Source organism: Hylobates moloch, unplaced genomic scaffold (genome assembly GCF_009828535.3).
Source record: "Hylobates moloch isolate HMO894 unplaced genomic scaffold, HMol_V3 SCAFFOLD_16, whole genome shotgun sequence".
Lineage (NCBI taxonomy): Eukaryota > Metazoa > Chordata > Mammalia > Primates > Hylobatidae > Hylobates > Hylobates moloch.
In genome coordinates, this window is record NW_026652291.1 from 73,187,596 (window position 1) to 73,475,953 (window position 288,358).

At 39.7% G+C, this 288,358-nt stretch overlaps 2 protein-coding genes, 2 long non-coding RNA genes and 1 other non-coding gene across 11 annotated transcripts in view; 3 read left to right on the top strand and 2 right to left on the bottom strand.

Annotated features, from left to right (window-relative positions):
- Positions 1-5,434, top strand: part of LOC131381591 (uncharacterized) — a 6,689-nt gene extending 1,255 nt beyond the window's left edge. The window contains exons 2-4 of the long non-coding RNA XR_009210436.1: positions 4,140-4,242; positions 4,963-5,093; positions 5,339-5,434. This is a non-coding gene — a long non-coding RNA (uncharacterized LOC131381591). The remainder of the gene's footprint in view (positions 1-4,139; positions 4,243-4,962; positions 5,094-5,338) is intronic.
- Positions 5,435-26,846: 21,412 nt separating this feature from the next.
- Positions 26,847-56,815, bottom strand: MBIP (MAP3K12 binding inhibitory protein 1). Of its 6 annotated transcripts, XR_009210338.1 has the most exons (10): positions 56,634-56,815; positions 52,863-52,982; positions 50,866-51,090; positions 50,687-50,783; positions 48,140-48,205; positions 47,755-47,907; positions 44,233-44,330; positions 36,947-36,985; positions 35,092-35,361; positions 26,847-26,954 (listed from the first exon to the last, which is right to left on the bottom strand). XR_009210338.1 is itself a non-coding variant. In XM_032179902.2 (9 exons), the coding sequence occupies exons 1-9, from the start codon at positions 56,760-56,762 to the stop codon at positions 35,254-35,256; spliced, it is 1,032 nt and encodes a 343-aa protein (XP_032035793.1). In that variant the 5' UTR covers positions 56,763-56,815; the 3' UTR covers positions 34,590-35,253. The 6 variants fall into 6 exon arrangements, 5 of the variants coding, with proteins under 5 accessions (XP_032035793.1, XP_058285687.1, XP_058285688.1 ...); XM_032179902.2 differs by lacking the exon at positions 26,847-26,954 and having other exon boundaries at positions 34,590-35,358; XM_032179901.2 differs by lacking the exon at positions 26,847-26,954 and having other exon boundaries at positions 34,720-35,361.
- A 153-nt stretch (positions 56,816-56,968) lies between these two features.
- Positions 56,969-187,623, top strand: LOC131381516 (uncharacterized). Of its 2 annotated transcripts, none has more exons than XR_009210317.1 (5): positions 56,969-57,085; positions 76,885-76,974; positions 97,085-97,201; positions 184,014-184,084; positions 187,404-187,623. It is a non-coding gene; the product is annotated as an uncharacterized LOC131381516 (long non-coding RNA). The 2 variants fall into 2 exon arrangements; XR_009210316.1 differs by lacking the exon at positions 56,969-57,085 and adding an exon at positions 73,559-73,613.
- Positions 140,082-140,142, top strand: LOC116456406 (U7 small nuclear RNA). The gene has a single exon (XR_004244640.1). It is a non-coding gene; the product is annotated as a U7 small nuclear RNA (small nuclear RNA).
- A 63,758-nt stretch (positions 187,624-251,381) lies between the features above and the next one.
- Positions 251,382-255,192, bottom strand: NKX2-1 (NK2 homeobox 1). The gene is made up of 3 exons (XM_032180358.1): positions 255,013-255,192; positions 253,945-254,330; positions 251,382-253,017 (listed from the first exon to the last, which is right to left on the bottom strand). The coding sequence occupies exons 1-3, from the start codon at positions 255,087-255,089 to the stop codon at positions 252,275-252,277; spliced, it is 1,206 nt and encodes a 401-aa protein (XP_032036249.1). The 5' UTR covers positions 255,090-255,192; the 3' UTR covers positions 251,382-252,274.
- Positions 255,193-288,358: the final 33,166 nt, after the last annotated feature.

Below are 288,358 nucleotides of genomic sequence, written 5' to 3' on the forward strand. Positions count from 1 at the left end.
CACTAGGGTGTTATTCCTATTAAAAAATCTGCATTGTGTATATGTATACAATTTTTTCCTTGCCAAACCGAAAAAAATTCTAACCAATTATGATTTATAAGGTCTTTACGGAAACATGAAATATTTTCATAATGTCACTTTCATTTTTTCCCATGCTCAAAATAACAAGATATGAATATTTGGGAGAAAGCAGGCCAGAGAGATTAAAGGATATGCCTAAAGTTTTATGCTATTTGGTAAACAGAATGAGACCAGAACTTCAGGAAAGTCATTCTACATCAGTACAAATATTAGAGGTGGACATTCTTCTTCAGTGTAAAAGCAGCCTGGAGGAACCAAATGGTCTTTAAAAAAAAAAAAAAAAAAAAAAAAAGACTTTTTCAAGTGCAGGAAATCATCTTATCAGTGACCACTGAGCAGCCCCCAAGCCAAGCACGAGCTCTTTATAAAAATAACCAAGGCCTACTCCCTACCCTTCAGTGGCTTGGTGACTTGTAGGTGAGACACACACTTACATAAGTTCCTGCAAATCAATGGAGACTGTCCTTTGGGAAATCTGATAAAACCACATTTCACTGTGCCTGTTCAGCCTGTGGGAGTGGGGATGGAAGCAGGAAGTGGGAAGAAGAAAACCTTTAAGGAGAGTAAATCATATCAATGAATAGAAATAAAAAGACACCAATAACTTTATGTAAAACTAATTAGCACTTATTTCATTAGATTGTAATTACCTGACTGTCTGTCATTACCACCAAACACTGAGCTCCTCATTGCCATAAACCATTTTGTGGCAGAGACTATTTGGACACTGAAATTCATCCTCTCATTCCTGCTTAGCACCACAAGCCTGACTTTTAGCTAGATAAGTGGCACCAGAATAAAGTCTATGTCCGCCAGCCTTTCTTGCAGCTAGGTATGTGACTGAGTTCTGACAAATAGGATGTGAGCAGAATTGCTGAGAGTTCTGAGAAAAACTCCTTTAATCTTTCATCCTGCTGCCTGGGATACAGGTGGCAGCTGATGTTTCAACTGTCTCGGACTGTGAGATAGCCTTGAGGGTGGAAACCAAAATAGGAGAGAAAGGACTCTGGGGTTTTTTGATAATTCTTTGGAATCATCCCCTGAGCTGACTTCAGTCTTAATTTACACAAAAGAATAAACCTGAGTGTATTTAAGCCACACATTAAGTTTCTGTCAATAGTGGCTAAAACAAAGCCTCACCAATATACATCACATCTGTGTATTCCCAAGAGAGTATGGTGCCTACATTGGTAGTTGCTCAAAATGTTTGCACTTTAAATTTATTTAAACCTTCCTTATTTTAAAAAGAATTAAAGACAGGGCACTAAATAAATGGCTGCAACAGTTGAAATTACACCAATTACCAAGGAAGAGCATAAAGACCAAATCAGGAAAACAAACACAAGAATGAAAAGTCAGTCCTCAAGATATAAAATCATAGAAATTACACACAGAAATGTAAAGGCAACATGACTGTTTTGCTAAGGAAGAAAATCTGGCAACATGATCTTAAAAGTATCAAGACAGAAAAGAAAATAAAAAATCGTAAATAAATAATTGGCTCTACATGAGGTGCTAATACACTAAAGGACAAAAATCAAACTCAAAATGATAGTTGAGAATTGTTCTATATCAAAGCAGGGAAGGTTCGAGTAATTTATAAAGGAAAGAGGTTTAATTGACTCACAATTCAGCACAGCTAGGAAGGCCTCAGGAAACTTACAGTCATGGCAGAAGGTGAAGGGGAAGTAAAATACCTTTCCCAGAAGGCAGCAGGAAGGAGAAGTGCCCGGAAAAGAGGTGGAAAGCCCCTTATAAAAGCATCAGATCTCGTGAGAACTCACTCACCATCATGAGAACAGCCTGGGGGAAATGGTCCCCCAGAATTCAATTACCTCCACCTGGTCTCTCCCTTGACATGTGGGAATTATGAGGATTATGGGGATTACAAGTCAAGATGAGATTTGGGTGGGGACACAAAGCCTCACTCAGGAAATCATGTGCAAAATAGGTGCTGGTAACTATGATTTATTCAACAATCACTGACAGCAATTCTTCTGTGCCAGGCACTGTTCTAAACACTTATAAATATTAACTCACTGAATCCACATTATAACCTTATGAGGTAGTTATTGTTGTTATGCCCATTGTTTAGATGGGAAACTGAAGCCCAGAGTGATCATATTACTTGCCCATGATCAAATAGTAGGTAGGGGAGCAGGATTTTACCCAAACACCAACATTTTTAAGATGAAAAGTGTTGGGCATTGTTAGTTCTTCTAAAGTATACTTTAGGGTATAGCATACTGATGGAAAGACCAGCTTCTTGGCTCCTTTAAATCTACTTCACATTTTAAAATTATGGAGAAAGAAAGAGAATCTGGAAAGGACCCAGAAATAGGTTAAAAGAAAAGTCATAGAATGAAAAAATGGATCCCTGAGTAAAAGGCAAAGTTGCTGTGTTTTAGAGACGAGAAGATACCAATGAATTTCCACCTCCAGTGAGAGTGTGGTCAGGGGAAGGACAGAACTGCTTGGTTATGATAGCTGTAAAGGAAGGAGTTGGAATCTGTGATCCTGATGGTTCTTAAAATAAGGATAGATGATGTAAAATATATTTGCAGCAACGTGGATGGAACTGGAGTTCATTATGTGAAGTGAGTAAGCTAAGCACAGAAAGACAAAGATTGCATGTTCTCACTCATGTGAAAGCAAATAGAGTAGACTGGTGGTTATCAAAGGCTGGGAAGAGCAGAGAGAAAAGGTATGAAGAGACATTGATTAATGGGTACAAATATACAGTTAGACTTAGTGTTTGATAGATCAGTAGGGTGACTCTAGTTTACAGTGATCTGGTGTACATTTCAAAATAGCTATTACGTTGGTGCAAAAGTAATCACACCATTTTGCCATTAGTTATAATGTGATATTAAAATCGCATGACATTACTTTTAATGTAATGGCAAAATGGTGTGATTACTTTTGCACCAGTCTAATAGAGAATAATTTGAATGTTCCTAGGAGACAGATAAATGTTTAAGGTAATGGATATTCCAATTACCCTGATTTGATCTTTACATATTATATGAATGTGTCAAAATGTCATTCTTACCCTGAAAATACATATATCTATTATGTATCGATTTCCAAAGATTAATTTAGAAGATTTTATAAGGTATTTATATCACTTCTTTCATATATATTCTTCTGAATTGATACTTATAATTCACGTAAGTACATGTAAATTCTGAGTGCCTTCTCTGCCTTTCTCTCCTTGTCTTCCTGGAGACAATTCCTTATCTTCCATCATTTTGCTGCAAGAATATTCCCTGTTGATGCTCCCTAACCTTCCCTCTGTCTCTTCCCAAGTGCAGTTGACTCGAGGTGGAGGGGGTGCTTAAAAATTTTTAGCCATTTTAGACACTTGTATTTGGGCTATTTTCCCACTGTGTTTGCAATTAATTGTTCGCAAGCACACAGCCCTCAAACAGGCTATGTATGAGCTTCCTAGGGCAGAAACCACCCAACGTAGTGATAGGCACATGCTTGGCACTGAAGAAAAACTTGCTGAATGAAAAAATGAATGACCAATTAACTAACCATATGCTATAGGAGGACTAGTGTAATCCAGAGGGGGCAATATCGGTTTACAAATGCATCTTGAAATTTGACAATGATGATGTGAATACACAGATTCCACTGTCCAGGAACAATATCTGAAACAGAAACCAAAGCAAAGTGTTAAGAAAATAAATGAGGTGTTAACAATTTTTTTTTTTCTTTGGAAAAGTCACCTACTAACCTTGCAAGAGGCATCATTGTTGATTCATTGAGCTTTGCCCTCAAAAAGGTAAAGAAAACATCCCCAGCACAGTACTCAAAACAATAGGAAGACGAAAAGCAGGGGGAAATTTGACCTTGCTCTTCACAGTTTCCTCGAGAATTTTTAGTTCTATTGTGAAGCCTTACTCTGGCTATGACCTCTGTGTACCCCAAGATTGGGTCAGCTTTGCACATAGCTTATGGATTAAACCCTTGGGACCATCCTATAGCCTGAGCTTTAACTGGTCTCAAGAACATGCACCCAAACCTGCATATTCTTTTCTTTTGCTTTACAGGGGATGGGGACTCCTTTTAAAACAGAAGCTTTAAAAGACAGTAGCTAGAATTTATGCTGAAGTGGAGTAACAGGCTTTGGAGCTGAGCAGTGTCCTAATGCAGGTGAAAAGCATGTATTGATTACTTAAAGAAAGTTAAAATAAAAGCAATTTTTCTCCCCATTTCGGCACATTGCAGCTTTTGGCCTATCCACTCATAGCTAAAAAAGCATTCTTTCCTGATAATCAAGCTTCAGCTGTCTGAATTTCAGGCTGAGCCTCTCCTCCTGAGCTCTGCTGAAGAGCTGCTTTAATTAACCATTATACCACAGATGTTATTGATTTTTTTTTCAAATCTGGTTGAAACATCATTGTGCTGGATCATGGCCAAAACTAAGGCCTGAATTTGTGTGTGTGCGCTGCTTTTACTCCTTCTGCATACCTTATTAGTCTCCATGTCTGTTAAGTGCAATCCTTAGTATTAACTCAGAAAATATAGAATTGATTTTTAGCCTAGCAGCCGTGATCTAAGGGCTCCTAATTTGAAATCTGAAAACCTCAGTTGCTGAGGAAGTCTTTCCGCTGTTACTCTACACTTCCTTGAAGTAAGCTTTTTATTCTTTAATTTAAAAAAGAAATCTCCCTCTGCCTTTTACTTCTTTTTCTTTCACACACATACATTTGGAAGTTTCAAGGGAACATGAACATCTGTTTGCATTTTGAACGTGTTTGTCGTGAAAGGCCCCAGAGGCTTATTCTTCCCTGCCCTAAATGTTTGACCTGCAATGTAGATTGTATAAGATTTTGAAATTGAAGTGTCTTTAACACTTTCCACATTTTGAAGGGAAATCTGGAAGAACTTGAACAGCATTCACTTTGAGCAAATTGCAGGATATCAGAAACAACGGGGCATCTGCCTTCCTTTTACAATCCACCTTCCAGTGGGATGATAAACTCAAGGACCAAACAATCACAGTAGGTTCCTAAATTCTGATAAGGTTTCTGTGAGTTTAGTGATACATTCTTTAAATGTAATTTGAAGCTTTTAAAATACTGTAATGGCAGCTCTTGACCTTTAAAAATCACATGGAGCAAGAGGTGGTGAAAAATGTTTATTTACTCTGCATTAGTGGCTAACCTCCCGTTCCTTCCTAGAACCAGTAGTTCTTTTATACTCGGGAACTCACGCATGTCACCCTCATTCTTCCAACACGAACCAGACAGGCCCACTTGAGCTGGAGAAACAATGGCCTGTAGCCGGTCCTATGCCTCAGTGCGAAACAACAATGCAGGCCTCTTGACGAATTCTGGCGTCGCGAGTGGAATCTTGCAGTTCAACATGTCTGCTGAACAGAAGTTGGAAAAAGAAAAGATCATCTTGTAAACAATTAATTAATGTTTGTCATGAATTATCATTTTTACTTCCTTCTCAAGAGGCTCAAAGGGAATAAAAAGGCATTTTTGCAGGTGGTGGCATTCAAACTAAGGGCAATCAAAGGTTTGAGAGCTGAGGCACAGCACTCTGAGTCTCTAAGGGTGAATGGTGCTAGGATTAGAGCACAGCAGGGGGTTGAGGGCTTCAGGTGTGAAGCTTAATGTTTGTGATCAGCAAAAAAAGTCTTGAATTTATCTAAACTGCTCTTCTGCTAACAGTACTTCTAGCACATAAATGTTCTGAAACTGACAAGTGTTCTCATTGCTCTTCTAATGCAAACATGATCTGCATTTGAAAGATGCATCCCTTTTGCCTAATTTAGAATGTGCATCACAAAGAGTGTTAGATGATGACCCCACAAAGAGATACACACACACACACACACACACACACACACACACACTCCATGCTGCATGCACAGACACACATGAAAACTGTCTCTTTTTGGCCTAGATCTCCTCTGAAGCTCCCAGGAAGGATCCTGCAAGATTGTTTTTCTCTAGATTGCTAAACAAGAGGTTGAGAACTAGGAGCCTCAATAACCATCTGACCAGTGAACTCCTCTGATCTTCTACATGAATAATCCCTTTTAATTTGGTTTGGATAGCTGTCTAGAATTTATCATGCTGCATTTTCACTTGCAATCTTCCCTCTGCTTCTCCCAGCATTGACTTCTATCAGTAGCAAGATATTGAAGAGTGTCCAATATATGTAAAAATTTTAAACATACACACCACCAATATTAAAATTTCCTGAGGAATTATGACTAATATTTGCAACCCCTAGAACCAATGATCTTGGCAGGCATTGTTGATAGAGGTTGCTAAGTCCATATAAATACATCTGATGGTTTAATGAATCCTCTCCGTAATCAATTGTTGAACTCTAATTAAATACTCATTTTCTTTCTATATCATCAATACAGGTCACCTACTAGGAGAGCTCTAAAGGAAATACTAAGTTAAAGGTTATGAGATATCGCTTAGTGAAAATGAGTCATAGGCAAAACTTAGAAGGACCAAGATGAATCTTAACCTTGAGTTACTTTTTAATCTAACCTTCCCAAACTCTCTCCTATCCAGTAGTACCCACCCATTTTCTTTTCTGCATTCACATTTCCTATTCCCTTTAGTATTCACCTGACATCATGCAATAAACACAGGTTATTGGGGCACGAAGCCTGGAGGCCCTGACGGATCCAGGACGACAAAGGAAATGTAGGCACAAACTTGACTCCTTTTGTCTTGACTCTTTTGGAACTATTAAGTTGAGTGATGCTCTGAGGTTTATGGTCACCATCCTAGACCATGTCGTGGGATTTTCCCTTGAATCCCAGCATGTAGTACAAACATGTGGGCTTAAACTTAGGAAAAAAAACCCAGAAGCTAGAGAAGAGTTTGGGTAAAATGGGCCAAACTAGAATATTATCAGCTCAGGGACATGACAGGAGAGTTAAAAAGTTTAGAAGAGGAAGGGATCTGGGAGGAAAGAAGGTGAGCAGAACCCCTGTGATGGAATAGACAGAAAGGAACCCCTTTCCTGAAATTCCTGGCAGCTCTAGTTTGTTAACATCTAAAAGTGGATAAAATGACTTACCAGAAAAAGTAAATTAGTTTCTCAAAACTACTAAACTCTTCGAACCTAGAGATCTACTTATTTTCTGTGGTTCCCCATTTTTTGTAAAGATGTTAAAATCCTATTAAAAGCCAAATGCCAACTGCTGTAGAATTATGTAGAAAAAAACAGTAAAAAGAAAGTAGCAATGGATGTGGTGAAACTGAAAAAGACTGGAGTTCATGACACCTATACCCAAAGGTACACTCCAGATTTATTACAGGTACACTGGGGTTGTTTCTAAGTCCCAGGACCCTGGACCTTTGTTAGGGTGTGTGGCTCTGCCTGTTGGTCGACCTTATGTCCACATCGTCTCTCTGAACCTGCCTAACCTTCCCTTGCCCCCTTGCTGAACAATGCTCTGCATGTGGCATTGTCTCCGGGACAGATCACATGTCTGGGGGGCAGGAGGTTCACCTTTCTTCCCTGCCACACGCTGCTCTTCATTCTTACTTTGGATGGCTAAGACAGCACTCACTGGGGCTTGAGGGGAGGGGGCTGAAAAGGTCCCAAATGAGTGAAAAATTGAAAGTCTATGTGGCTTTATTGGTATTGGATCAATTGGTCTAGATCTAACTGGAAAATGTTTTACTGTAGGGTGAATTTTACAAAATTATGAACATTTAGCTTTAAAATAAATGGCATTGATTAATCCAGTCATTACAAATATGTGCAAAGATGACATCAGCCTAATACACTCCCCCTACCAGGAAAGACACAGATTGAAACATAGATGGCAATGGTTTTCACATTCTTTAAGTGTAAACAATTAGATTCCCCCAACAAGTGTTTAGCTGCAAGTTGCATTAACCCAAAGCAACAAGGAAGAGTTTCAAGGAGTAAAAACAAAGAATAGTTTTAAGGAGTATTACTAGGAATATATCTTCCTTCTACAGCAGAAAAACTAGATGCGGGGAAGTCCTCCTACAGATTGCTAACGAATGCCTCCCCCAACCACCCAAGAAGGAGTTGTTGATGGAAAGAATTAAAAATTGTGACCACTTGAATGGCTCTACTGGTTGGATCTGTCTTTTCCAAAGGGACTGATCTTTCTAGGGAGAGGTCCCACCCACCCTGCTACCATTTTAAGGAGACCTGTGAAAGGCTCCTTATTTTGCTTCCCTCCTACTCCCCCCATTATACCACCACTGTGTGCTAGTGCTTGAAATTAATCAAGGGCCCCTTCTGGGAAAGGGATTCCTCTTTGAGAGAAACGGAACTGGACACTTCTCTGCCTTCCGCGCCCCCTCGCCCTGCCAGCCCCTGCTCCCCAAAGCTCCCCAGACAAAGCCCCAGGACTCCCGACTCCCGCGGAAGCTGCGAGGAGCCGCAGACCTGCCCTTGCCAGACAGCTGCTGTTTGAACCCAGTTCTGACCGTAAAATCAAAAGTGGGTCCGAGGGAAGCGGTAAACACTGTGCAATGAGCCTTTTGAAGGCAGCTGATGCCTCATTTGGGGTGACATGTTGTGGCTGATGAGTGTGGATGATGTGGGGTTTTCGATAAGTGCCTCATCAGTATCCTCATCATGCTCGTGTTGCTCCGCCGCGGCGTGTGCCCTGACTTGATTGTAATTGCCCGAATCTGCTCCCGCTGCTCAGGCGCGCACAGTAATATGCAATAAAACAGCAAGAAGTGAATGTTAACCATCTGAGTTCTGACACGGCGGCTCTGCGGTTCAAGATCTCCATTAAGACCGAAAAAAAAAAAAGAAAAGAAAAAAAAGAAAGAAGGAATCAGAAAATTCCCAGGGTCTCCTTCTGTGATCCAAGGGAAAGTCCAGAAATTAAGGAGCTGTTTAGTCTTCTTAGGTCCTCACAGGTAGAAACTAACAGGTAGTTTGCTAGTGTTTATTTATTTATAATTATTATTTTTTTACATCCCAGGTGTCGCTGCCCTTGCTGCTTAACTCTAATAGCAGGCACCGCTGCAGCCCTTCCCAGGTGTGGAGGGTGGTCCGGGTCTTCAGGGGAGGCAGAGACCCTCCTCGCCCCAGTCTGTCAGTGTCCTCCGTAAGCCTTCAGTTGTTTCAGGTGCTAAATGTGTAAGATTCAACTTTTCAGCGAACTCAAAGAGGCAGACACCTGAAGCATTGCTTCATCAAATCACTCACTGCTTACTGGCTTGGTTTTCAACTTCGCTAACATGCAGAGTGACCTAAATGGTCTCTTCCGTTCTTTCCACAATGACCACACACCTATGGAGGTCCCCTTCGATACTTTGAAATTAAACCTGCTAGTGTCAGGGACATCGGGAGAACCAACTCCTGGAAAGCGAGCTGGTCCCCAGGACTGTATATTTAGTCTTCAACTGTAAGAAAAGGAAGCCTATCTGGGAAAGGAGACCTGAGGTGAGCGTGGAGTGATCACCTTTCCTTTCTCAGATGAAATATTTTAAATGAGGGAGGAGGGAAGAGAGTGCAGTTTTGTTTTGTTTTTTTAATAAGGTAATTTTCTTAAGTAAAGTTAGACTTTGTACCGCCTGGATTTCAGTATAGATCTGATGATAAATATGCGCACTTGAAAATCTAATTTCCACATTATAAACCTACTTTTCTTAGCCTTATCCTCTCCCCTTTTTTTCCCTGGAATGAACCATAATTGCTTATCCTTTTGTAGGTAACAGCTACTATCCAACCCATTGTCTACTTAGGAGCATTTCTTAAAGCGTCTCAAAGAAAATACCATATTCTTTGCTGTTTCCTGTTAATTGAGTTCTTTGGGAGCCAGTGGCGGTGGTAACTTCAGAATGAGATTTTAATTACATATGGAAACCTTTACCATTGTTTTTCATTTTAAAGAAAGTAGGGTTTGCTCAAAAGTATTCTTTTTTTCTCTCCCCATTTCTGGTAGCAATGTCTTTTCAGAACTTTACAAATGCTGTTTGTTTGGACTCTGGGTTTTCTTCTTGCTTAAAAAAAAGCCTCACATCTAAAACTAATCAATTCAGCCTGCACTCCCCCTTGGAAACTCCTATACAGATGGAGTCTCATTAACTGTTTGAATATCTGTATCAGTAACTGTTCAAGAGAAACAATTCCAGCCCACATGGATAATTAATGGAACCCTTCACAGGAAAATACCATCTTTTTATTTTATTTTATTTTTATTTTAGATGGAGTCTCACTCTATTGCCCAGGCTGGAGTACAATGGTGCGATCTCGGCTCACTGCAACCTTCTCCTGGGTTCAAGCGATTCTCCTGCCTCAGCCTCCCGAGTAGCTGGGATTACAGGCACGAGCCACCACGCCCAGCTAACTTTTGTATTTTTAGTAGAGACACGGTTTCACCATGTTGGCCAGGCTGGTCTCGACCTCCTGGCCTCAAGAGATCCTTCCACCTCGGCCTCCCAAAGTGCTGGGATTACAGGCATGAGCCACTGCACCTGGCCAAGACCATCTCTTATAGTAACTTTGGTCTTGCTTAGCAAACCGGTCAGATTAAACTTCCTCCTGCCTGGGCTAGTCCTTCCTAAAAGCAGCCAGAAAGCTCCTCTTCATATGTAGTGAGTGACTGTATGTAACTGCCTCCCTACAACTGCTGCAGGCCACCAAGTCTTGCCTAAATTCCTGGTAGGTTCAACTTGAATCTTGGGTGGACACAAGAAGAGAATGAAATTAACCTGTGGCTGCTACCCTCAATGATGCCATAGGAGGCAGCCTTTCTCTTCACCCCAAGGACATGCCTCTCTTTGATAAGGATGTCCTTATCCATCATGTGTTATAAGGCAAGATTTACTCCTGAGTGGTTGGATCAAATTCCCATGTGGGGTTATCCCATTCCAGCTTTAAAAATTGCCCCCTGCAAATTCAGGTAGAGAAAACCTTTCCATTTACTGCCTGCCTTAAGCAGGTGTGCAGTGTTAGCAGCACTATGCTTTCACACAGCTGTTGCTTTTTATCCAAGAACTGGCTGCATTTCAGAGGTGGGTGCTTCCAGAATAGAGTTCTGTCTCTTCTAATTAACTTGGCATTCTATTGCAGTTCATAGAATACGTTCCCTTAACAGGTGACATACAAATGAAGGTTTTTTAATATCTTAAAGACAGACACATTAAATGAATACAATTTTAAAAGAGATTTTAAAAAGCTAAAACAATAATAATTGTATCAGAAAAGCAAAAATGGATAAACAATTTCAGTGAAAGTGTGCACTCTGGGAGGAAAGATGTTAAACCAGGAAATATTATTAAATGCAGCCAGGACCCTAGCAAATTTCTTCTCAGAAACTGATGTTTGTGTCTTCTTTTAAAAATCAAAAATTGATTTTAAAGAACGTACAAAGGAGTAATAAGTAATTTAAAAAATATATTGGTACACAGTAGGTTTTTAAGATTCTGTCCTTAACTAATGTCAATCCATTTTATATGCTAGCCTAGAGAATTAGTAAATTGAAAAGAAAGGTATGCAGAACTTTCTAGATACAGAATATCTATGTACTTTTATATTCATTTAGGTATTTGCATGTGCACACACAGTGTATGTTCACATAAATTTGAAGTAAAGATTTGCAAAAGTTTGTTCCCAAAAATAGTTTTCTATTGTAATTAAGAAAAAATATGAAAAGAGGACAATTAATTCTGAAATACCAAGCGCTTTCATTAAAAGGCAAGTTTAATCAGTAAGAATGCATTTTGGCTTTTATTTTATTTTATTTTTTTATTTTTATTTTTTTTTAATAAGTCAGCTTTTAGATAGGGCGTCTTAGCGAACCTGATTGGATTCAGGCTCATAAGTTCTGACTGCATTCTGCACAGTTGAAGGATGTGCAAAAACTGCAACATCAACAGTTCGTTTCAAAAAGATTCCAGGAAAAAAAAAAAAAAAAACTCCAAACCAAAAAGCAACCCTATGGTAACATTTCAGCATTAAAAGCTGGGGTTGCCATGGGCACCAGAGAGAAGCTCGGTATAAGGACTGCTGCCTGAGGTTACTGGTGGGGGATGGGCATGCCTAGGATGCACAATATGTGGGGCAGCATCATCAGCTGAATGGTAGTGTCTTCGTTCTATGGGGCCCCAACAAATGCCCCATACTATTGTACTGTTGCTGGTCAGCGGAAGAAAATGAGTCCATATGCCTGTGATGCTGTGAAGTGAGAAATAACCAATGCCCTAGAATTTATAGAGAGACAAACTCAAGCTCCTTGGCCAGGCGATATGAGCAGGGTTGGAGAGGTCAGTTGGTGAGCCCATGTAGCTGCCCACGTCCTAGTCCTTTTCCTGTATGCTGTATCTTAGGGAAGTTATTGGCCACACATCCTTTGAGGATGCAGGTTAGCTCGGGTCAGAATGAACCATAAGATGCAAATACAACCCAAAATTTGGTGGGCTCAATTTGGTAAGCTCAAAACCAGCAAAAGAGTCAGGGAAGGACTCCTTCCATAGTCAAATCTCAAATTTGGTTTTATTCAGGTAAAGCTGTAGGGTTGCCTCCATATCCCCAAATAGATCACCCCTCCTAATGGAGGTCCAACTTTCCCGGCAACCTGAACAGACTTTTGGGCCAGAAATAATATGTGTCCTTGGTCTAGAAACACAACCCCGGGGTTAATAACAGCAATCCAACTTACGACTTCTTATATCCTTTTCCATGAACATTAAAGGTTCTATTCCATAATCATTAAAGAAGGAGCTTTAATGATTAATGACAAATTGAGAGTAAAAAGTCTGCTAGTCTATTAGTGTTACGAAGAGAGTGTCTTAATAAAAATGGTGGGTCTTACTGGTACAGCAGAGAAAATGAGCAAATACCCAAGTGTCAATGAATAAGACATTCCCATCTTTCCTAAACTTGGGACAAAAGAGACTGAGCAAAGATCTGAATTTTATTCCTTTCTTTTAGCCAGTAAGGAGAATTTTAAAGAAAAAGAAATTCATGGAATAAACTAGAAGTGTGCCTCAAGACAGACAAAGGGAATGCAAAATGAAGTTCTTGATGTGAAAGGGAAGGCACAATGAAGCCTTCTGGATGAGGTACCTTTGGAGAAAATTTCAGTTTCACTGTTTCTTTTCTTTCATGCTTGCTTTACTTTTTTTCACAGATATGCTCTGTGGAAAGCCTGAAAGCCTTTTTATTATTTCTTATTTTCTTTTTCTTTTTACTATGTGGTATACATTCATTTTTTTTCACTTTCCTCCCAATGTTGAAGCAGTTCCCATTTTCTAGTTTTGTTTCTGACACCTAGCTGTGACCAACAATACCTTCCATTGAATCCTTTATTTCATCTGCTCAGTTTCTCTTATTTCCTCCATCTCTCCTTTTCCTTCACCTCCTCCTTACCTCTTATTAACCCTCACAGTCCCCAGTATATTGTGATTCTCATAAAGATTTATTTCTTTCTTTTCCCAGGTCTAACCTACTTTTCTACATAAACTCAAGTTTATATCCATGATTCTATCTAACTAAATTCATAAACTCAGTCTTTTTAGCAAACAGGAAACTCATATTAATTTATTATATAGCATATAATTTGGCTTTGTTTTAAGGGTGTTTGCAAGAAGCTGTTTTCTTTAGGAGAATGGAGTATATTTTAGTCTAAGCATAGAAGAGCACCACCAGCAGCTTTCTAATACATTGACTTGCTAAGTCACTGGCTTCTTAGGGTCTCGAACACAAGAATAGGACGTGATTTAAACGTGACATGATATTCTTTGTCATTTTTGCATATGGCTTTTCTTGTGGAGGAGAGGTGCATATTCCAGTGAGTGGCATTTATGTAAAGAAAACAGATCTTTAGGGAGTTAAAGATACGAGAGATGAACTAAAATTTAAAGTTGCCCGGTAATTTCAGTATCTTGAGCTTCTAGGCACATGGCAATGACATTTGAGTGTATTCATAATTTTTCACCATGAAAATCCCAAATTTATGAATGAGAGTTATTTATAATACCCTCCATATTTCAGAATATTTGCTGTATTTTTCCTCATGTTTATATTTTGATGTTATATTTCTCTGTATTAGGCCCTGAAAAACAAGGGAAAAAATGGTCTTGAAAACAAGGAATCATATTTGCCTGTGGATATGGAAGATGTAAGCTTTTCTTTAGGTAATGTAAAGTCAAGTGTGCTTATTTATCAGAAAAAAAGTCTTCGTTTATATCTACCAAGAAAGGAATTTTTAAAAACTCATACTTTGACTAAACATTCAGAGCTTACACTATACCGGAGTCTCTGTAAGTTAAGGAACTTATCAGAAAATTGATGAAAGTAGCAAAATATTTTGTAAAAATCAACAATAGAATTTTTTACAAACATAATCAATTTGGAAAATTCTTTTTTTGGTGGTCTTTTCCACTTTGGAAATAAGGCTTAGGGAAAGCACTTTTAATTTTTTTCTCTTTAAAGAAACACTTCACTTTTTCATTTTTTTTTTTTTTTTTTTCCTGAGACAGGCTCTCTGTCACCCAGGCTGGAGTGCAGTGGTGTCATCTCACAGCTCAGTGCAGCCTTACTTTCCAGGCTCAAGCAATCCTCCCACCTTTCGGCCTCCCAAGTAGCTGGGACTACAGGTGCACGCCACCACACCTGGCTAATTTTTGTATTTTTTGTAGAGATAGATTTTTGCCATGTTGCCTGGGGCTTACAATTCACTTTTAACGCAAAAAACTTTACTATTTTAAAAATGTATAGAAGTAAGGCCATGAGTGAGTATAAAGTTTGAAAAACTTAGGAAAAACTTTTGGATGTTTGTGACAATATAGTCATTCATTCCACATAATATACTTTAGGTCATTACATAGAGCAAATTTAAAATAAATGAAATTATATTGAGAAAAAGACTATAATCAGGATTAAACTGAAATGTAACATATTTAAGAATCGTTTAATTTGATGTAATCTTTAAAAATATTTTGAAAGTTATTATGTTTTCCAAATTCAGAACATGCATTAATTCTACAGGCTCATGTAATAATAAAAATCATGGAATAGAGAATTATTGTTCTTCACATTATCCTAAAGTAGCCACAAAACTGAAAATCAAATCAAGCATCCAAAACATGTGTTCATGCACCAAAGATGATTTTTGATACAAGTGTCATTTTCAATGTCAAAATGCATGCTCTTAAAACATTTATTGGATAGTTATAACAAATGATCTTTTTATCTCAGGAACAGTTTCTCTTTTGAGTATTCTATTTTATTTTCTTAGTTGTCACTTGCAGCATTAACTAGCATTTTCCACCAGTTGGACTTAAACAATAATGTTTTTGTTTACACTGTGTTCTAGGAGAGATTTTTAGCATAAATGAATTACAAAGCCTGTGAATTTGGGACATGGTTTTTCCTTTATTCATGAAAGCAGAGGTATTATACCAGTAAAATATGCTTTCAGGATTGCTGAGGATATCACATTCTTTTAATAGACAACGGTAATTTTCTCCAACTACATTATGTCTCTGTGTCAGTCTAATAATTACATGCTATCAGTTTTGTGTCATTTCCTCTGGGATTCCCTGTCTGCTATGCACCACTTTTAACTGTTTCACTTTATTCGACGTACTCTCTAATTGCCATATCAAAGGTTTACTTGAACTCATTTTTGAGTATAATGCATTTGACCATAAAATCATGCATTTGCAGTTGAGTATGCATTTCCATTAAACTTATAGCTTTAAATTTCACTTAGGAGGAAAGCCTCATATTTTAATGCAGGTTTTGAATGCAGATTTACTACAAAATAAGTGAATAATAATGCCAGGTTATTTTGGAAAGTGTTCTTTTATGCAATCACTGCATTCAATACAATCACAAAATGGCTGCCCAACAGGTGGTCTTTTCAGAGTGTTAAGCCACAACAATCGGAACAAAAAGGACACCAGAATCTAATGTTCTCAGAATTTAAAAAGCTGTTCACTTTCTTTTGTTAATTTTCAGATTTAGCCATGTTCATTATTGTCGAGCCCAAATGCAGGACATTCTTTTTTGACATTTTGCCCTAAATAGACACTGACCGAGGCTGACTCTCCAACTAGCTGTTTTGTCACAGGCGAGCGGAAACTAGTCATGAACAATGAGTGTGCATTCTTGGTTCTTAAATTGCTAAGGAACGAACCAGTTTTGACATGCTGCAAATCTGGCAAAGTCTGGGTTAACAAAAGTGTGTTTGACAAAAGATGAAGTTTCTTTTCCTATATTTTCCCCAAAAGTAGTTATTTAATTATGTCCTAACACATTTTCTTATTTTTTGCCTAGAGGATTAGATGCCTTAGTGACAAGCTCATTCACTCTCTGAGGTTATCATGTGGCGTTATGAACCATACCATTCAAATGCCACCTTTGGAAGAAACTATTCTTTAAGCAATAATTATTCGTTTAAGGGGAAAAGGTTTAAAAAATATGTAACTTTTTGTAGTGTTACCATTATATTAGAGTACTAGCATTTTATAAGCTAACATTATTTATGGAGCTATCAGAAAATTGATAAATGTTGCAATGTATTTTTCTAAGCAAATATCAGGCTACGTTAAATATAAGAGGAAAAACATTTCAAAGACCTTGAATTTATAAATAGATGAATAAAAGAAGGAAACAAAGAAAGTAACTTTTATGCAGTACTTAAATGTGGGACTTAAAGTATACTTTAGAGTTAGTTGTTAAATGCCCTATCCATCATTGTAAAATCTGTCACCTTTTAAACTGAGGTTTTAAAAATATCAGTATGTACAGGCATGGCATCATTTATATTTCTGTAAGTTAAATAGCCCTTTACTTATGGAAAGAGTCTATTAATTGGTCTTTGTGAGAAGGGTGTAAATACAGATTTTATGATAAGAATACTTTGAAGTAATGTATATAAAATAAATTCCTGTTCATCTGCAATAAATAAGTAGGGAAGTGAAAATAACTGAAGTGGTTTTGTCTGGGTAGCATCATAGAGAAAAGCAATAAAAATTTACATTTAGGGGTTTTATTAAAAATGCAATTTAGGGAATGGCATGGGCTGCTCTAAATTCAGCTGTCACCTGTGCCTTCTGCATCAGAAGTACTGTTCAAAGAATACTGATGTTCAGAATGGTGAATCTGAGGCATTTGGAATTCTGACTTCACAATAATCAAAAGTAAAATTGCATTATATGTGGTAGATTTTTTAAAATCCTTTTTATATGACTGTGTCTTAAGCCTTGATACTCAGTAATGTGTGTTTTATAAGTGGAACTTTCAGTTTCCAAGACATATAGTCTTTAAAAAACAGAGTTTATTGTGATGCTCATAGCTTTTATTAGACTGGCCCAGGCAACTTTCATTCTTCAAGGATTTTAAACCCTTTTTGTTTAGAGAGTTTCAGCCTAATCACCTAAAATTCTATCTGATTTTTAAAGTAAACCTAAGTTTCCCCATGTAAATTTGGATTGGCCTCAAAGAAAATCTAGTAAGAAAGAGGCCAGGAGGGTAATGGCCAGTTCAGGAAATAGCGTACACCAGGCTATTCACTTCCACGCACATTCCATTGGCCAGAACTCAGTTACATGGTTCCTCTCAAACTGCAAGGGCATCTGGGAAGTGTAGTCTTCTCTTGTGCCTAGAGGAAAAAAAATAGTACTGGTGAGACCCTAACAGATCCAACCACAATGAGGTCAAATATTAGAGGTCATTTGCTTTTCCTCTCACTTAGGCATACCCACTTCCAAGCTGGACTTATTTGGGCACACATCCTAAGTGTCTTTGTGACACCTCTGGTCTGTGTCATAGGCTGAGTTGATCATTAGCACTTGGGGGAAAAAATTAAAATAATTTTCCAGTGCTTCCAAAGCATTTTAACTGATCAGGATTTTAGGGAAACAGTTTTAATTAGCTTCTGGTTGCATAAAGAAAACAATGTATCTCTATTTGTCTATTAAGCAATGGCACTTAAATTTGTTTAGATCTATGCAAGTGTCAAATCTAAACACAGAACAAAACATAATTTTGTGTAGCAAATTATAATCACAATCTATTCCTTGAAAAAAAAAACAAGAACAGAATCAATGCTATAAGTGTGCTATTTGAGTAGACGATGGCTCTCTCTGGGTTCTCAAATGTGTATCTATCTATTTACTTACTTTTAGCAGATGATTTTTTTTAATCCTCTGATTCAAAAGTGTGAGGAGAGATATACAATTCTTCAATGTAAATGTTAACATCTAGCAGCACTGGAGATGACTGTCTTTCTATTATGCTTTCTATTATGCTCTTGGAGAGTTTGCATTACGTTGTAAAACTGGAAAATGGTGCCATAATTAATTTGGGTAGCTAGTCCAGCCACATAGACAGAAGCAATTCACCTGCACTTATGAAACTGATTGGTAGAGAGTATCTATTTTGCTGCTGAGACCAAATAAATTTTTCATGATATTGTTATGCTAAGTTGAACATCACACCTTTTATATTCTCCCCATTTGGTGTTGAATAAACATCAGTACAATAATAATCTAAATGGTTTGCAAGTGTCATGAGCAGTTGCCCATCTGCTTTGGACAGATTTATACAAATCAATTACATGGACATAAAAGCCAAACAAATAGAGGCAAATCAACAGAAATGAAATGGATGAACTCTTAAGTTTTGTTCATCCTATGTAACCCCTTCAGTAACCAAAGATGGATAAATTATACTCATTAACCTTGAAAAATTAGATGATTTGTACATAATATGTTTGAAACAATACCTATCTATTCCTAGTTATGATGAGTGTTTTGTCCATGATACAGTGCAGTTTAATTGAAGATCTACAAAAGGGGTTGTTTTGATATGGTTTGTTTCTTCCTAGAGAGATTATTCCATGAAATTAGCTTGTATTTGTTTTCCACTCTGTAACCCACCTGAAAACTCCAGCTGCTCAGTTATGCTTAGGTAAAAGTGAACATCGACTGTCAGGAAGGAAGTGTGTACATATTTAGTTTTAAGATGATTTCTTAGAACTAACAACCTGTGGACAGGGGCTTACCCTGAGAGAGACCAAAGGAAACACTGTTTAAGATTTCCACTGGGCGTTTGTCAAGAATGTCTTATCAAATTATGTATTATTGCCATGAAAAATTTATCAGTGAAGAGAATGTGCATATTGTGAAAAAGGTAAGCAAAATCAGAAGTGTCTAGCTCTTTAGGGGATGTTCTTATTCCATACAAGTATGACTTAATGAGATTACTGTTTTAACCATGAGACTGTTAGGGAGATCATTGCTGGGAAGCCCTGAGGGAGGAATTTCCGGTTCTGGTTCTCTGTTTCTGTTAAGTGGAGATACTTTAGTATCACTATGTGTTGGTTGTCTCCTTCCTTGTTAAGGAAGCCTCTGGTTTACAGGATCTGGGCTGAAAATCCCAGTGGCCATCCTCTCAGAGTTGCTTTGGGGAAAACAAAATAGAAAAAAATTGCTTTGGAGGAAGCCATTTTTCTGCTACCAGTTCTCCAAACTGAGATGATGCATGGAGAAACAGTCTCGTATTACAGAAAGAGAGTATTATGTTGGCATACGAAGAATGATTTTAATCCTTGACTGGTTCAACTGAAATAGGCTGCGTACATTGATAGCCATATCTAGGATACCTCATCAGATGTCACCAGCTTGGACAAAAGATTCTTTGAGTCCCCCATTTGTGCTGTAAATCTACTACAGAAAATAACCACAGAAAAGTTATTTTCCTTTCATTGCTATCTTTTCATCTCTATCTTTTGTCCTTATTTTTCTTTGTTTCATGCTCATTTTTCTTGAGTGCTTCCTCTGTGGTAGGCCCTCTGCTAAGAGCTTTGCTTTTTCATAGTCTTCCCGGCCTTCTTCCTCTAACACTTTCTTCTAAAGTGAGATGTAATGTAAATCTAGCATATTCCAAGCCTTACATTTTTAGTTAGTTCTGACAATATGTCTGGGCAATTTTTCTAATTTTCATTTGCTGTATTTGTGTGTGTGTGTGTGTGTGTGTGTGTGTGTGTGTGTGTGTGTGTTTTACCAGCACCTGCACACATCTTGATTTCTTAATCACTCAGGGTTGTTGCTTACCATTGTTATGTTTTCAAAGCTCTTCATGCATCAGGATTAATCCAGAGGACTTAAGCTTGGCACTGGGGGAGTTAAAACACTTGAAGAGTAGTGTAAGTTCTTAATTAATACAGAAAGAAGAATCACTTATAATTTATTAAAAATATCCAATGCTGATCCAAATAATATTTTGGAGTAAATGGGTATGTAGTGAACAGTCTTCCATGGTTCCTCATTCACTGATTCTTCCTGCTGGTGTGAGGGCTGTTCAAAATAGCACTTCACTTTTTGGTTTATTTATTAAGATCCTGCACTCAACTATAAAAAATTAGCCTCCTAGAGGTGAATCACTTCCTACACTGCAAAGGAGAAATCTGCTCCTATATAGCAAAGAAGAAAACCCTGCATACATTCCTGAAGCAGACAATAAAGAAAAGATCAAATACGTTTATTGCACAGCCCATTCCAAGTGTGAAATGGTGCAGATGAATGTTTAAGTAATGTGGACCGAGAGTCTGAAAGAGTGATCTTGTTACCACCCATTAGACAAGGGCAACGTCCAAGATGGGGCATGATGGGTTTTTTGGTGAACTTTTAAACTCAAAGCTCTTTAATAATTGAAAAATGGAATAGCTTGAAGAAACGTGTTTTCCCTTATGTGGAATATTATGAAAGCTAATAGCATAACTGCACTGGAAGGGACATTGAGGAAGCTCGAGTCAAGCCCTGTGTCAGGTATGCTAAAATTGCCCTGCTGTGAGTCAAAGTCTCTACTTTAATCATCTGCAAAATGCTCTGGCAGAGGGAATGTTTCTCTCCCCTCCGTCTGTTCTCATCCGGTGTACTGGCTGCTGGCTAGTTTATTAAATCAACATTTTCAAAGACTTCCCCCTTCCATCTCTAGGTAGCTAATGCCAGTTAGATTTTAAGTCTCTCAGCAAAAATGTATTCTTCAATAAACGCTGCCTCTGGGACAAAGGTGTACACAAGCCTTAGAGGCCAGGAAGGAGCTAAGAGTATTGGTATGTTTTTGTCTTGCCTCTCTTCTCCTTCTCTTCCACCTTTTTCTTTGGTACCTTGCTAATAATAAGTAGAGAGGCACAAACATCCATTCATACTTGGACGACAAAAGCTCACACACAGCTCATAGCATATCCCATGGGAAGGGCATATATTACCTTCATCACCACGTTACGCAACGAAGCAATTTTTTTGCCTGTTCAGATACAACTAGTGAAAAACATGTCAAATAAGCAGTAGTTTGGGGACTGACACCTAATTCCTACTTCTCATAACACTTCAACAATTATATAAGAAACATCGATTGCACACTCTATGTACACAGCACTCTGTGGTACGTTGGATATGCAGTCTCTGTCCTCTTTACTTAAATAGATTTACTTGCTTCCTGCCTAGCTGGCCTTGTTGAGGCTGATTACCCCGGGCCAGCGCCTTCCCCACCACACTCTCCCCATCAGAGCTCAGCAGTTCAGTGCTCCATTCCCTGGAGTTTTTGGTAGCTGAGTCCCCAAAATGAATGAAGTTGGTGGGGTAATGACTCAACCACACATATTAATTCAAGATCCCTACTGGGCAGGAGGGAGCCTGCTTTAAAGGAGACAGTTCCCATGCTCTTCACATCTCAATATACGGGTGACCATTGTCTTCCCAACTAACCCTGGATTAGCCTGTGTCTTAGAAAGGGCATGCAGTCAGGGTAACGGTATCTCCCTCCAAAGAGTTTGGGGGCATAAACCTGAGTGAAGATTTCTTTTGGGGACGGGATACCTTCTGTTCCCTATAGCAAGGAGTGTTATCCTGCCAGGCAGCCATGTCTACTAAAGGCAGCTGGCTTTCAGAGGATATGATGCTGATCAAGCCTCACGCGCGAATGTCAAATACCAGGGCATGTGAGAGGGGTTGTGTGAAATAAGTTAGTAAGTAGGCTTCTTTTCTGTAGCAGTTCATCTTTAATACTAGTACCTCTGCAAGAGGACCGTCTCTTGAATTCTGTAGTTCAATGGCAATTCTGTTACGGTTGTACTTGTAATGTGCTGAAAAATTCAAAGTTGATCATCTCTATATCTCTTCATTCAAGAAGCCAGTTGCCTTTTTGCTCTTTTCAAGAGGGTAATTCCTCATACTTTTATTTTGCCGATTAATTTTCCCCTTTGGCCTATACATTTTCCCCTTTATTCTGTTTTTACTCAATGTTATCTCAGCCTTTCTCCTACTCATCTGCTGCCTAACTTAGCAGTTCTGTATATGTATCTGCCATTTGTTACAGAGGCAAGAACATGGGCTTTGGAGAGGATGAGGGCAGGCTACCCAGCCCTGTCTCTTACAGAGGACTTCTCACCTTTCTGAGTCTCAAATTCCTGTCTGCAGATAGAGATAATAATACAGTAACCTCTTTGCTTATTGTAAGGATTAAATGAGGTAATGCATGAGAAGTCCTCATACGCTACTCAAAATTGTTAATTCCTGCCAGTTCTTTCTCCTTTTTCTCCATTTTTGCCTCTTATCTATTAGTAAAAATTCACAGAATTGAATAAAATTGCAGATGTTTGCTGTACAGATAATTACCTTAAAAACTATATTTAAACAGACCATAATATTTAAAAACAGGTTTGTGGCTTCTTCAATGCCCCTTCCTGAAATTTTTACTTTGAGGCCTAGAGGTTAAGACCCTGTTTACAAAAATAACTTATTAACCAAATGTAATATACCTGAGCATAGTAATCCATTCTGCACACTGTAGCCAGAAGCCAGAGTGATTTTTCTAACGTGCCCCTCTGATCGGGCCATCCACCTGCTCTTCCCACCGGCTCCTTAAGCCAGTGATTCAGTGATTTGCAAGGCTTTTCAGATCTGGACCCTTCTTCCCTCTCAAGGGTCCCTCTCACGCTCTTCCTGCCCCATCGTATGACACAGTGCTCCATGCATGACAGCTAAACAATGACAATAAGTTCAATGAATAAATGAAGACAAGGTGGTTACATTTTCTATAGCTTTTACTGAATGACAGAGTTCAACAGATGGCCTTTCTGCTGCAGAAAAAAGTTTATTAATTTTAAATATAATAATTACCTGTATTTGGCTGGTATGAAAGAAGGGACATAATTGGGCCAGTCAATCAAAATGTTTTGGATTTTTTTAAGGCAACTGTTATTTCCCCCCATAGGAATTCTCTCTTTTGTCAACTATGTGTATGGTGTGTTTTTTGGAAGACATACTTCTTTACTACAGTTCACAGCACATGGTTAGCTTTGAATGGGAATCAATTATATTCACCTATGTGCCTATGTATTAGATGTGTACCAATATTAAGAGTGGAAAGATAGAAACACCTATGTTTTCCCATGTGTTTTCATAAAAAACTTCCAACTCCAACACAGTGGGAAAACATATGCTGAAAAATAAAATTATTTAACCACAAATTAAATCTTGCTTTTCTGCTGGAGCTGGTTACTTGGAGATGATTTTCCAGAAGAGGGAGACAGACAATACACATGATATTTCAGTAAATTATGTAGTTTGTTGGAAGAAGCTGAGTGTTACAAGGAAAAAAATATATAGAGCAGGTGAGAGGAGTCTGGAGTTGGGGTGAAGGGGAGGTGGAATGTCCCTGGATCAGGGTAGAAACCATTGTAAGGCTGCCAGATGGAGAAAAAAAGTCAAAAACAACAATAGGATGCCCAGTTAAATGTGAATTTCAGATATACAGCCAATACTTTATATGTGTGTCCTATGCTAAATTTGGGGGGTTTGGGGCATGTGCTAAGATGCTATTCATTGCTTATCTGAAATTCACATTTAATGGGTGCCCAGTATTTTGTCTAGCAATCCTATCCCACTGAAAGTAAGATTTCAGCTAAGATATGAGGGGATATGGAACAGCAACCCAGGAGAGCCCGTCCAGGCAGTGAGAAGGCCAGTGTGGTGGGGCTCAGGAGTCAAAGGGGGCTTGTCAGAGGAGGAAGGGGGGTGGTGCAGGCCAGGCGGATCATGTAGGGCCCTGTAGGCCTTTGGAAGGACTTTGTTTTTTACTCTTGAGTGAACTGAGAATCCATTGTAGGGTTTTCAGCAAAGAAGTGACGTGAACTGACTTCCGATTGTGAAGGATCATTCTGGCTGTTGTGTGAAAAATAGACAGCCGAATGGCAAGGTCAGCAGGGGGACCACAAGGGGCTTTTGCAGTGATCCAAGGGATTAGTATGATGGCGGCTCAAGCTGGCGTGGTAGCAGCGAAGCAATGAGAGAAGGTTAGATTTTGAATATATATTGAATGTAGAGACCACGGCATTTTCTGACAAAATGTATCATAGGAGTTAAAGACGGCCTCAAGGTTTTTTGACCCAAGGGCCTGTAAAGAAGGGAGTTGCCATGCACTGAGATGGGAAAGACGTGACTGGAGCAGGTCAGAGGAAAAGATCAGGAGTTCAGTCTTCAAAGTGGAGAGTTGACATGACTCCAGACATCCAAGGGGGAGATTTCGAGTGGGCCACTGGATACTGGAGTCCGGTCCAAGCAGGAGATGTCAATTTTATGTTCTCTATAATCTCCACTTAAATCAGCATTCCCAAAGGGAAAAGACATGTCACAATTCTCTTAAGGAAATGTTTGCTCCTCCCTTCTAGCTTTAGTTAAAAAAATATCTCTTTCCTTGAACCTTTTGCTTTGTTTAGCTTCCTATCAACCATCCATCACTGTTGAAAGATAGGGGCTGTTTGATGCTTCATGACATTTCTTTGCTTTTCTGCTCCTTAAAATCCAGGAAAGTGGGAGAGTTGTTTTTCCTACACTAGACTCCTTCTAGTGAGATTTTTCTCAGATTTGCCTTTTCCAGCCCAATTTTAGGTACTGTTGCTCTTTTTTACTTTGACTTTTGGCTCTTTCTAAATATTTTCAGAACTTTTAAAGTAGGATTTAAAGTCACACAAGTGTCCAGGCTGAGACTTGCTGAATTCTGAGTTAATATGGAATATATCTAATAGGGAAAAGGGATAGGACCGTTTGGAAAAAGAACATTTGAACCTAAAAAATCTAAGGTCCCTAAATTTCAGGGACCTAATAGCTGGGGCTAGACTGGAGAAGATAAAATCTGAAAGAAGATTTTATATCTGAATTTATTCAGAAGTGAGATTCTGATTATTTTTAGTTTTTAAAATAGCCTTGCATAGCATCAAATAATTTTAAATTATACAAGATCTTGCCAAATTGCTCCAAAAACATTGGATTAGGAATAAAGTAATTCAGTTTTAATCCTGATCTTTTAACTACTTAGCCATGAAGCTTGAGTAATCTTTTAACTCTTGACATGTCCCAGTTCTCACATCTAAAAGATGAGGAATCAGCACTGTTATATACTCCTTCCTGGAGTAAGAATGAGATGTAACTCAGATTACTGTATGAGAAAGCACTTTGAAAACATAAAATATGCTACAAATTCAGTGGATTATTGTTGTATTGTCAGCAGTATCATTTTATCCAAGAAGAATTTCTTCTACTCTAATAATTAACATAAAACATAAAATTCGACTCATTGGCAAAATATAAAACAGTCAGGAACATACTTTTATTTCTTGAGGGAGAAGAGTGTTCTTTTGGTATCAGTGTTTCCTTCATGAAATGAATAAGAGTTTAACTATTGAGTAATGCCTAATTTCTGTTATATTTCCCATCTGAAGTTGCAGATTTGTAATTATTGCTGAGAGCAAGAAAATATCAGGAAGATTTGTGGTGTATGGAAGAATATGCACCTTCCAATGTTAATCTTGTCTCCCTATTGCAGGTAACTAGTATCTTCAGCTGGAAATATCAAATGCAAATCTGTTAATCAGTTTGTTTAACACAGAGATTTTAATTTTGCATTCGTATCAGTGTCTGTATACTCCTGAGTTTTACGCAATGCTTGTCCTCCTTCAGTTGGTTCATACAGTATTGTTTCTTCCAGCTATAAATAGAGAATAGTGGGCATGTGGGTTATCATTTTTAATTGAATTAAATTTAGCTAATCATAAAAATTCCTCTTGCCAGTGATTAGTTTAGGAAGAAACATGTGATACAATTCTGGCCAATGAGACATAAGAGGTCTATTTCTTCTGTTGTCCTATATTGTTTTATCTGGATGTGGTACCTGGAAGTGTGGCAGCCATCTTGCCACCATGAAATAGAGGCTTCAGATCAGAAACATGAGAACTTAGGTCCTCAGTGACAATGTTACAGAGCTTGTGAATTAACTAACTTGGACTTCTCTTTACATAAAATAATAAGTCCTCCCCTAGTTTAAGCCAGTTGAATAGAAGTTTTCTGTAATTTGCATATAAAAGCTGCATAATGAATACAGGTTAAATATCACAAATCCCAAAATCAGAAATCTGCAATGTTCCAAAATCTGAAATTGAGTGTCAACATGGCACCTCAAGAAGAAAATTCCACGTCTGACCTCACGTGAGGAATCCCGATCAAAATGCAAAACTTCATTTTGTGTACAAAATTATTTAAAATATTGTACAAAATTACCTTCAGGCTATGGGTATAAGGGGTATATGAAACAGAAATGAATTTCGTGTTTAGACTTGGGTCCCATCCCCAAGATATCTTATTATGTATATGCAGATATTCCAAAATCTGAAAAATTCTAAAATAGAAAAGTCTTCTGGTTCCAAGCATTTCAGATAGGGGATACTCAAACTGTACACAAACCCTAATGTTTACCTCTCCTGCTTATTTTCATTCACACCTCCTCTTGATCGTGTTAATTATGCTTCTTGGGTGTTTCCGGAACCCCCTAATTTTCTTGAAAAGAAGCAACTGGGGTTGTTGTCAGTGCTATGGGGAAGAACACATACTAATTAAAGCTTAGGAGGGCAGAAATTCCATCAGTGTATTCCCAGCCCCAGCACAGTCCTTGTTATTCAATATATGTTGAATGAATAAATAGACTTTCTATAATTCCTCTTTTTAATCGCAATAACACATTGGTTTGATAGTCTCAGCCAAGAGACGAAGGTTAACAGAATGAATGCTCTTTTAATTCCCTTGTTTTGGATTTTACCTTATACAGGTAAATAAAGGTCAGAGGCCATGACCTTTCAAGCGCCGGTCATATTTTTTCTCTAGATTTGTTAATTGGCATGAGAGTTCATCTACCCCTTGTCTTTCTATTGAGACAGAAAAATGAGATCAGGATTCTGAGAGCAGGAGAAAAAAAAAAAAGGCAGTGAATAGCTGCTATTTAATAGGCTGCCACATGAAGGCTGGAGTCCTTTAGCAATGCAGTGAATTTCAAAGCATAATTCCCAGGCTATTAAAGCCTAGATGTTTAAATTAACTGAGATGATATAGGAAAGAAACAGAATTGCCATAGTTAAAAATTGAATATACACTTTATGATTGGTTATACTTTCCTGTCTACTGCTAGATATTTGTATGGTTTTATCAGTAATATATAAATAACTTGTTAATTTTCATCCCTCTTTTAAAATTACATTCTGGTAAATCTTTTAGGTAGCTCGTTTTCCATAGTTGGAAGCTATATGCTGGGATAGCTACTCACTCCAGAGGCTGCCACATACAGGTCAGCATCCTGTACAAGAAATACAAGAAGTAGAAGCAACTTGGGTATCTCTTATTTGGGAAATGAATAAATAAACTCTGGTTTATTCATACATTTGAGATATTTAAATAGCAATTAAAATTGGTAAAGTAGAGCTACATCAATCAGTATGGTTAAAACCCAAAACCAATGTTTAGTGAAATGTAGCAAATTTCAAATATGATAAAATTAACAGAATGTGTTAAAAACAAAACAATACTAAAAATGCCTAAGAATGATGCATATGAACTTCAGGATTGTGATTCTCACTGGAGAGAGAGAGAGAGGGAGAGAGAGAGAGAGAGAGAGAGAGAGAGAGAGAGAGAGAGAAAGGGATAGATTTTATCTAGGTCTGCACTTGGCCTGGTTCTTTAAAAATAAAAACTTGAAGCCAATATTAACGTTTATTAAGTCTAGGTGGCAGGACACAGTTGTTTGATATATGATTTTGTGCACTTTTCTGTATGTTTGAAAAGTTTATAGTTTTTTAATGGACTCCTAATTTCACAATTCTAGAATGGCAAAAAAAATTCTATTAACTTGATAATCTAAAATTATATAAATAATTCAAACTTTTAATTTTAAGATAACTTGGAAGAAAATTCTATTTCTTAGTGATATAAAGCAGTGTAGACAAAGAACATCCTACAAAAGCCATTTAAAGACAAGAAAATAGTACTTGTAATAAATTGGATTTCTCAGACAGCGCTGTGGTTACCAAAAACTGCAAGTCACAAGAATAAGAATATTCGAAGCATTTTGTCATGTAAGGATGTGTTATTTTTGAAAGTGTCCCTACTTAAAAGGACTTTATTTTTTTAGAGCAGTTTTAGGTTCACAGCAAAACTGAGAAGGTACGGAGATTTCCCATATACCCCCTTCCCCCACACAGGCATGGACTCCCCCATTATCAACATCCCTCATCATAGTGGTACATTTGTTATAATTGATGGACTTATACTGACATGTCATTTTCACACAAAGTCCACACTTCACATTGATTCACTCTTGGTGTTGTACATTCTATGGGTCTAAGCAAGTGTATAATGGCATGCATCTATTATTATAGTATCAGGGAGTATTTTCACTGCCCATAAAAGTTTCTGTGCTCTGCCTATTCATCTCTACCCCTCACCTTCCCTCACTCAACCCTTAGTAACTCTTGATCTTTTTACAGTCTTCATAGTTTTGCCTTTTTCAGAATATGGTATAGCTAGAGTCATTTAATATGTAGGCTTTTCAGCTTGGTTTCTGCCACTTAGTAATATGCATTTAAATTTCTTCCATGTCTCTTCATTGTTTGATATTACACATATAATTTTTTTTTTGAGACAGAATCTCACTCTGTTGCCCAGGCTGGAGTGTAGTGGTGCGATCTTGGCTCACTGCTGCCTCGAACTCCTGGGCTTAAGCAATCCTCCTGCCTCAGCCTCCCAAATAGCTGGGACTACACGCTTGAGCCACCGTGGTTGGCTGGAAGTTTCAAGAGGCATTGCATTTTAGCAATGCAAGTACAAGAAGAAGTAGAAGTAATAAGGAACTGGGACCTAAAAGAAATATATCTGAGACATGGAATAATTATTACAAGGTGGATATCCTCTAGGTTAATTCACGGCACATATTGAGCAGTTACTTACATTCAACCAACATTGCCCATTTTTACCTTCAACACTAAGAAAATATAAAATAAAAATTGTGCTTACTGTGTTTAAGTTCTTACTAAAATTTCTAGTAAAGTTTATTTTTTAAACTATCTCTTTATAATTCAGTAAATTATTCATAAAATGACTTAAAATATATTTTCTTTATTTATTTTTTGAGACAGAGTTTCACTCTTGTTGTCCAGGCTGGAGTGCAGTGGTGTGATCTTGGCTTACTGCAACCTCTGCCTTTCAGTTTCAAGCGGTTCTCCTGCCTCAGCCTCCCGAGTAGCTGGGATTACAGGCGCCTGCCACCAAGCCCGGCTAATTTTTTGTATTTTTAGTAGAGACGAGGTTTCACCATGTTGGTCAGGCTGGTCTCAAACTCTTGACCTCATGATCCGGCCACCTCGGCCTCCCAAAGTGCTGGGATTACAGGCGTGAGCCACTGCGCATGGCCTTAAAATATATTTTTTTAAAGTTTTAAGATTCATTGGAACTAGATGGTAAATGGTGATGAGTATTTTTCCTGGCATGAGAGTTAAGATATATTTTTTAAATCTGAAGATCTTAGTAAAGTCCAAATGCCTAACATTAAATTTTTAAAATAGTATCAATTTTTTAAAAAAAATCTATCATATATTTAGGCAACATAAAATCACTTTCAAAGGATTATTTTTTAAAAGTAGCTCCAAAAAAATTTGAATACATGTGAGATTGCTTTCCCCCCACCCCCTGACACTTCCTCCAGGAGACCTTGGCCACAAAGAATGTATAAAAGTGTTAGAAAATTTGGGGATTGTGAAATGTTCACATGCTTCTGCTTTTTAAAAAAGTAAACATGCAAGGCTGGCAAACCTCTTTCCCTATGTAAAAAGTAGGGACAGTGATTCAGTGCTCAGAAGAAATGAGCTATCAGGCTGTTGTGCAATGGCTCATGCCTGTAACCCGAGCAGTTTGGGAGGCTGAGGCTGGTGGATCACCTGAGGTTGGGAGTTCGAGACCAGCCTGGCTAACATGGTGAAACCTCATCTCTACTAAAAATACAAAAATTAGCCTGGATGACAGAGTGAGACCCCATCTCTAAAAGAAAATAAATAAATAAATAAATAAAATAAAATAAAAAATAAAGTCTAAAGCTTTAATGACATAATTTTGTCAAATGATGGCGATTATTGCAAAACATTTTCATTTTTAGATTTATAAGCACCAGTTAGAATGATTTTTTTTTTGTTTCTACATCTTTTGATTTTTTAAATAACCTTTGTGCACATAGCTATCTTTAGCATTTTTCAACTTAGGAACTATGTCAAGTAAATTTTGGTGGATAAACATCATAAAAGATCAAATACTGTTACAGCATTTAGCAAAATTAAATGGTCCAGGTTCTTGTCACAAAATATTGCATGATTAAGCTCTTCTCGTTGAGTACCTGGTTGGAAGCACTATTTCCTTGTTGTCCTTGGAAATATATGGTTCACTCCTTCATTCTTGCGTATGAGAAAACTCATCTAGAACATGCATCTTTAGACTCATGGTCTGAGATTTTGCTTACATGATCAATTTCACCAATGTCATCTAGGGTCTAGAGTACTGCCCTCTGTCTCTCTGTGTTCACCTTCTGCTTTAATAATTGTGGAAATTCTTCTGGTTTCTTCTACTTGCTACTATGGGCAAAAAATGAAAAATCCTGAACTCTTAACTGTATTCACTGAAAGCTTAAACAAAAAGGACTCTAAAGATGGTGTTTCTCCAGACTTTCATGCCTTCTTGAAAGATGATGTAATACTTTTGACAATGCTATATAAAAACTGAAGGATGTTATAATAATGATCATTTATTTTCCTATCACATTATCCTTTTAGGTAATTCCATCAATGTTCCGTTTCCTTTTTATTTTAGTCTTTATTTTTATAGCGTAGTTTGGAATAATTGATTAGTAATGATTAAATAATTCCTAGGATAATGAGATAGTGAGTTTTGAAATATACAGAAAAGATCTCATGTCTTAGATTTATGAGTCCAAAGAACCCATATGAGATTTACAAAATAGGAGCTTTATTCTATTTTTAAAAAGTAAATTTTCTCTTTGTCATTTGGAGGATATCTAAGGAAGAGTAAAAGTCATGAAATATTAATTCTTACAGTTAGAACTGCTCAAAAAAGAAGCCCCAAACTAAAATTTTTTACAATGAACCTGGATGCTATCTCTTGGATCATGAAGTATTTCCCGTTAATGTCACTGAAAAAAAAAAGTATTTCTTATGGAACTGAAAGTTTTATAAAGGCCAGCTGCATTTTCATCAGTCTAGGTAACAGGGTCGGGGGTCTCAGCTCATGCTTTCTTTATTGGAAGTGCTCTTCATTCCCCAAAGGTCTGGGCACATGTGGCTATTTTGTTCTTGGAGATTCTACCGTTCAAGCCACAGGTCATTGTTCTGGGGTGGACAGTTGTCCCAAGTTGAGAATATGAACTCCTGTTCCAGATTTGGAATCAAAAAGAACAAACAAGGGATACTGGAAGCCAAGAGCTAGGTCAGAAACAGCTCCACGGAGCCCAAAGCCCTGGGCAAGCCTAAATTGCAAGGAAGCAGAAAGGAGGAAATCTTCAGAGAAGCCAGCCTCCAAAGGGAAAGAAGGGTGTGCAGAATCCAGACAATGTGGCCCAGTGAGGGATAAAGGGTAACAAAACCTGCCTAAACTTCCTGCAGTTTGGATTCTTTACATTCTTTATACCACCACCCCTTTATTTTAGAATTGGCTCCTGTTTCTTGAAAACAGCAAATCTCTAAAACAGAAACTAGTGCCAGGAATAGGATTGCTCAAGTAACAGATCCTCAGTGAAAATGTAAAACTAACCATGGAGTTAAAGCAAAGAGAAGGCATAGGGGTAGGGGGTGGACAGAGAGGATTCCCTATTCTATGGAAAACTGGTACTTTGAAGGTAAGTGATAACAAAAGAGCTGAACAATGACCTATTATCTCTTGGCACCCAAACCACATGTGCAGGTTGTCTGGCTAAAAGCAGATAGAGAAAGGCAGGGAAAATGACCTGTTTCCAAAGGGAAATCTTCTGCTGAGATTGCTGGAGACCAGGTCCAGATATTATTCATGAGTTTGAAAAAGCTCAAGAGGCCAGCAATTGAAAGAATATCAAACAGTATCCAGACTAGTGTGGGAATCCTAAGCCTTTCCCACAGGATAAACATGTTGATGCCCAATCCCAGCCCCACCAACCCCTTGTAAAACACTTTTATAGACTGGAATTTAACCTGTGGACGGGAGAGATCTATTGGGCAGACTAGGGAAGAGGTGCTTTCCAGTCCCTGCAAGCAAGCCTCTTTCCAATCACTTGTGCTCCTTTATTCGCTTGAGGACAAGGCCATTAGAAACAATGGGAATAGAAAGCTGAATAACAAAAATCCTGAAGGTAAAAAGGTCATTAGGCAGCCTTGTGATGAAGGGAGCAAATTTATCCCGCAGAAATTCCTGGCATCACGTTTCAGTCAAAGATGTACTCAGGACAATGACTGAGAGCCCACTAATGTTCTGGAGTAGTTATCACCAGAAGAACCTTAGTCTTGGACAAGTACCTATCCCAACTCCTATCAAGACGGTGTTGAATCTTGAGCCTCTTCTGCAGGCTCCAGACTCAAGTAGAAAAGGCTGCTGGCACCAGACAATAATTACTCAAGTGGAGAGGAGCCTCCTCTCTTAGGTCCCTCAGAAGGTAGGCCTGAGGACAATGGAAAGAGGGAATCATAGTGAGCATATCCTAGGACCCCCAGAGCATGACTTAGGAAGTTATTCTATTACCTAGGCAAGAAACAGACTTATGGCATTTATTGGTCTGGACTAGTGATCAGTGTATGATCCTGTTTTCTAAGTTCCTTCCCTCCCACCAAGTCAGCCTCCTTTTCTAATTGATAATTTTTTATTTTCATTTTCCCTACTGAATGGCTGGTGTGCTGATAGTAAAATGTGTCACTAAATGTGGAGGATGTCTTTCTGACAGGATGATGATCACACGGACCAGATGCAGAGTGGGTAACAGGTATTTGTAGCTGTACTTATAATACGGGATCATGCTAGAAAAGAACATCTTGAGGGGTAAGTTTGCTCTGCAGAAATGAAACACAGTGGTAAGTAATTGGTGGAATCCACCTAGCCCCTATCTTCTTGGGAATGATTCCAATGCCTACATTTTCTATGAGGTGACCACAATTTCAGGGCTGCCACAAATGGTTTCACAAGGTTGTGTGTACATTGCAAACTTCTTACGAAGAGGTTCGGCCCCATCTGGCCACAGCTGACTGAGATGCCTGGTCACATTGAGTCTGGTTTAATCTCTGGAGAATATGAGCTAAGAAACACAAAACATGAGGTAAGCAGCAGTCACTGGAGTTGTGAAGTTCTAGAGCTGAGTTCAGAGTTTGCACCACAGCAGCTCAAACACATTAACAAGCCGAGGCTCTGAAGACAGGACTAATGAGGACAGGACTAACATGTCACTCCATGTGGGGAAGCAGAGATAAAAAGGTCTTCAGAGAAACCAGTCCACAGAAAGATAATACAGTAGGTACACAGATGATTATGTGTAAGATTTAAAAAACAAAGGTGGAGTGACAGAGACAAAGGGAGAGGGAGAGCAGAAAACAAGGTGAGTAGAGGACAGAGACAAACAGAATGAGAGGCAGTCAGACATAGAAAGAGATTAATTGCTGGTGACTTTCTAGATCCTACAGGGTTTCACTGTACTTCCTGCAATAAAGTTCCAGATTTCTGCTCCTTTTTAACAACAACTCTTTTCCAAGCTATTTGGTAGATTTCTGATTCTTGTAACCAAACCTTTTTTGTTTGTTTTTTAAGACAGGGTCTCACTCTGTCACCCAGGCTGGAATACAGTGCGTCACTGCAGCCTCGACCTTCTGGGCTCAAGCGATCCTCCTACCTCAGCCTCCCAAAGTGCTGAGATGACAGGAGTGAACCACCAAACAATTCTTGACCTGAACAACTGCTCCATGAAAGAATTTCCACATAACTGTAGCTGCATCTTTCAAATGTTTAATTTGTAACCGTGGTAATGTATATACTGCCTAATGTAACTGGGGTATTGTAAAGGTGAGGCTCTCAAAAGAGAGGTACTATAATTTCTTTGTAATATCCTAATTGCTGTCCAAAAACAGACCTGGTTTTATAATATTAACATTTACTGAGCAATTTCCTTGGGATAGACAGTTTCAAACATGCATGATCTCACCTCTTCTTCGTAACAATCAATAAAGTAGTTTCTATTATTGTCATTCCCATTTCACAGACTGGGAAATAAGGACAAAGACAGATTAAGTAAATTGTTCAAAGTCACACAGTCAAAGGGATAAAGCTGGATCTATTGTTTATTTACATGAATACTGACATCTTAAAGATTAAGAAAAACAAGTTCATACATGCATTTAAAATTCATTTCAGTCAATAAATTTTTGTTGAATGCTTATTATATGCAAAGTACTGATTTAAACTAATAAACTGGTTAACATCAATGTTACAAATATAAAGTCCTTTTAAAGTATCAATATCAAAATAAATCTTCCTTTCTGTGATCCACAAAAGAAAAAAGATGTATCAGCACTTGCAAATTAAGTTTTTCAATTTCCAAAATACCTCCTTTAAAACAGAAGGGAATAAATTCCAACAATGCTGTTTTCAGTGCATTCATTATTTCAAAACTTACTGGAATATTTGAAGATTACTTGCTGCAAGCTGGACTCGTGAAAATAAACCTTGACTTCACAAAGAAGTCTACATTGATAAATACATATCCGTTGAATTAATAACAGTGTAAGTTACACATATGTATACAAAAAAGTAAAATGACAAGGATGAGAGGAGTTTTTCATGGAAGGTGGTGGGTTGCCATGGATTCTGCTTCTCTTGATTTTCTGAGGAGGGCTTGTTTGAGGGCACTAATTTTCTCATCAAGTTCAGCCAGTGAATAGTTCTGCTGTAAACAATAACGACACAAATTGCTGAATAAGATTCTGAAGTATCTTAATGCAGATAAAGTGCCAAATGAACTATAAATATTTAAAATATTCAAAAGCATGATCAAATGGTTTTTTCCCTCATGAGAATAATCTTAAAACTAAGCAACTATGTATGTTGACTATATCATAAATTTAAAGGCATAAAATAACAAGGCTTAAATATTTCTTTTTCTCTTTTCTAATGACTAAGCTCTCCTGAACCTTTTATACTTAGAAAGAGTAAGTTAAAAAAAAAAAAAAAAAAGCCTGATTATTAGACACTGGAGCCTATTTGAAGATGGAAGGAGGGAGAGGACTGAAAAACTGCCTATCGGGTATTATGCTGATTACCTCGGTGACAAAATTATCTGTACACCAAACCCCCGTGACATGCAATTTACCCATGTAACAAACCTGAAAACCCCTTGAGCTTAAGTAAAAGTTGGAAAGAAGAAGAAAAATGCTAATTATACTACTACCAGGAGAAAAAAATCATTTGAGACATCAGCTATCCCTTTTAATGGAAAACTTTCTATGTTGATTACTAAAGTTAACCTGAAGTGGAAAACAGTGAAGAAAACACTTCTTTTATCTTCCAATAAAAACTGGATTTATTCAAGTCTATCTATGTGAACACCCTCACTTATATTAATATTTCTAATTTAGACACAAGTATTATGTAGTGGCTATTAGGGGGTAAAGAGAAGGGGAAATTGGGACTGAGTGCTAATAGATACAGGGTTTTTTGGGGACAGTGATGGAAATGTTCTAGACTTAGGGGTGATGGTTGCACAACATAGTGAATATACTAATAGCCACTTTAAAATGATGAATTTTATGTTATGTGAATTGTATTTTTAAAGCAGCAACAAAGTGTTACAGTTTACTACATAAGAGAATAACTTTTAAAAACCGAATTATTCTCATAATCAATAGTAAAAAAAGTTAACTTTAAAAATAGCTGCTTAAAATACCTAGAAATTCTCTCTTGAGGGATCAACTACAATCATTTACTTCTGGAAAAAATAGTTGCTATCAAAAAATTTACTCAGAATTTTACAAGAAAAAATATGCTACTCTTAAAAATTAGAAAGTTTTCTCCAACTTTAAATTCACATTACCACTATTAAATTCTAGCAAAGCCTATTTAAGGTTCAACTAATTAGTAAAGTAGCACTTTAGACAGGGCTGGCTGAAGTCAAACTCTGCCAAACACCCTTTTTGATCCAGGTGCTGCTAACTAGAAGTGTTCACAAAAGGAAGGGATGGGGGGAGACTGAAATTACTTGAGCACTTACTATTTTTAAGCACTTTGAGAATGACACATCCTGGTACTACTAAAAGCAGGACAAAGGTTTTATTTATTTAACCTATCTGAGTCATTCCATGCCCTTAAAATAATTTTTCTATTCAAGTATATTAGTTTATACTGCCCTTTTCTTCAGTCCTAAATTTTACCAGGGTATGACCTAAAAGCAACCATAGTAGAAACTTTTATTAATAAGAAAGGTATAAAACTAATCAAACTATTTCAGAAACCAAAATGAAAATGCAGTAACTTACTTGAGGTGGTTGAACTTTTCTTCTTTTTCCAGAAAAGCTCTAGATTTAAAAAAAAAAGTAATCAATGTTTAGAAAAATCTAAGCATCATTTTTTTTTTCTTTATACAATACTGTACAAATTATATACAGCCTTGGGAACCCTGACAGAAAAAAAGCCGACCAATTTACCAATACCAATTACTGTCTGTAACCAACATCTACCTTATATTCTGCAAGTTACCCTCTAAAGAGGATGACATTAACAATATATAATAGTAATATTGCAGCAACATGCTCATCCTTGGCAATACATATTTTCCCATCAATTACCAGCTTCTAATGAGCCTGAGTGATTGCGGAAAGGGGTGCTCTGGGGATTTTCTGCTTAGTTTTTTTTCATAACCTTTCCATCCCGGGGTATTGAACAAGTGAAGTGACAACAGACAAAGGAAAAATGGAATCTTGTATATGAGGCCAAGGGGTGAAAATACACACACACACCCTGGACTGACTACAGTGGACACTGTGGTTGTTTATGCAAGCAGCTACCTATCCACTACTTCTCTGTGTGGCCCAAGTCAATGGCTTCCTGGTCTTGTCAGTGACTGAAATGGGCATGGGTCGAGTTCTGGCCAATGAGTAAAGGAGAGTTCTGCTGGAGATTAAGAGCAGAGCTTCTGGAAAAAGCTTCCTCACTTCTTTTGAGAGAAAGCCCTCAAAGAAGGCAGTTCCTCAGGATACTGCTGTATCTGGGTAAGACACCTGAAAGTGCTGTACCCATCTTGCCATTTGCCTGGGAAAGAAGTTAACACCAAGCAGAGTTAAGAGGGGAAAGAAATCTATTTTCTTACAATTATGATTTAGCCACTGAATCAATTAAATCTGAAGCTTGCGCTACCATGGACTTCCTATTTTATAATTTACATAATGTTTAAGCCAGTTTTGAGTTCAAATTTCTTAGTTGAAGCTAACAACATTCTCATTGATCCACTAATGAGCCTTTTAAACTTTGGCCTAATGAACTCTTTCTAGACTTTTTCTTAGTTTCACACAAGCACTAGCTTTTGAATGGCAAATTAGTAAATGAGTATATTTGACAAAGAAACTGTGAATGTCAGAGACAAAATGTTCTCATGAGCATTTCTGACTATTGAGATTTTAAAGACAGCATTAAAACTCACATTTTCCTTTGTGTCAAAAGTTGATTCAAAGAACATCTAGGTATGCTTCTTATCAAGTTACAATAAATGGGAAATCATTAAGTATTAGAATTAGTAATTATGAAATAATAGAGCTCAGATAATTATGCTCCTTCCTTTGCCAAACCAAGCTGGATACTTGTGGTAGGGCCTATGGGCAAATAAGGAATCAATGTTTAATTTGGTGATTGATCAGTCTCCTAACTTCCTAAGAGGTGGCTTTTTATACACTTGATGCAAATATAATTCCCTTTGGCCAGGTGTGGTGGCTCATGCCTGTAATCCCAGCACTTTGGGAGGCCGAAGCAGGTGGATCATGAGGTCAGGAGATCGAGGCCATCCTGGCTAACATGGTGAAACCCCATCTCTACTAAAAACACAAAAAACTAGCCGGGTGTCATGGCAGGTGCCTATAGTCCCGGCTACTTGGGAGGCTGAGGCAGGAGAATGGCATGAACCCGGGAGGCAGAGGTTGCAGTGAGCCGAGATCGCACCACTGCGCTCCAGCCTGGGCGACAGAGCGAGACTCCATCTAAAAAAAAAAATTCCCCTTGTTCTCCTATCATTTAACCTGTAATATATTGACAGTTTCTATGCTATTAAACAATCGGATTACTACTGTAATCAAAGAAGAAATATTAGAATGAGGAAAATAAGGTCATCAGTGGCTCACTGACTTAAAAACAGTAAAATGTGGCCTTTTGGGCTTGTTTTAGGTCTGAGCAGAATATTTTGATAAGAAGAACACTTAGAAATACCATATCTACCGTGGATACACTAGATTAACTTTACTATTTGTTTTAGGTATAAGGAAATCTCAGTACAGTTCCTGACTTATGATGGCTAGATAAGGTTTTTCAAATTTACAATGCTGTGAAAGTGACACACATTCAGTAGAAACTATACTTCAAATACTGAATTTTGATCTTTTCCTGGGCTAGTGACATGTGATACGATGCTCTCTTGTGATGCTGGGCAGTGGCAGTGAGTGAAGCTCCCAGTCAGTCCCAGTCAGCCATGGGGTATGAGGGTAAACACCCGATACTCTACAGTGTACTGTGCTGCCAAGTGACTTTCCTCAACTGTACACGATAGGCCAGTGTACACATTCTAAACATGTTTTAGGCTAGGCTAAGCTATGATGTTCGGTAGGTCAGAGGTGTTGAATGCATTTTAGACTTAATAATATTTTCAGTTTTTGATGGGTTTATTGGGACATAACCTCATCTGCATAGAAGTATAAAAGGTGGACATTTTAACAGGTTTTGGTACCTGAGAGAAAATAGTTGAGAGCACAGCACACTAAAGAGCTGGAGAAAGGTACTGCAAAATTGTCTCTCCTCACTCATTATTTTACCTTAGCAGGTTCCTAGTCATGCATCGCTTAATGATGGGGATGTATTCTGAGAAATGTGTTAATTTTGTCATTGTATGAACATCATAGAGTATACGTATAGAAACCTAGATGGTACACACCTAGGCTATATGGTATAGTCTATTGCTCCTAGCATATAAACCTTACAGCATGTTTCTGTACTGAATACTGTAGGCAAGTGTAACACAATGGTATTTGTGTATCTAAACACATCTCAACACAGAAAAGATACAGTAAAAATACCATACTATAATGTTATGGGATCACTGTAATATATGCAGTTGACTGTTGACTGAAACATCCTTATGCAGACCATGACTGTCATACACACATTCACGCACATGCACACACACACGTGAATCCGGGGAACCAGTGCTCTAAGGAAACTAAAGGGTAAGGAGGCCTCTTCCATGACTGGCTACTTTCTTTCTTTCAGTTGTAAAAGGAAACTGATTCTATGCGTGCAGTATCTAAAATGTTTTTCTTCCCTTCTAGTCCCAGAGCCCTGACTCAGACCTTCATTTCTCTCTGGCTTGGATAATGACATGTTTCCTAAACTAGTTTCCTTGACTGCAATTTCACTCCAACTCAGACTTTATAATGCCACCAGACAGGGACCTAAATTGCAAGTTTCTCTCTTTTTCTAAAACTTAATTGTGCTCCAATGATACTAGAAGTGCAAACTGATTAGTGTGACCTTCAAGGCCCTCTGAAATATGTTTACAATCTAATTTTCTAGCTGAATCCAGTTGTTCACTCATGCTTCAGACCCACCACACGTTCACACGCACATGGCCTGTGTACACGATGTTGACCTGGTTTTCAGCATTCCCCTCCCCTGATACTTCCCTTAAGAACCAGGAGTTGCTGTTACGGACTAAAAATTACACTCAGTCAGTGCTTTGAACAACGTTAACACACCTTCAAAGTCCAATAATGAGCTATCAGCCAAGTCCTATCCATTCATTTGCACATCTACTCGATATCTACTACATTGTGTCTCAAAGATGAACAAGACATAGTTCCTGCCCTTGAGAGTTTCAAAATACAAAGTGAAAAACATGTATAAACATATGAGTGATAAATGCTATAAAATGAACAATATACTTGTAAAAGCATGTTGGTGCTTACTGTTTTCAAGTATCATAATTTAAAATCAGTAAGTCTTTGGAGATACTCAAAGATCATTCTTTTAAATGGACTGTTAAGGCCATGCCCTTAAACTTTTGAAAACATTACATTTAAAGCTTTCCATGGCTAATGTGAAGAATAAAGATCTTTAGAACTCTTATATCAAAATGTCCAAAAAGTATTATTAATTTTTGTCATAAATCCTGTTTTATACACATTGTAACTTACTTTGGAGTTTTATGTCTGGTCGTAAAATGAAAACTTTACCTAATCTGATTACGTTTTATAAAACAAATACAAATGACATCTTTTTTCCCCATAAATATTTGTTTTTCTATGCTACGCTTCAATGTTACCCATAATAATCAATCTCTATCCAATTGCAAGAAGCCCCCCATGTTTAGAATTCATCTACATGTGAATCTGAATAAACACATTTCAATGGAAATCTTTTCAGAGTTCAGGAGTTCCAACAAAAGTTCAATCCTTAATAAATTGAATGGGCTCAACACTTTCCTATCTTTAGAAGCTATAGGACTGTGCTACATATGTAGTTTCTTCTGTATACTTTTGAGAGATAAATATGTAAAATTATGCAATTACCATGCATGTACTCCCAGCATGATGGTGAGGGTGATGAATAATGTACTATGTCCTCTGTAAGGTACGTGCTCAACTTCTCCTGTTTGCAAGGACACTCAGAGCTGACTGTATTCCAAGTGAGGTTCCTAAAGCTGGCTCATTTATCCTATTAGAGAAGGATGATGAGTATGAAATCTTCTTTCCCACAGGGCTTGTGTCATGTATGTTCACAGGCTTAAAGGTCAGAATGAGTCTGAATGTTTAAACCTTTCCAGTGTTTTGTTCTTCCTTGTAGCTCACTACTAATTTGATGTGTCACTTCCAACACTAATCCAGAAGCAGTTCTTCTAAAAGATATATAGTTTTTTTAAACATATTTGGAAATACTTTTAAAAAGCACCTGTTTTATCACAGGTTGCCACCATCCATCCTTTTCTGAATGCTTAATACATATATGCCAATCCTCTGCTTACATTTACAAATGCTTCCTGCCCCTGAAATTAGGCAGTCACCAAGCTTCAGACTTCGGGCCTCAGACAATCTGTGTTCCTATCCATCGATGGACTCTCACCACTACACAGACTCTCCCAATTGTCCCAAGTGTAAGTGCTATATCTCAAAAAGCTTACCTGGTATTTTTACCTTCATAACCTCCTCTGCCTTCAAATTCACATTTCCCACAAAAGTATCTCTCTCTCTAGATTTTCTTATTTCTATCAATGATGGTATCATTTTTCCAACCAGAAACTGGACTCTATCCTTGTTCTCTGTCTCTTTCCACATCCAAACATCAGTATTTGTCCATTTTTTTTCCCTACTTGCATTAATCTTTTCCATTCTCACTCATGTCCCTATTTTAGGATCTAACGTCACATCTAAGCTAGCATAATACCATCTCCTTGTCCTTAATTTCTCTCTTTTGTCTCCCACAACTGTATTAGATAAATCTTTCTAAATATCGTGTTCACAAATCACTTCTCTGCTCAAATGCTTTCAGTAGATTCCCCCTGCTCCCTGCCTGGAAAATAGATTTTAAACTTCTGAGCATAACACTTAAGGTCCTAACAATTTGGCTACTTCTACCTCTTTACCCACTCTATCCTATCGGTAACAGATCAAAACAAAACAAAAAGATTATGATGTGGAGGGCTTGTTCTTTTGTTAAACATATCTATAAGTTTTTTTTTTTTTTTTTTTTTTTTTCTGAGACAGTTTTGCTCTTGTTGCCCAGGCTGGAGTGCAATGGCACGATCTTGGTTCATCGCAACCTAAGCCTCCTGGGTTCAAGTGATCCTCCTGCCTCAGCCTCCCAAGTAGCTAGGATTACAGGCATGCGCCACCATGCCCGGCTTACTTTTTTTATTTTTATTTTTTTGTATTTTTAGTAGAGATGGGGTTTCTCCATGTTGGTCAGGCTGGTCTTGAACTCCCGACCTCTGGTGATCTGCCCGCCTTGGCCTCCCAAAGTGCTGGGATTACAGGCGTGAGCCACTGCATCTGGCCTATGTTAAGTTTTTATAAATCAGAATCAGAGAGAAGAGAGGAATGATGCTGCAGCAAGTTCTCATTGGAGGCATCTGATTTTACCATACTCTATTGTAAGATCGGTTCTATTGTTAATAAGAATTATATTAACAAGGTATGAAATTGAAATAGAAAAATAACTTTCCTAGGTTATTGCCTTCTTTAATGAAGGCAGTTAGAATGGGAAAAACTTATGGTAGACTACTGTAGGAAAAGTCATTAAAAATCTTTGTGAAGTTTCCTAGGAAGACATTCAAAGAATAATCCTAAAAGTGAAAAGACCTTTGTAATTATGTAGTACAACCAACACATTTTCTAAAATTAGACAACTTGAAGATCAGAGGAATAGAGTGACTTTTCCATGTTTATACAGCTACTTTGTAGTTTTAAAACTAAATAAATGCCAATGAGGTTTTTACCATGTGCTAAGCAGTATGCTAAGTGTTTGATCGGCATTATCTCATTTGATCTTTGCTTCAGCCCTTACTATTTTTATAAACCTCATTTTACATTTGAGAGCAGTAAATCACTAAAACTCTTCTCTGAAATTTTGTCATTTAGGACTTGCTGCTCCCTTTTGTTACATGACCTGCCTTCTTCTTCTGGAAATACTTCTTTTCTGTAACTCACTCTAATACTCAATCTATAACTTTGGAAGATTGCTGTCATACCTAAAATAAATTTTAAATATATTTTCACCACTAACTTATATGATCCATGCTAAAATGGGCTATCTCACATAATTTTTCAGAAATAGGAGTTTTGGTATAATCTCACTTTGGTATTATTTTAGTTCTAATATGGTACTGCTTTAAAAAAAAAACAAAACTTAGAGAAGGCAGCTATTATATATAATCACCTCAGAAGACTGACAAAAACACAATGAGCTCAGGATCATTTTTCTGAAAAATGTTGATGTGCCAAAGATACTAACTTACCAGCACAACGCTGTTTCTTAATGTTCTTGGAAAAAGGGGTAAGAATGAATGAATGCTAGAGTTAAGGAATTACAAAAACATAGAAAGTCTAGTGGTTAAGGTAAAGAGTAAGAGTGGCAGCTTGAGGTGCGTGTTTGTTTAGTATTAACTGCATATGAGCTGAGAGAAGGAGCCTGTTGGGGAAAAGAGATTAAAGAGGCAGAGGGATCACTGAAAGGGCAAGGTTACAGAGGAAGCCTCTGTTTTACAAGGTAGCAAGTTTAGAGTGACAGGCCCAACCACCACCCAGGCTGACTTACTATGCCATGAAAATGGCCTAAGTTTGAGAATGTGGGTAATATATAATAGAAGTATCCCTTTTTACAAATTCTAAATTTTAAAAATATTCAGAACCAGAGTTTTTAAGGAACTAGATATATCCCCTACACAGGACTGTGTTCATTCATCTTTGAATTATTAAAAGTGTTTTGCTTATAGATCAATGAGTGACTGTTAAACCACAAAGAATCCAGAATACAATAACATTTTCATTTATTTTTAAAAGACACTTATACTCACTACAGACTGAAAATATTCAGGAGAGATGCCTTCCAATTCAAGGATTTTATCCTCAAGTTTTTTAATTCTCTGATAAATGTCTCTTGGCACTGGACCACCTAAATACATTAAAAAAAAATTCTGAGATACTATTGAATAATTCTTTCTTCTCACAATTTTTATTCTTAAAATACCATGCAAAGACACTTATGCAAAAGAATGGAAAATACTTAAGAAAATAAAAAACAAAAGCAAAACAGAATGAAGTCCTTAGGTCATATTTTTGTATTATACACTATCGGACATATTGTACTACATTTCCTCTCTCCAAACCCCATTTATGCTTCCTATATTCTAGGAGTTTCATGTTAAATTCATTTTACAAGATATTGAATAGCTTCCATATAGAACAATTTATATTTCTGATAGCTTTGTAGTTACATGGGAGGACAAAAACGCATAGTGACAAATGACGATAATTCAATGCAGTGGTTGCAATATGTCATATTCTTCAACTAATATTTCTCCCTACATGCCATATTTTTTCCTTTGACCTAAAAGAATGTAAAAAAGGGGCTTTACCATACATAATTCTAAACTAACAAACTTTCTGAGGAGGGGGAGAGTAAATTATGGCCACTCAAATTTTAAATTTATGATTATATCAAGAACCCTTCTACTTCTCACCCCCTCCACACTGTGGCCTTTCTGGTCCAGACACTTCCACCTCTCCCTGGATTATGGCAACTCCCAAACTGGTCTCCCTGTTTCTGCCATGCTTCCATAGAGTGTATTCTCGACACGGGAGCCAGTGATCCTCTAAAAATGTAAGTTAGATCACATCATTTCTCTGCTTCCAATACCTGATCATTTCACTCAGATTAAATACCTTCCAATACCTGATCATTTCACTCAGATTAAATACCAAAGCCCTCACAATGGCCTACAAGGCCATACACAATGTGGATATTCTCCCTATGCCCACATGGTTCCAGCCCCTTGATTACTTTTTTCTGTTATTCAAAGAGGCCAAGCACCCTGTGAGCTTTAGCTGGTTCCCTCTACCGTCATAATCCCAAGTCAATTTCAAGTCTTGGCTCAAAAGTTACCTTATCAGTAACGCCTTCTCTGACTATCCTGTTAAAAATACCAGTACTACCACTCCCCTACCCAGCACTCCCTTATCCTTCTTACCTTAATTTTCTCCATTCCATTACTACTACCCAACATTCAGTATATTTTCTTTCTGTATTGTTTGTTTCCCCATTCTAATGTAAGCTCCAAGAGGACAGAGTTTTATCTGTTTTGTTCATTAGGTAGGGCTGTGCAGCTTGTGCACTGCACAAACCTAGGAAGCATCAGTTCATAAGACTACAATCCATGGCAAAAAGCTGGTGCTTAATATTTACTGACTGAATGAATACATGATTAGCCAATCATTATGCAATTAAAGAATATGGATAAATTTTTATATCAAAATTGTCAACTTGTTATGTATAAAAATTCTAAAAATTTTGAGGATTTTAAAAAATCTTAGGACCTTGGTTGTCCTTGTTCTTAAATAAGTTAACTTAATCATTTGATTTTGCTCTTGCTGCTCCCTTTACCTACAATGTCCTCTGCCTTACTTCTGTATCTTTCAAGAGCCAGTTCAAGCTTCATTGGGTGACGCAGGCACTGCCTAAACCTCTTCATTCGCATAAAGGCTCCTTGTGCCCCCACCATTCTTCAGTGTTCCTGAGTTTTTTGGGACAGACTCTCACTATATTGTCCAGGCTGGTCTCAAACTCCTGGACTCAAGCTCTGTTCCCCCCTCAGCCTCCCAAGGAGCTGGGATTATAGGCACACACCACTACACCCAGCCTTTCATTACTCCTTTAAAACTCTACTTCACTATTAATCTTTTTCTCATCTAGATTATAAAGTCTTTGAAGCTGGGGACTATGATTATATCATCTCAGTATCCCTTGTGCCTAAAATAGTGCTTGGAGCATAGTAAGCATTCAACAGATATTTTTCCAAAAAATTAACTATTTCATACTATTATTAGAGACTTAACCAGTCAATCCTTTTATACAGTGGCATTTTAAACCCATCCACTTCTGAGGGAGGAGATTAATTCTTAATGCCAGTGTCTTATTACTCTCAAAGACTTACTTATTCTGTTTTCTTCTTCTACCTTCACCTGGCTAGTATAGCTTCAGATAGCTAGTATACTCCAGCTATACTGGATTCAGGTATCTCCTGAACCATATTTTGTATTTTTGTCCTTTTTTGCAAATGGTGTTTCTTCTTTTTGGAATGCTTTACTTCTGCTGTTCCCTCTTTTGGGAATGCTTTGCTCTGGAAAATTCCTACTAATCCTTGAAGGCCTCAAATGTCACTTCATTAGGATGCCATCATCCCTTGACCCACCCTGAGAGAGTCAAACACTAACTTTCTGTCCCTCCGTACATATATCTGCAAAGGTGAAATGAGCAACTGTTCATTCAATAAACATTTGAGCACTTGCTTTGTGCCAGGCACTGTAACAGATACAAAGTAATGAATATGATAGACATAGTGCACTCTCACGGACTATCTAGCAGGAGACAGAATTAAACAAACAGAACCATGATAACTGCTTTAAAGGGGAGCAGGGAATACCAGATGCTATATAAGATTATACAAAAGGTGAATCTGCACTGGTCTAGGATTAGGAAGAAAAAGCATGGACAGAAGGGCATGAGTATAAAGATCCTAAAGCAGCAAAACGAGTGGGAGATGGGAAGCCCAGAGGTGTAGCTGGAACTACAGATGTGGACAATACTATTTAAAATTACAACTCCCTCCAATCCCAATCTCCACATTTTTAGCTGGGAAGAAACAAGATCAAACTTGAGCTTTAGAAAAAGCAATCTGGCCACAGGGCAGAGAATGATCTAGAGGAAGTCTAGTGGCAAAGAAACCAGTAAATATCCTTCCATCAGTCCAAGCCAGAAATCACAGTGGCTTCAACTCTGGTAGTAGCAGCAGAGATAAGACAGAAGTGGGCAGATTTGAGAGATATTTATTTAGAAAACAGAATCAACAGACATGGTGACTAAATGGAGAGGGAGACTCAGGCTCTGCACTCAGTGAGGACTTGGGTTTGAGCAGGGTGCAGTGGCACATGATTGTAGTCCCACTGACACAGGAGGCTGAGGCAGGAGCATTACTTGAGCCTAGGAGTTCAAGTCCAGCCTGGGCAAGACTGGACTATCTCTTTTCTTTCTTTTTTTTTTTTTTTTTTTTAAAGAGTTGTCACTTACTATCTTAGGCATGTCTGCTTGGGCTCTTTAAACTTCAATTTATTTATCTGCACAATGATAACACCACCAACACCTCAAAAGGGTACTATGACCTTTTAAGTGAACTGACATATACATAACACTTTCTGAGTGACTGGCACTTACTGTTCAAGAAATGTTAGGAGCTACATGAAAATTTGGTGATTACATGAACTGCAATTTTTTAACCATTTGCAAAGGTTCATTATGAGGTACCACTTAGCACTTTGCTTACCTGTCTGTAACCGCAAGTGGGCCTCAATATTTTGTAGTCGTTCTTCTACAGCCTGATTACCACAGTCTCGAAGCATGCTGTTAGGTTTATGACCTGACCCTGGAATTCCTTCAGGTCTAGTCTGTGGTCCGTATGTATTCACAACTCTAGAAACTAAATTAAGAAACTTTTGAGCCTATATACATTATATTTCAAAAATCAGAAATTCTTATTCCCTAACAGCACTTTATATTTTTCTCATAAAGACCATCTAACCACAAGTATGAAGGACAGCAAGATGTTTTGGTTTTAAAATAAAATTTAGATGGGAAAGTTATATCTATTCCATTTTGCTAATAATCTAGACTTCTGTCAGTGACTCAGACGTCAAGTGGTGGTTACTTACCTTTTACGTGACTTTTAAATCCGGGGTAAGGGGTAAAAATCGCATCAGTTCTTGCACAACTATTTTCTAAGGAGAATTTAGATAAATATAAGTTTAAATATATTCTTCCCTTCAAATGTATGAGATTTTAATAAACTTTCAATAATTCATGTTAACATTTTACTCATAATAATTTTAATAAATAATAGTAACAATAAATTACTATCACACACAGGATAGAATTTAGTGACCTTCTTTACCTGTCAAAATTTATCATAGTATCTAATATTCTTACCTAATGTTCAGATTTATATACAGAAAAGCCATCAACATTAAGTGGCACAAATTGATACAATTTTGAAAACCAATGTCACTATTCGGGCCACTGGAGAAAATAATCTATTATAGAGTATTTAAATTCTACTTCGTCGTAGAAATAAAACTCATCATTTTTACTAGAATTCTTTTAATACAGCATTTTTTATTTTACTGATCAAATTAGTGAACACCCAACAAAAAGAATTATATAATGAACACATTTTTCAGAACTCCACACAAAGATGACCTCGAAACCTCAAGTACACATACATTTCCACTCTACCTAGATTTCCAGCGCTCATTTTAAAAACCCTTCATCACAAAAGTCATCTACTTCTTCTCATCCTACCACTTTTCAAAAAAGTTTCATTTTAGGAAAGGTCTATTGTGAAAATTTGCTCCTATTTTTTTCCAAGCTGAAAAGTATAGTTTCTTTCAAATTAAGTATCAATGCATAAATTACAAAGGGGGAAAATTGGAAAGATGTTAACATATAATACAACTAATATTAACATAATTGTTATATATTAACATGATACTACAGAGTAATAATATATACTTAACGTTTGAAATAATGTTTAAAAGCCACACATTGGCAGTAAATCTCCTGTAAAATTCCCCTGAATATTTTGTAAAAAATGGCTGGTAAATGAGATTCTTAAAAAAAAAAAAAAAATTCTTTTTTCCCCCCTATGATATTTGATTTTTAAAAATTCCACTGCTTATAGTTAGGTTAAATTTGTAGGTATTAAAAGGAACACACTAACATATTAAAATACATTTATATTTTTTCAGTTGAACTTTCTTTAATAGTTCTGTTGATAAATCAAATAGTATGCATAAAATTCCAAATCCACTTAGCTTTTATATCTAGAGACTAAACAGTCATCTTTCCTTTTTTTTTTTTTGGAGGCACCGCAAAATATGCTTAAAGAGCCATCCTTTCTCCATTCTCTTCCTACCATTTCATGGGGCTAAGGGTTAAAAAAAGAAGCTATCATCCATTCCAGAACTATATTCCAAACATATAGATTAACTGACCCATCAGTGAGAAATTCAGCATGGTGTGAGTGTATGAGTGCTAGTCACTCTCCACAGCAATTCTTGCTAGCACTGTTTTGAGCCAGCAAGGAATTGAATGGGCCAAGGAATCCTGCTGAGCATTTCAATTCTTGTCAATTTCTATCCCCTGGTGGTTTATAATAATAGAGTTAGCAGGGAGAACAGAGGAATAACATTAGTGAAACATGTGCTTGCTCTCTCAACAAACCCTTTCTCATAGTCGCTTGTAGTTGGTTGTAGTACCTGAGATTTTGCCATTGTTGCACCTGTTCTGAAAAGCTAATAGGAAAATATACCAAATTTAGAGATGCACATGTGTAATGTTAATAGTAGCACACAGCTAAATTCAGGACCCAATACCAGCCTATATTATTTCATTAAGAGAATCAGCGTACCAACGTGATATGAGTCATTTCTAGGTTCATCTGACAATTCTATGTTCATAATTAGCCATATTGGGGCAACAAGAAACATGTTCATTACAATTATGAACTCTTCTCCATAATTTTTCCTAAGAACTACTTGTTCTGATTATTACTATGGTGCCTGAGTATAATCTATGGCACTGCTTTGCAATATTTTGTATTCTGCAGCATACTTGCAGATTTGTAAATGTACTATAGCATCAAGTAGAGAGGTAAAGGAGAATCAGATGAAAAGCAGCAAATGTATGCACTATGGCAGAAAGGAAGAAAGCAAGACACCATGGTCTTCATGTTAAATTGGTTGTATCGTGACACAGGACATTTCAAACAGCTCAGGAGTAGTGAGAAAACTGCTCCCTCTGGAGGAATATTAACTTTACTAAGTTCACTTATGTATTCACATCATGATTTCACAGTACATGTATAGGTTTGAAATTCAGAGCTCAGTTCCTTTTACTAGTGAGAGTGATCAACCTTCTCACTCATACTTCACCTTCATTTCCTAAAGGAACTTTAAAATAATCTTCACCTGTGATAAACACTTTTAATGTTAGCATTTACTTTGCATAACCAAAATGAAAACCAGTTTGCAATATAGTCTATTAATTAAGCAGAAGGAAACGCTACTGTCTTAAGTACTAAATCCATGAAATAAATTGAATTGTGTTCTTAAAGCTATTCGTTTAAAAAAATAAATAAAAGATTAGACCAACTATAAAAATTGTGCTTAAAACCTTATGAAAATTAATTTCTAGGTAGTTACCTTGATTACAATCAATAACATTGCAAAATTCCCTGACGTTGTTTTCATTGATTTCAGCTTGCTTTCTTTCAATAAATGCAGATATTCGTCTGTCAATCTACAAACAACAAGTTTTAACAGTGTAAACATAAGATTTTTTAACATAATACCCTCTCGCCCCTGCCAAAAAATCTTCTTACTTCTGCTTTTCCAGCCTTTATCTGAACTACTTCTGGATCAAAATGGATCTGTGTCTTTTTCACGTCTCCTAAATCACTTTCTTTGTGCTTTTCTTCCTCTTGTAGGTCGCCAATGGAAAATTTGTCATTTACTTCATTTTTGTTCCCCATTTCTGTTTTTCCTATCTCTTCAACAGCAGTTGTATGCTCCTCTTTAATCGGAGACTGAAGTTTTGCTAAAAAAGGCTAAGAACAACACAATTCCATCTGCTGAGGTTCAATCTGACCAAAATTAATTACACACTTAATATATTTACATAAATTTCTGCTAAGTAAATGAAATACTTAATATCAGTTAATAAATATAAAAATTTGGTATACCAGGACACATAGATCTGACCACACATAAGTATTTACTATTCTCTGCTATTGTAACCATTATCGTTTGCTATAAATTTGTTTTTTTAAAAAGGAGAGAGGAAAAAAGAAAAGAAAACCTAAGGAAATTTAAAATTTTCTTTGAGAGAATCATTCTGTCACTCATCTTTTATTTTGTGCCAAATCAAAGCCTTCAGCCTCTGGCACCAATGCCACTTAATTAACATGTCATTCAAATGCCTCCTCAGAACACTAAGGCTTAGTATTTTTCCTCCTTAACACGAGAGCTAGTGCTCTCACTCAGCAAAGCCCTGCATTATCACTATATCACTGGAGATTCTCCACTTGAAACTGCAGTTGGCCAATGTGAATGAGGAAGCATAGACATGAAATATATAGGTGTTAGGCTGAGTGAACACTCAGACTTTTCCTGACATGGCAAGATATCTTCTGGTCATAAAATTAAATTTAAAAAAAGAAAACGAACAAGAAAAAAAAAAAGATCTGTAGCTGAAAACAGGCAGAGGCCTATCACTATACTACAGGGGGAAAACCCCTGTTGTAGAATATAAACTATATTAATCATTTACTGTTCCCCTCTCCCATTCCCCACAATTAGGTCTCATTTGAGTTCTAGAGCTCACTGCTCTGCCCTTTAAAAACGAGGTTAACTATTACTTTTAACATGAAACAGTTAAAATTTCCCACAAAGTCAATGAATGGAGGGCTGAAAATTAATGCCTATTCCATTAGTCAAAACACACTAATACTAATAATGTTCCAATTATTTTTTTCATACCCACAATTTTGCTTCCATTGTTTGCTATACTACTCTTTTGAAACCTTATAACACCTTAATCACAGTAAACTGACCAATCCAAACAGTTCTTCCACTTATCTTCCTGACACTTCACATTTTACACTTTGATTAGAGATAAACTGCAAACTTACATCAATTATAATTGCAAAGATGTTCAATTAGAAACCAGCAAGGTCATAATACTGTTCAGTTATTAACATGAAATATTTAAAAATCTAACAACACTATTATAAATACCGATTCAATATTAACTTCTAATATAAAGAATGAATTATTTCAAACTGTTAAGGAAAAGAAATGATAAAATAGTGACTGGCTACTTACTAAGATGAGACATTAATGTCATAGAAATTACTTTCTTTTTAAAAACTATGCTGAAACTGTTTAATTGCAATAGACACTCCAGGATGTGTCATGCTGGGATAATGCCCCTTCTTGAACCACTGAAAGCACTCCATGAGCCTCCAAACTCACCCAAGGCATGGAATCATTATCATAGCATGACACACACCTGCCGTGTCTTATTGCTTAATTATAACCCACCATAGATGGAACTGTATTGAATTTTCAGTGCAGGTCTAGAATTGAATAGAATTGCATTCATTCACTCTCATACCCACATTGGTCTTTTGGGATATATTCCCTTAACTGTCCTGATCACTACTGAAATTAACAGATTTAGATTAAATCCGGATGTAAATAACCTTTTATTAGCAACACTATTAATATAGTGTTTAGAACTGTCAAATACTCCAACTAATTTAACCACAATCAATTTCTATTTTCAATATCGGGTTATCATTTCTAACAAGAAATTTACCTGTAAATATAAAACGTGTTGTTCAAGTGCACTAAAGAGCAATGCAGGCTGGAATGCCGAGAGGCTCTGGAGCTTGTTCCAATCGATTGTAATTTTCACCACATCATCTCTGAGGTTAAGCTTCAAAGGGGCAAACCAGCAACATCACAAAAATTACACGATTAAGCTGTACATATGGAATTGTCACAAAAATAAGATTTCTAGAGTAACGGGTCTATTTTGCTCTAAGTTATCAAGTTTTTAATAATACACTGAAATGCTCTACCCAGTTACCATTTTAAAAGGCCAAGAAAGCTACAGATTTTCACAAAAAAACAAAAACAAAATGACATGTCATTCAAATTCTATTCTTGGGTCTGTGCAACGGGACCATTTTAGAGGTAAAACCATTCATGAAAGATGAAAAGATGAAGGCTCTTTTGATACTTCAATATATGCAAACCTTTGGATGGAGTCCAATATAGGCTTGCCCTATTCAGAATCCTACTACTTCTAGCTCAGAGCCTTAAACAGAGGAAGTACAAGTGTTTTGTGAAAGTTTTAACATGCATCTTTCTCTTTAAGTATGTACACAAATACATATCAGAAATATATCATTATTCTGATGTCCTCCAAATCACATTTTTAGTTTTTTAACTTTTGACCAGTTTTTAAACTAATTTAAAAGTCAAGATTATTCATAAAGTGTAGGGATAAATGGCAACATGTTTATTTCAAATAAAAAACTATTATTTAGCTATGGAAGTCTGAAGCTGACAAACAAAGACTTCTCCACCATAGTGAAATAAGTTGTCAGACTGGATGAAATGTCCAGATCTTTTGCTAAATGCTAAGATGTGACGGCTCATTATATGGAAATTTCTATCAGTTGGTGATCTAATAGAATAAAACCATACCCAGAAAACTACCAAGAACCTGAATATAAGATTATTATCAAAATGAGTGAAAATTTTACAATGAGAGTGCCCATCTGCAGTCATTTGAGTGAATAAAAGTGAACCATCATAAACTTTTCTAGGGACATGTGTTTAAGCATAGTATAAGAATATACTTCATAGTAGAATCAAGTTAATATAACTTATTCAAAATGAGTCATTTTTTCTACAAAATAAAGGTGTTACATGAGTTCAAGTACAGATTTTATGAGTCACAATTATAATAAAAAAGATGAATCACTGTACAAAGATCAAAAAGATGTAAGGTCACCAATAAAAAGATAATATATTGAATAAATACTATGTGACAGAAATTTATTGCCCTTTGAAGATGAGAATGGAAGCATTTAAAAGTCCATATTAGACAAGTATAAAGAGACATGAAATTTCATGTAGGCTGCACTGGCAAAGATTAGAATATATTAAGATTGTATGTTAAAGTTAATGCATTAATTTATATTACTTTAATTCCTATAAAGATTTTGTTAGACAACAGCCTGTATTATGTATGGAAGTAACCCATTAATGTACTTTCATAGTCTTCAAGGAGATCTATAGTTGATTACAGAAAACTTAAGAATACAGCTTGGGGATAAAGCAGGCAAATCCTCAACCAAAGTATCATATTTTCTAGAGAAAATAACTTATAGAAAAATAAGTCTTAACGTTTGGTTCATATTCTCATTTCAATTCAGCAGAATTACATAAGCTTCAAGTGCAATTAAGAATAATTAGTCTTTTAAGAAAACCACATAATGTCACAAATTAATTTTAAAACTGTCCTAATACATCTAACTATTCATTCAACAAATTCATTATTAGTAATATGAATTCTATGCATTTTGCCTTTCAGAACTTGGAAAAGTAAACCACTCAATCGAAAATCTCTATTAGTTTGCTATTAATATAGACTATTTAATATATATTTTCAGTAAAAACTTTACTAAATTAATACAAAAACCCAAGCTAAAAATAAATAATTGTTTAGCTTGGTAAGATGGACCATCCAGAGGCAAGCAAAATGGTTAAAATTAGTAAATTTTGTGATCTTAAGTAAAAAATTATTTTTAACATTCAGTTTTATGTTTCCTACTGAGGAGATCTAATGATACAATGATACTTAGGGATGACACAGGATGAAGTTAGGCATGTTACAACGTACATTCTAAAAATCCTTTAAAGCGGTTGCAAAAGAAAATACTGATTTCCCTGGGGGCAATTTTATAAGTATGGAACTCTGATTTTCACTCAACATTTCTCAAAATATAGAGTATTATGAAAACAGTTCGCATTTCATTGATGAAACAATCATATTTGTGACACTTGTAAAGGAGGTCCCTTCATTGTGTCATGGTAAAGTAACCAAATATTTACTGTCAACATTTTTGACAGGTGACATAAGTAAATTGTAATCACTTCTTTACTTGTACAGTACTTGAATGTTTAAAATTTTCTAGAGTTTGAAAAATTCAGTATGCAAAATATTTCAAAAGAAACGTTTAAATCATTGCTCAGTATTTTAAAAAAATATTCCATCTTCTGTTAATAGGTGAGCATAAACTTTTTTCAACTTGGCATTATAAAATAAACTTAAGTTCCAACGTCGCCATAAAAAGTTCTCTAACCTTTAAACCATTTAAAGGTCTTGGGTCTTAAGAATGGAATGTTAATAACAAAACACCCCAAGTCTTTAAAAAATGTTTTTGGTAAGTACTTGGCAAACAACTGAATTTAAAAGTTATATCTTTAAGCAGACTCCATTAATAATTGCGTTATTACATAAAACCGTTTAACTTACAGTAATGTTCTTTGTAAGACACAACATACTATGATTTTTAAAAATAGTAACTTTTTAAAAGACTGATTCTCCATCTACTCAAGGCTTTAAAAATAATTTTCACAAATCAGACAAATGTTCTATTTTCAGAGGAATTTACCATTATCTTTGACACAAATGCCTGCTGTGTCCACTTGCGCTAGTACCAGCCCCAAAACAAACTTTTACGGCTAGAAAATGGTCTATGTAAGATAGAAAATATTTCCTTTTAAAAGGCAGGTAAACAAGCATACTTTTAAATTGTTTCTCATTTAAAACTTGAATTTTACACCATGAAACGAAACAGTGACTTGATCGAAGAAGCCCACTTCAACTTAAAACCAATTTTACTATGACATTTCTGCAAAAGCGACTTATCAGCCAGTCAAACTAGTTAATAGTTAAATAACGACAGTTCTAACGCAAACAGCATCAACGATGGATAACTCATCCAACTTTACGCTAGAACTATTTTAAATGAATTCCTTTTACTTTCCTTCCCATTTGAAAGGGTTATAGATGCACAAAACAGCCCGAAGGAAAAAAGAAATAAACAAAACCAAGTAACTCATAAGAACAAATTACTCCCTCCCCCACCAAAAAAAGCTAATAAGCGCGCGCTTTTCTATAAATCTCAGGCCTACCGACCAACCAATTCCCATAAAGAGTAAGCTGGAGGAAAAGGGACCCTGAACGCTAGGCGCCTCCTAAACTCGCAGTGAAGCTTTTCCACATTCATTCTATCCAAGCCTGCCTCTCTCGGAGCCAGGTTTTCACTTAGGCCAACCTCACCCACTCTTGGGGAGGACAGCTGCAAGGTAAACGACTCTGCAACCGGTACCGCCGTCCTCCTCCTTCCGACCGAGGCGGTTGGGCCCGGGCTCCTCCCACACCTCGGCTTCGGGGACCGCATCCCACACCTCTGCAGGCCTAGCTGCCCCCGGCCTCTGCTAGAGGAAAAGAACGGTGGGGAGGGATCGGATGGTTTCCATATTCCCAATCCCTCAGGCCACCTCTCACCTGTCCAACCAAGGTGTGTAGGGAGCGAAAGATTTCGTAGAGCACCTCTCGGGAGAGGTGGGGGCTGCATCTTCGCTCCAGGCTCCTGTCACCGCTGCTCGGGCGACTAAGCTCCGTGGCAGCAGCCATGATATCTTCTCAGGCCGCCCCACCACCACCACCACCACCAAGGTTTGCTCACAACCCCGCCCCCTCCCTTCCAGCTTTAGTCGCTTGGCGATGACGTAACACGGCGTCTCGTTTAGATCGGGCTTTGAGGCCCCACCCTCTCTGTGTGAATGACAAGCACGTTACACCAATCAGTTGCGGCTGTGACATTGCGTCGAGGCTCTGAAGTGGGTAATTGCAGACCAAAGCTAGGCTAGAATGCTGTTTGGGGTGGTCATTAGAGTCGTGGTCTGTTTAGCGTTATGAAGCCTACCTTGACTCCTAGATGTTCATTGTGAATCTTGGTAAGAGGAGACATAGTTAAATTTTGTAGTTTGAGTCCGAAAATTAAAAGTTGACATTTTAACATGGCGGTGTGGAGTGGGTTTGGAGGACGCTTGCTGGTCAGGGATGGAGTGGTGCCCACACGTGTTTCTAAACACTGGAAAACTCACACGGAATTATCATGATTGGATAGAACATTTTCATCTCTTCAAGTTTGTTGTTGTTGTTGTTGTTTTGGAGACAGAGTCTCACTCTGTCGCCCAGACTGGAGTGCAGTGGCACTACCTCAGCTCACTGCAACCTCCGCATCCCAGATTCAAGCGGTTCTCCTGCCTCAGCCTCCTGAGTAACTGGGACTACAGTTGATATTCTCTGTTGTAACTGTAGAGACGCTTAACCCTAAAATTGTTTCAAAGAAGTGAAACACTGTCAATATAATTCCAACAGGAATTTAACCTGAATAAATAATATCATGCAACCACAATCTTTGAAATTAGGACGTAAAACCGAATTGAAATTTTACAAAGCTATTATTAGCTTTATTATAAAGATGTTTGTGGGGTTTTGTAATCTTTTAGTCAGACTGTGATATTTTTAAAAAGTGTTATCCAATTAAAGTATTACAAGAATTTTTAGTGTTAAGCTTTATTCAAAAACACTTTAAGAAATAAACATCAGCTTAGAGATAAGGAAGATGGGATTTAAAACTCTTAATTCTGTTAATAGTCTAATGCATTTACAGTAGAGAAAGCAAAGGTGGAAACTTGCACAATGTGTATTCTTTAGTTTTAGGGTAGACTAAATTAAAGGGAAGGACTAACGCATCAAGGAACTAGGATAAGGACTATGGGGATAAAAACTCCTTTGACCTGTCCCTAGGGAGTCTCTTAATTAGGCTTTCATTTCCAAAGACAAATGGGGTCACCAGGCTTGACAGAATCTTGGGAAATCTTTTCTGTTCCCTTGTTGGCAGCAAGATATACAACTGATATTCCAGCCTGTTTCTACAGGCAGGAAAATACTTCACAATGTCCAGTCTCAAATTGAGCAACCTTCTTATTCAAGCCACTCATCCCCATATCCAGCCTAAATTCATGATTCTTTGCAACGTTAGCATATTTTGTTTGCTTCTGGTTCTCTTGTTAATAGAGAATAATTGTAATGGGGTAACTGTAAGTTTTTGTTTTGTACCACATTAGAAATCAGTTTCAGATCATTTTTTTTCATTGAGGTGTTTCATGTTTTTTCAAATATGGAGAACACTGATATGCAACACATTTGGGAATATGCTTTGTATATTTAAAAAAATGTTGTCTTTAACAAGGTGCTGCTATTCCTTTCTTTGCCATCATTGATTTTGAATTTTCAAGTTTTGCTTATTCTTTTGAGCCTTCAATATAGAATTAACTGATGGCCATTTGATTTGTGTATTGCTTCTCCATGTAATTCTGTGATTTGATATCCAGACCTGCACTTGTATCTTAGTATTCTTTACTTAGGTACAGATTGAGCATTCCTAATCTGAAAATTCCAAAATGATCCAAAATTTGAAACTTTTTGAGTGCCAATACCGCAAGTGGAAAATTTCACACCTGATCCGACATAACAGGTCACAGTTAAAATGCAGTCAAAACTTTGTTTCATGCACAGAATTATTTAAAACATTATATAAAATTACCTTCAAGTTATGTGTATAAAGTATACATGAAACATAAATGAATTTTGTGTTTAGATTTGGGTCCCATCCCCAAGATAGCTTATTATATGTATGCAAATATTCCAAAATCTAAAAAAAAATCCGAAATCTGAGACACTTCTGATCCCAAGTAGTTCAGATAAGGGATACTCAACCAGTAGTACTTAAAATTTGTTAACTCTTTTGTGCATTCTTTCTTCTTTCTAAGGACCTTTCTTACTCCTTCTTGTTGCCTATTACCTTCATTTTGGAAATTTTTCTCATTTTCTTGTTTTATAATAGAAAATTCTATTTTAAATAGAAGAGTTTGTAGCCTGAAAAGATTTAGATTCCTTTGGGCTAACTCAAAATAGAAATTTGTAGATATTGTATGTGTATATGTATGTATAACAAAAGTATAATACACGCTATGAAATTTAGAAAGGGAATAAAGGGAATAATTTGCTCTTTATGGAAAACTAATTACAGTTTATAAAGTGGGTTGCTGAAAAATCTGCTGCCTGGCAGAAATGATTCAAAGTGTTGGTGTTCGCGTTAGCAACAGAGTTAGAAATACTGTCCTGCAGGCTTATGCCAAGAATCAATCGGGAGGATAGAGACTATAAATGAAATCTAGGCTATTTACCTTATCAACAAAAATGTCTTTTATGATGAGCTTTAATGGCACAACTCTATTAAATAACCCAGTTCCCAGCAAAATACCTGAGGTATTAGAAGGGCTCAACTGATGTTTGTTGCATATATGATAATACAGATTTTATTTCAATGCAGAAAAGGTAAAATAAATGGTATTTGTCATCCTTGTCTCCCTATCACCTGCTGCATAAGTCCTTTAGAATGACATTAAGGCTCTTATGATCTGGCCTTTGCCTAAATTTCCAGCCTCATTTTCTGCCACAAACCATCTGGTGCTTAATGCTTCTGAAACTGCTTTTATGTCTTCAACACTTTACTATTTCTTGCCTCCATGCTTTGATTTTTGCCCAGTACCTGTTGTCTGCTTGAGAAACTCCTTTTCCATTTTCAAACTTCAGTTAGAAAATCTCTGGGGAATCACCTCTCATAAAGAGCTTATTTTCTCCTCTGCTAAACTACTCCTACAACTTGTATATACTTCTATTATCGTAGTTATCACAGTGATACTTGAATTTATTTGACTATATCTGTCTCCTTATTGAACTATAAGCATTTATATATTGGTGTACATAAGGCTTAGCATAGTTTCTGGCACACAGTTAATTGCTCAGTATATGCCTGTTGAGCTGAATTTATTTGCCTTCATAAGTGAACAGATTTATAAAATGGAAAAAAGTAAACAAGTGCCTATTGTTGAAGGAAAATTGTAACATATAGACTGCTATAAACAATTTATTTTAAATAATGAAACATGTCTGTTTATTCTCTTTTGTGGCAGCAAATTCAAAGTGTTCTAAGTTTTCTTAAGGGAGTAAATATAGCTAGCCTTCCTAACCATTCTCAATAATTTTACACATACAAATTAATTGTACCTACTATATACCATGCACTCTAATTAACATTGAGCTACGAAGGTGAATCAGACAAGGACTGTTCCTCAAAGAGCTCCAGTTCTAGTAGGATAGGTAGATATATAAACAAACAACTTCATATAATGTTACAATGGCCATATTAGAGGTATGTATAAAGTAATACAGCCAATTAGTTCCTTTGGGGAGGGGGTTCGGTCCAGAATCAGGAAAAGCTATAAACACTTAAAGTAAAATATGAATTGATATTGATAAAAATATGAATTTGATATCAAAATATGAATTGATAAATAAGAATTCTCGAGGAATTTATAGAAAACATGAACAGCTACTTGAACATGCTTAATATGTTTAGGGAGGATACATTAAATAGAGAAGTATGGCTAAGCAAGCATTTCCTAAAGTGTATTTTATGGAATGCTACTCTATAAGGTGCTAATTTTAACAAAACAGTTCATGATCAAGTAAATTGGGATAATAATTGGCAAATTTTATTGCCATTTCATGCAGTGGATCACAACATTACTTCCTATTAGCAAGGAGTTTAGCAGTGCAGTCAAGCCCAAGGACATAACTAAACCAGTCTCAAACTCCCATTTTTGAAGATTTACTTACTGGTATAAATAAATTTCATACCAATTTCTGTATCAGTTGAGGTTTAATCAGGAAACAGAAGCCATACATGTTATCTGAACAGAGAAAGTTTACTATAAACATTGTTAATTATGGTAAGTGGTTAATTAACTGAAAAGGCAATAAGAAAACAAAGTATCACAGAGGTAGTACATTCAGGAAGCAGCTAATCTCTAGGGCTGGGGGAAACAAAAGAAAGAGGAATTATTAAAATTGTGGAATTTAGAAGAACAGCCCTGTGGAGCCCCTCAGAGAAGAGGGTGTTGCTCTGCTAGAGATGGTTGGGCACCATAAGAGATGATTTGGGAAATATTGAACACTGCAAATGAGCATCTAAGCACTGAAGGAGATTATTCAGTCCGAGGTACTTGTAACTGAAATCCTAAAATGAGACTAGAGAGAGAATAGGGCAATGAAATATTTCAAGAGATGATGACAGGAGTTTCCAAAAATAGTGAAGGACATCAAACCACAGATCCAAGAAGTTTGGAGAACCTCAATATTAGTTACATACTACTGTACAACAAATCACCTCAAAATTTAGTGGCTTAAAACAACATTTCTTATCTCGTAGTTTCTGTGGGTCAGAAATTCAGGAGTGGCTTTGATTGGTGTTCTATCACCCACTTTGAAAAAAAAAAAAAAAACAGCAAGACATAAGCCATACCTTTTAGGACCTAGTCTCTCAAGTTACACATTGTTGGTATTTATTTGTTGGAAGCAAGTAATTGTGTCTGGCTGACACTCAAGGGAAGGGAAATTAGACTTCACATCTCCATTTCAGAAATGAAAGAGAAATAAAGATTTTTTTTTTTTTGGAGACAGTTTCGCTCTTGTTGCCCAGACTGGAGTGCAATGGCACCATCTCGGCTCACCGCAACCTCTGCCTCCCAGGTTCAAGCAATTCTCCTACCTCAGCCTCCCGAGTAGCTGAGATTATAGGCATGCACCACCACACCTGGCTAATTTTGTATTTTTAGTAGAGATGGGGTTTCTCCATGTTGAGGCTGGTCTCGAACTCCTGACCTCAAGTGATCCGCCCACCTCGGCCTCCCAAGGTGCTGGGATTACCGGCGTGAGCCACCACGCCTGGCCAAATATTTTTAAAAGAAAACAAAACTAATATAATTTATTGCCAGTAGAACTGCCCTATAAGAAATGTTAAAGGAAGTTCTTCAGGCAAAAGGGGTGTGATACGAGGAAGAAACCTGTATCTATATGATGAAACAAAAATCTTAAGAAATGGTTATGATAAAGTGACACGAGATATTTATTTTTATTTTTATTTGCCATGAAGATAATTCACTGTCTAAAGCAAATATAGTGGCAAATTATTGTGGATTTATAGCATATATAAAGAAATGTATTACACCATAGCACACAAAGTGGGAGGGAGGAATTGTAAGTACACAGTTGTAAGGTTTCTACAATATAGCAATATAATATTAATTGAAGGTAGTCTAATAAAGATATATATTGTAAGACCTAGAGTAACTAAAAATATTTTAAGAGGTATAAATTATAAATTAATAATGGAGAATCATAAAAAATAGTTTATTGAAAAAGTCATGAAAAGAAATAGAAACAGAAGAAGAGATGGAACAAATAGAAAAGGAAGTAGATTTTAATCCAGCCATATCAGTAGTTATATTAAATATAAATGATCTAAACAGAGATTGCACATTGCATTAAAATTAAGATTATGCTGACTAAAGGGAACCCACTTTAAGTATAAAGACAGAGGGTAGTTAAAAGTATTATAAAAAGATGGAAAAAGATATACTATGCAAACATCAGTAACAATAAAGCTGTAAACATTTTAATATTAGACAATGTAGTTGCCAGAAGAGCATGATGTAATGTTAGAGAGTTAATTCCCCAAAGGAGACTTAATACTAAATGTGCATTAGCAACAGGTCTTTAAAATACTTGAAACAAAAACTGCTAGAACTGAAAGAGGAGAAATATTCAAATCCACCTATATACTTGGAGACTTTAACACACCTCTCTCAGTAATTGGTAGAAACAGTAGAAATACAGTATGTGAATTACTAATTTTAGTGGACTAGACCAGCTAAAAGAAAATAAATTCAAGGGGAAAAGGCACTTTTAAAATTTCTTTTCTCATTTTATTATAGTTATTATATATATAGTTATTATATAGAAATACTTCTATAGAAGTTCAATTTGAATCTTAATTGTGTCTTCCATTTCTCTCCTCATTATTATCATGTTTTCTCATATTTTCTTGAACATATAGAGCATATTTATATTAGGTATTTTAATATCTTTCTTTGTTAGTTACATTATGTCTTTTTTCTGGGTCTATGTCTGTTGAATGTTTTTCTTACACCTTCACACATGCTTAGCCTTCCCAATATATCAATATTCCCCTACCAAAATGGTAAATTTGTTAAAATTGATCAACCTACATTGACATATCATGATCACCCAAAGCCCATTTTTACATTAGGGTTCACTCTTGGCATTGTACATTCTATGAATTTGGACAAATGTATAATGATATTCATCTACCGTTATACTATCGTAAAGACAATTTTCACTGCCCTGAAAATCCTCTGTGCTCTGCCTATTCGTTTCTCCCTCTTTCTCATATGGAGCTTAAAAAACAAAAAGTTTTGCTGTCAGGAGTACATGCGCAGGTTTGTTATATAGGTAAACCTGTTTCATGGGGGTTTACTGTACAGATTATTTCATCACCCAGGTATTAAGCCTAATACCTATTATTGTTATTAATTCTCTCCCTCCTCTCACCCTCCTCCCTCCAGCAGACCCTGGTGTCTGTTGTTTCCCTCTATGTGTCCATGTGTTCTCATCATTTAGTTCCCACTTGTAAGTGAGAACATGTGGTATTTGATTTTCTGTTCCTGCATTGGTTTGCTAGGGATAATGCCCTCCAGCTCCATCCATGTTCCTGCAAAGGACATGATCTTGTTCTTTTTATGGCTGCATATACTCCATGGTGTATATGTACCACATTTTCTTTATTGAGTCTACCATTTATGGCTATTTAGGTTGATTCCACATCTTTGCTATTGTGAATAGTACTGCAGTGAACATAAGCATGCACGTGTCTTTATGACAGGACAATATATATTCCCTTGGATATATACCCAGTAATGGGATTGCTAGGTAGAACAGCAGGTCTGTTTTTAGGTCTTCAAGGAATTGCCACACCGTTGTCCACAATGGTTGAACTAATTTACTCTCCCAGCAACAGTGTATAAGCAAGCATTGCTTTTTCTCTACAGTCTCATCAGCACCTGTTATTTTTTGACGTTTTAGTAATAGTCATTCTGACTTGTGTGAGATAGTTTCTCATTGTGGTTTTGATTTGCATTTCTGTAATCGGTGATGTTGAGCGTTTATTCATAAGCTTGTTAGCCATATGTACGTCTTTTTTTGAAAAGTGTCTGTTCATGTCCTTTGCCCACTTTTTAATGGGTTGTTTTCTTGTAAATTTGTTTAAGTTCCTTATAGATGCTGGATATTAGACCTTTGCCAGATGCATAGTTTTGAAAAATTTTCTCCCATTCTGTAGATTGTCTGTTCACTCTGTTGATAGTTTCCCTTGCTGTGCGGAAGCTTAGTTTAAATAGATCCCATTTGTCGATTTTTGCATTTGCTGCAATCGCTTTTGGCATTTTTGTCATGAAGTCTTTGTCCGTTCCTATGTCCAGAATGGAATTGCCTAGGTTTTCTTCCAGGGTTTTTATCGTTTTGGGGTCTTACATTTAAGTCTTTAATCCCTCTTGAATTGATTCTTCTACCATATGGAGCTTTTTAAAATTAAATTTGCTCAGCATGAGATAAACTTTTAAAATAGGAAGATGAAGTCTTTTTTTTTTTAACTTCTGGGAAATTGTTAGTTGTTCTTGCTTAAGATATGCCTTCTGATCATTCTCTCTGTTCTTTCTTTCTGAAAAGATTTATCCTAAATGTCTTATAATATTTCTTTTATATTTCATGTCTTTTTATTTGTTGGTGCTGGGAGCTTTCCTCAGTTCCATCTTCTGGCTCACTAATTTGTTTTTCGTCTGTATTTAGTTTTCTATTTAGCCCATCTTTTGAGTTTTTTAAAATTTCAAATAGAGTTTTATTTGTAGAATGTCTAATTGGTTATTTTTCTTATCATTCCTGTTTTATTATATTCTATTTTTACCTGTTTGTCGATTTCCTCCTTTATGTCTTTCTGAAGATATTAAAATTATTCCTTTAAAAATTCTTTTCACTCTGTTACCTTTTGCCTGGAGTAAATTCTTCTGTTTACTAAATGTACTTGCTTTTTCATGATATTGGTCTTCTATTTTTTTTAACTGGACTTTTTGTGTGTTTGATTGCTGATACACTTTGATTTTACTGGGTTATTTATTTATTTTTAGAGACAGGGTCTTGCTGTACAACCCAGGCCAGATTTCAGTGATGTATCCATACCTCATTGTAACCTCAAACTCCTGAGTTTAAGTGATCCTCCTGCCTCAGACTGTAAGCACCTGGGACTACAGGCATGTGCCACCATGCCAGCCTAATTTTTTTTGTTGTTGTTGTTGAGACTGTGTCTTTCCTATGTTGCTCAGGCTGCTCTTGAACTCCAGCCTTGGAAAGTAATGGGATTACAGGCATGATCCACAAGACCCAGCCCTAGATCTTCTGTTTTTGATTGTGAAATAACCTCTGATTGTGAAGACACCTGCTTTAAGAACTTTTTTCCCAAAAGAATTGTAAAAACCCAGTTGTCTCTCAGGGGATTTAGCCCCATCTTGCATGAGAAAAAGGTGGAGGTATATTGTCAGACTTTGGACATGTGGACTTCTTCCAGTAGTGGAGATTTAGTTTCAGCTTCTCTTACAGTTAGGTGCTGGTATATGACTGAGTTTTGACCAATGAAATGTGGGCAGAAGTGATGTGCACCTTTTCGAGACTTGGCTCCTAAAACCTGCTGCATGGTTCTCTGTGTTCTATCTCTTCTCTGTCTGCTGAGAAGATGTAGAGAATCCAGGACAGGATTTTGAGGTGTAAGGAATGCCACAGCCACAAGTTTAGGAGTTTCCATTCTAGGATCCACAGATCCCTTAAACAATTTACAGATAGAAATCAGGGAGTTCATAAACTTGATTATGGAAGAAAAATCACATATTTATTTTCACTATCTTTTATCTGAAATTTAGCATTATCTTCACTCATGATTGAAGGCAAAAAAAACCTACCAAATTAGTACCTGTGACTTTGATATCAACAGAATTCACAGATTTTTCTTTAATCACAGGATAGTTGTAGATAATTTGCATTAATTACTTCTTTGAAATTATTATAATTACTAGATTCATTTCTGGATTTTATTTCAATACCTTAGTAAAGAAGCATCTATTGCTATTTTGTTATTTTGATAACTGTATTTCAATATAATTGTTTTCATTTGTAATTCTGTGTTTTGTTTGTTATAATCTTATGTATCTTATTTGTAATCTTATTTATTGTCTGCATTTTACTTATACTTTAAAAAAAAATCATTCTGAGAACAAGTCCAAAGTGTTCACCAGACTCCCAAGGGGCCCATAGCACCCAGGTTGACCTGTGATGTGAACAAAATATAAATCTTTGTTGGTTGAGCATCTGAGATATTAGGGTTGTTTGTTACAGCAGTTAATGGTGAATAATACCGTCTAACTGTAGTGGATTGAATTATGGCCCCTAAAACACACGTGTACCCAGAACCTCAGAATGTGACCTTATTTTAAATAAGGGTCTTTGTAGATCTAATTGAGGTAAAGATCTCAAGATGAGATCATTCTAGATTAGGGCAAGTCTTAAATCCAATGACAAGTATCTTTATAAGTAACAGAAAAGAAGGAGACAGCGAGAGAGAAGGTCCTGTGAGCGTGGAAGCAGAGGTTGAAGATATGGAGCGACAAACCAAGGAATGCCAAGGACTGACAATAGCTTAGGAAAAAGGCATGGAACGGTTTCTCTTTCATAATCTCCAGAAGGAACCAACCCTGCTGACAATTTGACTTTGCACTTCTTTCCTCCACAACTGTGAGATAATAAATGTATGTTGTTTTAAGCTACCAGTTTGTGATAACTTGTTAAAACAGACCTAGGAAACTAATACACTAACCGTTTTTTTGAACGTAGCACCTCAGTATCATTCTTCTATACATAAGTATCTACCTTTGGTTTATCTATTCTGTTTGTTTTTCCTGTCTCTTCTTTTGCTAATTCTAACACTTAATAGCAGTATGGTTTTAAGTAAGTTAGATCAGGGCTCCTCAACCCCTAGGTTGTGAACAAGTACTGGTCTGTGGCCTGTTAGGAACCGGGCCGCAGAGAAGGAGGTGAGTGGTGGGCGAGTGAGCATTGCCCCCTGAGCTTCACCTCCTGTCAGATCAGCAGCATTCACTACTCATAGGAGTGTGAATCCTATTGTGAACCACGCATATGAGGGATTCTAGGTTGCGCTCTCCTTACGAGAAGCTAATACTCAATGATCCAAGGTGGAACAGTTTCATCCTGAAACCATCCCCTGCTTCCCTCATCCCCTGACAACCCCTGGCCATGGACAAACTGTCTTCCATAAAACTGGTCCCTGGTGCCAAAAAGGTTGGGGACTGCTGAGTTAGATAACCTCTCTGTGCCTGTTTCCTTATCTGTAAAATGGGAATAACTATAGTCCGACCTTATATGGTTGTGTAAGGAGTAAATTTATTTTAATACATGTGAAGTGCTTAGAGATCATGGCACCTAGTAAGCACTCAATGTTAGTTATTGTTACTTTTTAAATTTTATTTTTTATATATTTTTATTTTTTATTTTATTTTACATTTCAGGATACATGTGCAGCATGTGCAGGTTTGTTACATAGGTATACATGTGCCATGGTGGTTTACTGCACCTATCGACCCATCATCTAGGTTTTAAGCCCTGCATGCATTAGGTATTTGTCCTAATGCCCTCCCCCTTGCCCTCCACTCCCTGTGTTGTTTCCCTCCCTGTGTCCATGTGTTCTCATTGTTCAACTCCCATTTATGAGTGAGAACATGCTATGTTTGATTTTTCTGTTCCTGTGTTAGATTGCTAAGAATGATGGCTTCCAGCTTCATCCATGTCCTGGCAAAGGACATGATCTCATTCTTTTTTTTGGCTACATAGTATTCCATCGTGTATATGTGCCACATTTTCTTTATCCAACTGTTAACTTTTAAATCATGGTGTTTTTCAGCATACAACATTAAACACTTTGCACAAAAGTCACCAATAAAAGCTATGACTTTTTGTTTCCTTTTTGGAGAACTTAAGATATATGTGACTAATCATAATTAAGGTTGCAAAAAGAATTTTCTGTTAGAAGAGTAAAATATGTTGGTAATTAGACCAGCAATCACAAGTTCATGTGGCAGGGAGTAGCAATTGAAGTCATATATGATGGTTGCTTTATGGGATTAGTAATCTTTCTAGGTAGATAAAGGAGTTGTACAGGTTAAGCATGGTACGTATTTTCAGAGCAAAAGATACCTGGAGTCAAGCAAAATAGCAGCGGAAACTGATAATGAATTAATCACACAGTTCACTAGGTAGAATGTGTTGAATGATGTTCAGCTTTCAAGGCAAAGGCCATCCTGGAAAAATCTTGCCTGGAATATTAAGAATGGTGGAGCATATGTAAAGGGAGTGTGCTCATTATAGGATGTGGTTAGTGTGACAGTGAAGGCTGGGGTGAGGGTAGGCTTGCTATATCAGCTAAAGAACATAGGGCAAAGTCACCCCCCTAAATCTTGGAGCTACAACTTGTTTCTGTGATCATGCTAGTCCTAGTGATGAACAAAAGTCACCTGACAGGTCAATGCATACCAAGTCACTGTGGTAATCCTGGGGAATAATAACAATAAAGTAACATTTATTAAGCACTAACCATGTGCCTAGTTTATTCAGCCCTAACCCTGTCTGTGCGTGATCTAATACATGTAAATGACCATATGGAGGAGAGGTCCTGCTTTCAGGTAGTAAAAGTGATATTTTCTCTGTCCTGCCATTTTCTCTCCTGAAGCCATTGCCCAAGGATTTAGATATGACAGAGAATATACAGAAGGCATTTGAGTTCCCATGAATAGTTTGATATGAGAACTCTATGTTGCCAACATGGTACTTCACCCTTGTCTAGATGTTACTATAGAAGTTGCCCCCTTTGCCTACATTCAGGAACAGGCTCAGTTTCAGACCTGGTAGTTCTTTTCTATTGATTTTTCCTAGCCAGTAACTTTCTGGTACAGGTAAATGTCACCTTAATACAGTCCCCATTTGCCACAAGTCTTACTATAAAACAACACAGTACATAATGGGTATCTTTACTCCTACTAGGTACATTTTCATGTCCTTTTTTTTCTCCTAAATATAGCCTCAAAACTCAACATGCTTTATCTTTCACCCACGAGACCCATGATTGTCTCTCATTCCTGCAACCCCTAATGGTGTACATCAGTGAGGGCAGAGCACTGGCACCAAGGAACTGACTAGCAATTCAATTAAGAGGGTAGATTGATTTTCCTCTAAATGTGTATGTTATCTTTGATTTACTTTTGCATATTTGAATCTGCAGATTACTTAAGTATGTACATTTTAATTTTCACGTTTTTATGCACATCCTTTTTATGGTATAAAAAATTCATGTTTTAAAAGACAAATTTGAGAAAATCTTATGTGGATATGACATTCAAATTTTTAAAAATACTTATTTTCAAGTTCACTGGCTTAACCATTCTATGATTTTTTTTTTTTTTGTCTCAGGCCATCGTTTGTTAGTAAAATACATTAGCTTCTATCTACTGGTTGTGCCATTAATAAACCATGGACGTCATACATTTAGTTTCTCAGCTTAGCCCAGACAAGCATAGCCTGTGGCATTTTTGAAATAACTGCTGGTGCCATTCCAACCCGATCTTCAGGCATCCTCCTATACACTCATTATCTCAAAATATATTTGCAAATGTAGCTTGACTGAACTACTTGTGCCTGCCTGCTTGCTTGCTGTCTCTCTCTCTCTCTCTCTCTCTCTCTTTCTCTCTTTCATTTTTACTGTCTTTGGAGCTTGCTTTCTGCTGTGCCCTGAAGTCTTGAATGTTCTACTTTTTTCCAATCCAAGACTTGCAATCCTTTTAAAGGTTATCTCGAGGTCCATATATAACAAAAAACTAATTCTTACAGGCCTTTGCAATGTGCCAAATAACTTATTATTTATATTGTCTGTTTTGTCATGTCAGATTGCTATATCTAAAATATAGCAATTGTATAGATTATATAGCAATTATATGGAACAAGGCAGAATATAAATGAATGTAATGCATTTCATGCTCTACTTTATGTTTGGCTTGTTTCCTTTCTAAATACTTCACATTTTGAAAGTCTTCTAAAAGACAGTGGTGTTTAAGGACTTTAGAATTAGAGTCCTGGCTCTTGCATTAACTTCCCATGTGACTTTAGGAAGTTTACCTAGCCTCTTTAAGGGGCAGTTTCCCCATTATTTGGGTTGGAGCAATAAGACCTGCCTCACGGGGATGTTTTAAGGATTCAATGAGATGTGTGTATAATGGCAGGCAATTAAGTAAATAAATAATTGTTATTATTATTTCTCTAAAAGATAGTAGGCTTATAAGATCAGGGATCATGTCATTTTTTTCAGTTGTTCTTTTTCCATGGTGACTAGCCCAGTGTTACAGAAAAAAAATACTTGTATAATAGACAGGTATTGAGTAAGGACAAACAATTTTCATGGCTTTCTATATTTTATTCAGTTTTTAAAGACAGATTTATTTCTAATTGCGTATCTTTTTAGTGCTCCCCTTGTCTCAATTGTTTATTTTTAATAAAAATGTTACGTATCCATTTATCTCACTTTTATCCAGCCATCTTTTCCCCTTCCCAACCCAGACTTCTATACCCCGTAATGCATTTGCTGGTCAGTTTCTTCCCTGGTTTGTGTGGGAATAATTTTACTTCATAGCATTGTGAATATGAAAATTAGATAACATAAAAAATTTCTCAGCACAGTGATTGGCACATATAATAAGCCTACTATTTTTATCCCTTTTTTCAAGACATTTGATTATTTTCCTTTCTTTGATCCACATTTATTTATTTATTTATTTGAGAAAGAGTCTCGCTCTGTTGCCCAGGCTGGAGTGCAGTGGCATATTCTCAGCTCACAGTAACTTCTCCCTCCCAGGTTCAAGCGATTCTCCTGCCTCAACCTTCCCGAGTAGCTGGGATTATAGGCACCTGCCATCACGCCTAACTAATTTTTGTATTTTTAGTAGAGAGGGGGTTTCACCATGTTGGCCAGGCTAGTCTCGAACTCCTGACCTCAAGTGATCCCCCCGCCTCAGCCTCCCAAAGACCTGGGATTACAGGCGTGAGCCACTGCACCCAGCTGTTTTTTAATTTTTATTTTTTGAGATAGAGTCTTGCTGTGTCGCCTAGGCTGGAGTGCAGTAGCATGATCTCGCTCACTACAATTTCTGCCTCCCAGCTTCAAGTGTTTCTGGAGCCTCAGCCTCCCAAGTAGCTGGGATTATGGTACACGACCCCACACCTGGTTAATTTTTATAATTTTAGTAGAGTTGAAGTTTCACCGTGTTGGCCAGGCTGGTCTCGAACTCCTGAGCTCAAGTGATCTGCTCGCCTCAGCCTCCCAAAGTGCTGGGATTACAGGTGTGAGCCACCGCGCCTGGCCATGATCCTCATTTATATTCCCATTCTTACTCTTCTGTTTTCAGCCATCTATTATTTTAAAAAGAAAGAAAAGAAAAGTGTACTCAATAAGTCATGCTCCTTCTGCCAATTGTTCTCCCCTTTCATTTTTAATAGTCTCTAAGTATAGATTCCACAACAACCCTCAAGATCAGAAAGTGTCTTTTTGTATACCTCTTGGTTAACTAGGGGAAGTTCTTCTTAATATTCTATATACATGTATTTAAGGGAAGGCTAAACTTACTTCCTGCATCAGTAAGTTGGCTCACCACTCCTAGTTGTTGAGGTGATTATCTTCTTTTTTCTCAATCATGTCATTATCTTTACTGAGTTACTCTGCCAAGTAAATAATGAGTTCTCAGTTAAGTTGGTTGCTATCATTATTATTATCATATTCATCTATAGTTCTAATGTTCAGATTTTACAGTTTCTTAAAATTCTTCGATGCTTAAATTTACTATTTATAATTCTATTTTAAAATAATAAAATCATAGTACTTATTATAGTTTAAGCCTTGTATTTTATTATGTCATAAATCATGCAGAAGAGTGCATGCACAGGAAAGCCACAAAAACAATGGGAAAACAACATATGGAGAAAGATTTAAGAAAAAAACATTATTTTGAAAAGAGAATGATATAAATATTGATGATACTCTTTAAATATATTTTTATACCAAGATAGCACTAGATGTTTTCTTTACTGGGTAACATAGTGAGAAGAGATAATGCAAACTGTGATTTGAGGGCTCCTGTCTTTAAGAGAGATGGAAGGAAAATTTTCTATAGATTTTTAAGGGAGGCAAAAATAAAATTCTTCTCATTGGCAATAAGATTGGCTACATAAAATAAACTTGTCTGATTCTGTGGTTGATTCTACTATTTGCTAAATGTAATCTTGTAGTTTAAGAAAATATTCTGAAATACAAAAACGTTTTAGCATAATTATATCCACAATATCTTTCTATTTATGCATGTTTAAAAACTAGAAATAGGCCGGGCGTGGTGGCTCACTCTTGTAATCCCAGCACTTTGGGAGGCCGAGGCGGGCGGATCACGAGGTCAGGAGATCGAGACCACGGTGAAACCCTGTCTCTACTAAAAATACAAAAAAATTAGCCGGGCGTGGTGGCAGGCGCCTGTAGTCCCAGCTACTCGGAGAGGCTGAGGCAGGAGAATGGCGTGAACCCAGGAGGCGGAGCTTGCAGTGAGCCGAGATTGCGCCACTGCACTCCAGCCTGGGCGACAGAGCAAGACTCCGTCTAAAAAAAAAAAAAAAAAAAAAAAAAACTAGAAATATGCAGTTATTCAAATAATATTTGAACAAAGTGGGAAAATGCTTGTTATACTGTGAAAAGAAAAAGATAAATAATAAACTATACATCGTCTGTTAACTACAATGTAGTAAGAGTGCGTTAAAAAGACTGAAGAAATTCACCAAAGTATTGTGATTGGTTTAGAATGAACTTTTTCTGTGTGTTTCCCCATATTTTAACTTTCCGTAATGACTATGAATTACTTGAATAATCAAGGAAATGGAAAACAATCAATGGGCAAATATTAGCTGCATGACAACTTATTAGTTGTTCAAATCCATTGCGATAGAGTATGTAAAAGCATGTTGTAAACTATAAACTGAAATAGGTAAATTCTTGTTATTATCAATAACTGAAGGGTAATACAGTTTATATTTTGAACTTTTTTAATGGGAGCTCTCTTTTCAGTCAATTTAATCTCATTTATTTTTGTCAATACAAATGGGTTTCCAAAACACTTGGAAAATCTCCCTGAAGAAAATAAACTGTACTATCTGCTTTGTTATTGTTTTTAAACCCTTTCAGCTGGCTTTACCTCCTATCCTTACACCCAAACAGCAGCATCATCTCCCTCACAAAGGAAAAAGGAAAAACTATTGAGATTTCAAGTATAGTTTTACAGCAACTTTCTTGAAAAGGTAAGTTAGTTAAATTATGAGCAAAGAAAATACTAAAATTTATACGAACAAATGTGTGCCTATTAAGCAACACGTTAACTGCAAGCAATTTCATATGTAAATTACCTATAATTTGAATGCAATTTTCTAAATTTTTTTTAATGTGAGTAGTTGCAAAAGTTCTTTGGTGTTTAATAACATGTGCTATTATTAAGACAGTTGTTAAAGTGCAGATGTTTTGTTCAGTGCCTGACCCTTTCAGTACACTGTCTGAGAGAATGTTGTTACTTAGAACTGAAGCTAACTATCTTGGGCCTTTAGGCTTTCTTTCTCCTCAACATTAATTATATGTCTGATGCTTTGGTAGGCAATGGAGATTCAACTGTGAACAAGTCAGATACAGCCCTACTCGTGGGTTGTGCAGAGTCCTAGTCACACAAATATTCAAGTGTCTAATGTGAGTCTGGCCCTGTCCTGGGAATTTTAAAGGAAAAGATACTCCATATGCTTGAAGAGCTTCTGAGTTCTCGTCCTCTTGAGTGGTATTTTCCTGAGAACTTCACAGCAACTTACATTGACCCACCTACCTAGTTTTCTAAGAGAGGGGAATTGAGAACAGAGTCAGTCAGCTTCTTTTCGTTTAAAACTAGGAATCCATTTAAACTGAGGAAAATCCAGGTGTCAGAAAATTGGTTAAAATAAAAGATACTAACTCTGCCATAAAGAGTTTTAGAATTGTGCTATATTCAATCATATCATTTTTGAATAAGCTAATGCCATATTGCCATATGTTCTTACAGTCATTTCAAATATGCAGACACATGGAATATGTAAATTCTAGGTAGATAAGGAACAGCATAAATAAAAATCATAGTAGCTAAATCAGTGGAGGCTGTTCTTTAATTTTTATAGATTTAATGTCCTCTAAAAGGGTCTCATTTATTCAAAAAGGGAATTTATAGGGTTTATTGTATTGAATTTCCCAAATCTCACAATGGAAGAAGTAAATATTTTTTATTACTTTAATATTAATTTTTATAATATCTTGCATTTAACATTTATATACTTTTACAAAAGTTCAGGGTAGGAGTTTATCATGAAAAGGCAATTCTGTGGACATCCTGATAATTCTACAACAGGTTTAATAATGGTACAGCTATTTCAGAAGTCATGTTGAAATGCAATTTAGAATAGAACAGTTTAGAAGACAGTAATTCATTTTTTACGGGTTAAGAATATGGGGGAAATATCATGTAACATCAAGCTATTTGAGGGAGACAGGGCTTGCCTTTAGCAAAATTTAAAACTCCACTTTGCATTTATTAAATCCCTATCTTTTGTCCAGGCCAATTCTCACCTTCCACCACTACCCTACCTATGTGTTTCCCGTGATCTTTTTCCTGTATGATAGATAATTTTGTTAAAATAGTATTCTTGGAGAAAGTCATACCACCATATGTACCCTGGCCTACTACAAAAATCAATCTCTCCTATTCCAACTGGGTTCTCGTTGCTGCTAGGCTATCTTGATATTGATCTCCCATTTATTCCCCAGCACACTTCCCTTAGCTGATGCTTCAGGTCTCTCATTGCTCACACATCTAATTCACTACTTACCCTTTCTATTCTCAGCAGATAATAACCATCCTACTTTACTGAGAAATTCACAGATAACTAGTGTGTGCTTTCTCATTTCTGTTATCTCTACCTTAAAGCAGCAAATGTTTATTGGGTATCAACCATATCCTAGGCAATGGTATGCCAGTAGTGATGTAGGTGATTGGTTTTTGTACCCATCACACCCAGAACAGTTCCTGGCACATAGTAGGTGTTCAATAAATGTTAAAATGAAAGTACCTATGAATGAAAAAATAGATCTAGTGGCTGAGATGCTTTAGCCAGAGGAGAGGGAAACTAAGGAAACCCACAATAGGTATTGTGACCTCCTCAGATGTTCTTTCATGTTAAAGTAGGATTGTTGCTCTTTCAAAGGAAGAAGTGTTTTTTATTCCCAAGACTAAACTCATACCATCCATTTGTGCTTCCTCTTTGAACTTGATTTGTGTCTCCCAAAGGAGGACATCTTCACTATACCTGAGCACATATACTCATATGCTCACACACTATCCACCACCAGCTTCAACAACTAAAACTCTGCCATGCCCTGTTGACTGGAAGCATCCTATTTTCATACTTCTATTTTGCATAAGTCATTTGCAGTTTCTACAGTATACTCATTTCCTTGCCATCCATGTTGTCCCCCTGCATTTTTACTTCTGTTTTATTATTCCTATTTAAAATAGGTAAAATCTCACCTATTTTTTCTAAGACTCAGCTTGAGACTCACCCTTTCCACTAGGCTTTCTCTGGCCCCCTCATAACTGGAAGCTTCCTTGAGAGAGCCAGCATTGTCTGTGCTATTCCTATGACATATGTCGTTACCTCCTGTCTTAGTTGTTTTGTGTTGCTATAACAGAATACCACAGACTGGGTAATTTATAAAGAAAAATTTATCTGGCTTATGGTTCTGGAGGCTGGTACTGGCATCTTCTCAGCATCTGGTGAGGGGTTGCCCATGGTGAAAGGTAGAAGGGCACAGAGTGTGAGAACAAGAGCAGGAAGGGGTCCAAACTCGTCTGTTTTATTAATGTAAGGAATCCACTCCTGTGATAACTAACCCATTCCTGTGATAATGTGTCAGCACTACTTAAAGGTCCCATGTCTTAATACTGTCACAATGGCAATTAAAATTTAACGAGTTTTGGAGGGGACATTCAAACCATAGCATCTGTTTTCTATTTCCATGCAATATCATGGGTTTCATTTCCCTAACATAATCAGGGTTCAATAAATATTGGTTGAATGAGCATTGATAAACTGAATACCTTAAATGGGAATGGCAAAATTAAAAAATGATTAAAGTTTTACAATGTACTTTTTTTGTGTAATAACTCCAACAATTTTTAATGCCATTTCTTTTCATGTCATCACTCAAATGAATGAAGTTTTCAGACATTTGTCTAGTTTCAGTCTTAGCTAGCAAGACATTGTTAGAAATGGTGATAGTGATATCTTAGTTCCTTCCTTCTATTGTGGGAGGAAACTAATGTCTAATATAATATGTGTTACAAAAGATTCAATTTATCCAATAAAACTTCAAGACAATTTCAAAGGACCTCTGACAGACTGATTTCTGAACCAATTCCAAGATGTATTACTTAAGACTACAAATGAGGATTTCTGGTTTGCTTTCAAATGGTTCTGATGTTCCTCATTTTGTTATGTTTTTCAGTGGGTGCTGGTATCACTGTACCTCTCAAATAGCTTCCCCATTTTGACTAAGAATGAAGAGCTTCTTGGATAAAGAACTTGTAAAAATCAGGTACAATAATAACGTCGTGAATGGTTCTTGCAATTTGCTAAAATGAAATGCTGCATCTAAGTGCAATGTAAGTGCAACGTCTTAGCCATGTAAGATCATTATCATAAGGTAATCATCGTGATTAAAAAAACTCTAATTGAATCATTATTCTTTCCAAAAGATCAGACTTCTAAGAATACTTCTCAGAAGCTGTCAAGTTTAATATGGAGCAGGAAATATTGCAATGAGTCCTCAAGAGTGAGAAATTTTAAAAATTAAAAAAAAAAGTTGTGTCATTCTTTCATTATGCTTTTTAATCATTTCATTATTCATAACTATACAGTACTTATGTGTGGTGAAGAATATAGTCATAGGGGAATGTATCTGTCAGCATATTGATATATAAAAGAGAATAAAAGTAAAAACAATAAGAATACTCAGTAGGTTCTCATATTTCGTATTTGAAACTTTGGATATATGTTCCTTTTTTGAAACACATGAAAACATTTATATATTTATGCTATAAATAGATAAAAACAACTCTTAAATAGATCAGCAGAGCCAGATCAGCAATTTATTATCTTGACTAAATGGACATACCAACAGCAAAATAAAGCCAAAAATAGGCATACAATTTTACAGCTGCATCTATGAGGACACAAATGATATTTTAATATTCAATCAGAAATATTACCTACAAAAGTTACAGAAATCTGCCACTAAATTTTCTGGTGGTTAAGATTTTAGTGGAGTGTGTGATCACTATAAAATTTTAAAATTTCAAAATAATGTGCCAAGTGTGAAGGGACAATGCATACCAAAGGGGAGAAAGAAATGTAATTGTGAACAACTCAGTAAGAAGATGTTTGAAGGATCTATTGAGCTTAATTCTTTACCTACCAGTTTCAGAAATGAAATGCCTAATCTAATATACTTCTGGATCATATTTGAAGATGCTTTAATTTAGCCAGTCATTCTGTTTTTCAGTCTCCTCCCATTTTGGCATATTGTGTCCCACCTTGACATTAAGAAGTTATTAGCATAGGAGAGGCTGTGCTGCAGTAATCAACGTTGATGGCTTAAAATGGCAAGTTTGTTTCTTACTCCTTTTTTCATGGTGGCCATAAGTTGGCTGGGGACTCTGCTCTACATTTTCCTCATTTAAGGACCCTGGCTGAGGAGGAGGCTCCATCTTCATTCTTCCACAAATACTGCAGCAAAGAAAAAGTAAAATGGCAAATAACACGCAGACTATTAAAGCTTCTCCCTAGAATTACCATTTGTCACTTCTGATCACACTAATTGATCAAAGCAAATCACATGGCCATGTTAATTTCAAATGGGGTCAAGAAGAGTAATCCCCTCATGTGCCTAGAAGGAAAAAAGCCAGAATGTTTAGTGCACTAATGATTTCCACAGGAAATTTCCACAAGAAAGATTAGAGATGGCAACTCTTCTAACCGATTCTTAGTTCAATCCAGATTTCGGTGTGGGATGTCTTCCTTTTCTAGTTGTAGAACTCTGGGAGTATGTCAATAACTCTCTTCAAGGATTTATGAGAGAATAGTATATGAAGCATTAGGATCAACTGTTTTACAATTCATTCATTCATTTATTTATAGATTCTTGGTCTTTCTTTTGCCCTCAAGTGAGAGGTGAAGCCAGCTGGACTTCCTGGGTCAAGTGGGGACTTGGAGAACTCTTCTGTCTAGCTAGAGGATTGTAAATGCACCAATCAGTGCTGTGTATCTAGCTAAAGAATTGTAAATGCACCAATCAGCACTCTGTAAAAACATACCAATCAGCTCTCTGTGTCTAGCTAAAGGATTGTAAACACACCAATCAGCACTATGTAAAATGGACCAATCAGTGCTCTGTAAAATGGGCCAATCAGCAGGATGTGGGCAGGGCCAAATAAGGGACTAAAAGCTGACCACCGGAACCAGCAGCAGCAACCTGCTCGGGTCCCCTTCCATGCTGTGGAAGCTTTGTTCTTTCGCTCTTCACAATGAATCTTGCTGCTGCTCACTCTTTAGGTCCACACTACCTTTATGAGCTGTAACACTCACCGCAAGGGTCTGCAGCTTCATTCCTGAAGTCAGCGAGATTACGAACCCACTGGGAGGAACAAGCAACTCTGGACGCGCCACCTTTAAGAGCTGTAACACTTACTGTGAAGGTCTGCGGCTTAACTCCTGAAGTCAGCGAGACCACGAACCCGCCGGAAGGAAGAGACTCCAGAGACATTGGAAGGAACAAACTCCAGACACACCACCTTTAAGAGCTGTAACACTCACCACAAAGGTCCGTGGCTTCATTCTCGAAGTCAGCAAGACCAAGAATCCACTGGAAGGAACCAATTTCAGACACACAAGGAGGGTATAATTTGGTAGAAAATATAGATTTAGGCTCCATGAATCAATTAGGAGGGTGAGGCTAGCCATCATATCATTCAAGTGAATGGTGATAGGCCACATAATGAAAAAATAAGGACAACTCAACGTTTGTAATCCCAGCACTTTGGGAGGCCAAGGTGGGTGGATCACCTGAAGTCAGGAGTTTGAGACCAGCCTGGCCAACATAGTGAAACCCTGTATCTACTAAAAATACAAAAAAAAATTAGCTGGGCATGGTGGTGGGTGCCTGTAAGTCCAGCTACTCAGGAGGCTGAGGCAGGAGAATTGCCTGAACCCGGGAGGCAGAGGTTGCAGTGAGCCGAGATCGCGCCACTGTACTCTAGCCTGGTCAACAAGAGCAAAACTCCATCTCAAAAAAAAAAAAAAAAGGACAGATGAAATTACATGAAAGATTAGTGTTAAGTGGAATCAGTTAAGAACATTTTATTGAGAAAGTGCACCATTAGGTAGACATGAAATACTAGATTTAGATTGATAGAAAGAAGGAAAGAGGGTATTTCTAGTCAGAAACACAATAACTTAGAGTCCAGAAATGGGAATGAACAAGGAAGAAGCAGAGATGAGATTTGCTCAGTTGGGCATGGATGAGATTAGAATTGAAGTGGCATATCAATTCAGGTCAAGTTTTCTATGAATTGAAACATGAGGCTAAAAAATTTAGATGTTTAGAAAAGATTTGTTTTGGTAGGCAACACTGACAAACTCTGGATTCAACTAAAGCCAGAATAAAAAAGTGTTTTAAGTTGTAGGAGTTTTATGGGGTACATCTAAAGAAGAGATTCCTAAGAGGCTGTGTTTTATCACAAATCTTGAGAAAGTTAAAAACAGGGTTCCTTTTCAACCTTAAAGATCTTCAGTCTGGTTGGGGAGATAGTGTTTAGTCTTTGAATGAAAATTTTCAAGTGTGAATTTGGTCATGGAGAGAAACTCTTTCACTTTAAATAGTTAAGAAAAACAAAACCCTAATTCAACTATCCAAAAAAGTTTTGATTATTTTACCTGGAGATAACAGGTTGGTTTAACTTATGTCATAATGATAAAAATACACGCATATATCATAAAATAGAAAATGCACACATGCTACCTAATAAAAGAGCATGTTGCATTTTCAAATCATAAATAAAAATTTATTTTGTTCTATTTACTAAAACATAAACCACGGTTTCATAGGACAAATATGGTCTTTAGAAGGAGACAGACCTGAGTCCAAATCCAGGCTCTGCAACTTAGTAGAAAAGTAGAGAAGGTTAACTCATTTTATATCCCAAAGCCTCAGTTTCCTACCTGTAAAATAGGGAAAATAATTGTACCTGACTCAAATGGTTGTTGTTAGGATTAAATAATAAAACATACGTAAAGTACCTAGCACATAATAGGCATACTGGCAGTAATGACAATGATTATATATAGGCAGTTTCAAAATATTATTTAATTGAATTAAATGTGAGGAAAGGTTTCTTAATGACTTTATATTTGTAAGGATTATAAACTTAATAATTCTAATTTGCTATCTATTAACTAGACTTGACTTCACAATTTTATTTATATTTTATTAAACAAATATGTAAAAAGAAATAAAGAAGAAAATAAAGCTTAAGTCAGATAATACGGTGTTATATTTCTTAGGTATTCGTGAGCCTTTATTGGTTTTGTTCCGTTTGTTGAGCATTGTATTCAACAAATAGGAATGTTAAGCATTACACTCCTATTTTGCAGATGAGGAAGCTATACAAGATAAGTATTGCTTATTTACAAAGTTAGTTGAACAAGCAGTCGTTTCAACTTTTGGCACCGGTTTGGATTAACTACTGTCTTGATTTCTTTTTCCCCAGTAGTTTTACAGTACTTGCCTTTTAGGTTAAAAGTTGTGGTTTTGAGGGTGTCAATTTTCAAATTGTATCCTAACAACTATATTTTAGTCAATCTGAGATTCCTAAGAACTTCATCACTTCACAAAATTGCATTCCTGGTTCTTTCCTCATATGTGTACCACGCTTTAAATATAGGAGAATTGACAGTATGATAATCACTAAAATGAAAATGAAGAAATAAAATAGAAATTCTTAACAACTTAAAGGTAGTAATCATTAAATCTTAATTTGAAAATGTCCTAAGAACAGCCATATACCAGTATGCACATTTTAATGTCATATATGGTAATAGGGCCATTAGCTTAATGGAGTATTAAGGTCTGATGTTTCCTCTGATTGGGTAGATATCCGCAGTGTGGAAATAATGTTCTTAGTCTGAGCACTTATGAAGAAATAAAAAAATGCTAATTATTTTTCTGAAGTATTTATTTTGGTGATTCCTCAAGAAATGGTCCAGAGTTTCTGCTTTCTTGGAGAATCATTCACCCCATTACCCTTTTGGCATTACTGATCTCGGATCTTGAAACGAAGAAAGAGAGAATGTGTGAGTGTATAGGAAAAATGGCTTCAAGTGACAAAGTAAACCCTTTTGGGACTCAGTTGGACCAGGTAAGTATTTATTTCGGCCTTAGTGTTTCACACTAAGTCTGGGAAAATGCGTTTGAGAAGCCACCAAGGAAAAGATGGCCTTCGTTGTTATACTTGAGTGTTATTATGCCGTACAAACAAGCAGAAATCACACACCACCCTCCCCCCAAAAAAACAAAGATAGAGAAAAGGAAAGGAAAAAACTCCACAGCTTAATTTAAAGATTTTGTAAGTGTTTGGCTGTTTTATGATTTCTCCGTTGAAACTACCGGGTTTTTTTTTTTTACCTCTTTCTACTTTTACACACAGCCCAGAAGATGGACATTTGGCGAATCATAATAGACTGCTCCTTTCCCAGGTATCTCCTGTTTGTTTCCTTTATCTGTGAATAGGAAATGGCTTAAAGGCACCTGTGTGATGAAGGTCCCAGGGGCAGCTGCCTGACTAGTGAATGCCTGATTATGTGTTAACATGCTTTGTCAGATATTGGCAGAATCTGTTCTCTTCTTTTGCCTTTTCAGTAAGGGTACCATTGACAGCCTGGCTACCCATTTATAGAAATGTTGTCCATCAAACTGTGAGGAAGGACAATAGTGTTTTTCTGTGGCCAGTGACTGTGGGAAACTTTTCTTTGGCTATTCAGGCAATTTTTGTAGCTTGCTCTGAAGAGGAGAGACTGATGAGTGCAAAAAGTACAATTAAGCAAAGCCAGACTTCAATTGAAGGCTGTAGTGTAGTCTGCTGTTCTCATTTTTTTTTAGAGGGGGAAAAAACCCTATGGGTTTTCACGTTGCTGTGTGGCATTCAGCAGGGGGCTATTACAATCCTAAATTTTTTTTTCTAGACCACCTAATTCTAAGTTAAAATTAAATGTAATGAGAGCCACTTGGAGTTCTGAATATTTTAAAGCATAATTCCCACAGAAGGGATTCGACCTAAACTGCAGTGAGCATCAGTTGGCTAATTATAGCTGCATTTTATATTACAGCAGGTGTCAGATGCAGTCATCTCAATAAAGTCCACATAATACTCTGGGAAATAACAAAGACTTTTCTTTGAATGTGGGTACTAATTTCTTCTAGGTGTCATATGAGCCTTGATACTTCTTATTGGCATTAACAAGAGCGCTGCAGCACTCAGAAATGCTTTTTGCTTGGGATGAATTGATACTGTAAAGCACTTACCAGTCAGAGTTGGCAGATGTCAGTAGTTAATACTAGTGTTGCAGAGGTTGGAATATAATGCAAAGAGTCTTATGTAAATACTCTTAGATGATGGGCTGGTTTTGAGAAGGCGCCTGAGCACTGCACCAACTCACTTAATGAAAGTTAAATAGATAGCAGTGGGGTATCTGCATTTACTTTGGCTCCTGCTTTATCGAAAGTCCTCCAGAAGTAAAGGGCAGATGGTACGGCAGTAAACTAGGTGAACAAAATACCCTGAACTTGGATAAGGACTTGTTATGTTCACAGTGCTTTCCTTGAACTTGTGTAGGTGATTCAAATTACTGAAGTGATAGCAAGTACAAAAGCATGCCTGGAGATAAGGACTCCTTATGGTATTAAAAAATAAATTTAATTTAGAACATATGTCTTCACTTGAAATACAACTGGACAATGGGTTAGGCAAAAAGAATATTACTTTAAAATCATGACATTTATTCTACACTGCTCCATTCTTCTAGGAGAGTGACATTGTATCCAACCTATTGTAGTCACATTAGTTCATAGCAGATGAGATCAAAATGAAGGACCTATTAAAAATCATATTGTGGAATACCAACTAAGATACAACAAATGTGAACTCTTTACACATATTCCATTCTGGAATCAACTCTGGGTTTTTTGTTTGTTTGTTTTTCCTTTTAAATCTAATTCACAGCCAGCAAAGCAAAGATGGGTTGCCCTTAATTTTGATCTCCAGAAGCAGCTCTGGGTTCTCATTTTGGCAGATTGCAATTTATGTACATCTCATAGCAAACCCTGTAAGGTGTTGTCGGCAATTAACTCTGACATCAAGGAGTTTAACAGTCATTCAACATTGATCCAATGATTGAACACTGGTAGGCACAAAGCACCGTTAAGCCCAGCAGTGAAATTTAAGATGAGAAAGATAACACAGTGTCTGTCCCCAGAGTGCTGACTATCTATTCACAAGAGTAATGTCCCTAATAGCTCTTTTGCAGATTCCTGTTAATTTTCATTTCGATCAGATGTCCATGGATTTTGATAAAGTCTAGGACGGAATTGTGAAATAGTGTGAAAAGTCACAGAGAAATCACTCCAAAGGAGCATAGGTAATCTGCTAATGACAAATTGTTTCTGCATAGTACCCGTTCTTAGTAATGTTCAAGTATTTTTAACACCAAAAGTCTCAATTGTGAATAATTTTTATTTCTTATTTTTCTTACATAAATGTAAGATTTGTTTTTTATAGAAAATTTAGGAAACATGTAAAATACAAAAAAGAAAATCCATATTTCTACTACCTAGGCTCAAATCACTTTATTCATATGTAATAAACCTGCACATTGTGCACATGTACCCTAAAACCTAAAGTATAATAATAAAATTAAAAAAAGAAAATTTAGGAGACATGTAAAATACAAAAAAGAAAATCCATATTTCTGCCACCTAGGTTCAAATCACCTTATTCATATTTTTGTGTGTATTGTGGTTACTTTTTCTCCATTTACATACATATAAAATCCCATTTAAGCAATGGGATTTTACTATTTTATAATCTTTTAAAACAAACCTTATGATATATTTATAATATCTTTTTAGTATATGTTCTTCCTCAACATCAATTTCAGTGATTTCATAATATTCTAGTACATGGACATGCCATACTTTATTTTTGTCATATTTTAGAATCTCCTATTAGTGCACATTTATCTTTCAATTTTTTGCTACTGTAAATGACACTGTGATGAATATGCATGTAGCTAGATTTTTTTCCCAAGTCTATGATTATTTATTTGCTTGTCACTGCTAGTGGAAATGCTGCATCAAATGACCTTTGCAATTTTAATTGAAGCTACAGATTCTAAGAATTTTCATAAAGAAGGAAAATACCTTTAGCATGAAATTTTTCATTCTTTTCATCTAGGTCTGATACTTTGTTAATAGACTTTAAATTTAAAGTCAAGAGTTTCATGTAAAATACTAAATTGTGAGTAAAACAAGATCTTTCAGTCTAACTAGGAAATCAATCAGTTTTTATCTGATAAAAAACAGATGGCTTCTGTAGCCATAAGATTTTTGGTATAAATAGGATCTATACACTGCACTTAAAATATGCAGTGCCTGGGCTGGGTGCAGTGGCTCATGCCTGTAATCCCAGCACTTTGGGAGGCCGAGGCAGGTGGATCACTTGAGACCAGCCTGGACAACATGGTAAAACCCTGCCTCTACTAAAAATACAAAAAATTAGCCAACATGGTGGTGGATGCCTGTAATCCCAGCTACTCTTGAGGATGAGGCAGGGGAATCGCTTGAACCTGGGAGACAGAGGTTGCAGTGAGCAGAGATAGCGCCACTGCTCTCCAGCCTGGGTGACAGAGCAAAACTCCAGCTCCAAAAAAAAATGCAGTGCCTGGCAGCACAGTGTAAATATCCAAGGTTACTGGGGCCATTATTTAGACCCTTATGTGGAAAGAGTTCTGGTATATATTTAAATGTTATACATGTAAAGAGTCCTGATGTACATTTAAGTATTAAGTGTATATTTTAAATGTGTACTATGCCATATTAAATGTGAATTCATTTAAAGAGTGTAAAGGCCATTAGTCTTTAACTGTTTCCAGTTTAAGCCATCCAGTTTCAATTGGCCTTCGCTGTGACTTAGGATTCCTTTGGTACATCAATTCTGACCATGCTTCACACAATAATTAATCTAAAGTCTTCATTCTTTCCCAGGCTAATCCAAGAAGACTCTAGAATTAGAGAGACTAAAGACATTCATTTCTGTTTTGCACTGATAATAAAATATGAAACATTTTTCTTTAATAGAAAATCGGGGATAGTAAGTGATGTTGGAAATAGTGTTGGGCTTTACCTTCTTTCTGAGTAGGGTACTCTAACCATAATCATTGATCTTAAAAACTTGGAGAGGTTGACGGATCATATAAATCCTGCATCTAACCCACACAGAGAGCTGAGACATTTCAACTTTGGAATATTTTCAATTAAGCCTCTGTGTCCTGCCTTAGTAATTCCATAATTTAATATAGGCTCTAACTTCCCAAATCTAAGTTATTTCATATAGTAAGCACAAATTGAGCTGATTGCTTGACACTTGGCATTTCTGCATCAGCCTCTCTGGGCTATCTGTCACTCTGTCACTTGTCTTGGGGGTAACCACTTCTTCCCCACCTCTAGACATTAGTGGAGTTTAACATCTGAGTGCAGTCATGGAAAGAGTGACTGTGGGCATACCCTGAGGTGTGCTCCCTGAAGAGCAACATTAGAGTTTGAACACCGGGGCATGGAAGGGAAAGAGTTCACTAAAATAATCTAGCCAGTCCAAATGAAGAGGAAAATAACAACAACAAAACCCAGAGCAGGGAGACAAGTACGTATCTTATGTGATCCTCCTTCTTAGACATGATGGTTGATCCGGAGATGGGCAAAATACCAAAGCAGGGCCCAAAAAAGCTTTCCCTGACATGTTTTATGATGGGATATGTTGGGTAAGATTTCTCTCCTCTCTTTTTGAGAGGATCTGGGGATGTGAGCTTAGGGCTGCTGGCAGCCATGTCGCCCATCCTACACAGAAACTTCCTGCAGTGGGAAAGAACAAAGCCGACATGCAGGAGAGAAATAGAGCAAGAGGCAAAGGGTGAGGAGCAAGACCAAGAGAGAAAGCATGCAAGAAACAGCTGGGCTCTGCTATTTGTATATGGACACAAATTCTAGTTTGGGATAACCTGATTCTAGTTATCCCAAAGGCCAGCTTCAGTGCCTCTCTTCTTGTGTTATAGCTACTATAAGCCAAGCACATTTCCTCTTTTCTGTTACATAAACTAATTGGAATTGAGATTCTATTACTTTCATACAAAGTCCTAGCTTTAAAACATTCTATTTCTTATTTGTCTAGCCTCAGAAAAATCTCTAGCGTTTACAGTGAAAAAATAGAACTTTCTCTTCCTAGAGCTCTTAACTGTGAGCCAAAGAGAAATACTGACAGAGAGCTCACATGTGAGAGTCCACAAAACATTCTAATTTTTGTTTTAATGACTGTGTAATTCCATTTTTATTTTAGTTCTCAAATGAGTGAATTCCATCATTCATCATATAATCATCTATTGATGTTTTTCCATGTGTAAGGAGCAGAAGTAAATAAAATAACTCCCCTTAACTTCAAGAGGCTTACAATTTAGTATAACCACGCTAGCAAATGCATGTCAGGGCATTGTCCTAAGTTTAACTTGTTAATTCCTTTAATGCCCACAACAATCCTGTAAAACAGGCATAATTATTGCCTTCTTTTTATGAAGGATGAGACCAAGCCACAGAGACTGTGCATAACTTGTCCACTGTCCCACAGCTCAGGAATGATGGAGCTAGGGTGTAAAACCTGAGATGTGAGGCCCTAGAGCCCAAGCTCTAAACCTCTGCTGCCTTTTCTAGTACTAAAGACTCAAACTTTATAATAAGGAGTCTTTATATAAGAAAATATTTGAGGTGATGGATATCCTAATACCCTGATTTGATCATTACACATTGCATGCATGTATCAAAATATCACATGTACTTCATAAATATGTATAATTTTTATATATCAAAAAATTAAAGAGAAAGTATAATCATACTTAATAAATCATATTAAATTCTTTATATAGTAAGTTTCAGAGGTACTAGATCCACTTAATTGTACCTGTATAAAATGAATCTACAAGTTGTTAAGCTATTTACTTATGGAGAAATACCCATAACATGGCAGTAAATAGGTTTATTTACATGTTTAGCAATTAAAGCTTCTTCTCATGAACACAAGGCTCCTTAGTGTTTTCTAACACTTAACCACTGTTTTTTCTGATTCCAGAGAAGATACATTTATTTTAAATATACAAAAAATACAGAAAGTTTTAAATTACTCATAATTCCATCATTCACATATATCCATTGATAATATTTATTATCCATTTCATGTTATAATCTTATCATTTTATGTTAGGTAGAACAGCAATACCAGCAAGTTATATTTCTCTATTTATTTCAAATAGGAGAATGTTGATTTTAATACATTATAGAGTTTCTATTCCAATTTAGATTCACAGAGATGCTTTTCAGTATATTATTGGGTTTTTTTTCTATAATTTCCATTGAGATTGGTTGACGCAACACCAAGCTACATTAACATAATTCCTAGAAACTAAGAGTGAGCACTAATTGTATATTTTACAGCTATTATACCTCATTTAATTTAATTGCTGGATACCCATAAGCAGGGAAAATAGGCCACTGCTTATTTAAGAAGCATCAACCAAATTCCTTTTCTTCAAAAAATAATTCTCCTTACCTCCTGTCTGAAATATAACTTTAAAAAATAGACTCGCCTGATATTTAAAGGGATTTGATTCTTAAGATTGTGTTATTAAAATGTGAGTACTCTGAAATCTTAATAACCCTAACTAATATCAACCAATGTCAACATGTAAACTGGAAATAGTTGAGTTAGTGCTCTGAAAAGAAACCAGTTTCTGGGAGTGAGGAGAATGAGAATGGAAGTTTAATAGTCAAGTGGCCTGGGTTCACATCCTGCCTCTACCATGGTCTGATTGTATTTAACTTCTCTGTACCTCAGTTTCCATGTCTGAGGAGCAGGCAACATTATTAATAATTATTTTCATTGATTGTTGTTACTATTAGTGATCATAGGTCAGCATTAGATGAGTTAATACATGTAAGATGCCAAGAATGTTATCTTATTGAATATATTTTTAGTGCCCACTATGGGCAGGGCACTTAAAGGTGCTAAAGATTCAGCAGTGAGCAAAAGAGATTAGGGGAAAAAAGCCTCTGACCAAACAGTTTGTATTCTGCTGGAGTGAGAAAGACAATAACCAAATAAGTAAATATATAGTATGATAGATAGTGATGAATGTTGTGGAATGGGAGAAAAAAAAAACGAAAGAGGATAAGAGTGTCAGTTTGAAAATAGAGTTCAATGTTAAATAGGGTGTTAAGGGAAAGCCTTGCTAAAAAGATGATTCTTGAGCAATCATGTGAAGGAGGAGGAGAGAGTAAGCCCTGTGACTATCCAGGGAAAGGGAATTCTATGCAGAGAGAAGAGACAATGGAAAGGTCTGAAAAATCTGCAGTGGTGGATAATGCAAAATAACTCTGATATTTAGAAACTCTGAAATGTATATGGGCTATGGACCATGCCTATTCAAAAAGAATGTAGCCAGTTAAGAAGGTAAGCATTGAGTTAGGGAAATCAACCGGCATGATAGCATGAGGAGCTTTGCTGACCCACTTTCCAGTGAAACTGGTTAAAATTTTAAAGACAAAACAAAAAATCAGCCATTCAAAATATCTGGAAATGGTCCTAAGGGCAAGTGGCAAGTGAAGAAACAAATATTCAGTAAACTCTGTAGTTATTTCTTATCTTTTGCTAGCTTTGGTATTTGTTTGCTCTTGGTTCTCTAGTTCAGTTAGTTGCGATGTTAATTTTTTTCAATTAAAAATGATTTATTGAGAACATGCTATGCACAAAATGAAAGAGGCAAGGTTTCAAAAACATTCACATGTCCAACGAGCCTGGCTGAGCTCCTCCCAATGCCAGGTATATATACTGGAGTCTGCAGAAATAAAGAAAATCATTCCCAGTGACTACACTAAATCCCACCAAGGAGACAAATCCAAAAAACAATTAAAATACAACAACATAGTATATTGTGAATCATGCAGTGATAGAGGCAGGTCTAAGTGTTATGAAAACACTCTAAGTAGGGCAATCATTTAATTCATCATTAAACCAGAACGCTTTGAAAGTAGAAGGGGGCATTATCAATAATTGTACTGTGGCAATGGGCATAAACTGGGACTGTTCCTGGACAAACCAGGATGAATATCATCCTAGTTGTAAGGAATAAAACTGGGGAGAGGCCAGGCATGGTGGCTAATGCCTGTAATCCCAGCACTTTATTTACTTTTTATTATTATACTTTAAGTTCTAGGGTTTATGTGCACAATGTGCAGGTTTGTTACATATGTATACATGTCCCATGTTGGTGTGCTGCACCCATTAACTTGTCATTTACATTAGGTATATCTCCTAATGCTATCCCTCCCCGCTCCCCCTACCCCACAACAGGCCCCGGTGTGTGATGTTCCCCTTCCTATGTCCAGGTGTTCTCATTGTTCAATTCCCAGCTATGAGTGAGAACATGCAGTGTTTGGTTTTTTGCCCTTGTGATAGTTTGCTGAGAATGATGGTTTCCAGCTTCATCCATGTCCCTACAAAGGACATGAACTCATCCTTTTTTATGGCTGCATAGTATTCCATGGTGTATATGTGCCACATTTTCTTAATCCACTCTATCATTGATGGAAATTTGGGTTGGTTCCAAGTCTTTGCTATTGTGAATAGTGCTGCAATAAACATACGTGTGCATGTGTCTTTATAGCAGCATGATTTATACTCCTTTGGGTATATACCCAGTAATGGGATTGCTGGGTCAAATGGTATTTCTAGTTCTAGATCCTTGAGGAATTGCCACACTGACTTCCACAATGGTTGAACTAGTTTACAGTCCCACCAACAGTGTAAAAGTGTTCCTATTTCTCCACATCCTCTCCAGCACCTGTTGTTTCCTGACTTTTTAATGATGGCCATTCTAACTGGTGTGAGATGGTATCTCACTGTGGTTTTGATTTGCATTTCTCTGATGGCCAGTGATGATGAGCATTTTTTTCATGTGTCTGTTGGCTGAATAAATGTCTTCTTTTGAGAAGTGTCTGTTCATATCCTTTGCCCACTTTTTAATGGTGTTGTTTGTTTTTTTCTTGTAAATTTGTTTGGGTTCTTTGTAGATTCTGGATATTAGCCCTTTGTCAGATGAGTAGATTGTAAAAATTTTCTCCCATTCTGTAGGTTGCCTGTTCACTCTGATGGTAGTTTCTTTTGCTGTGCAGAAGCTCTTTAGTTTAATTAGATCCTGTTTGTCAATTTTGGCTTTTGTTGCCATTGCTTTTGGTGTTTTAGACATGAAGTCCTTGCCCATGCCTATGTCCTGAATGGTATTGCCTAGGTTTTCTTCTAGGGTTTTTATGGTTTTAGGTCTAACATTTAAGTCTTTGATCTATCTTGAATTAATTTTTGTATAAGGTATAAGGAAGGGATCCAGTTTCAGCTTTCTACATATGGCTAGCCAGTTTTCCCTCAATAGATGCAGAAAAGGCCTTTGACAAAATTCAACAGCCCTTCATGCTAAAAACTCTCAAAAATTAGGTATTGATTGGACATATCTCAAAATAATAAGAGCTATTTATGACAAACCCACAACCAGTATCATACTGAATGGGCAAAAACTGGAAGCATTCCCTTTGAAAACTGGCACAAGACAGGGATATCCTCTCTCACCACTCATATTCAACATAGTGTTGGAAGTTCTGGCCAGGGCAATCAGGCAGGAGAAAGAAATAAAGGGTATTCAATTAGGAAAAGAGGAAGTCAAGTTGTCGCTGTTTGCAGATGACATGATTGTGTATTTAGAAAACCCCATCGTCTCAGCCCAAAATCTCCTTAAGCTGATAAGCAACTTCAGCAAAGTCTCAGAATACAAAATCAGTGTGCAAAAATCACAAGCATTCTTATACACCAATAACAGACAAACAGAGAGCCAAATCATGAGTGAACTTCCATTCACAATTGCTTCAAACAGAATAAAATACCTACGAATCCAACTTACAAGGGATGTGAAGGACCTCTTCAAGGAGAACTACAAACCACTGCTCAACAAAATAAAAGAGGACACAAACAAATGGAAAAACATTCCATGTTAATTTGTTAACTTGAGATCTTCCTAACTTTTTGATGTGGGCATTTAGTGCTATAAGTTTCCCTCCTAACACTGCCTTAGCTGTGTCCCAGAGATTGTGGTATGTTGTATCTTTGTTTTCATTAGTTTCTAATAAATTCTTGATTTCTGCCTTAATTTCATTATTTACACAAAAGTTACACAGGAGCAGGTTATTCAGTTTCCATGTTATTGTATGGTTTTGAGTGAATTGCAGTACTATTCATAATAGCAAAGATATGGAATCAACCTAAATGCCCATCAACGATAGACCTGATAAAGAAAATATGGTACATATACACTGTGGAATACTATGCAGCCATAAAAAAGAACAAGATCATGTCCTTTGTAGGGACGTGGTTGGAGCTGGAGGTCATTATCCTCAGCAAACTAACACAGGAACAGAAAACCAAATATTACATCTTTTTCTTGTATGTGGGGGCTAAACGTTGAGAACACTGGACACATCAAGTGGAACAACACATACTGGGGCCTTTTGGAAGGTGGAGGGTGGTAGGAGGGAGAGGATCAGGAAAAATAATGGTTACTAGGCTTAATACCTGGGTGATGAAATAATCTCTACAGCAAGCCCCCATGACCCAAGTTTATCAATTTAACACACCTGCACATGTACCCCTGAACTTAAAAGTTAAAAAAAAGAGAGAATACATTGAAATAAAATAAAGATGCAATGATGGTCAAGAAAAATGAATAAATCTATGAAAATAGGTAAGAAAGGTGAGAGTCTGTGTATTTGAACAGACTGCTTCCTCCTTCTCCTCTCTTTAATCAATGACCAGAGACCCTACTCCAGCCAAGAACACAGGGCTCTCTCTCTCCACTGGGTCTCAGATAGAGTGCTTCCATCCTGAGAGGAGCAGAATTTTGGCATTTCTCATCCTTCCCCTGGCAGCTGTTGCTGAGGCTAAGTTCTAGGAATGCAGTTTAAAGTTGGACTTTCTCTTACAGACAGAGTCTTTACTTTGTGTATGGCATGCTGAGACTACTGGGACCCTGATAACCCTATTCCTGGCTCCTCAAGTGGTGGTCCCATGCCAGACAAGTTGAGAGGACCTCAGGCTGACCCCCAACACCAAGGACTCAGCTCCTACAGCAGGAGTGTAAAGCAGAGAGAAGCACTATTCTCCCTGCCTTCAGTTCCAAAGTCCCGTTTCAGAGATTTTGCCTGAGAGTTAGATCCATAAACCAGATTTTTCCTAAACTCTTCCCAAAGGAACTGACTTTATTTGCAAGAGAGTGTGAAAAATTTAACCTATGCATCATCTGAAGAACAGGAGAGATTGTGGTAAAAGGTAATGAGGAGATTTGTTAAACTAATGAGGGTATAACAAGACTGTAGGCTGCCTAGTTTGTAGGAGAAAAAGATGAATAAGACAGCCAAGAGGAGACCTCCTAGGCTTAAAACTAGTATCAAATTCTGACAAAAAATATTTCAATGTAACTATTATAAAAATGTTCACAGAGCTAAGGGAAAGCATGATTAAAGAAGTGAAAGGAGGTGTGATGACAATGTCACACCAAATTGAAAATATCAATAAAGAAATTATAAAAAATAACCAAATAAATTCTGGAGTTGAAAAATATAATAATAGAAATTTAAAGAAGGGCTCAGAAGTAGATTTGAATTTGAGTTGGTAGAGGATAGAATTTGTGAACTTGTATATAGATTAATAGAGATTATGCAGACTGAAGAACAGAGAAAGAAGGAGAAAAATGAATAGATCTTCAAAGAAATGTGGAACACTATTTGGCATGCCAACATACAAGTAATGAGAATATCAGGAGAGGAGAAAAAAGAGAAGAAAAAATATTCCAAACAATAATAGCTGAAAGCCCTCTCAATTTATTGAAAAATAATAACATGTGCATCCAGGAAGCTCAACAATCTCCAAGTAAGATAAATGCAAAGAGATTCACAAACAGACCCATTACAGTAAAAATGCTAAAAGTTAAACATGAGAGAAAATCTTGAAAGCAGCAAGATAAAATAAATGAATCAATTACATGGGAGCTGATAATAAGATTATCAGCTGATTCGTCAGCAGAAACAATGGAGGCCAAAAGGCAATAAGATAACATATTCCAAGTGCTCAAAAAAAAACCCTGTCAACCATGAATTTTATATTCAGCAAATGTGTCTTTCAAAGTTCAAGGTAAAATAGACTTTCCAAAATAAACAAAAACACAGAGAATTTGTTGCTAGCAAACCACCCTGTAAGAAATACTAAAAGAAGTTCTTCATGCTGAAAGTAAGTGACCTCAGACTGTAATTTAAATCCACACAAAGAGCAAGGGCTCCTCAGATTAATGTGCCTGAAAATAGGAATTGCTCAAAGAATGATAGAGATATGTTAACGAACACACAAGCCAAACTGAAGGGACTTCCACTGGATAAATCGGGGATAAGTTGAGCACCAAAATAAAAATATTGATTAATTGATTATAAACTATTAAATAGTAAACCATGAGCACACACTGATTAAATACATAAATTTATTGATTGATTGGAAGTGTGATGAGGAATGGGATATTAACAGTTTTAAAGCATATTTCCACCAAACATTTATTAATTACATAAAGAAAAAGAGTAAACTCTGGTAGATAATACTTAATTTAAATAATAGATATGAACTCCATAATACGGCAAACTGAAGTTACAAGCCACTATACAGTGTGAAGAACTAAACATCTTTTTGTGATATTCTGGAAAAAGAATCTTTACCTGGGCATGAGGAATCATGAGAAAACATTGGACAAATCCAAATGGAGAAACATTTTACAAAAACCCAAATTAAGGAAGTTTCTAGAAGGTAATATTCAAAAATGTCAAGACCACTATAGTGGATAAAACCTAAGAGGATAAGTCTTCCCTCCCTCTCACCTCCCTGACCCCCCCCAGTGATCCCTGCCCTTTGATGTTCATGCCTTTGTATAATCTCCTATCCTTTGGTTTGGGCAGGATCTGTGACTTGCTTTTAACCAATAAGATATGGCATAGGTGATGAAATGTCACTCCCATAATTACATTATGATTTTTATATATGTAAAATCATATAAAAAGTTATATATACATATATGTGTCTATATGTCTCTACGTGTGTGTGTGTGTGTGTATATATATATATATGTAAAACTGTAGCTTACTAACAGAGGTGCTAGAGAGACAACTCCTTACTGTCCTTGAAGAAATAAGCTGCTGAAGTAAGTGGCTATGTTGGAGAAGCCCACATGACAAGGAAACGTAGACAGCTTCTATGAGCTGAGGGTGGTGTCCAGAAGGAAACTAAAACTTCAGTACTGAAGGAGCAAAGAAATGTCTGCTAACAAGCTGAAGGAGCTTGGAAGCAGATCTTTTTTAAGTCAAGGCTCTGATGAGAACACAGCACTGGCTGACACAGGGACTTCAGCCTGGTGAGACATAAAACTCTGTTAAGCCTGATCCACAGAAATTTTAGATAATAAATGTGTGTTAAATTTTATCTTAAATAAATTTTAAGATAATACATTTAAGCTGTGAAATTTATGGTAATTTGTTATGAAGTATAGAAAATTAATAGAGTTAGAAAGTCAACAAAAGACTGAGAAGCTGTTCCAATTAAACAAAACTACAGTAATATGACAGTTAAATGCATTTAATTATTCTGAACTGGATCCTTGGGACAGTTGGAAAAACTTGAATGGGGTCTGAGTATTAGATAGTAGCAGTACATTAATGTTATTTTCTTGATTTTGATGGTTGTTTTGCAATTATGTAGAGGAAAATGTGATAGGAAGTAATAAAAAAGTATTCAAGAATGAAAAATATGTAGTGAAAGTGTTGTTTTTTTCTACACTTTGCCCAAAATGATTGACCATTTTTCTGATTAATTAAAGAAATAATGTGGTATCCTGTAGACAGAGCTAATTCAGCATTGGTTCCTTTTGCCTTCTAATGGTTAGAGAAGGGGATAAGATAGTGGGAATTAATATTTGGTGATCAGTTACTGTGTGCCACAACTGTAATATCAATGTTACATGACTTATCTAGTTCAATCCTCACAACACATGCTAAAATAAATATAACTATACCTCCTTTATAGATCAAGTAGATAAGATTCTCATCCTCAATTCTTCACTGCCTCTCTTTGCCATGTGATTTTTCAATATTTCCCACAAGAGAAAGCAGAGGCCATTTCTTCATTGAATTGATGTTGAGATTGGTCATGTAACTTACTTTGACTAAGTATATGTGGGCAGACATGATGTGAACCATAGGTTAGATGTTTGTGTGAATTAGCTTCTTTCAGCCTGTGCTTCTGCTGTTCACCATTTAAAGAATCTACCTGTACTGCTACTATTTTGAGAATAACGAAAAATGTGGAGTAGACCTAAACTTAATTTAGAGACTGAAGCCAAGCCAAACCAACCCAATCCAAGCTGAGCCCAGAACTACAATCCGCCCAAAGACTTGGTGAATGAGTAATATATGCTTATTGTCACAAGCCATTGAAATTTTGGAGTTGTTATGCAACATTATTGCAGCAATAGCTGACTGATAAACTGGCTTAAAAATCATACTCTCAGTTAATTGGTCTGTTTCACTTTAAAACTTGTCCTCTTTATTACTTACTACACTACTATAACACAATTCAGTCTAGTTATGAAAAATATTAGTGTTAATTGAAATCTTTTCAGTGTCTTGATTAACTTATTTTTGCTTCCTACATTACATATTTATATATAAATATATATACATGTATATATATTTTTATGTGTATATATGTATTTATATATGTTTATAAATATGTATAAAATATATATATGTATTTTAAACCATCATCTTTTAATAGTGTCCTTGGGCATTTATCATAAAATCTAATAAACTTGACATATCCATACTGGTAACTTTAGGACTGAGCTATCTTGGTATAGGATATATTGCTTACACTTTTTAAATGAGAAAGAGACAGTATTAGCACTCCAGGAGAATTATTTAGGATATTGCCGAAGAGTTACACTCCAAATAATTAAATTCCTAGGTGGCTCATGGGGATTTGAAAATTTTTCAGGTTAAATTCATTTGGTATAAGAGAAGCCTCTGGTACTTCATGTTGTATCCTCTCAGCTTATTTCTGATTACAGCCATGACTGTGGTGGACAGTTGATGCAAGTTTAGTCTTAGTCTGATAGTGTCCCACTTTAACCGTGCACTGTGTGTTTTTCAGCCTTTTGCCCCAGCGTCCTCTCCAAAGATACAGGAGCTTGCTGGACCCACTTGCAAGGGAAGCCTGGAAGTTGGGGAGTTAATGCCTTCACAGCACTCTCAACCAGTGAGGCATGAGGTTAGTGGACAAATGCTCTAGCTTTCTGCCATTGGGTGGGCCATTCTGGAAGGCATTCTACTTATTTCTCAAAGGTCCAGGTGTAATTTCTCAAAGGTCCAGCCACCTTTGCTGAGCAAATGCCATGATAACCTTTTATTGATAGCTTTTATTTCCCTGCCCTGCTCTCTTTACTCTTTCACCCTGCCTCCCAGGGTCATCTCCCAAGTAAACTATCTGCACCCAAATACTTCTTAGGCAGGAACCCAAACTAAGACAGAGGCATTTCCTAGAAGTTTAGGAACAAATACTTCCCTTTTAAACCCCTGTCATGGCAGGGGAGATTAGAAAGGCAAGCTTAGAGCTCACTGGGTATGCCCTCGTGTTTTGTTACTTGCGTCACATTGCCAGATGGCCATTTGGTACCAGGAGTGCACCCTGCCACACACTGACCTTGAAAAGGATCTGGACCACATTCCCAGTTATTGGCAGGTACTTACCTTTGTTTTTAATTGAGGGGACATGTTGCTGTGACACAGAACAGCAGTGAGGAGGAATGACCTTTAGTGCTCAAAGCCTGACTATGACTCAGCAGATACCTTTGGGCCTGTTGCTAAACCTCAGTTTACACTTCTGGAAAGTGAGGATAATAATACCAACCTCATTAATTTGTTGTGAAGATAAAATGAAAATCATATAAGTGTAAGGTTTTATAGATTGTAAAAGACCTTAAAAAATATTGGAGTCCCCATTGCATATTCATTATGAACATCAGGGGTAAAACTACTTGAGTCCAACTTGCTAGTTATGTAACTTTGGGCAGGTTACTCTTTGTACCTATTTCCTCTTCTTTCAATGAAGATAATGACAGTACCTACTTCAGAGGGTTCTTGAGAAGATAAAATGAGATGATAAAATTCGTGTAAAGAATTTAAATGGTACCTGAAACATGGTTAATAAATATTAAGTATTATTATTAATAAATGTTAAGTATTATTAAATGTTGTGTAAACAAGTTATTGAGTGCCTGAAGTAGGCAAAGTTCTGTGCAGGAAACAATATTGTTGTGTCGTGTTGTGTATTGTATTGTAAGCATCTGATGTTACTTACCTTGATAAATATAGCCCTTATTCAAATATGTACAATACCAAGCAGTCTGTACAGAAAGCTGATGGAAGGCTAGAGTTGAGCAGAGCAGGCACTGAAGGATGGTTACTATTTTGACATATGGAGATGCAGACTGGGTGTTTTGGTTAGCAAGAGGTACAAAAGCAAAGGCACAGACATAGGAATGCCATGGGATTTAAGGCTAGAGAAGTGTGTTGGGTCTAGATTGTAGAGTTCAGAATTGCAGGCCCTGGAGTCTGGATTCTCTCCAGAGAGCAGGAGAGAGCCACTGAAGGACTTTTGAGCAATGTGATGTGAACAGACCACCACTTAAGAAAATTAACCTGATGGCGGCTTCTGTAAAAGAACAGTGGAGGGAAGGCCTAGACACCAAGAGATCAGTTGAAGGAAATGTGCAGTACTCTAGAGGTAAAGTGATAAGGGCCTGTACCAAACTAGGGCAGTGGTAGCAGAAAAGTCAAGACAGATGTGAGAGGCATATTGTTAAACAAGCCAAGAGAATGACAGATTCTTTACTGGGTACTCAGAACAGCGCTTACCTACCTGGTTCACCTCAACAGATAGCATAGTCAATATACAAATAACCAGAGACTCATACACAGGTGCACAGCACATTCATACTTATGGTATGCTTTTGTGGGGTTCACAAAAGGTAACCTTTCCACCACAAGGCTTATGTTTTATCATGCTGAAGTCCTTTGAAAGGTGACACTGGAAACATTTAAAGAGGAATTAACAATAGATAATAGCAAGTGTACACATTTCTTGAGCAGTAACTATTCCTGCTGATGAATATTCATGATGTTAGATTGACCCTGTAAACATTACTGCAGAGTCGTTGTTGAATATTATTAATATTATTATCCTTATTTTACAATTAAGAACATAATGGTTCAAAATGAGAACCTTATAAGCTCTCAAATCCTGCCCATCCTTTCAATCTTTTCGCAAATGTCATTTCCTTCCTGAGGAATTTTCAGAGCTGGGAGCAATCTGAACTCACTGAATGCTTATATTCTTTCATCATATATAGAGCTTGCATTAGAGTCATTTGTGTGTGTGTGTTATCTCATGTATTAGACTGTAAGTTTCTTTAAAATAGAGGCTTTTGTATTAATTTTTGTATTCCCCATAGAATCCTAGTGCCTGACACATAGTAGGGGGCTCAATAAATGTTTGTAGAATTGATTAAAGTGTGAACACTGAAAAGCCCGAGTCTGCTATGGATATGTTTATTTGGATGTATAATTGGTAGTTTCCCCATGGATCCCTTCAAGAGTGTGTTGATACCTTAGCAGCTTTTTGAAGTTATGGTGCATTTAATTAAATGTGTTATCTTTTTAGAGTTCTTGTACCAAGAAAATAGATTGCATATTATAATGTATTCATTGTTCATTCCAAAAAAAGACCTATGCATCTGTTTAAGTATTCAGTTAACAAAGATACCAGAGATGAGAAATAACAGGTGTTCCAAGTAATTACCAATTCTAGTCAACCAAAAATTAGATATTTAAAAATCTTCTCTTTTCTATTTCATATTCTTTTTTTTTCCTTTTGATCAGAAGTGATTCCTTCCGAGATAATTCCACATGGTTCTGTTTTTCTTATTGTCTTGACATTGTGTAAGAATTTGAAAAAGAATGTTGCAATCTGTTTCTCTGAACTGTGGTTTATCAAGAGGATCTGTTTTAAGCCAAAGAGAGTTTTCTTGTATGGGATCATGCCAGGAGATTGTGTGCACCTTGCAGGCAAATGGAGGACTGCAGCCTCATGGAATTGTGCTGCTGTGGGGGCTGTAGGCTCCTGTCCCTCTTGGAGGGTGGATACTCCATGCCTTGTATCATAAAGCTTTTAGCTGCCAGCATCTGCTAGGCTTTGGAATACCCAACTCTGATTTTCTGGGAGGCTTTTATGGTATTACGGCACTGTTTCTCAAGTAGGGTTGATCATAAGACCCACTTTGGTTGCTTGTAAAAATGTTAAATCTCAAGCCTTGCTCTAGAAAGAAACTGCAGGAGAGGGGCCTAGAATATCTGTTTTTTGTTTTTGTTTTTGTCAAGCACCTCAGACAAGTCTTATGATCAGGCAAATTGAAACACTTTCATATACTGGCCTAAAATAACTGGCTGCAGTAACTTACACTTAACTGGCCATGTGAATCTTTTCTTTTTCTTTTTTTCTTTGAGACCGGTCTCACTCTTGTCACCCAGGCTGGAGTGCAGTGGTGCTCACTGCAACCTCTACTTTCCAGGCTCAAGCAATCCTCCCACCTCAGCCTCCCAAGTAGCTGGAACTATAGGTGCATGACACCACACTTGGCTAATTTTTATAGCAACAAGGTCTCACTATATTGCCCAGGCTGGTCTCAAACCCTTGGGTTCAAGTGACCCTCCTGCTTTGTCTGGCAAAGTGTTAGGATTTCAGGTGTGAACCACCGTGCCCAGCCCCATGTAGTCTTAAGCAACTTAAATCCCCTCTCTAATTTAGTTTCCTCAACCACAAAATGGGGATAATTATAGTACCTACCTATTGTTAGGATTTTAGAGAGGATTAAAGTAAATGATAACGTATGTTAAATACTTAGCAAAGCACCTGGGACAGAGTAAGTACTCAATAAATGTCAGCTATATAGTGAACTCTTCTCCCCTATTATTATATCAGCAATCTTGCCTTCTAGAGGATGTTTATGTACATCCGTAGTTCACTTTACTCAGCAGGAAATCTTTCCTGTCTAATTTGAAAAGATTCTTTGAGGATCCCCTGGGAGATCACAGTATTTTAGGATTGGAAAGGACTTAGATGCCTTATAATCTAGTACCCCAATTTTGTTTGCTCATTTTTGGTTTACTCCTTCTTCATTCTCAGTTAACTTCCAATTCATGTGTAGTTGAAGCTTGTCCTTCAAGGACAATCACCCTTCTACCTGGGAACCTGGATAACCTTCCAGACAGAGCCCTCTCATGCCCAGAAAAGGCCCTGCTCTGCTGTTCCTTTGATGGTTAGAAGGTTTGCCCTTCCGGCAAACATAGCTGCTTTGCCTCCCTTGCCCAAAGAGAAGTTCTATGAATGCTTGTCCTGAATTTTAAAAACCAACATGTCTTCCTCACTATTAGCCATCTAAGGGTTAGTCTTACTAAGTTTTTGTTGTTTGTCTAGTTCTCTGTCTACTTAGATAAACCTGAATCAGTGTTATCTTTATTAGACTATGTATTCTTGAAAGTCAAAGATTTCCATTTTTTCCATTGCCTTCTGGAAAAATTCTAATTTGTGTCTAATTACATAATAAAGGCACAAAAACATGATGCCAATGCTGATCATAAATACTTAGACTATTATAATGTCTTTGTCTCAGTAAAATTCTTTTGGTCCTGTGATTCCATCTCATTTTAAAGACAATTTAATGCACAATTAATCTTTGTCCCCTGCATTTCTCCAATTTTAAGAACCACTTCTTTGTGTGTGCTAATTTGTCAAGCAAAACTTTAACAAACACCTCCTGGAAATTTAGAATAGAGAATTTTGAGGCATTCATTTGATTTTCTTGGCATTTACTTCCTTAAAGAAGTCAAAAAATTATCGAAGCATGACTTTTTCATTCCAGAGACTGCATTGGCTATCCTTAATCAAGCTGTGCTTTTCTCAGTGTTCCGCATTTAATCTCCTAAAATACTTCCTAAGACTTTGCCCCCTACAATGGAATCAAAACTAAATGGTCTGTAATTTCCTCAAGTGTTCCCAGATCCTGTTGTAAATAATGACATTGTGCTGGCCACTTTCCAGTCTGAATGAAGTGACCTTGTAAAAATGTCTGCTTACTCTTCTATAACGTCTTTTTCTACTTTCTGTAGGGCTCTTGGATAGAGCTTGGCAAACAATACCTATTCCAAGAAACACCATTCTTCACCTCAGTCATGTTATTTCCTTCATATAGGCAGCACCGTATCCAGAGCTAAAAGACTTATGCTTAAAAGTTAATTAGTATTTTAAAATAAGGAATTATAGGTACACTGTGGTAGAAGGCCAACCTGTATGACCTATGAATATTTGAATTGATAGGAAGAAAATCTATTGTGGTTTGTAAACTCTTCATGAAAATGTTGAACTTCCATTCAATCATTAGATAGCTTTTATTGTATTCCCGTTCAATATCTTTTTTTAATAAAAAAGAAAACATTTCCTACTTTATAACACAAAACATTTAAAATTAGTTATTCCAAGCTGGCAGTTAGAAAAGGAGTATTTCACCCTCTTGGTAGAGACAGTTGTTCTTTCTGAGCAATTCCATTGTATTCAAATGAGAAATACGTGATTTCTGGTTATACCAATGCTTTCCCCCTCTTCACCCCAAAGAGGATCAGGACATCTGGCATTGCCTAGGAAAAAGCAGCTAAACTCACTGAAGGGGCAGGGTACTTCTCACATGAAGACAGACTAAAAATACAAAAACCTACTAGTGTGAAATAACAAAAGCTGAAAGGGGAGAAATAACTAGGACCTCTGAATCCTAAGCTATGTGGGACCACCGGCTAGACAAGCTAATTAGAATTTGCAACCCCCATCTTTTATGGCCCACATGAGCATACGAGTTTTATGAATTAGATACAAGTTACTGCAACTAAAAGAAGTTAAATAGATGGAGATATTGGTAGTGTTCAACCCAATGGCAGTGATTTTGTTATTTTCTTTAAGAAAAACCAAAGGGTAATAAATTTATGGGAGCATTTTGGACTTGATAAATCAAATCAAAATTTAAAAACATTCTTGGAAGTAATAAAGCTAACAAATAGACCAGCAAAATTTTTTCTTCATAAAATAAGAGCAAAATAACTATTTAAAAAATGACTGTTTCTGATTTTTGGCAAAGTGATTACCTTTGCTTGTGCTTTCATAAGTATAAACATTACATGCATTTGTGGGGGCCAGTGTGTACTCTTTTACCTTCCCTTGGCATTGCTCATCTCTATCAAACACCTACAACACAGTGTGCTCCATTATAGGAGACTGGCAGCACGGTTCTATTTAATTAACTAATTGGATGACTCATCCTACACCTAAATTAGCATTATTAGGTCTTTTATAATGATTGTTGAAGCATTGTAAATTAATTTTCTTACTGGCTATAACCATTATTTGCTGCTATCACAATATTAAGAGATAATCCATGCACAGTGGGAAATCTCTATGGGCAGAAAATGAATGTGGTCATCCTTGGATCACCAATTAGGAAACCTATTGTGTGGCAAAAACATCATTTCTATGCTGTAATATGATCAAATAACCATTAATTACCTTCACTAGTAAGAATTACCTTCTTTGTTGGAGAAGTATTGCATTATATATTATAGTTCAAAATGTGAGGAGAAACCAGCAACAAAAACATCAATTTCTAAAAATGATACATGTAATCTAAATCATATTAACCTAACATGCTACATGTCAGGTTAAATTAGCATAAGCTTTGTTACAGAACCTGAATAATATAGCTTATCTCTTAGCCTTTAGATGTATTGATTAAATAGGTCATCCTCACCTGTCTACAAATACAAATATAATCAAACTGCACTGTTCTCTAGGGAACTGAATGGCAAAAAAACTCTAGTAAGTGTCCAGTCCAGGCCTGTTTCCTTGTCTGATACAGAGATGGCAGAATAAAGATAAGCAAGTCCCTGCAGCCTGGTGTGTGACTGTGTGTGTGTGCATGTGTGTGTTTGTGTCTATATGCATAAATATGCATACTTCCTATGGACAGAATCCAGGAGCTTTCATGAGATTCTAAGGGGATCCGTGACGGACTCCTTGCCCCTCCAAAGTGTGCTGACTTAAAAGCTTTATGGAAGCAGCCACTGTGCCAGACTCCTTCTGCATGATTTCACCGTTCAGCAGCCATGAATGAATGCGAGTGCCAACCTGAGGTCTGTCTTGCTTAGCTTGGCCGTTACAGCCTCCCTGGGCAGAGGTATGGTGTGATGGTCAAGAGAGGGAGCCCTACATTAGACTCTAGGGCATGTTCCTAACTCCTACCCTTTATAAGTTGTGCCACCTTAGGCAAGTTACCCTAGCTTCTTTGTGGCTCAATTTTAAGACATTACTCACCTCAAAAGTTTGTCATGACTGTGTATATTCTCAGAGTGAATATAAACCAGAAACCGTAAAATGAAAGTCTAATACATTTGGCTACACAAAATTAAAATCGCTGCAGGACTATAATGATCATAGATAAAAATGATACAAAATGATATATTTATTTTAAAATAATTCAACAGGGCAGCAGAAGAGAAGCAGTGTGGTGGGGGTGGGGGATGGGTATTAAATGAATTAGGTTTTTTATATATTTTAATAATGCTGGGTAGGTATTTGGACCATAAGAACTTATTAAGCTATTCTTTCTATTTTGTGTATGTTTGAAATTTTCTGACTAAAATATTTAAAAGTAAAAATAAAGCATTAAAAGACCATAGACAATATCAGAAGAATAATGACAAATTAAAGAAAAAGATATAAGATATATAACACCTAAGGGACTAATTTCCCTAATATATAAAGAAGCCAACAGATCAATAGGAAAAAGAACAACAAAACGACATTTTTAAAAGAGAAAATGGCTAGGCACAATGGCCTTTTTCTGTATTGCCAACACTTTGGCAGGCCAAGGCAGGAGGATCACTTGAGACCAGGAGTTCAAGACCAGCTTGGGCAACATAGCAAGACCCTATATCTGAAAAAAATAAAAATAATAAGTTAGCTGGGCATGGTAGCTCAAGTCTATAGTCCTAGCTACCTGGAGGCTGAGACTGGAAGACTGCTTGAACCTGGAAGGTTCAAGCTTCAGTGAGTCATGACCACAGCACTACACTCCAGCCTGGATGACAGAGTGAAACCCTGTCTCTAAAAAAGTTTAAATTAAATTAAAATTTTAAAAATAAAAATAAAAACAAAAGAAGTGCAGTCAATTTACAGAAAAGAGGAAAACTACATCAAGTAATGCTTATTTTATTTTTATTATTTTAATAAGATTTAGATATTGTTTCTTTTAATTTAAATATATTTATTATAAATTTTTATTTATATTTTTATGAACTGAAATTTTATTGTATTTAAAATACATTAAGTAATGATCATTTTATTCATAACAGGAGAAATACAAATTAAAACAACAGTGAAAGCTCACTTTTGACTGATCAAATTGACAAAGATCAGAAAATTTGATAGTACATTGTAGGTGAGTATAAAGTAGCACAACTTTTTTGGAGAGCAATTTTATAATATCTGTGAAAAGTTAAAAAGCACATTCCTATTAACTCATAAATTCTATTTCTAGGAATTAGCTTTCATATATACTTACACATGAATGCAAAATATATATCCATATACAGCAAAATGTATATGGATATTCAATACAGTTGGTTGTAACAGTAAAAGATCTGTAACGTTCTAAATATCTGTTAGGAGAGAACTGGTTAAATAGATTATAGCGCATCTGTAGAATGGAATACTAAGAAGCAGTTTTTAAAAATGAAGCAGCTTTATAATATCAGTATGAGCTTATCTCTAATACATTGAAAATGAAAAAAGCAAGAAATATAATGGTATATTCGTACATGGTCATTTGTGTAAAAACATATACATGTATATGTTTGCATATGCACAGAATATGATGTATTTCTGGAAGGATATACAAAAAATATAGCAGTGGTTGCCTTAGGAAAGGGGAAATGAGATAGGGAAAGATATAGGCATGGGAGGGAGTCTTACCTTTCACTCCATATGCTTCTGTTCTTTTAAATTTTTTTTACATGGTTACATAAATGTATTTATGTACATGTATTTTTTACATTTAAGTACTTAGAATAGTGCTGGTATGTACCAAATACTCAATAAATGTTATCTACTCATGTTACTATTATTCCACTGTTACTCCAACCACCATTTCTGGCCTTATCTTTCACTACATCCCTGCAAAACCTTTTTACAACCATTGAAGTGAATAATAACCAGTCCCCAAATATTCCATATGGTTTGCTATTTCCATGCTTATATTCATGTACTTACTTCTACTTGGAAGGCCATTTTTCCATCTTTACCTGTTGAAATTCTACTTATTCTTCAAGGTCCAATTCAAATAACACCTCCTCCTAAATTATATACTAGCCCTATAACCTTGAAATGTAATTGTGTCTCAATTTTCTTATCTGTTAAATGAGATATAATAGAAACTGTAAAGATTAAGTGTGATAAGGTGAGTAAACCTACTTATGCATTTATTCAACATCTATTTCTTGGCTGGGCATGGTGGCTTATGCCTGTATTCCCAGCACTTTGGGAAACTGAGGCAGGCAGATCGCTTGAGCCCAGGAGTTCGAGACTAGCCTGGGCAGCATCATGAGACCTTGTCTCTACAAAAAGTATAAAAATTAGCCAGGCAGTGTTCAGGAGGCTGAGGTGGGAAGATCACTTGAGCCTGGGAGGTTGAGGCTACAGTGAGTCTTGATCACACCACTGCACTCCAACCTGGGCAAGAGAGTGAGACCCTGTCTCAAAAGAAAACACGCACACACACACACACACACACACACACACCCATACCCATATATTTCTTGACCAACTATTTTATATAGGGATTACAGTATTCACTAGGGCTAGAACCACGGAAAAGTTGACAATATCTCTGTCCTCATGAAGCTCACAGTCTAGAAAGGAAATTTGAATACAGTTGATAAATTCTATGGCAGCTGTAAGCATAGGGTATGGAAGTACAGAGGAGGGGCATCTAACCAGAAAAAAAGCAAACCCATGGGAGAAATAGTTGGGTTGGAAAGAAAGTCAGAAACAAAATCAGATTTGTTTTGCTTCAGAACTTTGAGTGATCTTAAAGAATTTATTTACAAGCAGGAAGCAGCAGAAAATTTAGAAAGATTAGTCTTGATACCTCTCAGGGTCATTGGTCTCTGTGCTTCTGATAATCTAAGGAAATTCACAGAAAACCTCCAGTAGCCACCTGCTCTTTGCCCTGACAGTTCTCAAGGAAGTGGTCCTCCTGCTGCCCCAAGCCTGTCAGCCTCCATGAAACCAAGCCTTCCACACTATAATACAGAAAAGTAAAGTCTTTGACTGAAGAATCAGGCAGATCTCTAGGTAGTGTAGGTAGGAGAAATAAAAGTTGAACTTAGCTGTTCCTTTTTAAGAACCAAGGGACGGGGCCTTCCAGTATTAGGAGTTCGGACGGATACCCATCCTCAGCCCTCCAGCCTGCCCACTTTTACCAGAGGTGCCCTCCTCATCTGAGCTCCCTTTCCTCCTTCTGGTTTCCCCACCCCTCCTCATCCCAGATCTGTCTTTAAGTTCTCAGTTAGGTGACCCCAGTGCTCTCTGGGAGAAACCCTACCTCATTCCTCAGGAGGGAGCTACTTCCTGTGGCTCCTTCTCATACTTGCAAACTCAAGCAGGGCTTTAGGTTTGGTCCGGATGTGAGTTGTAGTTCCCCACTCAGTCTGTAGCATCCAGAAGACCATTTTCAGTCCCTTAAGAAAATTTACAGAATTTGATAAAATCTGCCTGCCCCACAAGTGTACAACTGACAAACTGTAATACATTCGAGCACTGAATTTTTCAGGAACATGTCTCCCCTCAGTGCCAATCCCTTAGGGCCATCAGGTTTGGCAAGCAAGCACATTGAAGATGGAGTGTGAAGTTTGTTTTTATTAAATAGAACATTGTTGGCATTTTCTTCCAAGATAAAATGGCTACATAACTAGATAATATCAACTAACAAAGATGGAGATAACAGAACATAAGGTGATATGGTTTGGGTCTGTGTCCCCATCCAAATCTCATGTTGCATTGTAATCCCTAGTGTTGGATGTGGAGCCTGGTGGTAGGCGATTGAATCATGGGAGTGGTTTCTCATGGTTTAGCACCATCTCCCTAGTGCTGTCTTGTGATAGAGTTCTCAAGAGATCTGGTAGTTCAAAAGTGTGTGGCACCTTCCCCTCCCCTCTCTGTCTCCCTTTCCGACATGTGAAGAAGGTGCTCACTTACACTTTGCCTTCTGCCATGAGTGTAAGTTTCCTGAGGCCTCCCCAACCATGCTTCCTGTACAGCCTTTGGAACTGTGAGTCAATTAAACCTTTTCTTCATAAATTAAAAAAAAAATAAGAAAATTTAACGACAGTCTAGGCTCCCCATTGGTGAGACATGTCCTCAGTGAAGTAAGTGCAACTTGTAATAACAATCATTCATCTTCCTAGACTCCATAAAGGAAAGAACATTGCTTTTGGCTTGGTTTTGACCTTCACCTTTAGGGACCACCACTACCATCAGCCCCTACCATCATTATGCCAAGAAACATTTTCCTCTTACAATTGAGACCTCACAGCTTTACAGAAGCACCAAGTTAAGCTTGTGGAAAGAATGGGTGCTAGTTCACATAGAGTAACTCCGATGAGATCCTTGTGACTCTAGAGATCCTTCTGGTGGAGGTGAAGAGAAAGTTTTGCCAGTTCATACAGCTAAAAGTTGAATAATTTATCTTTCAGGTATTTAAGTTTGGTTTGCCTTTTTGTGGGGAGGGGAGTAGAGTTTTTTTTTTTTAAAAAAAAGAAAACACAAACAAACAAAAACCCGCAAAAACAAATACATCTAAGCCAAAAATGAACCTCTGTGATTCTGCAGAAAATCCTGGAGTAGGCTCAGATATCTCCCCATGGCCTCTGCAACCATGCCCAGCTGAAACAATAGGCAAGAGAAGCTTGTATTAGTTTTGATCAAGAAGCCATGAGCTGGAGCTATGATCTGGTTCAACAGCATGCACAATCACATGGCGTTCCAGTGGCACTTGTCAGACACACCCCCAGTTTCCAGTCTGCCTTTCATTAAGTTTGAAGCCCAAAGCCTCTCTGAGCATGTGCAAGGCAACAGATTTATGCTGCCCTCTGCTGGTGAGCAGCTCTACTGCAAATCTTTTACAAGGAGGACTGAGCCTGGGCTGGTTGACTTCTTCCCTTCTCCCAGCCCCACCTCCTAGTAGACTCAAAGATAAATAACCCTGCTAGACTTAGAAGTTGAGTTCTGAGTGGGGCTGAGGTGAGAGTAGAGTGGTGGAGAATATAGATCAGGAGAAGCAGAAAGACCACAAACCAGGGATGTGTCACTATTAGAATCCAACATAGCCTGGGGGACTCATCTGTGTATTTGCTTTGTTGGGGGAAATTTTCATTTGAACTCTCTCATGACATTTGAGTTACTTAGTACTGAATGCATTTTGTGATGTATTCAGAAAATGCATTTCACTAATGTTTCCCTAATTCATGGGGGCTGCTGTTTTACCAGTCACCATGATCCTTAATCAGTGGAGTTGTATAGCATGTAGTCTGTAAAAGTGCTTAATAAAAATCATTTAATTCTAAATTACATGAGTGCACTTAACCCTAAAGATATTAAAACTGATTGTTTGATGTATTGCCATGAGTAGGTAGAAATTCAAAAATAAAAGCTTCCTGCACTTAAATCAAAGAGCACCAAGCTCATAGTCACTCGGTACAAGCACATGCATCAGTGTCATGAAGCTGGGCTATGATAAACTAACCCATTTTGGGCTTTTAAACTGTAAATATGAAGTACTTGAACTTGATCACAGATGAGATACATAAGTGAGTTTTTCTGAGCAAAGTACTGTGTGTGACCTGATAGCTTGCTAAAAGCCTATGGAGATCACCTGCCACTTATTTGCAGACTTGGTGAGGGTGGCAGTGGGACTAGCTGCTGATGTTTGGCAGGGTTAATGTGCACTGCTAGTCTAGACCCTAGGCTAGAGGCAGACCTAGTGTGGGCAAATAGGAGAGTGGGGATTTTCATTGACTGAACTGTTATCCTTGGGTTCACATTGTAGCTACATTCACACTTGCTTAACTTGTTCAGTACAGCCCTCAACACGATGCCATGTCCATGAGGAAACTTAAATCAGTCTTGATTGTGTATCACAATAAATTTTGGAGGGATATGTCTGTTAAATTTGAGGGAATCTCAATAATTTCCATGGTTTAATGAGTGTGGCAAGACAGATTATAAAATGCATACAATCTCTCATTCTCTCTTTCTATTCTACATATTAAGTATGCTTACACTGAAGCATTAAAGTTTTTTTCACAGTTAAGAGACTAGCTTTCTGGGTTTTTTAAATAAAAGCCTTCTTCTAAGTGGTTAACCACAGATGAAAAGAAAAGGAGTATCTTCTTTTCTCCTTCCCTCCATGTTAGCAATGCTTTATGTTTGACTTTCAAGGCTTCTGTGAATCCTTGAAAGAAAGGTAGAGATTTCTAGAAATATCATGGACAATATATGGATCCCATACATCCTATTGAGAACCAAGCACAGAGTTGGCTAATAAAGTAGCCATTGTCAGTTATCTATGCAGTACCTGTTGAGTGCACTATAATATGGTAGGTGGTAATGGAAGGCATCAATAAAGAAATAGAAAATAAGATACTATATTTTTGGAGAATGCAGTCTAACAGGTCTAATTCTGCTAGAAAACAAACCCTCTGTTAAATTATCCTATAAGTGCATTACTTTTATTACTCAACTATCTAAGGCAGTTTCTTTGGAAACAGACTGAATTGAAGATTGTGGGCAGGAGGTTTATTGGGAGAGTATAAGAAGTGAGAGAAGCAAGACTGGGTGGAGAAAGAAGTTGAACTACGTTGCAGTTGCAATAGAGGTGTCAGCTGGTCTGTTGGGGAGCTCTGGGGCTAGGATAGTCTTTCAGAGTGGTCTCAAGTTGAGGCAAATGAGCCTGGATTTTGTACTTCCCTGCCTTGACTGGTCATTGGATGCAGGCTTCCCCATGGAGGGAGCATAGTCTTGAGTGAGACAGTTCCCTTTGGCCCAGGGAAATTTCCAGAGAGAGAGTCAGCCTTGACGCTTCAGCAGGCAACACTCCCAGCATTTGCAGGAAATGAGGGCCGTGGTTCTGAAAGGAGGTTTCTAGGTGGTGCATGATAGCAGCAATCCCCAACCTTTTGGCGTCAGGGTCCAGTTTCATGGAAGACAATTTTTCCACAAACCAGGGAGCAGGGAGGATGGTTTGGGGATGATTCAAGTGTATTACATTTATTGTGCACTTTATTTCTATTATTATTACATTGTAATATATAATGAAATAATTATACAACTCACCATAATGTAGTATCAGTGGGAACCCTGGGCTTGTTTTCCTGCAACTACATGGTCCCATCTCAAGGTGATGGGAGACAGTGATAGGTCATCAGGCATTAGATTCTCATAAAGAACACACAACCTAGATCCATCTCATGCAAAATTCACAACAGGGTTCACACCCCTATGGGAATCTAATGCCTCTGCTGATCTGACAGGAAACAGAGCTCAGGCGGTAATGTGAGCAATGGGGAGTCGCTACAAATACAGATGAAGCTTCACTTGCTTACCTGCTGCTCACCTCCTGCTGTGCGACCCGGTTCCTAACAGGCCACTGAATGGTACCAGTCCATGGCCTGGGGATTGGGGACCCTTGCACTATAGCATCCACAATAGTCCAACCTGTGTGCTTCTTGGATTCACTTGCTTCTTACAGTAAGTTTACTTTATGTGGAAACAGCTTCTCCAGGGTTCTGGTTGGTGTTGCTTCTTGGGTACACTTACAGAAGGAAAATAGGAAAGAAATGGCAGTTCCTGCTCCTGCAGCAGCTGGTCTCAAGGATCATATCTGATACTCATTGTCTTCCTCCTCTATTACCCATTCTAGATTCCTTTCACCCTTGGCTAGCACCTCTTCTGGTCTAGGGAACTTAGTTGGTGGGATAATCTAGACTCTCAACCCTGTGGGGTATGAGCCCCTGGTCACCATGCACTTCTCAGGCCATCACTGCTGCATGTGTCCTTTTGCTGTCAAAACTAGGCAGGGGAATTCAAAAATACACCACTGCCCCTGCATCCTTTATGCCATTCTCTCCAGGATATGATAATGCTGTTGATTAATTGGCAGGTATGGAAACAGGTTCAAAGGCTTCCACTTGGCCTTCCCACCTATAATAGCTCTTACTTCACAGAAGAATGAACCAAAGTGAGAGTTCTAACTACCAAATATGTTCATTACAAATGAGCATTCAAAGACTTGCCGGCTAGGTGCAGTGGCTCATGCCTATAATCCCAGCACTTTGGGAGGCCAAGGCAGGCAGATCACTTGAGGTCAGGAGTGCGAGACCAGCCTGGCCAACATAGGAAACCCCATCTTTACTAAAAATACAAAAAATTAGCCAGGTGTGGTGGCACACACTTGTAGTCCCAGCTACTTGGGAGGCTGAGGCACGAGAATCGCTTGAGCCCGGGAGACAGAGGTTGCAGTGAGCTGAGATTGCATCACTTTATTCCAGCCTGGGTGACAGAGCAAGACCCTGTTTCCAAAACAAAACAAACAAACAACAACAACAAAAAAACAAAGACTGGCAAAATGACCACTGGCTAGGTCAGTCTCAGTGGTCCCCGAGTGAGCTAGTCAGGACCCCATTTCTTATCTAGTCCCAACACATTCCCCAGTAACAAAAGCGTTATTCAAATATTTCAGATCTCAGTTATCAGTGTCAACACAAACCCCATGTCTAACTGTCATCAAAATGTCTGGGTATTCCCCATATCTGCTCTGCAACTACCTTAGTATTGATATATGGTCTGAAGTCTCTTTGGGGAAGAACTAGGGGAGTCATTACCGTATGTGCCAGCTGTGATGCTGCAGGGTCATAGACCCTCATTTAACAAATGGACTTCAAAGCCTGAGACCTGGCTCAGGTCTAGAAACTAGACAGGGGATCATGGTTTTTTTATTGGGGTGGTTACCCTGAGCTTCTTGGTCATTCACCCTTGATTTCTTCTGAGGGTATAAGTTAAGTAATACATTCGTCAGCTGCTCATCTATTGGGCCCCTGAGAGCACCATGTTCTGTTAACTGTCTCCTTAATTCTCTGAACACCCTGGTTGCCACTCTAACATAACTGTTCATTATGAGAACTGTGTTCACCTTACTTTTGACTGCTAAGTGCTACCACCTAGCCTCTGCACTTTCAGGATATTATCAGCCCCATTCTACCATTACCAGTTTTGTAATAAATTTCCTACCATGAGCCATGGCCTACAGAAGACGGCCATCATCTCTGAGAGTCTCAGCAATGCTAGCCTTCCATCTCACCAGCATATTCCTTATCACTTTGGCAAGCAGAGCGCCCTCCAGGCCATCCCATAACACATTGTCTATTGGTGCTTATTTCTGGACCTTTGGAGTATGTCTGCTGTGACATGTCCCTGTCTCTGTGCTTTTTGAACCTATCCTCCACCAACTGTCATGGACTTCTCATTTAATATGGGCAATTACTTTTTCCCAGATTCCCACAGCACACTAGTGAGGTCCTTGTCAGAAATTAAATCCTGTGTCCTAGGTGAGTGTTCCCATACTAATACATTCTCCTTCATACAACTTTTTCATTCCACCCTTCTTTATCCAGAATCTTCAGGATCCAATCCTATAATACCATGCTGGCTTCTGCAAGTACATTTTGTCTAGGTTGCAAAGATCCTTAGCATATAGGCTTTCCTTTCTTATCAGCCCAGCACTTCCTCAGTTGGGTTATGTTGTGACTTGATCCTAGTTATTGGTCTGGTGGTCAGGAGGGAAGGTGAGGGTAGACCCTGAGCAGGACTTGTGTGATCTGGCAAGCGGAGGCCTGCATCATCTTCAGTGTGGGGTGAGGGTGCACTGGCCATTAGTGGGGAGGAATGGTCTCCTGCAGGCCTACATGGTTCAGGCTGATCTGTTTTTAATGCTCTTGAGAACAATGGCCCAGGAAGTTCCAAGATCCCACTCCTGAATCAATCTTAGTGTAGGAGACTTGGTGGGGTTCAGAAGTTAACCTTCTCAGGGACTTTTCCACTCTTAAAACTGAGTGCTGGTCCTGATCCTCAGCATTGTCTGTCCTCCAGCTGTAGGAAATGAGAAACTATATATGGCCAAGGAGACCCTCTGACTTTTACACTTTGCCTTTAGTTGGTGATTAATTACCTCTCTGTTTTTCATTGTCTTTCTTAGATATATTGATAATACCCAGCACCAATCAACTGGTTTCCATAGTCCTTATAAGTAATACTTTTCCTGTACCTCTCAAACACCTAAGATTTTGTACCAGTCAGTACATCCCTTTCCACTGACATCTTATCTTACTCACTACCTGTAAAAGTTCTAACAATTGCATGGATACAGCATGCCAGGGCCTACCAGTACCTCACTTACCACCAGTTATGGTGTCCTTATTACCGGTTGGACAGTGGGTCACGCAGCCAATTAGAAGCCTCAAAATTCTATTCTACAGGAAGTCCTAGCCAGAGCAATCGGGCAAGAGAAAGAAAGAAAGAGCATCCAAACTGGAAAATAGGAAGTCAAACTATTGCTGTTTGCCAATGATATGATCTTATACCTAGAAAACCCTGAAGACTCTCCTAGAAGACTCCTGGATCTGATACATGAATTCAGTAAAGTCTCAGGTTACAAACTCACTGTACATAAATGAGTAGCACTGCTATACACCAATAATGACGAAGCTGATTATCAAATCAACTCAATCCCTTCTACAACAGCTACAAAAAATAAAATAAAATACCTAGGAATATAATTAACCAATGAAGAGAAAGATCTCTACAAGGAGAACTACAAAACACTGCTGAAAGAAATCATAGATGACACAAACAAATGGAAATACATCCCATGCTCATGAATTGAAAGAATAAATATTGTGAAAATGACCATACTGCCCAAAGCAATCTCCAGATTCAATGCAATTCCTATCAAATACCTACATCATTTTTCACAGAATTAGAAAAAAAAAATCCTAAAATTCATAGGCAACCAAAAAAGAATCTGAATAGCCAGAGCAATCCTAAGAAAAAAAAAAATTCTGGGGGCATCATACTACTTGACTTCAAATTATACTGCAAGGCTATAGGAAACAAAACAGCATGGTGCTGGTATAAAAGTAGATACATAGGCCAATGGAACAGAATAGAGAATCCACAAATAAAGACAAATACTTATAACTAATTAATCTTTGACAAAGCATGCAAAAACATAAGTTGGAGAAAGGACACCCTATTCAATGGTGCTGGGAAAATTAGATCGCCACATGTAGAAGAATGAAACTAGAGTCCTATCTCTCACCATCTACAAAAATTAACTAGAGATGGACTAAAGACTTAAATATAAGACCTGAAACCATAAAAATTTTAGAAGAAAACCTAGAAAAATATCTTCTGGCATTGGCCTCGCCGAATAATTTATGACTAAGACTCCAAAAGCAAGTGCAACAAAAACAAAAATAAATAAATGATACCTAATTAAACTAAAAAGCTTCTGCACGGCAAAAGAAGTAATCACCAAACTAAACAGAGAGCCTACATAATGGGAAAAATATTTGCAAATTATGCATCCAACAAAGAACTCATATCCAGAATCTACAAGGAACTCAAATCAGCAAGAAAAAAAAATCCCATCAAAAAGTGGGCTAATGACATGAATAGACATTTCTCAAAAGAAGATATACAAATGGCTAACAAACATATGACAAAATGCTCAACATCACTAATAATCAGAGGAATGTAAATTAAAACCACAATGAGATACCACCTTACCCCAGCCAGAATGGCCATTATTAAAAAGTCAGAAAACAATTGATGTTGGCATGGGTGTGATAAAAAGGAAACACTTATGCACTACTGGTGAGAATGTAAATTAGTACAACCTCTATGGAAAGCAGTATAGAAATTTCTCAAAGAAGTAAAAGTGGATCTGCCATTTGATTTAGCAATCCCACTACTGGGTGTCTACCCAAAGGAAAGTCAGTCACTATATAAAAAGACACCTGTGTGCCTGTGTTTATCATAGCACAATCACAATTGCAGAAATATGGAGTCAACATAAGTGCCCATCAATGGATAAAGAAAATGTGGTTATCTATCTATATATCTATCTACTCTGTCTATCATCTATATACATTGAATACTACTCATCCATAAAAAAAGAATGAAATAATGTCTTTTGTAGCAACTTGGATGAAACTGGAGGCCATTATTCTAAGTGAAGTAACTCAGGAATCAAAAACCAAATACCACATGTTCTCACTTACAAGTGGGAACTAAGTTATGGGTATCCAAAGGTATGGAGTGATATAATGGGCACTGAAGACTCAGAAAGAGGGAGGTTGCGAGGGGGCTGTGGGGTGAATAATTACTTATTGGGTACAGTGTACCCTATTTGGATGCTGGGTGCACTAAAATCCCAGACTTAACCACTATACAATTTATTCATGTAACCAAAACCCACTTGTACCCCTAACTCTATTAAAATACAATTTTTTAAAATTCCATCTTATGATCAGCATCCTAGGACCATTCTTGGTGCCAGCTGTCTTAGATCAGGTTTCAGGAAATAGACTCTGAGACAAATAGTTGCTTGCAGGATGTTTATTGGAGAAATTATTGAAACAACACCTGTTAAAAAGTAAGGGAAGCAGGATCGGGCAGAGGGAGAAGCTGAACTCCAATGTGGTTGCAATAGAGACATCAGCCAATGCCATAAAAAATGCTGGTGCTGGGACGGCACTTCTGAGTTATCCCAAGCTGAGCCAAGGGGGCCATGTTTTTGTACCACTGCACTAGATGTGGACTGGCCCTGGGGAGGGAGTGTGACATTGGGCAAGACAGCTTCCTTTGGCTAAATCAGGGTTTCTTCACAACAATACTATTGACATTTTGGACCAGACAGTTCTTTCTTGGAGGAGGGAGGTTGTCCTGTGCATTATAGGACACATATCAGCATCTCAGCCTCCACCTACTAAATTTCAGTAGCATTCCCCCTTGATAATCAAAATATCTCCAGATATCACCCCCTGTGTGTGTGTGCGCGTGTACATTTGTGTTTGTGTGTGTGTTTCCCTGCCACATGAGGACACATAAAGAAGTGTCCCTCTGCAAGTTAGGAAGAGGGCCCTCACCAGAATCAGCTACCACCTTGATCTTGGACTTCCCAGTCTTCAGAATTGTGAGGCCTACATTTCTGTTGTTTAAGCCACCCAGGCTGTGGTATTTTTGCTATAGCAGCCCAAACTGACTAAGGCAGACCTTCATCATTTTTCACCTTGATAATTGAAATAGCTGACACTCTCTACAGCTTCAGGAGACCACTCCCCATACATCTTCCTTATGTTCCCAGAGTATCTTTCATAAATGCAGGCATGAGCATGTCACTGCTGAACTAAACACCTCTCACCTGAAGTAACATTTTCCAAAGTGGGATCTGCATCTAGTATGCTTTTCAAAAATGCTGATTCCAAGGCCTAACTCATCAGGCTCAAAGTCTCTGGGTGTATGGCACTTAAAAATTACAGTTAGACAACCTAAACTCTTTTTTATTCTAAGTGCAAACTCCTTTTCATGGCACAGGGTGCCCTTCAGAAACTGAAATCTCAGCCTGTCTTCTTGGCTTCATCTCCACCATTCACTCTCCTGTTTGTACTAAAAGCTGCGCCCAGCTGAACTACTTGTGTTTTGTTGAAACATGCCACACGTGTCCCGATATCTGTACCTCTTCACACATTATTGCCTTCTTTTCCTCTAACTGCTAAAATTCCTGTGTGTTTTAAAACTTCAGCTTCTCCTTGAAGCCTTTCATGATTATGTTCTTCACCAGTGTCTTCGTTTCCTTGGGGCTTCCATAGCACTCACCCTGTTATTCTGCATGTTATTCTGTTCCTACCCTCACCCCTGGGCTATTGGCTATTCCCCTGTAGATACCTGCCTCTCTCCTGGAATGGCGGCCCTCTGAGAGCACAGCCTGGGTCTTTATTCTAGCACGTTAGTCACTCAATAAACGCTGACTGAGGGAATGAATGAGCATTATGATGCTCACTCTGGGTCAGTACTGCCTAATCGAGGTATAATGTGAGACACATATGTAATTTTAAATTTTCTGGCAGCCACATTAAAAAGAGAAAGAGAAACAAGTGAAATTAATTCTAATCATGTTTTTATTTAACCCAATCTATCCAAAATATTATCATTTCAACATGCAACTCATACGAAAAAGTATTGATATATTTTACATTATCTTTTCCTACTAAGTCTTCAGAATTCTAGTATGCTTTCATAATGAACACATTTCAAACCAGACTGGCCATAATTCACATGCTCAGTAGCCACATGTGGCTAGTGAGTACCGTACTGGAATCACTGAACAGCATGATTCTATACTAGAGAGGATGCTATTGAGAGATATGTGAGAGCTTTTGCCTATAAAGTAAGCAGTAGTCTAGTCCGGGGTTCATACTTGGTGGTTACATGGCACTTGAATGGTTTTTACCAAGACTGTGTTAACCTTGGTCTCCTTTGTGTGCTGCATGTAGATGCAAGAGCAGGTCTGACTGAGACAGTCCTGCATGTGAGCTACGCACGGCCTACAGAAAGTCAGCAGGACTGTCAGCAGCTAACAAACCTACTTCTCAACCAAGCAGTTGGAGCTGAAATGCACAAACAAACTACCTCTTTAGGGAACATTAAAGGCATTAAATGAGAATGCGACATTCTTTGGCATGCAAAGCCGCACCCTTCAAAGCCATCATCACTGAGGTTCTACTTACTGAAAGAAAAAGCCACAGAAATGTAAATACAGTTCATTTGTAGATGCCTTGGTAGAGATGTATCCACGCCCTCTAGGGACATCATTCCATCTAAGGGAGGAGATAAAGAACATTTCTTAAGCAGGAAACTTAGAACCATTTCAAGATGTGAACTGTTTGTCTTGCTCAGGCCTGTCTGCTGGCTCCATCTAACTCAGACAGCAGTGAGTGTTTGCTGGGCCCAACCTCTACTCTCTTGGAGTCAGAACGAAAAAAAGAAAGTGATTCTCCAACACCCAGCCCCACACTTGGTGACCTCAATTGAGAAGCCTGGTGCCAACTGGCACAAAGCATAGGGTGGAACTGAGATGACTTGGCATTCTCAGCCTGGCACCCTCTTGGTGGGCAGGAACCCAAAGCAGCCTTTCTTTCTGCTTCTGCTCCCTTAGAGCAAGAGGCCTCAGTTTCAATCAAAACAGTCAGATACACAAATTAGCATCAGAACCAAAATGGTTTCCTGGGAAACTAATGACAAAAATTCCAGTTTTAAAACATTTTCTTTGCATCCTAGAGAGAGAAGCCATGTTTTTCACAAGGACAAAAGTCCTGTGCCAAAGAACTCCATCTCATATAAAGAAGTGTCATTGACCAAAGACTCTGGAATAGATGAAAAGTGCTATTTGAGGCTTTCAGGACATGCTTTATGTATTTTTCTATACCTTGTTCCCATATAATCCTGACCCATTCACTCATGCCTGTTTTTACAGAAGTGAAACATTTCCTCATTAATTTCTTTTCCCAGCTGTCCTTTGTCCTATAAGAAGTTGGACTTTTTAGCATGCAAGCAGCTGGAGAACAAGTCAGAGATTTTTAAAAATTATTGGTAGAGAAGACTTAGAATATCATACCTCTACCCATCAAAACCTATCCCTTGGAAATTATCTAAGAAAATAATTTGCATTCCAATGATAATAATATACATTTGTAGAGTGGTTCATAGTTTACAAAATGCCTTCACATATATTTCCTCAATTCAACTTCTCAATAGTTTGAGTAGAAATACAAGGTCTAATCTTTATGTTCTGTCTCCTAGGAGCATTCATGCAACTGACAAACACATACTGAGAGCCTTCTCTGTGCCTGGCTTTGAGGAATGCACTGGGGAACAAAGTCATTGGACATCCTCCCTTCTGGGATGAGCTGAGTCTTGGGAAAATAGAAAGCAATTAAAATTCATTAAAATTCAGAGGTATATACAGCATGCTGCAGGAACACATAAGAAGGGCCCTCAATGCAGCATTTTAATATTGAGTAATCTCTTAATCTGAAGAAATTAAACTCCTTAAGGATGGAATTTCTGGTATCCTAAAAAACCATTAAGGGAGGTATTGGCAGGGAAGCCTTCCCAAGGCCCTCTAAATCACACAACACTGGCAGTGTCTTACCTGAGGGTATAACGCTGGTATGTGTATAATATGTGCATCAGGCACACCCCCTTTTATTGTGCTTCACTTTATTGCATGTCACAGATATTGTGGTTTTTACAAATTGAAGGTTGTGGCAACCCTGCATCCAGAAAGTCTATTGGTGCCATTTTTCTAGTAGCATGTGCTCACTTCCAGTCTCTGTGTCCATTTTGGTAATTCTGTTAATATGTCAAACTTTTTCATTATTATATCTGTTATGGTGATCTATGATCAGTGATCTTTGATGTTACTATTGTAGTTGTTTTGGGGCACCATGAACCGTGCCCATATAAAATGGCATTCTGACTGCTCCATCGACCAGCCTTTCCACATCTCTCTCCCTCTCCTCAGGCATCCCTATTCCCTGGGACACAGTAATATTGAAATTAGGCTATTAACCCCTACAATGGCCTCTTAGTATTGAAGTATTCTCACTTTAAATCAGAAGTTAGGAATTATTAAGCTTAATGAGGAAAACATGTTGAAAGCTGAGATCGACCGAAAGCTAGGCCTCTTGTACCAAACAGCCAAGTTGTGAATGCAAAGGAAAAGTTCTTGAAGGAAATTAAAAGTGTTACTCCAGTGAACACATGAATGATAAGAAAGTGAAACAGCCTTATTGCCGATATGGAGAATGTTTCAGTGGTCTGGGTAGAAGATCATACCAGCCACAATATTCATTTAAACCAAATCTTAATCAATGGCAAGGCGCTAATTCTCTTTAATTCTATGAAGGTGGAGAGAGGTTAGGAAGCTGCAGAAGAAAGTTGGAAGCTAGCAGAGGTTAGTTCAGGAAGTTAAAAGAAAGAAGCCATCTCTATAACATTAAAGTACAAGGTGAAGCAGCAAGAGCTGATGGAGAAGCTGTAGGAAGTTATCCAGAAGATTTAGCTAGGATCACTGAGGGAGGTGACCACACTAAACAACAGATTTTCCATGTAGACAAAACAGCCTTATATCAGAATAAGATGCCATCTAGAATTTTTATTGCTAGAGAGAAGTCAGTGCTTGGCTTCCAAGCTTCAAAGGATAGGCTGACACTCTTATGAGGGGCTAATGCAGCTGGTGACTTTAAGTTAAAGCCAATGTTTCTTTATCATTATGGAAATTCTAGAACTCTTAAGAATTATGCTAAATCTACTCTGCCTACGCTCTATAAATGGAACAATAAAGCCTGGGTGATAGCACATCTATTTACAGTATGGTTTACTGAATATTTTAAGCCTACTCTTGAGACCTATTGCTCAGAAAAGAAATGATTCCCTTCAAAATATTACTGCTCATTGACATTGTACCTGGTCATTCAAGAGCTCCGATGGAAATGTACAAGGAGATGAATGCTGTTTTCATGGCTACTAACACAACATTTATTCTGCAGCCCATGGATTGAGGAGTAATTTTGACCTCAAGTCTTATTATTTAAGATAGGGATATTACTGCTGTAGATAGTGATTCCTCTGATGGATCTGGGCAAAGTCAATTGAAAACCTTCTGGATAGGATCCACCATTCTAGATGCCATTAACATTCATGATTCATGAGAGGAGGTCAAAATATCAACATTGACAGTTTAGAAGAAGTTGATTGCAACTCTCATGGATGATTTTTTTGGGGTTCAATATTTCAGTGGAGGAAGTCACTGCAAATGTCATGGAAATTGCAAAAGAACTATAATTAGAAGTGGAGCCTGAAGTTATACAATCCCGTGATAAAACTTGAACAAATGAGTGGTTGCTTCTTATGGATGAGCAAAGAAAGTGGTTTCTTGGGATGGAATCTATTCCTGGTGAAGATGCTGTGAACCTTACTGAAATTACCACAAAGGATTTAGAATATTCTATAAACTTAGTTGATAGAGCAATGGCAGGGTTTTAGAGGAGTGACTCCAATTTTGAAAGAAGTTCTACTATGGGGGAAAATGCTATCAAACAGTATCACATGCTATAGAGAAATCTTTGTGAAAGGAAGAGTCAATCGATGCAGCAAACTTCATTGTTGTCTTATTTTAAGGAATTGCCACAACCACCCCAACCTTTAGCAACCACGACCCTGATCGGTCAGCAGCCATCAACATCAAGGCAAGATCCTCCATCAGCAGAAAGGTTACAACTTGCTGAAGGCTCAGATGATCATTAGCATTTTTTAACAGTGAAGTATTTTTTAATTAAAGTATGTACCTTTTTTAGACATAATGCTACTGCATGCTTAATAGACTATAGTATAGCATAAACATACCTTTAAATTCACTGGGAAATGAAAACATTTATGTAACTCACTTTATTGCAATATTAGCTTTATTGTGGTGGTCTGGAAATGAACTTCAATATCTCCAAGTTATGTGTGTATTGTATATTAGAGTTATAGTATGAAACTAAAGTATGTTCAGTAGTCATAACTTTAGGTATAATAGGCTTCATTTTTTTCATAATATATTAGGATCTATACACTCTCCAAATGAGCATTGGACTCCAGTGTAGAGCAACTACTTTTTTTTTTCTTTTTTCTTTTTTTGAGACAGAGTCTCTGTCACCCAGGGTGTAGTGCAGTGGCGCGGTCTCAACTTACTGCAACTCCACCTCCCAGGTTCAAGTGATTCTCCCTCAGCCTCCTGACTAGCTGGGATTAGAGGCACGTGCCACCACACCCAGCTAATTTTTGTATTTTTAATAGAGACAAGGTTTCACCATGTAGGTCAGGCTGGCCTGGAACTCCTGACCTCATGATCTGCCCACCTCAGCCTCCCAAAGTGGTGGGATTATAGGCGTGAGCCACTGCGCCCAGCCAAGCAACTACTTTTGAATGTAGATATTGCTTAAAACATTTTATAATACCCTTTTATTGGCATTCTCTTCAGAGTCTGGAGGTAGTCTTTCTCCTGTTCTTTTTCTCTTGTTTTTTTAATTGCAAGAGTAATGCACATACATACTCATGTAAACAATTTATTATTACACAAATATACAATTTTAAAAATGAAAGTCTCACAATCGTCTCCCCAAAAACAATTAACAGTGTGTGATATATCCTTTCATGGTTTAAACATGTCTGTGTTTACACATATTTTTTAGGCCAGAGTGGAACCACATTGCACAACTTCCTTAAGAGATATATAGCTCAATGCTTATCTTAAATATAGATATCTTTCTGTGTTGGTAAAGACATAGTATTCTTTTAGATGACTATATAGTCACTCAATATATAGATGCACCATAATTTATTTAAGCAGTCTTCTACTGATGAACACTAGGTTGTTTTTGTCATTTTTCACTCTTATGAACAAAACTGTGATTAAAATCCTTATACATATTGATTTGGACATTAGTTTGAGTATTTCTAGAAAATAAATGTCTAGGACAAATTCCTAGCATATTCTTTATAGATCCTCAATGTAAAGCAAAGCTGTAAATTTAAGACTAGTGAGTCATCTAAAAGTATTTTTGGTCAAAACAAAACTTGACAGTAAGTGGGGTGACTAGGGACTAGGCATATTGAGAAGCTAAGATGCCTATACCTATCATGCTGCTAGAAACTAGCATTATCTCATCACTCCTGGAAATTCCGACAATTGTGGCATTACTGTTCTCATTTTAGAGATGAAGCAATTGAGACACCGAGAGGCTAAGCTTTTCCAACCTTATGCAGTTAGCAAATGGCAGAGCCAAGATTGGACGTAGGTCTTTCCAATTCTTTTGACTATATATAGCACCTGCCTCTCAGTAGTATAAAACCATGCTACTGGTTTCTTGGTTTAAACTCCAACTGTCTCTAAAGAAAATATCAAAAGTGTTTTAGTCAATTTCAGAAATGCTGAAATAAATGTAATCTTTCCAAATCTATATATAAAAAATACTTTACATTTGAATACATAAATTTTGCTATGTTAATTATAGAAGGTCTCGTAGTTTAGTCACATCATCTCCCTTTTCTTACTGAATAACAGTGCTGTACTATAAAAAAAAATGCACCCAAATACATACATTTCTTTATTCTAAAATGTTTCAGGTCTGGATTTATACAAATTCTGTTATTCAAAATGGATAGTAAAGAAGCAAACTCATTATGAAGTCAATTTGGCTGCCAGCTTCATTGTACTTAGAACTAACCTGTCATCTGAGAGTCTGTTCCTTGCTGTTTAATTACCTCTTTGCTTTCAAGCCCCTTTTGAAAATTCACCAGTTCTATAGTATTTTTTAGTTTCTCTCTGGGGACAGGCTCCTCTGGAAACAAAATACAGATACTGTGAGAAAAGGCGGGTTAAAAAAAATAGGGAAACTAGGAGGCCGAAAGAACAATATTCAAATGCTACTCTTCAGAATTGTTGTTTCAGTTGCTTCATCTTGGATTGTCAACTCACAAGGCAGTACTAATGTTTTCCAATGAAATGGTTTAATTGTATACGATGTGCTCATTAGCACTGAGTTCCCCCTTTGTCCTAGTGTCTTTCCTGATACCTCATGTGCTCCCTTAGCACGCCCTGTATGCACTCATCACATCATTGACCACAGTTTCCCATCCTCCTTCCTCATTAGACTGAGAGTTTCTGGATAACATAAACCATGTTTCTGTTATCATTACGTTCTTAGTTCATAGCACAGCATCCAGCTCATGATAGTTGCTCATTTCATTTGTTGCTCGAAAAAAATGTCAGAAAATTTAAGGGCAGCTTTCCCCAGATGTGGTCTCTGTTTCTACCTTTCACCAATATTAACACAAAGCTCAACACACTTTACATTCTCCCAAAAACAATTCATTCACACCATGACTATTAGTGAGCAATGTGGATTTTGCTGAAGATCTTGTAGGCATATTAGGGGAGGGTGAGCCATGTAAAAGTCGAGATCTGACATATTTGTTTCCTGCAGTTGTTTCTCCCCATTGTGCTTCCACCTCACAGGCTTCCTCCTTCTACTAGACAGAACAACTCAGTGCTTTCCCAAACTCCTCCTCCGAACTCACATACCCATGCCTAGCAGAGCCCATGGTAGACACATGCCTTTAGAAGTGGTGGGTGGCTGTGTTAAAAACAAAACAAAACAAAAAAACAAAACATTTTTTCCCTATCACATCAGCATTTGCAGCTATTAGTACGTAGATTTTCCAAACAGCTTTATGGTATCTAATGTAAGCAAAATCATGCCTCTTCCAGGCATACCATTTTGAAAGTCACCCTCCGCCTCTCCAATCCAAAGAGGAATGAGTCACTTCTAGCTAGTGACCTTCCTCTTATGAGTCAAGTGAGGTCCTTCCTGCTGGGCCCTCAGCTTGTGTTCACCTCCACTACCCCCGGTGCTCCGTGGTTCCCGGTCTCCAGGGAAGAAGGCCTCCTCACTGGGCCCTGAGCTCACCATGCCAGCAGAGGCAGAAACCTCTCACCTTACCACTGGTGTTTCCCTCTCTCTCTGACCTCTAGGAAATCTTCTTTTCTCTTATTAATTATAATTAATTAAATTTATATATAATTAAATTGTCATTTTATATATTTAATTTAATATATTTAATTATTATATTAAATCCATTGTTATGTTAAGTATAATTATTAGATTTAATAATATATTATGCTGCAAATTTACTAATCTGCTGCTATGTGCCAGACGCCATGTGCAGCACTTATTTATGTTACCTCATTTAGTCGCCAGGGCAACCCTGTAGATGGTTACTACTACTCCTATTTCACAGATAATAAAACGTAGGTTAAGGAAAATTAAGTCATTTGCCTAAAGGTATTTCACTTATGTGGAATTTGAACACAGTGTGTCTGCAACACCTGTGTGTGCTTTGACCCCGCACTCCCTGAATAGACCCAGCATTACATCCTTGCTACAAGCACAATCTGAGTGTTCCCTTCCCCTTTTCTATCTTTTGTGGATCTAAGAACCTTGCCCTGCCCTGCAGGCCACCTCTGCCATGGTCAACTGTCTTACTGTTAACTCAGGCTGTGTCTCCCCTCAGGATGTGGTTTCCTCCCTAGCCATTGTCATAGCCAGCTCTAAACTCTTCTTTATCCTTTTTTTTTTTTTTTTTTTTAATGCTATGGCCTTGGCTGATTTGCTTTCATCTTTTTTTTTCTTCCTCTTCAGTATTTCTACCAGTTACTGGATCCCTCCTGAGAAAGATTTCTCGCTTTATTCACATCCAGCCGAGCCCCAAGAAACTTCCCAGTTTTCCTTTGTTATAGCATCTTGGAAAGTTCCCTGCAGTTTTTAAAGGTCTCCCAGTATTTAGTCTTATGGTTCCTAAAGAAGAATAATTTTTATCAAAAGTTTAGTAACTAAGAAAAGATCTCCAAGTCATATTATTAAGTGAGAAAGACAAAGTGCAGAAAAGTAACTGTGATGTGCTACCAACCACATACAAAGGACAGAAAAACTACCTGTTTTGGGTAGTTTTGGAGTGAGATGATTTTTACTGAGCAGATGAAGAATAGGAGCAGGAGGAGATTTCACTGTATATCTTTTACAGTTGATGTTTGGACCATATGAATATATTACCAATGTCAAAACTAGATGAGTGATTTCTTTTCCTAAAGAAATGCAAGTAATTTTCCTGATGGGCAGGAGAGGGCATTTTGCTACAGTAGTTTATGAAAAATAATAAATGAAAAAATAGTTTTGATAAGGAAGACAAACAACTTGTTCCAGAAGAATGTTCAGGTCAGTGAATATTTCACGTAAATCTGGTAATCCAAAACACCCAGGATTATGGGTAATTTGGACAATGGTCTAAAAGCAATCAGTTGATAATGGAAAGTACCAATCCAACTATATGTGTCCTGTTTCTTGCACTGTACACGCCCAGGGGTTAGGAGGTTTCCTCTCTCACACAGCTAGAACTCAGTAAATGTTTAGTGGTAATAGGGAAAAATTGCCCGACAGAATCCCTTCAATAGTAAGAGGAACAAGAAGCCATTTCAGTGTGATTTGTTGAGTCCTAAAAAAACAACAGAAACTTTTTTTTTTTTTGAGAAGGAGTCTCGCTCTGCTGCCCAGGCTGGAGTGCAGTGGTGCAATCTTGGCTCACGGCAAGCTCCACCTCCTGGGTTCACTCCATTCTCCTGCCTCAGCCTCCTGAGCAGCTGGGACTACAGGCGCCTGCTACCACACTCGGCTAATTTTTTTGTATTTTTAGTGGAGACAGAGTTTCACCTTATTAGCCAGGATGGTCTCAATCTCCTGACCTCGCGATCTGCCCGCCTCGGCCTCCCAAAGTGCTGGGATTACAGGCGTGAGCCACCGTGCCCGGCCACAACAGAAACTTTTAAGCACAGTCAAGTTGACATCAATTAAATCTCTGCTTAATAGCATAAAATAGAGGGAAGTTGAGTAAGCAACTGTGCCCTCGCTCATATTCCTAACCCTAGTCTTGGAGAATGCATAATAACCATGCTGTAGCCCAGTCCCACATAGTAACCAATGCATGTGATTGAGGAAGCTAGGGTCAGTTCTCAAGAGCCTGAAGACTACTAGCATTCACTTCTTACCTCCAAATACTCTTGACCACATCTGAGGATAGAATAAATCCCCAAAGCCATCCCCCAAAATGACTGGCCTTCTTAGTTTTCTTTGGTTTTGAGATGACCAAGGGTTGACCTCCACTCTGAGATTGGAATAGATTGGACATGGCTCCAGGCCTTTTCTGCATTTAGATCCATCTTCCTGGGAGCAGGATAAATGGAAGCCTATTCCTGTCACATTATTCTAGCAGATGGGATTTCATCCAGATAGTGTTTTTTTTCCTAAGCAAGGGAAAAAATTCCTACTTTTTTTCATACCATAGGTGCAATTTACACTAAATTGGAAAAGAACAGGGATGCCTCAGCCTTTTATTTTTAAAAAGTTTTAATTGAAAAATAACAATTATCATATATATTTATTGCATGCAACTGGTTGTTTTGAAGTATGTATACATTGTGAAATGGCTAAATTGAGCTAAATTAACATATGCATTACCTCAAATACTTTTCATTTGCGTGGTGAGAGCACTTAAAATCTACTCTCAGCGATGTTCAAGAATACAATACATTGTTAGTAACTATAGTCATCATGTTGTATAATAGATCTCTTGAACTTATTATTCCTAACTGAAATTTGTATGCTTTGACTAACATCAAAGAGAGATGTTGGGCAGATAGTGTTCAGCCTTATTTTAGACATCTTGAAATGACTGAAAACAATAGAAGCTATGTGGGTAGAAAACTGACTTTCAACTTTCCCTAATCCTAAGAATTGTAGACAAAGTCTAATGAATTAATAGAGACCCAAGTCATTCCAGGCGAGGAACACATGGGAAATTGCCAGTGGATAGTTGGATTCTCTCATTACAGAAACCTAAATCTGAGATAGTCATTGAAATGTCTAATCACCAATCTGATTTTTTTTTTAAAATAAGAAGACTTTAAAACAGTTCTACAAAATCTATATGAGGTTGTGTGCACAGAGTTTATTGTAGGGATGCCATCAGTAATAGTACCTATAAGGGAGTGAGGGAGGCAGGATGGGGCAGAAGGAGAAGTTGAACTATAATTCAGTCACAACAGAGGCTTTATCTGATCCCTTCGGAGGCTCTGAACCTGATGCGACCCTTCAGAGCTTTCCAAAATTGAAATAAGGGGGTGCTTACCACTCGATAGACCAATCATTGGATATGAGCTGCCAAAGAAAGTGGGTATAACCTTGTGTAAGGCAGCTCCCTTAGGCGGAAGGCAAATCCTGGGGAGGGACTCAAATCCTGGGGAAGATGCCCTGGGGCAATCTTCCCCAGGCAGTTCTCCTGGTAGCTGTGAGAGTAAGCTGGTAGCTTGGTCCTCACTGGGGACCTTGGCAGTGTGCAACAGCATCCACTCCATAATCAAATGCCAAAATGAATACCAAACAAAGGCATCCTGGTTTTGAAAGTAGCATGCAGTTAGCCCAGAAAATACAGTAGTATGAAATTCGATGGAGTAATTCCCTGGCTAAATACGTTAGTAAAATTCTTGAAGCCATAATTATCTGTGTATGATTACCTTCTGACTGAAATTGCCAGTTCAGTAAGCAAAAGGAGGCTGATTAAAAGTCATGTCTATTCTAAAACCCTCAAAGGTGGGGCCTCTCAGGAACAATTCAAAAGGATCATTCTTACTACAGATTCTTCCATATTTTTTTCCAGTTCTGTGTATTCCATGGGCAGGTGGTCACTACCTGCAGCTGATAATTACAGGTTTTCTGTATGCTGCATTATGAAAGGAACCTGTTTATGCTGCCAGGGCTGACAGGGAAGCATGCAGCATATGTTTGACCCTGTAAAAGTGGGGGAGACTCTTCTTTTGTTATGGGCCATAGAGTTTTCAAGGCTGCTATCCATGGCAAATGTTCACCATGTTCAAGGGCTAAGGGCCAAGCACAAGACCTTTTAAGAGCTTGTCAGCAGAAATTCCTTTCACTGAAAGCCTTGGCTGTCCCACACAATCGGCTAGTAATCAGAGCTACATTGTGCACCCTCTTTCTAAGAAGGCAAAAGTTCTATAGCTTCCACCACTGAAAATATTTAATATTGCACCTTTAATTTTCAATAATAATAACAACAATAATAGATAAAATGCTACCATGGACTTCATAGATACAAATGGAGGTTTTGATCTTCAGTGAAACATTTGCTCTTCTACAATGGAGCAAAGCAACCATTTTGACAATAGCTAAGAAAATTACACAGAAGTTCTGGGCAGGAACGTTGTGAAAATGCCACTGAGGCTGGGCGCGGTGCTCACGCCTGTAATCCCAGCACTTTGGGAGGCCGAGGCAGGTGGATCACGAGGTCAGGAGTTCAAGACCAGCCTGGCCAACATGGTGAAACCCCGTCTCTACTAAAAACTATAAAATTAGCCGGGCGTGATGGCAGGTGCCTGTAATCCCAGCTACTTGGGAGGCTGAGGCAGGAGAATCGCTTGAACCTAGGCGGCAGAGGTTGCAGTGAGCCAAGATCGCACCACTGCACTCCAGCCTGGGTGACAGAGTGAGACTCCATCTCGAAAAAAAACAAAAGAAAAGAAAAGAAAAAGAAAGTGTCATTGAAGCTATAAGAACAATTAAAGAACTGGTCCCAACCTGGGTAGTTATGTCTTCCCCTCTCACTCCACTCCCAATTCACATCCACTGATAGCCATCAAACTGACATTTATTTATTATGTGTACTGAACAATATTGCATTACTGTGTTACTATGATTAGAGTGTTTTATTCAGTATTAATAATCAGATCATTTATCATAAGATGCTAAATTAGGTCACAAATTGATAATAGGGAAAAGTGGAGTGAGTGTTTTCTACTGTGACAGCAATAATTTTGTTCTTTCTGATTTCTAAAATGATTACTTGAAAATATGAGAATGTGCTGAAAAATCACATATTATTTATTCAATCATATGAATATTGGGGGGTTTAAGACAAAATTGTGAAATTTTAGACTTCTAGGTTACCCTTGAGATTACTAGGTACAAGTCCATCTTTTACAAATGAGGAAAGAGGCTTTGAATTGCCCAGGTTTCTATTCTCAGGACAATGATCCAGGCCTCTAGTTCCCTGGCAGTCTTATTTCCACAGGAAGAAACATTTGCTCTGGTTATTAATATTGTATGTACATGTTAGTGGAACATTTTCATTGGCTAAAAAAAAAAACAAAAAAGGAAGGCTTAGATGCCTTTTGACTAGACCAGGTTCAGAGAAAAGTCAGACAGTGTGAATCTCAGATTGATTTGACCCTTAGGCACACCTGATTACTACCTTGACTCAGTGAAGCTCATTGACATGTGACTCCCAGCATACAGGCCAGAAATTTCAGCATTTCTGGCTTTCACATGCCAGTGCCCAGAATCCTTGTGGACCTTAGAGGGTGATTATGGCAGCAGCACCTAGTGAGACTTCTAAAACTTCTAATAGGTACCAATGTATGTGGAGATTCCTGTGTCTCATTTTATTTAGATTCCCACATAATGGTAAGCATTCATTCTGCCATGGCTTGGGTGGTTTCTTCTACCAAGAATCTATCATTCTGCTATCACTGTGTTCTGCTGAGGCTAACCCTACAGATCCGGCTCTGTATACTCCAATGTCTAGAATGGTGAAAAAGACAGCCAGAAAGGTCAGGATGCAAGTAACTTGTATGAAAAAGCTCCCATCTTTAGTGTATAGCCTTGAAAGTGGTACAGAGACCTTCAAAACAAAGCACTAACCTTGAGAGCATATTTCTTACTTTTTATTTCACAGGACTTTTCCATAACTGCTAAGTTCCCAGTTCTCTGTATGTCTTGAAAAGTCCAGTTTGGGAGGTGAAGGTGAGCATGAGATTCAGGCATTTCCTCTAGAATGATACACAATTCAACCTAACTAATCCACCTTCTCTGCAATACCAGATGATAGTACATGCTGATTTGTAAGCAATGTGCATATTTCTTTAAATGAGGGAGTTGCCGATTTGTGTTGCCAGAGACAGATGACAAAATCTAACAGCTGATGGCTGGTGCAGTACCAGTTGAATTTGTGCTAAGTCTGCAAATACTGACTTAATGTGCCAGTATCTTCTGAGAGGCTGCAGTTTCTCACAAATATCCCTTCCTTTCCCTTTCCTTCTTGCTTGTTCCAGGGTCTCTATCATGAAAAAGAGGGATCCCTGAGACAGCCTTCTGACTTGCCAGTGTGAACTACAGCCCAGAACATTTCAGCCATCCTGAGCTTCACATGAAGTTGGGATCTTGGCATTAGGGTGTGTAGTAGGTTCCTAGTACTGCTGTAATAAAGTACCACAAATGCAGTGGCTTAAACAACAGAAATCACTTGTCTCACCATTCTGGAAGCTAGAAGTCCAAAATCAAAGTGTTGGCAGGATTGATTCCTTCTGAGGAGCTGTAAGGGAGAAACTCTTTCATGCCCCTCTCCTAGCTTCTGGTGGTTTCTTGGTAATCTTTGTCATTCTTGGCCTGTAGATACATCACCCCAATCTCTGCCTTCATCTTCACATGGCATTCTCCCTGTATGTGTGTCTGTTTCTGGGTCCAAATTCCCCCTTTTTTAATGATACAGCCAATTGGATTAGGCCCAATGCTAATCACCTCATTTGAACTTGATTATATGCAAAGCCCTTATATCCATATAAGGTCACATTCACAGATTGGGAGCTAGGACATTAACATCTTTCGGGGGGGACATAATTCAGCCCATAACAGGGCTTCTAACATAGGTCCAAGGAAAATGATATAAGCCATTGGATTGTGCAGATCCAGCCTTAATCTCCCACTTTCGTGCCCTGCCAGGTGTTTCTTCTTTCTCTACCCCCACCCAGCCATCCCACGGATGGGCTTTCCCAAATGAAGCCTCTTATTGGCTTAGGCTAGAGGGGAGCTTCCCTCTGTCTACTGAGGCCTTGGGCCTGTTGCCCAGATTCTAGGCCTGGATTCTGGCTCTGCTAATATCCAGCCTCTGCCTATGCTGCTGACGTGTAGTGGTGTGGATGAATTGTCTCTTCTCCTGGCCTTTTTCATCTAAACTTATACATGACATGATATAACCTAGGAGCTAAGAACATGGACTCTGAAGCCAGCATCTCGGCTCAGAAACTTCCTAGATGTGTGACCTTGGACAAGTTCCTTAAGCTGTTTGTCCTGCTTCCTCATCTGTAAACCCACCACCTCAAAGATCTGTTAGGATGATAAAATGAAATAATTCATGTAAAGCAGTTTGAACAGTGCCTGGCACATAATAAGCACTCTCTAAAGTTAGCTGATATTATTATTAGCTTTTCCCTGACCCAGTGAATTAACACTGGTCCTTGGAAGGACAGGCCAGGTAAGGAGGACAGGGGAAGTGGGATGAGCAATGAAGAAGACGAGCCCCGTTAGGGCAGGCATCTAGAGTGAGGTTTAGAGGAGGCCAGGCCTTAGCAATGAAGGAGTAGAGAGGGCAGCAGGGCTCAGGGCCCTTCTGCACAGTGGACTCCCAGAGGTAGCTAAGCAAAGAATCTGGGGAAACTCCCCAGGACTTCTTGTCTGCTTCCTCACTGCAAACAGAATGACCTCAAAGTGTGGGCAAGCTTGGGCCTCAGCAGATACACATGGAGGTAGATCAGTAGCACAGGTATGTGTGTGTATGTGCATGTGTGTGTGTGTGTAGAAGTCAGCAGGAAGTTCTTCGTCCCATTACCCTATTACCTAAAGTACTGTCCTGTATTCTGTACTTACAGTTTAAGAAGACTTTGGGGACCATCCTCACCCTTTGAGCTTTCCCTTCACTCTCCTCAGTGTGAAACCCATGTCTTTCCTTCAGAACAGCTACCACCCTGGGCTGCTGCTGCCAACAGAGGTGCTCTGCTTGCAAAATCCTCTGTTTGGTTGTCACTGTTTGGTTATTACTCTCTGCAAAGGAACAGCTCAACAAATGACTTTAAACTATTCACTTTTCAAATATTAGGTTAAGGCTATCTGAAGTTTGATCAAGATATGGTGGATAAGAAATCACTGCCCCTCCTAAAAATTTAGGTTATGATTCAAGTGCTCTTTTAAGAGGCATTTCAGAATGTTGACTGTATGCATTATCCCAGTGCCCAGCAACCGTGGCATAGCTACATTTAGGCAGTCTTTTGTGATGAGACATGTATATGGGTGAAGCATTTGATCTTTCAAAAAAGCACCAAACTTCCCCTGACCCCGCTATTCCCTTAAGGTACCACCCTACCTCTCACTTTCCGTCTACTCCCCAAATTGTCAACTAGTCCATACTTGCTGTTTCCACTGCCTCCCCAGTCACAATCACACTGGACTGTATAATTCTTTACTCTGCATTCTCATCACCCAGGTATAATTGCTCTTTGGAGGTGGTCTTTACCTGTCTCATCACCAAATCCAGTGGCTACACAATAATCTTTAGGCTTCCTAACTACTCTGTACCTTTAAAAATCCTCTTGTCCCAAGGCTTCAGTGACCCCAAGCCACCCTAGGCTTCCTGTCTTCCTGGCAGTTCCTTCCCTGGATCCTTCTTTAGCTATTCTTCCTTCTTCCTCCTAAATGCAGGTACATCCAAAGGGTGTGTCCTCATGACATTGTTCCCTCTCCTTCTACCATCTTCCTAACTATGTTTAGTTTACTGGATATGGAAGCCCTCCCCCAACAGTGGGCTATTGGAAACACAGACTATCCAAAGCCAGATATGTTTAGCCATGAGACTTTGCAGAATCTCCTACCAGGAAACGAGAGTAGGCATTGGCCCAAATACCAAAGCAGAAGAATCCAGCATAACAGTGCAGCCCTGGGGCACCATGGTGGATGCAGCTTAGGACAGGGGATGGGCACCAAGGGGTTTGACCATAGAATAAAGGAGAGGTCCAAAGCCGTAGGTCAGCTAGTGTGCTTGAAGAAGCTTATTTCTAATGCTCATACATAGTAGGTTTAACAGTGTTCCCCAATCTCTTCACAGGGGTTAGGTATCCCTCTTGTACTTCTCCATCATGTCCTTTATCACACTGGATGCAGGGTATTGTATATTTGCTAGTCTATATCCACTTCTAGACTGTAAGATCTGGAGGGCAAAGACCATATATATCTTTATCACCATTATATTTCCAACACCTAGACTAGTGCTTGTCCCAGAGAGGGTGCTAAATAAATTTTTGTTGGAAGAGTGAGTGAACAGGATTTTTAAATTTGGAAATTAAGTTAGTGGGAAGCATGAGAAAGAAAACATATGTAAACCAAGATGAAATGTGTACAAAGTGCATACCATACAGTCATGTATTATTGCTAGAGGTAGACTGCAAATTTCACTCTAAACTGCCTACCAGTCAAAGCAAAGAAAAAAAATCGGTGATAAAATTTATAGTGACTGTAGGATTTTAAAAGATAAGTTGCTCCCGACGAAGTATAAGCATCACTGTGTTGACTTAAGAGAAATGTCTCTGTGGATCCCAACAGAGTGTTACCGGCTGGGCCACAGACAATGTCTAACAGGCCATCTTTATAATAGTGAATGCTATAGGGCTGTTTTTTACAATGTCCTTCAATATAGGCTAATCACATACTACAAATTTAAAGTAATTCTATGAGAAGGGAGACCACAGTAAAGTAACCAAGTGCCCAGAATGCTGATGACCTGGCATAAAATTTAGAATATCCAGTAGTACAAGGTGTGTCCTGAAGCACGTGAGTATTTTCTTTGTTTCTCTTTTTTTTTTTTTTTTTTTTTGAGACACAGTCTTGCTCTGTCACCCAGGCTGGAGTGCAGTGGTGTGATCCCAGCTCACTGCAACCTCTACCTCCCAGGTTCAAGCAATTCTCCTGCCTCAGCCTCCTTAGTAGCTGGGATTATAGGCGTGTGCCACCATGCCCAGCTAATTTTTGTATTTTTAGTAGATACAGGGTTTCACCATGTTGGCCAGGCTGGTTTTGAACTCCTGACCTCAAGTGATCCACCCACCTCAGCTTCCCAAACTGTTGGGATTACAGGCATGAGCCAACACGCCCGGCTACACATGCATATTTCTCATAATATTATCTAAGAGCTCTGTGATCAAGTACATTGGAGAAATACTGCCTACTCAAATTCTTATTTCTTGGATATTTACATGTACATTGACATATAATAATGTTTAAAGAAGTTCTTCAGTAAAGAAACTTTGTCTAATCTAGAGTGTTACCAAAACAATTTGATCATTTTATCATATACTACCTGTTTACATTTCAGGGAAATTTAAGGATGACACTTTGGGAAACAATCTTCTAGGGAAATTATGGACTGCATGTCTACAGGCAACCCTGTGTGAATGTTGTTTCTCACAATTAAGTTCTTGATAAGAATCTATCCACAGAGTGTTCCAAGTGACAATCACTTGGCGAGAACTTGGAGTGCAGATAATCTGTGCTGTTATTTACAAATAACAGTTTGACAGTTAACTGAATGGCAGGCCATCTGAGGAAATTAACAGCTTCTATTCAATCTTTGTGTCCATATCCTTCCCAGGGAGATCCCAAGGGAAGCTGGGATTATGTTAGAAAACAGTCATGACTCCATTCTACTTAAACCCAGTAAAACCATCTGAATCAACTTAGTAGAGAACAATCTGAAAATCTAAGCTAGTCTAAACTGCAGTAATAGTATTCTTCCCAAGAACTTCCAAGTGCTTCTAGAAGTGGTGAAGAACACACTGCTGTTGTTATTGAAAATAACATCTATTGATTATCTTAATCAATGACTATTCTTTATGGGTTTATGTGCCAATAATTTAGGCTGCTCAGTTTTCTCCATTGAAACTTAAGATTTAAATCACTAGATCATAAAAAAATCATACAATGCATTGCCCCTTCTATCTGGGCAGGCATTGTTCAGATGAACAACAGTGGGAAAATATAATTTCTATGACAAGAGGGAGGAGAAACAAGTTTATGTCCTGGTATATTCCTTCCTTCTAACTAGCTGACGACTTCCCTCTGTAATAGGTCAGAAAACTGTCAGCTAAATGAGGAACCAGAGAAACACACAGTCCAGATCATCTGAGCTCTTAAGAAAGAGGAGAAATATCTAACCTTCATTTTTTTTCTATTACCAATCTCCTTGAAACTTCTAAAATATTTTCTACTCTAACTTACTAGGCTTCATAGAATCAACAAAGGTAAAGCATCATATAAAATTGTCAGATAAGTGAGCTAAAAACATTTTACATTTCACTCTAGAGTTCGTTATATTTTTGGCAGGAAATTTATCTTCCTAATTATGTTTTACTTATGTTGAAATTAATTTTAATTGGTATTTCCTGTGAACACACTCAGTAGAAAGCAGGAAAGCCTGCCTAAGATTAAAAATTGGCCTTGGATAATCCAAAATCCACACTCACTCTGAGCGATCTCATCTATGCCCACAATTTCACCTATTTCTGATGCCCTGAGGACTTCCACATCAACATCGCTCCTCCATTGTCTCTCCTGAGCTATGCAGTGCATTTGAACAGACTCTCGGGCAACTTCACCTGTATGTTGACATATGCAATGTGAATTCATCATCTTTCTGGCCATTTCTTACCTCTGTTCCTCTCTCCCTATAATCCCAGCCTCAGTGATTAGATCTGCCTTCCACCCAACTGCCCAAGTCAAAATCTAGAAGCTGCTCTAGACTCCTTATTCCTACTCACCACCTTTCTTGGGACTAAAATCCAAATCCCTTAGCATGACATTGAAAGGCCTTCACAATCTAGCCCCACGTTTCCCAGTGAAAGCCCTATTGGCAATTAGGGCGCAACAGTTCTTCTGTTTGCAGGATTGCCCTTCTCATTTCTAGTCCCACCCACTAAATGCCAGCAACACTCTCCATTCACCATCATAAGTGGAAAACAAATAAACAAATTTAAAAAGATCATCTACATTTCCTAATGCTACTTGTAAGGTAATACAGCCTCTAGAATCACAAGTCTAACTTCGCCTACCTTTCCAGCCCTGTCTCCCCCTACAATTCCTCCATAGACTTGACATTCCAGCCACACTGAATGGTTTGCACTTTCTGTGTGTGCTGTGCTGTCTCAAGCCAAGCCTCTGTGCTTTTGCACATGCTGTTTTCTCTGTCCCTCCTGTCAGCCCTCTCCTTACTGAGTGTGATGGCTAATTTTATGTGTCAACTGGAGTGAGCTAAGGGATGCCCAGATAGCGGTAAATCATTCTTTCTGGGTGTATCTGTGAGGCTGTCTCTGGAAGATGTTAGTCTCTGAGTAGAGAGTAGGCGGAGTAAAGAAGATCCACCCTCACCAATGGGGGTGGGCATAATCCAATCTGTTGAGAGCCGAAACAGAACAAAAAGGTGAAGGAGGGGCACATTCTGTTTCTCTTCTTGAGTTGGGACATACGTCTTTTTCTGCTAATGGATGTCAGAGCTCCTCATTCCCAGGCCTTTGGACTCTGAAACTTACATCAGCAGCACCCCCTCCTCTCAATTCTCAGAACTTTAATCTTGGACTGGGTGTTACACCATCAGCTCCCCTGGTTAAGATTTGGTCCGAATGACACCACCAACTTTCCTGGTTCTCTAGCTGGCAGATGGCAGATGGTGGGACCTCTTGGCCTTCATAATCATGTGAGCCAATTCCCATAATAAACTGGTTTTGTTTCTCTGGAGAATCCTGACTAATACATTGGGCCAACGAAAAGTCTATACTCAAGATTCAATTCAAAATCTTTTGTCCCGGAAAGTCCCCTGCCCACCCTCTACCACAGTAACCTCTTGTCCCTGTAAACTGTAGCTCGCCTTTGGACTGACCTAGACAGACGAAGCTTCAAAATACCTGCCATAGGCCGGGTGCGGTGGCACACACCTGTAATCCCAGCACTTTGGGAGGCCAAGACATGGGAGATCACTTGAGGTCAGGAGTTCGAGACCAGCCTGGCCAACATGGCGAAACTCCATCTCTACTAAAATTACAAAAATTAGCCAGGTGTGTTGGCTCATGCCTGTAATCCCAGCTACTCAGGAAGTTGAGGCAGGAGAGTCACTTGAACCCAGGAGGCAGAGGCTGCAGTGAGCCAAGATCATGCCGCTGCCCTCCACACTCCAGCCTGGGCGACAGAGAGAGACTTCATCTCAAAAAACAAAAACAAACAACAAAATACCTGCCATGCCCACATCCCACTTTGGGAGAAACTGCCCTCTCTGTAGCCCTGCTCTAGGTAGATCAGCCCTTTGTAAATACTGTGATAGCCTCACAGCTGATGGACCAGGAGTGGTACCTGAAGCAAGGGTGGCCCACCCATAGGCCAGTGCCCTATGATGTGCCCTAGCCTGAAAAGATGAACTGGGCCCATCAGATTCTCTTTCTCTTTCTCTTTCTCTTGGGAATTTCTAGGAAGAAACACAAATAGTATGAGGCAATTGTTGCTATCACTGAGGAAAGGGCCCTAACTCAAGAGTCTATGTGGGCCATTAGAGTGATGGGGAGACCAGCAGTGTCACACAGGTAGCATGTGGACTGGACTCCTCTCCTCTATTGCCTCACCAGTCCATGGAAACACTGCCAGTAGTATTGGGGGACCCCAAGGAGAAGGACAGAAAGAAAGCCGGACGCCAGGAGAACTGAGCAGCAGAGAGTGAGCCCTATGCATAGACAAAACACTTGTCCCTGATCTGCCTCCAAAGAGCCTCCCAAACCCAAATGTGACAGGGCATTATTGCACTGTACTGACCCACAGTGAAAAAAATAGGCTGAAGGGGAAAGCTGTTTCCTAGTTCTGCTTCCACCAATTTCAAACCCCATGGCCTCAGGCAAGTGTTCTGGAGCACCTTTTCTGATCTGTAAAATGGAGGTTCTAGTTTCTTCTCTGCCTTAAGTCCTGTTCAGTGATTAATTAACTGTATGACCTTGGACAAGTCATTTGGCCTCTATGAGGCCAGTTCCTGCAATTTTAAAATAAAATCAGTAAATTTCACTTTACAAAGGGGTGCAGTAATCAACATAGATAATGTATATAGAAAGTGTCTTGTAAACTGATGGTTACTGTATGTAAGGTTATTATTACTATGACTTCTTTTTCCAAGCATTGCAAAAATCGTAGAAGACATTTTTGTTGGTATCTATAGTTATAAATATGTATATATAGCATATTGATTAGATTATTCTAAAATCTTACTCAAGTCTACTGATTTGATGTTACTTAAATCTTAAACCAGTTACAGCTCTTCTAGAATTTGTCCAGCAGTTCTCCTGGATTTTACAGGAAAACCCCACACACCAAAAAACAAACAAAAAAAACAAAAAAACCCACCTTAAACCTACTTTTACACTATTCTGTAACTGAAGAATTATCATTTCAGTTGAGCAATCTCAAACAAGGGATTGCTATACTTCTCAAAACCATTTATCACTTGCTTTTTATTGCAACACTTTGAAAACCTTCTGCAGGCTATAAATTAGTGCTGTTTTTTCTGCTTACTACCTACTGTTTCATTTTTACTATTAATAGTAGCTTTAAACCCTTAAAATAGCTGTGGAACAATTTTTCTGAAACTGCTTATTATATGATTTCCATTAGTAACAATTGATTTTTTTCCAATCCTTTTGGACACCTAGAACTCTGAGAGTCCCTGAAGCCTGGGGACTCTTGACCTTTCTCTTTCCCACCATCAAATCAATTATCAAGACCTGTTTTGCCTGTTTAAAAAATATCCCTAAATGAGCGCACACCACTATTAACCTAGGCCCAGACCACCAGTACCTCTCACTTGAATGCTTACAGTGGTTCCCTGACTGGTCTCCCTACACTCAGTCTCTCATGAAGGTGCTCTGGATATGTCAGTGAGTAACACAGGCAAGGTATGAATTTCCAGTGCCATGGAGCTTTTATATACTAGTGAGAGAAAGACAAAAAGGGGTTCCTCAAGAAAACCCCAACTTGCAAATTGCCGAGTGCTATATAGGAAATAAGCAAAGTGCTGAAATAGAGAATATGGGGAGAGGGCATTGTAATTATCAGGTGGTCAGGGAGGGCCTCTCTAAGGAGGTGACTTTCAAGGTAAGATTACAAGAGTAAGAATGAGTCAACCAAGAGAGGAGTATGAGCACTGCAGGCAGATGCAAAGGACCCAGGAGGAAAGGCATGTCTCTGTGACTCTAAGAGAAGCCCCGTGTAGCCAACTTATTCTCTATGGCAATGAGCAGGGTCAGCGCCCCTCCACCCTCCAGCACAGACAACAAATGTGTGGAAATGAGAGGAAGCATCCCATCTGATGGATGAATGCCTTTTCTACAATATAAATGTGATTAGGTACTTAAAGAGCTTCATGATTTCCCATAACCCTTAAATGTTCAAGCAATTTAATTTGTAAGAACCTTCACGCTCAGGTCCCTACCACTTTCCCACCCTTATCCATACCCATTTTCCTTGTCACCCTGCAATGATCACATTTTGGTTCCTTGAATGTACCATGCTTTTCTGTGTTCAGTACTTGCCTCCTCTGTCTCACTGACTGAACATGATTCCCCTTCCCTTCGTTGATGGATCCTTTCTCACTTCACCTTTGAAGCCTCAGCTTAAACGTCACTTCTTCCGACAATGCCTCTCATAGCACTGTGTGTCTAATTCCAGTCGTGCATTAACTTCAGATCTCTGGGAAGGAAGTTCATGGTGTCTTATTATGACTGCCTCTGGTGTGGTTAGCATTATATTCATCAACTATTCTTTGGCCGAGGATCCCAAACTGCTCTATGACCAACTCATTGTTTTTAAAACCCTTTTAGAATGCATAGATGAAGTACACTGTACCTTGTCATTACAATATTCAGAATGGCGTCTCTATCTAGGCTCTGATCCAAGATGGTTACAGATGTACCAGAAGAACACCCTGCTTAAGTCAACCCAGGGACAGAGTATGGCTAGAATAGCTTAAAATTAGCAAAGTCTGTTCGGAGGTTGCAAGCAGTGGAAGGAAGAGAAATTAATCCAGGTTTCTAAGATCACATTCCCAAGCTAAATGCAGAAAAAAAATATTCTAACATTCACTTCTGAGAGCAACCTTTTACAGATAGAATCCAAAGGCCAGGAAGGTGGATTTTAGCGCTTAAACTCTTGCTACAGTGAAGTAATGCTTCATATTAATTTTCTTCCACTATAATTTATATGCAACTAGCCCTCTTCTAAAGCAACTGGTTATCAGAAATATGACAGCATGTTTATATGCCCACATCTTTTTTTTTAACCCACTTGGCTTTAGATTGCTTGAGACTAAACCTTGAAATAATATAGAATGTTTATAGTTCTGAGCAGAAATGCCATAAAGTAATGCAAATTAAATCATTTATTAGTCAATCAGTACCTCATGCCTAACAGTTTCCTATATAGCATATGCAGAAAAGACAAATGAGAGTATGGTGATATGTAGCTGCCTTAGGGGACTCACATGATCTGAGAAGCCTGCCTCCCATCACTCTGGTAGGAAGCCACTTCCATGTTAAATTCCAGAGGTGGCTTATAAAAGATTTTCCTACTGAAATGTCAAACTTCCTACACTGGTTCTAAAGCCATCAATCGTATGAACCCTACTTATTTTATGTATATCTGACTTGTTATAAGAAAGACTTTAAGATGATATGCGTGTATGTGTGCAACAAGATCTCTTGTTGCACAAAAAGTAAAACAAATAAGGAAGAAGAGGCAGAGATAACGAAGGGTAGAAAAGTAGGATGAAGCTGGGAATGAGGTGTCATGTTATTTCCATGTCTTAAGTTTCACAACTATTTGGCAGATTAATTTATTTATATATATATATATATATATATGTATGTATATATATATATATATATATGTAATGAGATTTGTTATTATTTCCACATTATATATACCCTTAAAAAAAAACAGAAAGAAAACCAAAAAACCCTCTTTTTAGAATTTATCACTGGGTGCAGTGGCTCACACCTGTAATCCCAGCACTTTGGGAGACCAAGGTGGGTGGATCATTTGAGGTCCAGAGTTTGAGACCAGCTTGGCCACCATGGTGAAACCTTGTCTCTACTAAACATACAAAAATTAGCCAGGTGTGGTGGTGCCCACCTGTAATCCCAGCTACACAGGAGGCTCAGGCAGGATAATCACTTGAACCTGGGAGGCAGAGGTTTCAGTGAGCCAGGATCGCAGCACTGCACTCCAGCCTGGGGCACAGAACAAGACTCTATCTCAAAACAAACAAACAAACAAACCAATAGAATTTATCCACATCTTTTTCTCGAATTTCGTTTGTAAGCACCTAAAAGTAGACTCTCACTGATTCTACTATCAGCATTTGGTTCATCTAGAGCAACTTTTTTTCCACATTCCTCTCTATATAATAATATGGTCAGTGAATGTAATATTGGTAATATTTTGATAGTACTCTCAATCACCTGAATGACATTCCCTGTTAAGGGGAAAATAAATGAGACACTATTAGTCAGATAGTTTGTTTCTCCAAACAAAACCCCAAAGCTCCCTATTTGTGACAGGTGGACATCAACCCTAGGCAGAACAGACAACTTCAGTGCTGCCTACAGTGTGGCATCATGTGCTCTATTTCCCAACAAGCAGAAGCTCAAAATTGTGGACAGGTTTAAAGGAACCGTAATGGCAATTTCCTAGAAAGCCACTAGGTGGAAGGGATTTTTATTATGTCTTCTTTCACAAAGACTTTTGTTCTCTCAACCAAAGCCATCCCCTCCAGTGTACAAGAGTTTTAAATTAAGTATTTGTTCTGATTTTTTGGTCACTGCATTTTCCAGATACATTTATTTTTTTCTATTACAAAGAGATTTGTTCTTTGTAAGGAGCATGTCAGCACTTTCTCACCAGTTACCCTGAAAGAGGAAATGTACTTGAAATGAGAAGCAGTAATTATTGAGATCTGTCTGCTTCTCACATGCTAGGGCTGTGTTCAGGATGCTCTGTTGGCTAAAGAACAGCAGTCAGGTTGCATGTGACCCAGGAAGGTGGAGTCCTCATGGCCATGGAAACAGGTGCTTCTAGAAGCAATGGAAAATTGCTTGATGATATTAAGAGTGTGTTTGATAACACTGCCTGATGTGAATAGTATTAAATAGCAATATGAGGACAAAACAAAAGGAAATGATGAAAACATTTACACTTTAACTATAGGAAAGAAGAAAAGAAAGATGTTGTTCCTCCTTCGTATCCCATCCCCTGTCAATATCAAGACCCATGAGGCAAGCATGTAGGCCTTAGGGTAACAGTCTTGGATTGCAGGATTTGGTTCAATGAGCTAAGGAGGCCTTCAGAGATTCCATGGTTCACTTGCGGGTGTTTAATCCTAGCCTAGGGAAGTCTTTTCTAACTGACTCAAAATACAGGCATTTTCCCCAAGTTCTGCTCTATATCCTTACTTTCACATTAATTGTGGTCAACCTACACATTTGAAAAACGTGATGAGCAAGTCTGTTCCAAGATGGCCAAACAGGAACAGCTCCAGTCTGCAGCTCCCAGCATGATCCACACAGAAGACAGGTGATTTCTGCATTTCCAACTGAGGTACCTGGTTCATCTCATTGGATCTGGTTGGACAGTGGGTGCAGCCCATGGAGGGCGAGCCGAAGCAGGGTGGGCCATTGCCTCACCTGGGAAGCACAAGGGGTAAGGGGATTTCCCTTCCCTAGCAAAGGGAAGCCATGACAGACTGTACCTAGAAAAACAGGACACTTCTGCCCAAATATTGTGCTTTTCCCACAGTCTTAGCAGCCGGCAGACCAGGAGATTCTCTCCTGTGACAGGCTTGGCAGGTCCTACACCCACAGAGCCTTGCTCACTGCTAGCACAGCAGTTTGAGATCAGCCTGTGAGGCTGCAGCCTGGTGAGGGGAGGGGTGTCCGCCATTGCTGAGGCTTGAGTAGCTAAACAAAGTGGCCAGGAAGCTCAAACTGGGCAGAGCATACCGCAGCTCAGCAAGGCCTATTGCCTCTGTAGACTCCAACTCTGTGGGCAGGGCATAGCTGAACAAAAAGCAGCAGAAACTTCTGCAGACTTAAACCTCCCTGTCTGACAACTCTGAAGAGAGTAGTGGTTCCCCCAGCACAGCATTTGAGCTCTGAGAACAGACAGCCTCCCTCCTCAAGTGGATCCCTGACCCCCGTGTAGCCTAACTGGGAGACACCTCCCAGTAGGGGCCAACAGATACCTCATACAGGCAGGTGTCCTCTGGGACAAAGCTTTCAGAAGAAGGATGAGGCAGCAATATTTGCAGTTCTGCAATATTTGCTGTTCTGCAGCCTCCACTGGTGATACCCAGGCAAACAGGATCTGGAGTAGACCTCCAGGAAACTCCAATAGACCTGCAGCTGAGGGACCTGACTGTTAAAAGGAAAACTAACAAACAGAAAGGAATAGCATCAACATCAACAAAAAGGACATCCACACCAAAACCCCATCTGTAGGTCACCAACATCAAAGACCAAAGGTAGATAAAACCACAAAGATGGGGAGAAACCAGATCAGAAAAGCTGAAAATTCTAAAAACCAGAGCACCTCTTCTCCTCCAAAGGATTGCAGTTCCTCACTAGCAATGAAACAAAGCTGGACAGAGAATGACTTTGAGGGGTTGACAGGAGTATGTTTCAGAAGGTTGGTAATTACAAACTTCTCAGAGCTAAAGGAGGATGTTCAAACCCATCAAAAGGAAGCTAAAAACCTTGAAAAAATATTAGACGAGTGGCTAACTAGAATAAACAGTATAGAGAAGACCTTAAATGACCTGATGGAGCTGAAAACCATGGCACAAGAACTATGTGATGCATGCACAAGCTTCAGTAGCCGATTTGATTAAGTGGAAGAAAGGGTATCAGTGATTGAAGATCAAATTAATAAAATAAAGCGAGTAGAGTAGTTCAGAGAAAAAAGAGTAAAAAGAAACGACCAAAGCCTCCAAGAAATACAGAACTATGTGAAGACACCAAATCTACATTTGATTGGTGTACCTGAAAGTGATGGGGAGAATGAAACCAAGTTGGAAAACACTCTTCAGGATATTATCCAGGAGAACTTCCCCAACCTAGCAAGGCAGGCCAACATTCAAATTCAGGAAATACAGAGAACACCACAAAGATACTCCTCAAGAAGAGCAACCCCAAGGCACATAATTGTCAGATTCACCAAGGTTGAAATGAAGGAAAAAATCTTAAGGGCAGCCAGAGAGAAAGGTTGGTTTATCCACAAAGGGAAGCCCATCAGACTAACAGCAGATTTCTCAGCAGAAACCCTACAAGCCAGAAGAGAGTGGGGGCCAATATTCAACATTGTTAAAGAGAAGAGTTTTCAACCCAGAATTTCATATCCAGCCAAACTAAGCTTCATAAGTGAAGGAGAAATAAAATCCATTACAGACAAGCAAATGCTGAGAGAATTTGTCACCACCAGGCCTGCCTTACAAGAGCTCCTGAAGGAAGCACTAAACATGGAAAGGAACAACTGGTACCAGTCAGTGCAAAAACATGCCAAATTGTAAAGACCATCGATGCTATGAAGAAACTGCATCAATTAACGGGCAAAATAACCAGCTAACATCATAATGACAGGATCAAATTCACACATAACAATATTAACCTTAAATGTAAATGGGCTAAATGCTCCAATTAAAAGACACAGACTGGCAAATTTGATAAAGAGCCAAGACCCATCAGTGTACTGTATTCAGGAGACCCATCTCACATGCAGAGACACACATAGGCTCAAAATAAAGGGATGGAGGAAGATCTACCAAGCAAATGGAAAGGAAAAAAAGGCAGGTGTTGGGTGGAGCCAAGATGGCTGAATAGAACAGCTCCAGTCTACAGCTCCCAGAGTGAGCGACACAGAAGACGAATGCTTTCTGCATTTCCAACTGAGGTACCGGGTGCATCTCACTGGGATTGTTGGACAGTGGGTGCAGGACAGTGGGTGCAGTGCACTGAGCATGAGCCGAAGCAGGGAAAGGCATCACCTCACCTGGGAAACACAAGGGGTTGGGGAATTCCCTTTCCTAGCCAAGGAAAGGGGTGACAGACGGCACCTGGAAAATCAGGTCACTCCCACAATAATACTGCGCTTTTCCGACGGTCTTAGCAAACGGCACACCAGGAGATTATATCCCGTGCCTGGTTTAGAGGGTCCTACGCCCACAGAGCCTCGCTCATTGCTAGCACAGCAGTCTGAGATCGAACTGCAAGGCAGCAGCAAGGCTGGGGTGGGGGCGCCCGCCGTTGCTGAGGCTTCAGTAGGTAAACAAAGCGGCAGGGAAGCTCAAACTGGGTGAAGCCCACCTCAGCTCAAGGAGGCCTGCCTGCCTCTATAGACTCCACCTCTAGGGGCAGGGCATAGCCAAACAACAGACAGCAGAATCCTCTGCAGACTTAAATGTCCCTGTCTGACAGCTTTGAAGAGAGTAGTGGTTCTCCCAGCACACAGCTTGAGATCTGAGAACGGACAGACTGCCTCCTCAAGCGGGTCCCTGACCCCTGAGTAGCCTAACTGGGAGGCACCCCCCAGTAGGGGCAGACTGACAGCTCACACGACCAGGTACTCCTCTGAGACAAAACTTCCAGAGGAACAATCAGGCAGCAACATTTGCTGTTCACCAATATCTGCTCTTCTGCAGCCTCTGCTGCTGATACCCAGGCAAACAGCATCTGGAGTGGACCTCCAGCAAACTCCAACAGACCTGCAGCTGAGGGTCCTGTCTGGTAGAAGGAAAACTAACAAACAGAAAGGACATCCACACCAAAACCCCATCTGTACGTCGCCATCATCAAAATCCAAAGGTAGATAAAACCACAAAGATGGGGAAAAAGCAGAGCAGAAAAACTGAAAAATCTAAAAATCAGAGTGCCTCTCCTTCTCCAAAGGAACACAGCTCCTCACCAGCAACGGAACAAAGCTGGACAGAGAATGACTTTGACGAGTTGAGAGAAGAAGGCTTCAGACGATCAAACTACTCTGAGGTAAACGAGGAAGTTCGAACCCATGGCAAAGAAGTTAAAAACCTTCAAAAAAGATTAGACGAATGGCTAACTACAATAACCAATGCAGAAAAGTCCTTAAAGGACCTGATGGAGCTTAAAACCACAGCACAAGAACTACGTGATGAATGCACAAGCCTCAGTAGCCGATTCGATCAACTGGAAGAAAGGGTATCAGTGATGGAAGACCAAATGAATGAAATGAAGCGAGAAGAGAAGTTTAGAGAAAAAGAATAAAAAGAAATGAACAAAGCCTCCAAGAAATATGGGACTATGTGAAAAGACCAAATCTACGTCTGATTGGTGTACCTGAAAGTGACGGGGAGAATGCAACCAAGTTGGAAAACACTCTGCAGGATATTATCCAGGAGAACTTCCCCAATCTAGCAAGGCAGGCCAACATTCAAATTCAGGAAATATGGAGAATACCACAAAGATACTCTTTGAGAAGAGCAACTCCAAGACACATAATTGTCAGATTCACCAAGGTTGAAATGAAGGAAAAATGTTAAGGGCAGCCAGAGAGAAAGGTTGGGTTACCCCCAAAGGGAAGCCCATCAGACTAACAGCAGATCTCTCGGCAGAAACTCTACAAGCCAGAAGAGAGTGGAGGCCAATATTCAACATTCTTAAAGAAAATAATTTTCAACCCAGAATTTCATATTCAGCCAAACTAAGCTTCATAAGTGAAGGAGAAATAAAATACTTTACAGACAAGCAAATGCTGAGAGATTTTGTCACCACCAGGCCGGCCCTAAAAGAGCTCCTGAAGGAAGCACTAAACATGGAAAGGAACAACTGGTACCAGCCACTGCAAAAACATGCCAAATTGTAAAGACCATCAAGGCTAGGAAGAAACTGCATCAACTAACGAGCAAGATAACCAGCTAACATCATAATGACAGGATCAAATTCACACATAACAATATTAACCTTAAATGTAAACGGGCTAAATGCCGAGTTAAAAGACACAGACTGGCAAATTGGATAAAGAGTCAAGACCCATCAGTGTGCTGTATTCAGGAAACCCATCTTACATGCAAAGACACACATAGGCTCAAAATAAAGGGATGCAGGAAATCTACCAAGCAAATGGAAGACAATAAAAAGGCAGGAGTTGCAATCCTAGTCTCTGATAAAACAGACTTTAAACCAACAAAGATCAAAAGAGACAAAGAAGGCCATTACATAATGGTAAAGGCATCAATTCAACAAGAAGAGCTAACTATCCTAAATATATATGCACCCAACACAGGAACACCCAGATTCATAAAGCAAGTCCTTAGAGACCTACAAAGAGACTTAGACTCCCACACAATAATAATGGGAGACTTTAACACCCCACTGTCAACATTAGACAGATCAACAAGACAGAAAGTTAACAAGGATATCCAAGAATTGAACTCAGCTCTCCACCCAGTGGACCCAATAGACATCTACAGAACTCTCCACCCCAAATCAACAGAATATACATTCTTTTCAGCACCACACCGCACCTATTCCAAAATTGACCACATAGTTGGAAGTAAAGCACTCCTCAGCAAATGTAAAACAACAGAAATTATAACAAACTGTCTCTCAGACCACAGTGCAATCAAACTAGAACTCAGGATTAAGAAACTCACTCAAAACCAATCAACTACATGGAAACTGAACAACCTGCTCCTGAATGACTACTGGGTACATAACAAAATAAAGGCAGAAATAAAGATGTTCTTTGAAACCAATGAGAACAAAGACACAACATACCAGAATCTCTGGGACACATTCAAAGCAGTGTGTAGAGGGAAATTTATAGCACTAAATGCCCATAAGAGAAAGCAGGGAAGATCGAAAATTGACACCCTAACATCACAATTAAAAGACCTAGAGAAGCAAGAACAAACACATTTCAAAAGCTATCAGAAGGCAAGAAATAACTAAGATCAGAGCAGAAGTGAAGGAAATAGAGACATAAAAACCCTTCAAAAAAATCAATGAATCCAGGAGCTGGCTTTTTGAAAAGATCAACAAAATTGATAGACTGCTAGCAAAACTAATAAAGAAGAAAAGAGAGAAGAATCAAATAGACACAATAAAAAATGATAAAGGGGATATCACCACCAATCCCACAGAAATACAAACTACCATCAGAGAATACTATAAACACCTCTACGCAAATAAACTAGAAAATCTAGAAGAAATGGATAAATTCCTCGACACATACACCCTCCCAAGACTAAACCAGGAAGAAGTTGAATCTCTGAATAGACCAATAACAGGCTCTGAAATTGAGGCAATAATTAATAGCCTACCAACTAAAAAAAGTCCAGGACCAGACGGATTCACAGCGAAATTCTACCAGAGGTACAAGGTGGAGCTGGTACCATTCCTTCTGAAACTATTCCAATCAATAGAAAAAGAGGGAATCCTCCCTAACACATTTTATGAGGCCAGCATCATCCTGATACCAAAGCCTGGCAGAGACACAACAAAAAAAGAGAATTTTAGACCAATATCCCTGAAGAACATCGATGAAAAAATCATCAATAAAATACTGGCAAACAAAATCCAGCAGCACATCAAAAAGTTTATCCACCATGATCAAGTGGGCTTCATCCCTGGGATGCAAGGCTGGTTCAACATACACAAATCAATAAACGTAATCCAGCATATAAACAGAACCAACGACAAAAACCACATCATTATCTCAATAGATGCAGAAAAGTCCTTTGACAAAATTCAACAGCCCTTCATGCTAAAAACTCTCAATAAATTAAGTATTAATGGGATGTACCTCACAATAATAAGAGCTATTTATGACAAACCCACAGCCAATATCATACTGAATGGGCAAAAACTGGAAGCATTCCCTTTGAAAACTGGCACAAGACACGGATGCCCTCTCTTACCACTCCTATTCAACATAGTGTTGGAAGTTCTGGCCAGGACAATCAGGCAGGAAAAAGAAATAAAGGGCATTCAATTAGGAAAAGCGGAAGTCAAGTTGTCCCTGTTTGTAGATGACATCATTGTGTATTTAGAAAACCCCATTGTCTCAGTCCAAAATCTCCTTAAGTGATAAGCAACTTCAGCAAAGTCTCAGGATACAAAATCAATGTGCAAAAATCACAGGCATTCTTATACACCAATAGCAGACAAACAGAGAGCCAAATCATGAGTGAACTCCCATTCACAATTGCTTCAAAGAGAATAAAATACCTATGAATCCAACTTACAAGGGATGTGAGGGACCTCTTCAAGGAGAACTACAAACCACTGCTCAGTGAAATTAAAGAGGATACAAACAAATGGAAGAACATTCCATGCTCATGGGTAGGAAGAATCAGTATCGTGAAAATGGTCATACTGCCCAAGGTAATTTATAGATTCAATGCCATCCCCATCAAGCTACCAATGACTTTCTTCACAGAACTGGAAAAAACTACCTTAAAGTTCATATGGAACCAAAAAAGAGCCCGCATTGTGAACTCAATCCTCAGCCAAAAGAACAAAGCTGGAGGCATCACACTACCTGACTTCAAACTATACTACAAGGCTACAGTAACCAAAACAGCATGGTACTGGTACCAAAACAGAGAGATAGACCAATGGAACAGAACAGAGCCCTCAGAAATAATGCCACTTATCTACAACTATCTGATCTTTGACAAACCTGACCAAAACAAGCAATGGGGAAAGGATTCCCTATTTAATAAATGGTGCTGGGAAAACTGGTTAGCCATATGCAGAGAGCTGAAACTGGATCCCTTCCTTACACCTTGTACTAAAATTAATTCAAGATGGATTAAAGATTTAAATGTTAGACCTAAAACCATAAAAACCCTAGAAGAAAACCTAGGCAATACCATTCAGGACATAGGCATGGCCAAGGACTTCATCTCTAAAACACCAAAAGCAATGGCAACAAAAGCCAAAATTGACAAATGGGATCTAATTAAACTAAAGAGCTTCTGCACAGCAAAAGAAACTACCAACAGAGTGAACAGGCAACCTACAGAATGGGAGAAAATTTTTGCAATCTACTCATCTGACAAAGGGCTAATATCTAGAATCTACAATGAACTCAAACAAATTTACAAGAAAAAAACAACCCCATCAACAAGTGGGCAAAGGATATGAACAGACACTTCTCAAAAGAAGACATTTATGCAGCCAAAAGACACTAAAAAAATGCTCATCATCACTGATCGTCAGAGAAATGCAAATCAAAACCACAATGAGATACCATCTCACACCAGTTAGAATGGCAGTCATTAAAAAGTCAGGAAACAACAGGTGCTGGAGAGGATGTGGAGACATAGGAATGCTTTTGCACTGTTGGTGGAAGTGTAAATTAGTTCAACCATTGTGGAAGACAGTGTGGTGATTCCTCAGGGATCTAGAACTAGAAATACCATTTGACCCAGTGATCCCATTACTGGGTATATACCCAAAGAATTATAAATCATGCTACTATAAAGACACATGCACATGTATGTTTATTGTGGCACTATTCACAATAGCAAAGACTTGGAACCAACTCAAATGTCCATCAATGATAGACTGGTTTAAGAAAATGTGGCACATATACACCGTGGAATACTATGCAGCCATAAAAAAGATGAGTTCATGTCCTTTGCAGGGACATGGATGAAGCTGGAAACCATCATTCTCAGCAAACACATGGGCAGAAAACCAAACACCTCATGTTCTCACTCATAGGTGAGAATTGTAAAATGAGAACACTTGGACACAGGGTGGGGAACATTACACACCAGGGCCTGTTGTGGGGTGGGGGACTGGAGGAGGGACAACATTAGGAGAAATACCTAATGTAAATGATTAGTTGATGGGTGCAGCAAACCAACATGGCACACGTATACCTATGTAACAAACCTGCAAGTTGTGCACATGTACCCTAGAACTTAAAGTGTAAGTTAAAAAAAAGAAAAAGGGGATGAGTGGAAGAAGGATGCCAAGGTTGAGAAATGTTCAGATCAAAGATATTTTGCTACCTGTTGAAAGCTACTGATGCTTTTCTTAAAAATCCACAGCCTCTCAGTTTACCTGATTGACTAAATGAGACATGACTGAGGATTAAAAATTCACTGGTGTGAACAGGGTACCCAAGCCAACCAAGACAAGTTTTGGGTTGGGACTTATCAGGATGTCTGCTATGTGAAAAGGTATTGTAAAACCCTTGTTGAATGGAGAAGCTTAAATCCTTTAGCTTCAGATTCAGAAACATGACAAGTCAAATGAGCTTGGACACAAAGTCTGAGGGCCACTTTATTGTAAGCCCCTGGGTATAACAAAAAGCAGTCCCCTTTTCTTTCTCCCTCCAGGTATGGGAAGTACATTTCACTAAGTAACAGGAGGCTGTAAGGAAGTAGGGGAAGGGAGGGAGTGGATGGGAGTCTCCACTTGGAGGTGAGGTCCATGTAGGGGAACAGCTAGAGCTGTGCTACTGAAGGCTTTCTTACTGTCAGCTCCACTGGCTGGTATGCCCTGTCTGACTCTCTCTGCCTCACCTCAGAGCAGGGTACAGGACTCCTACATTCTCACAGCCAGGAGCATCCAAAAGCTGATGGGGCCTCATCCCAGTTCTGGCTGCAGGACACTTCCCTCACAAGAGCATTGGCTGTTTCAGTTTATTTTCACCTAACTATAGAGGGATATAGAAACAACATAATACAAAATGCTTGCCCTGTAGAATTTACAATCTAGCTAGTGATGTGGAATAGAGCACAGATGACAATCTATGGTCATGTAAAGTTAATGAGAACAGTACAGGCAGTCTAGTCCATACCTGCAAAGTACAATGAAGTCAATCAAGGAAGGTTTCTTGAAGCCATGAATTTTGGGTGCTGCTTTAGAGGGTGATTCAGATGGGAGCAGGGGATTCCTTGGGGGTCAAAATGAACATTGTCAAGGTCAAATGAGGGGAGTGAGGAGGCTCATCCTGCCATGGCACAGAGCAGCTGTTTCTGGGATGGAGGCAAAATGGGCTCTGGAAATACACTTCTAGCTTGGCTGGCCAAGTTCAAGACAGAAGTGGGAAGGACATCAAGTTCTAGGCAAGGTAGCTATCACCCAGTATGAACCCTGAATAATGCTGGCCTGGTTAGGGTAGGGGAGATGTCTACATTGAGAAACAGTAAAAGTAGCAGTCACTGTGGAGGTTAGAAGGTTGGCCTGGCTAAATGAGTTTAGATTTCAAATGATTGACACTAGGAAACCTATGGAAGTTCTTGAGAGAAAAGTCACATCATGCAAAGGGGTCTAAAGAAGCCAATTCTAATAACTGTGTCCAGTGAGTTGAAGAGGAAAGAGACTATGTGTGTATGAGGGTAGAAGGGGCACTAGCTCAGGGGGTGTCTTTGTAGCCCAGGAGCACAGTTGTCCATCTGACACTAAAGCAAGTGTTTGCTGATTTGGGACCAAACCACGGGATTAAGCTTTCTGTTGTATTATAGTAGGCATCAACTTTTCAAGTTAAAAAAATGATGCAATCTATTGATCTCTTGCCTCAAGAAATAGGGTGGAAAAAAAAACATCATTGAGATTGTGGCTGCTCAGGGTCATCCATTGTGCCAAATAAAATGTTTTTATAGGGCCTGAAGTTTGCTAAACATGACTGCTAGTACTCTGTATCCCTGCTAAAATAGAATGTTTATCCAGAGGGGATAAATGACCTCACAAAAAGGTCAATTGCATTAATTAAGAGGGTTCTACTTTTGCTAGAGTTGGCAGTATTTTGGTAAAAAATAACACTATTTTAAAAATAAGCCCCAAGCAGTAAATTTACAGATCCAAGAAAGCAATGACTATATTCCATATATGCAATCAACCCATGTGTAGTCTTGTCACTGCACTGTAGCATGCAGCTGATTGACACTCAGCAGGGCAAAAAAGCACAAGTGGAGCCAAAGATGTAATGATGAAGGCCTCCAGTGCCTGTTTTTGCTTAGACTAGTGATTCTCAGCCCTGGTAGGGCATCCTAATCTCCTGGGGAGCTTTTCAAAGAGAGATGATGCAGGGCCCTTGCCAAAATCTGAATCTCCAAGGATGGAGCCTAAATGTATCTATGTGTATGTCATCTGCATACTGCTGGAGTTGTGAGCCACTGACTTAAATGGTGAAGCTGAAATGGTCTCCCACAAAATTGCGTATGCTTGAGCACATGCACACACACACACAGACACACACACACACACACACACACACACATCTGGGATAGCCAATCAAGCTTGCCCATTTTTTCTTATAAACAGAAGTGTTTGTTCACAGATATTCTGGGAATATTGGGTTCTCAGAATCTTTACATTCTTCAACCATTGTAAGATCAGTCTCCAGGATTTTCTTAAACCTGAGTACTGTTGCAACATAGGATTCCCAAACACCATGACCTTCTTACAGAGAAGTTTTCCTGAGAGTAGATGAACCCACCCTCACTGTCCTGTGGGATAACTGGAAGGACAACACTTCATTTGCATTCTATCCTCCGCCCTGCAACGTTCTCTGGAATCAACATTCCTTCCTGATCCCTCTTCCAATAAATAAGAATGGAGGAGGGAAATAGTCTCTGAGGGAAGAATCTTTGGCCCAGGAACCAAGTTACAGAGGAGCCGCTGAATTCCCTGAGGTAATCTCCATTGAATCAAAACACAAAGAGGGAGGTTAATTCAATTAGCAAGTGATGCCTTCTCCTAGAATAAACTTCTTGGACTAATTTGGGGAGGGAGCCCCGAAGACTGGTGCCCACACTGCAGAGAAAATATTGGAAATGCTTAGTCTGCCATCTACCCGGCAGTGGCTGTTCACCTTAATACTATTTCTTGAAAAATGGCCGATGTGTTAGACTCTCTAGGACACAGAGCTGTGGTCACAAGATAAAGTACACAGATAAGACATGGAGCTATGGAAGGGATAAAAATACTCTTCAGGGAAATGGGGGTCTGTAGTACAAAGGTTGAGAGCTTTAAGGGAACATTTCACATTCTGGCTTTTAAGTACATGAAAACACACTTCCTGAGAGAAATGCATCTTGAGAGTACACTCAGCGAGGAGGAAGAAATTCTTATAAGACAATTTTTGGGAGGAAAGGAAGGTTTTTTTATTCAAGTCAACATGGTGTTTTGCATGTAATAGAACCAGAGAAATATTTGTTAAATTGAAAGTTATTTCAGTATAGATTGTGGTTATGTTTTCATCCTATAATTTGAAAAAGATCCTCAGAATATTAGAGATGAAAAGGGTCTTGATATTGTCAAACATCTTATCCAGAGCCCCAGTACTTACTCGATTCAGGTGGGATGAGCATCTCACTGAGGGTCTGGGATCTTCCTGCTGGGTCTTCCTTCTGCAGTGGCCCCTGAGCAACCTTGAAGAAGCCCAAAGGCTTGGGTGATCATGGTTTGGAAGCCTTCTGTCTAGCACCTCAGTTTTTACAGATGAGTAAACTAAATTCAAAATATGTGAGAGTCAGAGCCAATTGCTTTTTTCACCATATCAAAGTGAGGTTCTGCTAGAGGGACCCCTGTCTCTTTCTTTTCCACAGCTGTGGATATTTTGCCCCGGACTTGTGAAGCACGAATGCAGTGAAAAGAGTATGGGCTTGGGGATCAGTCAAACCTGGGTTTGAATGTTGGCTCTGCACTTATTTGCCCTGTATTCTGGGACAAATTATTTATTTATATTTTATAGTATGTATATTTTTCTTTTTTAAAGCTTTTTTGAGGTACAGTTGATACACCAAAACTGCATGCATTTAATGCATACATCTTAATGAGTTTGGACAAATGCAGACACCTGTGATACCATCACCACAATCAAAGTATTAAACATGTCCATCACTTTGAAAAATTTCCTTGTGTTACGTCCGTGTGTGTGTGTGTGTGTGGTTTTGTTTGTTTGCTTGTTTGGTAAGAACACTTAACATGAGATTGATCCTCTTAACATATTTTAAAATGCACAATATTGTGTTGTTAACTATAGGTACTATGTTATGTAACAGATCTCTAGAACTTATTAATCTTGCATAACAGAAACTTTATAATTTAGGCAAATTATTTAATCTCACTGAGCCTTCACTTCGTTTATCGAGTGGGGATAAAATTCACATTTTAGTCTTAGCAATGTATAAGAAGTGCCTGGTGTGTGCATTAACACCCTCTTTCAGGCAGGCAATTGAATATTTGAATACAGAGACAAGAGAGGTGGGGGTGCCATCATAATAGTGGTAATAATAATGATACATAATACTTAGTACTATGCACCAGGTTCTACTCTTGGCATTTCACATAGTTTAGCTCATTTAATCTTCGGAACAACCCCATGCAGTAGGTACTATTCTTCCCCATTTTACAAGGAATAATGCTGGGGCACAGATTGGTGAAACTACTTGCTCAAGGTCACAAAGCTAACGAGTAGGGAAGTTGGAATGCAAATCCTGATGTGGCTCCGAATCATACTCTCCATCAGCATAACATTTCTGCAAAGGTGCAGATAGAAGGCAAGAGAGGGCCAAAGTACGGGGAAAATGGAGATGATGCATGGTTGGTTTGGGTGAAAGGAACATGTAGACTTGGCACTAAAAGGCATCTTTCCATGGACAGAAACATCGACAGAGCAGGGAGTTCAGAATTCTAAAGCAGAGGAAACTGCAACCTCTCTTTCTCTGACTCTCTCCAAATATGTATTCAGTCATATGCTTCATAACAATGGAATGCATATACAATGGTGGTCTCATAATGGAGCTGAAAACTTCCTATCACCTAATGATATCATAGCTATTGTAACATTGTAGTGCAATGCATTACCGTTTTCCATGTTTAGATACACAGATACTTACCATTGTGTTATAATTGCCCAGAGTATTCAGTACAGTAGCATGCTCTACAGGCTTATAGGTGAGCAGCAATAGGCTATACCATAGAGCCTCGGCGTGTAGTAAGCCATATCATCTAAGTTTGTGTAAGTGCACTCTACGATGTTCGCATAATGAAGAAATCGCATAGCAATGCATTTTTTAGAACATATGCCTGTTATTAAGCAGTACCTGATGGTACAGTTTATATATCTCTATCTATCTATCTATCATCTATATTTCAATACATCAAACTATCATATATTGAGCACTTACTGTATGTCAGTACTTTCATGCATTCCCTTATTTAATCTTCACAACAGAATCATGTGAGATAGGGCTTTTATCCAGATTTTAGGAGGTAAAATATCTTGCCCACCGCCACACACTTAATAAATAGTGGTGCTAATATTCAAAGTAGCCAGTGGGCCTTTAATGCTGTGTGATCCCCAAGTGTTTTTTCCTATACTAGTTATGAAACTACTTTTCATACCCCTTCTTTACTTCCAAATTATTTTTATTTACCAACACTAAAATAGCGTATTGATGTCAATGGTTATATAAGTCTTCACTTGTGACCTCCCAGGCCCTATTCTAAGTTCACAAATGACATTTTAATATTTTCCTTTTCTAGGGAGAGCCTCTCCTAGTGGGCCACAGTCTCAAACTTCTTTAAACATTTGACCTTTGCCCTATTGTCACTCTTTTGTACAGCACCACAGTGGGTCAAATTATCTCCCCTGTCCATAAACAACTGCACTTGTGAAGTAGAAATGACTATTAAAAAGAGTGGTGGGACCCCCTGTTGGGAACTCTAATAGGCTCGGCCAGGGACCAGAGAACATTACTATCACATCCATATGTGTCCTCTTACCAGGGTCAGCCTCATGGAAACAGGCACAATAATAGCTTCAGACAAAAGCTGGGGATGATATCGAACTGACTTTCCCAGGAGAATCCTTTCTTAAAAGGCCACCACATTCTTGATTAGAGGCAGCGAGTCAAAGAGGAGGAATGGATGTGAGGTGTGTTTTTTTTTCATTTTTAAAGCTGGTGAAATGAATTCGTATATGCTGTCCCAGGGCTCTTTATTTTTTTTAACTGAGCCTTTAGTTTGGTCACTCAAAGTGAGGGGCTCATCAAACACAAAGCCTGTTCCTTTCACTGTGAAGAGTGTAATAGAAAGTATGTTGTTATTGGTGTCTGTTGTTTAAGCAAGACAGGCAAACTAAAAGCTCTGCAACATCAGCCACATCACCCACCTTTACTCTCATCATAGTTTTACAATTGCATGCTTTTTATTGGACTGATCAGAGGCCAGGTTTACGAAAACTTTTTAAAAGATAAAGCAGGTTATTTGCACCTGGATTAAAAAGACCATTTGTTTTAAGCTTAGGATGCTAATGATGATGGAAAATAGAAACATCTTAATTTCTATGGAACACACGAAGTAATTCTGCAAGGACATTTTCTATGTGGATCCAGTTTTTTTTCTGTTGCAATGAATATAATTTTATTGTCGTGTGTCAAAGTTTATACTCCTGCTGTAAAGCATCTCTTCAACTTTAACAGCGTAAGTGAAATCACCCAAGTGTATGGCCTCACTGGTAATATGGCTTTTAAAATATTTAAGCCCTTCTCCTTTATACCCCTTGTCATTAACTGGTAAATCACTAATTTATTTCCTATTAGAATTTATATAGTTTGCAGCAATTAAGAAGAAAGGGATAATTGCTGACAAACCCAGGGCACTATTTAAATCACTTCCTTGTTGACAACATATTTCTCTTTCCTCAAACTGAATGTCACTGAAATCTGATTTGTACAGAACGCCTGTGGACGAGCATGCTGCACCTGTCACCTGGGCGCTAGCATTCTGCTAAGGATCAATTTACATAACCTCATTTAATGGTTCATAAATCATACCCATTAAGCCCAGCTAACAGGAACCAAGGGTTCTAATTTATGCTGCCTTTCATAGCAGAAAATTGGGAGGCTGGAGCCTGTGGATAAAGAACCCAGGTCTTGCCTTTGATTGTTGATTGTGATGGTAAATGTATGGATGATGAGAACAGATTTTCACTTTATTGATTTCCTGCCAAAGCACAGCATGCTTTATTGTGAAAGGGCGCCTTTTGGCAGCAATGCTAAAAGTGGCAGTTGTTTAGGAGCCCTTTGCCAAGATGAGGTCTAAGACAATACAGAGTGGTAAATACTAAAATAATATCAAGATGAAATGTTATTCTGTAAAAGAAAAAATCAGAACCTCTAACATTTTGGAAATCAGTGACCTTTTCTCCTCAGTAGCACCCCTCCCCCACAAAAGCATGTGCATCCAAGAATCAGGACAAGATGGTTTTAAGAAATGAAAAAAAGCAATGTTTCTATATCCTGCCCTAAGTTACTTGCTGATGGTGGCTCATGCAAAATAATGCAGATGTCTAGAATCCTTCAGATAATGACATTTCAGCCAGCATGCTCTACTGGGCCAAGTCTGCAGACTCTGCACTCTCTTCTGCCATGTACTGCTTTTTGGTTGAAAATCCGGAAGCACCATTTTTCTTTCTATTTCATTTTTCCCTTTTAGGTCAAAATATTGTATCCAACTATATATAGTTTTCTGCAAAATGCAATATATAAAAGGTCATCTTCTCACAAGTGCTTGGGCTGGATTTCAAAATAGCAAAAGTGGTCCTAAGATCATTTTCCAGATGAAAAACATCTCTTAAATATTGCTGAGGCATATTGATTCCCTTCTCTCATCTCAGTTCTGCCCTATAATGGACAATGTATATTCTCATTTTAGTTTGTTTGTTCTCAAAATCTTTGTTAAACATGGTGATTTTTTTCCGATAAAATGTAGTGCCTTCTTCCCGCCCCCCAACCTCCGTTTCTCTCCTCAATCCAGGCTTTTCTGAAACACTTCGACTTTTATTCCAGGTTGGATGTCACTGAGGATAGTCACTGACATGGATTACAAACACTGTGGACTCTGCCCCACCCCTATCTTTAAATTCTGAACCTGCCCTGTAGAATATTGGTTGGAGCCACACAAGACAATGGAAGCAAGCTTGGCAATCACTTCTGTCTGCTTTTCTGTCCAATGTGAAGTGTCTACTGCTTTGTTACACTGATCCTTCTTCATAAGAAAAAAATCAATGATATCTACATCTTCTCTGCTATTTGAGTTGGTTTATCTATAGTTAAACAAACCCTACAGCTAGTACTACGAACAGAATGTAAGTAGACATCTGGAGTTTTAGCATATCCAGAACAACTTACCTCCACTCTTCTGGTAACAGAACCCTCTTTTCCCAGGGGACCTCATCCTATGTGATGATGACATTGGTCCTGCTCTCCAGCACCATCCAAAGGGATAGTGATTGGTTCAGGAATGGGCACTGGACATGACCCTAGGAATTATCTGGAATTGCTGTCAGGAAAGACCAGTCTGTTCTCTGGAGTTATCAATCTGGTAGTGAATAGAGTCTGTCCAAGAAAGGGAGGGAGAGTGGCAGAACTTCACCAATGTCATTTGAGCCTGTGGATCCAGCCATATCTAAAATTAGAGGCACCTCTGAACTTGCCAGCTTAGTGAATCCATAGATTCTACCCTTTCTCTTTTTTATTAAGCTAAATTGAGCTGGGTTTCTGTCATGTGAAATCCTAAAAGTTTGACTTAATTCAGAAAAAAACTCAATGCAGAATAATTGAATAAGTATGGAAAATTGAGCTTTTTTGTACTGGGAGTGAAGATCCAGATTCCAGTCATGACATTGTCTGTAGGTTGCAGTTTTCTCATTTTAAAAAAGAAAGGGCCATACTGGAGAATGTATAAGGCCCTACAAATCTACTTTACTCGTTCATTTATTCATTCACTCACTTATTTAAAAAATGTTTAATACAGACTATTGACTGGCACTATAGTAAGCACTAGAAACACAGAAATGAACAAAATAGAAAAAAAATCCTGCCATCGTAGCGCATACATTCAAATTAGTAGTGACAGATAGATAAATAATTAAACAAATATCAGGAAACAGTTGAAATTTCAAATCATGCTTCAATTATCTATTACTGTATAACTTCGTGACTTAAAACAAGTGTTTGTTATTTTTCCACAATTCCACAGGTCAATAATTAGGACTGAGCTCACCTGAGAGGCTTTTCTGCTGATCTTGCCTGGGGTCACTTGTGTGACAGCAGTCATCTGGCAGCTTGGCTGAGGCTAGAGAGTCTAAGATGGTCTCACTCAAGTGCCTGGGGCTTGATGCAGGCTGGGTGCCAGGCCTCTCCCTTGATGTAGGCTCTCATCTTTCAGTGTCTAGCCAAGCATCCCAAGAGAGCAAAGGCAGAGTCTGCCAAATCTCTTGAGGCCTAGGCTCTAAAACTCATAAGCATCACTTTTACCACATTCTGTTGGTCCAAACTAGTCACAAGGTCAAATAAGATTCAAGTGGTGGGAAAATAGATTCCACCTTTTGCTGAGAGGAGCTGCAAAATATGGCCATGTTTTTCAATCCACCATAGGTAGGGTGGCCAGAGAAGTCCTCATTAAAAAAAAGTGATCTTTGTATAAACTCCTGAGCTATGCCTGTATCTGGGGGAAGACCATTCTAAGCAGAGTGAATGAGTATAAGGACCCAAGGTAGAAGCAGGAATGTATTAGTTCATTCTTGCATTGCTATACATACCTGAGGCTGGGTAATTTATGAAGAAAAGAGGTTTAATTGGCTCATGGTGCTGCAGGATTTACAGGAAGTGTGGTGCTGACACCTGCTTCTGGTGAGGCCTTAGGAGGTTACAATTATGGCAGAAGGCGATGGGGAGCCAGTATGACACATGGCAAAAGTGGCAGCAAGAGGGACAGCAGGAGGTGCCACACACTTTTAAACAACTATATCTTGCATGAACTCAGGACTAGCACTCACTCATTACCAAGGGTATGGCACTGAGCCATTCATGAGGGATCCACTCCCATAATCCAAACACCTCCCACCAGGCCCCACCTTGAACACTGGGGATTACATTTCAACCTGATATTTGCAGGGGGAAAACATCCAAACCATATCGAGTAGGAGATGCAGGAGGCAGAGGAAGAAGTCCAGTGTGGTGGAATGAGCAAGGTGGAAAGTAGGAGCCTATGAGCTCAGAATGATGGTGGGGGTCTGGGCCTTGTAGAGGGTTTTAAGGCCTCTGCCTTTGAGTCAAAGGAGAATCCCCCAGGGGGTTGACCAAAGGAGTGATATCATTTGACTTACGTAGTGGAAAAGGATCGCTCTAAGTACTGGGTTTGCAGAGATTAAATGGGTCAAGAGCAGAAGGGAGATCAGTTAGGAGACTATTGCTATGAAACAGGAAAGGGAAGAGAAGATGGTGACATAGCCTAGGTAGCCATGGTGGCAGTAATGAGAAGTGGTCTGTTTCTGGGTATATAGAATTAATAGAATTTGCTGATATAGGGTGTGAAGGAAAGAAAAAAGTTGAGAATTAGTGTAAGGTTCTTAACCTAAGCAACTGAAAGAATAGAATTGCCATTCATTGCAATGATAAAAACTATCGGAGGAGCAGTTTGGGGAGAGAAGATTGGGAGCTTTGTTTTGGACATGTTGCATTTGCGATGTCTGACAGATATATTAGTGGTGCTGTTGAATAAGCTGTGGATGTTTCATCAGATTATTGTGAATGTCCACTCTAATAGCTTTGAAAAGTATGATCGCCTATGCAAATACAATTTTTAAACCATATTCCTATAAACACAGTAGAGCCCATGTGTTTATGTCAGCATTTTCCAAAGGGGCATATCTAGCTGTTATAGGTTTCCAGGTACATCTGCCTATATATTTCATAAGCTTTTAAAAACTCACCAATCACTCTAAAAATTATCATATTGCAGTTTTTTTTTCATTGCCACTCTTTAAAATCAGCAACTGTTTATTTTTTTTTTCTTTTAAAATCCTCCTTGTCCAACTATTTCTTTCTCTAAACTTAAATGGGAAAGAAAAAGTAAGGTGAGCCAGTGAAGCACTGTGTTACAGAAGACAAACCCTGTAGATGGTAGATATTTTTCATAGAGATTTGGTACTATGGATTGCAGCTTATGGGTGCTTTTTCTGTGCCAGACTCTTAATAAGCACTGGGGATATGGAAGTCAATAAAATAGTAACTAATCTAAAGGGCTCACATTGTGGTGGAAAAGACAGATGGTAGTAGACGATTATAATATTTAAAATTATTACAGCTGTGGTAGAAACATGCACAGGGAGCACAGGAGATGGACAACTTGCCAAGCCAGTGAAAGGGTCTAGTTAAGGAAGTTTTCCAAAAAATACAATGCCTGAACTGAGAAAGGGTAAATGGAAATTAGCCAAGGGAAGTGGGTATTCCATGCAAGGAGGACGACTTAATCAAAGGCCCAATGACAAGAAATAATCTTGTGTATTTAGGAAACTGTAGTTCAACACAATAGAACCAAAAAGTTGGAGACAGGTAGTAGCACAAGGAGCAACATGAGAGGTAGGCAGGAAGCTCACCATGGAAGACCTTCTGTGCCTTGGGAAGACCTTGACTTGTATCCTAGAGGTGACTGGGGAGACATTGAAGGTTGAAAGAAAAGGAATAAAATAGTAAGATTTCTATATGGGAAAGATCACTGTGGTGATTGGATTGGGGTGGGGGTGAAGGTGTTAAACAGGAAAGTGAATGGTGCTGCAGTGACCCTGAGGAGAGAGGATGAGATGGGGCTGGAGGGACTGCTATACAGAATGGAAAAAAGGGAAAGAACCAAGAAATATTTAAGATACAAAATTGTTAGGACCGAGTAACTAATGGGAGCTAGGGCTGAAGGAGAGAGTTTCAGTGGATATTGGTGCGACAAACTGATACACAGAATTCGGGAGAAGGAACTCATTCAGGGAAAAGGAGATGAACTCAGGTAGAGACAAGGGTGAGTTGGGACATCCATGTGCAACCTTTATTCAATCTGTACAAAAAGCTTGCATTTGAGGCTTAAAATGGGAATAGATTTGGCCAGGGTTACCCAGAACCAGGATTACCAACTCAGGCCTTCTTGACTGTAGTCATCACCATCCCCTCACCTCAGCCTGTAAGTACATGCAGCATCTTGAAGGTTTTGCAGAGCTAGAATAATAATATGATGATTCATCGAATACTCATTCAGCCCCTAAAAATCTTAAGTTGCTCTGGTAACCCGAAAGTGAATTGGAGACAGACTCTATCCACTAGAGTTCATACTATATTGAGAGATAAGAGATGCAGATAAATTATTATGATACAGTAGAAAAGAGAAGTAGAGGAAAGGAGTCACAGTGTTATATCAATGTAGAAGAAGGAGAAATTATCTTATGCAAAGACACATGTGAAATGCTAAATGCTAAGTACTAATCCTTATGGATATCCAAGCATACACTTGTAGTACCTACGCTCAATGGTTATTCACCTCAAACTTATGGGAACTGTGGTAGGTCTCAAACAACATGTGAAATTTAGATACAAATGCAGGATGCAGATGGGGGTGGGAAAGGCATTCTGATTAATGGAGCCCAGGAAGAATAGCATGGAGATGGGAATACTTCCCAGTGGCTTCGGCAGGTGAAAATGCAGGAATGCAGAGCTGTCAGATTTAGCTGGCATGGAAGGAGCATTGAAGGAGAGGAGTGAAAAATGAGCTCCAACAGTGGTTTGGAGCCAGTGTGTGGAAGATCCGGAATGCTAAGGAGTAGGTTGGCATGGGCAATGTGTTCCTCACAGTTTGAACTCTGAATTTCTTGTCACACACAAAAATAAAGGAGGACAGGTAGTAGGGACTAGTTTCAGTCTGTGAGTTATATTCACTATTTCAGAAAGTTTAAAACATTAGTCTTTTTTTTGCTTTTGGTTAGAATTATGTATCACCTTTTCCTTAGGGAAACTGGTTAGATCATGTTGGGAAGAAGCTTGGCTTGACTGTTGCTGGCTTCATAGGCATTTGTGGGATGGGATTGGGACACCTGGCTGTGTTATCCTATCAACAGGCTAGCAGTCACTGCAGAGCATTTCACAAGCAATAGCTTCATTGCTTTTTCACATTGTAGGTTAATTATTTTACATGATTGTGCAACTCTGATAGCCATTGGTTATTCACGAAAACTTGACTCGATATTTAAGTGGAAAGTATGCCAACACTTACTAACTGCTGTTTGTTTGGTACATGGCTTTCAGAACATGGTGTCCACAGGCAGTGTGGATGTTGTCCAGGGAAGTGAGTGAAAGAGGTCCTTAGTGGAAAAAAGATTAGGTAACACTAATATATGCCCTGCCATGGGGACATTTCATAAAGAAACCTTTTAACTTAAATTGATTGCTTTTAGTTTAAGAGTAATAATGAAAGATATTGATCCTTTATTGTAAGTCTTGTCGGACCTAGATGAGGCATAAGTTATAAATAACAACGACCAATATGTCTGATTTTTTAGTTGTTACATAGTTTTGGTATCTTAGGGGAGAAAATAGAGAGGAAACAGTTTTCCTGCTTTTGAGTTTGATCTATTAACAATTTCTTAGAGTCACTAACCTGATGGAATTACTTTTCAAGCTATTGAGACTTTCAAAGGTCATAAATATATAGCACTAGGGGATTAACTGATATATTATGGCACATCTGTAATGGGAATATGATATAGACATTAAAGATGATTTTGTAAAACATTTATTGAGTGAACAAATTTAAACTGCAAAACCTTGGACATTTTATGATTACATTTTTTATAAATGTGTATGTGTGTGAATATACAAATAAGTGCTTCAGAAAAACATAATTTTTTAAATTTTATTATTATCATACTTTAAGTTTTAGGGTACATGTGCACAATGTGCAGATTTGTCACATATGTATACATGTGCCATGTTGGTGTGCTGCACCCATTAACTCGTCATTTAGCATTAGGTATAGCTCCTAATGCTATCCCTCCCCCCTCACCCCACCCCACAACAGTCCCCAGAGTGTGATGTTCCCCTTCCTGTGTCCATGTGTTCTCATTGTTCAATTCCCACCTATGAGTGAGAACATGCAGTGTTTGGTTTTTTGTCCTTGTGATAGTTTGCTGAGAATGATGGTTTCCAGTTTCATCCATGTCCCTACAAAAGCCATAAACTCATCATTTTTTATGGCTGCATAGTATTCCATGGTGTATATGTGCCACAATTTTTTTTTTTTTTTTGAGACGGAGTCTTGCTCTGTCGCCCAGGCCGTACTGCAGTGGCGCTATCTTGGCTCACTGCAAGCTCCGCCTCCCGGGTTCACACCATTCTCCTGCCTCAGCCTCCGGAGTAGCTGGGACTACAGGCACCCACTACCGCACCCGGCTAATTTTTTTTTGTATTTTTAGTAGAGACAGGGTTTCACCGTGTTAGCCAGGATGGTCTCAATCTCCTGACCTCGTGATCCACCCGCCTCGGCCTCCCAAAGTGCTGGGATTACAGGCGTGAGCCACCGCACCCGGCTATGTGCCACATTTTTTTAATCCAGTCTATCGTTGTTGGACATTTGGGTTGGTTCCAAGTCTTTGCTATTGCTATTGTGAATAGTGCTGCAGTAAACATACATGTGCATGTGTCTTTACAGCAGCATGATTTATAATCCTTTGGGTATATACCCAGTAATGGGATGGCTGGGTCAAATGGTATTTCTAGTTCTAGATCCCTGAGGAATCACCACATTGACTTCCACAATGGTTGAACTAGTTTACAGTCCCACCAACAGTGTAAAAGTGTTCCTATTTCTCCACATCCTCTCCAGTACCTGTTGTTTCCTGACTTTTTAATGATGGCCATTCTAACTGGCATGAGATGGTATCTCATTGTGGTTTTGATTTGCATTATCTCTGATGGCCAGTGATGATGAGCATTTTTTCGTATGTTTTTTGGCTGCATAAATGTCTTCTTTTGAGAAGTGTCTGTTCATATCCTTCGCCCACTTTTTGATGGGGTTGTTTGTTTTTTTCTTATAAATTTGTTTGAGTTCATTGTAGATTCTGGATACTAGCCCTTTGTCAGATGAGTAGGTTGCGAAAATTTTCTCCCATTCTGTAGGTTGCCTGTTCACTCTGATGGTAGTTTCTTTTGCTGTGCAGAAGCTCTTTAGTTTAATTAGATCCCATTTGTCAATTTTGGCTTTAAAACAGATAATTTTTAACAGTAGTTATTTCTAGGTGGTGAAATATAGGGGCTTTATTCTAAAAATGTATTTATATATTATATATTTGTGTATAATGAGCATGCATTTGTATAATTTTTACTGCTTGACACAAAAAATTAATGAAGAAGACATTAATATGGTAAACTTACCTTTTACACCAGCTATCTTAACTTTGGCTCATCAGGCAAGATAAGTTAAAACAAAAGGCATCCGAGACCCTCCCAAGTGGTTCCTTCAACCAGTGTGTGTGACAGGGGTCTGAGGAGTTCCTTTTGGCCATCTTGCATCTCACATTGAATTCTTTTTTATAAAACATCTATTAACATCATCAAGGACTGGGGTTCAAAGAAATCCAATTTATGAAACTCGATCTAGACATTTTCAAAATTGCAAATCATGGTTATCGAAAGCCTTCTAGAAAACGCCTTGCAACAAGACTGATTAAATACATTGCAGTGGGGAAGGAAGGGCTGGCAAAGGTGAAGGAGGTGAAGAATTTTTAATGAAAATGATAACTGAGGAATCTGGAAAATAGAAACCCTTTTCTTATTTGTACTTATCTTAATCTTATAAACCAGAGCAACAACACATGAATAAAAGAGATTTGGTTGCCTCTGCTAGATTGAACGGTTAAAAATTTTTATTTAGGAAGCTTTGTAATAATAAGAATTAACTTCCCTCTCCCTTTGCAATAGAAGCACAGTTTTAGATTTAGATGTACTGCTGGTCTTCTTTACTCATGACCTTATTCTCTTGCTTTCTGACAAATCTAGAGAGTATAGTTATGGGTTCCTTTGAATCAAGAGGCTAAAGAAGTACCTGTATTTCTCAGGAGTTGAGTGATACTTTGGAACAATGCAGAAATAAGTTGCATATGCTTTATCCTTACTCTCATGGCGTTCACTTAGGGCATTAGCACTATATTTGATATCATCAGATAAATAAAATTCTATATTCATACTGATATTATTTTATTAATGTTGATTGTTCTTATCATGGAAAATGCAGTCTTTCTCTTTAGGGAAGGATTTTTGGTCAGCTGATCTTGTGAGAATGGAGAGGTTTAAGAACAATGATGTCTGTGTTTCCTCTTTTAAATCAAAGTAGCCTTGATATCATTTAGCAATTGGATTATATGAAAAATCCCAACACGGCATAGCTCTTCTGTTGAAATTGGATTGATTTCTTTAGAGACTATCTGATCTCAACAGCAGTCTGTAAAAAATCCTCTGGACCTCAAAAGGAACTAAAATTAATGGATTTTTAAAAACCTAAGCTCTCAGTTTTTTTTTAGCATGTAAAGACCCCTCCTCCCAGTAATTTGCATCTAAAAACAAAAGTGAAAGTGTGCGTGTCTGTACATGTAAAAACCTAATACTTCACTCTTACCTTGTGCTGAACTTTTTGATTTCTCTATTTACTAAAGAGAATAACCATATTTTCAAACATACTAAAAAATGTTTTGAAATATCTCACCAGCTCCAAATTCCAAAGTTTTCTGAATTGCATGTACTTTTCAAAAAATGAAGTACATACTTTTGTATTTTTTGTTTTGTTTTGTTTTTTTTGAGACAAGGTCTCACTCTGTCACCCAGGCTTGCGTGCAGTGGCGCAATCACGGTTCACTGTAGCCTTGATCTACCAGGCTCAAGCAATTCTCCCACCTCAGCCTCCTGGGTAGCTGGAAGTATAGGCATGTGGCACTACAACTGGCTAATTTTTGTATTTTTTGTAGAGACGGGGTCTCATCCTGTTGCCCAGACTGGTCTCGAACTCCTGAGTTCAAGCAATCTGCCCACCTCGGCCTCCCAAAGTGTTGGGATTATAGGCGTGAGCCACTGTGCCCGGCCTGCATACTTTTTAGAAAAGGGACTATAATGTGCCTTTCACTCTTGTAACGTGCAGAGACTCATTAGGCATCCTTCCACCCTACATTAAGACTCTAAATTGGAATGCATATGTCCTTCTCTTAAAGAAACTTGAAGTCAAAACATGAAATTTTGAGACATTTACTATAAAGAGTGATTATATTAACAATTCAAGTTACAAAAAGATTTATTATAGTTTTTAAAATTACCTTCCCTAAAAATTTTAAAGCAATTTAATTTGGAAACTTTTTGTATTTTTTAGAAATACATATATTGTGTGAAGCAACATGTCCCAAACCTCCATTTTCTGCATACCACTTTTTTTTTTTTTTTTTGAGAGGGAGTCTCGCTCTGGCACCCAGGCTGGAGTGCAGTGGCACCATCTCGGCTCACTGCAACCTCCATCTCCTGGGTTCAAGCGATTCTCCTGCCTCAGCCTCCCGAGTAGCTGGGGTTACAGGTGCCCACCGCCATGCCCGGCTAAACATTTTTTGTATTTTTAGTAGAGAGGGGGTTTCACCTCGTGGGCCAGGCTGGTCTCAAACTCTTAAGTTCAAGCGATCAACCTGCCTCAGCCTCCCAAACTGCTGGGATTACAGGCATGAGCCACTGTGCCCAGCAGCATACCACATTTTTTGCCATATCTGTACATCAGTCGTTTATTATTTGCATTATGGTTTTCTTTCAAAGGCTGTTAAACCCAGTCACTTTTGTTACTGTTTTTTAACTTAGACTCATCCTAAGAAATAATATCCATGAAATTATGGGTTTGATTATGTTCATTATTAATTCTTCTGATATAAAATAAAATAAAGATATAACCATTAAAATAATTATTTTCATGCATATACTCTCAGGAACCAATGATATACATATTCTAGTTTGGGAAATGCTGGCATTGAGAAGCTACTTCTGTATCTCCTTGCCTTTCTTCAACGGTAACATGAGTTTTCTTGTTTGCAGGTGGCATATGTGGGTAAGCCTTGTCCTAAACCTTCCACGGTTAGCTAAGAGTTGCAATTCAGTCTGCCATCTTTGGGCTAGAGGCCCACAGTGAGGTCTTGGTATAAAAGACCATATTTCCCAGCATTCCTAGAGTGGGCTCTGCACACCACCAGCAGTTCTCCACACCTGCAGCTTCTCACTGCTCAGGACAAGGAGTCCCAATTACTTGGACAAATGTTTCACTTTCTTATGGTGATTTTGGGTCTGTATGGAAAACTAGAGTTGCTGGCTTTTCTAGATCTCTGGAACTGCCTTGTATTTCTTTTAAAATGGGTTCAAATGACCTTGGCAATATGTATCAAAAGCCTTGAAAATGCACATGTTTTTTGACCTGGCAATTCCATTTCTAAGACTCTATTCTGGGAAAGAATCAGACATTTGGACAAATATTAATTTATAAGGATGTTGACTGCAGTATTGTTTATACCAGTGAACATAAGGAATGTGAGAAATAATCTGAACTATAGGAGATTGATTAAAGTGCTGTACATACATGTGATGGTATATTACGAAGATATTTCAAAAATCAACTTAAAGTATTTACAAAAGTGTTCATGATATAGCAAGTAATATATAAAGGCCAAGGTTAGGGATATGAGAACTCGCCAAACTTTCTACTTATTTTTCTGTAAACTTAAAACTGCTCTAAAAATAAACTCTATTATTTTTTAAAAACTATGTAAACTATAAGTAAATAAATGTTACAAAGCAGTATGTTTTGTATGATTCCTATTTATAAAGCCAAAAGACTATATTTTGTATATATCTATTTTGAGACGGAGTCTTGCTGTCACCCAGGCTGGAGTGCAGTGGTGCAATCTCAGCTCACTGCAACCTCCACCTCCCAGGTTCAAGTGATTCTCCTGCCTCAGCCTCCCGAGTAGCTGCGATTACAGGTGTGCACCACTGTGCCAGGCTAATTTTTATATTTTTAGTAGAGGCAGGGTTTCACCAGCTTGGCCAGGCTGATCGCGAACTCCTGACCTCAGGTGATCCACCTGCCTCGGCCTCCCAAAGTGCTGGGATTACAGGCATGAGCCACCACGACTGGCCTATATTACCAAAATATTAATAGTGGTTTTCCAGTATTACAAATGCTAATGATTTTCTTTTTTATATATTTCTACATTCTTCAAATTTCCAAATGTTAAGCATAGCAATTTTAAAATCAGAAGAAGAAAACTAGACAAGAAATAAATATTATTTTTTAAAAAGTAGAGTGGTAGTAGGGTTGGAGAGACTATGTCCTGGGTGGCTGAAAACTAGTCCAGACTTTAGGGACCAAATGGAGAAAACTCAGCACTGCGTGAGCCCTGCCACTGAACTTAGTGAAATTTATCAAGGGAAAAAAGGTCTTCAGAACGACAAGTTATAATTCCTAGAGGAATCCTTCAGAATGTCACGCTACTCTAAAGACCAGGAAGAGTCTTTCAGCTCACCTCATACCATCTGCAGTATCTTAATCTACACCATCCTTTCCTGCAGTAAAGAAGGTCTCTTTAAGGAGATTGTCTTGGGCAGCAAGGACAGTCTAGAGAGCTAGGAGCCCACAAGCAAGAGATGGATTTTTAAAGTCTTGCCCTGGGCTTAAGGGAGAAACTCTAGTTTCCCTCAAGGATGTTCCCAGTGGTTCTTCTGAGAAGGAACGAAGGCCAGGGTTTCTGGCAGAAGCCCTGTTCAGAAATGAAGTTTCTGTCTTTGATGCAGATGTTTCTGTACTGATTTGGAAATATGTCCAGGGTACATTGTTAAGGAAGAAAAATTAGGCTTAGAACAACATACAGTATGCTAATTTTGGCTAAGAAAGAAAGGAGAAAAACAAAACAACAACAAATATACATATACACTTACATTTCCCTAAAGAAATATTGAGATAATATACAAAAACTAATAAAAGGATTTACCAAAAGGGAGATGGGAAATGGAGTGGACAGAGATGCAGCTATGAGCTATGAGCAAGTTTTCTCAATGAGTATATTTATATCATTTTGATTTTTGAACAATATTGTCTATTCAAAATAAACAAAATTCTGCCACAGATTAGGGGGAAAATAAGAATTGTCTCTTTGATGGGGATGGCCATGTGCATATCTCTCAGAAATCCCACATGGGGAGCAGTAGGCTAGGACTTCCAGGTGGCACAGCATTTTCAACACAAGTCACGTTCATCACAAGGTGGGGGAATTATCAGAGGGTTCCTTTGATGGATAGGATGTGGAGTTGGCCATTTAGGGTCTGGAGGTCAACCTCACAGTATGCTGGGAATCTGTTTGGCATCTTACCAGATTCTGACCCTTGTTGCCAGCCAGGTATTTGGACCCACAGCTACTTCTCCAAAAGAGAGGCCAAAAAGGCATGTAGTGCCTGGGATACAAGCTACTGACCTGCAAGTCTGGGATCCACAGAACCTGGGATGTGTCTGAAGCAGAGCACCTATAGCTGGGCCCAGATTATAGGCCACTTCCAGGTTAAGAGGCCAAGACCTGCAGCTTCCCTTGCTAATTCAAAACTGCCTGGGCGATCTACTACTGCCACTGCACCTTACTTGTTCATGAGCACGAAAAGTTTGGAAAATGTGACTCATATACGCTTAGGTATATGTGCTATGTTTATATCGATAGTCAATTCCTGGTTACCTACAAGTGGAATTGTCTGGCTGGCAAGGATATGGTCAGTCAGAAGAAGGTTGGGGCTGGATATGACAAATTGGAATTTGTGTATATAAAGGATAAAAAAGTGAGTGTACTGAGGAGGAAGGAGAGAGGGATTAATTGCATGCCAAAAACAATAAAAAGAGTTCTGCTTCCCTTTTCATTAACCTGGATATGGAGAGGTCAGATCAGACGCCAGAGAAGTTTAGGTGTTGGAGGGATGTTAGAAATAAACTAGTGGAGCTGCTTCATTTTATAAATGAGGAAACCGAATATAGAACATCCATGCGGTTGGTGAAGGAAGGTGTATACATATGCACAGAGATAGAACACGTATGTATTATCTACTCGAAGATATATCTTAGAGTGCTTTTCCATTTCTCAGGCAATGTAATGTATCCTCAGTTTCCTTTAAAATTTTATTATTAGCTCATTCTCATTGCCAAAATGAGTCATGAATACCAGGTTTCAATGTCCATTTATTATTTTGAAGCAACTGCCAAACACTGTGGAAATGGTTCCACTTACCTCCAGAATTTGCCAAAAGAAAAAAAAAAGTCCAATGATGACTGAAACCAGTAATGACTATTTTCTATTTTCTTTTCCCTAAGTAATTGACCATTAATTATAATATCAATAGGCAGTGGGTAAGGAAAGCAGACCCATGTAAGGGCTACATTTCATTTGTAACTGTTTTGTATATATCATAAATCTCTAATATTGGGCTATTGTCACCCTTGATGAATTATTGTAAGCATGTCAGCACATGGTGGAAGTCAAGTACATTCAAATACTACTCAGTCAGAATTGAATTTGGCATGATAGTCTCATAAAAGGGGGCTCAATTGAGAGTTTCCACTTGCCTGCTCTAAACTTGTCACTTGTAGGTGCTAAAGAGCTTGTTGTGTTGGTTTAATTAGTCAACAAATCGGTCCTTACTTGATTGCGTGGTCGTATCACATATGTTAACACTTCAGTGTTTGATGGAGATATTAACAAGTGACAAGAGTCTCTTGGTCTGTGGACTTTAAAGAAGAGAAGCTCTTCTATATTATTTCATTTGGCCCTGCCAATATTTATTAGATCATGCAGCCCGCAGGCTGCCAGTTAAAGAAAGACAACACAAACATTTTTCAGGGTTATGCTCATCTGTATCCCAAAGAAGGGTCACAGAACAATCGATGGGAGAAGAGCACAAGAAAGATAAGTGTTTTCTTCCACTGCTTACAAATTCATTATTTGATACAGTTTGCTGCAGACCTCCTTTGAGCTTTTTTCACTTAAAGATAATTTATGACAAGAACAGAGAGGTTCTTGAAAATGCTATAGCAACTGAAGCTGAATGATACCACTCTGGTGCAAGACGCAGCACCAGAGGCTGGTAAATAGGAAGTTTGCATTTGTATGAAGAACTCTATTAGTTAAGCATTCACCCATGGTGGATAAAACAATCATATTAATAGTCAATAAGAGATTAAAAGGAAAAAAATTAATAATCAAAATGATTATTTCCAGAAGTGGGGGTAGGGAATAAAAAGTCAGTACCCTGAAAGCTTGCAATAGACCCGTCTATTCATTTTTTTCTATAGAAGAACAAACAAAAAGGCAGTGCTTACTTTAAAGGACAGGCTTCATTTGTTCTGTCACCGTTCTGTTATGGCTTTTATCTATGCATTAGCAAGAATCAGGTTTCCACACCATGTGCAGTCATGACGTGAAGTCTATGGACCAGAGCCACGAGATAGTTCCTTTGGGCAGGACATTGCTTTGCAAAAAAACACTTAAATGACTGCCAACAATTCGAACGCTGTCAGCAGTGACTTGACTAGTGAAGATAATGGGACGTAAAACCATAAGTCAAGAGTTTTCTGTCAAGATTCCCTAGTGGGAACTTTAAAAATCCAATTTATTTATCTCTCTTAGGAAACTACTTGACAACCAAAAGATCCTTGTCTCCTTATCTCACAGAGTAAAAAATTTGCCATTCCTCTCCTTGGAAGAGCTCACGTTGATTTATTCAGGTTTTTTGTTTGTTTGTTTTTCCTTTTTTGAGACGGAGTTTCACTCTGTCGCCCAGGCTGGAGTGCAGTGGCGCCATCTCGGCTCACTGCAAGCTCTGCCTTCCAGATTCACGCCATTCTCCTGCCTCAGCCTCCCGAGTAGCTGGGACTACAGGCGCCTGCCACCACGCCCGGCTAATTTTTTTGTATTTTTAGTAGAGACGGAGTTTTACCGTGTTAGCCAGGATGGTCTTGATCTCCTGACCTCGTGATCCACCCGCCTCGGCCTCCCAAAGTGCTGGGATTACAGGTGTGAGCCACCGCGCCCGCCAATTTATTCAGTTTTTAATTATCTGCTGGTCACCACGTTGTCAGAGGGTTGAAGCCCAACCCTTGTCCCTTCCTTAATTACCATGTGGAAACTCCCCTGGGCCTAGCCTAAATGTTCAGCTACTGACAAGTGGGAGGAGGTGCACAAGAATAATTAAGGCAACAGTGTCTTTACACAAACATTCTCTACACATACAAATATGAAAAGCACAAATAGCAATAGGTTTATGAATATTTTATCTAGGCTAAAAAAAAATTCTCCTGATAGTTATAGCATCTTCCCAGGGCCACTCCGTTTTTAGCCAAGCCCTAGGATTGGAGCAGCTGCAGCCTCCCTGATAGTGCTGTTTTCCACTCTTGAGTCAGCAAAGAGAGAGTTAAAGGAGGGAAGTATTCTTTGTCACTTACCTTCACCTCAGTTTTTGCTTAGCCTCAACTGCAAACTAAGCCACTTTAGAAAGTGATTAAACTTCATAACTTCCTTATCCCACCCTCCATCGTTGCAAATATTTTTCATTGGAATGATAAATCAATCCCCCAAACCAGCCAATCAGGTTTTACTGGGAAGCAGACCTTCAGTGAATACTCGTTGATTAATTGATTGATTGACAAGGGTAAATTACGGGTGTTAGCCTAACCAATAGAAACAAAAAGTAATTTGACTGAGTGACAGTGTTAATCGTGAAAGGTTAAAGAGGGCAAGATGGGGTGCAGTATGAGGTAGCACAAATTCTTACGTTAAGAATGTGAAAGCTTTGGGAGAATATTTTACTTTGAGGAGGAGAGGGAAAATGGGTTGGTTGGCCTGCAAAAGATATGGGTACCCTCAGTGCAAGAATTTTTCTGCACTGAGCTCTAAACAAAAAAAGAAGAAAGGCAAAGGATACAGAGAATAAAAAGCCATTTGATGTGAGGTGAAGAGGGAGGATTAGGGGGAGGGGAGGGGAGTAAAAGCTGTTTAAGGGAAGCAAAGGAAGGAAGAAGGGAAACAGGCTTCTGTGTAACTTAATTTAAGGCTCAAACTCCTAGTGTTTCCCGTTTTTTTCTATTCTCACTATGCTGTAAAGAGTATCCTTGTGCATATAGCTTTGTGTACTTTGGAAAATTACTGGAGGGAATGGAAATATAAGAGCCTTCCTTACTACTTTCTGTAATTGTTTAATGTTAGAATTTCATATAATCAAAATGTATTGTTTTTACAGTCAGAAAAAAAAACAGTTCAGAGAAATTAAGTTTAAAAAAAGCTTCAGAGCCGTGACTATCCTCAAAGAGAAGAAAGTAGGAATATCAAATAGGTTTAGCAAGTTAAAGAAGTCGTGGCTATTAAAATTTTTAGTTTACTCAGAAATATTTACTTTAGCTTCCATGAATGGTTTACTTTCAGAAAACTTTGTAATTTCCTTCAGTTCTTTGCTTGCTGCCTCAAACAAGAATGAAACCATTTTTCTCAAACTGGTAGAAAAACCTTATTTCAATTATTTTTTCTAGTCCTATACTTCCAGAGGATGGGAAACTGTTCTTAAAAGTGCAATGGGCTGACAGAAAGCAGATCCGTGGTTGCCTCCAGGGCTGGGGGAGGGGATTGACTGCAAAGGGGCGCACGGGAATTTACTGGGGTGACAGAAAGATTCCACATCACAATTAAGGTGGTGGTTACATGATTGTATACATTTGCCAAAATTTATTACATTTACAATTAAAATGAGTGTATTTTATTATACATTGCTCAATAAAACTATTTTTAAATAGCTTTAGTAATAAGTGAACTAGTGCTTTTTTTTTGGTGATCATTTGCAAGAATACTCCAAATTCAATAAGAACCAAGATTGTCTTTTCAAAAGTCCAAAAACTAGTAATAAGTGCTGTGTTAGATTTGAAGAGCTGGAAGAACTTTACATACTTAAATTCCATTTTAATCTAGTTAAAACTCCCATAGAAAGAAGAAAAAAATACATTTTTAAAGTACAGATTTTGTTTCAATAATTCTTTAGTTCTTTTCTCTTTTAACTTCCCTGGGGGGAGCAGGGAACTCTCATTCTGGTACCGATATTTTGATTAAAACAAATATCCACCCATTCATTAAAAGTTTCTCTCATATAAAGGAATTCATTTTTTTTCTTGATTGGTGCTAGACTCACAGACAGACAGAAATAAGCTGCCATTCTTCCATTTGATAGCCAGACGCTGCCAGTTGTAGCCAGGGCAGTCATGCTGTTAAATTAGGTCTAATGAAGGAGTAATTGCTTTAGATATAGTGAACCATTTCAAAGAAAACAAGGATTCTAATTGATTTGCAATTTGTTTGGCACATTGCATTGTCTGCGGCTATTGATTAGTCTTCTGGATTTCACACTGCATGTGTTTCCCTTTATTAAGGGAATAACAGGTTACTGATTACTTTCTTTCTGGGTTTAATGTAGCGGTTAATGTCTACTTTGTTCTTGTGTCATGTCACAGGCAAGGAAGGAATAATAGGCAAGTGGGTGGCCCTTTGCTAAGCAACTTCCCTGCTGCTCTGAGCTGTGTGCTCTGAGACAGACTGAAAAGCAGATCAAGAGAAAGGGTTAGAATAGCAGGACTCACAAGTTAAGGCCTGAGTCAGGCTAGACCCGGCTCGAAACTTGGCTTTCCCTTCCCAGTCAAAGCATAGCATGGGACAAAGCAGCTGGTGGTAGATTTGTTCTTGTATCATTTGATTATTTGTAGACAGGATATGAATCTATGCCCATTGTTTTGCTTAATAGGTGTGCATACTAAATGGGTGCAGAAAAAGAATATTTGAGGGTGAGGCCTTTCGTTTCATTTAACCCTTTGGAAAGTGACATTTTGTTGGCACCTGGGAAGCACTTGTTGCTGAGGTGTCGATATGATCATCAAAATGGCTCTTATGTTTATACCAACTGCAGGGGAGGGAGAAAAAGTTCTCAGGGTTGCAGTCATTTCATTGCCCTCAAAGCACAGCAGGAATTATTAGCTTACCCTGGCGTGCCCCTTTGTTTTCGTAGGGCTTTGCTCCTCCAGCAGATACTCATTTAAGGCGAATCCACTGCTTTCTGAAATGTGTTTTGCAATGGTGCACAGAACAGGCGCTCACTTAGCGGATCTAATCCTTTCACGGCTCAGCTTGTTAATGTAGCAAACTGCTGAAAATGGGAAATGGATTCTTTAATGAGAACAGTCCCTTCATGGCTTTATTCTCCCAGTCCAACCCCCAGGCATTCATTCGAGTCCCCCCACCCCCGACCTCCCATGCCAGGATCAGGCACCCCCACTTCCCACCCAGCAAGCAGCCCATTTTCCAGCACGAAGTCCCCCATCTCTAGGCCCCTTGCTTCCCCACGACCTTCCCAGAGCCCTTGGAAGCTCACAAATAACAAAGGGGTGTGGGCAGTAAAAGATTCCCTTTCTCTGCTTCAGTTACCTCCTTCCTAAGCCTGAGCCCATCTTTTCCTGTGCTTCAAATCTGACTTGGTTATAGAGAGGAGCCTTTTCCTGATAAATTGCAAAGTAGCTAACACCCAGGGATTACATCTAAATTTATCAAACACATTTTTGATATAAACATACTACCCAAGGTATTATAGATTTAATATCTTTCTTTAACATAGCTTTTGTAGTATACAGGTTGAATATCCTTGGGACTAGACATGTTTTGGATGTTTTTGGATTTTGGACTATTTGCATATACATAACGAGGTCTCTTGGGATGAGACTCAGGTCTCGACATTAAATTTATTTACGTTTCATATACACCTTATACACATAGCCTGAAGGTAATTTTAGACAATACGATACTAATTTTGTGCATAAAACAATGTTTGTGTTAAGTGCTAGTAAGACTTTTTTTAAAGTGTTAAGACTTTTCCATTTGTGGCATCATGTGAGTGCTCAAAAAGTTTTAAATTTTGGAACATTTTGGGTTTTGGATTTTCAGATTAAGGATGCTCAACCTGAATTGGATTTTATAATGATGCTGATTGCCAAGGGTTTCAAAATGGAGCCAATCAGTGAAAGTTAACTTGGACTCTGGTCTTAATTATTTTTCTTTTACGATTTTTACTCCTGTGGGTCTTCCCAAAGCTTTGGTACTCCTCTAGAAATCCACTCCAAATAAAAAAACAAATCAGGCCCGGCACAGTGGTTCACATCTGTAATTCCAGCACTTTGGGAGGCCTAGGTGAGAGGATCACCTGAGGTCACGAGTTCAAAACCAGCCTGGCCAACATGGCAAAATCCCATCTCTACTAAAAATACAAAAATTAGCTGGGTGTAGTGGTGCACACCTGTAATCCCAGCTTACCCGGAAGACTGAGGCAGGAGAATCACTTGAACCTGGGAGGTGAAGGTTGCATTGAGCCGACTGAGATCGCCCCACTGCACTCCAGCCTGGGCGACAGAGGGAGACTGTCTCAAAAAAAAAAAAAAAAAAAAAATACTCAAAGCAGGTAAAATTTAGGTTAAGAAGATATTCAAGATTACTTGGAAGTCATGACAGGGCAACATGGAGTTTGAAGAGTGCATTTAAAAGAGAAAATGAGGATAGTTATGCCCATTTTGCCTTAGAGATAGGAAAGTAAATTATGTATACGTGAGCTCAGGTCTTTCCCTCGTCCAAGTTCTTAACTTTGTGTGTGTGTGCCATGGAATCCTTTGGCAATCTGGTGAAGCCTGCGGACCCCTTCTCAGAATAATATTTTTAAGTGCATAAAACAAAATACCCAGAATTACAAAGAAAACCAATTATATTGAAATAAACTTATTAAAATATTTTAAAAACAAATTTATATTCAGCAAGTTCTTTATTGTTTTTTGTTATTAATGAATTTATTACTTTAAATAACAAGATCTATGGATGGGTGTAGCAATTCCCATAATTTTGAAGTAAGAATGTGTGAGTAATTAAATGTTAATATCTGTAATAACTTTACTTGTTATTTTTAAAATCTTTGATTTCTCTTGGTGACATAGTCACAGGTACTGATAACGATTGTTTAACGATTGTTTTTGTTGCCCATATCCAATAATTGAAAAAAGTTATGAAAATAAATATAATTTTTTCCATCCAAATTTATGGGCCCCCTAAGTTCTGTCTACAAACCCACAGGATTCTGCCTCCTGCAGTACTAGCCTCTTTCAGTTCTCCATTAGGTGACTGTCATCAGAGCTGTGGGGAGAAGAAACCCAAGAGAAATGGGCATTGGAGGTGCCCAATTGGTGATGCCCTAGACTTTAACCCATCCCACATTATGATTGTCCTGACTTAAATGGAGCAGAGATTTTCACCAAATCTTCCCAGGCATTTGCTCCTCCCCTTGTCCTCCCATCTATAAAACTCATGTCTATGTAGGTAAAGCCCATGCACCATAACACACGAAGAGAGGAGAGACTGGCAAAAGCAAAATAGAACAAGCAATAAGTTGTGCTTTTTTGCATTATAGGCACCTGATTACAAGACTCACAAGTTTACAAGAACACTTACAATTCAATGAATAAAATCTTTGCAGAGATTAATAAAATGTGAAAGTGATATAGAGATTATCAAGAACTTAGTTCACATTTAGTTAACGAGAGTTGCCAGATTTAGTAAATAAAAATACAAATATTGCATGGAACATACTTATACTAAAAAAAAATTTCTTGTTTATCTGAAATTCAGATTTAACTGACTGTTCTGTATTTTATCTGGAAATCCTAAATTGACATATTATATGTGGCAAGTAAATCCAAGCAGAGATTATAATTAAGTGACATGAGAGAATTTTTGTTTTACCAGTCAAATAATTTGAACTAAATTCAGAAGTAGCCAGTAAAAACTGTAAATATGGTTTGTTTAAAAATTAAAGAGGACTTTGAGAATTGAAGGAAAAAAACAGAGGAGAGGGAGTTAAAGGGTGAGAAGGAGGAATAAGGTGAGTCGAAAAGCAGGACAGAGGATAGCTAGTAACAAGCATAGAAAGGTATCCTGATGAAAACCCAGGGAAACTTCTGGCAGCACCTTACTCACTAACTTTCTCTCTCATGAACACCACTCTGCCCAGACTCTTTCGAAATAGATGAAGCCAATGTTGCCCGGGTTTCTGCTTCATCCTCTCAGACATAAAGGAACCAAGGAACCAAGGCTCAGAGAGATGAAACAATTTGCCAGAAATTGCCCAGCCGGGAAGTTGCAGAGCTGTGATTCAAATCCAGGGCTGACACACCTCTGTAGCAATTAATGCCTGAGGATTTATTAACCCTACTCCTTCTATTGCCATCTCTCCTGTTTAATATAGAGGATGGAAACTGTCAGGACCTAATAGGTTTGTACCGTATGTCAAAAACTCTGAAAGCCCTGTTCTCTGGGGGCCTTTCCATTGTCCAAGGGAGGGCAATTCAATTAATCAGCTGGAAAGCTCACTTCCTGGGAAGGAAGAGACAAGCTCAGTCTAGTTCCTTATTAACAACAACAACAACAACAAAGCAAAGCCACATCGTGCCAACATATCCCAGCTTTTCATTTACCTCTGGGTCTTGTGAACTTTAAAACTTAGAGTTTTAAAGTTGAGGAGGGCAGGCTTAGATCTCAGTAGCTGGCGGTAGATCTGTGGGCATCTCTTCCATGCCAGTGCTGCATCATAGAGCTATCTGGAACAACAGGTTCTAGAGGCCCCAAAATAAAGATCCCCTTATAGCAAGAGAAAGTGTTATTTTATTATTTCTTTTTATGCCCCAGAGCACAGGAGTAAAGGCACACTTCAGGTCTTCTCTCTGGAAGTCCAGACTTCCTATAAAACACCTAAGATGATGTGGGGTCATCTTAGGTGTTTTATAGGTGTTCACATCTTGGATGTGATGCGGGGTCAGCCCAGCCAGAGCCCTGCCATCTCCAACAGGGAGCATGCCTGTGTTTAAAGCTGCTCCAAGGAGAAGCTCCCCTGAGTGAAGTTCCAACCCTCTGACCTTATCTAAACCCTGGATCTCATCATCCCATGTTGATATTCAGATATTTCCCCCCTTTGTAGAGGCATTTACTCTTGCTTTATTACAAGTGGTATCAATAGGTTATTTATGTTTTGAACCCTATTGAAAAGAGGATTATACCAGGGCATTTAATTTCAGTTAAGAAAATATAGAAATTACTCCCACGTATGAAAAGCAGTGCTTTAAAATGAAAGAAAATAGTTCATTTCTCGCTGTCACAGCAGTCGCACTGGTAAGTACTCCTAAATTGCTCCACTTTGCTATTGTCTGAAGTCCTTGATAAGCATTCTGCATTTTAAAGCTTTATCTATTTCTCATCATTAAAAAGCTCATTAGTTAGTCAGCATACTGGCACTTTCTTTACAGTTCATAAATTCAGATTAGAACCTTGTGTCCTCTAAATGGTGCCATTCATTAAATCATCCAAAACACTAGTATGGAGATATTTAATGGTAAGATTTAAAATTATATTTCTAGATTTAGAAGTCTCAATAAAATACCCCAACTGCCTAAAAGTTTTTAAAATGAGATGTAAAATCAACAGGATTTTGGTATGTGACAGAATTCTGAGCTTCTCGATGTGCTATTGCAACGACGAAATGAGATCGCCCGTGATCAACACTTCATGTGTTGTACTTGAATGAGGACACAGGGAGTTAGTGCATCCAGGACTAAATTTCTAATGCCAAGGTTTTCTTTTCCTGATACAATGTAATAGCACTTCCTGTTTCCACAGTGGTCAAATTCTGTAGTGATGTCCCTTCCAATATGGCTTTATTGTGAAGTGAATATGTCCTCATTTGAACCCAGGTTCTTTTTTAAAATTTTATTTATTTATTTATTTATTTATTTATTTATTTATTTATTTATTTTTATTAAGACAGAGTCTCACTCTGTCACCCAGGCTGGAGTGCAGTGGTGCAAGCTCAGCTTACTGCAGCCTCCGCCTCCCGGGTTCAAGCGATTCTCCTGCCTCAGTATCCCAAGTAGCTGGGACTACAGGCGTGTACCACCATGCACGGCTAATTTTTATATTTTTAGTAGAGATGGGGTTTTGCCATGTTGGCCAGGCTGGTCTCGAACTCCTGACCTCAAGTGAGCCACCCACCTCGGCCTCCCAAAGTGCTGGGATTACAAGCGTGAGCCACCACATCTGGCCTATTTATTTATTTTTATTGAAGTAAAATATAAAATTTACCATCTTTACCATTTTTAAGTGTATAGTTCAGTGGTAATAAATACATTTATATTCTTTTCCTCTTTCATCTCCAGAATTCTTGAACACTATTGGACAGTATATCTACTGGAAGCCCATCAGTCCCAGAGCAACAAGCTATGGGCAGGTAGGAACCCAGTGACCTCATTGGCCCTGATTCACCCCAGGTAACCTCAAGATGCGGAGAACCCGCCTTAGGCTATGGCATAGTGCTGGATATCTTGTTCTGACAGTAGTAATTGGGAGGAAGAGGGGAAAGTGGCAGAGTGCCTTGGAAAAGTGATGTACATAGACAAAACATTATCTGTTGTTCTGGCTTAAACCAAGGAGCAAATGCAGCCTTATCAATCTGTTTGAACTGGAAGTCGAGAAAACTAAGCTCCCATAAAAACCAGAATTGACATTGGATGAAAAAGTATCAAGAGAACAAGCATTTCTGAGAGTCCCTAATACACACTCACACACGCGCGCGCACGCACACACACACACACACACACACCTCCTTCATAGTCTCCTTTTTTCTTTTTTTTTTTTTTCTGTTTCATTTTGAGACAGGGTCTTGCTCTGTCATGCAGGCTGAAGTGCAATGGCACCATCACAGCACACTGCAGCCTCAACCCCCTGGGCTCAAAGCAATCCTCCTTCCTCAGCCTTCTGAGTAGCTGGGACTCCTGGCACACACAACAGTGCCTGGCTCATTTTTGTATTTTTTTTTAGAGACAGGGCCTCACTTTGTTGCCCAGACTGGTCTAAACCCCCTGGCCTCAAGCTATTCTCCTGCCTTGGCCTTCCAAAGTGCTGGGATTATAGGTGTGAGCCACTGCGCCTGGCCTCTTCTTTCCATTTGCTATTTCACCCTGAGGTGGGTACTCTTGACCCACAATCGATCCATAACACATTTATACTGCCGTCTTTCCCTCAAGTGGCCTACCCAGTTCCATTCCATGTCCCCACGTAGTGAACTAGCTCCTGGTGCAGAGGGGTTAGATAATGAGGCTGGAGTATGGCAGAGCAGCGTGGGGGCAGGGGCACAGGTGGGAGTGGTTCTGGGTGCCTACCTAGGAAGCATGGTGTCCCCCAACAAACTGCTCTAGGCTGGGTACAAAGTTTCTTATGGTGGAGAACTTTAGGGATTATGCCTATGTCCTGTGCTGAACTTGACAAGTAGGCGAGTTAAGTTATTTGAGGACGAATAAATTTGACTCTTATTACTGCGCTCACAAAAACTATCTAGAGTGGGGAGAGTGTTCCCTTCTCTGGCTACTTAGCCCCTTGTCCTTCCACGTCCTTCATGGTGACTTTTTGTTTTCTTTCCAAATGGAACCCTCTATTTTATTTTCTAATTTTTATTTTGTTACTTGACAAATACAAATTGTATGTTTATGGTGTACAAGTTATAGTGACTTGGCAGTTTTTCTCCTCGGCCATCCCAGACCACAAGGTGGCATTTAGTGGATGGTTAATCATTTTTATCCATTGAAGCTTGTCTTTAAGAATCTTCTGTGACCCCCAAGACCTGGGGTTGCATGGCCCCTTGCTTTGGAAAAAGCATACGTGGTTCATTGTTTCCTAAATACTATCCTCTCCTTCTCCGATGCCACTCCCCCACCTTCCATGCCCATATACCCTGAACTTCCTCACCTCCTCCACCCCCAATACTGTGAACATGAAGCCCAAAGAGACCGATATGAGAGTACAAGTTGGGAATCCTAGGTTCTCTTCCCAACTCTTCCAAGTATCTAGGAACCCAAAGTATTTTCTAAACCACTGTCTTGGCATTTCTATCTGTAAATTTAAAAAATAATAACAATGACTTGGAATATTGGTCAGATGTCACCAGTGAAGAAATACTGCTAGTCCTTGGAGAATGAAAAAGGCTGTCTGCATGCTATAAGCCACTGTAGCTCTTCTACATAAGCCACAGTTGTTCTTAGTGAGATAATGAAAATCCTCTGGTAAGGTACCTTCAAACTGGAATACATGTTTCTTTAGACATGCTGCCTTGCTTTAGTGCCATCATTCTGATACCTTGCTTCACCACTGGAGGGGTGTAGCCTCTCCCAAACTGTCTTCCCACATCGTGATCAACCTCTTGAGCTGCGACACACACCTTGAGAGTTTAGCAAAGCAGTTTGAATCTTTGGTTCCATCCTTCCCGAAAGTTCTCTTGGTTCACTGTTTTTCAGGAACCTTAGCTTATATGGATAGCTCACTTTATGCAAGAGATGTGTTATTGGGAGTGGACAATACATTTTGTGTGTGTGTATGGAATTCTGTGTTACACACATAAGAGAAGCTCACTATATCAACGACCTATTTTATTTTATTTTATTTTATTTTATTTTATTTTATTTTGTTTTGTTTTATTTTTTGAGGCAGGGTCTCACTCTATCACCCAGTCTGGTCTCGAGCTCAAGCTCAAGTGATCCTCCTGTCTCAGCCTCCTGAGTAGGTGGGATTACAGGTGTGAGCCACCACACCCAGCTTCAACAATCTATGTGGTAACTTATTTTATAAATCAAAAAATACAATGCATTTCTATTTTGAAGAGTAGGTTTTCTTAAAACAAGGTACACCTCCATACCCAATGTCTTTTTGCCATTTAACAAGGACCATCTTAAACTGTGTGGTCTCACCTTATTGAAACTCAGTAGTGATTAGCTCTCAGGATGCCTGACTCCCTCCTGCCCACCTCTTCTCGGCAGATCCTACTCATTCCAGTTTCTTCTCACTTAAACAAACAGAATGTGTTGCTGTGTTTTCTCACCACAAGCCTGGCTCCAGCCTCTTCCACAGCTCACTTCCCTGACCTCTCCTGCTAAACTGGGCCCTCCTGAGTCTCTGCAGCCTGCAGCAGGTCCCAAGGTCCAGATTCTCTGGGCCTTGCTGAGAAACATCTGTCAAAGCCGTGTTGAGCCCTGAAAATCAGCTCGCACCTGGACAAGGTGGCAGCACTTCTCAGGAATGCAGCTGTGCCTCTCTGTCACTACATTTTAGTAGTTAGGACTGCAATGGGCAGAGTTCCTTATGTTGTTCAGGGTTTCCGTGGGCAGCAGCCTGTATCACTCATTCTCACAGTAAGTAAGCCAGAGTGCTGCAGCCCAACACTGTAATAAAGCACAGAACACATGATGATAGCTCTTAGCCAGGCCAAGCCTGCACTCTGAAAAGTGCCACTTCCAACAAGAGAGTGAGAAGGCCCTCCAAACTCAGGAGCCTGGGAGCCGTAGGACAAAGCACGACCTGCACTAGCTCCATCTTCAGTTGGGGGACCTGACACAGGAAGGCCAGAGTTTATTGTCTATGGAAACCATTGAAATCCATTGTCCCACCCCCTCCCCACCACTTCCAAGTAATTCAATCCCTGACATTAAACGTGCACTGACTCTCTAGGGTAGAAAAGCACAAACTTACTCTATGTATGTTTTTATTGGTTTGTGTGACAGGCGGAATAATGGCCCTCCAAAAACGTCCGTGTCCTAATCCCTGGAACCCGTTACATTACATTACATGAGAAAAGAGACTTTGCAGGCATGATTAAATTAAGGACCTTGAGAGGAGGGGATGATCTTGGACTACCCAGGTGGGCCCAATGTAATCACACAGGTCCTTAAAAATTGGAGAATTTTCCCAGCTGTGGTCAGAGGGAGGCTTGGCTGCAGAATAGTGAGAGAGACACAGTGTTGCTGGCTTTGAAGATGCAATGGCGTTTGGCTCCTTTGAGCCAAGGAGTGAGGAAACGGTAAGGAAACAGATTCAGCCCCAGAGCCTTAAGAAGGAACGCAACCCTGGCAACATCTGGATTTCAGCCTAGTGAGACCCATTTTGGCCTTCTGACCTCCAGAACTGTAAGCTCATAAATGTGTATTGTTTATGCCATTAAATCTGTAGTAATTTTTTGGACACGATAAGAAACTAATATAGTTTGGAATTACAGTTTGTTAAATTTTTTGCCACAATTTATCTTACTTGAGTGTTGTGAGTGCGTTAAACACGTTTCGGTCTCCCAGAGGATTTCTGGAAACAAATGATTCCTTTGCCTTTAATTTTTTTCCTTCGGCATGTAGGCTGAGGCCTTCCTTATTCTATCCATTAAAAGGCTGTAGCAGTATTATCTCAGCATACACCCCTGACGAGAACAAGCCACACAGGATGCTACATTTTCTCAGTAAGGGCGGGTGGGGGGCGTTGTGCGGGGGCAGTGAATGCATTAACCAAAGACACACTCCAGGGAAGAAGAATGAAAGGAAGATGTTTTGACCAGCTTGACTGTGGCACTTCATCCCTGGAGTTGTTCCCTAGAGTCTAAATTGCCGCTGACTGGGCAGTTTTCCTTCTAAAAGCTTCAGGATGGCTGAGTGTGCCGGCCTGGAGTAAGGCCCTAGGGAAGAAGACAATAGCTGTGAGAGAATCACAGATCTCACCCCTACCACTCCCCTCCCCAACAATGAAAAGTTCAGAAAACAACCAAATGCGTGCCTCACAAATATGCCTAGTCAAGCAGTTGTTTCACTTCTGCCTGTTGAACATTTGGGTCGCCCGATGCAAATGTTAAAGCTGTGTTCAAACCAGAAAAAATAAAAATAATAAGCTGTCAGAATAATTACTAAGAACATGCAAGGATTCTACAAAGTAAACTGCAGCCTGCAAAAAAGAGAATTGCATGTTAGCTAATTGTTAATTTTAGCGATCGCAGTGGCTAATTACCGTGGCACACATTGACTATTAGCTTGACGCCCTAGCACCTGCTTTCTCCAATGAACAGATTTCTTCATCGCTAGCACAGGAGCAAAATGTGTAATTATTGGCCATCATTGGGGCGATTTTTCAGTGATTCTTTTGTGCGATGTGAATAAAGCATAATGACATATTTTATTAGAGGGCAAATAGCTGTTTGTTAATGGAAATGATTTGAAATCCAAAAAACTAGAAGCTAGGAGCATGTTTTCAGTATCAGCGTGAATTCAAATGTATTTTCTTTTAACTCTTTATAAAAGGAGCATAGAAATCAAATCTAAACTGAGCATAATATATTTAATGATATGTACAAACACAGCATTGATTAATTACCTCAAATGCTTTCAGTAGTACACCATTTATTTTGTTTCAGTCATGTGTTAAATTTTAGTATTTCATATTTAAATCCTTATTTCTTGGTCCAAGAGTCTTGGCGAAGCTGGCCTGCGTCACACCTCGTTTCCTGAAGAACTCTCTTTTTATTGGTGTATGTGGCACTTGCGGAGAGTGCTGTATAAATCCAGGCTTCACCACTTCCAGAGCTAGGCATGCCAGCATCACCCTGAAGAGAAAAGCATGGATTAGGTTATCAACACCCTACTTACTGTCAGCCAAGGGGTGGAGTTTACATTGTCAATAGGTTGCCCTAAGGACAGTACCGGAATTCTTGCAGCCTTGGAAATAATATTCTTTTCCTTTTCATGACAAAATTGGTAGATCATTGCTACAAGATGCTATAAAAGCATAAAAGCAGTATCTATTTTCACTGATAGCATATATGATCATGAGAGAGAGAGTGTGTGTATGTGTGTGTGTGTGTGAGAGAGAGAGAGAGAGAGAGAATATGTCTAATTGGAAACAGAACTTTCATCGGCAAAGACGCAGTATAGGAAATAGGGTCTTCCCTTTCACCTCTGTTCCTAACCTGGCTCTCAGACTTCTACCTCCATTTTATTTTTTTCTTCCCAATCTTTGTATTTTCATAATCCATATTCTATTAATAATAGAATAATCGTTCTAAATATGGTGCTATGAAGCTTAAGTCTAAAGTTCTCTGGAACTCTCAAAGAAAACATTTGAGGATGGATTCATGAAGATGTAATACTAACTGATCAACATATCTCTGTTTTGATCAAGCTCAGGGAAAAAACTGGTTTGAAGAGACTGTTTAATTTCACTGCATATTTAGGCCTTATTTGTATTTCTAACTCTGAACACTCTGTGCTGAATTCCTCCTAAGCCATGACACAAGAGAACACGCCTCTTGTTCTCAGGAAAGATTAAAGGGCTGCACTTGGGATGTGTGTTTGCCGAGCTTTCGTCACTTCGTTCCACTCTTGGGTTTAGTTATGAAAGTTGTGTATTTTCAAAGGTCATTGAAAGGCAACCACCTCTGTTTTCTGAGCATGGGGAACTTGCTCCTAATGGCCAGGCTTATTGTTTTATTGCCACTGTTTACAAACAGGCAGAAACTCCCTTGAATGGGCACTTCCTTTTTTACCACTGGCTTCCCCACTATTTTAAGATGTAGATAAGTTCAGTATTCAGGTTCACTGTTTGACCCATTAAACTGGTATTGAGGTATAATTTGTGTGTTTTCCCAGTACCGTTGCACATAGAATGGGGTTCATTTCCACACGTTTGAATAAATTTATCCAGTTCAGTGAACCTGTTGTGAAGCTCAGCAAAACTCAGTAGGTGGCTTTAAAGTCCTGTAATTAGCCCATTATAGAAAATCTGTACTTTAGATTTTTGCACATTGGTTAATAAGCATAACATGCTTCATATATAAATAACATTACATTAAATGATGTAATATAAAGGAATTAAAGGCCAATGGAGTTAAACAAAATACTTAAAAGGGACCTCAAATTAGCATGTTTAATTCCAACTCACTGCACAGGAAAAGCTGCTTGCTCTTACTGTACCAGTTCCACACCAGCTCACAGTAACATGGGCTGTGCCCACAGTGCCCAGCTCTCTCTACAACCAACCTGTCTTCTGTCAGCTCTATGAGCTGGGGATGGACTTACCTTTACCTCATTTCCTTTCATTTCTGATTATGGACAAAGAGGTGAGCTGAAGGCGTAGAAGAAAATAAAAGAAAAAGTCCTGCCATGACTTTTTCATGGTGCTTGCCTGAGCACTTCCTCTGACTCACACAGGTAGATGGGCCTGGGCAGGCACTTCCTTCCTCTGCTTGCTTTCCTCACTCAAGTCAGCTTGGCAATCATTTCAGAATGAATTGCTGTGCAAATGTCACGTATGCAAGAACTTACCTTTAGGGTTTTAAACATTTTATTAGAAATTTTACCCTCAAACAACCCTGTGGAATATTGCCGCACTCTGGCCTATTTGAAAAGGTGTTTTCGTCTCTTTATGGAATGGAGTTATAGTCTCATTCAAATAGTTCACAAATATGGTATAACGGTAAAGTTAACCTGTTCCTATGAATCCAAGAATAAGTGAACATATAGAAGTTGCACTATAGTTATATAACCAATAACAGAAAAATGGTTGGACTATAACTCACTCTACACTAGAATGTAAGCTCTATGAAGCCAGGAGCATTAGTGGTTATATTTAACCACCAATATTCACCTCACTCAAAACCATTCATTCATTCATTTGTCAACTATTTATGGAGTACCTACTGTACCAAGCACTGCAGCAGACTTTGGAGATACAATGGTAAATAAACTTAACCCTATCCTAAATAAAAGAACTTGACAACTTGGCCAAAAATCAACACACAAAATCAATAAGTGATCAATTTACTGAATCACTAATTTGCCAAAGTTACCAAATGCAATGATTTACCAAAAACATGTTTCTTTTAACTATTTCTAAAATTTGCAACAATTTGTATAGGATTATTTTAGTTGACCAGTTATTTGCTTTCTACAGCAGCATTTTAAGGAATAGTTTTTTTGTCAAAACTAAGAATAATTTACTCTTCTTATGAATAAATTTTATTATATATTAATTGACAGACAATGTATGTGTTTTTAAGTGGTATAATGTGATATTTTGCCATATGTTTGCATTGTGGAATGATTAAATCAAGCTAATTAACATATCCATCACCTCACGTACTTATCATTTTTGTGCTGATAACTTTTAAAGTCCAGTCTTTAAGCAATTGTGGAAGATACAATGCATTATTATTAACTATAGCCACAGTTCTGTGTAATTAGATCACTGAAGCTTATTCCTTCTAGCTCGCTGAAACTTTGTACCCTATGATCAGCGTCTCCCCTTTTCCTATCCACCTCACTCCTCTGGGCTCTGATAACCACCATTTTACTCTCTACTCCTGTGAGTTGAATATATTTTATAGTCATAAAATATTTCATATTTTTACCCAAAATTATAATTATTTTCTCTAGAAATATTCAGCGTTAAATAGATTTGTTTTTAAAGTCATTTACAGTTTTGTCAACTACTTAGCACTTACACGATTATTTTCTGTTAATTTTAATTAATATTTTAAAATTTTTAATTTTAATTTCTGAGAGTGATAGTGGCCTTAGTATACAATATTATTCCTTCATTGTTTCCTAGTTCTTTCTCATTTTGCCTATCTTTTAGCATTTTTAGGATTTTAAACCAATCTTTTAAAGTCTGTTTTTGGTTTTTGCAAGTTTAGAGTTATGGTAACATATAAATCAAATTTGAGGTTTTATCATTCATTTCATTATGCCAATTCCTCTGATTCTCCTCACTTCTTTTATGCATTTTAAACATGTGTGCCCTTTCATTTCAAATCTTTTGGTGCATTAAAAACCAGGTAAAAATATCTCAATTTCCCCTTGTTAGAAAATAGAAACTGAGCATTTCATCTTCAGCTTCTACTTCTAGTTTCTGTGGTTTTCTCATTTTTTCAAATTATAACAATGATTAATATTCTTTTCGTAATTGTTCAGTGGCTGGTGGACTTAATTTTAGCCTGTAGCAATTAAAATTTTAAATTTCAGCATGACACATGGAATGAGATTGTTTCAATTGACTTTGAGTTTTCCCATCTTTCTAAATGTAATTTACAATTTCTCTTCCAGCACTTTTATATTTTTTCACCAATATCTCAAATGGCAGATCAGCCTTGATTTTATATTACTAATAATTAATACCCTAAATCTCTGTAATTCACATGGGTTTAGTTGCTCCGAATCCTTCTTTAGTAATTTCATGCTTAGGGAAATAAATATCAGAATTGGGATACTAATCTTGAGTAAAGTTTTGATTACTGATTTCTAAATACCCTTTCCTGAACAATTAAATATATATTCTAAAAGGCTAAACCATTTTATCACTCTTAGCTGTTAACAAATGAACCTCTTTAAAATGATATTATGAAGGCAAAATTAAAACCGATCAACTAAACCTTCACAGAAATCGTCAAAAGCTGTTAAAACATTCTATCCAATACAGTTTGGTGTTTAATTTATAAACAGAAAAATAATCTACTCTGTTAAACCGGTACCTTGCTAAATGTGGCAAAGTGTTATTTAGAAAACTGTATTTTAACAAATTATTTTTAAGTGACTTGGAGTTAAAAATAACATGATCCCTGCCCTCATGGAGTTTACAAGCAGTGGGGAGAAGGGCATTAATTCAGGAATCACATTTGACAGGTTTATGATGCCATCAGGAAACAGCCTGGTGGAACTGACCTCATTAGGGAGGGCAGTCCTAGGGGAGTAAAGTTGACTGGGCAAAGCTGGAAGATAGGATGAAAGAGAAGCTTAAGCAAGGCCCAGGTCCTAAAACATAGTGCAAACAAAAGAAGTTCTCTACAACTGCAGAATGAATGAATGATTGGTTGTCAGAGACTTAAGATACTCTGAGTACTCCTTCACAAGACAGTCCTCCTTGAAGCTAAGGGGTGCTGCCTCATTCAGAGTGTGCCTGGAAGCCTGCCCAGCCAAGACCAGCAGGGGACACATCAGAGTGTCATCTCACCCACCCTCAGTCCTGCCTAAAACTTTTCCTACAAGTGGACGTTGAAGGAATGTAGGAAACTTTGGGGCAGTAGCCACAGACATGGTCAACCATTGCTAGTTCTTCAAAAATGAGCATTCCTGGAGAATAATATAATTAATTAGGCTTTACAGCCTGGCATGGTGGCATGGGCCTGTAGTCCCAGCTACTTTGGAGGCTGAAGCAGGAAGATCCCTTCAGGGCAGGAGGTCTAGGCTGCAGTGAGCTATGATCACTCCACTGCCCTCCAATCTGGGTGACAGAGTGAAACCCCATCTCTAAATAGGCTTCACCTTAGCCCCACAGAATGTCAGCTCTCCAAGGACTCACCAACTCCAGGGTTGTTTTCTCAGCATTTACCTCTCTGATGAGGGACATGAGAATCTCTTTGGGTGTTGTCCAAAACAGAGTCCAGGAACCCACCCCAAACCCACAGAATCAGAATTTTAGGGCATAGGAACTGGGAAAATGCATCTTAACAACCTCCCCAGGCTATTTTGCTCCCTAAATTTTAAGAACTGCCAGTATAAATGCTAAATAAATAAAACTTGAAGAGAATATTGTGGCAGGGTTTACCAGCTGGGTTCTGACCTATTTCTTTGAGAGAATTGTTCAGTTTCACTCCTCCCTCATATTGGAAAATGTGTTTTGGGGCAAAGGTTGTCACTGTTCTTTCCCTTCCTCCCCCTACCTGCTCTAAGTATTAGGTATTATCTCCTAATACCTAGAAGTCCTCTTCAGGAGCTGAGTTTTGGGCTCCATGGGTCAGCATGGATCTACCTTGGCCACACCAGGGTTTGGAGTATCCTGGGCCTCAGGTGGTTCAGAGCCATAGCTGGGCTAGGGGGTCTAGGGAGTCCCCTCCTACACGCCTGGGCCCTCCTTTCTGGTATAAACCCATTTCTTTCTCATCTGGGTGACTGTGCTGTCCCTCAGGCATGGAGAGAAATGTCTGCACCTTCATGCTTTGTGGGCTATGGAACCACCCCCGCAGCTGGCCAGTCTTCTTTTGTTCCTTAACTGCCCCTCCCACACAACTCACCCTTCACAGAATTAAGTAAACATGAGATTTTGTGACAATTGTTTTTGGTTGAAAATGGTGTTTTGCTGGTCTCCTCATGTGTCATTGCCCATAAGCCACTGGAGTTGGTGAAGAAACTTTGAAGCCAGAGAGAAGGAAGAGTAAGGACTAAGCTCAGACTCTGGGTTTGCACAGACCTGGGGCCTGTACTGCTCTCTCCCAGAGTCACCATAGAACTTGGGAAAGCCATCCAACCTCTGGGCTCAGTTTCCTCACCAGTCACGTGTGAGGAAGAATAATCTTTCCCTCCTGTGACTGTTGTGAGGACCAAATGAGACAATTTTTGTAAAGTCCTGTCACACAGCCCTCAAAAAATGTTAGATAGGTTTTACTACTTTTTTTTAATAAATGGCGTTTTCTGCCAGATGACCAGAATGCAAATAAACATTCATGAAAGAAGCTAGGGTTTGTTAGGGATTGTCCACCTTCAGCAAGCCATGGGGAGAGACTGCCACAATGTCTCTCCATATTGTACACCAATTTTGTTTTGTCGCAGGAGGAGGGGCACTTTAGAACCTGGCCATTTCTCAAGGAAAGGGGCATAACAGAAGCACAATTGAAACTTTCAGACTCTAAACAGCATGAAAAACCAGATTCTATAAAGCATAAGCATCAGGAATGAATTGAAAAATGTTCAGATTTATATTGTGGTTATTCCATATATAGAAATTGCTTCTTAAAATGTTTAAAATTTTCAGGGAAGGAAAAACCAAGTCTAGAAAGGTCTTCAGAGCCTAGAACTCTAGTCCAGTGGCAAGACCATTTGATAAGCCTCCTCTAGAAAGGTCTTCAAAGTCTAGAACACCAGTTCAATGGGAAGACCATTTGATAAGCCTCCTCTAGAAAGGTCTTCAGAGCCTAGAACACTCGTCCAATGGGAAGACCATTTGATAAGCCTCCTCTAGAAAGGTCTTCACAGCCTAGAACACTAGTCCAATGGGAAGACCATTTGATAAGCCTCCTCTGCACACCTCCACAGCCTTCCTTCTGAAATATGCAGCAAAAACTTGTTTTGATATCTTTCCAGAAATCCCACCCCAGGGAAGTGACCAGAAAGCCAGAAGTAAGAGAAATGTCATTTTCCCCTTAAGACAAGGAAGTGGCAAATCCCTACCATTTAGAATACTATGCAGAATTTCAGGATGTTAATTTCAGAGATTCACAGCCCTTTGTAGCAGCCTGTGATTGTTTGATAAACATTTAAAAAATACTTTAATCACAGGATACATACCCTATACAAGAGAAGATTGATTTCCTTCAATGGCACCATCTCTCAATAATCCAGGATTAAAATAGAATAAGTTGTATTTTTTGATTGTATGTGAATGAGCTCTCACTTTGATGTATACCTTTGTGGGTGTGACTTATTTTCTGATAATTACATCTCAACTGCTACCTCTTGCTTATATTGAGAATAAACAGGTAGCTAAATTGTGGTGGAGGCACAACCTCAACTCTTCATTCATTTAACTAGATTTCACTGAGCACTTACTATGTGCCAGGACTCAGGCACTGGGGATACAGAAATAAATAGGAGCTTGGCCTTGCCCTCACATGGTACATAGTCTAGTGTTGGAGACAAACTGTTTTTTGATTATTATAATACAATGAGATATGTGTTCACAAAAGTGGGCTGATTCCTCAGAACTTATTTTTGACAGCCTTGCCATAATTTTACCATTTTTCTATCCATTAGGCACTTTTATCTCGTTTAATCTAATTTAATCATGTGAAACAAGTTTTACTGTCCCCAGTTTATAGCTGGGGAAACTAAGTCTTAGCAAGATATATAGCTTGTTCAGGATCACAGAGGTCCATCTCTGTGACATTCATGATTGAGGGCTGGTTGAAAAGAATTGTTAATCTATGTTTTGAATTGCTTGCACAGCAGCTCTGTAGCAGAAGATCCCAGCTGAGTTGCCAGCTAGTTTGTCTTTGGTCCAGATAAATCCAAAGCACCAGAAATTTCCTGCTATCTGGAAACTTATGAGAATATTAGAAAAGCTCAAAGCTGTATTCTAGAGAATGGATAAAGTCATTCCTGGAATGTTTGTATTTCCTTGGTTGTTTGGAGCTTTTCACCATATGTAATAATGGATCACTGACTAGCATTAAATTTTACCAATTTATTCATTCAAGAAGTATTTTTTGTACACTCACAAAGTATAAGGCACTGGAATTTGTGCAGACTTGAATCCTACTCCCAAGAAGCCAGTAGTCAAGCAGGGGAGTGATCAAGTGTACATAAATACAAGAGGAAGAAAGTAAATTGCTCTTCTGGTTTAGGAGAGGAATTCCTTCTAACTAGGACAGCAGAGAGAGCTTAATGGGGGAGAGAACATTTGACCTAGTTGTTGAAAGAGAGAAGAAATTGGACAACCAGGGGTGGGAATGCAGAGAAGTCTCCCAGAGTGGAGACCCATCCTAAGGGAAGGCAGGATGAGGAGAGCAAGAAGAGACAGGGAAAAGGGTGAGTCATTCCATTTGGGTGAACTGCAATGAAGCCCTTTCCTAGAGTTTCCTTGGGACAGGAAAAGTAAGGTTCTTTTTTGAAGTAGACACTCAAAGCAGGAAGCACCCCCTATATAGATATTCTGCTCAACTTTTGAAAGAGAAGTTTATACCCAAGTAAATGTTCCAGGTGAGAATACTGTCATCTAATTTTATAGCAATAATGTAAAACTTTCAATGATGCTGAGAATAATAGCTTAATGTACAACCAATTTTCACTTCTCGTATCTCCCTTTTTAGGATGAACTATCCTTAAAATCACCTGCTTACCTCTCAGGATATGTTAAAGAGCTATTAGATGACCAGAATGACCTGAAATATCTTGAAAAGAGTTATCGGCTGGGTGTGATGGCTCACACCTGTAATCCCAGCACTTTAGGAGGCCGAAGTGGGTACATCTCTTGAGCCAGGAGTTTGATACCAGCCTGGCCAAGATGGTGAAACCCTACAAAAAATACAAATATTACCGGATGTGCACACGCCTCTATTCCCAGCTACTCTAGAGGTGTGTGCACGCCAGGAGGCTGAAGTGGGAAGATCCCTTGAGCCCAGGATGTCAAGGCTGCAATGAACCATGATCACGCCATTGTACCCCAGCCTGGGCCACAGGGCAAGACCCTGTCTCAAAGAAAAAAAAAAGAGAAGAATTATTCAAGGCATCATTCCTTAACAGAAGCAATATGAAAACACAGTTAACATTTCTTTCTGTGTTTTAATGTACCAATATCTTTACCCATACAGTTATCTATATTGCACTTACCTATACCTCACGAATATGTGGATGAAATTTTGCCCTTAGTCCTCCACATTCTTCTCCTTGGAAGGAGAAGAACTTGGAAAGTTTCATGAGGAATATTTCAGAAAGGAATAATTAGAAAGAAAAATGTTGTATCTCATGTTCTTTCATTTCACATATATAATTTTAAAAATTAAATTTATTCTTATAGTCAACTACCTGGGTCTACTGTAAATCACTTCAGATATTAAAAATATGATTGATTGTGACTTGGTATTTGCCCCATTGGAAAAAAATATTGAGGCATTAAAGTGGGACAGCAATCATATACAATTCTTTCTGGCCAGTGGCTATGCAATTTTCTGAAGATTTTGAGCATGATCATTAGGCGAAGACAGTAATATAATGGCCCAGCACCCTCCCTGAGGCCTGATGTGAAGTCCAACTGATAAGCCTTGCTTATTGAGCAATGAAGGATAGGTATCTGCTTGCTATATGAGAACATCACTTTACCCAGATTAAATTAACAGTGACTAATTGGGGTTATTTGTAATTTTGTAGAAACACAGGTTGGATTTAACAGATAAGTTTCATTATTTGGTAGTCGGTGCCTTCATTATAGTATTTGGCAGAGGAATTTTTGGCATCACTCAATTGTAGAAAGAAAAGTAGTTCGAGTAAAAAGTTGTATATGCTTAGCTTTTAAGTAAAATGAAAATTAAGGTAAACAAATTAATTTTGTGAAAAAAAACTAAAAATGTAAGTTTAGAGATAAAAATAATTCTTGGGCTTGAAAAGTTGCCTAGGGAATTTCTTTTTAATTCTTGAAATTTAAGATATGATGCAGAATATGTGAAATTAGAATATGTAAGTAGAATGTGTGAGGGACTGGAATAAGAAGAAAGAATTTGAAATGTAGAAAGAGAAAACACAAGAAACTGACTAAAGTGGTTACATCTTGTAGGAGAAATGAGGACTGGTAGAACTAGGGACGAGTGGTAGCCAGTGGGCAAAAGGGACTTTTTAAAAACTGTTTGAATAGTTCATCTTTAAATTCTTTTAAATTAAAAATAACTTTCAAGGCATTAGTCAAATGTTTTTAGTATTTGTAGTGTTTGCCTTTTAAATTATTATTTACTATGTGCTTATCTAAAATCAATTTTCAGAAGTTGTTGGATTATAAATGATAAATGAACAATTAAACACAAAACCTTGTAAGAAGGCTATGGGAGCAGGGTGGGCTGAGGGGGATTTTTAAAAAGTATTTCTTTGCTCTAAATTTGTTACTCACCCCTTTTTTATATTCCACATTCTAAGCCTCATAGAATCTCTCTGCAGCTTTCGTAATTTCAGTTTTACCCAACTCATCTACCTTATAATTATGAATATATGGACATAATTAACTGAATCACTTTGAGAGAGAAAAAAATACCCTACTTAAGGCTAATTAGATGGATCATGAATGCCTGGAAGACTGCATTTCAATAAGGTGAAAAACTTTTGATAAAAATTTAATGAAGTTTCCAATTGACCACAAAGAATATTGATAAGTATTCACTCCATGCAGATTATTAAATTGTATTGATTTAGGATCCCAAACTCTAAACACTGCTGTTGCCTCCGGAGGAGACCTGATTGCACTTACATGTCACATTCATAAAAAACATGGTGCACTAATTGGGAGTCTCCCGCCATCTGCACACTTGCTTCCAGGCGCACATGAAATGATCAATGGGAAAGCAGGTCAACCCAGGCAGACTGTGAGTGAAATTAAAATAATAAAATGTCTAAACATTTAACTGCAAATAGGAAATCTTTATACCCACCCACACCCTATTCTGTAGCATAAAGCTAAGGCACAATTATTCATATACCTCAAGTAATTTGCAGGCTCCATACAAAATCTCATTTAAAATAAGAAATTGCTATTTCTGCACATTTATTCTACCAAATGCCAGCTAATTGCTGCAATGGCCATTATAAAGAATAATTTTCGCTTAGTGAAAAAAAAAAAAGGAATGAAGAGAACATTTTCTGGTTTTGTTCCACTGCGAAGGCTCTATTCAGTGAATACTGAATGCACAGCGTTTCACTGCTACATTTATTATGCTGAGAGGTCAAGTATTACACAGCATCTTGTATTACGCTTTGCATGCTAAGTATTTCACTTCACAAATTGACCCTCCGGTGTACTTACTACATAATGCTTTAAAAACCCAGCTAAAACGCAGGACAATTAGCAATACTTTCACTCCCGGTTAACAATGGGAACACCAATGTAGGTGATTGCATTTACAGTGTAGCTTTCTTCACAAAACATTTTTGACACATTAAGGTGCTTTGGAATTGTGCAGTACCAGTCCTCTCTTGTGAATGGCTTTCCAGCATTTGCAGAGAGAAACAGTTACTGTATGTTAGAGCTTAATTGAAAAGAATTCAGCCACGGCCTATGAAGCACCAATTAGGGTGATATTATATCATAAAAAGCTTTAATATCCATTTTCAGACTTGTGCATCAGCCAATACAAAGTAGGATACAATTAAAAAGGTATACAGTTTAAACTCTTGAAACTGTTAAATTTAATTAGGAGTTCAGTATGAGAAAAAAAAAGTGTTGTTGGGGTGGTGCACGGTGATGGTGGCAGAGAAAAGGAAGTTCTCTGTAGGGCTGGAAGACCAGCAGGCATTAGCAGCCCAGGAGGACTACATAAGCTGGTCCTTCCTTAAACCACCTTTGGTTAATGTAAGTGTGGGGTGTTTACTTTGCCCAGCGACTAGTTTCTGAGGTCAGATGAATATTCATGCAAGTTAGAAAGTGCTGCTTTCCAGTAATTCTGATGTCTGCTGACATCTGAGAGGGAGAGAGTGCAGAACCTGCTCTGGTCTAGGGAAGAGAGAGTATAGTATTGAAGATCTCTTGCCCACACAGTTCAAACACAATTAAAAGGGAGTTAAGTGCATTGCTTTTCATGAAGAAAGACAGAGATAATTGTGAAATGAAATGGGCCTGGCCAGATTGGTGTAAGTGTCTTTGCAGGCTTGGCCGTGAACATAATATTTAAATACTGGAACCTGCATGAAATCCCACTTTGAGGTGACAGCCGGCAGGTAATTATCAGTAAAACAACATTATCAAAGTTCTCGTGCATAGCATGTTTGACTGACTGGAGTGCTTCTCCTTACAAATCCCGCTAATATCCATTTCAATCTGCTTTAATATGCTCACAAGTTGGGGCTTATTTTGAATTCCACTGGGTAAATGAGGACAGCACACTTTGAATTTACATACTATACACTTTCCTTTCATTTATAAAGGGTTTCCAGAGAATTTTTAAAGGAAACTGCTAACCCAGAATCAAAAAAAAAAAAAAAATGCCTCCACTGTAACTAGAATGAAAATAAAAAGCTCTCTTATCTATTCTATTTATTCCATTTGAAGTTGTATGACAGATCTATAAAAACAGTCTGTAGTTTGTTTGAAAAAGAAAAAGTTATTTTAATAATTTACCAGTGATAATGCAATTTTCTAAGGGGATTTTTAAAAAAAGTCTGTGTTTGAAAAATGTTGTTGGAAAAGTTCTCATTTCTGATCTGAGAAGGTCTCTTTCTCAGTCTGTAAGTTTACTCCAGGCCTTTTTAAATTTCCGCCTCTTTCCAGTCCAACAAAGAAACAGAGCTGAAGTGATATTTTATTGAAGAGATAAATCTGAGTTTGGGATGATTTAAAACCAGATACTTCATGTCCCTTTCTTTCTCAGCCAACTCCTCATAACCTTGAAAATATGAAACAGAAAGATATATCTCATTGAAGATCCTAGGATGCCCCACTCTCAAACCCACTGTCAGTGCCAGATAATTCAGAAGACACAGTCGTTACCTGGGCACACTATCTGACACTCACCTTTGGTTTCCAATGCGTTAAATTAATTTAAGATATTAATAAAATTGTGATAGGTACCATGGAAATCTGCAGGAAGATTACATTAAACTTTAAAGGCCATTTTTGTTTCATTAGTTGAACGTGAAACAAGAGGCATATTTGTGTTGGGAGACTCTGCCTTTGAAAACTGGGTCAGTTAGCAGACCCTAAAGTGGGAGTGGCCTGAAGATGTTCTTTCTTTTAATGAAAATGGAGCCAAAATGATAAAAGTGATTAACGTAAGAGGGATTTCAAGGGATATGAACGTGAAAAGTTTTAGATAATGCTCAAGCAGTTGCATAGAAATTATACATTGAACAATCTAAATTCTAACCTTTCTGTCCAATCCCTTTTCTGTTATCCTTCTTCCTAAATGAACAAAATGGGGGAGGGTCAGTTTGCAACTTTAAAAAGCAATTCAGTAGCTTGTTGTATTAAGATTCTTCCTAGGCAACAAGATGTTTTTCAACTGTTTTCCTGAGTTCATTTCTGACTAATGGTATTTCTGGGATTCTCACCCTCTGAGGGGGCCAAGAGAATTAATTAGTCTGTGTGGTCTGTAACTGATTTGATGATGAAAATTGCTGCTGAGGTATCAAAGACGTATTTTTATTCTTTTCTGCAGGAAAAGAAATGTCTCTTCCTCCGCTAACTGGTTCTATCAAAACGATACCAAATGGCTTAGTTATCGGTACCCTACTTTTCCCTCCATTGTTGGATTTTGTCTTCTTTGTACCTAGAGCTCACTATACCAAACTGCTGAAGAAATGCAGTAGTCCTCCCTTATTCTTGGCTTAGCTTTTTGTAGTTTCAGTTACCCATAGTCAACCATGGTCCAAAAATATTAAATGGAAAATTCCAGAAATAAATAATTTATAAGTTTTAAGTTGTGAGCCATTCTGGGTGGTGTGATGGAATCTTGTATTGTCCTGTTTGGGACATGAATCATCACTTTGTCCACCCTATCCACACTGTATAAGCTACCTGCCTGTTAGTCACTTAGTCAACTGGATTATCAGCTGGAAGAAACGTAGTATATGTAGGGCTTAGTACTATCTGTGGTTTCAAGCATCCACTGGAGGTCTTAGAACCTATTCCCCCTAGATAAGGGGGGAACACTGTAATTGAATTTTAATTTACTATAAATCCCCAAGGGTCACCTATTCCTATGCAACTCTGAACCAATAGGAAATGCAAACAGGCGAAGTGAACTAGGTGGGTGTAAGACAGCAAAGGGTAGGGCCGGGCGCGGTGGCTCACGCCTGTAATCCCAGCACTTTGGGAGGCCAAGGCGGGTGGATCACGAGGTCAAGAGACTGAGACCATCCTGGCCAACATGGTGAAACCCCATCTGTACAAAAAATTCAAAAAATTAGCCAGGCATGGTGACTCGTGCTTGTAGTCCCAGCTACTCGGGAGGCTGAGGCAGGAGGATCGCTTGAACCCGGGGGGTGGAGGTTGCAGTGATCTGAGATCACGCCACTGCACTCCAGCCTGGCGACAGAGCAAGACTCCATCTAAAAAAAAAAAAAAAAAAAAAAAAAAAAAAAGACAGCAAGGGGTAGGGAAACTCTGGTGAACTAGACAATGCAGTTACTTAGCTCCAGGGATTTTGGTCATGCAGAAACGTGATTTTAGGGTTGTAAGATCTTAGAGTTTTTTCAAGAGAAGCCAGAAGTAAGTGTGTGTGAGAGAGTGTGTGTGTGAGTGTAAATGTGTGTGAGTGTGAATGTGTATGTGTTTTTCCCTGATTTTTAAAATACTGTCATCAAAATAAAACGGGTATGCTCCAGATTTGGCCCTCAGGCTACTAGTTTGCAATTCCTAATATAAATCATTATCTTCAAATGTGTTTTAAGTTTCCTTCCTTATATTCACGGACTTTCATTTTGCCAAGGTGAAGGGACTTGCATTTAGCAGGAATTAAACTCTTAACTACAGTATAGAGCAATGTTGAGCAGGCAGGGCAGGTATTTCTTTTGGTACGCGTATCTTCTTAACCACCTGAAATTAAACCACCCGGCAGGAAAGTCCTGTCCTGTCTCAAGACACAAGGGTAGCTTTATTATTGTTGTTATTTGCTCATAATTTTAATTATATTGGCCAGTATTTATTGATATGTAAGTTGATTTGTGACTTTGAATACGTGTTTTATGTATGTCATCTGACATAAGTCTCACAGCATTCTCATCAGTCAGAATGAGCTGGGTGATACTGCAGTAATAAATCGCTCAGAATCTCTGTGACTTAACACAACTAAAGTTTATTTCTTGCTCCTTCTGTGTGTCCAACATGGGTAATCAAGGTGGCTCTGCTCATCTTTGTCACTCAAAAATCCAAGCTGAAAGTTTTATCTCAACAAGTGTTTCTGTCATCACTAAGATAAGAAAAGAGAGGGAAGCAAATCACATACTGCTGCTAAAGCTTCTGACCAGGAGAAACACAAATAACTTCTGTTCACATTCATTGACCCTAACATTTACTTAAATGAACAAATGCCTGAAAATATCATTTTTAAATAAAAGAAAAAGAAGAATAATTAGGAAGGACATGCTTTACCAAATATCAGAAGATATTATAAAGGCTCTAAAAACAAATCAGGTATTTGCAGAGGAATAAACGAATCAGTGGGACAAGACATAGAACCCAGAAATAGATCCTAATATATATGAGGATTTAATACATGATGAAAATGATAGTTCAATTCAGTAGGAAAGATGATTGTTTTAAAAAGAGTATGGAAAACTACAGTTGAACTCATATACAAAAATAATTTCAGATGGATTAAAAACTAGACATAAAAATAAGAGAAGTTTTTCGAGAATGTATGTATATGGGTAAGTCTCCATAAATAAAACAGTAAACCTAGAAGCTGTTAAAAAAAAAATGTAAAAGAAGCAGGCTTGTCCAACCTGCATCCCGTGGGCCACGTGCAGCTCAGGACAGCTTTGAATTTGGCCCAACACAAATTCATAAACTTTCCTAAAACATTATGAGTTTTTGTGTGTGTGTGTGTTTTTTTTGAAGCTCATCAGCTATCATTAGTGTTAGTGTATTTTCTGTGCAGCCCAAGACAATTATTCTTCCTATGTGGCCCAGGGAAGTCAAAAGATTGGACACCCCTTACAGATTTAGATATATTAAAATATGTGTGTTTCACATAATAATAAAAACCAGACAAGTGATAAATTAAAAATATTTTAACACAGATGGAAAATACAATATTAATATATGAGCTCTTCCAACATACAACCCAAAATAAAAAGAAAACAACTCACAAAGGAGCAAAGCCAGGTGGCCTACAAACTTGTGAAAAGGTGTCTAAACTTGCTAGTAATTAGGAAAATGGAAAATAAAGTAACAATGAGGTTTAAACTCATCAGTCTGGTAAAAATATAAGTGTGATAATATCCATTTTGGTATGGCTGCTGGAGGAAAATGGTGTTCTCATTGCTGTTGGAAATAAGAATTGTCACAATCCTTTTTGGAGAACAATTGGGCAACATTTATTTTGTTATTATTTTTAACTTGTTTAGACACTAGGGCCTTGCTCTATTGCCTGGGCTGGAGTGCAGTGGTACAATCATAGCTCACTATAGCCTTGACCTCCTGGGCTCAAGTGATCCTCCCTCCTCAGCCTCCTGAATAGCTGGGATTACAGGCATGTGCCACTATCCCTTGCTATGGGCAACATTTATTAAAATTAAATATCCACATTTCTTTGACTCAGAATTTACACTTCAGAAAATCTAACTTATAAAAATGAAAGTCCCAGTACACAGGGACACATGTGCAAGGGAGTTAATCTGAGCATTTTTCAATGTAGCAGAAAACTGGAAACAAAGTAAATCATAATACAGCCACACAATAAATGAAGTAGAACTGTATTTCCTCGTGAAAATGAAAAATCTGGGAAAAGAGTGTATAATATGACCCTGCTTTCCTAAAAAATGGCCCCAAAATTCTATGTGTGGGAATGTATATCGATTTTTTATACATACATATGCTTAGATAGGATTATATGAGCATGCATTTTTAAAATACTTGAAGAAAAAATAAAATAAAATACTTGAAGATACATGCTAGTTTTGTAGCATGGGTTGTGGCAGAGGTGGGGCAGCAGGAAAGGAGATGGGAAGGGAGGAGGTTTGCCAAAAGGAAAAAGAAAAAAGATAGTTTGCACAAAAAAAGACCCAGCATGTATGCTATAATCCCATCTATTCATTAATGCAGTGCTCACTTGACTATGATTTAGGCTTTAGATTGAGGAAGGTCAATCGCTTATCCCAGCAAACACTAGGAAGGACTTAAATTGTTGTTAACTACCTGATGGCTGGTGCCTCCCAGAGGTAGATGACATCCATATAGGCAGGCAAAGCTTCTCAGTGCTCATGAAAGGATACCAGTTTGGCTGTGTATTTGTTGGATCTCCAAAGTTTATGGCTCTGCAATCAACTAGACTCCCTCTGTCCCTACTCTTCAGATGCTTGTCAGAGAAAATAACCTCACACTCCCCATTAGCCACATAGGCTGAAAGCTATGCCAGTTGGCTGTCTTCAAATAGGAGAATGGCTTCATCGTGGTGGCTCTTAGCTAATAATTTTAATAATGATGGTTTAACTCAGATTTTATTCTAATTGATAGGTCTGGCAAACCTATCTGGGCAAAAGTTTGTAAAAGGAACAAATGACTTGTTTCACAGTAATGTAGACTCGAGAAAGCTGTTGAACCTGGTTGCAGCCTGAAAGTTTTGAATAAATAATAGTCTTGCTGTAGCTACTAAGGAATTGCTCTTCTTTAATCATGGAGTTTGCTATCCCTGCAGACCATTTTCAGCCTCTAGTCAACCACATTGTAAGCACAGGGACCTTAACCAATGAAGAAAACCATTTTCAAAAGTTCGAAGTTTCCATTCTTAGTGCAGATCATTGGGTGTCTCCCAAGGTGTCTCACAGGTTGCCCAAGGTTCTAAAGTAGTGCACAAGCCCAGGGGGGAGTTCATGGCTTTCTGATTTCTATCACTCAGCCCTTACTGTGGAGCTAAACTTAACAGCTAAGCTAATGAGACAGAGAGAACATGTGACCAAGTCTAGTGCCAGCCCTACAGCATACACTCAGTGACTTGAGGCAAGTCACTTTTGCTCTCTACAGCCCAGTGTTCTCATGTATATTCCAACACAGGATCTCAGGGAACCCTTTTCTTTTGTTTAATAGTACTTATACAAATTTGTAATTATATGCTTATGTGTATGATTGTTCAATTGCCTATCTCCTCCACTAAAGCATAATCTCTATACAGATAGGGACAATATACTATATCCCTAACACCTAACATGATGGCTGGCACATATTCAAATTCAATAAAAATTTATTAATTTAATTAATAAGTAAATATATAAAATGAGAAAGATGATTTCCAATATCCTACCAGCTCTAACAGCATATGATTCTCTAAATGCAAAAGGCTTTTATTTTTAAAATCAGGTCATAGTCTTCCTTTGCCCAAACATCGAGTAGATTAAGTGCCTAAGTGAGCATGGCTCTGCTCTACATAATTACTCAAAAAAAACCCAAAAAACTTAACCTATTAATCATAGTTTCTACTGAGGTTTGTTTGGTCCTACCAAATCTCATTTTGAAAGTTGATTTCCAGTGTTGGCGGTGGGGCCTGGTGTGAGGTGTTTGGATCATGGGGTTGAATCCCTCATGAATGTCTTGGTGCCACCCTCACAGTAGACAGTGAGTTCCCACTCTTAGATCCCATGGGAGTTGCCCTGAGAGCTAGTTGTTAAAAGAGCCTGGCACCTTCCCATCTCTCTTGTTTCTTCTCTCTTGACATGTGGTCCGTATGTGCTGGCTCCTTTTCTTCCTCTGCCATGGTCACCAGATACAGATGCTGGTGTCATGCGTCTTGTACAGCCTGCAGAACTGTGAACCAAGTAAACAATTTTTCTTCATAAATTACCCAGTCTTAGGTATCCTTTAAAGCAACTCAAATGGACTAAGACAGTCCCATATATCTGAAAGCGTTGTAAGATGCCATTTCACCCATAGCTTTGCCTCTTAGCTGAACTACCATTTATGCAAGATAGGTGTTTGTTGTGTGTCCTAAAAGATTTTCAATCTCCCTTGCTATGTTGTTCCTGGATCTTGAAATCCTGACAGTAATTGAAACATAGAAAGAAAAAAACTTAGAATTGTCTAGTCCAGTGATTTTCAAACTGTATTTTAGCAGAGGAACCCTATTTTGCAAAAAGAAATTTTATATAGAGGCCCAATATTTCCATTCAAAAATGTATGTCTATGTAAATAGATACAGTTCGGAGGGAGGGAAGGAAGGGGGGAAAAAGGCAGGCAGGAAAAAAGAAAAGATATGCCCTGGTTGATGTGAGAAAGGGAACTGCAGAGCCCTCCCCTGCAGGCTTTGCCTCGACCTCCCTATTGGGCCATACTCCCCTCACTGCCCTCTCCACCTGCCCTGCCTGCTGTATAGTGCCCTGTAAGGCACCACTAAGACTAGTAGCCTACGAACAGATTGAAAGCCACCAGTTTGAATGACTTTCTCCTTTTAACAAAAGGAAACTAAGACTTGATGACTGAATCATATTCTTCTTTAGTATTCCAAATCCTTCCTGCAAAAAGTAAATTGCCTTCTTTTTGTTTCTTATTAGATTATTCTGTACAGCCTTCCCCGAAGTAATTTCATACAAATCAGATTATCAGTGTTCCATATACTCTTCTTATAGTTAAACCACCGTCATTTAACTTTACTCATAAAATTTTATTTGAACAAAACAATTTTTGAAAATATAAAAATTTCATAAGCACTGCTTTCCTATTAGATACAAAATTCATTTTAAAAATAAATAATTATATTGACCTTTACCATCACATGTCTAAATTTTACTCATGTTTATTATGAAGACACAGAGGTGAATTAGAAGAGTATATCATTATACATTGTCAAATAAAGCAAAGGTTTCCTTATCCAAATAGAGAGAATATATATGTGATTACTTAATATAAAGCAAAAGCTATTTCTACCAAAGAACCGACATGCAGTTATTGATCTGGAATTGGCATGATTACAAACTACTCTGCAATTCTTCCTCTCCCCAATTAAGGTGTCTCTCTTGAACTGATTGAAAGCTGTTTGATAAGTATACTTTTTTCAAGATGGTGTGCTCAGTTGGGGGTCTTTTTATTAAACTGAAATTCTGTCATTAGCTCTGACTAGCACCAGCTGCTGTATAAATTCTGTGTTGATATAGACCTCCATTGGTGTTCCAAATATTACAGATGAATCTCTCTCTGCCTCCAAAATCCTCAGTCGTGCAGTATGAATAATTAACATCTGAAAATGCAGAACGAAAATGACTTTTATTAGAAGACATGGTACTGGGATCACAATTCCACCTTAACTCCTCAGAACAATGAACCAAATAGGACTTTAGCAGTTAAACACAAGTGTTTCTAAATCTCTCTATATTATGTTTTTCCCTATACCTGATCAAAAATGTTAACATTAAGACACAAATTAAATGTTTTAGTCGTACAGCAAAGTTAAAGACAGAATCCAAGCAGCAGCATATTTTAATTAATGTTTTTCTGAATGTTCTAATTCCAGATAAACTCAAAGCATTTAGGACTCATGTCTGCCATGATTATTCTTGCTTCTAAATAGTTCATAATCCATTACTTTTTTTTTTTTTAAGACGGAGTCTCTCTCTGTCATCTAGGCTGGAGTGCAGCAGTGGCACCATCTCGGCTCACTGAAACCTCTGACTGCCAGGTTCAAGCGATTCTCCTGCCTCAGCCTTCTGAATAGCTGGGATTACAGGTCCGCACCACCATGTCCAGCTAATTTTTTGTATTTTTAGTAGAGACAGGGTTTCACCATGTTGGTCAGGTTGGTCTCAAACTCCTGACTTCATGATCTGCCCCCCTCGGCCTCGCATAGTGCTGGGATTACAGGCGTGAGCCCCCACGCCCAGCCAGTCCATCACTTTTAAGAAAAACCTTTCCTATTCATGAATCTAATATTATTTCTACAAGATGTATAGTATAAGTACAGCATAAAACAGTTACATGAAATGTCTTTATGGAGTTGAACTTATAAAAACATCTACCTTGTGTGGGAGATGTGCCAAGTGGGACTTTTCCTTAATGTATTTGATAGGTTTTAGCAGACAGATTTTTAAACTTGTCAAAGGACATTGATAAACTTGAATCCATGAAATGATGCAATACATAAAGATAAAATATGCCATAATAGTACAGTGGCTAAGAGCAAAGCATTCTGGAGATCAATTTCTGGGCCTCAGTTTCTCCATCTGTAAATGAAGATAATATTAGTATCAGGCTTATAACGTTACTTGAAGCACTAAGAGATCATGCATATGATCATTAGCACAGCACCGCGTATTTGTTTTCTGTTTCTGCATAACAAATTACTGCATACTTTGTGGCTCAAAACAACAACTACTTATTATCTTACAGTTTCTAGGTAAGGGCATGGCTTAGATGGGCCCTCTGCTTAGAGTCTCACAACACTGTAATCAAGGTGACACCTGGATAGTGTTCTCATCTGGAGATTTGACTGAGGAAGAAACCCCTTTTAAGCTCACTCAGGTTATTGGCAGAAGTCATTTCCATGCTGCTCTAAGACCAAATATCCAGGCTTCTTTCTGACTGCTGGCTGGAGTTTGCCCAAGGTTCCTCACCATGAGAGCTTCCTCAACATGACTGCTTACTTCATCAAGCCAACAAGGAGAGAGTCTGGAGTGAGTCTACTAGCAAGACAGCGTCTTATATTATGTAACACAATCACAGGAAGAACATCCCACCACTTTTGATGTATTCTGTTGGTTAGAAGCAAGTCCCAGGTCCTGCCTATACACGAGTGAACACACCAGGAAGCAAGGATCCCTGGTAGTCACCCTAGAGTTTGTGTGCCAAATATAATAAATGAATGAATAAATGAAAGTGTGAGTGAGTGAATAAGTAAATGAGGAAGTGAATGAGTGAAGTTGGGTGTGAATGTTATAAGCCCCTTGGACAACAGAAAACATGGGAAATAGTTGTAAATACAGGATAAATAGGTAGGTAGTAGACTCTAAGGTAACTGCTCAATTGAAGTCATAACACAAGCATCTAACCTTTGTGAAAATAATGTGTTGAATAATTATAGGGCCTGGGCTGTAAGGCCCAGAGAATGTCAGAGTAAAATCTCAGGGATAGTGGGAAATAGAGACCTAAAAGAATATATAGGGCTTTTAGTCTCATTTTAAAGTGATAATTTTCTTACAATTGGAGCAAATGGAGAAATTAGAAATGAAATAAAATGGTCAAATATAATTACATAAATTTTTAACTTGTAAGTAATAGAAACAACTAACAATAAAAACCAAAAAAATTAACACACATGAAAAATAGAAATATCAGCACCAAGTATATGAAAATTTATTCAAACATACATGTGAACACTAATAATATTCCCAATGGATAAATGGGCAAAGGACATGGTTATATGATTCATGCACAGGAAATATGAATAGTAAAATAAATTTGAAAAACAGTTTAAATTTAATATGAATAAGGGAAAAGCCTCACAAAGAAAAAAAATTTAAATACCAATTCAATTTTTTTGAGACATTTGGTCTTTACCAGGTGAGTGCAGTGGCAGTCTCAGTCTTGAAGTCCACCTCCTGGTTCATGCCTTCTCCTGTGGACTACAGGCGCCCGCCACCACGCCTGGCTAATTTTTTTTTTGTATTTTTAGTAGAGACAGGGTTTCACCACGTTAGCCAGGATGGTCTCGATCTCCTGATCTCGTGATCCGCCCACCTCGGCCTCCCAAAGTGGTGGGATTACATGCGTGAGCCACCGCGCCTGGCCAATCCAATCCATCTTATTTTACCAGCTGGTTAAGATGAGAGAGTAAACAGTAAAGTTAATTGAATTAGTATTATTAACCAAAACACCTGGTATAACTTATAACTCACCCTGGGTGGGTGGATATTCGATAATAATTAACTGTCAGCAGTGAGTGGTAGGAGGGCTAGCTAGTATGGATAACTGCAGTCGCCAAATCATCAAAACACTTATTTGCAGACCATAAAACCACATTAACGTGAGGCAGCTAACATAGGGGGAAAAGCTATTTAGAATTCTTTCAATTCTACTTATACCACTTTGGTAGCTGGACTGCAGTAAAACATAGAGACCAGACCCCGGAAGAACAGGAAAACTAGGCAAACAGGCTGGATACTCCACAGGAAGAGAATCTGCCCAAGAGCAAAGTCAGCATCCCTACTTTAACGAGTATTCTGATGACAACACCTCGGCCTTGGATGAACTCCTGCTTTGTGACAGCGTCGTGGGATGCAGCAGGGCTGTATGGACTGTTCCTGGACTTGGCACGCAAACAGCGACAGAGGTGGGTGTCCGCTTTTCCCTCTCCCTCGGGCCTGTTCTGGGTAGACAGGGAAAATCAGTTTTGATGCCAGTGATGATATGCTCAATATGTTTGCACATGTGTGTCCTCAGGTCTCTTTAGGAGTAAGCTATGGCATGTCTCTCATCATAGCCAGGGATGGAAGGGCCAACAATTAAATGAATAATAGTAAGCACTCACTAAGTATTTGTTGTGGTTATTAATGTTGCTTTTACCTTCAGTGGGAAGAAGGCAAATAGAGTTTGTTCCTGGAATCTAGATGGGTTCTCTTGTGGTGTCAGAGAGGGCGGGCACCCATGGGACAGCTGCAGCAGAGGCGGGCGGACGAGGCCCACAGGGGAGCCCAGCACCTGAAGATGATGATGGGCAGCAGCAGGTGGTGTCTGGGAGGTCTGACAGCCACAGTCAGGGCCTGTGGTTTTCAAACACAACTCCAGGCTGACTCACTGAGGGAGATCCAGTAAGCTCTTCAAACCAGTGCCACCTACCACCCCCACAGATTAAGGACAGGATTCGTCGGGGACCTGAGGCAAGGCTAGGGGACAGAAGGTCATATGGCAAAGAGGAGTCAAGAGGGAAATGGGGGAGGAAGTTGGAGAGCCAAGCAAGTGGTGGTCACAGTACCTTTCTGAGAGCAGTCATTGGTTATTATGCTCTGCAAGAGAGGAGGAAATATGTAACAGAGAACTTCAGAGGGAATGAGCAGATCGCACATTTGTTCTTCCCATATGTCCAGGTGAAGACTGGATGTCAAGCTGGTTCCCACTCGTCTCCTCCCCTCCTCCATCTACAAAATAAATGTACTTTGGTCCTAATATTTTAAGCGCAATTACCCTAAACTCATTTGGAGGTCCATCCATGGGGTACTTTTAATAGTTCTTGTCTGCATTTGGTGAATCTTCACATCAGTATATATTCCTTGGAAAGTAAATTTTTGGAATGAAGGAATCAGAGCTATGTGGTTCTCTGAACAGTGTATAACACTGTAAACAATTAGATGACTTATATTTTTAAGATGAAGATGATGCTACTTATAAAATGAATGAGATTTGTGAAGCCATTCTTTTTTGTCATAATATGAATGGGACTTGAAAAGTTAGTATTCTGCTGGTGAGAAAACAGCAGTATCACTTCTAGTTCGTAGTGTGAAGCTAGCTTTTGTATTCCTCTTAAAATGCTTACCATTGTAATCCCACTTCTAGAAGCCTTAGGTAGGGAAATCATAAACAATGTGAACAAAGATATATGTGTAAACACATGAGCACCTAGATGCTTAATTATAGGAAAATGGCCAGATGAAGCTTGGTATAGCTGTAAGATAAAATACCTAGCAGTTATCAAAATTAGAGTTAATAATTTTAACAGGAAAATAATTATGTTAAAATAGCAACTGAAAAAAAAACATGCAGTATTTTTTTCAATTATGTTTTTCCAAAGCATAGAAATAATTGGAAAGAAACATATCGAAATGCTAAAAAAAAGAAAAAAAGAGGGCATGAGGAGGAGGGCCTGTATGGCAGAAAAATGGCTAAGAGGTGAGCAAGGAGGAAATGAAATGTGACAAACAGAACTAAGGAAAGGAAAATTCAGTTTTTTGAATACTCTGCGCAAGCAATGAACTAAGCATTTAATAATTCTTGTTAATAATTAAAGATAAACATTGGAATAAGGCTATGAGTAGAAAAGAGCCTCTTTCCACAATGAACAGAAACCTCCCATCTTGGCTTAGTTGAAAAAATGGAAAGCTAAGATACTTTGAAGTCTGAATGAGTACATGAGATGACTCAGGTGTGGTTAGGAGCCCATCACCTCTGCTGAGCAACTAAACATGACAGTGAAAGTGAGAGTACACATTTGAGAAATGGGATTTGCTGAGGCCATATATGGGAAGAGGGGATAGGCAAGTCATTAAACCAGTCTCTACTAGTTTCTAAACCTAGATGCCCATCCAGAATTGCATGAGTAACTATCTAAAACCACAGGTATGCAGCCAAAAAGGCACAGGCCAAAGTAATTATATCAGGGCACAGATGAAACAAAATAGGGGATGGGCAGTGCATAGAGAATGAAAGGAACTAACAATGGCACAGTCACCACTCACTGCAGGCTCAACCTCCTGGGCTCAAGTGATTCCCATGCCTCAGCCTCCCAAGTAGCTGTGACTACAGGCGTGAACCACCGGGCCCAGCTAATTTTAGTATTTTTTGCAGAGAAAGGGTTTTGCCATGTTGCCCAGGCTGGTCTTGAACTCCTGAGCACAAGCAGTCCGCCCACCTCGGCCTCCCAAAGTGTTGGGATGACAGACGCGGGCCACCGTGCCTGGCAGAGCATAATGCTTTACACGGGCTTACTCACCTAACCCCTCACAACAGCGTTCCATAGTAAGTGTGGGTTTCTGCGCTTAACCCCCTCATTATTTCCTCCCTTACATTTGCAGCCTTTACCTTTCTACTGACTCATCTTAGTAATGCTTAAATATGTTCTTCATCCCCTACTCCTCTTTCAGCTACTCTGGAAATTCCCCTACTCTGTCCTCCCCTTCGAAGCCCAAATTCTCTAAATGATTAAGTACCCATGGTCATTTCCTCATGCCCACACGCTCCTCAACCCATTACCATTGGGCTCATGTGCTTACCTGCTTTCTGAAGCTGCTTTCACCAATGTTACCAGGGGCCTCCTCATTGATAAAACTCGTTGGATACTTTCCATTCCTTACATTATGTGACTTTTTGGCCACTTTAAAAACTCTGAGATCCAGTTTTAGAGTTACATGTCTAGCTACTTAATGGACATCCCACAGCTTCATTAGACCTCAAATTCAATATATTCTAAGTTTACCTCATCTTCTTTCCAAAGCTACTGTTGTTCCATGTTCTCTATTTCAGCAAATGACACCATCACCAAAGCTGGTCTTCCTTCTTTCCTTCACCCCCAAATACACTTGGCCACTAAACCCCTGTACAGTCTACCCCCTACCTGCCTCTCAGAGCTGAGGTGTACTCTTCTCCATCCCTATAGTACTAGGCTGATATCACCACTCCCTTGGTAGCCCCATCACTGGACTTCCTACCCTTCACCCCTCCCCTGCCCTACCACCATCTCTATTCTGGTCCCTGGAATGCAGTCCAGGGGATCTTTCTAAAACACAAGTCTGATTATGTCAGTCCTCTACTTAAAAATTTTCCATGGCTTTCCACTGTCCCTAAAATAAAGTCTAAACTTCTTAACATGGTTAACATGATCCTCTCCAAGTTTCATCTTCAACACATCCCCTTCTGCACGCCACACTCCAGCAATACTTCTTGCTGTTCGTCCAATGTGGGTGCTGTCTTCTCTCTCTGGTTGTTTCCAGTGCTTGAAACAGATCTTCTGACTTTTCTTCTGGCTAAGTCCTTCCACATCTTTAGATCTCAACTTATGTCACCTCCTCTGGAAAGACATTCCTCAACCCCCAGTCCAGGTAAAGTATCCTTCTTCTGGGCAGCCGCTGTATTACAAATGCTCTTAAAGTGGCCTCTATTTAACCAGCTTGCTTGATACACATAATTTCCTTTGTAAAGCACACTGACTACAGCCCTGCCCTCCCCAACGCTCAAAGCTGATAAGCTGCTGTCTATACACTCATCTTACTACTGCTCTCACCAGTTGAATTGCATTGTGTGCCTACCAAGAGTCAGATGTGTTTGGTCTAAGTTCTTTTATAACAGTTTTACTTATTATTATAGCTATGTTATTTGAGGAAATCTTATGTAAATTAATAAAAGTACAGAAAGTTGTTTCTATAATGTACAAAGACATAAATGTAAGCTTCTGAAAGTTGCTTCCATGGATATAAAGTTGTAAATGGAAAGAAATCATTAAAAATCTAAACAGATTCTACTCTGACATAGATTTGTCAGTATCTAAGTTCTTGCTCCAATTTAAAGAAATTAAAATAGAAATAAAACGTGTGTATATATTATGGATGTGGTTTAAATCAGAAAGATGACCTGGGACTTCAATTATGGGACATATATTTAAGGAAAAGTCCTTAGCCTTGCATCAAAAAATTGGCAAAATAATATACATTTATATTTTTTATTGAAGTGAAATTCATATAGCATACAATTAACCATTTGAAAGTATACAAGTCAATGGCATTTAGTGCATTCATGATACTGTGCCACTACCAACGCTGTCTAGTTTCAAAACTTGTTCATCACCCTAGAAAAACGCCCTGTACTCTTAAGTAACCACTCCTCATTCCCCTGCTCCCCTGTCTCCTGACAACCTCTAATCTGCTTTAAGTTGAAATAGAACATTTAAGGCATGTAGATAACATTTTTAATGACTCTCCACTTTACTGACTTTTTGGTTGAGTCTATTAACTATTGGTCCAACCCAAGTTGGATGAGTGGGCATCAGCACATCTGATTTCCTTGCAGCTCTGTATTAAAATTGCTTATTTCACTGCCTCTCCTGCCTCCCAGACATTGTGTGCTTCGTAGGCAGGTTTGAGCTGTTTATCCATGGGTCTTCAGTACCTGGCACAATGCCTGGCACACAGTGGGCTCCATATTTGTAGGGTTAATTCAGATTGCCCAGAAATTAAGTAATCTGTCCAAGGACATTAATGGTGAGTCACAATTTGAGCTTAAGTCTCTCTCACAGCACACTAAGCTGTGTGGGAGGTGAACTGAGGCAGCAGTCATATTAGAGTTAATACTGAGAAGTGCTTACTATATGCCTGGCACTGTGCTGAGCTCTTAACAAGTATTACACTGTTTAATCCTCCTAACAACCCTACAAGATCAATATTATTATTAACCCAGAAATTCTGGGGAGGGAGTCAGAGATGCCTGAATCCAATTCAAGTATTATAGGACACCAGAGGAAGGCTGTTAAGGCCAAAAATAGTTTAGTCAAATGACTGGAAAGGACAGTTATTTTATTGCTTTAGTAACAACTTTTAGGACTGATTTTAGGAAAGAGGAAGTCAGGTCAGATGTCTGTAATGGAGCCCTCTCTAGAGTTTTTGCCCTTCTCCGCACACACACAGACACACACATGCAACACACACGTCTTGGGTTGTGTCTCGCAAGTATTTGGTTATAATTCTTGTGAAAGATGCCACTCTTATGCTTTTGTTTTGCTCTGTTGATTACCACTGTGTCCTACAGATACAACCACATCTACTGTAAACTGGAATACTTCTAGATCCCACTGCACTTCAGGGCTCTACCATGTCTGTGCCTCTCTGGAAACAACCGCCTCCTGTATAGCACCAGGCCACTTGCCCCTCAGCTGGCCACCACCACTGCATGTTCTACTGGCACTGCCACCAATACCCCAGAAGACAGATGGGCCAATTCTGCTCAGTGATTTATGGTGCAATGGAGAAGAATGCCTCTTTCTATTTATTCTCTCCATGAGGTATTTCCAAGGCAATATTGCCTGGCTCGCCGAAGTCTCAGAGGCTTGGGTGAAAGTGTGTCTTCTGATTTTTATGTACCATCCTCTCTTTCTCCCAGGATCCAGGACTGAGTCCATGGAACTCTGCACCTGGGGCAAAGGTAAACAACCTGAGGTACTTAGAGTAACTGCTCCACTCCAACAAGTAAAGTTTGATGACTGGGCCAGGCTTATCCCACTTGATCCCTCTCCACTCAGTCCCCAGGCAAGGTCAGATGATTCTGAGTTCTAAAGGTAGACACTTTTAATCTAGAGCTGGAACCCTAACTCCCTTACTTTTATGACCAAGTGTGGGAAGTGGAAGTGAAAGAAAAGCAATTCAAGACCCAGTAAAGGATGGAGCTCAGGATTTGGTGACAAAGACTTTTAGCGCCAACCTGGATGCCTTGGTTAAAATGTGTGTGTTGAGTAACACCTCCATGCAGACCACCATAATAGGCCTCTTTGGGGGATTCTGACAGAGCGGGATGAACTCTGTTCCCTCACAGAGCTCACAACTCACATGGGGATACAGTGCAACACAAACTAGCATCTCACAAGCATTCCAAACCTCTGGAGGGAAGAGTTAGGGGTGACTGTTATGTTGTCTTTTTTTGCTTATCTATATTCACTAGTTTTCTGTAACATGTATGTGTTGGTTATATAGTAAAGCCTGAAGTAAAATTAAACAAGGATAAATACTCTCCAATCAGAGTTGGCACCCAGTGCTCGGACAGCTCAGCCCTCCCGCAGTCTTCACCAGAGCTGGCCTGGGAGCTCCCTCCACCCTTCTCCTTGAGCATAGGACACAAGTGCCAAAAAGGAACCCTAGGGCATACAGCCCAGCCTCTTCTCTTGCTCCATCCTCTCTATTATCACTGAACAAATAGATACACTCAACATCTCCTCAAAGCCTTCACTATGCACTGAAAACTCCAAGCCGATTATGGCAATAATAATAATAAATGAGTCTGAACAGACCTTGCTAAGGCTTTTTATAAAATAGGCTGGGTATTGAATCAGTATTGACCCAAAAATAAAAGTAAATGGCTTTAAACAAAATGTTTCTCAGTGTTCTTCTCTGTTATCCATGATTTCAATGTGATCCTAAATATTTTACTCTAAACATCCCATTTTTAGACACACAACATTTTAGTTAGCTGTTTTCTAAAAGTATATGAAATTGGGTTAGTTTTTGGTATCTTTTTTTCTTTTCTCAACCCATATAAGAACAATACTCTTATGTATATAGTTCTTGTGAACCGAGTAGGTAGTAAAAAAATTGAGGGTCTAAATTTAAATCTCTTTAATAATTGACTTATGTCATGTTTATGTCTTGACCATCATCTTCATCATCACCACTACAAGCATCTGGATTGGACTTGAAGTTTACAAATTTTCTACAAATAGTATGTCTCTTTAGGGTGGCCCTATTATCCCTGTTGTATTGAGGAGGAAACTGGCAAGTCACAGAGGCTGAATGACTTGCCTAGGATCTCACAGCTACTTCTGGTACAGAGCTAGGACTTGATCTCAAATCTGCTAACTCTACATTTTTTATTCTTTATCCTACCATATTGCTGTCCCTTTTCTTTAGTTCCTGTATTTTAGTAGTAGTGGCATTTGGTTTGACTTAGAAAATCTTAAATTAAATCTTTGAGTAGCTACCTTTACCACAGTTCCAAGAGACCAATCTAGAAGTACAAACTTAGTCTGAAAAGAACTCTCCTATCTCGTTTCACATCTGTCTCCCCTTTAAAATTTAGGCACAAAACCTTAAGGACATGCTTTTGAAAAATCAAAATTGGGCCAGGCGCAGTGGCTCACATCTGTATTTCCAGCACTTTGAGAGGCCGAAGTAGGTGGATCACTTGAGGTCAGGGGTTCAAGACTGGCCATGGCCAACATGGCGAAACCCCGTCTCTACTAAAAATACAAAAACTAGCCAGGTGTGGCTGCATGCACCTGTAATCCCAGCTACTCAGGAGGCTGAGGCATAAGAATCACTTGAACCTGGAAGGCAGAGGTTGCAGTGAGCCAAGATAGCGCCACTGCACTGCAGCCTGGGTGACAGAGTGAGACTCCATCTGAAAAAAAATAAATAAATAAAAATAAAAATTGGCATTTAAGTTCATGCAGAGAGAGAGAGAGAGAGAGAGAGAGTGAGGAACTTAGGTGTTCACATGTTCTCTGTATTACATTTAGTGGCAAGGCAACTGATGTTTCTCTTCAAAAACTAATGTTTAAAAATGTCTTTGAAAATATGTGGTATAAACAAAATGTTCTATGGGGAGGGAGCAAGCTTAGGTAATAGGCAATATCCAATAAGAGATCCAGACCATGGAGCTAGATTGAAATTCTGGATTTGAGGGTTTCAAATCTGTAAGGCATTTTATCTCAGAGAGTGAGTACGTAAGAGTTAGAGCATGTGTCTGTATGATTGAAAGATCCAAGTTCAGTCATGGCGGGCAGGGAAAGGAGGTATTTGAGTATTCTTCAGCACCTATGGGATGCCAGATTTCGAAAAAATAAAAATAAAAAATGTCCAATTACATTTTAATTTCTAATAAACAACTAACTTTTTAAATATAGTATGTTACATTCAATATTTGAGACATATTTATACTAAAAATTTTTCATTATTTATCTGGAATTAAATTTAACTGAACATCCTGCATTTTTTCTGGCCAACCTACCCTAGGGGCTAATCCATAGGGCATCCCTGAGCCAAGCTCAGCGAATACTTCTTTGAGGCCATCCCTCATAAGCCAAGAACTAGAACTGAGCTAAAATGAGAAAGTGTGAATTAAGTCCTTAGTTGTATACATACATCTTTTTTAAGTGTTTCATCATCTGCTTGGGCCTTTTGTCTTTGATTGAAAGTCTCTATAAACTGTGCCTGAATACCACAGCGTTAATCACAAGCCTCCTGAAGTATTTTCATATTGTGTGTAATAAATGCCCATATACTTAGGATTTAAAGTAAGAACTACTCACCACAATATTTAGTTAAAATTACAAAGGGAGTACAAATTAAGCCATCATTTTGTTAAGGTGTATATTATAAGTCTTATTTAATTTCCCCATGTTCTTATGTGTATGTTTGTATAACTGTTGTGTCAAGACTTTCACTGATAAAGTATTTCAATTAGCTGCTAAAAGAATACATTGAAGGAGTTACAACTGATGTACATTTGGGCTAAATACCTATAATCAGAGTTGTTTCTCACCTGAGTCCCTCTTACTGATGTTATGTAACAAGCGGTCCTGATTGCTAGCAATAACTTGCTTAACATGTTCACATTTGTGTGATAACCACATAAAAATAAAATGACTCACTAGTACTTCAAAAAAGGAACTGATACTAGGTGTAGGCTAGATAAGTTATATGGTCACTTTATCATATCTGAAAGTCTCATTCCTAAATCACTAGGATTTTTCAGACTCTTGTCGCAGGACTGATTTGAGACCAGCTGAGAGACAAAATGACATTTGTGGGGGATGAGGGAAGCAATGAGAGAAACTGGTGAATGGAAGGCAGGGAATCATCCCTTCATGCTCATCCACCCCCATGCTTCCTGGGTAACCAGGGCTTATCACCTGGGTATAGTCTTATGGCCAAAAACGACTAAAATGAACTGGAAAGTCAGGGCAGTCATAGTAGTAATGAGCTTTGGTGCAGAGATGTACAGGGAAGTACAGTCCTCCTCATCCACCAGGGGCCATTTATGTCCTTGTGTGACTCCTGTGATGATTATATCACTCTTTAACAATCTTCTAACATTGTAATCATGAAATCATCATCAACATTTTTCCTCACAAGTTATTTATTCTCTACCACCTTCTTTCAAAACTTCCTGATTTCACTTTATGGAAGAGACTAGAGAATTCTCAAGACCTAATTCTATCTCACAACCTTTCTGCAAATCACTTTAATGTGATGTTCTAGAAAATTTATGGGACATATCTTTGTTAAAGAAAAGAGGTATTTCTTTGGTAAGGCAGCAAATTTCTCTTTTCATTGATCAGCATGAGACCCTTATTAAAAGCTTTTTGTATGACAGGGTCTTGCTCTATTACCCCGGCGGTCATGGCTCACTGCAGACTCCACCTCCTGGGATCAAACAATCCTCCTGCCTCTGCCTCCCATATAGCTAGAACTACAGGCGTGCACCCCCACACCCCACTAATGTTTTGATTTCTTGTAGAAACGGGGTCTCACTTTGTTGCCCAGGTTGGTCTCTAATTCCTGGGCTCAAGTGATTCTCCCACCTTGGCTTCCCAAAGTGCTGGAATTACAGGTGCGAGCCACCATGCCCAGCCTATTTAAAGCTTTAAGAAGAAAAATTTCCATTGCTCAACCTCATGACTTAAGCATGTCAACTCAAGGTATAGGTCAATCGTGCCTTTCCTACCACATCATCATGGGAAACCTGAAGTGGCCACTCTCACAGCCTTGCCTATAGGACGCTAAAAGAATGAAATCTCCTGAAATTATTCCCACATCGTACATGTGTCCTGTTTATAAGAAATTCCAGGCTGGGTGCCATGGCTCATGCCTGTAATCCCAACACTTTGGGAGGCCAAGGCAGGCAGATCATCTGAAGTCGGGAGTTCAAGACCAGCCTGGCCAACATGGCAAAAACCCATCTCCACTAAAAATACCAAAAAAACAAAACAACAACAAAAAATTAGCCAGGCGAGGTGGCACACGCCTGTAGTCCCAGCTACTTGGGAGGCTGAGGCAGCAGAATTGCTTGAATCCAGCAGGCAGAGGTTGCAGTGAGCTGAGATCGTGCCACTGCACTCCAGCCCAGGTGACAAGAGGGAGACTCTGTCTCAAACAAAACAAAACAACAAAAAAAACCCAGAAATTCTATGTCTCAGAATTCTGTGAAGAATAGTATTCTTTATCCTAGCTCTGCCCAAAATCATTTCCATGAGATAGTGGATTTATGAATGTGGTAAGAAAAATTCAGTGGACTCTAAGAAAGTTTCTTTATCGATGAGTTCATGTCCTTTGTAGGGACATGGATGAAGCTAGAAACCATCATTCTGAGCAAACTATCACAAGGAGAGAAAACCAAACACCCCATGTTCTCACTCATAGGTGGGAATTGAACAATGAGAACACTTGGACATAGGGTGGGGAATGTCACACACCAGGGCCTGTCATGGTGTGGGGGGAGGGGGGAGGGATAGCATTAGGAGAAATACCTAATGTAAAAGAAGAGTTAACATTAACGGGTGCAGCACACCAACATGGCACATGGATACATAAGTAACAAACCTGCACACTATGCACATGTACCCTATAACTTAAAGTATAATAATAATAATAATAATAATTAATAATAATAATAAAAGAGAAAGTTTCTTTATCCTATTCGGCGCCTCCCTTGTCCAGTCCCATGTAATGTTCTTTATCCCAGATAAATGTAGCCAAGCACTTCCAAATACCTCGAGAAATGCAGAGGTTGAAGAGGGGGAAATCTTATTTTATCATTTAGGTTTTTAATATAATATTTTCGACTAGATAATGCAATCATATAGCTCAAGAATTAAAATGACATTAAAAGGTACACATTGAAAAGCTGTATTATGTTCCCTTTTCCTATCCACCCCACTAATCCCTGATGCCCCCTATAGGTTAGCACTTGCCCTGTTTTCCTCTGGGCTCTTCCAATGTTTTTATGTATATACAAGCATTAGTGCATATTTTTATTTCCTAGATTTCCTATACAAAAAGCAACATACACCATACCTGTTCTGCGGCTTGATTGCTCATATAAAATATATCCCGCAGATCACTCCATGTCAGTATATAGGACTCAAACAAAGTCCTTGTTGACAGGATGTTTCTTAACTCTTCCCATAACATACAATGCTGTAGTGAACAACTTGTCTATAAGTCCTTTTGTATGTCTGTAGGATAAATTTCCAGAATTGAGACTTCATAGAATTTTTATTAAATACCTCTGTTTTAATGCTTCTCAGAGTGGCTTGGGTTTGTTAGTGCTTCCTCCTCACCATGGTATACACTTCTGAAGGCATGAACTGTGTTTTATTCATCTTTGCACCCACAGGGGCTACCATAGTGCCTAGCATGTTAATGCTAAATACAAACCAAACTTCTGGTGTAACTGTAACCCTGAGAACATTCAAGTAACCCCTCAATGTAAAGGCTGAGATCTAGGTGTAGATTAAGAAGCACTTCCCAGTTTCTATTTCAAGATGAAAATAGGACTTATAAAGATGAAAGTATTGAATAAGGAGTCAAAATTTCAAGGATGAGACTGTCTCTTCAAATCCGGGGACTGGGTCAATGTCGGCCAAATTTTCTGGGTTAATCACGTAGAGACAAACTAAATGGTAAAATAGAGAGCAAGCCTAGAGAACTCCTGCCTGCTGATGAGCAGCCACAGGTGGCTGAGAATAGCACTTCCCTAAAAGCCAGGATGAGCTACGGAGAAAAGGTAATGCGCACTTTGATTAGAATCTGAGCAGAGATGGGGAGTGTGCCAGAGAAGGCGAGGGTGCACATGGTGCTAATATAGCTGCTTCTCCACTCTCACGACAGCCTATGGGAATGGCTCCTGGTTTTGTTCTTCTGCCCCTACTCTTGTCAGGAAGGCTTCTAGGAAATGACCTTGGTGAAAACTCAGGCCAAGTCCTAAACCGGTGGCAGCCATACTTCCCTAGCTATTTCTCTCCTCATCCCAGTGCTGCTCCTCCCAGCCACAGCTGCTAGCTGAATACATAGGCCACGAGATCATCACTAAGCCTCCTGGCTGCCACTGAACTCTGTTTAGCCAAATTTGAAGACATGGACTAGAAGGCAGATGTGTCACACACAGAACTCGTGTCAGTCCTCGTCCAAATCCTCACCTCTCAAAAACTGTCAGTGACAAATAAATGGTTACAACTTCTTATGTCAATAATGTGGCAATATAATTTAAAAATTGTAAATGTGTTTTTATCTAGCAATTCTACTTCAAGGAATTGATTCTGCAACTACACTTATAGAAGAACAAAAAAAACTCTACATATGTTTGCTGAAGTATTATTTGTAAAAGCAAAGAAATTAAATAAAAATTTCCTACATATCTATCAACATGGTAGTGGCTATATCTATAATACTATATTATGTAGTATCTTTTGCAGCTCTAGAAGAATGAGATAAACCCATGTGTAGGACATGGAGCAACAGCCACATACACCGAGGTGAATAAAAACAAGTTTAAAATAGTAAATATATTGTATGACTTTATTTGTGATTTAAAAGATGATGTGCTTGCATATGAATTTTTTTAATTTGGTAAAAAATATATGAGAGACTATTATGGCCACCGCTGGGGAATGGGATTGAGGAGACTAGGGGAAAAGAAAGGAACAATTTTTTATTTTTTTAACTTCATATCCTTTTTGTATTGCCTTTGAGAATCAAAAAGTTCACTTGCAGCCCATATATTATTTCTAAGATTCCTGTGGTATATAGATTATGTAGGATTTGGGGATTTTCTTTTTTTGAGACAGGGTCTCATTCTGTCACCAAGGCTGTAGTGCAGTGGCATGATCACAGCCCACTGCAGCCTCGACGTCTGAGGCTCAGGAGATCCTCCCACTTCAGACTCCCAGGTAGCTGGACTACAGGTGTGCACCACCATGCCTGGCTAATGGTCATACTATGTTGCCCAAGCTGGTCTTGAACTTCTGGGCTCAAGTGACCTGCCTGCCTTGGCCTCCTAAAGTTTTGAGATTACAGGTGTGCATCACTATGCCCAGCCCTAGGGATTGTTTTTTGTCTTTTTTCCCCCCGAGACAGAGTTTCGCTCTTGTTGCCCATGCTGGAGTGCAATGGCGCGATCTCAGCTCACTGCAACCTCTGCCTCCTGGGTTCAAGCAATTCTCCTGCCTCAGCCTCCCAAGTAGCTGGGATTACAAGCACCTGCCACCATGCCCAACTAATTTTTGTATTTTTAGTAGAGACGGGGCTTTGCCATATTGCCCAGGCTAGTCTCGAACTCCTGACCTCAGGTGATCTGCCCACCTTGGCCTCCCAATGTGCTAGGATTACAGGCATGAGTCACTGTGTCCGGCCCCTAGTGATCATTTTTTAATCAGAATAGCTATCACTTAAAAAAAAAAAAAACTTTAAAAAGGCTCTTCTTGGCTGAGTAAAACATCTATGGTTGACTTTAATTGAGGTTCACAGAACCAACTTCAGCTTTGTGGACATATACTCAAAACCCGACTCACACAGAAAGCCTAGTATAATTTTCTGTGATTACAAAAATCAATGTGTTGAGTCTTCAGACTGTTGATTAGGTTATCAACAATTTTAGTAACACCCTTGACCACCCACAAACTTCCATTTGTCACTTACCTGAACACATCTTTTAAGGAATGCTTTTTAGTTCTTATGTTGCGTTTCCTGCAAAATCTCCCATGCGGTGGACTTATTAATCATGAAAAAAATTTGTCATATTTTACAAGGTCAGGGAGAAGTAAAGAAGAAAAGGTGATCCCATATTATGCAAGTGTCCTGTTGCTAAAGAAAACACTGCTCAGGGCAGACTTACACAAAATGGTAGATTCTGATACTGGGTTTTCAAATCCTGATAATTGGAGCCATTCAGTCAGTCTCTGTGCCTGATCCTGAAGAAAAAGAACCTGAGACGAAAAGCAAGAAGATGAGAAAATGTTAAGACAATAAAAAACATTTGGCAAATGCAATTGGCAATAGACTCAACATACATTCTCTTGAGGCAAAGCTTTAATGAAGCAGCTCAAATGTAGCAGAATATTGTTTGGAACACCAATTTCTAGGTCACCTACCTTCTCCAAGACTTTCTGTTGCTAAGATGATGACGTCTTTTGTTACTATAATTTAACAAAGTTTTCCAGTATCAAAAGGTTTTTAGCAATTTGCCTTTCTGCAATGCAGGAAAAAGAAAAGCTGTAGGATGTGCAATATTTATTCAATTGCCTTGTTGTTTTATTGCTCTTCTTTCTGGAATAGTATTTTGGGTTTGCAAATGTAGAAAAACCTACATTTTCCTGGTATAGACCTGTGATGACAGGTCTACCTTGTAAGTGAATAGACAGACATATCAAGCAAGCTGATAGTTCATCTTGCTGTAATTAACCAGATATAGTTTATGGAAGTAATTTAAGCCTAAAATTCACAAACAACCTCATGAAATTTTCAGAACCAATGTATGCTTTTGGGGTTAGCCTCAAAACCTTTAAGAGCTTCCACTTCACAGCCAAATGCTAAAGCACAATAATCATGGGAATAAGGCAAAGGGAGATTAAATCATCAGTAAATGAGGAAGAAACAACAGAGAAAAATAGAGAAAAACAGAGAAAGCAGTGATGTAGCAATAAGGAGAGCCTTACATGCCTAGACAATTTATCTTCTACAATAACAAAAAGTGATTGCAGTCTTCCAAGAAAAGTTGCTGCTTCAAAATGAATAGGTTCTAAGCATGTTTGGTAATTTAATTTCAAATAAATGTGTTGGTATAATTTGGGGTTTTAAGGCACCAGCCCTCAATATTTAGATCTTGGTCTCCAGAAATAAATTATCTTGACAACTAACATGAAGGCCAATGTATACCGGCCCCAATTATTGGAATGGTATGGATGAATGTATATTTTTAAACTCAATTATCCAGGTAACTTGCAAATAAATATACCATACCAAAGACCACAGGGTGGGATACTGCCTCAACTTCATTTTAGTACAGATTGTTTTCTCCTTTGAACCACTAATCAACTTTACTCTGTGCAGTTTCTACAATATACGCCTATTTTCCTCAACATCTTAGCATCATAGTATCCTCTCATCAGAATATTGGTTAGGTTCCCTAGTGTGAATCACTTATCCAGTTGCTTGCCTGATTATTCACATGTTTTTGAGATTTGTGAAATGTAGCAGATAAACAGGTTTATGCTGTGTGCAACTTGGAGGGCAGCCAATGTCTGTCTGCCTATACAGTATATTTACTCTCCTTCCTCAAATCTCTCTCCCATGTATTTTAAGACTAAAATCAGTGTAGAATGCAATCCAGTAATGTCACTGCAGAAAACAGCAGGTGCTCATCCACTCATTTGCAGTGATTCTTGCAGTGAAGAAAGTGAATCAATGATTCATCTAATGGACAATGAAACGCCACAGTGAACATTTGGAAAAATCAAATGAGGGAAAGGAACATTCTTTTATAAAGGTGGGCTCTGATTTTGGAAAGCAAAACCTCCCACATGAAAACCAGGAATTTTGTTGTGTTCTGGTTGTAACTGCAGTAAGCAATGCCTTGTTCCCTCTCTCCCTGCTTCCTCTGTTTTATTGCTTTTGTGTTGCACTTCTAAAATAAATATCAATAAATCATTGCAGTTAGATACTCTAATATAGACAGAACTGTACTTGACTCCCTACAGTCATTACAATTGGAGGGGACTCTGATTAGGATGCTTTACTTAATTAAGTGATATCGTCTAAAGAGAGTTCTTCCCTCCATTTTCTGTTTAACAGTCTTACAAAACACCAACAGAGGAAATTCATTCTGTTGTTTGCTTTTCTTATTGTAAATGGTTTCTCCTCATTCATATTTTGCAGAAGATGATGTCGTGTTAATGAAATGGCTAATAAGCCAAAGACTGTGGTTCAGCTACACACAGAGTCTTGTTCAAATCAGCTCAGGCTACATAGACTGAAAACATTTTCTCCCCCATCTCAAAAATGTGTTTTTAAATTTATTTTTACAGTATATGTAACCTAAAATTAAGAAGATCCAAAAGAAAGTCTTTTCTGAAAAGTCACATTTCACCTACTTTATGTATGGTTCAGCGGAGACCTTAAAAATCTGTTTCTTTGAGAAAACGGAAAAAAATGGACAAAGAATAAGCAATCCTTATGCATTAAATGTTATTTGTGAGGCACTTTGATTTTACTGAAAGAAGTCATTAAATTTGGATTGCCAATACAAATATGATTATATATGTTTTCTAAATAAAATGTTATTATGTTGTAACTGAACTCATCCATTTATTGTTTGTTTACCTAGTGCTCAAATGCATGTTTTATTCATAGATGTCTGGGAGAAAAAATTTTGCTTGATAATCACACCAAGCATATTTAACAAAAGCGATTCTCCTTTTATTAGTGAACAGGTTTAAGCAGAATGATTTCATTTTTTTCCCCATTTAGTTAATTCAGACTTGCAGGATCCTTAGCTTACAGCTTTTGTTTCTCCTCCCGCTGCCTTTTATGCCTTTAATGTATGCATGCCTATCCACTGATGGGAAAATATCATTTCCTGAAACTCTTCCTTTTTTCCTTCTTGACTACTCTCTCCGTTGATTTCTAGCTTCGGTTAGTTTTCACTAGTTAGTTCTGTCAAATCACTGTATGTACAAGACAGATAAATTGAAGCCAAGCAAATAGTTAATTATCCTGTTGAAAAATTTAAACTCTCTTTCCTTAGAGTGAATTGGAATTCTAATTTGCTCATTGCTTTAAAAATAAATTATATATTTATATATTTAAAGCAATTAAAAAGTGTAAAGGATAGAAAGTCATAAAGTGAAGATTTATTAATATCTATGAAATTTTTTATTGCCAAAACATTTTAACAAAATATTTGCAACTTTAACAAATTAACAATTGCCTTGTATTGAATTTAGCAACTTTATTTCTGTCTGTTAAAAAGCAACATTAAATGTAGACACTCTCTTAAATGAATTCAACCAGCTTACAATAGATTATTTTCACCTTAATACAACATGCAGCTAAAAGCAATTAATAAACTGTAAAATTTAAATGCATGTCTCAAGATATAAAAGTGAATATTCATGAATTGGATGCAAGGGGTTTCTAATTAATTGCTAAATTATTAAAGGAACATTTTATAACACAGCTAGAAATCTGAATTATTTGAATTATTTAATAGCTTGGCCATTTATCAAACAAAATAATAATAGCAACAATAATACATAATTGTCAAATGAGTTAATTAATGTTGTTTGACTCTAAGATTTTGTCTTGTCTTGTTTTAACTGCGTACCATCCTGCTTAAAAATGTTTCCTTAAGCTGGATACATTCCGAAGTTACATAATTTTTCTTAATTTGGAAGTTAAGAAAATCACAGAAGAATAGTAAAGCAATATGCCTGCTCAACATGTTACCCAAAGTGAATTCCAGAAGTTGTTCGTAATTGCTTTTATTATTTTTAAAAGATGTCCTTTATTAAAAATTAGCCTCATATTAGTTTTATAGTTCATTCAATGTTAGTTTCTTCCCCCTGGTTTTGTAATCTAGATAATTTTAACAACTAAAAGCTTAGTTAGCCTACTATCTGTTAAGCAAACTTCTTTATAGATGTTCTTTAAGCTCTTCATTTTAAAAGGTGCCTTTGTCCTGAAACTAAACATATGACACTGCTGTCCCCTAAGAAAATTTTTGAGAAATTGAATAACAGCAAGTAAATCCAATAGAGAAGTTTTATCCCATTCCTGCCGTTTACTTATTTTAAAATAATTGTTTAAAGATAAAGAATGTATCTTTTTTCTTAAGTCTTTAAGAAGAATGAGAACTGTGTCTAATAAACCACTACTGAAGTTAGAATAGCCACTGAATTATTATCTGGCAGAAGAATGTGAGTTCTATTTTGCCTGAACCAATTATCTTTATCAAATGACTTTTCTACCTAAATTGTTTGCTTAAGATATTATAGATAAGCAGAGTTATTGTAATATGCATTTTTAGGCCATTATTATTTAAATTCCTGTAAATCAAACTAGATGTAACAGAGCCAATTTCAGGTTATTTATTGAAACTGCTTTTCTTTGGAGCAGTTAACATTTGGAGACAATGCTTCAATCCTAACAGGCAAATATATCAGATGTTTAAAATATAAACACAAATATTATTGCCTTTAATAGGCTATTTAGTAAGAAAAAGATTTACATCCTAACATGGGCTTTCTTCTGTGTTTGTAAGATGAGTGCTCTAAATAAAGTATTTGTCATCAAAGCTGTCTGTGTAAATTAGTAGAAAGAGTAACTTTTCTAAAGAGAACCTAGCTAAGAGACACCTCTTGCAATGGAAGTAGATCAAATCTGTTCAAAGAAAAGGTCAAATAAAATTTATTGCTAGTGTGAAGACAGTTTCTTGAAACTATTTTTTTTTTTCTACAGAAACCAGAGTATTCAAGAAAGACAATATTTAGCAATGGGCGTTTGGGGGTTGGGAGGAGAAAAACATCTTGTGTGATGTAAAGGGAGAAAACATACAGACCACAACGAAATAAACAAACATTTTCTTTTGGCAAGAGATGACTGCAGAGTTTAAAGAGTAAATTACTTCCATCAGCGAGTTGTACCTTATAAATTTAGGAGAATGGATCATCAACTCATTTAGAAGACAATTCTCTTTTTAATAACAACAGTTTCACAGCTAGTTTTGTCTCTAAAAAGGATACCTGCTAGACATCCATAAATTAGCTTTTAAGAGGAAGCAAAACTTGATGACAAACTATTGTCAAGTTGTATATATTTCTGATTCAAGTTAAACATATTTTTAACAAACTGTCTTATGAATCTGTTTTGAAGCACTTCAGTGGCCCAGAGGGAGCTCTACCTTTAATATATAGACAAGGTAACAAAGACTGTCAAAAAAAAGAAAAAAGAAAAGTAAGATGCAGGAAAGAAAAAAAAGGAAACAAATGTCTATAAGGAACAAATTACAAACTTAACAAAAATATGACAAAAGCAATATAATATTTTTTCCTAGTAGAACAATTAGTATAATAAATGAAACTAAAGCAAAACTTTTCTGGGTTGAACCAGGCATTGAATGAATTGTAGAAACAGAATAGTGTTAAATATTGCATATTCGTTTGAAACATTTATGATGTAGATGTTAATGCAGTTAATTTAGTTCAGTGTTCTGTTAATATGAAAACAGCTATAATGTAGTACTTCGTTATTTATAGTGTACTAATTAATCATTCATAATATAATGGTTTACCCAGGAAAAGCTCAGTTATCTTTCACAAGTACAACAGCCATATATAAAACATATAATAATTCAAATTCATGCCCTTAATATTGTTCTTAAAAATCAGTATTTTTCTCAGGTTCAAATACAGATAAAATTAAAAAAAACAAAAAAAGGTAACTAAGATTATCCCCCTTAAAATGCAAATAGAACAGCCTTTGGGGATTTTCAAGATCTTATTTGCATAACAGTAACTTGAAAATAATTATTAGAAAGCACAGTTAAAAAGCATCATATATTTTGGATGAGTCAAATATTTATTTCCAGTCCTTTTTGCATCAAGACTGTGGGAAATGTGTATTATGAAGATCAGATGGTGCACTGATGTGAGAAATGTTGCAAAGCATCCTGTTGATTGGTTCTAATTAACTGCAATGCTCTTGTGTTCTCAGTTTTAGCCGGCATAAAGCACACAATGCCTTTTATTTTGCTTTGAATGGATTTTTACTTAAAAACAGCTGATCTCAGTAACCACAGTATTTTGGGATTTTTTATTTTTGTGAATTTCCCTGCAATGTTTTCTTTTCAATTTTAAAAGACAAATTTGAAAATATTTCTAAATCATAAAGTATAACCAGTTAAATTACCAGCACTCATGTGGTCTTCCACATGTATTTTGCATGTTCTGTATTATGTGACTATATTCTCAAACTACATTTCAGTTCCTCTTTAAAAGTTATATATCTGAGCAGGGGTTTAAGCAGAAAATTCTGAAAAGCAATTTAGAACACACTGCTAATTTTTTATTTTTGTAATCAGACTGTTAAGTAGAACAGAGATAAAACCTGGGACCATGAGCAAGGAATGAGAAGGATTCCAGAATAAAAGTATCAAATAAAATTATTTGCACTCACCTTTTTCTGATGATTTAAACTCAAGCAGCTCTGACAGAGAGAAGTCATGAATTTTCATCAACTTCACACATGTCATACATTTAAAAACATTTTGATTTGCCCTGGGACCCCTGTATGTCTCTGAAGCATAGTAATAGTGCTGGGATGTTTTCTAAGTACAAACCCTATAAACTCCCAGGGCTCTAGAAGATATATTACTAATGTAAACAGGCCCTTAAGTGGAAAAAAAAAATTAAATAACAGGAAATTTCCAAAGAAATGCAGAATTTAAATTAAGGAGGCTATTTTTAGAAGCAGCACACTTTCTATGATTTTAATGGTCACAATTGTATCCACACACTAGCTTTTGGAGAACATGCAGTTATTTGTCTCGAGAAATAGAATCATTTTGGACAGGAAAATCTATAATCTAAAAATTAGAGCTAAATCATTCATTAGCCTAGTAGACCTTAAAAGTGATTAAATAGTCGTCTTTTTGTTCATGTAAGGATAAAATGTGACTCGTGAGCAGTCCAGTGTTTCAAAATGGCTACCAACATCCTTACTCTTTCCAGGGGAAAGGCTAACTGTATAAAGGGGAGTACAGTCAACATAGAGTTTTACCCCACATAACACCTCTAAAGGTTATCTTCCAAATATTTCTGTCCCTCTTAAAATTGTAAAAAAAAAAAAAAAAAAAAAAAGTCATTAAGACGGGGTAAGAAATAAACGTTAGGAGAGATTAATAAGTGCAAACAAAGCTGCCAATATAAATGATATAAATAAAGTGCCATTACAAATAATTTACATTGTGCCCCTCATTTTACAACCGAGGAAACGGAGGCTAAAAGAGGTAAAGTGACTTTCCCAAGGTCTTACAAAGACGAAGATGTAAAGTTAAACTACAGGCGAGTCTCTTGAGTCCTGGTAATATTCTTTCTACAATACTACACAGTCTTTCTTTTGTTTAATACGGTAACAAAAATGTCCTCAGGTGGGTGTCAGTCATATAATTAAGCAAAACAAAGTATGTATGTAAAAGGCATGTGCAGGTCTTACCAAATTAATTGGCCGTCTTTACACAGTGTAAAGTCTTTTTCTTTAAAAAGATGTTTCTTTGGAGAATATCTTTATGCCTTCATTCTTGCCAGGCTTTGAGGATTTATATCTATTTAACGAAAGGTGGTTCTCTTTAGCACACTTACACCAAGCATGCAGGTGAAAACAATCACCATATAGTCTCACTGTCACTAGTTTGCCCCCATTTCCATTCCATTCTTCACTCTGCTGACTGCCTGGCCTTTCTAAAATGCACATCTGATTATGTTTGAGTTTTTTCAATGGCTTTCCATGTGCTACATAAGCTAAAATCTACACTTCTTAGGCTGGCATTCAGGGGTCTTCGAAATGTTTAGCCTGTACCACCCCTTCAGTTTCACTTCTAACACTCTCCTCACATTTTATGTTCTGGCAATGCAAACTAGGAATGATTCCCTGAACATGATATGCCTTCTCATTGCCCCTGGGCCTTTGTGCATGCTGTTCCCTCCACCTGCAATGCCTGATAAAACCCTACTCCTCCTTGAAGAGTGAGCTCAAGCACCACCTTTTCTCCTCCTGCCAAACATCAATACTTCTGGGATTCCACGGCATCTTGCACAGACCTCCATTGCTCCACCCATTGCATTGAACCGTAAGTGTCTATTTACATGCCTATCTCTCCACACACATTATCTTTGAGGTTAAAGACATATCTTTCCCTCCATGCCTAGTACTTCGCCTGGTGTCAACACTGAGTGGATGTTTACTGACTAAATAAATGAATCAATGTAAAGAGATCACCAATTTTGTTTTTTTATTACAAAATCTCTAAGCCTTGGGGTGACATCCCTCAGTTCTTTTTTATAATATCTAAAGTGAGTGCACATGACAAAAGAATATTTTTACCAACCTCTTTTTAAGGTTTCTATTATATTAACCGTTGCCTACAAGTACAGTTTTTAAATCACTCTTGCCTTATAGTGAATTGACTTGACTTTGGCATCAAGTTGGTAGTGAAATATAAATTGATATCTTAATGTGAATGAAGAGGAGAATTCTCAGGTGAACAGTGGGCCACTGCTGTTCCAGATGTTAGTAAAGAGAATTGCCTTTTACGGCTCCATTTCTTATTAGGAACACAAGTTACAGGATAACCTGCAACCCATTAAGACTGTAAATGCATATTTGGGTATAAACATGAAGTGGTATCAGAATTTTTATGCCAAGTGAGTGCTTTAAAAGAGAATTTTTTTTTATTAGAGGTGGGGTCCCAGGCTACAGTGCATTGACGATTCACAGGTGTGATCACAGTGCACTGCAGACTTGAACTCCTAGGCTCAAACAATCCTCCTGCCTCACCTCAGCCTCCCAAGTGGCTGGGACTACAGGTGTGTGCCACCATGACTGGCTGAGAATTTTTAGTTTTAAACTAATGGCACTTAGATTTCAGATTTAGCTTATTTGAGGTTCAATTGCTGTTTGACTCTGTCCAGTCTTCTGCATTTTGCTGAACAGGCACTGCCAATGATGCAAATGTCTTCTAAAGGAGCCTGCTCAGCTGAAGCCAGGGATGCCCTTGATACAAAAACACACACTTTCCACTTGCAGTGATACCCTCATATTTACTGGTAAAATAATTCACATTTAAAATTAAAAAGATTTTGCCAGCATATTCTTCCCCTAACATGTAGATAATCTTGAGCCAGGCCCCTAAGTCAATGAAGATGCCCCTAAGTCAATGCTTCAGTTGTTTGGGTTACTGTAAGGCACAGGGCATCTCAATCCAGAAGCCACTTCCAATCTTATGATTTCCCCCGCCCAACTCCACGCCATTGGCTCCATTGTGCCCCAAGGCTATAGCCCCAACTCACATGTGAGGAATGTTCACCAAGGGACAGCAATTAGGAGGACAGTAATAGTAGACATTGCTCTTGTGTATTGGGCTCCCCTTGGTCATCAGATCACCTCTACAGAGCAGCCCTGTGTGGCATTATCATTAACAATCAACACTAGTTTTTAAATTCTTTTCTGGTAGATAAAAAGAAATTGTCAATTCCCACCTCTACTCCCTACAGAATGATAGGATTTGTGAACCCCTCATCATTTTAGAAGATGGTTACCCTTTAGAATCTTAAAGGTCTTGAATGGTGGGTGTGTTAGGAAGGTTTGAGTCTGGAATGTAGAAAGAGATGAACTCTAAGGACTTTCCAAGTTATTAATTGTTAGAATTGATTTTGTGTTGTATCTGGGATTGTGTTTGTTTTAAACAGTACAGCATCACCTCTCATAGTTTTAATTTATGTAGCCAGGGAAATATAAAAGACTCCTCTCTTACTAACTAACAAAGAATTGGCCCTCTTTTCTGTCATTTTTGAATCAAACTGACCTAGACTTTTTAATAATTTTTGTTTACATAAAAAGAAGAAAAATGCTAATAATACTTCCTTATTTTTATATTTGCATATCAGAAAGGATTGCAACAAGAGAAGTACTGAAAAATGTTTTCCAAATTCATTGATTCAGAAAATATTTACTGAGCAAATATTATGTACCAGGCTCTATAACAAGGTACTAACAGCAGATTTACAGCAGATAAAGAGAGAAAGAATATGGTTGTTTACAGCTCTAAATTTAAGAATGTAAAATGTGACCACCTATCAAATCACATAGTCTTGGAATTTCCTTCTGTGTACTTGCTCTCTGCTCTCTTAAAAGAAAAAACTTTATTCTTATTCATTAGGATAAGTTTCAACTTTATAACTTAATAAGAAAAAGTATATCTATGTCTCCAACTCAGGTAGGGCCATTTGAAGTTCTTCATAAATGTATAAAAAGACAAGGGCTTTGGTTTTCTTGTAGGTCTGAAATGAATCCATTACATTAAAATGACTTTTAGTAGCAAGAGCAAGTAATGATTTGTATTATAAGCTAATAAAATGGGGGTTTAGGCATATTTGTACAATAAGGTCTTTTTAAATTCACTTGTATAGACATTCCCTCTCATTCCTGCTTAAGTGAACTTGGAAGATTGTTCATCACTCAGTATTGTTTAAATTACAAGGCACAAATCTGTCATCTGATTTTAAAATATTTTTCTCCCTTGGTAATGTAGATGACTAATGTCTATCTTTATTCTTCAAAGAATATGATAATGTGATAACATAATTTGGGGAAAAATTAGTTTTTTAATATCTCACATCTAAAGACCCCTTGGCATATTAGAAAATATAATATTCTTCTAAAAATACATTTTGCTAGCCCTCCTGGCCACTCATACTTCAATAAACTGTGCCTTTCTTTTCTGTTCAAAAAGTGCCACAAGGCCTCTCATACAAGCCAGTCCCCTTCATTGATGAAACCAGCCTACTTTCCATGGTACCTAATAATAAATGTTACGGCTTTGCCTTTAGTGATGGTAGTTCATTTTAGATCCCCAAACCACTTCCAATGTAAGAGTATGAGAAAAGAGCCTATCTACCAGCAAAGGGAACCCAGGATGTCTTGTCTCAGCCTTACGATTCTTTTATGTTACATTGCCAGATTTTACATCCTCAAGAACACAACGCTAATATTTGAGAGAGATGTGTTTTGCTTTTACAATACCCGTGTATGCAAGATACCTGCTTGTTTTAATTTGAAGAAGAAAAAAACTATGCTTATCTAATTTCAATTTCACATTACTCTGAAAATTGAGTACCTAAATCTTATCCATGTAGTAATAATTTCTCTATTGGAGTAATTGTTAAAAGCCAGAAGTTTGCTCTGTTGAAAAAAAAGTGATAGTCCTCCAAATTTCATTGAAAGCTCTTGATTTTTTCCCCTTATTACTGTCTGATAGGGGAAACTCTTCCTGATTTTTGTTCCCTATTAGTAATGAGAATCCTACTTCTATTTGTGACAGTTTTCAAAACTGGAACTGTCAAGTAATGCACTTAAACTTACTATCCAAGGAAACTGAGTGAGAGCTCCTATACCTAAGTAACCTCTTATCATTCCCCTCCTTGCCCTTCCCAGAATGAATTCCCCCAGTGATTTATCATATGAGATAGCAGACTTAGAGATGGGGCTGACTGGTGGACCTGCCCACTGCCACTGAAGTTTTCCTCATACACTTTACATGCTCCCACAGGATTTCATGAGTGATTCACTCCTCTCCATGTATCCTGGCAGCTAAATGGGAATATTGGAGAGCTGCCAGAGGGGTAGGTAGCCAACCTGCTTGCCCTTAATTGTGCCTGCCAGCTTTTTAATAACAGAAGTAGGGTCAAGTAAGTGAAATCACAAACTGAGGAGAGTATTCTGAGAATGCAAAGGCAGTTAATGTCCTTCCAAGCCTCAGATGGCTGGCAACCCTTGGCAGAGTAATCTATGATTTGTGGCACCTGACCCTTCCACTGTGACTGTTATCTGTGTATTCACTAGAAACATATTTACAGAATCTCTCCATTAGCAAAGATGCCTTGCGTGTGATTACCCAATTGTCATGGTCACACTAGGGTTTTGATACAGTTCCTATTCACAAATGAAAAACTGCACTAAACTGCACACAGGATTGGTTTGAAGCAGGAATCCTCGATCAAGAGACCAAGACTTCTTCTGGTAGATCTCAAAGAGATTATTACACCACGGCCTTGCTCCCCTTCCTCTCTAAAACTGCTTTCCCACCTCCCCACCATCCAATCTCAAAACAAAAGCTCTCTCATTTATTCCGTTAAATTCTTAAAGATTCTTAATAAAGTTAAGATAACTAGCTATAAGAATGATCTAAAGAGGTGGGTCTGATTTTAAGCAGACTGCACCTCAGAAAGTATTGGAAGAGAGGGCTCCCTGTTTAAACCAGTTACTATGGCTCTGCGTTTACATAGTACTTAGTCTCAGCAAAGTATTTCCTCCTCAAATTTTTTTAGTCAGGAATACAGATAGAGATAGGTTGCAGGCTGACTTTATTCTTACGGAATTAAATGCAAGAACTTTTTAAAAAATATCTTCTTTGAGTCAAGTGACCATGAGAGCACCTGTTATTTAAAAGTTTATTGGGTAGTTTAAAAAGCGGTGTCTCCCTCTTCCCCTTTCAAAAATAAATGGCATTGAAATCCTCCGTTTCTCTTGTTTAGATCCTGCAGTTGGCTCGCTCATGAATATTAACTGAGAAAGGTGAAGCAGTGATTTAGGGAATCGAATCAAACTCACTAGGAGCAAATAAGTGGTCCTGAATCAAAATGGAATAAACGATAACCCAGAGTCATTGTCAAGTCTCCCAAATGAAGAGATGTTCTGGGTAAATAAAAGCGACAAAGTCGTACCACATAAACAAATGTAGAAGATAGATGCCACAGATCAAGAAATACTACTAAAGAGACCTGACTTGACAGTAATTGCAGGCAGCTTTTGAGAACTGCATCGGGGTGAAACGGCAGAGATCCTGACGACCTGGGCGACCGGCCCTGGGCAGCCCGGCAGGAGGCTGCGCCCAGATTCCTGGGCTTTGGGCCTCTGGGGCCCAGAGCGAGGAGATGAAGAAGTCAAGCCTCGAGCTCTCCAGAGGTTCGACGGCCGCCGGGCCAGTGCGGGCTCAGCGGAAGACCCTGCAAAAAAGAGCTCTCGCCCCCACCCCTGGAGCCGACCCTGCGCAGTAGGGCCGCAGCCGGTCCCCGCGGGCAGCCCAGCGGGCGCGGGAGGGAGGCTCCCGGAACGCACGCTGAGGTCAGGCTGAACACGCCGCCTCCTCAGTCGCCGTATCGCGGGGCTGGCGGCCAGCGCCTTAGAAGCGCCTGCTCCGCCTCAGGAAGAAAGACGCCCGACGGGAGCCCACTGCCCGAGCCCACGCGGGGACCAGTCAGCCAGCGGGCCGGGTTGGGAAAGCTCCGCGCGGCAGCGGGACATAGGATCCCCATCGGGAACCTGGGCGACGGCCTGAGCTTGGGCGCCCCTCCAGCTGGGCGTCATCTCCAAACGGTTCTTCCCGTGCGCCGCGAATTCAGCCCCTGTGAAGACGCTTTGGGCATTGGCGAGCAACAGGGGAAAAAAGGAGTCACTTAAATGGGAGAAGGAAGGGGGTGGTCATGAGGACTTGGAGGAAACCACACGGAAAAGAAATCCTCATCACTACCAAAAGCATTTCTAAGAAGTCCTAAGGTTTTATGCCTGGAGATTTCACTTTAAAAGCTGGAAAAAAATTATTCCACTGCTTTTAATTGAAGTAAACAAAGTGCAACAAATCCTAACTCAAATATGATTGCAGTGAGATTAGGGTCTAATTGCTTAGGGTTCAGGTGGAATCTGCGGGCTAAATCCTACAGGGCCAATCTGAATTTCACAATCATTCTGTCAAAGGAGAGGGATGAGAGCCCACACGCTTCCTAACAAGTCATTTTTAACAGTTACAAGCTTCGCACAAAGACCACACAGGGCGTCTAAGAGATGCAAATCTAATCCCTGGTCATTCTACAGGCCTTCAACAAAGATGTGCTAAACCCTAATAGAAAAGAAATCAGTTCTCTGTCACCAGCCCCTGGTAAAATCTATTAGAGAATGGACAGAGCCGCATCTACAGCAGTTGCTGCAAAGGTTAAGGACAAGTACAAATAAGAGGGACCCAGTTTTGTTTTCCGTGTGAAATATCGGGAGAAGCTAACCCCCAAAGAGTGACGAGATTCGATCCGTGGCTTCGCATTCATTTGAATGCTAGAAAAAATAAACACACATTAAGACTTTTGAAGGCTCCATTTCTGAATTCAAGAGAGATGAAACAAATTCGCCCAAAAGATAGAAATCTTTGCCTCGGAAATTATCGGAGAATATTAACGGGGAGGGAGGGGAGCGCGCGGGTCGCTGAGGAAGGACGCGGGTACGGTCCCTTGCTTTGGGGTGGCAGAGCCGCGCTCAGGAGCCGGCCAAGCTGACTTCGCGAGGTGGCGCCTGGGCCTTTCCGGAGAAAGCCCCGACGGCGGAGCCGCGGCCGGGCGGGGACTCAAATGCTGGCGGCCTCTGGGCTGGGGCCAAGCAGAGGGTACCGACCGCGGGAAGTCTGGGCGGCCGCCCTCCCACCCAGACGAGCCAGTGCTGGGCCGCGGTCCCTCTCAGCTACCTCGCTTGCCCGCCTCGGGGCCCCTGGAGAGGGGTCTGTGCCTCCCAGGCAGGGAAGCGTCTTGATGTGCTCCCCGGAGTTCACCAACCAAATAAGGGCCTCGCTCACACAGTCGGTGTCATGCTGGGTATTTAAAGGGTTGTGTTGCAGCTAAAATATCTCACAGTGTGTGTGAATCTCGTAAAAGGGAGGACCCGGGTTCCAAGCCCCTCGAAGTCCCCAAGCAGCCTGGAGGGTGGGGGACTCCCCTCTCCTTCTCTCCACAGTGAGCCCCCGGGCAAGCCCAGGCCTCCTCCTGCGCCGGGGTCCCCGGGCTCCGAAACTGCGAGAGCCCTGCGGAGCCCGGCCAGAGGAGCAGAGGGCGGGGACTGGGGGCGGGGACCGGGGGGTGCAGCCCAGCCAGAACCCGCGGCCTAGCCTGATTGCGGGGAGCCGGGATCCGCCTTCCACCCTGGGAAACGACTCGGGTTAGGGAAGCGGGGTGGGCTCCGCTAGGAGTTCCCAGGCAGCTGGGGCGCCCTCCAAGTGACGCCTTTGTCCAGGCCTTGCTCGCGGAGAATAAAGGGGGCGCTGTCCAACCTCAGGGTCGGGGAAAACCAAAGGACTCTTTTTCTAAAATGCCCTCTCCAAACTACAGGGAGGAGGAATGGGACACGTGTGCAGAAAAAGAGTTTTGCCTGTCTCCACAGAAGTTTCTAGAAGCTATTTCCTCTCCCCTTGGCCTTGCCCTCTGCCCCCAGGTTCCCTTGAATCTGTTCCTCCACAGGGTACAGAACCCGGAGCAGTCCAGGGTGGAGGAACAGGCTGGAGTTCGGCAGGCGAACTCCCGGTCCCGAGCCCTGGGCCCCACAGTCTTTCAATTTGCTCTGGCAGGACAGTCCCCCTTCTTAAAGCCCGGAAGAAGGGAAGGCAAGCTTTTCTAGGTTTTGCCCCTCAGCTCAGAGACAGACTGCCATACACACATCTGCTTCCTCCTTATCCCTCTCTATGCCCCTCCAGGGGAGGCATATGCCTTGGGTCCCGGCTGTACTCCCTCCTCCCCATTTACTGACATTAATTGAATTTCTCCAGGCTGCGGCTTCTCTTTGCTTCTATAATTTTTCTCCCTAGTCCTTTGATAGGCTGACCTTGGTTGTTCTCTGGTCTTCTTACTCCCCAACTGGTCTCCCATATGGACCTTACTGGCTTTCATTCTTTATTACTTAGCCCATCCACTTTCTCTACTTTTCGTTTCAGTACTGACATTAGGATAAACAATACCAAATTGCCCATAAAGTAGGACTGCAGGCATGACTGGAATTGGACAAGAAAGCAAAGAAAACATAGACATTGAAATAAAGAAATGGAAAATGGGGAAGGATGAAGAAACAGATGGAAAGTAGATAATAAACTCACACCAAGTTGTAAATACAAGAATAAGAAGCTTGATGTTCCTGCACATGATCTTGGGGTCCTAATGAGGGTCTCACACACCTACACTTGGGAGGCAGGATGGGTCTCCCTGAGGAGGGCAGGCTGAAATTTCTTCTCCCTGACTGGGATTGCACCTGAAGACTTGGGCTAGCAAGCCCCTGTGTATCCTGGATCCGGGAGTGTGTGAAGGGATCAGCACAAATCAACCACCACTTCTAGAAATAGTCATGTGGGCAATATATCTCTAAGCGGTTGTCAGATGGCTGCAACTTCCTGCCCTGGATCTCTGCTGCTCTTGGGCACCACATTCCTGTCCACCCAGCCAAGCCTGGTCTGAGGCTGTGTCCTCAGTCAGTGGAGCCTGTTTCCCTTTCCTCTAGCAGCCTAGATCCTCTGGGTCCCAGCGTCCCCCTCACCTCCTGCCAGTTGTAGGAGTTCTGTCCTCCCAGTTTGCGGAACCAGGGAGCCTGTGGGAGGCCTTACCTCCACTGCCAGCCCTACCTCACCCCAGGGCAGATTAGTGCCTCTGGGCCACTCTCAGTTATCTACAGGATGGGTTCTAGAGAGGGGGGGTGAGGAGGGGAACCTAGAATTTATAGCTGGGGCAGTGAGGGTGGTACAGGGAGGAAGAATGAAATATTTAGATCTTTGGGGTTCCTGCCATTTGGCCCCTATTAAAGAGAACCCTGGGGCTTTTAGAATGAGTTTTGCATGAAATTGAACAAGCAGGACCATGAGCTATACAGAATCCCACCTCCACCGCCCCCCCCCCAACATACACACACCTTGTTTATTGGTTCCCCTGAGATCTTCCCAGACGCAAAAACGCTTTACAAGGATATCCAAAAACACAACACCTGCCTACAAGGCACCACTTTGAGGAGACTAATAAATTACCCCCCTTTGAAACAAAAACGGAATCAGCATTAAGCACATACTATTATTAGGTTGAGTTTCAGTCTCCTAGAAAATTCGTTAGATGTTGATATCTGGGGAGAGACGGAATCTCTCTTTTCCTTAAGAAAATTCACCAGGGAAACAGCAGTAGTTCGTCGGCTTTGTTTGGTTTCGTTTATTTGTACAAAGAAAGATTGTGCGTTAAGATCTTTTTTAAAAATCCCTGCAAGTTAGAGTTTACATCATCGTCGTGACCTAGTGAACTAATATTTGTGTATTCTGGGATCGAAATTCCCGGGAAGTTTCTACTCTTCCGCACACCAGACTTGCCGGTGTGGTCTCCAGGAGGGGTTGGGGGCCGCGTCCGCAGGGGGCGCGCGGCCGAGGCAGTTCCCAGCGCGGGAACGGGAGGGAGAGCCTGGGCAGGGGCGGGGCGGGGCGGGGCGCGGGGACCTGGGTACGCGGAGACGCGGGGCGGGCGGGGGCCGAGGGCGAGGCTGCCGGCTGGGTGTCGGGAGAGAGGCCGCGGGTGGGCGGGGTAAGGATTGGGACTGGGGAGACTGAGAGCTGGGGGGTGCGGGGAGGATGAGGTTGCGGGCAGGAAACGACGGGCCTGGGACAGCTGCTTCTCTTGGTCCTAGAAACCAAACTTTCGTAGCGAGAGACCCGAAGGCAGCTCGAGATTTCAAGTGCCCAGCCTTCTAGTTTAGACACTTGGCAACCAATTTGGAACAGCTGGGCCGCCAGGGGCCCCCAGGTCTTTGGCGGCGTCGTTGGGAGGCCGCGGAGCTGTCCCTGGGCTTCCCTGAAGGCCCGGCAGACTCCCCGCCAGTCCCGGCCACACCCAGCCAGGGCTTCGCAGCTCCAGCCTGAGAATGTTAGCCCCGACAACCCCTTCTGGCGATTGTTCCCTTAAAAACCAATTCATTTTTACCATCAAGTCTCCTACCCAATGGGTAGACTCTTCGTTAAATGACTGTTAACCAGTACTGAGGAGAAGCACAGTCAGCATAGTTTCTCTGTCACCTTTCTTGCCGGTTTTTTCCTCCCAACCATGGAGTCTCCATGTTCTAAGCAATTAAATTATATATTCAACAGGAATATTCCATTTAAAATAGTTCGGGACAGAAGACTGATGCACAAGGTCTGAAGCTGGAAGAAAATATTTAGTGCTTGCCTACAGATTCTGTCACCCATCATCTGCTCGGAATGCGCTCCGTATCTTTCAGCGTGTCCGGCTCTTATGATTGCAAATGGCCCTGTTTTCAAATGGAAATAAGACTTGCAAACTGATTATGTGTATTGAATCAGAATCACTCGCTAGATCCTCTTGTTTAAAATGTATTGAAAAAAGGATGATGGCTGCAGACCTCTGTAACCAGCTCTGTCTCTTCTCTGGGAGGTCGATCTATTTTGCAACTTTTTGCCATTTGAGCGTGTTTCAGCCAGATAATTACATTGCCATTGTGTTACCGGCCCAAAGCTCAGACATGGTACACACACCACCTCCCAGCCGTCTCCCAGGCCCTGCCCACTAGGATCACCCCCTAAACACCACAGGCACACGACACAGTCATCCACCACCACCCCCACCTCCCCATCACTGTGACCCAGCTATATATAACCAGCACTTCTCAGCTGCCGCAACCGCCCTCAGAAGCCCACACACTTTCACCAGGAATAGTTGTTTCTGTTTTCTCCCAGTCTCCTTTCCAGCCCCCTTTCTCTCTTCTGTCTTTCCAATGAGCAGAACCACATACACAACCCCCAACTAGCTTTCCCAGGCACACCACCAATGCAATCTAAGTATTTAGCCATGTTGAGAATTTTCAACATCTAGTTGTGTTGATGTGGCATTGTGATTGTTACAAAATGGTTAATACAGGAAGGTTACTGTGAACATGTTTGTATACTACCATATATCTCAAAAGGTTTCTCTTTCTCTTTACCCCCACCCAGTGCTAAATGATGCCCGTGAGTGGGTTGGCTTTTTGTTAAATATTTCCAAAAAGTTCTTCTGTTTGATTTCAGTACGAAGCCAATGGACTATGTAGATGTGTAGAGAGATGTCTGAGCTTTATCTATTGCATAAGTTGTAGGTATGATACAATGCAGCACTTCCAAAGTTTACTGCACCCAGGTCGAGGCTCAGGAGTCCTGCCAGGGAACAGTGCTGCCAGGGAGCAGTAATCGACATTTCAGTTAATACTCCCAGGTCAGTGGGTAGTAATGAACTAGCTACAATTTCTGTCTGCCGTGGCTTGAGGTAGGAATGTGTGCTGTATGCACCACGGTGGTTTGAGAGTTGCAATTCTTTCTGAAGTAGAATCAGAAGGGAAGGAAGAAGCTGTCACTGCCCAGCCCCCCAGGCCTTTAGTCCCAACCCAGACCTTGCAGACCTTGAGGCACCATCAAGTGGCCAGGCAGAGAGAGAGATTTAATCCTCTGCGGCTTGAGTCTCCTCTAGAAGTCTGTCGCTGCAAGTCTGTTTAGAGACCTAATGCTCTGGAAGCGTCTGTTGGGACCATAACTTTGCGAGGTTCGCTTTACACATAGGCATATGCAGTTCCTTAGACACTGACTGGGTCTCCTGGGTTGTGGCAGAGCGTGCAGTCAGCTCAGAGGAACTAGCTCTCGGTCCTCTTCGTGTCATTACGGTAATTCCCAGGTTTACTTCTGCGCGCGCGCACTCAGCCGCGTGTGTGCTGGAGAGATCAGGTAAATCAGTAGCACGCGGGCCAAATAAAGCCTTGTTTTCCTAGAGCTTTGGACTTTTAGAGCAGCAGCATTAGGAGGGAGAATGCTAGGCAAGGTAGACGCCAACCTGTTGTGGGTCATTTTCCATACACTGGATCCAGAGCACAGGGACAGGGGAAGGATATCCAAAGATACTTCGTGGCCTGATATCTCTGATTTTATATAAATGAATGATCAACAATCACCAATACTCTAGAAATAGAATGTTTAACACTCCACCAACAGCCTGCTGTTACTAGCAGCAAGATCTAACAATCAGAGACCGGATTCTCTGGAAATGTGTGAAATAGAGGGGAAAAGGGAGAAGAAAAAAAGTTTGTCTTTTTCCTTGTTGTCAGACAACACTCAGACCTGCACTCTTATTTCCACTACTATGTGAAGGCTTAAAGTCTAAAATCAAGAGGACGTTTGCAACAAATGCGGAGCAGGAACAGTTTTCATTTGTTGCTGTTGTTGCCCCAGGGCAGTAGTATTTATACCAATGATTTTTATAGATGGATAATATAAGTTCGGCAAGGGACAATTTTTTTTGTTGTTATAGAATGCCTCAAAAAGTCTTATCCACAGCTGTGTCTCAGACACCAAGTTCAATTTCTTTAGGAACAAATTTTTAAATTCCCTAAAACGTAATTGGTTATCTAGAGTTTCACATGACAATAAATAAATATTCTGACTTAAAGTGGGTAAAACTAAAGGGTTTTGGTCTGTTTGAATTTTTCAGGGAAATTTTTCATGAGACACCTTAATTGAGGTAGTGAATTTATTCAATGTTCTTGCATCTAACAGGTTCTGTAAAATCTCTGAGAATTCTATATTACAGTTTTTCTTTTTGAATATCTTATAAAATAGATATATGTGTGTAAGATAGATACATATGTATATATACATGCGTATAAGATAGATACGTATGTATATATACCTCTATACACACGTACATAGATATATACATAGAAATCTGTGTGCAACCACATAGTAGGCAGAATCAGATGTGGATTTTATGTGGGAGGCAAGAGTTTTCTTTAACAAGTCCTTTGCCTGCCACATTTATGTTATGTTTTATTTGTATTTCAGGCAGAACACTAACAGTGATCAATTTATGTTGAAGGGTCCTGCAAATAACACAAATAGATAAAACAGGAAAATGAATTTACATCTCACCCTTTCCAAAACTTTGCTACAACTCATAATAACAAGGGTAATAAATGCTTACGAAGCAGAGGTCAAACGGGAAATATTATCAAACGAGGAGAGGCACGGGAGCCCAGGATCATGCCTCGATGCCCACCAAGTTGGGCATTAGGTCACTATCAGAGAGAAATGCAGCCAGCCACTTCAGCTGTGGCTTCAGCTGAGGCAAAAGCTGTGCTGCCAAGTTGCTGAACCTGCTCTTTCTCCGTTCCTTTGAGATTCATTAAAGAAAGTTCAGAAACACAACTACATGAGGTGAGGATAAGGGCACATGCAGACCCCCTTCAATAAAACTTATTCTCGTCTACTCCCATCCATATCCAATTCCCTCAGCTTGGGTGGACAAAGTTTCCAGAGAGGGTGCCTGAAAATAAGATACTCCTTCTAGATGCAACTGGCCAAAGGGGCACCAGAAAACTTTCTGTGCTCCAAGTTGAGGTAAGCTACCAAATTGGGCCCCACAGAGGGTGGCCTGAAGTCTCAGAAACACAGCTGCACCAGGAGGAACGCGTCAGCCAGGAAGGCAGGGAGAGCCAGAGGAACATGGTGTCCGGCGTCTCCTAACCAGGATCTAGCCGAGCAGAGAAAACATTCAGCCTCCTCCCTCCCAACACCCGTGTCTGTCACTTTCTTTCCATTCAAAAAGAAAGTCTTAGTTGAACTAAACAAGCCAGTAACCCATGCCTAAGAATCATATCATCTCAGATTCTCATCTCCCAATGGACTTCCTAGTTCTCCACAAATAAAATCGTCTACTCACTCTGCTTCCTCGCGCTAATAATTGGGGGGTGGGGAGCAGGGAAGGGAGAGCGATGTCTGGAGACATATGATCAGAATTCAAGGCAGCTTCTCACAACTCTCTTGTTTATAGAAAATGAATGTCTGCCTGGCTTGCTTTTAGTTCAGAAAAGGGGTCAGTCTTTATCAGCACGGTTCACACAGATCCTGGATTTTTTTTCCCTTATCTTAAATTGACCCGCTTTTAAGATAAAGACATAATAGAGAAAGCATTGACCTTACCTGGTCCCTAACGAGTTGGAAGTCAGAAAACCCGGCTCTCATTTCCTCTTATCTGGATCGCCTGAGAAGAGACTCGCGCTACCTTTTGTGCACTCGCGCCTCGAGATAGCCCCTCACTGACGCCTGGACGCGGTGAGCGCGCTGAAGGCTGTGCGGCCTCTAAAGTCTGAGAATTCCTCCCTGCGGCCTCAAAATTGGAGAGTTGGATGCCAGACCAAGACACTGTCACTGGAGCTCCCTAGCCCTGGCCCAGGAAGATTTAAAATCCCTTAGAAGGCTCCCGAGCAAGTCTTTTCCTGTGAAAGGCCAAACTCTAAGCTTCGGGAAGAAGCCTCCTACAAGGACGCTGGTCTGGAGCGCCCGGGCCTCCGCGTCTCCGAGAGCGCGCGCCCAGAGCGTTTCTAGCGGAGACGGCCCGGACCTGGCTCGGATTTCAGTCGCGGGGCCCCAGGCTACTTCCCACCGGACCAGCAGCAGGGCCGAGCCGCTGCCCTGTCGGCTGAGGCATTCCCTGCCCCCACCCGCCTCCTGGCCTTGAGGACCGCAGTGTGTACCCTTGTTGGTAGCGGCAGCAGCCCGGGATCTCTGTCTCCCCTGCTCAGAGCATCTCTGTCTCGCTCTTCTCCCAGCTTCTGAGCTTGGCCCAGTCCCTGACCCCCTAGCTAGCTGAGAGAGCTGCTTTCCTTCCTCTCCTGCCCACAGCTCCCAGTTCCCAGGCTGGGGCCAGGGTGGGGAGCCGCTTTGGGATGCTAAATATCAAAAAAGCCCAGCCTGGGGTTTCAGGGCCCGAAGCCACTAGAGCGGCTCTCCAAGGCTCTCGAGAAAGTCCTCGTGTTTACATGGCGAAATGGGGGTGGGGAGAGGAGGAAGGGGGGTGCAGTGTGCAAAATCTCTCCCACTCCTCTCAGCCGTTGGGGCCTAGGGATGGGTAGGGTACTTTGTCGGAGGCAAAGCTTCGCGGTGATCTCGGGGTGAACTGTACTTGCTCCCAAACCTCGGAAGCTTCCAAGCACCTCAGCGCCAGGGGCATCCTCAGAATGCTGATTTCTCCGAGAGGGGAGGCCAGAAATTGGGCACGAGTTGATGCAGGAGATTCCCGGAAAGGAGGACGGTCGGCTTTCCAGAAGCCGACGGTGCTGTAGGGGCGGAGGGTGTCCCCAGGTTGCGGAACCCTCTTGCACTGCTCCCAGCGCGCACCTATTTCCCTAATGAAACGCTTCAGATTGCGTTCTAGGTATCTTCCCTCAGCTGCGACGAGTCCCCCAGCCGGGAGCGGGAGCGGATGGAGCCAGCGTGATTGATGGCGAGAAAGAGGCTGAGGTCCTGTTTGTCTCGGTCCGCAAACCCGCCTGAGTTCACCTTTCCCCGGGACAAGTAAACAGACTTCAAACTATGCCGACTCTAGACTGCGAGGAGAAGAATGTATTTGATGGAAACTCCAACCAGTGCAAGGATGATAAGGCCGAGGGTACCACAGCCTACTAAAATTGTGACCACCAAAGGCTTGCTCCCGGCTAGAATGGGGTGCTGGGCAGCCGCCCGAACCACAGTCGGGCACCGCCAGGCAGGTCCCGCCCGGGCTTGGGCTAGGTTGGGGCAGGTTAAGCGAAGCTCCAATTCCGTGGGATCCGGACCTAGAGCCAAACAGCAGCTGCAGTATCCATGTCCCCTGCCCGGCCGGCCTGAGCTGGGTGCCTTAGCCACTTACACTCCCGGTCCCGGAACCACAGCTGACCATTCCAACGCAAGTGGTCAAATTTACGGGGTTTTGTTTGTTTTCCAAAATGTGAGACCTGTTAAAATCTCCCTTCCCCGCCTTCCAACCAGCACTCTCACTAGACCCAACCATCCTCTTGGGAATCTTCGAGTCCCTCTGGCTGTTAGAAACTGTCTCAGCAGTGAGGCCCAGGTTTCTGAGGGAGAAAGCCCGGCCTAGCCTCCGGTCTTACGGCACCATGCCAGAGGAGGCTCCAGGAGGTCAACAAAGAAGACCGCTGGGCCCGGAGCGAGGACTCCAGCCAGTCTGCTTTCCTCACAAGCTCTTGGTGGGGGAGCGGGAGAGAGGGATTGGGAAGAGAGGCAGACGAATAACGAAATGAGAGAGGGGAAGGCAGGAAGAAAAAGAAATTTGAAAACCTGGGCAAGAAGTGAGTACATGCCAAATAAGAGTCAATTGCCCATAATCCAATACTTCCAGGCCTAGAGGAAAGTGCTGGGAGGGGCGTCTGCCCGCAGCTCGCTCGGCTGCCTTGGCAAGGGTGACCTGGAAGGGGCTACAGCCCATCCAGGGACTACAATTTTTCTGTGTTCAAAACCATTCCTTCTCCCCTCCCTCTCATCCCTAATGGGTCTCCCAACACAAACACGGAGCGCTGAGGAAACCAGGATTTAGAGTTTGGAAGAAAGGAATCAAAAATGATTTATTTATTTATTTATTTTTTATTTATTTTTGCTTGGCATGGGAGGTAGTGGCTGGGAGGTGAAGAACTGTAAACAGGAGAAAGATTCATTACTACAAAAATTTAGGATCCCAGAGATAAAAACCAGTACAACAAAGAGTGAAATCTCAGCTCCCAAAGTCCTTCCTGGGATGTCCTCGGGCCTGTCACCCAGTGTTACCCCATTGGAGGCCAAAGGAGCCAAAAGCAGCAGGGGCTGGAGGTGTCTGCTGCTGGTCCCCTAGAGGGGTCCCCGTTTTAGGGCAGAAACGAAACCCCAGAATGACTTCCTCACTTTCGAAAACAGCCTCCCACCGAATTCTGTGAAGGAGCTCAGCCACCGATTAGAAATAAAGGTTTAATGTTCAAGTCTACGGAGGTGATCCATTCACTGAAAACCATAACTCACTCAGAGTTATTTAAAATGGGTGTCCTCTCTCACTGTTTTAAAACTTTGGCTCAGCTTTGTGAGACCACATTAGACAGTTCTGAGACTCCTATCAACAGAAGCTTGGCTCAGAAAATGAATTCTTTGGTCTCTTTCTCTTCTTCTCTCCCTCTCCCTCTTGGTGGAAGTAGTTTGGTATTTCGGGCCTTCGCTGCAGTCTCAGGACTGCCCAAGATTCGTTTCCACACAATTTCTGAGGCAGAACAAAACTCCCTCTTCCTGTGGGGCAAGGACTCTGGGCCTGGCCTCCTTACCTCCTTAACCGGTTCAGAATCCTTTGAGCTCAAACCCAAACAATTTGAATCTCATCAGACCAAAGACAAGATCCTCCCAAGGCCCCGCCCTCAAAGCCATTTAAAGCCAAATCAAAACCAAACAAAAAGGAGGGGTTTAATCAGAAAAAGAATCTTTTTAATTTGTATAATTTATTAGAAGCTTCTTAGGAACTATATTTAAGCCAAATATCTACATAAGTTACAACAGAAAAAGACTGACGCCGCAAATACCAAACTGCCAAATAATATACACAGATTTGTCAATGCCCATAAAAAAATGTGAAGGGCTGGGGACTGGGAGTGGTTTTTCTTTTTACAACAAAATGTACAGATTACTAAAAACTAGGCATTTAGTCCAACTTTTGACAGCGTTTTACAGCTACAAGTTCACATTAAACAAACTATTTTCGCGGAGGGCGGTCGCCGCTGAGCCTAGGCGGCCAGAGGGTGCCGGGGAGGGGGCACTTCCTTTGTGTCAGTGACAAGTGGGTTATGTCGAAGACTCTTTCCTCTCCCCAGCTCCCGTTCTCCCTTCAAACAAACAAAAAAAAATTCCTGGTATTTACAAGCGAGTCCACTTTGCTGGTAGAGTGTGCCCAGAGTGAAGTTTGGTCTTTAGAGTCCAGAGCCATGTCAGCACAGAGCCCTCTCCAATCTGTGCCCCGCCCTAGCGTGGGAAACCCATTTGAATCACCAAAAAAAAGACACCCCCAAAGCTGTTTTATGCCCTTCTCTGCTTAAAGATTCCTTAAGAGATTGGATGCGCTTGGTTGTTTTTATTTTCCTAAAAAAAAAAAAAAAAAACCCCCACAAATTTTAGGGAAAAAAAAAAAAAAGAAAGACGTCAGCAGTTTGGCCTTTGTGGTTTTTTTGTTCCTTGGTCTAAACGCGGCCAGGTTCTTAAGAAAAGTCGAAGCGCGTGGAGCAGCGGTGGATGGTGGTCTGTGTGGCGGGCAGGAGGGAAGCGGTGAGGCAGAGCGCTGGGCTAGGGCCGGCCCGGCGTCCTCTCACCAGGTCCGACCATATAGCAAGGTGGAGCAGGACATGGTGCCGTAGTCCGAGCCCGAGGAGTTCAGGTGGGACAGGCTGGATACCTGGCCCTGCAGCGCCGCGGGGCTGGCGGCGTGATGCGCCAGGTCCGGAGACTGGCCTGCGCTGCCTGGCTGGTGGCCCGGGTGTGCGCCAAGGCCGGCGCCACCGCTGCCCACGGAGATGGCCGCTGCCGCCGCCTGCGCGGCCTGCGCCTGCTGCTGCGCCTGCTGCTGCGCGTGGCCTTGTAGGCTGGCGGCGCCCGGCGCTGGGGCACCCGCCTGGCACGGTTTGCCGTCTTTCACCAGGACCGGCACCGCCACACGTCGCGGCGACTGCTGCTGAGCCTGTTGCTGCTGCGGGCACCCGGCGCCCCCGCCGCCCCCGCCGCCGCCGCTGTCCTGCTGCAGTTGCTGCTGCGCCGCCTTGTCCTTGGCTTGGCGCTTCATTTTGTAGCGGTGGTTCTGGAACCAGATCTTGACCTGCGTGGGCGTCAGGTGGATCATGCTGGCCAGGTGCTCGCGCTCCGGCGCCGACAGGTACTTCTGTTGCTTGAAGCGTCGCTCCAGCTCGTACACCTGCGCCTGCGAGAAGAGCACCCGGCGCTTCCTGCGCGGCGCGCTTGGCAGCGGGGCCATGTTCTTGCTCACGTCCCCCAGCGAGCCCAGGCCGCCCATGCCGCTCATGTTCATGCCGCTCGCCGGGCCCATGAAGCGGGAGACTGTAAGCGACAAACGCACAGCGTCGGCCGGGGCCAGGCCGAGCCAGGCCACCCCTGTTTTCCGCGCCATTGGCCCGCCCGGCCCGCCCCAACCCGACGGCGCCCTCCTGACCCAGGCAGCCCAGCGCTGGGGCCCAAGAGGCCCATCCGCGGGGAACTGCCAGCGCCTGCCCTAGGCCGTGCCGTCGAGGGGGCTGTACTGGAGCGCTCACAGCCTCAACCCTGGCTGCCCCCCCTCAGTCTCAGTTCCCTCTTTCGAACCAAAAGACGCAGTGGGGGAAAGGCCGCTTCTGCTCCTTTCATGCCAAGCCCGGGTCAGAGCAATGGGATTAGCTGGCCACAGGCGGCGAACTGGGCTCAGGCCAGGAGCTGGGGTCCGACGGTAGACCCCAATTTGGAGAGGTTAGGAGAGGGGGTGTTGACTTCCAAAAGCTGGAGCCCCCAGACGCTTTGCCTGCTCGGCCCCTTAGAGTCGCCTCTGGAACTGCGAGTCCTCCCACCTGCCCAGACTCCGCTGCAGAGAGGGCCGGGCCGGGGGCTCGAGTGCCTCCCAACAGGGCAGCCTCCCTCCTGGCCGGGTCTAGCCTCTCCGCGCTCTGCTCGCCCCTGCTCCTTGAGCTCGGGGTCGCTTCCCTCGGCTCCCCGAGGTCTTCTGCGCCGAGCAGAGCTGCCAGTCCACCGCGCCTAGGAGACGCCGAGTACCCGCATCTGACCGCAGGACCCCAGCACTACCAAGTGCCTGTTCTTGGACCCCCAGCCGAGCAAGGGGAAGCATCCCCAGCTCCCGCACCCAAGTCCCTGGCGCCGCTGCCGGGCCGCCCTCCCTGATGCCCAGCGCGCAGCCTGCCGGCGCCGCGCCTTCTGGACGGCTCTCGCCGCACCTCCTGAGCTCAGCCCGCGGCCCCGCAGTGGGGCGGCCTCACTTACTGGCGGGGAAGCGCGGGTCTGGGTTGGCGCCGTACCATCCGGGGCCAGAGGCGCTGTTCCTCATGGTGTCCTGGTACGGCGGCAGCTCGCTCATGTTGCCCAGGTTGCCGTTGCAGTAGCCCCCCACGGCGGAGTGCGAGAGCTGGGGCACCCCCGCCGCCGTCATGTGGTAGGCGGCGGTGACGGCGCCGTGGTGCCCCACGGCGTGCTGCTGCATGGCCGCTGCCGGCGGTGCCGCCTGGCCCTGCCTGTACGCCGCCAGCGGAGCCCCGAGGCCGCCGCCCTCCATGCCCACTTTCTTGTAGCTTTCCTCCAGGGGACTCAAGATGTCAGACACTGAGAACGGAGTCGTGTGCTTTGGACTCATCGACATGATTCGGCGGCGGCTGGAGGAGGAAGGAAGAGGAGGAAAAAAAAGGGAGAGGGGGAAGGCGAAGCCTCGCTGCTTTTTTTTTCTCCCTTTGCCAAATATTCTGGTGTTACCTTAACGCCGATCTTGTTGGATGTACACGTAACGGAGTGGACCGAGTCCTCCTTAATTGGCTTGAGTGGAGGCTCGGGGGCTGCCTCGCGTTTGTTTTAGCCCGGCGCCAGGTTTTAGGCAGCCACCAGAGGCGGGGCGTAAGCGCTAAAGCAACAAGACAATAGAAGCCTACATCTTGCCCGAGATAATTAGCTTACATGCTGATGACAAGGTAAACACCTTTAAGTTTCACTTGTCAGGATTTTAAGGTCTCAAAGAGAGAGAGAGCGAGGCAGAGACGAGACCCAAAGCGTTTCCCCCCTCCCTTGGACACCCCCACCCCCATTTTTTGTGGGGTACCAGCGGAGCGCGGGGAGGAGGTGGAGGGGAGGGGAAGGAGGAGGGAACCGAGAGCGGGGAGGGCAGGAGGTGGGATGGGGGAGTAACAGAGGAGGAGAGATGGTTGAGAGGAAGGAAGGTGAATGCTGCTTTGCAACCAACTTGCGGAGTTACAAAGTGGAACCACTTTCCAATTCGGTCGGGGTTCCCCGGGCACGGACAGGTCTTTAGGAGGAGGGGGCTGAGGGACAGGGTGGGGGTTTCACCTGAGCCTGCCGGGGCTGCTCCTCCCTCCCGCCGCGGCCTCCCAGCCCCGCGCCTTCCCACTGCCTCCGGACCACATCGGGCTTCGCTGCGCTGAGCCCCAGTCGCCAACAAATGAGCGAGCGAGTCTGGGGACGAACCCTGGGGCCGCACTGTTGGTCTACGTGTCTGTCAGTCTGTCTGCCTCTCTTCTGCCGCCGTCAGAGGGACACCTCTGCTCCCCGCCCCCTTTCCCCCTACCCGAGAGAATCCGAGCGGGCGGAGGGGGCGCTGAGTAGAGGATCGACTGCCTCCCGGAGGCTGTCCCGGATCCCCGAGCCACCACCCGCCCCCGCAGCTCAGGGGTTTTTCAGTGGGCCACCCCCGCCAACACGCCTCCCCCCAGGTCTTTCCCCACCCCCACCCTCGGCCGAGCAAACACAGCACTGGCCCCCAGAGCTGGGAGGATGGGAAGGGGTCTCACGGGAGGGTCCGTCACTGAAGTTGCCCCACCTCGAACAAACCTGGTGTCCCTGACCCTCGCCCATCTCCCAGACACGCGGGGATCTGGGGCTGGAGCTGACTTTCCGAGGACATCACAGCCCCAGCACCCGAGCCCAGAGCCACGCTGTTTTCCCCTCTGATGCTTCAGGGAGCGCGCGAGCAGGGAGCGGCGTGAGTGCCCGTCTGTCTGTTGCCGGGCGGAACTGAGCCTGAACCCCGGCGGCTGGAGCGCTGGCCAGGAGGGGGCGAATGCCGAGGTGCGGGCAGCTCAGCGGGCGGGAGGCTGGGCCGAGGCTCGCCTCCGCCCGCCGCTCAGCCATGCAAAAGTGCTCTTGCTTCCCGGGAATAACCAAATATCTTTGTTTAAAGTGGTGGCGTAAATGGCCAGTCGCTTTGTGGCCACGCTGGATATTAGTAGATGAGGATCATTCTGCTTCAATTGGGCGCCTCTCATCCGACGAGCAAGAAACTGCTTAGGAGGAAGTGGGTTTCCTGTCTGCGCGTTCCCAGGCTTCAAGTGTGGGCCCCGCGCCTTGAGGGTCCTTGGGCGCCTGGCGAGGGGGAGCTGTGGGCTGCGCTCCCCAGCGGAATCGGGGGTGTCCCCCGCGTTGCTCCGGCCAGGCCGGGGCCTGCAGCCGAGTCGACTACCGAGTGGAGCACTGAATGGCGCGGATTTTGAGACCGACTCCGGTTTTTGTCCTTGGATTTTAAACGTTTTTATTATTATTTTTGTTTTGCTTTCTCTTTAGCTGTTTTAGCCTCCTTTCCGCGCCAGGGGCTGGGAGGGCGGAGCGCTCCCTGGCCGGGCCCGGCAGGTGCCTCCAAGACACCCGCGCTGGTCAAGGAGCTTCTTGAATTCAGTTTTTGTTTTCACATTTTCTTTCCCGTCCTTGTAGAGAGGGAGCTCCTGATCATGACGAACAGGCAGTTTTGAGCTACTTAATTATCCAGGCTCCCTTTTTTATTAATAGCAATTATAGTAGAGAAAGTTTTATTTGTTTTTAAAGACTTCAGCCCTCTCCTTGAAGAGAGCTCTTATTCCCTCAATACAAAGCTAACTTCTATACTAATATTCGCTTTTCTCACCGCCTACTTTCTTTACCAGGGGAAAGAAAGCTCAGGACACCCTCCGTCCTCCCACCTGCGCCCGCGTTTTTGTGCGGTCCCCACGGCAGAGCTGGGGAGGCCACCCTATGTTTGCGCAGGGAGACGCGCTCGCCGCTTGTGTTACGAAAGACCAGAGCGAAGCCCGGCTCCTTGCCCTTCCTTCCCAGGGGCTTCTCTGGGGGGCGCTCTCAGGCCCCGACGAACAGAGCATTGATCACTGTGGTGGCTAAGCAAGGAGGGGAGGCGAGGCCGGGCTTAAGCGAACCACAGAGGAGAACTGGCAACGCTGAATACAGACCTTGTCTGCAGGCGCGACCTGGCCGGGCCTGCGTCCCGAATGGGGTCTAATTGCGGAGGCGGGGTGGGTCTCCCAGTCACCCAGCTTCTTTCTCTCACTCGCCATTATTTCATAGTTGTTTGTAAGTTTAAGAAACACCAAGTGTAGAATGTTGTACATCTCTTCCCGTCTCAACGCCATTTAGAAATGGAGATCAATCTTCACAAGGTTTTTGTGAGATTCAACTAAGATGGAGCACATCAAAATGCTTTGAAAGCTTTGAATGTTTTTCAGCTCAGTGCCAGCACTGGAGATTGCGGTAGTTATTATCATGACTATCCCCACCCCCTCTTTAGGTCCCAAGACCTGAGTAAAAGGAAGAGTTGGGTGAATCTCCCACAGCCCCTGGGTCCTGTCTTCTGGGCCTTCTTCCCTCGGCAGTTGTTCGAACTCTCAGCAGGCCACAGGCTCACGTGGCTGGCAGCTCCCTGGCCTCCGGCTCTGACAGTCCCGGGGCAACCGGGCCTGCAGTTCTCGAGGAAACCCCCCACCTCCCAAGCCTCGTTCTGGACCAGGAACCCCCTCCCCAACAACCGCGCAGCAAGTGGCGAGTCTGGGAGCTGAACTGGAGTGGAGCTCGAAGTGGCTAGGGCGGGCAGACTCCCGCTTCACTCTGGGACGCAACTGGGACGGCGCTTCAACCTTGGCCTGCAGGCGTGCTTCTCGCGCGCACCAGCAAGCTCTCTATCCACCTCGCCTGGGCCTTTGCAGCGCCCTGCCACCCAGGCTCCAGCGCCTCTACTACCCTAGCCCCTTCTCAACACGCGGCTCTGCCTTCTTCCCCAGTACCACTGCGCTGCCAAAAATAAGCCCGGAGACTAAGGCACCTTGTGGGGAAGAGAAGGGTATCTGTATCTCCAAGCTTATCCAAGCAAAGGCCTCCAGAGTCCCTGCCATGGCCCGAAACACCTCCCTCTGACCGAAAAGCGTCCTTTCTTTCGGCCGCCTCCTGAACTCATCCTAAATAGGGCAGACCCGGGCTAAACCAGTGATTTTTTTTTCCATGAATACGAAGAACCCCGATTGCACTTTGCGAAGTCTGCGCGTATTCCTTTGTCCCGCAACTAACTTGCTCCCGGGTGGAGTGGGCACAGTGGGGAGCGGTCAGGGCAGGGCAGGGCCCAACGCTGGCCCCTCGCGGAGCTTTCCCTGGCGCGGCCTCACACGTCGCTGCCTCAATTCCGACCACGCTCTGCTTCGCTGGCTGCGGCTCCACCAGGAATCCGAGGGGGCGCAGGCCCAGGCTCGGCCCTAGATGCTCGGAATCGCCACCAGCCTTTGCTTACACCAGCGTGGCCGCAGGGAAACTCCTTTCTCTCCCTCCAGTGTCACTTTGCGAGACAAGAACAGAGGGCTCACACAGAGGAAGGCTAATTTGGGGTCTGTAGCTTGGACCGGGTGGAACTGTGAGGAGGAACCACCTGTCTCACCGCCCCACCCCCCAACTGCTGTTTTTAACTCCCTTTGTGGTCCTCCACAGCTCTTTAGGGCGCTGAGCCACTCTGTCTCCTGGTAGTGTTATTTTGCTCCAAGTTTTATCGCAATTTTTGATTCACTCGACAGTATTTATTCAGCTAGGGCTCTGTGCCAGGGACTACGCAAGGCCTGAAAATTCAAACTTAATCTAGATGCAGCTCCTACTCACACGGAACTTACACATTCACAATAAATCACCCAAATAATATGTAGTTACTTTCTGACAGATGTTACTGCAGGATCCAACGAGATAGAGGGTTGTAATGGAGATTTGTGTGTGGGTTTTTGCACCATTTCTTGATCTCTCAGCATTCCAAGGTCGTGAGAGGAGCCCTTGAGTGGAAGTCCATCCTAGGTTTGAACCCTGGCTTTGTCTCTTTCCAGCTGTGCAGTACCGCTCTTGTGGGCTCCCGCCACACCCTGGAGTCACTCCCATCACAACCAGAGTAAACCAGTGTGTGTTTTCTGGCTTCCCTCCTTGAGGGTGAGCCCCTGTTTTATCTATCTTTGAACCCCCCAGTGCCTCGAGAAACGCTAAGGAAACACAGCTTCCGAACTCCTGTCTCCTGAGCTGTAAAAAATGGTCACGACCTGCCCTGTGTACTGGCTTGGTTTGTGCTAGGGATCCAAACAATTCAGGATGAGATCATGTGCCTGAGTTTGTAGATCACAAAAGTCGCTAATAGAAGGAGTTATTCCTTCTGATTCTGTGTTTTGGATTTAGAGAAACTGTGACTCTAGCCCTCTGACCTTCAACAAGAGCACTTGGGCCCCTCAGTTGCTCCCGCAGTCTCCCACAGCTAGGCACAGGCTTCTAAGCCGGGCTGAGCTGGGCTCGGGAGTGCCATCGAGGCAACCAGGCGCAGGGAGCGGAAGGCAGGAGTGTAACTGGGCGCTGGGGGGCGCTGCTCCGCAACCCCAAGATCCGAGGAATGCCTCCGGGTGCTCATTTCTCTCTGGAGGGGTCTCGCAGGGCCCCCTCTGCGCTGATTTCTCTGGCACCAGAACCGAAAGCCTCGGGAGGGACCGCGGGAGCCCGGGGCGTGCAGACAGGCGGCTTTCACAGACGCAGCTGCAGGAAGGATCCCTCTACTGCTCCCTTTCCCGATTTGACCGTCTAGGGCCTTTGAGGGGACTTTCCTTTTGGGAATGCTTTTCTCAAGTCGTGGCCTGTGGGCAGGCTGGGAGTGGGGCGCCAAGACATCCGAGCTCGGCTTTTGCTTCTCCCTTTCCCTCACATGCATGCTCTGCGGAGGGAATGGGAGGCGAGGGCGCGTCTATGCGGGCCAGAGTCCGCTGAAGAGAGTCCGGCCCTCAGGCCTTTGGTGTTGAAGAATCTGCTCCTCTGTCGGGTCAAGCCCCACTGGAAGTTAACACCTGTGGTCTCCAAACTTGCCTATTTTCCTGTCACGCAGTTCAAGCCAAGATTCAACTCGTCTTGAATTTTTGTATTTAGAGCCCCTACCTTCTCCACCGACTCCAGGGGCGCCCTCTGGCGGGAAGGGGCCTGGGGTAGGAGGGAACCTGGGGGAGCGGGTTACAAAGCAGAGAGCAGCGGTAGCTCAGCAGCCCCCTTTGAAGTGCGAGGAAACCAAGACTGAGACGGGAGGCAGGAGCACGGGCCTGAAGCGGTCAGCCGACCCCGCGAGGCCCGCGCTGCCGTGCTCCGCCGCGAATCCGCCAGACGCCCCTGTCGGAAGGGGCGGGGACACCCTCGGGGGCGCTCTAGGACTCGTGCGGCTCTAAGGTAAGTTTCGCAGCAGTTCCTGATAATTAAAGGACGGATTCCGGAAGCATCCTTGTGGCGGCGCGGCTGTTTTCGCCCCAGGACCTGTGCAGCCTCATTCAGCCTCAGGTAGTCGAAACCTATAGCTCTTTCTGCCCCGTGTTCCCCCAACAAATCTCAGTCCCAACAGTGGAGCCCGTGGGCCTTGGGTGTTCGCGTTTCCCGCGGGCTTGCCAGCAGCGCTGGGGTTCCCTCCTCCGCTCCTTTCCTCCTCTCCAACCTCCCACCACAGCCCGTCTCCCCCACACCCCCAACACTTGTCCCAGGCAGTTTCCGGTGGCCGCAGTACCGATCCCAGGCCATTGGGGTGGGGATGAGGGAAGGGTGGAGGGGGAGTCTCCGAGGCCCAAGGTTTTCTGGAACTTGAGGGAGGCTGAATTCCCCCTCGCTGCCTAGGACTTGTGGTCTGAAGGTTGCAGACCGAGGCGATCCGCAGCGCCCTCTTCCGGCGGCCGTCTGGAGAACTGCAGCTTTAGAGCGGTCTCGGGGAAGCTTTGCTGCTAGTTCCCGGCTAGGTAAAACTGGTAGTGGTCAGACTGCTAGTACATCATCCACGCATTTGCCCATTCTAACTGTCCGCCCGACCATACGTCAGGCTGTCTATCGGTCCACCCAAAGCCAATATAAGTTATGATTGACTCTTTGAATCACCCGGTCTCCTTGCAGCTGCTATTTGAAAGAGCCCAGGTGTAGATCAGGGCTTGGAAGCTGCTCTTATGCCTAAAGCCCTCTTTTAATTATGCTTTGCTTCGGAATCTCGTGATGAGAATGTCCTGTCCAAGTCAGAGGGCATTTGGAGGCATATTTGGTGACCAATGGAGTAGCTTGCACTTTCTGCATGTCCTTTCTGGAGGAGGCAGTGGCCCTATTAGCTATTTGTTTTTCCCTTGTGTTGCAGCAGTAGGAGCATACCCCTTAGAAAATATTGAAGTAGGAAAACTTCTGGGACTAGCTAAACTCGGTGGGTGCCTTCCAGCTCTCCAATCTATGGGACCAACTCACTCAGGCAGGCTTTCCCCCAAATTATTCCCCCTTCTTTGGACTCTGGTCAAAACCAGATTCTCTCTACCCTCCCAAACCCATCCCAGCCAATATGCCCATGTTACTCTGCTGTTCTTTTTCACTTAGCCAGAAAAATCAATCATTCTTTCCAGCCCCACAACTAAGTCATATCCTTCTCTTTAAAAACCCAATTGCCTCTTCTGACAACTAAATGCCTGACACATAGTGGGTGGGAGCTCAATATATGTGTGCAGAATAAGTGGATGAATCTCTATTACACATTTCTGTCACATTAATAAGCAATTCATCCTAACTGAATTATTTCCTAATTGCCATGTGTTTGTGTTCTTTTTGGGCAGACCTTAAGCTCCTTATTTTCTGTTTGTTGTTTTGTTTTTTTTCCCCAAGACAAGGTCTCTCTCTGTTGCCCAGAACAGAGTATAGTGGTGTAATCATAGCTCACTGCCACCTCAAACTCCTAGGCTCAAGCAATCCTCCCTGCTCGGTCTCCCAAAGTGTTGGAATTACAGGCATGAGCCATCGTGCCTGGCCAGCTCCTTGATTTTAAGAGCCATCTCAAAAACATTTAGACATGTTCCTAGAAATGTGCCCAGTGCTCTGAGGCATTTGATAATGTTAATCACCCCTTCCTAAAATTCTCTCATTGGCTGCGGAGTCACCACTCTATCATGGTTCTCTTCCTCCATCTCTGGACATTTCTTCTCAGAGACCAGGGTTGAACTCCCATCCCGCACTGTATACCCATCCCCGTGGCTTCAGCTGCCACCTGTTGTTGATGGCTCCTAAATCCATACCTCTAGCCAACCTCTCTTCAGAGCTTCCAATCTATATTTTCAGTTGTTTACCTCCTTATGTGAATTTCTGCCAAACTTAACATATCCAAATCTGAACTTACACTGTCCCAGTTTGCTTCTTGTCCTGTGTTCTTGATCTAGGTGAATGGCATGAACATCTCCCAATTCCTGCCACCCCACTCCTTCACCAAGCTCCTATGCTAGTCAGTTCTGTCTGCCATAACAAAATACCACAGACTGGGTGGCTTACACTATGAAAATTGGTTTTCTTACAGTTCTGGAGGCTGCAATGTCCAATATCAAAGCCTAGCAGGATTTATTTGCTGGTGAGGGCGCTCTTACTGGCTTGCAGAGAGACGCCTTCTCCATATGTCTTTGCATAGCAAAGAGAGAGAGATCTTTTTCTATATAAGCTACAGTCCTAATAGATTAGAGCCCCACCCTTATGAGTTCTTTTAACCTTAATAACCTTCTGCTAGGGTTTGCATGTGTGCCATCCAAAATTCCAGTGTTGCCCATGTGATAGTATTAAGAGGTGCAGCCTTTAAGATGTGATTAGGTCATGAGGGATCCTCCTTCCTTAATGAGATTAAGGATCTTATAAAAGAGGCTTCATGAAACATTTGGCTAGCTTGCAGTCTTGCTCTTCTCCCATGTGAGGACAGAGTGTTCCTCCCTACAAGGCCCTCACCAGGTACCAGCGTCTTGACCTTGGACTTCCGAGCCTCCAGAACTGTGAGAAATAAATTTCTGTTGTTTTTAAACTACCCAGTCTCAGCTATTCTGTTATATCAGCACAAATGGACTAAGATACCTTCTAAAGATCCTATCTCCAGAGAGAGTAACACTGGAGGGGGGGGGGGGTTAGGGCTTCAACATCTGAATTTTAGGGGAACACAATTCAATACCTGCTCTGAAGCCAAATACCTCGATATCAACCTTTTCCTCTCCCTCATCCAACTGGTCATAAAGTCATTTCCATTCCACATCTTAGATGTTTCCCAAATCCAGCCCCACTTCTTCCTCACCGGTTCTTCTCTCCATTCACTGCCTCAACCGAGGCCATCCATCATCTAATACCTAATCGTCTAGCTCTTATTCCTACCCTAGGCTCTCCCAGTCTAGTCCACAATCCTGTCCACAGGACAGTCCAACCTAGCTCTCCAAACTAATCTCTTTCTGCCTCCCTGCCTACCCCCTTATAACCTACTTTTTAGCTACTCTAAACTTCTCACTTTTTTCATTTTGTACAACTTTATTAAAGTATAACTGAGAGAGAGAGTGAGAGGGAGTTGTGTGTTTTTGTTGTTGTTTTGTTTTGTTTTGAGATGCAGTCTTGCTTTGTCATCCAGACTGGAGTACAGTGAGCAGATCATAACTCACTGCAGCCTTGAACTACTGGGCTCAAGATATCCTCCTTCCCCAGCCTCCTGAATGGTGGGACTACAGGTGCACACCACCATGCACAGTCAAGTTTTTTAATTTTTTTTTTTTTTTGTAGAGACAGGGTCTCACTATGTTGTTCAGCCTGGTCTCAAACTTCTAGCCTCAAGCAATCCTCCCACCTCAGCCTCCTAAAGCACCGGGATTACAGGTGTGAATTACTGTGTCCAGCTTGATTTTCTATTTTGTTTTTCTGTTTTTCATTTCAATGATTTCTGATCTCATTTCTGTTTCTTTTATTCTGCTAACATTGTGTTTAATTTGCTCTTCTTTTTCTAGTTTCTTAACATATAAGCTGAGGTCATTGATTTGAGGCTACACTAGCTTCCTGTGGCTGTTGTAACAAATTACCACAAACTCAGAGGCTTAAAGATCAGGAATGTATTCTCTCACAGTTATGGGAGCTAGAAGTCTGAAATCAAGGTGTCTGCAGATTGTACTCTCTCCAGAGGCTCCGGGGAGATTCTGTTCCTTGCTTCTTCCAGCTTCTGGAGGCTTTTGGCATTCATTGGCTTGTGACACGTTACTCCAATCGGTCTCCATTGCCACATGGCCTTCTCCTTTGTATGTGTTTCTCTTTGTCTGTCTCTTATAAAGATGCTGTGATGACAATGAAGGTCCACTCAGATAATCCAGGGTGATCTCATCTCAAGATTCTTAATTATATCTGCAAAGACTCTTTTTCCAAATAAGGTAATATTCAGAGGTTCTAGTGATTAGAATGTGGACTTATCTTTCCAGAAGCCACAATTCAGTCCACACAGAGACCTTTCTTCTTTTCTAAACAGGCATTTAGTACTCGGAATTTCCCTCTAAGCACTACTTTAGCTACATCCCACACATTTTTATAGGCTATGTTTTCATTTTCATTTTCAAGTCAGTGAAAACATGTTCAAATTCCCCTTTTGATGTCTTCTTTGACTCTAGAGTTATAGAGACTTATGTTCTTTAATTTCTAAATGGTGGTTTTCTAGAGATCTTGCTGCTATTGATTACTAATTTGATTCTGTTGTGATCAAGGTACTTTGTATGACAGGAATCCTTTCAAATTTATTGAGGCTTGTTTAATGGCCCAGAAAATGATCTGTCTTGGTGGATGTATATGCACATTTGAAAGGAATGCTTGCTCTGCTGTTGTTGAGTGGAGTGTGTATAAATGTCAATTCGGTCAACTTATTCCATAGTGTTATTCAAGTCTTCCATGCCCTTATTGTTATTCTGTCTACTTATTGAGAGAGACGGTTTGAAATCTTCTACTATAATTGTGAGTTTCACTATTCTCCTTATAGTTCTATCAGCTTTTGCTTCATGTATTTTGAAGATCTGTTGCTAGGTTCATAAGCACTTAGGATTGTTATGTCCTCTTGAATTCAATATTTTATCATTATGAATTGATCTCTTTTTATCTCTGCTAATATTCCATGTTCTGAAGTCTTTTTCTGATTATTTAGACCAGTTTCATTTAATATGGTTATTGATACTGTTGAGTTTAAATATACTATCTTGCTGTTTGTGTTCTATTTGAGACTTCAATTATGTCTTCCTTTTCCTCTTTTTATGCTTTTTTTGGGGGATTGAGTGTTTTCTGCAATTTCATTACATCTCCTTTTTTGCATATTAGCAAAACATTTTCATGTGTTATTTTAGTGGTTGCTTTGAGATTTAATTTAGCATCACAATCTACTTTCAAATTATACTATACCACCTCATGTATAATAGAAGATCCTTACAACTGCACACTTCCATTTTTTTTTCTCTTCTGGTTTTTGTGCTATTGTCTTATATTTTACTTCTAAATATATCCACAGTAAATGTTTATCATTTTTGTTTTACACAGTCAGTAATCTTTTAAAGAGATGTAAATAGTAAAAAAAATTCTTTTATATTTCACACATAGTTACTATTTCTGGTGCTCTTCACTCCTTTGTGTAGGTCCATACTTCGATCTAGTATTATTTTCTTACAAAGAATTTCTTTTCAACATTTCTTATAGTACTGGTCTGATAGTGATTAATTCTTTCAGCTTTGCCTGTCTTTATTTCATCCTCATTTTCCAAAGATATTTTCATTAGGTATAGAATTATAGGTTCACAGTGTTTTTGGGTTTTTTTCCCCCAGCACTTTGAAGATGTTGTCCCACTGTTTTCTAGCTTACATTGTTTCCAGGGACAGCACAAAAGTGTGGAGCACTGGGAGAGCTTCACCTCTACCTCAACAGTCTCCACAAACTCCCTCCAATCTCTGATATGGAAAATTAATTTTTAGTAGGTTGTGTAATTGAAGTTTTATAGCCCTGCTTCCCATCTGCCTAAATGGCACACAAGATTGTTTTCCATCATTGTATCCTCACTGTATATGGAAATTGTGGAACTTCCACCAATTGCTTCCAGAGCAGCGGCACATATCAGAGTTAGACATTCTGTAATCCCAATTTTGAGCCCTTTCCAGGATATAACTGCCATTATTAAATGGTTATTTTTTTCTTACCTAAGACTTTTTAAAATGATCCATGAAGATGTACTCTTTTGAGGATGTAAGGAGAGAATTACAGCATATGTTTTTAAGAGGTTACCTTGTGCTTAATTGAAGTTATTCATTAAAGTCTTACAAACTATGTCTTAGGAGAACATAGAATTTCAGAGCAATAGTAAGAAATGCATTAGCCTGGGCCTTTTGAGACCAAAGCTTGGGGAACACTCTTAGATAAAGGAATAGCCTTGGCTGGACCCTTCCTTCTGGCAAGATACATTCCAGGCATTTTGGCATTCGTATTACAAGGGAGAGGTAATATATTCCCTATTTTTATAGATGAGGAAACCAAAGCCCAGAAAGGTTAAATAAATTGCTGAAGATTACATGGCTAGTAAGTAGTAGAACTAAGTTTTGATTGTCAACATGTCATATTCCAAACCACAAGAGGAGTCATTGCCTAAATAATCAGACCTTTAAAGAAGTCTCTACCTATGCCCCATTAACATCTTGAAATTGTATAGTTATTTTGACAGCAAGATAGTTCAGATATCTACTCATCCGCTTGGGGAGTTTCTTTGTATTACTCCGTTGTCTAGCTCCGTAGATGTCAAACTTTAATGTGGACAAAAATTACTCTATCAAAGTATAATCTCAAATTTTGTTACCATTTTATGAGTTTTCTAGGGTGCTTTTGGTATTATTAAATTTTTACCTTAAGGAGTGTCATATTTTAAACCTAACAACTAATTGTTATAGGACCACACTGTATTATTTCCACTATATTCAATGTTTCTCTAATTTTCAACAAATGGTTTCCAGTCCTTTTGGGAAAATGTAGTAATAAGGAAAACACTGTGGGTAAGAGTATATTTACCAAGTTTATATGACTTTACTTTTAGATTTAAGGGAGTGTGATTAATGTACCTGAAGAGTTTAAATTCTTGTTCGTAGTGAGGAAGACGACTTCTCAAAAGACAAAGGTAAGCATGGAAGTTTAATCTAAGACAGCAGCTCTCAAACTTTAGAGTGTATAAGAATAACCCAAAAAGCTTGTTTTGAGTGTATATTCAGGTGTTCTGAGTCCAGTAATAAAAAGTACATTATCTGACTATGCCTTTTTCAGATAACAATGATAAACTCTGGACAATACACACACACAATTATTTGAAGGCACCAGAAAGTGGTCAAAAGCAGAAAGAAACTGAAGAAGTTTCTAGTCATTAATGGAACTACTCACTGGGTAAGAATTAAGCTTACAAGGATATTCCACTGAGGACAATACTCATACCACACAGCACAGGGCAAATAGAAGGTAAGCAAAAAACTCCAGTGTTTTTTATTTGAGGTGTCAGAGGATGGAGTTAGGGGCTGAAAGAATATCTGAAAGAATAAGGTAGGGAAATCCTAGAACAGAGGAATCTAGATACTCTAAAATGTATTATTCGCAATGGCAGATTAAAATAAAAAATTACTAGGCATGTGAAGACATAGAAGATAATTTCCAAAATCAGAAGAGAATGCAGTCAATAGAAACAAATCTACAGGTTTGGAATTAGCAGAAAAGTACATTTAAAGAGGTATATATATATATTCGAAGACAAATTAAAATATGTCAATAACTGAACAAATTGGGGAACTCTATCAGAGAAATGGAAGCTATTTTAAAAATGAATTGAAAATTCTCTAAAGAGCTATAGCATCTGAAATGGAAAAGAAAAATCTCTGGGATGAGCTAAAAGAAGATTGGTGACAGCAGAAGAAAGAGCCAACTTGAATATAGAATTTATCCAGTCTGAGAAGCAGAAGCAATAAAAATTAAAAACAAAAACAGCCCCAGTGATCTGTGGGACAATATCAAATGATCAGACACATAAAGCAAATTTATTTTATGCCCTATTAGGTCATTAAACATGCAGAGATCAGTCGGGTGCGGTGGCTCACTCCCGTAATCGGCAACACTTTGGGAGGCTGAGGCAGGTGGATCACCTGAGGTCAGGCGTTCCAGACCAGCCTAGCCAACATGGCGAAATCCTGTCTCTACTAAAAATACAAAAATTAACCGGTCGTGACGGTGCATACCTGTAATCCCAGCTACTTGGGAGGCTGAGGCAGGAGAATTGCTTGAACTCAGGAGGTGGAGGTTGCAGTGAGCCAAGATGGCGCCATTGCACTCTAGCCTGAACGACGAGAGTGAAACTCCGTCTCAAAAAAAGAAAAATAAACCATGCAGAGATGAATTTTACATTTATAAATTATTTGTGTCTTTCAGTGAATATTATTTTTGTTGTTGGCATGGCCATCAAAATTTTTACCTTTGAATAAAGGTATTTCTTAACATTGGATTGGATATAACATGGAAGAAATTCAATCACTCCACCAATGTTGTGGCAAATACCTCAAAAGCACGATCAGTCCTATCATTTATGGCTGCCTTGATTAAGCTTCAAGAATAAAACTTCACACGATTCTAGACAATATACCTCAAAAGAGATTCTTCTACTTGCTTCACTAGCTAACCAAACAGAAATCATTATTGCTTGGCTTGGCTTCTCCTTCCAGCAGAAAATTAATCAACACCTTTGTTAAATATGCTGTATAGATCTCTCTTTTTTCTGGGGTAGTGGGGACACTGTTGTTAAAGTAAGTCATCTCACCCTGTGTTTCAGCTTCCTTTAGTTGAATCTCATATTTTTGAAATTCATGAAATGCTTCTTTCATCAGTTTGTCTAGATCTACTTTTTGTCTTGAAAGTCCAACTAAGAATTTTGTTTTCAGTATAACGGATATAACCATTAGTAACTCCACAGCAATCCATCTGTATCTATATATTACTAGCTCTTAATACTTCCCAACATATCTTCAACAAGAAGAAAGAAATTCACAGAAGCCAGACACTCCTCCAATTATATTCTCTTCATATATGATTGTATCTCACAGGTTGGTTGCTATGGTATTTGATTCCTAGTTACCATGATACTATTAAATGTTTGCTGCAGAATCTGCCATGCTTGGTCACAGAACTCAGTGGAAGTTCTATTAAAAGACTATCAATTTGATGCCTGTTCAGTCAACGTCTTCCATTTTGTTGAGGCTGGAGAACCTCCAACAGAAGTTAAGCAAATTCAGTAGGTATTAAGCTGGGTCCTGCTTAAACTGGTGGACTTTATCAACCTGATGCATGCAACAGAAAGGAATAACTCTGATACATTTTAAAGCTGGGCCCATGGGTCCTTCCTGGTCGTCATTAATGGGCCTTTATGTGAAAGTTAAAGCCCAAGCCCTAGAAGCACAGTATAGGTTGTACTTTATCTTGATATTCTGGTCAGCATCACATGATTTAATGGGAAAAAGACCTGTGGTTGGACTTTGAAACTGCAGCAATGTTGACAGTTATTTCAAAATGATTCCGTTTGTTCCACACAGTGTTTAATTATCAGATCTTGGAAGATTAATTATTTTAAGAGGCTCATAAACTGAGATAGACCTTAAGAAATTAGATAAAGAGGATATAACTCCATCAAGTGAGCTGGCAATGCCAAATTAGTGAATATAATCATAAGCATCACAAGCTAAACTTAATGGTTGGCCTGGACAGTCTCTGTTCCAGAAACCTCCAAGGTCACTTTGGACATGAATACCATACTCCTACCATTGTACTCAGGTTACTGCCTTGACATTTGATTCTTATTTAAATTTTTTTTTTTTTATAGATGGAATCTCACCATGTTGCCCAGGCTGGTCTTGAACTCCTGTTGTTTTTCAGCTTCCTTTAGTTGAATCTCATATTTTTGAAATTCATGAAAATGAATTTCATGAATTCAAGTTTTAATCCATTTCACTCAAGTGATCCTCCTGCCTCAGCTTCCTAACTGAGACTACAGGCATGTGTCACCATTCCAGGCCACTTGGTTCCTTTTATAGTTTCTATTTCTTCATTTATTACAAGCATATTTTCCTTTATGTCCTTTGAGCATAGTTATAATGCAGCTTTAAAATTCTTGTTTGCTAAATTTAACATCTGGATCATCTTGGAGTTGGTATCAATTGTGTATGGGTCTCATTTTCCTTTTTCTTCATATTTCTAGTAACATTGGATTGCATCTGGTCCGTGTGAATGATTCATTGTGGAGGCTCTGTGAGTTTGCTACTGTGTGGAGTCTCTTCAAGAAAAAGCCATAAAAGAGAGATACTTCTCCAATTCCATTCTCTTCATCCAACTGTTGACTCTCTTATTCTTTTTGTCTGCTTTGAGTTATTCTCTGGGGCTTTTAGGTAGTCTTTTTATATTTTGTCTGGAATTTGTAGTTATCTGAAAAAGATTTGGTTAAATAGAAACTACTTTGTCATTACGAGAAGCATTTTTTTTTTTTTTTACTTTTCATCTTTCTTTGTTGTTGTTGTTTTAGATATGGTGTCTCACTATGTTGAGCAGGCTGGAATGCAGTGATTACTCAAAGGGATGATCAAAGAGCACTGCAGCCTCCAACTCCTGGCCTCAAGTGATCATCCTGCCTCAGTTTCCTGAGTAGCTGGGACTACAGGCATGTGCCACTGTGCCTAGCTTTATTTTTGATCTGTCTGTGTCTTTAAATTTATTTTTTTATTGTAGATAACATATACTTGAGTCTTGCTTTTTTATCCAGACTGATAATTCATGCCTTTTAACTGGGTTATTTAGACCACATATAAAGCAATTTTTAGTATGGTAGTTTTAATTCTATCATACTTCTATTTGTCTAATATTTGTTCTCTCTGTTCTTTGTTCTTTTTACCCATTTTTTCAGCCATCTTTTGGTAGTTCAGTATTCCTTTAGTATTCAGTTTTATCTTTGTCATTGGTTTATTTGCTATAACTCTTTTAAAAAATGATTTGTCTACAGTTTACAATATACATCTTTAACTTATAGTTTACTTTCAAATAATATTTTAGCACTTCACATATAATGTAAACACCTTATAACAGTATAATTCAATATTTCTGTTGTCATACATTTTACTTCTATATACATAATAGTCTATTATTTTTAAATAATAAATTTTAAAACCAGGGAAACTATCTTTTATTCCTATTCATATATTTGCCATTTCTAGCACTCTTTATTCCTTTGTGTGGCTTTTATTTTCTCTCAGTATGAAGAACTTCCTTTAACATTTTTGTAGTTCAAGTCTGCTGACAACCAAGTTTTTGTTGGTCAAACGATGTTTTCTCCTGCATTCCATTTTGAAGAATATTTTTGTTGACTATAGAATTCTAGGTTGAAAATTTCTTTTCTTTTCGAAACTTAAAGATGTTATTCTATTTTCTTCTGCTTTTATTATTTTTGTGAGAATTCCCCTGTATTCTTTTTTGTGAAATGGGGTCTTGCTATGTTTACCAGGCTGGAGTGCATTGGCTATTCCCAGGCACAATCATAGCATACTACAACCTCTAACTCCATGGTTCAAGTGATCCTTTTGCCTCAGCCTTCCAAGTAGTTGGGACTACAAACATGTGCCCCCAGACCTGGCTTCTGTCATCCTTATCTTTGGTTTTCTGGCTGTTTTAAATATTTTTCTCATTGTTATTATGTTCAGCAATTGTGTATTATGTGCCTTCATGGTTCTTTGTGATTATCATGCTTGAACTTTGTTGAATGTATTGGATATGTGGGCTTATAGTTTTCAACAAATTTGAAACGTTTTTGGCCATTATTTATTTAAATAATTTTTCTGTCCCTTCTCTTTTTGGGCTTCAATTATAAGGACACTAGACTGCTTGAAATTTTCTCATAGTTCATCAAATATTTGTTCTTTTTTTTCTTCTTTGTGCTTTAGTTTGAATAGTATCGCCATGTATTCAAGTTTAGTGATTTTTCCCCCTAATCTGTCTAATCTTCTTTTAAGCTTCTAGTAAATTTGTAATTTCAGATATTTTGTTTTGCATGTCTGGAAGTTTCATTTGTTGGTTTTCATGTCTTCCATTTCTTCACTCATTATGTTTATGTTTTTCTTTAAATCTTTGAACACATATGTAATGTCGTGTTTTTTTTGGTTTGTTTGTTTTCTGTTTTTGAGATGGAGTCTTGCTCTGTTGCCCAGACTGGAGTACAGTGGCCCAATCTTGGCTTAGTGCAACCTCCGCCTCCCAGGTTCAAGTGATTCTCATGCCTCAGCCTCCTGAGTAGCTGGGATTGCAGGTGCCTGCCACATGCCCAGCTAATTTTTGTATTTTTAGTAGAGACGGCATTTCACCATGTTGGCCACACTGGTTTCAAACTCCTGACCTCAGGTGATCTGCCCACCTTGGCCTCCCAAAGTGCTAGGATTACAGGCATGAGCCACCGCACTTGGCCCTGTTTATTTGTTTTTTTGAGACAGAGTCTCAGTGTATCACCTAGGCTGGAGTGCAGTGGTGCAATCACAACTCACTGTAACCTGAAACTCCTGGGCTCAAGTGATCCTCTTGCATCAGCCTCCTGAGTAGCTGGGACTGTAGGCATGTGCCATTATGTCCAGCTAATTTTTTGATTTCACTATGTTGCCCAGGCTGGTCTTGAACTCCTGGCCTCAAGTGATTCTTCCACCTTGGCCTCCCAAAGTGCTGAGATTATAGGTATGAGCCACAGAACCCGGCCCTATAATAGCTATTTTAAAGTCCTATGTACTGATCCCAACATCTCCTTTATTTCTGGGTTTCTTTCTATTGTCCAATTTTTTCTTCTGAGTAACATTTTCCTGCTTCTTTACATGCCGTCATTTTAAAATTGGGTTTTAGATATTGTGAATATTACATTGTTGTGTGTTAAGATTTTGTTACTTTCCTTATTGAGTGTTGGATTTTGTTTGATCAGACAGACAAGTTTCTTGCTGATTAGCTTGGTCATTTGAGGACTTACTTTTAAGCTTTTAGAACAAAGCTAGAGTAGCCTTACCCTATATGGTTAGCTTAACTCTACTACTAAGCTGTGACATTTCTAGGGTCTCTACTGAATGACCAGTGCAAACAACATCTCTTCACTCTGTCTTATTGGAACCCAAACACTTCCCAGCCCAGTGTAAGCTATGGGAAGTTTTTAATTTACAGCTTCATTCATTGCCTAGCCTTCTAGAATCTCATCCTATTTATGTGCTGCTTATATTCAAAGACTCAAGAGGACACTATGAATATTTCTGGAGCTCTTTTGTTGGCATAGCTCTCTTCTAGTGCTCTCACACATTCCACCCACCTCACCCTCCTCAAACTTTGATCCCTGTCTTCTCAACTTAGCAAGCCTGCCGTATGCCCTTGGGATTCCTTTCCTGTGTCATTGTCCAGGTTCTTATTGCAGGCAGAAAGCTTGGGTGATTGTAAGGCTCTCGTCATCTGTTTCTCTTTTCTCAGGGACCATAGTCCTGAACTCTTTGTGACCTAATGTCTGAAAAGTTGTTTTTTATGTTTTATCTAGTTTTCTACTTGCCTACAGAGGTTGGAGATGTTTGTCACTAGTTAGTCATAGCTGGAAGTGGTACCAGTGACCTAATTATTTTTATCCCCAGCAATTTTCTTCAAACCAAGAGCTAGAGTTAATGGAGTCACATTTGTATGAGCACAGAACAGACAAAACTGGACTTGGGTTGACAATCTTTTTTTCCTAGGAGGCAGCTAGAAAAAATGGTTACATAAGCCCCAGCACCTAAATCTTTTATGGATTGATTGTTACTTCTAATTTACCAAGCAAAGATAATAACATGTTCCAGAAAAGTAAATAAATTTCTGCTAAATAAAGTGTACATTCAATAGGACTGAACAAAGTCATTGCATGTTGAAGCAAAAGCCCCTTCTGAGAAACAACAAAATTACCAGAGAATTAAATCAAAGAGACTTTGAGAGAAACTAACCAATATTCTCAAACTTTGAAATGAAGTACAGGAAGCAAAGTGGGTCATGGATCAGATGAAAAGCTTTTTTAGTCAAGATTCAATTAGAGAAGCAGGGCTACTAGAAAATATAGATAGAGAGACAGCTGATTGATTGATTGATATAAATATAGATATATTGAGATATATATCCCAGATATATATTTAACACACATACATACGTACACACACACAGAACTTTGTTACAGGGATTTGACCTCAATTGTGAAAGCTGGTCGAGAAGTCTCTGTAAAGTGATATTAGAGCTTGGAGTTTCTCAGGACAGGCAGTTAGGAAGGGATGTAAAGTTCAAGAGAGAAAGGACAAGCCGGAACAAATAGGCACGTCCTGAAACCCGAAAGGATAAGCTAAAACTTGTTTTAGTTCTTACTGATGCTGATCTTGATGGCATGGATACCCTGCAAAAGAAATTGGTGCCTTTAGTCATGGAGCTGAAGACACACCTAGCCTAGGAGTTAGTCATGGAGCTGAAGACACACCTAGCCTAGGAGTTAGAGAAGCTGAAGGAGAATTCAGGGGAAGGTGGAGCTGTTTCAGACTAATAGGTGAGCCAGAAGGTAAGTGACAATGTGTATGTCACTTTAAAAATTGGCTTTTGCTTCATTTATGTCCTTTAAATCTCACATAAGCATATATGTTGTCAGTTGGGCACGATGACACATGCCTGTATTTTCAGCTACTTGGGAGTCTCAGACAGGAGAATCCTTTGAGGCCAGGAGTTAGAGACTGTAGGGTGCTATGATCGTACCTATGAATAGCCACTGCATTTCAGCCTGGGTATTATAATCGGACAAAAGTCTCATCCACTAAGCCAGAGGAAATTGAGCTGCTGGGATGAAAATGGTCTGCAGAGATAGGCAACATGATCACTTAGCAGTGGCAAGGAGGTCAGTCAAGGCCAATGAGAGACTCTGGGTTTACTATTAGTCCATTCAGCACTAGAAACAAGTCTATGAGTCAATTGTCTATGCTCAAGTAAACTGGGATCCTATTAAGAATAGAGGTGACCGAGTTCACTCTCATCTGATTACTTAATCCCTAAGAGCCCCAGATTCCTTGTGTATAAAATAATAATATATTGGTTTGAAAAGGTGTTGAGGCCAGGCACAGTGGCTTACACCTGTAAACACAGCACTTTGGAAGGCTAAGGCAGGATCTTGAACCCAGGAGTTTGAGACCAGCCTGGGTAACATAGTGAGGAGTTTCTACACAATTTTTTTTAATTAGCTGGGCATGGTGGTGAGGGCCTGTGGTCCCAGCTACTCTAGAGGCTGAGATGGGAGGATTGCTTGAGCCAGAAGATCAAGGCTGGAATGAGTAATGATCACGCCACTGCACTCCAGCCTGGGCAACAGAGCAAGTCCCTATTTTTTTTAAAAAAAAGCTGTTATGAGGATAAAATGACAAAATGAGATAATATAAATAAAACTTTGTATCCTCTGCTCCTTCTGCCACCATAGGAGGAATTCAATAAAATGTCAGTTTTCGTTTTCTTCTTTTCCCAGACGAAAAACTGATGCTATAGTAACTAGAGGCCACTGTCGGCAGGAGCACAAGAGATCCTTAATAGGGAGGAGACACCACTGAAATCCAATTCCCCCAGGCTCTCAAACCCATTAACATGGTTATTTTTTAGGGTCATCCTTGTAGGGTTAACCCTTTTAGGGTCAACCATGACTCACCAAAATTTCCCCAACCTGTTTGTTGGTGCCTGACATATCTTTAATAAAAGACACTTCTATTTTATGAATAGCAGCAGTGAAGGTAGAGAGCTATAGGCAATAAATACTCTTTATTGGAAACAGTGCCATCCTACTCTAGTGGACTTAGGCAAATCACTTAATCTTCTCTTTTCACAGACAGGAAAACACAGTCTTCATAGTACACAGTTCTGTTCTGACAAGACATAATCATATAATCAGCACCAGAACCAAGATACAGTACAATTTTGTCATCTCAAAAATTTCTTTGTTCTATCCTTTTGCAGCCAACCTTTGCCTCTAGGAACCACAGATCTGTTTTCTCATACTATAATTTTGCCTTTTCCAAAATGTCATATAAATGGAGTCATATGGTACATAGCCTTTTGAGGGTGGCTTCATTTACTTGGCATAATGTTTGAGATTCATTAACGTTGTTGCATATTTTAGTAGTTCTTTTTTTTTATTGTTGAGGGGTATTCCACTGTATGGAGGTACCATCCTTTTTTTTTTTCTTTATTGACTGTATTTTATTTATTTATTATTTTTTCTTTTTTTATTATACTTTAGGTTTTAGGGTACATGTGCACAATATGCAGGTTTGTTACATATGTATCCATGTGCCATGTTGATTTCCTGCACCCATCAACTCGTCATTTAGCATTAGGTATATCTCCTAATGCTGTCCCTCCCCCCTTCCCCCACCCCACAACAGTCCCCGGAGTGTGATGTTCCCCTTCCTGTGTCCATGAGTTCTCATTGTTCAATTCCCACCTATGAGTGAGAACATGCGGTGTTTGGTTTTTTGTCCTTGCGATAGTTTACTGAGAATGATGTTTTCCCGTTTCATCCATGTCCCTACAAAGGACATGAACTCATCATTTTTTATGGCTGCATAGTATTCCATGGTGTATATGTGCCACATTTTCTTAATCCAGTCTATCGTTGTTGGACATTTGGGTTGGTTCCAAGTCTTTGCTATTGTGAATAGTGCCACAATAAACATACGTGTGCATGTGTCTTTATAGCAGCATGATTTATAGTCCTTTGGGTATATACCCAGTAATGGGATGGCTGGGTCAAATGGTATTTCTAGTTCTAGATCCCTGAGGAATCGCCACACTGACTTCCACAATGGTTGAACTAGTTTACAGTCCCACCAACAGTGTAAAAGTGTTCCTATTTCTCCACATCCTCTCCAGCACCTGTTGTTTCCTGATTTTTTAATGATGGCCATTCTAACTGGTGTGAGATGGTATCTCACTGTGGTTTTGATTTGCATTTCTCTGATGGCCAGTGATGATGAGCATTTCTTCATGTGTTTTTTGACTGCATAAATGTCTTCTTTTGAGAAGTGTCTGTTCATGTCCTTTGCCCACTTTTTGATGGGGTTGTTTGTTTTTTTCTTGTAAATTTGTTTGAGTTCATTGTAGATTCTGGATATTAGCCCTTTGTCAGATGAGTAGGTTGCAAAAATTTTCTCCCATTCTGTAGGTTGCCTGTTCACTCTGATGGTAGTTTCTTTTGCTGTGCAGAAGCTCTTTAGTTTAATGAGATCCCATTTGTCAATTTTGGCTTTTGTTGCCATTGCTTTTGGTGTTTTAGACATGAAGTCCTTGCCCACGCCTATGTCCTGAATGGTATTGCCTAGGCTTTCTTGTAGGATTTTAATGGTTTTAGGTCTAACATTTAAGTCTTTAATCCATCTTGAATTAATTTTTGTATAAGGTGTAAGGAAGGGATCCAGTTTCAGCTTTCTACATATGGCTAGCCAGTTTTCCCAGCACCATTTATTAAATAGGGAGTCCTTTCCCCATTTCTTGTTTTTGTCAGGTTTGTCAAAGATCAGATAGTTGTAGATATGCGGCATCATTTCTGAGGACTCTGTTCTGTTCCATTGATCTATGTCTCTGTTGTGGTACCAGTACCATGCTGTTTTGATTACTGTAGCCTTGTAGTATAGTTTGAAGTCAGGTACCGTGATGCCTCCAGCTTTGTTCTTTTGGCTTAGGATTGACTTGGCGATGCGGGCTCTTTTTTGGTTCCATATGAACTTTAAAGTAGTTTTTTCCAATTCTGTGAAGAAAGTCATTGGTAGCTTGATGGGGATGGCATTGAATCTATAAATTACCTTGGGCAGTATGGCCATTTTCACGATATTGATTCTTCCAACCCATGAGCATGGAATGTTCTTCCATTTGTTTGTATCCTCTTTTATTTCATTGAGCAGTGGTTTGTAGTTCTCCTTGAAGAGGTCCTTCAGATCCCTTGTAAGTTGGATTCCTAGGTATTTGATTCTCTTTGAAGCAATTGTGAATGGGAGTTCACTCATGATTTGGCTCTCTGTTTATCTGTGATTGGTGTACAAGAATGCTTGTGATTTTTGTACATTGATTTTGTATCCTGAGACTTTGCTGAAGTTGCTAATCAGCTTAAGGAGATTTTGGGCTAAGACAATGGGGTTTTCTAGATATACAATCATGTCATCTGCAAACAGGGACAGTTTGACTTCCTCTTTTCCTAATTGAATACCCTTTATTTCCTTCTCCTGCCTGATTGCTCTGGCCAGAACTTCCAGCACTATGTTGAATAGGAGCGGTGAGAGAGGGCATTCCTCTCTTGTGCCAGTTTTCAGAGGGAATGCTTCCAGTTTTTGCCCATTCAGTATGATATTGGCTGTGGGTTTGTCGTAGATAGCTCTTACTATTTTGAGATACGTCCCATCAATACCTAATTTATTGAGAGTTTTTAGCATGAAGGGTTGTTGAATTTTGTCAAAGGCCTTTTCTGCATTTATTGAGATAATCATGTGGTTTTTGTCTTTGGTTCTGTTTATATGCTGGATTACATTTATTGATTTGCGTACGTTGAACCAGCCTTGCATCCCAGGGATGAAGCCCACTTGATTGTGGTGGATAAGCTTTTTGACGTGCTGCTGGATTCAGTTTGCCAGTATTTTATTGAGGATTTTTGCATCAATGTTCATCAAGGATATTGGTCTGAAATTCTCTTTTTTGGTTATGTCTCTGCCAGGCTTTGGTATCAGGACGATGCTGGCTTCATAAAATGTGTTAGGGAGGATTCCCTCTTTTTCTATCCATTGGAATAGTTTCAGAAGGAATGGTGCCAGTTCCTCCTTGTACCTCTCGTAGAATTCAGCTGTGAATCCATCAGGTCCTGGACTCTTTTTGGTTGGTAAGCTATTGATTATTGCCACAATTTCAGAACCTATTATTGGTCTATTCAGAGATTCAACTTCTTCCTGATTTAGTCTTGGGAGGGTGTATTTGTCGAGGAATTTATCCATTTCTCCTAGATTTTCTAGTTTATTTGCATAGAGGTGTTTGTAGTATTCTCTGATGGTAGATTGTATTTCTGTGGGATCGGTGGTGATATCCCCTTTTTCGTTTTTTATTGCATCTATTTGATTCTTCTCTCTTTTCTAGTCTTGCTAGCGGTCTATCAATTTTGTTGATCTTTTCAAAAAACCAGCTCCTGGATTCATTAATTTTTTGAAGAGTTTTTTGTGTCTCTATTTCTTTCAGTTCTGCTCTGATTTTAGTTATTTCTAGCCTTCTGCTAGCTTTTGAATGTGTTTGCTCTTGCTTTTCTAGTTCTTTTAATTGTGATGTTAGGGTGTCAATTTTGGATCTTTCCTGCTTTCTCTTGTGGGCATTTAGTGCTATAAATTTCCCTCTACACACTGCTTTGAACGTGTCCCAGAGATTCTGGATGTTGTGTCTTTGTTCTCGTTGGTTTCAAAGAACATCTTTATTTCTGCCTTCATTTCATTATGTACCCAATAGTCATTCAGGAGCAGGTTGTTCAGTTTCCATGTAGTTGAGCGGTTTTGAGTGAGTTTCTTAATCCTGAGTTCTAGTTTGATTGCACTGTGGTCTGAGAGACAGTTTGTTATAGTTTCTGTTCTTTTACATTTGCTGAGGAGAGCTTTACTTCCAACTATGTGGTCAATTTTGAAATAGGTGTGGTGTGGTGCTGAAAAAAATGTATATTCTGTTGATTTGGGGTGGAGAGTTCTGTAGATGTCTATTAGGTTCACTTTGTGTAGAGCTGAGTTCAATTCCTGGATATCCTTGTTAACTTTCTGTCTCATTGATCTGTCTAATGTTGACAGTGGGGTGTTAAAATCTCCCACTATTATTGTGTGAGAGTTTAAGTCCCTTTGTAGGTCACTCAGGACTTGCTTTATGAATCTGGGTGCTCCTGTGTTGGGTGCATATATATTTAGGATAGTTAGCTCTTCTTGTTGAATTGATCCCTTTACCATTATGTAATGGCCTTCTTTGTCTCTTTTGATCTTTGTTGGTTTAAAGTCTATTTTATCAGAGACTAGGATTGCAACCCCTGCCTTTTTTTGTTTTCCAGTTGCTTGATAGATCTTCCTCCATCCCTTTATTTTGAGTCTATGTGTGTCTCTGCACGTGAGATGGGTTTCCTGAATACAGCACACTGAAGGGTCCTGACTCCTTATCCAGTTTGCCAGTCTGTGTCTTTTAATTGGAGCATTTAGCCCATTTACATTTAACGTTAATACTGTTATGTGTGAATCTGATCCTGTCATTATGATGTTAGTTGGTTATTTTGCTCGTTACTTGATGCAGTTTCTTCCTAGCCTCGATGGTCTTTACAATTTGGCATGTTTCTGCAGTGGCTGGTACCGGTTGTTCCTTTCCATGTTTAGTGCTTCCTTCAGGAGCTCTTTTAGGGCAGGCCTGGTAGTGACAAAATCACTCAGCGTTTGATTGTCTGTAAAATATTTTATTTCTCCTTCACTTATGAAGCTTAGTTTGGCTGGATAGGAAATTCTGGGTTGAAAATTCTTTTCTTTAAGAATGTTGAATATCGGCCCCCACTCTCTTCTGGCTTGTAGAGTTTCTGCGGAGAGGTCAGCTGTTAGTCTGATGGGCTTCCCTTTGTGGGTAACCCGACCTTTCTCTCTGGCTGCCCTTAACATTTTTTCCTTCATTTCAACTTTGGTGAATCTGACAATTATGTGTCTTGGAGTTGCTCTTCTTGAGGATTATCTTTGTGGCGTTCTCTGTATTTCCTGAATCTGAATGTTGGCCTGCCTTGCTAGATTGGGGAAGTTCTCCTGGATAATATCTTGCAGAGTGTTTTCCAATTTGGTTCCATTCTCCCCGTCATTTTCAGGTACACCAATCAGATGTAGGTTTGGTCTTTTCACATAGTCCCAAATTTCTTGGAGGCTTTGTTCATTTCTTTTTATTCTTTTTTCTCTAAACTTCCCTTCTCGCTTCATTTCATTCATTTCATCTTCCATCAGCAATACCCTTTCTTCCAGTTGATCGCATCTGCTACTGAGGCTTCTGCAATCTTCGCGTAGTTCTCGAAACTTGGCTTTCAGCTCCATCAGCTCCTTTAAGCCCTTCTCTCCATTGGTTATTCTAGTTATCCATTCTTCTAATTTTTTTTCAAAGTTTTTAACTTCTTTGCTATTGTTTTGAATTTCCTCCCGTATCTCAGAGTAGTTTGATCATCTGAAGCCTTCTTCTCTCAACTCGTCAAAGTCATCCTCCATCCAGCTTTGTTCCGTTGCTGGTGAGGAACTGCGTTCCTTTGGAGGAGGAGAGGTGCTCTGCTTTTTAGAGTTTCCAGTTTTTCTGCTCTGTTTTTTCCCCATCTTTGTGGTTTTATCTACTTTTGGTCTTTGATGATGGTGACGTACAGATGGGTTTTTGGTGTGGATGTCCTTTCTGTTTGTTAGTTTTCCTTCTACCAGACAGGACCCTCAGCTGCAGGTCTGTTGGAGTTTACTAGAGGTCCACTCCAGACCCTGTTTGGCTGGGTGTCAGCAGCGGTGGCTGCAGAACAGCGGATTTTCATGAGACCACAAATTCAGCTGTCTGATAGTTCCTCTGGAAGTTTTGTCTCAGAGGAATACCCAGCCGAATGAGGTGTCAGTCTGTCCCTACTGGGGGGTGCCTCCCAGTTAGGCTGCTCAGGGGTCAGGGACCCACTTTAGGAGGCAGTCTGTCCGTTCTCAGATCTCCAGCTGCGTGCTGGGAGAACCACTACTCTCTTCAAAGCTGTCAGTCAGACAGGGACATTTAAGTCTGTGGAGGTTCCTGCTGACTTTTTGTTTGTCTGTGCCCTGCCCTCAGAGGTGGAGCCTACAGAGGCAGGCAGGCCTCTTTGAGCTGTGGTGGGCTCCACCCAGTTTGAGCTTCCTGGCTGCTTTGTTTACCTACGCAAGCCTGGGCAATGGCAGGTGCCCTTCCCCCAGCCTCACTGCTGCCTTGCAGCTTGATCTCAGACTGCTGTGCTAGCAATCAGCTAGACTCCGTGGGCATAGGACCCTCCGAGCCAGGTGCGGGACACAATCTCCTAGTGTGCCGTTTTCCAGGCCCGTTGGAAAAGCACAGTATTAGGGTGGGACTGACCCGATATTCCAGGTGCCGTCTGTTACCCCTTTCTTTGACTAGGAAAGGGAACTCCCTGACCCCTTGTGCTTCCTGAGTGAGGCAATGCCTCGCCCTGCTTCGGCTGGCACACAGTGTGCTTCACCGACTGTCCTGCACCCACTGTTTGGCACTCCCTAGGGAGATGAAACCGGTACCTCAAGCAGAAATGCAGAAATCACCCGTCTTCTGTGTCGCTCGGGCTGGGAGCTGGAGACCAGAGCTGTTCCTATTCGGCCATCTTGGCTCCACCCAATTGCTGGAGGTAACATACTTTGTTTATTCATTCACCAGTTGAAGAACATTTAGGTTGTTTCCAGTTTTCTTGTGATTAAGATCAAATTTACTAGAAACATGCTACATATTTTGTGTGAACATGAGTGTTCATTTCTCTTAGGTAAATCTGTAGGCATGGGATTGCATGCTGGGTCATATGATAAGTTCATGTTTAACTGGATAAGAAATTGCCAAGTTGTTTTCCAAAGCAGCTGTACCATCTTGCTTTCCCTAGCAGTGCATGAGTTTTATTTGCTCTGCAATCTTGCCAGCAACCTTTTCAAGGCTAAATTTTCTGACTCTGCAATGGGAAAAATAAATCAAATAATGCAGTGACAATAAAATTGAAGAGTAGCTGTAAAATGCTTGGAAAACTTTAGAGGCACTATGTAATGTATATAGATATGCAGTGATATTTTTAAGGTAAACAAAACAGATTTAGGAAACACTTGAATTCACAGAAAGAATAATTGGGCAAAAAAGTCCCATAATTCAGAGGGGTTTGGTTTCCTGTAATCACAACTGTACATTGATGAATCAACTCCTACATAATTAATTTTTTCTTATTTAAAAAATTACAATAAAAAAAGTCAAAAGGTGTCAACAGAAGACAAAAATCATCTATGATATTACTACTCAAATTCAGTTATTGATGGCATTTGGGAATAATTCTTTTAGTCTTTTATTCTTACATATATTTTTGCCTGATAATTATTATTTATACAAAGTTTTATATCTTTATTTTTAAATTTTATATTAAATTCTAAGTATTTCACAATGTTTTACCATGATCTTAAAAGCAACAATTATATAATATTTTATAAAGTAGATGAATGTGTTTATTTAATTGATCCTTTCTGATAGTATTTTACCATTGCCCTCAATTTTACTATTATAAATAATACTGCAATAGACATGCCCATGCATATAGATTTTTTGTTTTATTTTTTGTTTTTATAATTATTTCCTTAGGATAGATTCTTAGAAGTAGGATTACAGTATTTAAAAGATTGGAATATTTTTATGGATCTTAATGTGTATTCACAGATTGCTTTCCAAAACACCGTATCAATTTATATTTGCTGTTAACAAAGCATGGCAATTCCAGGACGTTATTATTTCCAAAGTCTTTAATACAAACAATTAAAATGGTACTATGTTATCTTGTGTTTCTTTGACTGTAACCCTGAATATTGTGGTAAGAAGCCTGGAAGATGGCCCCCTTTCTGATCCACTTTCTGAGATTCATTTCCTTGTGCAATCCCCCCTGATTGTGGGCTGGACTTATTGTCTTGCCTCTAACAGAGAATATGGCAGATATAATATGGTAGATATCAACCTTTAGAAAAGACTCCTTTCATTTTGGGAAAATAAGAATCAGTCCTTTAGTTAAAAAAAAAAGTGTAAACTAAGTATCCACCAAGTTTTCTTAGGTAAAACTGAATTTTTTAAAAGTCTGATTGCAGAAGCTGCTTATCTTTAGTGGATTGTTTCCATGAGAAGTTGGAGCATTATATTTGCTTGTTTTCTAAAAATAACTTTAGAATGGACTGAAATACCCATAATTCAGATTTTGGGAGCCTGGCTTCAGGCATGGAAGCCATAGAAGCTGACAACACTGCATTCAGCAGACCACAAAATTTGTTTCAGGCTCACGGATGGGCAAGAACAATAACTTAGACTTGGTTCAAGGTTGATTTTACTTTGATTTACTCCTAAAGCAGCCAATAAGCAGGGCAAACTTTGTAGACATGATAAAGATGTAGGTAGACAAATATGGCTTTCCTTTGCCTCTCTCACATGGCGGGTGGGGGCACACTAGAAATTTAGCCCCTCTTGTTAGCGTGCCCAGAGCAAGATGTTGCACCCAGCTGGAAAAGTGAAGACCTTTACACCCCCAACCACACCAGCACACACTACACTCCTCCACATAGAGTAATAATTCTGCTACATCATTCATGCATAATGTCCAGGTTCTGGAACGTGAAGTTCTTTCAATGACAACATTTAGAAAAATCCCTGTATCAACCCCGTCCTACTTTCCAAGTCCGCTGTGCAAGTCTGGCCCTAGGCTGCCCCATTCACCGTGTCCCACCCAGTCAGACTTCCCCAACTGAAAGCAAGCATCTCAAGGTGACTAAAATTAAAAGTCTTTTTCTGGACTCTCTAGGGACACCTATACCTATGTAATGTATATAAGAGTGCTTTTAAGCTGAAAAATATGCTAAAAACATGCTAAAACATGCTTCAGTAAGCATGAAGTGGTGGTGCTATACATAGTTATTTTGATTTATCCAGGTTCCGATGCTGATTTGGATAATTCTCTTCTTTGTATCTTAGCTTCTGAAAGACTAGGAAAAATTATACTGGATTTTAATAAATATTACATATAATTCTTAAGGGACCTTAAATTATTTTGGAAAATACATTAAAACCAGACTATCAACATTACCCTTTTTTTTTTTTTTTTTTTTTGCAGTTGCAAGATTTAATAGAGTGAAATAGAGTGAAAACAGAGCTCCCATACAAAGGGAGGGAACCCAAAGGGGGTTGTCAAATGCATGGGTTTATATCCCGATCCTTGTCCCTCCCACTGTGCTCTCAGGCAATAGATTGGCTATTTCTTTACCTCCTGTTTTTGCCTAATTAGCATTTTAGTGAGCTCTCTGATTGGTTGGGTGTGAGCTAAGTTGCAAGCCCGGTGTTTAAAGGTGGATGCGGTCACCTTCCCAGCTAGGCTTAGGGATTCTTAGTCGGCCTAGGAAATCCAGCTAGTCCTGTCTCTCAGTCCCCTCTCTCAACAGGAAAACCCAAATGCTGTTGGGGAGGTTGGCTGACGACCGCTCTAACTGCTTCTTGCTGAATTGGGGCATAGTAGGGGTTGTGCAGTTGAGATTTCCTTGGGAGGGGTGCCTTGGATGTCATTAACATTGGAGCATGGGCTAGCAGGCCAGTCCAGGGGTCCGTGGTAGCTCTTAGTCAAAGACTGCATCTGGGGCTCCATTTGAAGAATGATTTGTAGTTTTGCAGCTTTGATTCTGGAAGAGACAAATGCTTTGGAGGTCCCTTCATGGTCGCCAAAATGTTACCGGGGTCCTTGTTCACAGAGCTTCCAAGATGGTGGTGAGCGCTTCCAAGATGGTGGCAAGCCTCGTGTTCTCTGATCTGGGGTTCTTGGCCTCACGGATTCCAAGGAATGGAATCTTGGGCCATGCAGTGAGTGTTATACCTCTATTAGAAGCCATGGGTCATGGAAGAGAACCACGGAACCCAGTGACTGGTGTTCAGCTCGATTAGGACGAACCCAGGCACTTAGCCGTGCAGGAACAATGGCAAGCCTTTAGCCTGATCGGGAGCAGCAATGGGCGTGTCGCTGGATCAGGAGCACAGCGGACACCCTGCCAGATCCGGAGAGATAGAAGTCAGGGGCGGGTCCCCCAGGGCGGCAAAAGCAGTGGTGGACGGCGAGCGAAAGCTCAGCTTGAGCCGTAACAAACATGGACCAGAAGAGTGCAGTTGCAAGATTTAAAAGAGTGAAATAAAGTGAAAACAGAGCTCCCATACAAAGGGAGGGGACCCAAAGGGGGTTGCCAACATTACTTATTTTGAACTTAAAGTTTTGAGTTTCTCATACATGAGGGTTTACTGCAGTTATTTCCCGTATAATACAATCCAATGGCACAGATTCTTTTTTTTTTTTTTTTTTTTTTGAGACAGAGTCTCACTGTCACCCAGGCTGGAGGGCAGTGGCAGGATCTCGGCTCACTGCAACCTCCGCCTCCTCAGTTCAAGCAATTCTCCTGCCTCAGCCTCTCAAGTAGCTGGGATTACAGGCATGCGCCACCACGCCCAGCTAATTTTTTGTACTTTTAGTAGAGATGGGGTTTCACCATGTTAGCCAAGATGGTCTCGATCTCCTGACCTCATAATCTGCCCGCCTCGGCCTCCCAAAGTACTGGGGTTACAGGTGTGAGCCACCGCACCCAGCCCAGTGGCACAGATTCTAATGGCCTCATCACATCCTAGATTCAGCAGAATTGTTATTGGGTTTATTTTTGCAGCCACAAACCCTGCTAGTTTGAGTGAATGGCAATCTTTCTTCAAATCATACCCCTAAGTTCAGAAACTCATTTCATTCACTGATCTTCCTATTTGTTTTTTTGTAAGAGCATTTAAATTTAACAAATTGCTGCATGTGATTTATTTTGAATTTAATTACAGAGCCAAAATGCCACATATAATTATGGATGTAAGTAAGCATCAATTCTTTGCCCTGATGGCTTGAGAAAGGCTGTAAAGTGTAGCCTAGCCTTTCTGCATAATCTCCTATGAGCCTTTTCTGCCTGCTATTGAATCAGTGCTGACAAATAAAGTATCAGAATAGCAGCTAATACGAGGTCACGCCTTTGTGCCAAGCCCACTCCTCGCTACTCATTCATGTTGATGCTAATGTGATGCCATCTAACACAGTTCAGGAAAATTCATAAAATCAGCCTGCTTGGGAAGAACTTTAATCAAGGATGGACAAATCACAACACTCCAGGGGTTGGTTTAAAATAAGTAGTAATATGACATATTTCCCTTTGTTATGAGTTAAAGCTCATTTTTATACTCTGGGAGAAGCAATCCAGCTCTCTAGAACAGCATAAGCATATATATATAATATATATTATATATTATACTATATTATATTATAGTATAATATATATTATATATTAGATATTATATTAATAATATATAATATACATAATATATTATAATTATTAATATAATATATATAATATATATTATACATATTATATAATATATATATTATATATATAAACAACTAGCCCATCCAGCCTTAATTCTATCACATTAATTCTATAACATTAGAATTATATGTTATAGATATAACCTTAATTATATACCACCAGCCTTAATTCTATAACATTAAAATAGTGGGTTTCAAAATGGAACTTCAGTTCTCACACATTCTCTGGGATTTAGACTGCACATGTAATTTTCTGGGGTTCTTTACTGAATGAGAGGTGTTATATCTTCTTAACATTATATATATCACTATATATATAATGTTACATAACATTAAATAAATATATCTCTTTTTATAACAGTACATGGGGATTATTTTACTAGCTATGAGGCCTCAGGCAGGATATGTCTTTGACCCTCTCTTTCTTCATCTGTACTTTAGAGATACGAATACCCCATATGACTGTTGTGTGGATTACTAGAATGTGTGCATAGCACTGAATACAGTGCCTGGTGTATAGTAATGGCCAATAATAGCACTTGATATTATTAATTTCTATTTAGCTTTCTCCACTTGCTTTTTCTCATTTCAGTTCCTGTAGCCAAGGAATACATGTTTAGGAACTGCGTATGTATTCAAAGGTTTATTGTTGGCAGCTCCTTGTCCCAGTGGCTGTGAGCACTGGGGAACTCTGGCTCTGCTAGCCTTAGAAGCCTTATTTTGGGCCAGCTCCCTTCTCTACCTCTTCCTGGATGTCTTTCCTAAAACAAATGTACTTCAATAAGGGCTTAAATAAATCTTTCATACATATAGACATACTTAAAGTTTATTAGGCAAACTTGCCAATGTAAAGGAACTAAGGAAGAGTTCATAAAACAAATCCTAAATTTATACTTTAGTAATTGTTCCCTACTTTCTTAGCTTTATATATTTCTATATATTTAATACATTTTTAAAGAAAATTTGGGATGTTCTTGGTTATAGAATGACCAGATGAGTTCTAGAATACTACTGTAGGAGGAGTAAAAGTAGACACTGACCAAAAGAAAAAGGAAGGGTGAAGAAGATGGGGAACTGGATTTAGATATATATGTCCAGTGATTTTATATTTTAAACCACTTTATTAAGATATAATTTACACACCTTAACATTTTCCCACTGTAAATGTGTAATTCCATGGCCTTAGTATATTTACAGAGTTGGGTAGCCATCACAGCAATCCAATATTAGAACATTTCCCTCCATTCAAAAGGAAGCCTCTTGGACATTAGGAGTCACTCCCCATTTCCCACTCCCTGCCTTAATCAACCATTAATCTACTTTTTGCCTGTATAGACTGGCCTATTCTAGACATTTCATATA

Coding starts and splice junctions, on each gene's coding strand:
- NKX2-1 (XM_032180358.1), bottom strand. CDS start 255,089: ATGTGGTCCGGAGGCAGTGGGAAGGCGCGGGGCTGGGAGGCCGCGGCG. Junction 254,331..255,012: donor AGCAGCCCCGGCAGGCTCAG/GTGAAACCCCCA, acceptor TTCCTCCTCCAG/CCGCCGCCGAATCATGTCGA. Junction 253,018..253,944: donor AGACCCGCGCTTCCCCGCCA/GTAAGTGAGGCC, acceptor TGTCGCTTACAG/TCTCCCGCTTCATGGGCCCG.
- MBIP (XM_032179901.2), bottom strand. CDS start 56,762: ATGGCTGCTGCCACGGAGCTTAGTCGCCCGAGCAGCGGTGACAGGAGC. Junction 47,908..48,139: donor ATTTAAAAGTCACGTAAAAG/GTAAGTAACCAC, acceptor TTCTTAATTTAG/TTTCTAGAGTTGTGAATACA. Junction 35,362..36,946: donor GAAAAGTTCAACCACCTCAA/GTAAGTTACTGC, acceptor TATTGTTTACAG/CAGAACTATTCACTGGCTGA.